This window comes from Elgaria multicarinata, chromosome 6 (assembly GCF_023053635.1).
Source record: "Elgaria multicarinata webbii isolate HBS135686 ecotype San Diego chromosome 6, rElgMul1.1.pri, whole genome shotgun sequence".
NCBI classification, from domain to species: domain Eukaryota; kingdom Metazoa; phylum Chordata; class Lepidosauria; order Squamata; family Anguidae; genus Elgaria; species Elgaria multicarinata.
Window position 1 is genome coordinate 61,850,689 of NC_086176.1, and position 288,358 is coordinate 62,139,046.

The window sequence follows — 288,358 nt, forward strand, 5'->3', positions numbered from 1 at the left end:
AGGAAAGTCTACCTGGTGTCTGCTTGGTTGACTATTTGGTGCCAGGCAAAGACCTTTTTTCTCCCAGGCCTTTTAAACCGCTGCTTGATTTATTTTTAATACATTTTAAAGTCTTTTTCTCGGTTTCTAGCTGTTTATCTCTTTCAAATGCTGCTTTTTTTGCTGCTTTTGAAGAAATACTTCTAAAAGTGTTATATTATTATTTTATCATTGGTTGTATTGTTTTTGCTTTTATTGTGTATGTTACTAAGAGCTTCAGTGACTCATAAATTGAAATAGTTGTTATTATTATTATTATTATTATTTTCTGAAATTTTAGTGCTATTGGTTAGTTTGTGAAAGGTGTGTTTGATGGCTTGTGATTGTTCTCATTCTTAGAAGGTGTATTTAAAATATTTTTAGAGCCGGGGTGGGAAACATGCCAGCAGCATGTGTGGTCCTTGTTGTAAAGGAAAATTGCATGGGGTCTTTTGCCAACATGGTGCCACACCATAGAATTTGGCAGGAGATTTGGTAGTGTGGTGGGAGACAGGGGGGCAAGGTAGTCACCTGACCCCCAGAGCTCCCCCCTCCAGTTCAGAGGAATTTAATTGATGAAATATTATTTACGTTATACTTATGAAATATCTTAAATGGATTAATGAAATTTTAATGAAATTTTAGATATCTTTGTATTACTTTATGGATGTTTGCATTTTACAGTTCTTGAGTGACACTTTGAGCATTACTTTGCATGGAAAAGCAGCATAAGAATAAACAATGAAATAATAGGTTTTCTGTCACTGTTCATACAGATCCCAGTTTTAGGAGCCTAGAAAGCTAACATCAAACATATCCGCCAGTATTTTGTCCAGAACCCTTCAACATTTTTGCTACAGAGACGAGTGTCTTGTGGCTCCTGCTGCTGCCTCTGTTACCTTGTCAAAAGGTACATGTCACTCAAATGCTTTATTCCCACGTAGTTTAAGAAACACAGAGATGAGATGCTTTCTTTTGTGAGGTGAGCCAGAGCATGTAAGACAACTTTGTCAAGCAAGATGTCAAACAGGGTTATAGACAGCACCATAATGTTATGACCTATGCAAGATCTATAAAGTTGCAGAATCAATTTATGATTCTGTTCTTGGGATTCAGGCAATGGACAGATAAACATCCTCTGATAGCTATGCCAGGTAATGTTCCATGGCTCTCCTCCACCCCCCACCCCCGAGCCTCACTTTATAATCTTGGACTAATGTGTACATTGAATGAATGAATATGAATATATTTTATTACGGTCATTGACCAATACCAACAGTACATTTAACAAACACTCTATACAAAATACGTTAACACATTAAATCTACCAACATCTAGAGAGTCAGAGTTCATAACAGTTATATCAACAAATCTGTCTAAAATCACAGAGTATACTCAGGGGCTAAAAAGGTATGGCATGTTATTGCAATTGCACAAAATTTAGCTACTTTATTGGTAATATAAGGAATCTTATCCGAGAGTAATAAGGAAATATAAAATTTTGCAGTTCTACCCGGATATTTATATAAAATAGGTAGAATAAGATCGTTCCTAAGATCCCGATAAAAAGAGCAGTATAAAAGTACATGACTCACCATTTCAACATCCCCGGTATTACAGGGGCATAGACGGTCTTGGAATGGTATTCCCTGGAATCTCCCCTCCAAAAACTTGGAGGGCAGAACATCGAATCTGGCCAAAGTAAAAGCTTTTCTATAATTACGGTAAGTCAGATAGGTCAGATAAGCACTTGACTCAAAGGTCTTATTTCTTAAGGGACTGGCATAAGGCAATGAGCTGACATGCTCTTGCAATACAATATCCCAGATTCTCTGTTTGACAGCTGCCTTGGCATTTGAATAGCCTAAAGCTATTAAAGCATTGGGAGAAAATCCCAATAGAGATAACTCTTTACCCAAATACTTTTTCCATTTCGATTGAAAGGAGTCCAACAATATCAAAGGAGCCAACCCAACTGGTAAGAATGTAAGTTTCAACCAATAATTTATCATATGCAATTTTGTATGGGCTTCAATGGGAATTAGACCAGCCTCTAGCCGGAAAGCAGCATTGGACACACAATGAGGTATTGAAAATATAGTTCTTAGAAAAATGTGTACATTGGAATGCAGCTATTCTTCATTTTTCACATTTCTGTGAATTTTGTGATACAATTCTCAGCTCAAAACAATGTATCTAACTGCATATTAAAAGGTGTATCCATGAAAATGCATACAAAAATCTGTATTTTAGGATAAAATATCTAGAAAAATGTATATTTTAGGGTAAAACTCAACATGTGTATTTTGATTTACATGGTAAAAATGAAATCGGTATGTCGGGATAGTGAGATCCGAGGACAACACTCCACTGCATTAATAAAATTTTCATGTTAATGATACTAACTTAAATAAAAAATGTTATTTCAACCTCAAAATATTGAACAGATAACTATCCTTGATAATCTGATAGCTATTGTCAATAATGTCTCAATGCTGCCCAATGCAATTTCCTGACAGTAAGCCCCTTTGAACTCATTGGCACATGCTTCTGAGTGGACATGTATAGGTACATTTGTGGTCAACAATAACAACAAAATGATTGGAAACAAACCACACTCAGTCAACAACAGCACAGCCATTTTTATTCATTTTTTCTTGACATTCAGAGAGCTTGTACATCTCATCAAGAAGATTCTCTACATATTTCATATTGATTGGAAAATTGTAACAGTCATTAAGATCTACTGTAGAGGCTCTTCCTGTTCCTGGCCAAGGTGTGGCTGGAAGGGACATTGGAGGGACCCTTCTCTGTGGTCACAACAAAGCCGCCCAGAGAGTTTCAGCTATGGGGCGGTATATAAATTTAATAAATCCTCATCCTCATCATCTGTGGAACTCCTCACCAAGAGAGGCAGACTTTTGCCAAGAAAAGCTGAAAAAAGATGTTACTGATCCCGTGACCTTTTTTTTTAACTTTTGAAATGTTGTTTTTAAATACATTGTAAGCTTCCTTGAACATTTTACGAACGGAAAGTTGAGTAGAAATTAATAATATAATGTAGTATAATCTGTGCTCCTCTGGCTACAATCCACCATAGAACATTCATTACATGACAATTTGTACTGATTGTGTTTACTGCCCCTAGAGTGGATGAGAAAACTTTCCAAAGCTAAGTAGAATTCAACTGAGTAGAAATGAAATGGAGTATTTCTAATGTATCATTTCAAACTTTTCTTGTTATGGCTCCACTGGATACACCCATTTTCTGTTCATTGAAATTAAATGACGGCGTATTTCAGTCTGCACTTAATAGTACGACAGAAAGGACAGGCAACCCTGTACTGTCCAGGTGGCTTGGACTACAATACCCATTAGCTCTAGGCTGCATGACCAATGTTGAGATAATGGGAGTTGTGGAGCAGGAATGGATGATATGAAACTGACTTGTTAGAAGCAAGGATTTGACTTATCTGAGAAAGTCACTCAGGTAAAATAATAATGATGAAATAATGTTACTTGTCTCGGATTTCAGTCTTTACCTTACTTGTTTTCACAGCACATTTTAAAATGGGGCCTAATTAAAGTGAGAGCATTTAGATGATTCAAAAGAATGTATAGGCATAATAATCTCAAGAGAACTTCGATGATTATGCATATGTACCGATACTTTGAAAGCTAAAAGGATGTTGAATCTGCATTAGTTCATTTATGTGCAATCTGGCAATGAATAGCTCCAAAACTCACAAAGAGCTTTGGACTGGAGTAAATCTATGTTTGGAATTTGTAACAATAGCCAATGGGTATTTTAATATTGAATTCAATGCTTTACAGTATTCATCCAATTCCTTGATGTATAGGAAACAGAGGCTGAATTTCCTTAAGGATGATTGGCAGCTTATCTAATACCAGTTTACAGAATTCTACATACTACGAAGAGCTAACTCTAGACAATGTTCCATTTCTTGTTCTCAGTTATCGAATCATACGAAACAGCCTCTGATAATAACTTTGTTACAACAATTGAGGCAGTTGCCATGGGAATACTGTTTGATCGTCAGTGGGAGGCAGTGTAGTCCATGAAGCTGTGAAACAAGAAGAACGTATCTCGGGATTGTTCTAGTATCCTGCTGCCCTCTCAAGGGGAAAAATGATCCATGAGCCCATAATTTAATTTAGATAACACTGCAGGGTGAAGAATAACAAGCCATGTTCTATATCTTTGTGCACAGTTTGTCCAACACCTCCTTTACAAAAGCTTAAGGGTTGACTGTGGGTTCTCATCACACAACTAAAAAAGGCAGAGGATAGCATAATTGAAAGAAAGAGAGCTGCCTTACTAGCTGTGATTTCCAGATGTCTCTTTTCAATGGCTGCAGGAGGTGAAGTAGGAACGGGGAAGTAGGAACATAAGAAACTGCCTTATGCTGAGTCAGACCATTGGTCCATCTAGTCCAGTATTGTTGATACTGACTGGCAGCAGCTCTCTGGGATTTCAGGCAGGATTCCTTTTCTCGCCCTACCTGGAGAAGCTGGGGATCAAACCTGGGACCTTCTGCATGCAAAGCATGGCCTCTGTCACCCTGAGCTATGGACCCTCCCACCTGAAGGATGGGGAAAATGTTACTCATTTAGTATACAGTTACTGTTTCTCCCTCCCACATTTTCTTCCTTGCCATTTTTCAGTTCTTTGGTGGTCGCCTGGTTTGACTTTCATCCTTATAGTACACAAAGAGGTCCAAGGCATCACAACAGAAGGATATGGAGCAATGATAAGGAATAGAATAAATATGTCAGTAGTATTTCTTTTTGAAACTTGGATAAAAATAAAACAAAAATAAAAAACAGTATCTGAAACCATTTCCACAATCTCACTGATGATGTGCTCAATATAAACTGTCAATCTGGAAGTGTTGTGAGCATCAAGGAACAAGGAGCAACCATTTACTTGGTTTGAACACTAATAAAACTAGATTTCTCAAAATTGCTGGTCTAATTTAGGCAGTGTACAATATAGCTGCCCAAAGTGTTGTCAAATAGGAAGATTCGGATTCATACATAGCCTAATTCTGGAATTTTCTCCCTGTATATTTATCTCATTGTGATCAATTCATGTGTATAAAGGTTTGGCAGGCCTTCTTCATCAACCAGCATAGTAACTTCATTTCCATGGAAACACTGATGTCATATATGAGCAAAATACAATGATACTAACAGAAAGCAATAGAGGTCTCTTGTAAACAATTTGATGCTAACAGTATATTGTGCTTTCATGGACACTGCATGTTTTGATGATAAAACATGTAGCAGGTCATTTAAACTTCATTTCACTAGGTTTGTGTAGACTAAATTCTTTAGCTGGATTAAAGAGTTATTGATCTATGAACAGGAGGCTGTTGCATTTCTTCTGGTAATAAACTGAAAGCTTGCTTCAAAACTAAACAAACACACACACACACACACGGGAAATTGATATTATTGCTGTGTGTTCTGCTGTTGTATACAGTGGGCCTCTAGGATTTAGTATGTTGTGGCCATTGTGGGAGTTCAATTGACCCTAATGGGGCATAGATGCTGAAGTATCTGAATGGTTCCTGGAGTAACATGTAATGAGCTTGGTGAAATGAAATAAGGAGAAGGATTGAAACCAGTTTTGATTGATTTGTGGGGAAATTACAAGGTTTTGATAGAGAAAGGTAGTTGCTGAATTCTTGAACACTGATGTTGCTTTTGGACCTAGCTCTGTTGATCGGTATGCAGGACCAGCCCTACTGTTAGGCAGAGTAAAACAGTTGGCTCAAGCAGAAGGTGCTAGGAGGTAACAGAAAGGAGTTGGAGCTGCATGCCATATGGCTAGCCCTGCACCAACTAAGCTAGCTTGCTGCCTTTAAGTGGAGAACACTGTCCCATTGCCAGTGCTGAAGAAATATTTAACTGTCTATCTGCTTTATTCTTTAGCCTGCTTTGCTTATATGTAGATCAGTGGTTCCCAATTGGTGGTCCACGGACCCCAGGGGGTCCATGTAACCAACCAAGGGGGTCCGTGGCATCATTCACATATTAGCTCAGCAAGGTCCGCATTTTAATAAAAGAAAATACGCCATCTCCCGCATTCCGTTCGCTTCGATGGTGACGTCATGCGCGAAAGCACCTGCGTGATTTAGCAACTAACTTCAGAGATTACTTCCCTGCACCTAATCCTGAAAACTCATGGATAAGGAATCCTTTTGAATGTGGTGATGTACAACTAACAACTCTGTCTGCGGAAGAGCAAGATGTACTTGTTGACGTGACTTGTGATGGTTCATTGAAATCATTTTTCAAAGTATATAGAATGGACCAATTCTGGGTGAAGATTTTTCCTGATTATAAGAAGGTAGGTGAAAAGCTTTGAAACATCTATTTCCCTTTTGTTCCACATCTTTGTGAACAAACATTTTTGACATTTTGTTATATGAAGAGCAAGCATAGAAATCGGCTCGATGTTGATCTAGATTTGAGATTAAATTAGGAAATATTGAACTGGATGTGGAAGGGATTGTTTGGGACAAAAAGAGGCATGATTTCTCCTATCACATTTAGGTTTTGTAGCTGCTAGACATGTCATAATTTGTTCAATTGTAAACTAGACATTTGTAAAATTAAATTCGTCTTTATATTCCTAACTAAATCATTGTCATTTTTGTGTGGTAATATCACAAATATCACAATTTTATGGTCTGTTTTTTAGTATACCTAAAATCCTTTGCTTATTAGGGGCTACCCCTTATTTTCTCCAAAAAAATTGATTCGCACAGGTAACTACCATAGAGATAACAAAATTTTCAAAAGTAGGGGGTCCATGGCTTGGCATTTGAAAAACAAGGGGTCCACAGTACTTAGCTAATTGGAAACCACTGATGTAGATAATTACACAGGTACATTTGTAAGATTTTTCCTCCAAAGAGGAATGCCCAGAATGTCCTGCTTGAGAAATGGGGATGTTTGAAGCGACCTTATTTATGCAATTTATTTAATGTATTAATATCTAACTTTTCATTAATAAACTTATTGGGCTGCTTTCACTAAATTAAATAACTCCTGTTAGCCACATTAAGTTAGATTATTAGGTAGAACCATTATTTCTTATTTATTTACTTATGAGATTTATAAACCACTTTTTAGAGTCCTGACCTTCCAAAATGACATACATAGTAAGATACAAGACAACAGAATTTAGGCAGTACCAGAGGAAGAAAGCTGATATACGCAGTTGCTCTTAACATATAAGCCTATGAGCCATTTGAAGGTTAGTCAAAAGCAACCGTAAAAAGAAATGAGGATGTTCCAAAGCTGAGGAATCACCACAAAGAAAGCCCTCCCTGGTATGCCCCATAGCCTAACTGAACTTCTGAAGCAGATCTCATCATGAAGGCAAGTTCATATGGATGAAAGTAGTTCTTGTCCAAAACCATTGATGGGTTTAATATTAATAACAATACTTTGAATTGGTCTTAGAAGTAGCTGGTGAAGTTTAGTCCAAGTTGATCCTAACCAGTATCTGGGTGGCTACATTTTGCAGTAGGTGAAGTTAAGAGTGTGATCAGAGAGAAAAAAGACAGAAAGAGGGTATAGTGGTCACAAATGCTGTTAACAAGGGATGTCAATGATATTCTGTTAACATTGAAAATAGAATTATTATTAAGCAAATCACAATAGTCTCTTTTGAAGGTGACTGGCATGTGGATAACTGAGGCTAGGTCTGGCTGCTCTAGACGCCCTGCTCTAGACAACAGGCAAATAAGCCTAAAATGATAAAAAGTATTCCTGGCTATCTGGGGCAGGATCTATACTACTGCTTTAAAATGGTTTATAATGGTATTGACAACTGTTGGGACCCATGGCACACTCCATATACTGTTTTCAAACCGTTTTCAAAGTGTTATATCCTGTTTGGTGTAGATCTGGCCTGGGCTTCTTCATATAGTGAAAGCCCAGGAGCACTCCAGGCTATATACACCTGATCCTTCAGGGGAAGCGAAACCCCTCCCAAGTTAAGTTCTACACTGTTATTAAGATTTAGCCAACTTCCCAAATCAAAGAATCTCCATCTTGCCTGAGTGACATTTTTGCTTTTTCTCCCTCATTTATACCAATACGACATCCAGAAATGTATTCAGGAGGTCCACCATCTTTTTCAACTTCCTTTAGGTAGAAAAGAGAGGTAAATCTTCTTATTCTATAACAAATGACTGCTTGTTCTGGATGTTATGTTCTGGAAATGAATATATGTTTAGTATTTAACTGTGTTCTGGTCTGGGTGTATTATAAGGTTAGCATCACCCATCCCACATAGCCAAGTATATAGAAGAAGAGTCCTACTGCTCTCTGTAAATCAGTAGGCAGTGGCAGCAGGTTATTTTGGGGAATATTATTGGACATCTGTATCAGCGGACTTACCCAGTGACTCCTAAGAGCCATAACCTTTTGAGTAAACTTAAAATCTTATTCAGATAACAATATCCTGAACTACCAAATTAGGTGATTAGCACTAAACCAGAAGTACAGGAATAAAGAGGACTTTCAGACAGGGGGAAATCATATTTCCTTACCATGGCTCTGCTTCTTGCTTCTCTTCTGAGTTTGAAACAAGCTGAAATTACATGGGGGAAAAGAGCAGTTATCACATGGCTTGCACAGTTCAATGCTGTTCAATGTGACAGCACCCTCTAGTGGGTGTTTAACAGCACAACTTTGACTGCACATGACAGGAAATCCTGACAAATGCCAACATATCTCAGAAAAGTCGGGTTTTCTGAGGATTATTTTTTATTGCTAAAACTGGGAAATGGCACGGGAGATGTGCAGGCGTCATCAAAATCAACTGCAAATATCCATGTATGGCCAGTCACAAGCGTACTATAAAACACTTCTTTAAAGAAGCTGAGTCACAAGAAATAGTGCACGGGTTTTTCATTCAGTTACCTTGAAATTGCCCTAATTGGACTGTTTCCGTGCCGCCATCCAATTTTCAGTAATACCTCTCTTCTTGTTCTTTCTCCCAGCACTTTCCAGATCCAGAAGGGTCATCTGCAATAATAGCTGCATTTTGCATGCAATTTTGGCTAATATATACTTTTTTTGCACACAATTTTCCTACTATAATGTATTTTAATATTGTTTTCACCAATATACCTATTTTTCTGTGCTTGTTTCCCTAATATATGCATTTTTGTGCAGATATTTGAAGGATAACTCAGTTCATCAATTGGTTCAAAATTAGACAAGTTTGCATCAAAATGTGAAGCAAATAAATTTATCCCCCATCCCTATTTCCAAATAATAATAATAATAATAATAATAATAATAATAATAATAATAGTAGTAGTATTTGTTACCTGCCTCTCCCTCTGGATCGAGGCAGGGTACAACATAAATGCAAATGCTATAAAATACATATAATTAAAACACTTAAAACAAATACATTATTAAAAGCAGCACATTATTAAAAGGCATCTTAAAATTCAACTAGGTAGGCCTGCCAGAAGAGATCAGTCTTTATAGCTTTCTTAAAATCTGGAAGACTGTTAAGTTGACGAATCTCTCCCAGCAGGTCATTCCATAATCTGGGAGTGGCAAAGGAAAAGGTCCTCTGTGTAATAGTTGTCAGCCTTGTTTTTGTTGGCTGGAGTAAATTCTTCCCAGAGGACCTGAGTGTGTGGGATGGATTGTACGGTAGAAGGCGATCCTGCAGGTAGCCTGGACCCGAACCATGTAGGGCTTTAAAGGTGATAACCAACACTTTATACTTTACCTGGAAACTAACTGGCAGTCAGTGAAGAGATTTTAAAACTGGTGTAATGTGGTCACCCCTAGGTGTACCGGTGACCAGCCTGGCTGCCATAATTTGAACTAGCTGAAGTGTCCAGACTAGTCACAAAGGTAGCACTATGTAGAGCGCATTGCAGAAGTTGAGCCTCGAAGTCTCTCTGATATCCTCGCAATCAGAAATAAAGTAGGTAATTAGGGAGAAAGGTTCTTTTCAGCTGTAGCACTGTGCAATGGAACTCCCTCCCCAAAGAAGCATGCATGGCGCATACCTCTTAGGCAGTAAGCAAAAGGTTTTTAATTCTCCCATGTTTTTGAACTACTGCTTAACATAGTCTTAAACACTGGTCACTTTATTGTGTAGCACATCTTGTCATTTTAAATATTCCTTTATTGTTCTGTATTTGTTTTGCTATTCTATTGTATATTATTGTTATATTATTGTGAACTGCTCTGGGAAATATATTATGAAGGATGATATGCAAATGTTCACAACAAAACAAAAATAAATTCCAAACCAGCCCCTTAAGCTGAAATGTATCATCATTTTACTACAAAATGCTATTGTAGTACTGTATGTAGCAATGGCCTGCCAAGTGCTCAGGGAGCTAACCAGCCACACTGGGAATAGCTATCCCCTGCAGTTTGACTTTAGCATCTGGTGATCAGATATATATTGGCTCGAATATGGAGATGCCACAGAGCTATCATACTTAATAGCCATTGCCACATCTGTCTTCTCTCTGTGTTACTGTTTCAAAGTCTTCTAAGCTAATATTACTTATTTATTTAGAATATTTATAGGCCATCTTTAAGGATAAAAATCTTCTTCCAAAATAAAATCCAAATAACAATTAACTCCACACATTAATATGAACCAGCAGTGATAATAGAAACAAAACATTCAGGCCAGGAAAAATACTAAAAAAACAATAAATTACTAAAGCTAAAATCAGCAGCACCCCAAGAAAATTATGGCGGGGGTTGGAAGCCCCAGAAAACAAACAAGCTTTTAAGGGTTTTCAAAATGCCTGTAGTGACGGGGCCTGGTGTAACCCAATTGGCAGTGCATTTCACAATTGTGGAGCCGCTGATGGAAAAGCCCTACTGCTTTTAACTGGTGGTTATGTCAGAAGGGCCTCAACTGCTGGTCTTAAAGTGTGTGCAGGCTGATATAGGTGAAGGCAGTCCTTCAAGTAACTTGGTCCTAAACTGTTTAATGCCGTAAAGGTTTAAACCAGTTCTTTAAATTGGCTTCAGAAACACCCTGCAACCAGTACAACTGGGGTAGTATAAGTGTCACATGATCTGATACTTTGCCCCCCCCCGCCCCTAAAACTTATATGGTTGCATCTGCGTCATCTGAAGTTTCCAAACTATCTTCAAAGGTACTTCCAAGTGGAACGCACTGCAGAAGTCCAGCCTGAGCATCACTAGTGCTTGGATAACACTTAGGATATCATTCTATAGGATTTGAGTAATCACAACCTGGATTTTCTTATTATTAACTGTTTAAATTGTTAGATATATGTGCTGGTATGTGTGTGTGCTGTCTGTTCAATATGTTCGTATGTAAATGGTATTGATATGATGTATAGTACTGTATTTTTGAGGTTTTAATATTCATAAGCCACCCAGAGAGCTTCAGCAAGTGGGTGGTATAAAAATGTAATAAATGAAATGAAATGAAATAGTTGTTTGAAGAACTAATGCTTTTTTTGTAAACTGAATTCTTCAGTGGCTCCATTCATTCTTTCAAATGATCTTTTACTCAAGACGTTCCAATTTCTTTAGAACATCTAAACGCTGCACATATTTGGCACATTTCAAAGGAGTGTTTCAAATTACACTATTGTGGTTTCATTGTATTTTTAGAAACTACATTTAGCCAGGTTTAAAAATGAATGGAATTCACAGGAAATTTGCTTGATTGACCTTGTTTTATATGCTTTAAGTTATTGGAAGTGTTTTACTTCCTTGAATTCTTATTTTCTTCATCCAACTTTTAATTAATGATGTAGTTACCATTGGTGACCTGCATGCTTTTTAACTGCTTGGGAGGGGGGAAAGTCATTTGACAAAGATGACTTGGCAGTTTTATAAACTGGTAATTGGAAATCAATGTGCTTAAAGCTGTGGGCAGAAAATGTAATAAACAGGCTTGTCTAGGGAGACAAAAGATTATTTGCTAATAGTACAAAAAGGTCAGTGCTACAGTAATTAAATTAAACCTGCAAGGTGTTCAAAGCAGTATTTGGGAATTGTCCCTGCAGAAAATAAGGTGTTTGAAAATGTTATGGAGTTGAACCTATTAGATTTTATGTTTGAAATAGACAGAGGTGTCTCTGCATCTTTTCCTTTGAGGCCCTGTCTCACTCCACATTGAATTTTATTGCTTTTATTTATAGTGTAACACAGTTGCTTGCTTCAGCATGAACATGCAGTGATACAGTGATGGCTGGACCTTGGTGCCAAAGTCCACCAGCCTGCAACCCAACCTCTCCTCCACAACTGACCACCCAGAGAGTCCAGGTGAGGAGGGGAGCAGACGTACACTCCATTTTATTCCTATAGTCATGATGATTTAAGTGAGCTTGAAATGCAAAAATGTGTGTACTCACAATATTTTTTTAATCAATTTTATTGTGATTTTTTAAACAAAATAAAAACCCTAAAAGAAAATAACAACAACAACAACAATAATAATAATAATAATAATAATAATAATAATAATAATAATAGACAATATTTATAGGCTGAGGCTTTTGAAACTATATATTTCAAAAGCCTCAGTTTCAAATATCACAATTTCTAAAGGGAAATTGTGATATTTGCATTGATATTTGGGTTGCTCTGCCCCATTCCCCATTCATGCCTTAGGATGCCTCCATTCATGCCTTAGGATCACAGTAGTACCTATACTTTCTTAGTCAGAAGTAAACTTCACTGAGTTCATTGGAATTTATTATCAAAGCATACATTGTATTGCTGTGTAAGCCTGCAGTTCTAAACACACTGACCAGGGAGTAAGCCCTATTGAACCGTGGAACCTATTTCTGAGTAAAGATGCATAGAATTGCATTGCACAGTTTTAATGTTAAAAAAATAAAATAATATTCAACCTGGGAGGATTTGGTTGTTTGTTTGTCAGCCTTTCAGCCTTCATGGATAGCAAACTAAATTTATTGGGACTGGAGAAGGGGGAGGACCCCCCCCCCAAGTTTTCTTCTCAAAAGCAAGGTTGGAGTTATTTCTTGATAAAACAGCCTCATGTAAGTTCTACAAATTTGAAAAAGGATACCGTTATCCTGCCAAAATATTTATTGCCTAAAGTAAATAGAGCATAAAAAGCAGATATTTCATTGGAAGTGTAATGAATGAACATAATCAATGAGTTGGGTTTTGTTGTTTGCACAATCAGCAGTTTTTAATTTTTATTTCAGCTAAACATTGTGGTTTAGCATGCCATGTGAACCATGACTTACCTTGTCTTGTGAACCATTCCTAATCATTGTGGCTACATACATATGGTTTAAATATGTTCACTAACCATTTGCTGCAAAGGGTTAGCGACCTAACCATGGCTTCATGTGTCATCTGAACAGGCCCTTACTCATGCTGAGTTTGTCATCAAGTGTTTTATAGCACACTCGTTACTGGCCAGTCACAGATGTTCATGGGTCCTTTCGACACCACCATCCACCTCCTGTGCATCTCCTGCTGCTCATTTTTCCATTCCCCCCAAAAGAAAAAGAAAAAAAGACCTGGAAAATCCTACCTTTTTGGCTATAGTGACTTGCTTCTTTTCCTAGTGTGTGCAGGTGAAGCAGTGCGATAAAAGCGTCCACTGAATGGCTCATGTGGTTGCTACTTGCTTCCTCTTTCTTCCCCGTGTGAAGAAAGAGGAAGCTGCTTATCCCTACTGTGAGACAGAAGCAGGCAGCAAAGCAGCGTTGGGAAACGTAATTCCCCCCTCCCATCTGCTGATAAATTATTATTATTATTATTATTATTATTATTATTATTATTATTATTATTATTTCTATTTCTTACCTGCCTCTCCATTTTGATCTAGGTGGGGAACAACAGCAAATATAAAATACATAAAACTGAATTAAGAACATAATATACATTCTTTAAAACATCCTAAAAACATCCTAAAATCCCCCTGGATAGGCCTGCCGGAAGAGATCAGTCCTGATAGCTTTCTTGAATGCTAAAAGACTGTCAAGTTGACGAGTCTCCTCTGGCAGGCCATTCCACAGTCTGGGAGCAGCAGAAGAGAAGGTCTTCTGGGTAATACCCGTCAGCCTAACTTTGACTGACTGAAGTAGATTCTTCCCAGAGGACCTGAGTGTGTGGGGTGGAATATATGGGAGAAGGTGATCCCGCAAGGTAGCCTGGACCCAAGCCATGTAGGGCTTTAAAGGTGATAACAGCATTTTATATTTCGCCCAGAAACTAATTGGCAGCCAGTAAAGAGATTTTAAAACTGGTGTAATGTGGTCTGCCTGAGGTGTACTGGTGACCAGCCTGGCTGCCATATTTTGAACTAGTTGAAGTTTCCTGACTAGGCACAAAGGTAGCCCTATCTAGAGCGCATTGCAGAAGTTGAGCCTCAAAGTTACCAGCATGTGCACTTTAGGTCTTCTGACTCTAGGAAGGGGCACAGCTGTGTATCAGCCGAAGCTGATAGTAGGCACTCCTGGCTGTCGCATCTATCTGAGCTGTCATTAGGAGCGATGGATCCAGAAGCACCCCCAAGCTATGAACACAGTCTTTCGGGGGAGTGTAACTCCATCCAGAACTGGTTGACACACCGCCAAACCTAGGTTGTGGCCTTTGACAGCAAGCACCTCTGACTTGTCTGGATTCAGTTTCAGTTTGTTTTCTCCTCTTAGAGTAGAAGAACCATTGAAATTAGTGCTGTACCAATAAATTCTCCCACATTTTTTGACCATTCTCATTCTATTTGATAGAAAAGAAAATGCTTTCAAAAAGAAATTCAAAGGAGAAGAAATTTCAGAGAAATTCTCATGGCTTTCGTTCAGGGTTCTTGTGCTTATGTTATGAGACAGCCAAGAAGTGTGCATGATTGTGTTACTTATAGGGTTAAAATTTAGTTCAGTTTAGATTAGTGCAGATACAAAGTCTGTTTTATATCTAGGGATATTGCAATGGTTTGGATGAGTGGAAAGAATGCATGGATTTCCGCCAAATGTCAAGAGGACTTAGATGGGTGCTTTCCAGGATGATGGGGAATTTATAATCGAAGAAGGGGAAAACATCTTTGTTGGCCAAGAGATTTTTGCAGGCCAAGAAATCCTTACATGGTCATCAACCCGGTGGAGAGGGCCAAAGGAGACAAATGAAAACACAACAAGGACATAATGAGGACTCAAACTAGGGGCATCATGACCCGTTGGGTCTGTTTGTCATGATCCCAAGTGAGGTTGATAATGGAAGAATGGAGCCATGAGAAGGAGGGCCCAAACGAAGGGGGCTAGCTGAATTCATGGAGTCTTATTCCTATATAAGCCGTTGATTCCTGAGGCAAGACTTTGAGAGTATCCAGAACATCAAGAAGAAAAGGGACTTTCTGCAGGCTTGCAGCCCTCTCTGTCCCCCATCACCCACAGCTTGAATCTGGCCAGTTCATTCTGTGTGAAGAGGTATGAATTGGTGCTTTTAGCTTTAGCTTAGCCTTTTGTGCAATAGGGATTGATTTTATTGATATTAACATTTTATCTGCACTTGCTTTGCTTCACATGTATAATTGTATTTTATCTAATAAAAGTCACATAAAATTGTGTTATACCACAGAGGATTTTGTTATCTCTTATTTCCATATAAAATGACCTGTTATCCTGTTATCTTAGGGTTAATAATTAGTTTATTATTCCAATAAAGCTGGAATAAAGTAAGTACATAATTTGGACAAGCACTTTCAAATTCTAACAACATTAATGGAATAGAAGAACAGATGAAAGAGTCTGTATGATGGTGTGTGTGTGTGTGTTAAGACTTAAGCTAAGTCACCTCAATATCAACTTATAAATAAGAAGAGCTTGAATTAGCCTATATCGGAAGTGAGTAAATAAAGTAGACATGTCAATAAAGAAAGGTGAAACTTTTAGCACCGAATGGTATTTCTGTTTAACCCCAATGATCATTAATCATAACAATTGTCCTGTCTCATTGTACAATCATCTCCCTGGAAGCCTGTAGCTTCTCATCTTTCTGCATTTCCCACCTTGGGGAAGACATCATAAGTTAAGTCTTACTGTAGGGTGTCTTCAGGAAGTGCAGGCAGCCTGGGAGGTGCAGAGCAATGGAGAAAGAAAACAGTACCCCAAGCTCTTGTGATGAAACCACTTGGAATTGGCCGTTTAGATAAATAAATGATACAAGAGAGACTGGGTTCAAGCCATTGTTTTCCTAGTTCAGTTTTTAAAACTCAATACTCTTTTTTTCCCATGGTGGGATTTACATAGCTTAGAGAAGGGGACCTTCAACAGGACATGGCAGGTTTCTAGGCAGGCAACCATACTGTTCCCTCCCCTGATTTTCTTCCTCCCCCAACAGGCATCGAGCATGCTCAGTTCTCATGGGCTGTTTTTGTTCTTGATCTCTCCTCTTCAGATTTTTTTCCTAAAGTTTTTTTTTCTTTTTTGGGGTGGGGGAGGTGTTACTTCTGCAAATCTTGGGTTTCCCCAGTTTTGATGGCACCCCCTCTTGTGTGTGGATGGTGCTGTTTTGGGCTATTTAAGGATTAGCACTCTAGGAATGAGTTCACTATTCATATATATGCTTACTTATAAAGATCCAGGCTGAATCTCTGGTATCTCTCATTAAAAAGGTTTCAGATAGCATGGCTGAGTAGAGTGTACTAAAATAGATGGATAGTCCACTTGCTTGTAAGATTGACTTTAAGAATATAAAAAGAGCCATGTTGGATCAGACCAAGGTGCTACCTGATCCAGCATTCTGTTTCCCACCAAGATCAACTAGATGCCCATGACAGGCCCACAAGCAGGAAATGAGCACAATAACGCTCCCCTTCCCCCGTGTGATTCTAACAATTGCTATTCAAATAATACTGCATCTGATACTAAAGATAATATATAGCCATCTTGACAAGCAGCTGCCAATAGCCTTATGAGTTTGACTTATCCCCCTTTTAAAACCATCCACATTGGTGCCCATCGCTACACCTTTTGGTAGCTTTCAAATAAATCACATTAAGATCAAGGTACCAGACATCAGAAAAAACAAATGCAATAGGCATCAATATCTGTAGTACCATGCTAGTAAGATGTTGAATGATTGTAACTTTAACCATGGATGGGGTAAATCTTTCTGAATTTGTTGAAGAGATGGACAAGAAAAGAGCAACATGAAAGAAAATGATTAATGTTGATAGAACTAAGAAGGAAATTATTTCTTGATTCTACATGAATGATGAATGAATTGTTCAAAGCAGAACATCTACCTATGTTCTGAGCAGACCATAAACAGCAAAAAATATGATAAATGCAGCATTTTAAGCACAATTAAGCCTTTTCATTTAGTTTTATGTGATGTTTGACCTGAAATCTATTTTGAGAATGATCAGTACCAATGGAAATGTGAACGTAGTAAATGCTTCTGGTTTGGCTGAACTGTTGTTGCCTGTCTTGCTCATTATGTAATGTTATAATTCATCGCAAAAAGAATAAAATGAGATTTAAAGGGATATTATTTATGTTTCTAACCATGTTTCACTTCTTTTATATGTTAAAGGCCTTCCAATATTGACCCTTATTCATTTTTCTTTTACACTTGTTGGATACCACAGTTTTTAAAGTTTTTTTTTCACACTTACCTTTGAAAGCTATGGCAGATGGAGTCAAGTTGATCCAGACATTAGTCCTATTATTTCTATATCATTATTCTTCAGTTCAACATCAATGCATGTCTCTACAATTTTGTGTATTTATCAGACGATCTTTTGCATCTGTCATACAAACTGAAGAGGATGTTCCATGATTGCACTACTATATGATCTACCAGCATTTCCATTTCTTAATGTCCTCCTTTTTCTGCCAATTTTCCATCTCTGTCCTACATTGCATATAATTTGTAAGAGTATCTCAACCCTTTGGACTGGCTAAGGAATGACTGGGTACAAGGGATTATACTGGGAAGGAGGAGGTGGGAACACCCTGTTGCCTCTTGGGTCTTTTGAACCAAGCTAATGTAACAAGTTCAGGCTGCTAAGCAATCACATTTTTATCTAATTGATAACTTATACATGCCCAGATGAGTATAACTTATACTCATCTGGGCGTGTATAACTTATACACGCCCAATTGTAAGAGGAGGTCCTGCGCATCATTCCAAGACAAACATGTCATCACGAAGAACCTCTGAAGAGGCACTCACCCTCTGGAAAACCCTCCTTCTTGCGGTTTGGGAGGTGGAAAATATAACATCTTTTAAAATCCTCCTGAAAACACATCTTTTTAGGCAAGTTTTCCCAGGATTATAATTTTATATGACATTTTAATTTTTTTTATAGTTTTAAATTTTGACCTTTGTTTATTATGGTTTTGATTGTGAATTGCCCAAAGGGCCTTGGCTGATGGGCAGTATAAATATGTAATCAATCAATCAATTTAATGCTTATTATTATTATTATTTATTAATAATACTTCTGTACCATTTAATTTAGTAAAATGTCTAATTGGTTGAAAGGAAAAGAGAGAGAGAGAACTTAGAGACAGATCTAGTCCTGTTTCTGTCCCGTTCATTTTTAAAGATATTTCTATTTATGGTGTTGTTGTCATACCCACCCTGTTCTGCAATAAATACAGCTATTTAAAGAGTTTCAGAATGGGATAAAGTTATTTAGTGCTCTGATATTTAGAGTAACTGGAATAACATATTGTGCAGCTTATGCTGTGTATAGTCAGCTGCTGCTCGGTTACATTGTTCATTGCTAAATGTTTACATGACATCTGTACGAAAAACAACAGAAATCACCAAATTTTATTGTTCTTGAAAAGCTATTTGGTAACAGTAGATTTTGATCGAAAGGCTACATTGCAGGTATAGATAATTAAAACACAAATCGTGCAGACATCCTAGCAATATTAGGACAAAACTGGATGAGATAGTGGAAATTTATGACTGGATCTCCCATATTTTTTCTGTGTGTGTGTGTGTGTGTGTGTGTGTGCAAAGGATAGCTTGGAGGAGGTGTAATTGAGAGCAGGACTGATTCACCCATAGCACTGGGAGAGAAAGGGTAAAATCTTTTCCTTCTACACCATTTTCCTGATAAAATGCCCCTTCCCGAAGCTGCAATTCCCCACCCCCCATTTGGGAACATTTTTGGATAAATTATGTTTCCCAATACTTTAGAAAACTGGACTGCAAAATCTGGAGAAGTGTGAATTTTGAAGGATAACTGAGCTTTGGTTTGCAAAGTGGTTTTCCAGTTCAACAGAGATTCAGCTGTTAGGAGGTATAGAAATGGAAGAAGAAGAAGAAGGAGGGTTGTATCACAATGCAATCACATAAATTTCTCCCCCACTCCTCTTGTACACACCCATGAACCATAGCAAGATCTACACCTTTTGTTAAATCATTATGAATGTGGAATAAAAAGCAGGAAATAGCACTATGAAAGTGGTATATGGAATGTGGACTGTGTCCCAACACTTATCTGTACGTTTCAATACCGCTATAAAACAATAATGTAGATGTCTAGCCCATGTCAGGTTGTCAAAAGAAATGTGAGGCTTTTATGCCTCCCCTCATATCCAGCCTTCCCCTTTTGGTTGGTCAAAGAATGTATCTTGAGGGTTTTATTCCTTGACAGAGCCAATGGGGATGTAGGAGGCACATATAGACCACTTAAAATGTAAACTAGTCTGGCAGGGTCTGTGTGGAAGCATCATGGGAATGAAGGTCGGGGAGAGATAGCAAGACTCAGGTATGTCCTGTGGGAGCTCACTACACATTGATCAAGCACCATGGGAATTGTATTTGTATCTTGTAAAGACCAGCTCCTTTCTGCATTTTTAGCACATGTATCTTACTATTTTCTGATGATTATCTTTCTCTCTCTATATATATATGCACTTCAAAATAGAGCTTGCAATTTACAGTTGAAGATATTTTTGTCCATGACTCGTTCTATTTGTACATATCTATTATTTGGAGTGCTTTCTTTGTCCTCTGTAATGTGGCTTTCTGAATTACCCCTTCCCCATTTTTGTCTACATTTCAGGGACAAACTTAAATCTGGGCATTTTTCCATTTTTGAGCCCTGCTTTAGAAGACCCACCAAAGTATAGGAGTGTAGGTTCCACAATTCACTCTGAATCACTTTCTTCTTCTTTGTGGCTTTCCATTTAATCAGTGTGTTCAAGGCTGGCTGTTGTTGCAGTTATGACAATGCTTCCATACAGACCTTGCTATCGATGCAATTTCTGTGAGTGGCTGAGAAAAAAAATGAAAGACAGAACAATAGGAATGTGGACTATGGCCATCCTAAGGGCGCCCAGAAATCTTTTTTGACTTTTATGGAGAAGAGGTATAATTTAGATATCGACAGGTATCGTGCATTTAATTTGGTGTGACATGCTGTGCAAAGATATAGAATTTATATAAGCAGAGGGATTCATGCTTTCTGTGATCATTATGTGGTAATTACAATGTTCATATATTGTGTGATGGTTATTTGTGATCGAAATATTAAATACCATGTTTATGGTACTTTGGTAGATATTTATTTACAGACTCTTTGTGTAATTTTTATAATGATTATTTATAGTATTTTATGCCGCTCCCAGAGTAGCTTATATATAATAAAAAATGCTCTCAGAGTGGCTCATGGATAACCCAATTAAACAAAACTGTCCCTGTCTGGCAGGCTTACAATCTAAAAAGAAACGACATACAATGAAAAAGGAACGGGGAGGGAAGATGGAAACAAATTAATTCTCTGAGATTCATGAAATTTACAAGACAAGATTTTAATGCAATTTTTACATGCTATTTCAAATTGGTTCTAGGACTGCAATCTTACGGGACTGATGCTCCAAGATTAGGAGGAGCAAGAGAGATGTGTTTGCTTCCTGTTCCTGCCTTTTAACATTTTTAGCTAGATGGGCCTCTGCAGTGAACCCACAGCCTCTCCTTTTCCTTTCCCTCCCCACCCATCATCCCGCTCACTTCTCTCTCTCTCTCTCTCTCCTTGAATTTCTACTGAGGTCACTTTTCCAGCCTAGGAAGAGAAACTGCTGCAGAGTTTTCCACATTGGCTATGACGGGTGAGTTGAGGGTTAAATCTGTGCCCTTCCCAACATCATAGCTGTGTTTAGGGCCTTGGCCAGGGAAATCCATATTCCCAGGTTCCATGAAATTGCTCTCTAGTGCTATACATTCATTTATTATATTTCTATATTGCCCCATAGCCAAAACACTCTGGGCAGTTCACAGAAATTAAAAACTATTAGAGCACTTTATACAAAGTACAAAAAAGCCTTTACATAAAAAACATATAAACAGATAACACACACAGAGAGACAACATATATCTAAAATATGTTAAACAATTAGCCAAACACAACACAGCATCTAATTAAAACTCAGTATATGCTGCCGAATGCCTGAGAGAAGAGGGCAGTGTTCTTGCTGTTGTTGTTGTTGTTGTTGTTGTTGTTGTTGTTATTGTTATTGTTATTTGCATTTATATCCCACCTTAATCCTCCAAGGAACCCAAGGTGGCATACATAATTCTCCTCCTCTCCATTTTATCCTCACAACAACAACCCTGTGAAGTAGGTTGGGCTGAGAGTCTGTGATTGGCCCAAAGTCACCCAATGTATTTCTATGGCTGAGTGGGGACTAGAACCCAGATCTCCCGACTCCCAGTCTAACACTTTAGCCACTACACCACACTAGTTGTAACCTGGGACTGAAAAAATAACGTTGTCCGGGAGATCATTCCATAATTGTGGGGCCACCACCAATATTATATTCTATATACTCAATTTATACTAGCTCATGTTTCTATCATACACAATATTTATACTAATGATTTACATATTAGGTGTGATAATGATGATTGTTATTATTTTCATTAAATGTATTTGGATTAAGTACAGAAACCTTGGTGCCATTTCGGTTTGTGTGGTGTGGCTTTATGCTTGCTAATATGGAGATGTGATGTTTGTTTGTGGTGCATGATTTGAATTAATTTTTAAAAGTGGGATTCCTATGGGGGATAGAAGGCAGTAAAGAATGTTTGTATAAATAACAACAACAACAACAACAACAACTAAATCATAGTAGACTTGTTACAAATAGGCATTCTGTTTCTTCACACACACAAAATGGAATTTATTTGCACCCTGCCCTGTTTCCACCAACCTGATCAGCAAAAGCATGTCTATATGCTACACTAATACTTTCTGGGCAGAAGCAGGGGTGGACAAATCTGTCAATTTCAGGGTTTTTTCAATCTTAAATTCAGTTTATCCTAAACTTTGATGGCTTTTTTTTAAAAAAAAAAATGCATAAAATTCATATACATTTTTGCATGGATTTTTCTTATTTTTGTATTCAATGTTGCTTAATATACATATTTTCCATGTGATTTTTGCCTAATATATGCATTTTGTATGCAATTTTTGATTGGAGAGCTCCACTGCAAAATCCAGAGAAGTGCAAACTTCAAAGGTTCACAATTTGTTTTGAAAGTATGGAATTAGGAAACAAATTTCTCCCCCCTCTTTAGGTGGGGAAAGTTTTGCTATTCCTCTTTGTTGCTACTGCTGTGAAGTTCACTAGAGATATTTAGATTTTGTTCAACCCATTCCATCTGTGTTTCACGGATTGTCAGGCATCATTTCTTCCATCACCCGCTCATTGATTGAATCAGATTTTTTAAAGGATGTCCACGTATTTTGTTCCACTTGTGCTAATGTAGAACCAATGCTCCACTCAAGGTCTGTTCCGGATGTGTGTGTGCATGCATGCAAGCAACAGGGTAGGGCTGATGTTTAAAAACTCAAAGTCCCATCGTGCATACAAAAGTCTTTTTCTGTATCTAAACAATCTCTCTGGATTATGGCCAATGCAATTTCAGCATAATGTTTCTGTCATGTGCAATATTTATTAGGACTTCATAAAGTATTCATCTGAAAACCCCTTATTTATACTTTTAGAATGTGTGTTTCATATATTTCTTATGAAAGGCCCACTTATATTTGATAGAGTATAAATATATCCCTTTTTCCTGAAGACTATTCAGAAAATAAGTTCATATGAGCTTGCATATATAATAAAGAATTGTACATACTGGCTCAGATCTAACATAAGAACATAAGAAGAGGCAAGCTGGATCAGACCAAGGCTCCATCTAGTCGAGCACTCTGTTCACGCAGTAGCCGACCAGGGACCCACAAGAAAGACACAGGTGCAGCAACACTCTCCCATCCATGTTCTTCAGTAACTGGTGTACTGCCTCTGAAACTGGAGGTAGCACATAGCCATCAGGACTACATAGCGTTGTCCTCCATGAATTTATCCAACCCCTTTTTAAAGGCCATCACTACATCTTGTGGTGGAGAATTCCATGTGCTCTGTGAAGAAAGGTGTCCTTTTATCTTTCCTGAATTTGTGCCTGGGATGTGCACAGGATGACCCTGGGTTCTAGTATTTTCAAAGAGGAATAAAAATGTCTCCCTATCCACATTCTCCACACCATGCATAATTTTGTACAACTCTATCATATCTCCCCCGCCCTCCTTTTTTCCAAGCTAATCAATTCCAGCTGTTGTAACCTTCCCTCATAGGGGAGATACTCCAGTCCCTCGATTATTTTAGTTGTCCCTTTCTGCAGCTCTACAATATCTTTTCTAAAAGTGTGGTGACCAGAACTGTATACAGTATTCTAAGTGTGGTCGCACCATAGATGTGTATAGGAGCAATATGATACTGGCAGTTTTATTCTCAATTCCTTTTCTAATTACACTTAACATGGAGTTTGCTGTCTTTATAGCAGCACATATGCATGTGCAGCATTGGCTGTGCTAGCCCCCCCAACCGCGTTTTGACAGTGTGAAACTCTTTTTTGTAAAGGTGGGAACTCCTTCTTCCAGTTTCTGAGAGAGTGTTGAGAAGTGAGTGTGCATCGTTGAAAGCTGAATGCAGAGATCCAGCCTTGGGGACCATGTGTGCACTTTGATTTTGTGTGCAATTTACAAGTCTCTGATCCAGCAGGAGATGCAAACATGGCCGACTGTAGGCTCCATGACCCCCCGCTGAATCAGAATAAATGATTATACACATCATTCTGATGCTGTGTCCTGGATCTTGGGATAAGGTGTGATTTTTCTATAAATGGCAGCCACTCAGGGTCATTAATGCATTGTCTACACCAGGGGTGGGCAACTTACAACCACTTTCCATATACCCTGCGGTGTCTCTGGCAGGCCCTGCCCCTTCAAATCCACTTTGAAACCCCTTGAAACCACTTCAAACCTGCTTTGAAAGCATAGATCCAGTCGGATATGTGCTTTTAAAAGGCTTCCCTGCCAGACAGTCTGCTTCCTGCCCAAGGAGCAAGAGAAGAGCACTTTGAAAGTGCAGATCTGGCTGTACCTGCACTTTGAAAAGGCATCAGTGTGTGTGTGTGTGCGTGCGTGCGCACGCACGTGTGTGACAGAGAGACAATGTTGTGAGGGCTCTGTGCATGTATTTGAGCAGGGATGAAGAATGCTTAGTGTGTGTGTACGCACGTGAATGGGTAGAAGAATTGGGTGTGTAATGTATATATGAATGGATGGATAGGCCTAGGGCTGGGTAAATATGCTTTCTCCTGATATTCAAATTTTCTTATTCCCAGGTTCTTTCTCTCCCAAATATGAAGTTCATGAATGCTGGTAAATTCTTATCAAAAACAAACCTAAATAAAATTCTCACCCATCTGCACCAGCCAAATTCAGTAAGCACAGCTATTCCCTGCATGGAGAGGACCATGCATTCCAGGTAACTGTTAAAGATGAGGAGCCTGCCAGAAAAAAAAGAAGAGGCATCCTTAATTCAGCCCCACACACATGGCTGAAGACACAGGGATTAAAACCCAGACTTTGAAGAGCAAAGCACTCGAAGCCCCGAGCCTTGAGCTCTGCTTTCTCTCACATTTTATCTAAAAAAGATAAAATAAAGAAAAATTGTGAATATTGGTGAATTCTAATCAAAACTGAAATGAAATGAAATTCTCACCCATACCTAGATGGTGTGTGTGGGAAAGAGAGAGAGTGTGGGAAGATGAGGAGAGAGAGAGAGAGAGAGAGAGAGAGAGAGAGAGAGATTGCCACCACCCTTTCTCTCTTAAGATTTCAAATCCGGTGGGATAAAATGTACACCAGAAGTGAGAAATGTGTTTTCTATCAAGAGTCACATTCATTCATTCATTTTCATTCATTGATTCATTACATTTCTATACTGCCCCATAGCTGAAGCTCTCTGGGTGGTTCACAAAAATTACAACCGTTAAAACACATTATACAGAGGACAAAAATAAAACCATATAAATAGATAACACACACATGTACCATTAGAGCCTTGGAACAAGGAGAGGCAGGCAGCCAGGACATCCTACAGCAGTTGGTGGGCCAGCTTACCATCTCTTTGGCCCTGTATTTTGCTGCCGGAGAGAAGCTACTGCTGAGGCTGAAGTTGGAGAAGAGAAAAAGCACTACCTCAGGTAGATGAATGCTGATTTCAACCAACTGTGTTCAAGGTGGCTGGGACACTGCTTATCAGCTCAGCTCTCATGCAAGGTGGCAGGCCCCTGGCAGCAGTGCCGCCAAAGGCAGGGCCACCAAAAGTTGGAGTGTCCCTTCGGGGGAGCCACTTTTGTGTGTGGGGGGGGGGATGCAAGGACAAGATCCACACACACTCCAACATTGAGAGGATTGGCTCCACAGCTTTTGTATGTGTGGGGATGGCTGGTTCTCCTAAAACACTATGTGTTTGGGAGAGATGATCTGAGACAAAATCAGGGGACTTCCCCCACCTGCAGGCATGGTGGTTCCCTAACAGCTTGCCATCAGGCCTCCAGATGATGCCGTTAAATGCCACATCGGTTCAGAATAAGATTCCCCTTTTCCATGATTTAATTGTGGATGAGGCAGCCGATCCAGCATGCATATCCAAGACCTGGATGGATGAGCAGGGAGGAGTTAGGCCTAATCTACACCAAGCAGGATATTACACTACGAAGCGATATGAAAGCAGTATGTAAAAGGCAGGAGCCACACCAAGCAGGACATAGCACTATGAAAGCAATATATGGTATGAGCCAACAGTTGTCCCTGCACTTCAATACTGCTATAAAGCAGTAGTGTGGCTCCTGCCTTTTATATACCGCTTTCATTCCACTTTCATAGTGCAATAACCTGCTTGGTGCAAATTAGGCAGTCTCAGCTCTGCCCACCGGGGTATTTAGTTCAGCATCAGGATAGGCTTGAGGGCTGGGGAATGGGGGTTGCTGTGTCCTATACAAATTCCATCTCCCTCTGCAGGTTCCTGTCCAGCTGATGGAGGTGTGCTGTTGGTTCTGGGAGATGTCAACATTTTTGCCAAGGGCACCTTAACTGGGGTAGCTCAGGATTCTATGGTCTCCATGACAACCAACATTCTATTGGCCCAACATATGTAGTGGGAGATACTCTCACTGAGCTGCCAAAGAAGCTCGCATGGCACATGAGCAGGGATGAATGGTGGTGGCAGGGTGAGCATCCCACGAGTCGGAACTGGGTGAGTTTGCCCATCCCTACTCCAAAACAAGGTACTTGGTGAATATTACTCAGCCTCATGGATTCTCCAGTATGGGGTTCCGCAGGAGCCAGTTGTGTCCCCATGCCGTGCACACAGTTCTATTTCTCCTTTTTATCTTCTCCTGGTAAAGCTGTGGATGTGTGAAATCGGTGCCTGGCTGTGACAATGGACTGGATGAGGGCTAAACAATCTAGACAAGGCTGAGACAAGGTTAGTGGGTGCTCAAGCTGTTCTGGATAGGATTGCACTCCTCCTGAAGGAGCAGGTTCGTACCTTGGAAAAAGGTGTACTTTCCCCAAATGCACACAAAAACACTTTAATCGCTTTCAAAGATGCATGCAACTGATGCACACATTTGGGGGAAACATTCACAAAGTGCACAAACATTTTCATGAAAAAAGAAAAACGAAGTTGGCTATCTGATATGGACATGAGGCAGAATTATCTTTCAGTTCAAATTTGGAGAACTTGGGCTCAGAAAGGTGTTTTATGCATTTATGAATAACGATCAGAGAAAATTGCATCCACCAATGCATAACTACGGAATGAGCTCTCCACTGAGGCTTGCCTGGTGCCGACAATGTCATCTTTTTGGCACTAGGTAAAAACCACCCTCTATTCCCTGGCATTTAATGGTATATGATGAGGCATCTATGTATGCTGTTGTAGAAAAGGTCTTTTGGGAGAAAATGTTTGCTTTTGGCTGTTTACATTGTTTTAGTTTTTCTATGTTAAAATTTTTAGACTATTTTTATTGCGTTGTATTTTGTATTTTTTATCAATTGTCAACTGCTCAGACAGCTTCAGTTATGGGGTGGTATAGAAACGAAGTTGCTGTTGTTATTACATTTCATACACAATATGAAAGTATAATATTGTATAAGTAATGCCTATTTATAGGAAATTCAAAACAAAATATTTCTCCTTAACCTGTACCATAAATGGCAATATCTTTTTTAAAAAAGTTATTACATGAAATTGTTACACTGAACTAGAATTGAATTACTACTGATTTGCACCATCAAAAATTTGCTGTAGAGGAGAATAATCAATGCTTTAAAATATTTTAAGGGATTATCCAGCTCTCTAGTTTAAGATTGGATTTTAATTTTAAATTTGCATAATAGTTTTAGGTCTTTTATACATGTTAAGCCTATTTTTGAGATGTGATTAATACTAATAATTCTTCTACCAAGGATTTGTTTTGTTTAATTATTTTTTCTTTGTGCTTAGCATATTTTTCCACAGCTTTGCCCATTTAGAGCTCTATCCAATGAGCGTTTTATTGCACGCTCATTACTGGGTACTCACGGATTTTTCGCAGGTCCCTCACATGATGCCCTCTGCCTCTTGCGCACCTACCATCCCTTCTGGCCTTCCTTGTACTGCAAGAAAAACCAGAAAAAGTCTGGTTGCTGCTCTCTCCTGCTGTGTGTGGGAGAAGCAGCATGATTACAATGCTGGACTGAATGGGCCTTGTGCTCCTTGTTTACTTCCTGTTTTCAAACAGGAATTAACAGTGACAATGGAGAAGCGACGGTAGCCAGCGTTTCTTCCTAGGTGTGATGAAGCTTTTAGTTTAACCATCACGGTTACAATACTAAATACATTGAGCATGGGAGGAAATACCATAGATTTAGAGAGCAATCCCATGCCATCCAGATAGCATTGAGGGCTTAGGGTAATTTGGTTTCCTGGAAACCACTCTCCCCAATCTTTCCCCACACCCTCTCTATGTTTGGAAAATGGGGCACGAAGAAGGGGGGAAGGGGCATTCCTGGGGGGTGGGAAGAGCAGCAGACCTGGGCATCAGATGTTTAACATTTCCTATGGCTGCCCCAGCCAGCCTCGGGTGAAATCGCCTGTCTAGTAGAAGTGCAGGGTGGTAGGAGCATGGAGCTGCTGCTCTCCTCCCACCCTGCATTGGATACTTGTCAGCCTCTGAGTTTGGAGGCTCCCGACTATCTGCATAAGATTGCACCGCTAATAGGATTTAATACTTGGTACCATACTGCACTGCATAACTCTGTTCTTCAAAAGTTGGGTCATCTTTGGTGACAATTCTAGGAACTCTTTATATATAGTAATAATCAATCAACTAATCAAATAAATCAATAATAACATACTGGAAAGCACCAATAGAAATGCCAGTTTAGAAAATATACAAAATTTATTAGCAGAAGATGGGTTCTATCCCATGCATATGGGCGGTGGGTGGGTGGGGAGGAGAGGAATATGCATCCTTTTTCAATGGCAGCTCTGACACCCTGGGTGGAAAAAAGGTTCCAAAGTTTGAGGAACTCTTAGGCAGAGTTCCAGGAGGAATTAAGGGTACCTCTGGATGGAAAAAAACAGCAACCAGCTATGTGCATTAGAAGTGCTTTTTACACACTCTCCAGTGACAAGTGGATTGTAGTCTATTCACCTCATTATATGAATTCTGTGGAGATTAGAGTCACTGAGTTATATGACTTTGTGAGAATTACAATTAACTGGCTCAGACTTTTGCGATATAAAAGAAGTAGGTATAATGCTGATATACTGAGGCATTAATATTGAGAAGGCACATAAAGCTAAGACTATAGAAGATGAAGACCTTTGCATTTAAGAAGAGAACCAATTAAATATTTTGTAGCATTTATTTCGAAAGATAATGGGTATCTTTTAAAGAATAATTTCTTACAGTCGGGTATAGAAATGCAAGTAGATGTAAATGGAATGAGTGAAGTTAGACTATAATAGATAATTTAAATATGTATTAGGAAGTCAGCACTATAAAATGGATATTCTGCTATGGTTTCTCTTTCCATTGGTTAAGTGGGAAAGATGCTGGTTAAGGTGGAAAGAAGTTTATCAACCTGGGTATGTCTTGGGAAGTTTGTCCATTTCAACCTTTCTATAAGGTTTGTGGATATGTAAAAGCAGGATTTTAAAAAGCAGGATTTTAAAATACAGATTTGAACAGATTTGAATGCTCAGTGACTGATTTCCCAATTAATTATTAAATTTTATATATTGCATAGTGTGTCTATGGATTTATTATCTCCATACCTAACCATGCTTAAATGTTCTATTATTGATACCCAGATAGTTGCGATTTGTATGAGAAATTAATACCTAGAGAGTAAAGGAAAGTATGTTTGAGGTAGTAATGTGATAATTACCATATTTTAGTTTTCAGGATTTTTATTTTATGTGGAAATTGCCTGAAGTCCCAAGAACACAAGAGGTTAGAAAAACATGTGCTTGACTCCAGGTTTTCCTGGGGAATGCTATTCACCACTTCACCTAGGACAGAAGTCAGGCTGGCACTGCTGTAATTTCCTGGATCCCTGAGGATCTTTTCTTTTTTAAATAGCTTTCTTCCAGTCCTTTTAGTAAGTACTGATTTTAGTGAACGAAAATTGCCTTCATCTTGTGAAATGCATTAAAGCAATACATGAATCCAAAAATGGCTTTCTGAGTGAAAAAATATTCATACTACAAAAATCAGTCCAAATTACAGCAGTGTATTAGGCTATATTTTATGTTAAGGGAAAAATCAGTTCAATGAATAAGATTTATTTATTTTTCTTTAGGGACAATGGCTTCTGTGTGGAGATCCAAGATCAATGGAAAAGATTTGCAGTGAAACTCAGAAAGTTATTGCTTGATTTATATTTCCCACAGAGATCCATAGAAGCAGGGGATACATGTTTATTTCTTTTCCTTTAAAGAATATAGAGAAAGTTTTATAGCCAGGCTATCAGTGAACTGAACACAAGTTTTGTGTCTTCATTTTAAATTAAACAAACTCAAGGTAAGAAATATGTCTGTACTTTATTCTCAATGCAAGCAATATGGGCTTTAGATTCTCACTGAAATGTTGCATCCATACACATTTTTAAATTGGAATTGGAGTTAGCAACAGTTCAGGGGTCAGTTCTTTGAATTTGTAATGTTGGGTTGTGAACCAATCTGTTTTATTTTATTGCATCTCTCCATCCCGTTTGCATTTAGTTCTTAATATCTAAGGTCAGTGTCCTCTTGCCTTTCATATGCTACACTTGTGTTTTGCTCCTTAGGGTGCAATCCTATGCATGTTTAGATAGAAAAAAGTCCTACAATTCCCAGTATTCCCCAGCAAGCATGGGTGTTGTTTACACCATCTGATAAAAATAATTCTGTGGCCTTTTTATTAATGTGTCTTTTCTTAACCCTAAAAAGCTGTACGGATTGAACCATACCAACATCCCCCATCCCCCATTTCCCTTAACATTTTCTGATTCTCAACCAGCCTTCCCCAACTTGGTGCTGTTCTGATGTGTTGGACCACAACTTCCAGGCCAGATCTACACCAAGCAGGATATAACACATTGAAAGTGGTTTGAATATGGTATATGGAATGAGTCCTGGGCCCCAACAGTTGTCAGTACTGTTATAAACCGTTATAAAGCAGTAGTGTAGATCCTGCCCCAGTATCCCAGTTTTGTTCCAATACATCTAGAGGACACCAGGTTGTTGACTCTCTCACATTAGACTCTTTCACAATCCAGGCATCAACTGATTGCCTTATTTAAAAAAAAAACAAAAACTAGCACCCCCTTCTGTCTAGCAAGGCTAGAGCATATCTTGTCTGTCCTGTCTGTTCACCCTCCAGCTGTAAAAGGGAGCTGGATTACAATCCACACATGCTTCCACCTCATCCTGCCCAGCCATCTTTGAGTGATGGAGCAAAGGTAAACATTGTACTTCAGGCTGGACAAAAACTACATAAACCAGGGCCTACTATGACTTCAGTAGCCATAATTCAGAGAAATTTTCAAAGGGGAGCAGAAACAGGAAGTTGAAGTAGAGTACGGAACTGAAGAAGTGATGTGGTACATCAAGAGGGCCGAATTAAATTTATTTATTTATTTATTTATTTATTTATGTATTTATTACATTTCTATACCGCCCAATAGCCGGAGCTCTCTGGCCGGTTCACAAAAATTAAAACCATTCAAAGTATAAAACAACAGTATAAAACCATAATATAAAATACAATATAAAAGCTCAACCACAACTTTCTTCAATGCAGAGTAATAGGAATCCCAGGTGGCCTCCCATCTTGGCACTGACATGGGCCAGATCTACACCAAGCAGGATATGCCACTTTGAAAACAGTTTGAAAACTGTATAGGGAGTGTGTCTTGGGGATTTGCTAGACCTGCCAGGATAAGCCGGCAGGGAGGCGGGGCCAAGGCGCGCTAACGTTAGTGCGCGCCGCCTCAGCTTCCAGACGCCAGACGTGCAGGGACGACGCAAGCCCTGCAGCGTCCGCCTTTTTTTTTTTAGTTTAAAGGGGCCACGTGCGGCCCGAAGACTCCGGAGAAGGTAAGGTGTTTTTTTTAGTTAACCCCCCCATCCGTCCCCCCTCGCCATCTCCTATTCGTCGCCCCCTGCCCTCCCTCGCCATCTCCTGTTCGTCGCCCCCCGCCCTCCCTTGCCATTTTCTGTTCGTCGCCCCCCCGCCCTCCCTCGCCATCTCCTGTTCGGCGCCCCCGCCCTCCCTCGCCATCTCCTGTTCGTCGCCCCCCGCCCTCCCTCGCCATCTCCTGTTCGTTGCCCCCCGCCCTCCCTCGCCATCTCCTGTTCGTCGCCCCCCGCCATCCCCTCTCCTGCCGGTCCGGCCTTCCCTCCCCCATCTCCCCCCCCCGGATCACCCCCCCTGGCACGATGGGCACAGCACTCGTATGAGTGCTGTGCCAGGTCCGTGGCTCTTCGTGGCTACTCGCGAGTAAGCGAGTAGCCGCAAAAAGCCACGGACCTTCCTAGACGTTTCTCAGCCCGGGGCTGTGAAAAAGGCGCGCCATAAGCGACTTCGCTTATGGCGCGTTAGAGGAGGCCTCAGTGCGGCCTGGCACCGGATTCCCCTGTGCGTCATCTGGACGCACAGCAGGGAAACCGGCCCACAAAGCGCACTAAGGCCTCGTCTAGCAAGGCCCTTGGTCCTCAACAGTTGTCACTACTGTTATAAACCATTTAAAAGCAGTAGTGTAGATCCTGTCTAGTTTCAAAAGGTTTGCTGTAACTTGTGCCTGAGAGAGGTTAGGTGTTTGTTCTGCTGTACAGTGGAGAGAAAATGGCAGATAGCAAACTGAAGGCTTTTTTAAACTAAGGACTGTTCTTTGAAACCTCTTCAGATAGAGGTCTGTTCTCTGTAAAGTAAGACACCTGGCCAGAAGCATTTATTTCTGAGTAGACATGGATGGGATTATTTTTGATCAATCTCTTTAAATTTTGACATTAAAAATGCAATGTTCAGCTATGCTAATTGGCACATACTTTAGAAAAGGCAACTGATTTGCAGTGGTCACTGTAATATATTATAGATTTTTATGGAGAGAGAGAAAACAATCAGTGGCCTCTATTTTTTAGAGGAGTTTTATTGCTGTATACTGAGACATAATGCAGACTTACTAGAATACATAATGGACTATTTATAAACTGAATCCAGGCTTTACTGATACACGGAATATAGATTTATGGATAGGATAACAAATAGAAATATCTTAAAAGGCAATATTGGGCTCAAAATTTATTTACCTTGTGTTAGAATTGCCCTGGCTTGAGTGCGATTTCAAATCTCTCCATTTTCGTTGATGTGATGGAAGTGCTTTTGACTGTGCAGTGAGGAAGAACAAACACAGAGAATAAGGTCAATCAAATTCAAGACAATCTTGGACAGATTGCTAGTAAAGAGGTAAATATGGGCCAGCCAATGCCTTGTAAATTCAGGAAGTCAGAGATCAACAAATGGACTAAAACTTAAAATGGAAGTATAATATTGAATGCAGATGAGGTTAGAGACACAACATATGGACACTGCTGCTGAAAAAACAAACATGGAGCTTTAATAGCTTTCACATTGGTTTCCTAAATAAAGGTTATTCAGTGCATTGTACACAAGCTGACAACAAACACAACAACTAGTACAAACATATTACAAGACCATAGCAGGAACATGGCCTTCATTGAAAGCCCCACAAATAAATAAAAAGGTAAAAGCAAAGCCAAATAAAAACTTAAAAGGACAGAACTGTGCAGTGCAAATGCCAAGAATTATCACTTTTAGTTTAGCTATCAAGAATCTATATTGGACCTATATGGCTTGCTTATTTATTTATTTATTTGAATACTTCTTTCTTGTCCTTTTTCTCTTCTCCCAGGCATTTTTAACAGCATTTTAACAGCATTTAACAACGTTAAGTTTGTTTTTAATGGACCCCACAATTGTTGTTTTTAAATGGATACTGTTGTTTTTATACTGTGTGTGTGTGTGTGTGTGTGTGTGTGTGTGTGTTTAAATTGTATACTTTTAATGTTTACTATTTTTAAATGTTGTAAACCGCCCAGAGAGCTTCGGCTGTGGGGCGGTATATAAATGTAATTAAATAAATAAATAAAATAATACTTCTATAGTTCTGTCTTACACAGATCAAAGCAGTTTATATCAGATAAAAATATCAAACAAACAAACACACACACACACACACACAGAGAGAGAAGCCTCATCTACACTTTAGGAGTACATGTGGTACTCATCTACACTTTAGGAGCCACACTACTGCTTTATAATGGTATTGAAGTGCACTGACAACTGTTGGGGCCCATTGACACAGACCATATACCACTTCCATACCACTACATTCTGCTTGGTATGGCTCCTGCTTTTTATATACCGCTTTCATACTGCAATATTCTGCTTGGTGTAGATGCGGCCAGAGAGAGAGAAATAGAAACAAAATCACATGAGCATCAAAGATCAAAAACAAAAAACAATACTCATTTTAAAAACCCACAGAAACCCATAAATAAAGACTTGCATGGTTTGATGGAGGTTTTGTTCACTGGAAGGGTTTGAGATCAGTGCAGACCAGACTCCAGTTTGATATAGATACAGATTCTACATGCTAGAAGCATGTGGGTCCTGGTTCAGATTCCAGTACCCAAGGACTCTGATATAATCCAATTGTTTATATCAAGGATAAAGCTCTCTGTATGGAAGAAAAGTGATCCAAAGCCCTGGAATCATCTCTCCAAAAATCTTCAAAAATCACAAATCCGTTCATGAGCTGTTGTTAGCAAAACCTGGGATGTGACCGTAAGCTGTGCATAATCAATTCACATATTTCTGCACGGTGTTCATTTCTGTGGCAGGGAGCCAGCAAAGCACTAAACCTGCTCAGGAGAATTAACTGGTATAGCAGTTGGCCAATAGCCAATTGGTTGAATTGCCTCAGCGCAGTCTTTCCTACCTAGGACAGAGGATATATTTTCTGCTTACGGCAGAAAAAACTGGGGCCACATGGACTAACGAGTCCAGGAATGGTGGGACTAGGGGAGCTAACGCTTTTCTATGAATTTTTATGAAAGAATGGGCTTTTGAATTTGTGACATGCCTTTAAATAATGAGTTTTATGCAATAAAAACACAGATAGGCATATTCTAATGCAGTAATGTATTGGCACTTGCTGCTATACTTCATTGCCCCTATGAAATGGCAGCCAAGGACGAAGCAGAGTATTGTTCCAACTATTGGCTACCACTGCTAGGAAGCAAATGGATTGGGCAGGCTGTGGCAACTGTACTTCAGACACTGAAGATGTAGTTATGTTGCACGTGTCCCTCTAGTGGCCAACTTGAGCCAATGGCAAAATCAAATGGCACAGGCCACTAGAGTCCTTTGTAGAAGTTTGTCATGAATGGCAGCAGATTTGTCAGGTGAACAAAATCCACCAATCACCAGTTGCCATCACTCACTTTCTCCTGGCCATTGTTCCATGTCAGCAGCTGAGAAAGGCGCTCTGACTCACTGGCTGCTGCTGAAAGCAGCATTTGAAATTGATATGCTAAGACTTTGGTGTGAATTATTGGGACAAACTTTTCTCATTGCCCAGCTCAGACAGTGAATTGGCTCAGAAAGGACAAGAAAGGAAGTGGAGGGTGGGGGGTAAAAATCAATAAAAGGTTGGGAGACTGAACTGGTACATCTTCTTTAATTGTTCAAATTTAACTTAGCCTTTCAAGCATTTGGCCTAACAGTCTGAGTGATCATAGATCAATTTTTCTCCCAATAGCAAACAATAGAAACAGAGAATTTTCCAGTTTTGCCAATTTAGGAATTAAGCTCTTTTGGGGGTGGGGGAGATCTGGGCATTGATCATCCATCCATTCATTGTGATTCATTGCCAGAGTGTGACACAGCATATATCACTGAACAGTTACTAGGAGGAAGTGATAATTAAAGCCACAGATATCCATTTCAGTTAATGACACATTACCAGCTCTGAGTGGATAATTTGCTTCCACAGATAATTGACTCTCTTCTTTCTTAATTTCATTAATTTTAAACATGGACTTTTAAACTTTCCATAGATCCTTAAGAGATTAAAGGTCTGCACTGAAGAATCAGGTCTTAACTGTTTACAATTTAGAGCTTTAACACTGTGTAAGCCTCTGGGTAGTTTAAAGTCAATGTCATAACATAAAATCTTGCAAAAAATGTACAAAACCTAAGTTACAGTTCAGTTTGCCACGAGCTCTTTCCATGCAGCCTTGAGTAAATGGTTTAATATGTATTGCTCATTTTTCAGTTTAATATCAGCTATTAATTCCAGAAGTAGCAGAAATGATACATAAATCTATTAAATATAATTCTTAATTAATCTAGAGGATAACTATACGTTTCATGGACAATTAATGGCAGAAAATTAATGATCAACAAAAGGACATAAATTAAACATAAATTAAACACCATTATTCAGTGCTTTTAATGCCATTTGCTGAAGCAACATGCACCCATTGAGAAAAGTTGGCCCTTCATTGGTCTGCCCTCACCCACTAGTTTTTTGCAGTCACAGAATGTTAGGGCAAATCTGCAAATTCTTCTCTCAGGTTGAAAGACCTATGCTATGATAATACTTTGACATCACAAGCAGCACTTTGCAGTTGGCACCACATGTACTATCCTTGGCCCCATTAGTCAGGTTGATGCAAGCTAAATGTATCCGAATGTTGATTGCAATAATTGAAGGCTTCTGATCCTTAAATAAATGCCATGAAGTGATGTCTGGTAGATATCAAAGCACACATAAAAGAGATATAGATAAATGATAGATAGATAGATAGATAGATAGATAGATAGATAGATAATGCTATAAGCCACTTTGAGAACTAAACTTGTAAGCCAGTCATAGAAGTACTGTTAACTAAATAACTAATTGACTGAGTAACTATAATTTGTACCACCACTACCAGGAATGAAGGCAGAGTTATAGGTGGAGTATAATGGGTAACAGTTTATATTAGAATAACAAAATTTGCAATGTGAATAAAACAGGGATGAAAATAACTGTTTTGGCTTCTACAACTCTCAAACTTTTTGAAGCACAAATTCAATTCATTTCATGTCTTCTTCTTCTTCATCATCATCATCATCATCATCATCATCATCATCATCATCATCATCATCATTTTTTATTTTATTACTAGCTGTACCCTGCCACGCGTTGCTGTGGCTCAGTCTGGTTAAATTGAAAAGAAAGAAAAGACAAAGCGGATGTTTCTAATATGTTTAATTTCACAATGCTTGTGGATATACAATATTTTTAGTTGTTCCATTGTCTGTGTAGATATAGAGATTGTCTGGTTTGCCGACTCTAGAACACGCAACATATAATTGTCCATGTGAGAAGCAATCTGTGTCTAGATCTAAACTGCACAATTCTAAAGATTGGCCCTGAGCTTTGTTGATGGTGATTGCAAACGCCAATCGAATTGGGAATTGCAATCTCTTAAATTGAAATGGCATATCTGTTGGAATCATAGGAATGCGAGGAATGAGGACATCTTCACCTTTGAAAGGTCCTGTCAAGATTGATCTCTGACTATAACAATTGCCACTTCGTCTATAGTTGGAGCATTGAATCTTCGCACATGTTCTCCAGCAGGCGTTTTGTCAGCATGAATAACAATCTTGTGTGTATCAGATGGCATCATGTCAATTGCTGTTTTGAACAAATGTACTAAATTGTTTTTTTCGTGAAGTAGCTGTTGCAGTTTTGAAATGATGGACCTTTTTATGCCGGTATAAATTCCGCAGCGTGCATTCAATTCATCATTGCCATCACCAATGAAATACATTTGTAGGAATTTATGTTGGCTATCTTGAAACGGAAGGAAGGAGCCGGCTTTATGATAAATTTGTCCTTTGACTTTGAAAGTTGGCATAAATGGAGATGTGATTATTTCTGCGCAGAACGACGTCATTTGGAAGCATGAGTTGTATTTCCTGATGTTAGATAGGAAATGCTTTGATTCTGCGGTATATCCGGCAAGCAAAGTTTGTAATGGCTCTGGTGGTTCTCCAAGTTGAGGCAGTTTAATTTTTCCAGCAGCGCAACACATCCCTTTTGTTTCTCCATTAAATTTAAGAGCCTTGCAATAAGGACACACTTCAGTCATAGTGCCGATGAGAACATGCCACCTCAAACTATAATCATCAGCTGGGTTGTACCGGAATGCAAGGCGATTGTAATCGTGTGATTGTTTACCACGGAGTCGTGTTTGACGCTGATGTGCTGTTTCTCGTTGACGTCTTTCAGCCACTCTCAGGCTGTCGCGTTCATTCTGTTGAGAACAAAGCAGATCTGAAGCTGTAGAACGCGATTGCCATGCTCGCAATTGTGCATCCTCAAGTCTGGCTGAACGTTGCTTGCCTGGTTCCTTGGCACATATTTGAGGCATTCTTTTTCTTTTTTTCTCGTTTGCTGATGCCCGTTCTTCCTCAGTCTGATTTGCAATTTCTCGTCGCAGTGCTTCTGCTCTGCGAGTACGACGACCTAAGTGTGATCTTCTGTGAGGCATTATTTGGATGAAGTAAAGCAAATTGTTTGGTTTTTTAAAAAGGATGTTTTTACGGTGAGGAGGTTAGCGGAAACTCCTGGCAGTTACCTTTCTTCAGAACGTGTAACTGTCACAGGTGTGACATCTATATTCACTCAGCCAATTGTGAAAGAACATGCAAATAAGAGAGAAGGCAGAGGCAGTGGATTGGCCTACTGGTTGGCGATGTCACAATGATCAGCAGGACTGGTTTTGAGGAGGCCTATTTCTTCGATTTTAAGACAAACCTTTGACCCCATATAGAACATAGTTACATAACAACGCTCGCGTATTCGAACGCAACGTTGTGTCAAAATTTCAAAGCAATCGGTGAAGAACTTTCGGAGATATAACGTCTGTTTCGAACGGACATTTAAATTTTTATTTATATAGTTTGGTAAAAAGTTTGTAGAGAAATTCAGACATATTTTAATGCTTTCCTCCCAGCAGATTCTTTTGGTATGCATTTCTCTCGGTCAGCATATCAAGATAAGAACTAAAGACTTTGTGCATGTCTACACAATTCATCTATCCTGGGGTCATCTCTAGGTCATCCCTGTGTATCCAAATGATACACAGGGAATCCCGGGGTCAACCAGGGATGATGAGAGACTTTCCCCGGGATAATTGAAACCGGGCATTTCCCAGTTTTCCTGCAGTTCCGGGACAACTCTGGAGATTGCGGCCGGTGTGGCCAGTGCTCCCGGGTCCCCCCTCCAACTTGCACAGCTCTTTAAATGGGCACGGAGCTGCACAGGGTGGCTCTGTGCCCATCGAGGGTGGAGAGAGCAATTTTGCTATCCCCAGGATGGCTGCCGGTGCTTTTGTTTAAAGTTTTTAATTTTTATTCATTTTTAGAGGCACGAGGCTGCGCAATTGCGTGACTGGATCCTCCTTCTAATAACACACACACATGCCGCACTGGACATCCCTCTTGCCTTCCAGGACATTGCACTGGTGTATGGACACTGGGGGAGGATTGTGGAAGCTGGAAAGCCCAAGATCCTACCCTCCCCGAGTCCCAGAAAACCTGTAGGTGTAGACATGCCCTTGGAATCAGCATGCACTGGGAATGCAAGGGGTGGATTTCAAGAAAGACTTTTTATCAGGGACAATTCTTATAAACTTTGAAACAGTGCTTTGGAAGTTAATAAGAACTGCCCTTGATAAAGAAACATAATTCCAGTTAGCTTTTGTAGATTTGCCACCTTTTAACTACCTTTAACAGAGTGTAAATGGGTCTTATTGATTTTAGTTTGCATTTATCATTGTTGATTATTTAATTTTGTTTGTAATCTGCCTTGAATATTTGCAATATTAGGAATAAATGCTAATAGTAATATCAATTCATTCATGGTTGTGGCTGTATTTTCTTTAGCATAATGTATCTGCCTAAATAGGACACCTTAAAATAGAGGGCTATTTGTTAAATGCCACAATATCAATGCAGTAGTCGCTATCTCAGATGGTTTGTTCTGTAAAGTCATTTTAAAATGAAGCTCCTTGTGACTAATTTTTCCAGTTTTAACATGTTTTAGAAATGGTTTTCTAAGAGAATGAATGAATGAAGTAGCAGCTATGTTGGGCAAGTGAAATTGTAGCTAAAACATGCTAGTATATGCATGTAATATTCACTTACACAATTTGATCTGTTATTTGGAATACTTTTAGTGGAACCGAAGCACAATTATATCTCTGACAGTCTATTTCTCACTGCCTCCGTCCCAAGTTGTTTCTTTATTTATGCTTGATTGTGGGATTCCGGGGCTCAATGCTAAACATATGTCCTCTGATAGTCAGGCGTAATCCACACCAGCCGTTTATTCCAGAATAGTATCGAGGTCATCCCTCCAGTTGTTCCCCCTCTCACATAGCCAATCCAAGCACTTCCCTGCTACTATCCAATCAGCACTCAGGCATTCAGCCCCCCTCTTCTACTTTCATACTCAACCTGTGCATCTAAATTGTAAGTACATTGAGGCCTACTTGCTTCCTAGAACTTTATGCATAATATAAACCAGTGGTTCCCCAACTTGTTCAGGTAACCGCCCCCTTGGTTCCATAAACTCATGCCCAGTGCCCCCTACCCTACACTATAAAAATCATTATTCAGAATAGCGGTTTTCAACAACCCACTAAGGAAGATAATAACAATAAAATTCAAAACAGTAACAATTAATTGAATATTTATTCAAAATCCAATTACATTTTTTTAGTTTATTCAATTAAACATAATTGATGAACTTGATCCAGTGATATTATCTCTTCAAAGTCTGATAGTCATTTAGCAAGAATATTAGATATCACATTTAGTTACTAGGATAGAGTACCTCACTATATTTAAATTCTTAATGTGATGGATGGGCTTGATGAAGTGATACCAGTTTCCCAATGTCTGGTTTAAACATAAGTCTTAAATCACCATGTTTAGTAATCTGGAGTCGATTTCTTTGCTTGGAGAGAAGTAGGCAGACCACACTAAAACCACATTCCACCAAATATGATGTTGGAAATGCAACCAGGAGCTTCTGAACCACTCTCCATAGTGCAGGATAGCGATCAGAAATTTCCTTCTGTAACCAAAACTCCTGGTACGATTTCTTAAACTTTAGCTTCAGCTCAATGTCATTTTGTAGCTCAATTGGACCCTTTAAATGGGAAGCACTCACTGCAGGCTTGCTGAGGGAGGGAAAAGAGAGTGAACGCCTCTGTTTTGCAGCCGGCGTCGCGGGGCACACCAAGCAGGGTATGTCTCTTCATTAGCGTTTTGGTGCTTTTGAAACATTTCAATTCACTGTTAAAAGGACTCTTCTTAAATGGTATTAATACATGTGTGGATTCTTCCCCTATATGGCTTGGGACCAAATCACCTTCTCCCATAAAAACGTCTCTGGATTTTAAGACCTTCTGGAGAGGTGCTTCTTAGAAAAGACCACCTCTATCTAACCCCAGTGGGATTAAATAAAATAAATAAGCTGTATTCAGCAAATTGCTGGAGAGGTTGTGGGAAAAAAGGAACATATTTACATATGTGGTGGGAATGCGAATATGTACAAAACTTGTGGAAAATGGTGTTTAATGAGATAAAAGAAATTGTTGGAATGGAGATTGAAGAGACACCTAGTGTGGCATTACTATCATTATATGGAGATTTAAAGTGTAATAAGGAAATTAAAGAATTGATAACAAATTTGCTGACAGCAGCGAGATTAATTATATCTAGGAACTGGAACGTCCAAGGAGATTATTATATTGAAGAATGGTATACGGAAATTTGGGATATTGCCATTAATGATAAATTGACATGTAATATAAAAGTAAAAAGAGGCATAACAAATACGAATGAATTTGAGGGAATTTGGAAACAGTTTCTGGTATATGTGTTCTCTAAGGGAAGTGGAAAACCACCACCAGAAGAAGTAATGAGATTTTGGAAGCAGGAATAGATCCCAAAGGGTGAAGGGGAGCAATTGTATTGTATTGTATTGTATTGTATTGTATTGTATTGTTTGATTATGAATATTGATAAATTACAAATGTTAACAGTTGAGCAAATTTATGTAATATTTTTTTCCTTTCTTTTTGATTGTTTGTTTTAATGTGAAGTTGATGTGTTTTAATTTGTGTTAATAAAAAACATTAAAAAGAAGAAGAAGAAGAAAAGACCACCTCGAGCACCCCCCTTCCGCCCCTTTGCCTTTTAGCGCCCCCTGCCACCCCCTTGCCTCTTAATGCCCCCCTATGCAATTCCACTGCCCACTTTGGGAACCACTGATATAAACCATTAACTTTGCATATCTTTACTTTTATTGCGTATTAAGGCAGTTGAACATCACAGCAGGGCTCAGTGAACAGGCAACCAGCTGTGCGGAGCGAGCCCATGGGTATTGGGGGTGAGGGGAGAGCATTGTCAACATATTCTGGATGGGTCTCGGGGTCTTTCAGTGCTGAGTGTGTGTGTGTTTTAAAAAGAACTCATCTTCATACAGGATCTCAACTCTGCTCTTGCACAAGAGACAGAAGTCGTAAAAATAAAAAAATAAAAATTGCCCCGGAACAGCTTTCCTTAAATTGTGGGCAAACTTGCTGGCATGTGCCCTGTGAGGGATGATCGCTGAAGCAGAAAACTTCATGATCACCCTTCCCCCCTTTGAAAGGGCTCTAGGTGTAGATGAGCCCTCAGTGTTGACTTTGGTTAAATAAAAAGATACAGCAGGACAAAAGAGCTTGCCACACACTCTCACATTACGGCCATTGAAACAACCAGTAGGGAGTATGTTGGACACTTATACATTGCCAAAAAAAGAGGGAATATGTTCTCAAAGAGAACAAAAGAGGACACAGATTGGCATCACATTTGCATCTCCTAATTTATACGTATAGGTGCATATTTAGAAATAATTACTATAATTTAAAGAAAAATACAATGCACTTTTCATAATGGGGAAGACAGAGACCAGGTCAACTGCTGGTCTGCTCAGTCTGCTGTCCAGTTGCTAAGCACTGATGGGCAAGTTCAGTGCCCCTGCTCTCCCTTCGTATAGTTCTTTATTTTTAAACTGAACTTCGGATGGACGACTCCTCAAACTGAGAAAGCATTAAAACAGAGGACCATCCTCTGTAAAAATAGGACACATGGCCACAGTGGGGAGCCTGTAGTGAAGAATCAGGCAACACAGAAAGGAGCACAAAATGCCATTGTCTGGCCTAAGACGTGGTTGATGGTGCTCTTCCAGTCTCAGTGTGATGATAAAGTGGACAGAAGCATAGACTGGAGAGCTATAGGAACTGAAAGGAAGGCAAAGAAAATGTAAGACCAAGCATGTCAAAAGCAGGGATGAGCTAGAAGTTGTGTAAAAGCATGTATAGTCAATTGTTGCTCTGGCAAGAGGCAGGACTTAATCCAGACCCATATTGCCTGCAGGGACTAGGGATAACCAGTCAGAATTAGGGGCTGTATTAAGTGGAGGACTAATGATGGTAACAAGGCTATTCCAGCTTTTGATTTAGAACCTCCTAGTATTATGGGCTGGAGCCAGATACCAACCTTAGACTTGTCTTCCTTCCCAGTTTTAGTCAGTGTATTTTTCAGTCATAGATGATCTATTTGCTGGGATGCAATGAAAGAGCCAAAGTAGATGTGACACCATTCACTCAATTAGCAATCATAAATATCAAGCAGTAAGTAGAAGACAAAGAAGACCCAATCTGGATTCAACACCTTCAAGTACTGTGGTGATAGGTTGTTTTTCTTTAAAAAAAACCCTGTGCCACTTGATCCTATTCAAGCTCTTATACCTGCTACTTGCCTTCTGAGGAAAACTCCCAGGGACACCACTCCAGGGATGTGGGACCATGGGGCTGCACTGTTGCAGTGTTGGTATATTTGGGGGGAAGGGAAAAGTTATCTGCAATGAATTTAGGCCCTGCTTCCTGAACAGATGAAAAGCTGTGAAGGACAGGCCTTTTCCTCCGCCCTAACTGCTGTGAAGTTCCAAAAAGAAGAAAAGCTTGAGTTTATCAATGGAAACCCCAGGGAACTCTCTCTCTTCTTCCTTTGTTCAGGCCCACCTGAAGTTCCAAGATGGCCCTTCAGGGTTTCTCTGGCCTCATCCCCTTTACCCCAACAACCAACCATTTGGTGGCTTCCTGTATTTTGTGAAGTTTTCCCACCAATGCCTCTCCTAAGCCTTAGTTACTAGCAGTAAGAGCTTGAAGCTAAAATGTGATGGCACTTTAGGTCCCACCCTTTTTGCTTTCATCCCCGGACATCACTGGAATGTGTCCACCAAAAGCTTTTCTGAAATGAATTCAGCCCTTGGGCTGAAAGTGGTTCACTAACCTTGAGCTAATGCTTCAGAATGTGGCCAGACACACCAGTTTCCATATTCCACCCTGCTTCCTATATTAGTGAACCATCTTCTGCTCATCTCTAGGATCACAGATCAGTTATAACTTCCAGTCTTCAAACATGATCGTAACCTCCTGAGGATGTTATGGAAAAATAACTGATTTCCCACTACTGCCTTCGCCCATCTCTTCTCTCCTGTCCGTCTTCCAAGATCCCTCATTTCCCTTTCCCAAAATGCCACACTTGGGTGATTTCTAAGTGATTTAGATGAGTAGAATAGACCCCTTACTCCAAGGTAAGAGAAAAAAGTCCCATTTACCTATTTGGGTAAGGTCGCTTACTCAGGGGTAAGGACGAGCCCTAGCCGCTGGTTAAATCACCAGGCGCTTGACACACACACACCCTTCTTATTTCCTTTCCCCACAGATCAGTGGGAAACCAGGGAGAGAAATAAGAGGTGGGAAGCTTGCCCATCGAGAGGAATGTAAGGCGCCAAGGGAGGGTGAAGCAGGAAGGTTTCTGCCACGTGGGCAAGGTGGGACAGGAATGTCCCAGGGGACATTGTGAGGGGGGGGGAACCAGGGATGGAGTGGTGGACAGGGATTAGTTAAAGACAATGGAATACGTGACAGGAAGGTCCCAGGATTCATTACTAAGGGAATCATGTGATAATGGAGTTTGCAAAGTCAATAGGGTCTCTCACCCATCTGGGCATGTCAAGAAAACAGGGAGGAGGATCAGCTGTGACGATCTGAGCAATCAACCAATTATTTGCATACAATGTTTCCCCCCTGTATAAAATGAAACATAAACTTCTGTCCCGGGCCTTTTCCCTTACATTGACAAGGGAGAGGGACCTTTGTACAAAGAGATTTTTGATACCTGAGGTAGAAATAAACTTTCCTTTTGAAACTGCATCCGGATGCCTTTTTATTTGATTTAATTGGGTTGTAATCCACAATTTTTGTAACAAGGACATGTTGGAGAAAGTGACATTTATTTTGTCAGGACACTTTTAAAAACTTCCTTAAATGCACCCATCATACATAGAAACTCTTATTCCCAACTGAAAAAAAATAGAAGTTACTTGAAAGCTGACTTAGCCACATTGTGTTTTGAGATCTTATCTTTTTAATTAAAAATAGGTGGCCATTCAATCATGGTCTCAGTCTTTTCTGTTGTTTCATGAATCACACTATTTCACTCCATTTCAGACTTCACTACTGTCCAAAATAAATCTCACAGTTCTTTTGTTTCCCACGCCCCCAGACTGCTTCCTGCACAGTTATTTAAGTAAAAATTCCAGAAAGAGATATGAAATATTTGTATAAAATTGATGATCAGTACTTTTCAGGTAGCTTTGGCTATTACAAAGAAGCACAGACAAGATATAGGCCGGATCTACACTATTGCTTTAAAGTGCTTTATAACAGTTTTATAGGGCTTTAAAGCAGTTAAAGCGCTTTATAACTGTTATAAAGCGCTTTAAAGCAGTAGTGTAGATCCGGCCATAGTCTCAAACATCTTTCAAACTTTTGGCTCAATATGCAAAGCAGGACACTTACCTGCAGCGTGATGCATATTTTTAATGCATCACAACACAGTGGAGATGTGGGGGAAATATTCACTTATGAATATTGTCTGGTTGTTTTTTCAAAGTGCCTAAAGCCATCCTAAATTGTCAGTTATGTGATCCCCCAAAGCATAAAGTACTTTTATGACACTTAAAATTAAAAATATGCAAAGTGGTTTATAATTAGTATATAAATCACCTTTGACACTATGCTGGAATTTCAACAACATTATGGTAGCGTTACATAGGGTGACCGTATGAAAAGGAGGACAGGGCTCCTGTATCTTTAACAGTTGTATTGAAAAGGACATTTCAGCAGGTGTCATTTGTATATATGGAGAACCTGGTGAAATTTCCTCTTCATCACAACAGTTAAAGCTGCAGGTGCCCTGCCCTCTTTTAAATCAGGTCACTCTAGTATAGCTCCTGCACCTTTAACTGTAGTGATGAAGAGGGAATTTCCCCAGGTGCTCCATATATACAAATGACACCTGCTGAAATTCCCTTTTCTATGCAACTGTTAAAGATACAGGAGCCCTGTCCTCCTTTTCATATGGCCACCCTAGACAATATGCTGCTGCCTAGGGTGACACCCATTTAAGTTCCCCTTCTGCAGATGCTTCAATAAAATGTGACCCTGTTAAAACCCAGGAATACCTGTGTCACTTCATTATTTCCCCCACTCCACTCTCCCACAAAGGTTCTGCTCATCGAAGGAGAATCCCCCCACTCACCGCATTCAGCAGGGTCCCCTGGCCCCCTGTGTAGCATTTTCAGAAGGCCAGAAGGGTTGCCATGGGGACAATGAAGTGGGAAAGCCCTCTTCAGCCAACCCAGGGACTAAATCTGAATTCAAATTTATCTAAATTCTCATTATCATTTAAGAGAAGAACCCAGCTACCTTGCAAACTTCCTATTTGGATACCATAATGAAGCTTAATCCATGGAAGGTTAAGTGCTCTTCAAGCTGTTCTGGAGGGAGCTGCACTCTCTGTGAAGGAGCAGGCTTGTAAATTGGGGGTACTTTTGGAGATGCAATGAAAGCTTTAGGCTGCAATCCTATGCCCAGTTATCTGGGAATATGCACCCCACTGAACTCAGTTTGACTTATTTCTGAGTAGGCCTTAATAGGATTGTACTGTTAATCACAAGCATTGAAAGTCCAATGCATTTTGGATTTTGCCAGTTTCAGGATAAAAACGTATCTATTTAGAGCACTACATGATTCATCATAATTTCTGCATTTTCCCAACAAATAGAAAACAATGTTCATAAGTAATTTGTTCATACGCTACTGTTTGTTTTTATCCCCCATTAATTTTGCCCTCTATTTCTGAGACCATGGTTCCTTCCTGATTGAAACAAATGTTTGTGGTTTGCTGATATGTCATAAAAGTTGAGTGGCGAAAGTACAGTTTTGAAAAACAAACATTAATTTCTAAGAGAAAGTGGGATGCTATGGCAGAAAACAGAGAAAAACATACCAGAGAGATAGAAGAGAACTTTCCATCATCAGAACAGAAAGTGATAACTTGAAAAGAAATTATAGATCAGATTTCATAGATATTTGTTTGAACTGACTTATCTCTGCAGTTCAGTTATCACAGGAAAGATTTTATGCAATTTGAAGACCACACTCATTCTGACTCAAACATAAGCACTTTGGGGTTATCTTAAAGTGGTTAGATACAACTATGACCCAACAAGTCTATTTAAGATGAATAAACTCATCTAAAAGTCTCTTGACTGCCAGATAAAAGCTGCCTAATGGTGGTTGAATTCTCAAGATAGAGAAGAGAGCATTTATGTGAGCCTGATGGCTAAAACACAGCTCCTGACTGTTTACAAAAGTGGCTATAATTTACCTCTTAACTCTCCTTTCCTTCTCATTGCTGCACTGGAGTCATGCCCTTGAGCCAACTATAAGCGGCCTGCGAACAACCCTGAGGCATTAAAGTCAGCCCATTAGGCATGGAGTAGGAGAAACCACGTGCAGATCTCTTTTTATATTTGCATCCTCTTTTCCTTGTAATTTAGGTGAAAAAGATGCTGTGCAAACTACAGCCATTTCACCATTAGAGAGAGAACTTTATTCAGTGGCCCATTAGCATAGCTCCTTGGTGTTGTGGCTGCAGTCTGTATGTGGACAGGTACTTGAATAAAAGAAATATGATGGTTTGAAGCTGGTGCTGACCAAGAGCTGATCTACACCAGCGATTTAGTGTGGAGGGAGAGCAGTTTGAGGCCCTTTGAGACACATGCCGTTGTTGTCAATCCACAGCCAACCAGCAGCTTCCCTCTTGAAAAGCTGCATTTTCTGAAATTCCTTTTAGCCTGTGTTTTTCACAGTGTGCCCTGTCCCTCCACATTAAATCCTAGGCATGCCTCTGTGACATGGCTTAGACTTGGCAGTGACATGGGGTGGGGCTGCCTCTCCACCTACCCTACCCCCATTCATTCATTTTCCTCATTGACACTACTGTCACCGGTCAGAGTAACTAGCCTGTCTTTCCAACTCATCAAATTGCTGTTTCTCCACTTCAGAACTGACCTGCACTAGCTTTCGCCAGTCAGCGCAACTAGCCTGCCTTTGCAATTCATAATTGCTGTAGCACTATTCCTAGCCTCCACAATTGCGCAGGTATAGGTTTCATGAGGCAGAGTATCTAGGAAGGTTACCTAGGGAGGTTGTGGGCTCTCCCACACTAGAGGCCTTCAAGAGGCAGCTGGACAACCATCGGTCAAGGATGCTTTAGGGTGGATTCCTGCATTGAGCAGGGGGTTGGACTCGATGGCCTTGTAGGCCCCTTCCAACTCTGCTATTCTATGATTCTATGATTCTATCCAGCATTTTTCATTCATAAAGCCTCCAGAATTGTGAAGTAGTTGCTTTCCCAGTCAGGCTATCTAGCCTGCAGTTCCCATTCATGAATGCAGCAGCAGGGGGGAGCCTAAACAGAGGTGGTAAACAACCCTCTCCCAATTGCTAAGCAGCATCTCCAGGCTTGATGACGTTCAGCTGTCTTCCCTAACTCCACCCACCCAACCCCAAAGTTTCAATTCTTATTTACTCTGTTTTTCTTGCTTCGTGTGCAGCTGACAGAACACAGGGATTTAAAGAAAATCCAGATATAAACAGAAAGTGCTTCTGATTCCATTGCCATGTTACTCCTAAGTCTTAGTTAGCTAAGAACTGGGAGTCAGTCATAACAGGACTACAACAAGTGGAATCAGCTGCAGGGTTAGTACATTTGGACATACAATAAGCATTACAAGCAGGGCTGAACTAAACGCCAATGTTCCAGGTTAGGAGGATATATTTTGCTCCCCTCTAAAGAATGAAAGGTGTGATTTTGGAAGTTGGGACCCAAAACATTTTGGTGAGGTTTGCAGGAGGGGTAGTTACTATAGTGGAGGCTTCCTGTGCGGCTACTGCTTTCTCCCCTCCCCCTCCTTCCACTTTTACTTAAATATTTCAGAAATTGCACCTGCTTTGCAAATGGAACCTGCAAGGGCTGACCCACTTTGGGAGGTGCGAACCTAACTTCAGATTTGGTTCCAAGGGAGGCGTCCCTACCCCAAAGTACCCCGAGTCGAATAGGGGCTATTTCGGATTATCTGAAATGGTCACTGAAGCGAGTAGGGATGACTGCATACCTCTCTGGTAAGCAGGTAGTCTGTTTAATTAGATTTCTTATCCTTAAATTTCTCCCTTACAATACTAACAATATAAATATTGTTTTTAAAAGTGCCAATTTGGAATGCCTGGTAAGATACCAGCAGCCAAAAGAGTGCCTGCAACATATTTTCACTGGGGAGGGGGTGGGAGTACAAAAGTACATTGTCTTTCTTCACACTAAGCTGCTCCCAGTCTGACTCTGCTTGTGTTTCAGTGATTTGGGAACATCATGTAATCAAGGATGAAGTGTTTGCCCCACTTCCCAGTAGCATTCCCACTTCCCACTAAGCACTACTTTCCTTCAACATATCCTGCCCAGAAGATGCCAAATGGAAGCATTGCTTCATGACCAAATTTTTTTTTTTGGGCGGGGAGGGAAGAGTAGGACAAACATTGGAGATTCTTGGTAGTGGCAGCACCAAGGTCATATTAAAAACATTCTTAGTAGTGGCAGCACCAAGGTCATATTAAAAAAGTGATTTGGCACAGTATGCTGCATACCACAACATCCAGAACATCCTCTGTTTAAAAATGAAAAAAGTTATCCCAAGAATCTTTGCTGTAGTCCTGCTACTCCTTGTACTTCCCCATGAAAAACATTAGCAGAAGTATTCAAACACTGAGAGACATGTATATCCACTGATATTGTTGATCATTTCATACACTTGGAATTGCTCTTTTTTCTCCCGTTTTCATGCAGTTACAAATGTTCACTCAAATATGTTGTAAAATATGTTGACCTTTTAATTTCACAGCTCAGCGTTTGTGAAATGTTCTAAGTATCGGTATGTTCCAGCCAATATTAAGCATTTTAAAATACAATTCATTTCATGGGTGAGGGGATATAGAACTCCATTTTCAATTAAATGGTGGTGGACTTCATGGCGCGGTTGGGGCTAGCTTTGGTGCATGCACTGGTAACTTCCCAATTAGACTACTGCAATGCACTCTACGTGGGGCTGCCCTTGAAGATGACTTGGAAGTTGCAGCTAGTGCAAAATGCAGCAGCTATACTGCTGGCAGGCACATCCTACAGAGACCACATAACACCAGTCTTAAAGGAATTGCACTGGCTGCCTATATGCTTCCAGTCAGAATTCAAGGTGCTGGTAATGACGTTTAAAGTCCTAAATGGCTTGGGACCTTGATACTTGAGGGAGCGCCTCTCCCTATATATGCCTGCCCGAGACTTGAGATCTGTTGGAAGAGCCCTCCTCCGCATCCCACCAAAGCAACACATATGCTATGGTGGGACATGGTAGAGGGCTTTCTCTGTTGTGGCACCCCAACTGTGGAATGCCCTCCCCTTGGAGGCCCAACTGATGCCAACGTTGACTCTATTCCAGCGCCAAGTAAAAACATGGCTTTTTAATAACACCTTTAATGGTTAAATTCACCTGGCTTGCACATTGTTTTAACTGTTTTAATTGCTTTTACTGCTTTTCAATTATATATTGGTTTTAACTTGATTAAGGGTTTAATTTGTTTTTAGCTGTGTATATTTATTGTTTTATATTGTATGATTTTATCTGTATGCCACCCTGAGATCCTAGTGATATAGGGCTGGATACAAATGTTTTAAATAAATAAATATTTTAATACTTCATTTTGGTTAGATTATGACCTATATTTACATTGAATTGCTTTAATATTAGCAAAATCTTTTTCATGAAGTATGTTGGATAGAAAAGAATAGGTCAAGAACAGCTAGTTACAATTTGGGATCTCCAAAGTTTTTAGATGCTCTTAACCTTTTCCCAGTGCACTGTGTTATCAACAAAACCATAATTATTCATCAAAGTGCTTGGCTGTATGGGAAATGAGCACTTTTAATATGTACAAGTTCTAATTTACCCATCAGTGAACACGTTATTAAAACATCATACCATTGGAGATAGAGCAAACGTGGTGTGCAGTAAGCATCCTACCTTCTGCTGTTCAGAAATAATGTATTTACCTAGTAATGCATATTACTAAGCCTCAAAGAGTTCTAAAACTGAGTGTTGTTATCCATATAATGAGGTTACTCTATGATGCCACTCTTTTATATACAAAATAAGTGCATATGAAGCATTATTTTTGAAGGAACATAATAGGCATAGGACAAATAATAAACAAATGCTTTTATTTATTTTGAATGGGATTGATTCACTTAAGCTTAATTTGAGCTTCCTTCTGTTTCCCCTCCCAAAATTAATATGGCTGAAGTGTGATATATAGGAAGTTGCTCTGAGCAGTTGTTCTATTGGAATAATGAACAGCCAGCTCTAGCGTGCTGTGAAATATTGAATAAGATATTATTGTTTGGCATTGAAAAACCATTTTTTTTCTATTAGTTATACATTAATAATGACAGCTTTAAATAAATATCAATCTTTTATTAAACTGGCTTTTGGAAGCCAATGCTACAGCAATTGCTTTATCAGCTAACCAATGGCAGTTAATCATTGTCCCTATAAGGAAGGAAATAGATGCTAGGATGTTCTGCATAATAGATAAATGGTACTTCACATGCTCATTTGTTGATGCTATGTTTCTTTATTCAGGAATGTCTGTAAGTATGATGTGTTTTGCTGGGATTCTGGAGGAAGTCTACATTTATTTATTTATTTATTTATTTATTTATTTATTTATTTATAGCAGATATTTAACAGTAATCAGTGGTAAACTCTGGGGCCCTGTTTAGCCGGGGTCCCATTATTGTGCCTGTTGTGGTGGAGCAGGGAGAATAAAGGGGTGGTCTTTTCCCTCATGTAGCCAGTGGTTGTATGATTTGGGTTACTGCTCAGCTGAGATGTGGCCAAGGCCCAATCAACTGAGCTGAGTGGTTTCTGGGATAGGGCTTCAGCATGGACCTGAGAAGGAACCTTTCCTTCTGGGCCACTCCTAGGCATTAAATAGAAGTGCTGGCTAGAGGTTTTGGCATTGCCTTTACCAACTTCCCCACCCACATTCTCTTGGTTTTAACTGTCATTACCTTGCTATGGACAAAGGTTAGTTGACATGGATGAAAAGTAAGTTTACATGCATTCATGACTGGTCTTGGCAATGCAGGGTTTTTGCCTTCCTCATGGCTTGTCTTTGAATTGTTATATATTGAATTGTTCTCTCTCTCTCTCTCTCTCTCTCTCTCTCTCTCTCTCTCTCTCTCTCTCTCTCTCTTTCTTTCTCTCTTTCTCTCTGTGTGTTTATATTTCCATCACAACTTTTTTGTTTTGCAGGCACAAGAGGCATAGGGCAGGATGCAAAGCAAGGATAAGTATGGGTGGACTGCCCACAGCTCACTTGTGTGTGTGTGTGTGTGGGGGGGGGGTGCATAAGGGATCTTGGGATGTTGCTTCAAGAGCCCAGCCCAGCTCTGGGGCTGGCACTCCTACCACACACAGCCAGATGACAGGAATGGTCCATGCTATCGGTTTATACTGTGGCAGGCCTCAGATTCTTGCCACTCGCATTAACACTCTCTGTGATGGTGTCAGTCACCACTTGGGCTACCCAATGTTTAGATCCTTGCCTTGTTCTGCGCCAAACACTGCAAGCAGCAACCAATGAATGTTGTGGCCATTTCTAACCCACATCAGCCTACACATAGTTCTTGCTCCAACACACCACCCATTCTGTGCTGTGGGCACAACTATATATGTATAGTCTGATTCATCAAAGGGACTTTTAGAGCCACTTTGTGATCATACAAACAATAAACACAAATATATTAAAAGGTTATCAAAAGTCACACAGAGAAAGACAGAGAGAGAGAGGAGAAGCAGCACTCCATTTCCTAAACCCAAATTCATGTTTCAAGCATGTGGAATAATTTTACAGAAATCTCCTTCAATCTAAGTGGGTGATATTTTGCGAGCGATGTTGCAACTTCTCACATTGTATAAGGGAGTGAGAAACTCTTCAGTCATGAGAGGGTTGTTCACCATTATCACTGAAGAATTCCTCACTCGTTTATACAATGTGAGCAGTTGCAACATCACTTTCTCTCTCTCATCGGAGGCTAATAGGGAAAGGAGGCATTCAATGAAGCCACAGGGAAGCAAACAGTGCCAAACAGATTATGATGAGTTTGGTGAAACATTTTCCTCCTGGATACATTTCTCCTTCCTCTACTGCTCCCCCCTTTTTTTCTTTAAGGGAGAAGATAATCAGAGAAACTATCGAGGAGGAAGATACTTTGCCAGAATACTTATGCATCACTGCTTTCCTCCTTATAGCATTAAAGGAAATGGCAGTGTTCCAGGTTTGTCCCTCCTCTCCTTCCCTGTGGGAAGTGGAAGGAGAAGGAAGCTAATGGTAACATATTTATGATATAGAAGTACCAGCAAAGGATATGGGGTTTTCCTAAGGAAAATGCACAGTGGGATGTGCTCTTTGTTCGCATGCTCCTACAACACACCTGTGCGCTTTCCTTATGTGTGCACACACTTTATTGCTTAGAGTCCCTTTTTTGTCATCTGGAAGTCTACACAGAGTGAGAGGAAATCCACAGAACTAGGAATTTGGCAGCACTCATGCAGAAGAAAGGAAACTACCTTAAGCATGTGGGGAGTTTGGGGCCCTTTCTATACCTAAGGATTATCCCAGGAAAATTGAGGGATCATCCCTGCATGCTCCCAGGATCCCCTGTGTGTCATTTGCATGCACAGGGACGTTCCCGGGACGATCCCTGGAAAAAAAGGCAGGTGTAGAAACGGCCTTACTCACAGTCTCTTCCTGCTTCTGGTAAACCCAGGGATTACCATTAAAGCTGCAGGAGCTATACTAGAGTGGCCAGATACAAAAAAGGACAGGACTCCTGCAGCTTTAACTGTTGTGATGAAGAGGGAATTTCACCAGGTGCTGCATGCATACAAGTGACACCTGCTGAAATTCCCTTTTCTTTGCAACAGTTAAAGATACAGCACTGTCCTCCTTTTCATATGGTCACCCTAATATTGTCACCACCCCCTGGCTCCCGCTTCTGGGGTGGTAGGCCTTCCAGTGTCACCCACCCCACGTTACAAGACTATGGATGGGTGAGAAAGGTTAGCCTCAAGAGTAACCCTTATTTCAGCTGCTGAGCTCATCACCACTTGGTGCCGTGGAATACTCACTGACCCTATCCATCCACAGATGCCCCCCTACCTGACCAAATGTGACCAAATTAATTCCAGTTGACCTATTTATTACTCCTTAGCCTGTCTTGCAGTGTGAAGTAGGCAAAAAACTCACAACCAATTACTGGTTATGAGTAAAAAATTCCTACTTGGCCCCCTAAGAGTGACCAGCTAGCCCACACTGCCTACAGGGGAGGAAGGGAGCCGCTTTTCTGAAAGAGGAGAAGGGAAGGGGTGCGAACCCTTAAATGGGCTCAATGCCCCCTCCCCCTCTGGTGGTGTGATCTTGGGCTGCCAACAGCGAGCCCCCATGCATCATGTGCCCACCCCCACCCGCAATGTCCTCCCCGTGCCCAGGCTATACCGGGCGCAGCAGATAGGCATTTCTGCTCATGGAAGGCAGAGTCTGGATCCATTTTATGAGCTTTGAAAAGTAATAAAATGTTCACACAAACACTACATACTCCTCTTTGGTCTTTTAGCTGGATTTCTTTTTCTGTTAGTTTTTTAGTAGAAAAATTAATCCATGTATATAGAGACAGGATGTGTCTGTATTCCAGATTATCATATTTTAAAATGTTTATTCCAGATTAGCGTATTTAAGAAGGAAACAGCATGCCACATCAGAACCTGCATTCGAAGTGCAGCATAATATTCATTATTTATGAATATCATGCTGTGCCCAAAATGCAGGTTTTTATGGAGCCATGCTGCTTCTTTTTTTAAATAGAATTCCTTGACAAATGAATATTGCATTTTGATTTGTCCCATTGGATTTAAGCTGTCAGAAACACAGTGGGTGCTCTTGTGTTCTGACATATCACAGTTTAAGGGAATTCCCCCCCCCCCAACTGTAATAAAACTTGGACTATTTGAACATGGTGACATTTCTGTCACACATAGTTCTCATTCATAAGATGCATACTGATTCATGAATCATCACATTATCAGCACCAAATGAGTCCTGATGGAAGCAGAAGTAAAACACTGTAGCTGTTTACCCTTCGTGATGGCCTTTTTAGAACATCTTGTTATAGTCCACACTCTTTCTGATGAGAGTTGACACTTCAAAAATGGTGGGATCATATAAAGTATAGGACAAAAGCTGCAAAACCCACTGCTAGTCATGTTTTCAATTACAGAAAACAATTTCCCAAATGCTTGTCAAGCACACTATGTGGCCAACTCAGGCTTTACCTTCAGCTCTACTACAGCCATAGATACTGAGGATGAAATACATTTTGTAAACAAGTTCGAGCAAATGTCAGCTTTGTATTGGGATGTAAAAACTTTGTATCTAAAATGTAAAAACTGATCACAAGAACAATAACTATGGATTCATTCTGATAGTTGTAGGTTCCCAGCCTTACCATGGCTGTCCAAATACATTTGCTGCCTAAGGTGATGGATGCTGATGGGGTAGTGTCCTCCCACACACCTGAGGGCAGCAAGCAAGCTTAGGCCAGGCCAGGCCAGGCTGCAGAGCACCCAGAGCTCTATCCTACAACACCTCCTGCTCCCCATCACCCAACTCCAGTACCTGCCATTTAAAGTGCCCACTTCCCTCTGCCAAATGGTAGGACTGGCCCCAAGCCGTACCATGTTTGATTGGTGAACTATGCACGTCATGGTACATTTTGTTTTGCACACCTGGCTAAACTCACACACGCAAGTGGGTAAACAAGTGTCCTTAGGCTGCAGTATGGTGCACATTACTTGTAAAATCCAATTCATCTCAAAGAAAGTTAATATTGAGCAAACATGCTTGCTCAGATTAGAACTGTTATTGGAAGTGAACTCTGAACAGTTCTGTAGCTTCCGGTTACTTCCCTTTGAAACCTTATGCTACTTTGCCCCTAGTGCTCACCATGCTAATAATATACTCAGGCTTCTGAGATGGCTCTTATTGGATGCTGATGCATCACCTCGATTTATGAGAAGTAGATGAAGGTGGAGGCACAGCAGCAGGACACAACATAGGCTCTAAACCAGAGATACATATGTATGCCACAATGTGCAATGGAGTATGCAACTATCTGAGCACCAGCTCAACATATCGTTTGCACTGCCAACTTTTACATAGTGATCATCTCTTTGGGAGTGATGGGCAGCTTAAATCTCTCCCCCACAACAGAAAATGAGGCAGGCTAGATTCAGGGCCTTCCTAGACGAGGGTTTAGCCCAGTGCGAGGCCCGGGCTCCCTGCTGTGCGTGCAGATGACGCACAGGGGATTCCAGGGTCAGGCCAGGCTAAACCCTCCCTTGACCTGGAAACTTCTGCTTCACTTTTTCCAGGAGAGAGTCATAGACCCGCTTTTAGAAGAAGACCGAGGCAAAATAGGAATTAAGCACTTCAGCCTTTCCTTTGTTGTCTGTTATCAATTTGCCTTCCTCATTAAGCAGTTGAACCACCCACTGATGATCTATTTAGATGGCTCACTAGTTACTTATCCAATATGGAGTAGTTAAAAGAGGGATTTCTTGCATTGTATTTTGTTCCATTGTAATGATTTTTGTTTATCCTTGCTTTTTGCCTTCCCTGTATTTTGTCTTTTATGAAAAGTCTTGCAAAGTCTGTAATCCACAAATGTATTTGTATTGTGAAGCCTTAGCCACAGATGATCTAAAAGAAGCTAGCAAGCTTGAGTTTTGTATTGCTTTAAAGGGGGGAAATGTTAGCAGAACCACCTCCATTTTTAACAGGAAACTGTAAAATCTCCATTGCACACCAAGCGAGATGTCACGTACCAAGAATGTCTTCAAGGGTGTTTCCTGTGTGACTATCTTAATTATCCAGAACAATAGCTTTATGTTCCCAGGTGGAATGTACTGTTACAGAGGAAATGTTTTGCAAAAGATAAGGGGGGGCTCTGGTGTTACATTCTGATTGGTTAATGCTGCTACTGGGCCCTGCCCCTTGAAAGCTTTAATACTGTACCATATTCCCTATGTCTTTTGTCTGATTGCTCCCTTTGAAGAGACCAGGCCTTGATTACTAATCAATAAAGCGCTTTTGAACCCTCTGTCGCTGGAATGGTGGAGTCGTGCTTAAGGGCTGTTTGGATCTCGTCCTTGGGTGAAAAGAACATTGATCTAACAACAGGATCCACTTGTGGCCCGGCTGAGCCCAGGGCTGTGGAAAGTCTAGCTGTTTCCGTGGCTTTTCCCGGCTGCTCGCTTACTCGCGATTAGCCAGGAGAAGCCGCGCACTGGGCACAGCGCTCCATAGGAGTGCTGTGCCCATCAGGCCAGGGGCGAGGGAATCATGGGGGGGGAGTGATGGGGGCCGGGGGGGAAAGAGTGGACCCAGCGGGAGAGATGGGGGGAAGAGCGGAGCCAGGGTGGGGAGATCATGGATGGGGGTGGTGGAGGGGGCATCAGACATGGCGGATGGGGGGAAGAAGAATGGGGCCAGGGCAAGGAGATCGGGGACCGGGGGGGGAGAAGAACAGGGCTAGGGCAAGGAGATCAGGGACGGGGGGGGAAGAAGAACGGGGTCAGGGCAAGAAGATTGGGGACAGGGGGGAGCAGAATGGGGCCAGGTTGGGGAGATCACGGCCAGGGAGGTGGAGGGGGTATCGGACATGGTGAGCGGGGGACGAGCGGGCGAGTGAGTGGGGGCGGACATGGCGAGTGGGGGCAGACGGGCAAGTGAGCGGCTGGGGGGGATCAGACATTGTGTGTGGGGGGGAAATCAGGGGTAGGGGGGAGCGGGGAACCCTTTATTTTTTTTTAAAAAAAGACTTACCTTTTCATTGGTGCGCTCCTGCGCACATGGCCCCTTTAAGGTTAAAAAAAATGGCTGACACGACGGGGCTTTCCCTTACCCCATTGCGTCTTACGTCTAGCTAGGGGTGACGGCCCGTGCTAACTGCAGCGCGGCCTCGCTCCTACTCCCCACCGGATTATCAGGTAGGTCTAGCAAGGCCCTCAGTCTCCTATTCCCCAAAATAAAACATGGCCAGAAATTGTTCAGTGATATGTACATGTATCCAGTCCAGAGTTGGGAGCTGTTTACATGACCTACTACATTTAGAGAGTCAGCATTGATAATTGCATGCACATTACCCTTTTGTGTACATTGTTTCTGATCCAGTGTCAGCTGATAAATGTTTTGTGGAACGGAACTGATTAACTAAACTCCCAGATCTACACCAAGCAGGATATAACACTATGAAAGTGGTTTGAAAATGGTATATGGAATGTGTCATAGGCCCCAACAGTTGTCAGTGCACTTCAATACCATTATAAAACAGTAGTGTAGATCCTATCCAGGACAAAGGTAGGTCTGTACCAGAGAATGCAAATGCCTTTATTAGCTGAGAAACAAGGCCCCAAACATGTAAGGGTATCAACCCAAAGGTGTTTCATATAGATAAATGGGATTCATGTATATATTATACACTCAATGAGATATGGAGGTTTCAGTGTTTTTCTTTACTACAAAAACAGAAACCATCAGGTTTTATTTTCCATATTTCATTGTATGATAATTTCATTTTGTGGGTGTATTTGAAGGCAGTGAGGTGTTTTATCGGCTTTAGGGATTCTATTTCGTTTCAAGACGTAAAGGGATTTTATTACAGTACATTTATTTCTCCAGCTATTACTTTTTCATGCTGCATGTTATCAAAGAGGTTGGCAGGTTGGTTTGTAATTATGTTGAGAATTGAGGATTCATATTTTCCTTAACGTGAGTTTTATTTAGTCCAGTTTCAGTTCATTAGATTTTAAAAGTTTTATCAGTCTATATTACCTTAAGTTTCCACATGATTTAAAGGCACTCTTCAGTTTACTTCATTTAGTTTCTTCCTTAGTAAAAATGTTCCTCCCTCCCCAATTTCGTTTTCTGCTGAATGGCTGACTGTTTTCTTCCCTTATTTTAGTCTCTGTTTGAGGTTAACAATTCGTTAATGAGGAAGTGAATTCAATGGGTGGTAGACCAGTATCCTCTCAAATCTGAATCTGGAATTATTAATTATAACCTAAATATTTTCCCCACTATTTTTTCTGGTATTCAAGTATTGAAAAATATTTTTCTTTTCATTCACTGTGTCCTAATCTATACCTACCACCATTTCACAATGGAAGAGGGATAATTGTGAGGTTTCCTGCTTCTGTGATCATCCCTCACAGGGCACACACAAGGGAAGTTTCCTGGGAGTAAAGGAGAGCCATTGCAGGAGGACGTGCAACCCATGATGGCACTTCTGAAGGTGTATTGGGAAAAGTGGGTGGGACTAGACAGATGGGTACAGGGCACAGAATTTTTTTAATAAGTCCTCTGAGATGTGCACCAGCGCAAGTACACAGAAACACAGGGGGGACAGGTACAGTGTTGAAGATGTGCTCCTGTGCATCAATATTTATGTGTTAAAACATACACATGGACAGTGCCAAAATGTGCCAATAGCCAATCAAAAATTGTGCCAAAAATGGTGACCGCCCATGTCCGAAACCACTGGACATGACCCTGACAGCAGTTTGGCTGTTTGCAGAGCTGGAAGGTCGCGCTGAACAGCAACAGCTTTGGGAAGGGGGGGAAGGGACACTTCCTGGAAAATGAAATTATCACCTACTAATTTAGGTGATAATTTTAGTAGATCACCTAAATCTACTAAATTAGATTCAGTAGACCACAGATTTCGGGATCATAGTGAGAAAGCTGGAAAAACTGTGGCAAAAGTAGTCTGTGAAATTTCTGAATAACTGAGGGTTCATCCCTAGATCACCTAAATTAGATCACCTAAATTAGTAGGTGATAATTTCATTTTCCAGGAAGTGCCTTCCGGGCTGAAAGACACTCTGTGCACTCTCTGAAATACGCTTTAGTAAGAGCTTTAGAAAAGCTTTATTCATGCTTGCAGAGAGCTTTGGCTATTGGGTGGTATAAAAATGCAAATAATAATAATAATAATAATAATAATAATAATAATAATAATAATAGCTGTCTTCAAAGATTACATTTCATCCCACAGACACTTCCTAGAATGGTTATATGACCACACCAAGGTGCATCACATGGGAATTCCAGGAAGTGTCTTCCGGCCGAAAGGCAATCCTTGAAGAGAGCTTTCCTGGAATGCACATAGGATGACATGAGGATATATCACATGGGCATTCAAGGAAGGGCCGCCTGGCTGAAAGGACTGATACAACAGTCATGCCAATCATGCAGGCACTTGTAATCAATCTCAAAATAAATAACAAAGTTCATCGGATAACCATCCAAGCTTGGTACACGTCATATGAGTATTATGAACATCACAGATTTGACTAATGAACCACCTAATTTTGAGGTCCATTGGCATCACTAACCCTAAGCAGCTAATAGTCTGTGACTAGACATTATATCTGTGGAGAACAAACACATGAATAAAATGGTATTGTGCATGTAGAAGTACAGGCCTGCCTCAACAGTGGCAGTTGTCTCAATGCCTAAAATGACATGTGCATGTAGAAGTACAAATTTCTGACTACACTGTAAGTGTAATTTCCCCCTATAAAGGGGAAATTTACAAAGCCTGCCATTTTTTTAAAAAAAAATAACAAACTATCATCAGAGTACATCTGTATGAATGTTATGAGGGCAGGCACAGTAAATGTCAAAGGGTTTTTACATCCTGTCAAAGATGTTAAGCATCAGCACAGCACCTTTTTCACACTATAGCAATTTCATGATGTTTTTTCCCCCCTGTACTGTCGGTATGCCAAGGCTAAAGGTGTTATCATCTTCTATCATGTTGAATGATTCAGAGTTCTCCAGTTCACATCCACTGCATTTGTGAAATTGTTTCAATGCCATTTTTTTCCAGACTTCGATGGACCTTGAACTAAAGGTGAACAATATTATTGGGGGTGGGGGGGGTGGGGGGGTAAATTCTCAGATTTTCCAGAAATGATCTATTACACTATATTCATTATTCTTTTATTGAATGCAGCTTTTAAAAAGCTCATCTAAGGCTTAATACTATATACACTTATCTGGAAGTAAATCCCATTAAAGCCAATGGGGCTTACCTGTGAATAGAAATATATGGTATTGTACAGAAAGACTGTTTGGATAACATCCCCATCTTTCATTGAGGCTTTCCAATTTATCTGATATAAATGAAAAAGTTTTTGTTTTGTTTTGTTATCATAAATATCAAAAAAAGGTCTGTCACCCAGAGAAAGGTAAAGTGAAAGTCTGGCTTTATCAGTAAAAAAGCACCTAACTTGCTGAATTCAATTTTTAGCTTAGAAAATGCTGGAAACAGGAGCAGCACCTAAAAAGAAACTAATGGAAGATCAACAAAATGATGCTGTGAAAAGAAATTATGTATGCAGAAAGAAGAGCTAGCGTGCAATCCTATACATATCTACTGAAAACAAGCCCCATTGAGACTCTATTACCAGGTACACACGTATGGCTCTGCAGACAAAAGTTCATTAACACACATAATGTAATCAATAAATAGAAAGATAATGGGGTTTTCTGCCTGCTAAATGGAAAGGCTATTTTTAACCTGCCACTGCTTCGAGTTATATGCTGCAGTGACAGTTACCTATGAGCAGCAATACATTTCCTTCTGGTGAAGCTCATCCCTTTGAGGCACACTAAAAAGTCTCTTCCAAGACTTCTTCCAGTCTCATCCATATGCTCTGAAAGTGTTATCATTGGTTCTTTAACTCAGGGGAAGCAAGTATGAACCATGTGGCCTGGTGGTCAGATCCAGAGGTCTTCTGAAGACTGCTTCTCACCTTGGTAAAATTTCCAGGACACTAATGACAAACTTTCCAGGTAAGTTTAATATATGAATGCAAGCTGTCACAGCAAAATAAGAACTTGGCAAGTTCAATATTTTTTAACCCTTCCCAGCCAAAGCTTTAAATGCAACAGCATTCATAAATGGAAAATGTTGAAATAACCTAGAACTAGAATATAAATGCAAAGAAATTTGATCTTGGAGAATTTACTTAAAAATCAATTCCAAATATTCATTTCAATGTCAGAAAGGAGAGAGCAAGATCAGGGAAGATATACATAGAGGGGTAGACATTTTGGTAGTTCCCTAAGGGTGCCATGTTTAGTCAGGCCTACAACTCCTGGCATGCCTCAGCCAGCATGGGAGCTATAGGACTTTCACCCCCTGCTTAAACGTACATAGGGTTGCACTCCACATTATTTAAATAGGCTATTCTACTCTAACCAGTGGGGGCAATCAATGACCTATTCAGACATCATGCTAAGCCATGGTGGTTAAGCATTTTAGGAGGAGGGCTTTCTCCGCTGTGGCACCCCGGTTGTGGAATGAGCTCCCCAGAGAGGTCCGCCTGGTGCCTACACTGTACTCCTTTCGTCGCCAGCTGAAGACCTTTTTATTCACTCAGTATTTTAACACTTAATTTTAACTTAAATTTAAATTATACTGTTTTAACTCTGTATTTTAACCTTATATCAATTTTGCTGCGTGGTTTTATCCTGGTTGTGCTTTTTATATTGTATTTTGTATTTGTGTTTTTAACTTGTTGGTTGTTTTATGATGGTTTTAATTTTTGTGAACCGCCCAGAGAGCTTCGGCTATTGGGCGGTATAAAAATGTAATAAATAAATAAAATAAATAAATAGTGTGTCATGTGAACCATGACTTAGGGTGTTGTGTGAACCATCCATAACCATGGCTACGTAACGACGGTTTAAACACACTCATTATTTGCTGCAAAACAGTTAACGGCCTAACCATGGCTTAGTATATTGTCTGAACAGGCCCTATGTCTTCAATTAATTTTTGCCTCTATGTTCCCTATGAATCTTTTTGCTGCACTACCCTCAGCTCATCAGCAACAAAATTGGATTCAACTTGCTTCTTTCTTTCCTCACCCCCCCTTTTCTCTAAACTAACAGGCAGCTGTAAAAATGGATGGGCAGATGTTGAGTCAAAACCAGAAAATGTTTGGAACCAGTTTTGACTGTAAGATGTGAGGGTAGGAAGATACAATTTGACACTTCCCCACTCATTTTTCAAAATCATCCATGCCCACTCCCTGGCACTTTCCTTGTTCATCTTTCCCCAGCAACTCTCTCTTTCCTGCCACTCACTGAGGTAAGCCATATCCTCCTTTAAAACTTCCCCAAATACTTTAAGTCATGACTAGTGATGAGGAAAACCCATTGATCTCAATTTGAACTGGGTCCTTCCAAGCCTTTTTTGTGTTAATGGGAGATTTTCCTTCCCCTAAAATCCCTGGCTATGTGGAGAGGAGTTTTTTGAGGGGCCATGTCTAGGAAGTGATAACCTCCTTCCCATGGGCTGTAATCATGATAAGATTTTGTGCCCCCTTCCCATGTCTGTAATTAGTTAAAGAAAAAGCAGAGATGTAACTGTAAGTTATGTTTCAAATGGCATGTGTAGCTTGCCCCTAAGAGACTGTCTAAAACCAGTTACTTTGTTTGAGCATGCACAGTTTGCAGCTTATTCCTATCTTTTATCTACTCTACATTAGCTTGATAAATTACTACACAAAACTAACCCTGTAGGGCTGTGAACGTATGGTTGTATGAAGATTATGTTTGTGTGGTGTTTTACTGATTGTACACATAGTGCTACTGTGTAATCGTAAAAAAATGACAACACTACAAGAAAACAAAACCTTGATACAACCCAGGTTTGTTTAATTCTCCCCACCCCCATTCTAAATCTCTCTCCTAAGGCTTAGTTACTGGCACTAAGATCTTTAAGTTAAAATATGAAGGTGTGTGTGTGTGTGTGTGTGTGTGTGTGTGTGTGTGTGTGTGATTTGGGCTCCATCTTTGTATTTGGCCTTGCCCCCTTGGCTTTGGGCCCAACCTATGGCTGGAATGCACCCTCCCCCCACCCCAAATTTCTTTGAAATGAAATTCAGCTTTTGGGCTAAAAGAGGTTCCACATCCTTACCTTAGACGTATGCCAGAAGCATAGGTTGGAAAGGGAGCTCTATGTACCATATTATCTGGCAGTGTGGCTGAAGTGAGTGGTCAAGTCAGACAGGAGTATTTTTGAATGTGCAATTAGGAAATTGTCAGGATGTGGAGTGATAATCAACATTGACTGAAGAAGTCAAGTGAGGACAGAAATAGGGACTTGAAACTAATCAGAGTTCCACAGATAACTTCTCTAGTAAAAGATATTGTGCACAAAACCTGATTTGACTGTTCCTCTTAACTGAAATTCCATTTCAAAGAAAGGAAACGTCCTGTTCTATTGATTTTTTTAAGCTACTAAATTCTCCCAGGGTGTTATCAGGATGTTCTCTTCTTCTTTTTAGATATTTTAATTTCCTTACAAAAACTAATCACCAGGTTGAGCATTATTCTTCCTAGGGAGGAGTTTTATTGTTAACTAGCTGATATACTCTGCATTGTTCGGGGACCCTAAGACATATGTCTGCAAGATAATAATCTTAAAGTGGTAGGCCAGTGGTAGGCCTGTGAGTTAACTTTTAATCAAATTATATTCATTTCTTTTTTACCTCTCTCACTCCTCATGACAGCACTGGAAGGTAGGCCGGTGCAAGACCTGTGAGGTAACTTTAAAATGAATTGAATATGTTTCTCTCTCCCCCTCACACACACACATAATGTATGGCCAGGGCCACCTTAAAGCTACCATTTTTCTTGTCCCCACAGAAAGTGAAGACTACAACTCCCAGCATGCCTTTCGCTGTGGTACCCAACTTGCCCAATGGGAATCCTGCTGCTGCGACTCATGGGAAGTGAAATCTGGCCAAGTTAGTCCACATTGCACTGTGCAAATGGTGCCAATACATAGGCAGTGAGGGAGCCATCTGACGGAATGATGGTTAGCTTCGTCATTGCCATTGGCAATGGGCCCGGAGCTGCACCCTCCTTCCCTCCAGCTCCTGATGGTGCCCACTGGTGAGCCACTTCCAGATGATGACCGCCAAAGACTTCCCTCCTGCCCAAGGCATGCTGGGAGTTGTAGGCATAAGCCTAGGCTCTGAGTAACATGTTAATCAACACTGTCTGAGGTGTGGTGAGGACAACCGGAGAGCAAGACTTCTTAGTTGTAGCACGCTGCTTATGGATTTCTTTTTTCCTGGGCAAGCTTGCCTAGTGACTGCATTAATTGATTATAATGGCAAGTAATTTATTTTATTTTCCAAGGCCTTTTAACTTGATGAGATTTTTTTATGCTACATTTTTTGTTTTAACTAAACCACAACATTCCAAGACAGATGCAGTGATTACTGAATAAAGTTTATGATTTTTATGTAAAAACTTGACTGTACCATTGAAATGGAGGAATGACTGATAGCTGAGGCTAGAATGGAATGGTGGGCAGGGTGAGTGGCATTTGGATGAAGTCAGGTAGAAGGAGAACAAAGACAGTTAGTGAGAGGTCAGGAAAATGGCAGCTGAGTTAGGATTGAGAGATAATGATCTGGTTTGCATATAGTGACCTGGTTTGCTAACCCATGCCTTATTTTAAATCAGCCACTCTACACCTTCCACATGCCTTTGACAGCCCACAGGTGCCTGCCTTCTCTTAGAAGCACTTCCCTCTTATTACTGATGCTGCTCCTCGATAGAGCATTGAGAAGTAGCATCACCAAGGAGGAGAGGTAAGCAGCTATCAGTGGACGTGCCCAGCTCTGGCCAAGTCCTGCTGGGACTGCCTCAGCCCTCGCCTTCTCCCATACAATCTGCCCCACAGACTGTGGAATGGCCTGCTGGGAGATATCCACCAACTCAACAGTCTTTCTGAATTTAAAAAAGCTATAAAGACTGATCTCTTCTGTCAGGCCTAGCCAGTCGAATTTTAAAATGTCTGGCTATTATTTTAATACTGTAGTAGTTTTATACGTTTTAAATCAATTTCATATATTTTATAGTATTTTTATATTTGATGTTGTTCCCCGCCTCGATCCAGAGGGAGAAACGGGTAAGAAATAATAATAATAATTTCCCAGCCCTGCTACCAGGGATTCTTTAACTAGAGATTGAACATGGGATCTTAAGCATAGAAACCATGTGCAATGGTATTTCCATGTTCAGGTTGCAACTACATGCATCTTTACGTCAATTGAAAATGATGCATGCAATATTTTGCAGCAATATAACTGAAGTGAAGGTTTGATCCACTTCCAGCCGTACCTCCGTTTATCTCATGAGTAGACTATAGTTAGTATCCAACAATGTCCTAGTGCTAACACTAATGAAATTGCAGTAGCCTAAACCAATGTGTGTGCAATGTAACTAGCGCTTGATAGCACAATGGGGAAAAGTAGCAATTTGCTGCAGAAGTTTGGTGGCACGGTGGCAAAAGACACTTCTTTTTGCTGCTGCTCCACTGAATTTTTGTGGCAAATTACCACTTTTACCAATTGCACTAACAAATGCTAGTTACACTCCACAAGCATTGGTTTACACTAGTACAACATTACTAGTACTAATACTGGGACACCATTGGATACTGCCAATTCGGAGGAAATGTTATTGTTTCTCAAAGACAGTGAGGCATGTTTTTTGTTTTTTTACTGAAGTAAAAAACAATGTATTAAACAAGATGTAGCCCTTCCTGTCATTGGAAATGATGGGATTTAACATTCAAGTCTCACTGAATTTAATGTGATTTATACATGCCTGGGTTTTTTCTGGATTATGATCATTGAGATTTCTCTTATTACTGTGGGTCTTATACACAAAACAGTTCAGTTGAACAGTATGCACTATTACTGTTGTAAATTTGCTCTCTTTTCAAATAAGATTCCCTTAAGTAAATGTTCACATTTGGCAATGGTAATATATTAATATTACAGCTGAAGGATTGCAGATTTTTAGACAGTTTGACAGGTAGTTAGTTATTCATGGCAGTTGGAAGAAAGTACTGTTTTCCTATTGGTCCCAGAGGATGACAAATGTGAAATTAGTAAGGCGGTGATGCCTTTTACTGATAGATGGAAGAACATTTACCACGAGCTAGTGACCATGAGCTGTGCCTTCCAATTCTTCTAATGTGCAGATAGAGCTTTGTAAGATCTGCTCCATATTCTTCAGTACTGGGGAATGGTCTCTTCACATAATGGACTTGTGAGCAAGAATTGTACCCAACGTGTAAGAAAACTAGTGAGAACCTATATGCAATGTGTGCTTCAGACTTTATATACGTGCATGACCAGTGCCACTAGAACATGGACACACACACACACACACACACTGGCATTTGTGGTACATATTCAACTCTAAAAATCAAATTTGTTTTCCTGCTGTTGGATAAATGTTTATTTCCCAAAGCAGGGCTGGCCCAAGATATGTTGCTGCTTGAAGAAAAGGACAAGGTGGTGCCCTCTCTCCACTCAGCATACAGAAAGCTGATCAGATTGGCACTTGAATTTTACTTCAGGTGTAATGGAGAACAGTTAATGTCCACGACCACATCTGAGGCAGCACAGTAATTTTGGAGAAGAGAAGGAATGTTTTGTGGTATATATGCCTCTGTCATCTGTGTCATTTCCTCTAACCTTTGTCACCCCCACGCAGGAACCACCTTTCCCACATACATTTGGTTTCTTGCCATCAGGACCTTTAAGGCTCAGGCCCAACCCTTACACAGCCCTCTTTCTGTGAGGACACATGGACTTTATGCTTTAACTTTATATTCTCCCTTTATTACCTCCTCCTTATGCAGCCACAAGCAGGAGGCATAGGATTTTACAAACAAACAAAGCTTCATTAGTTACAATAATGTCATTGAATAATAAATGAATAACTCTTAACGGCTCTATCAATTTTTGAGCTCTCCTACCAAATACTCTAGATCACACAATCAAACACAGTCCTTTACTTAATACTTAACTCACTTACTCTCTCTCCTACTAACTCTACCAGACCATTTCCCTATCATCTTGTCCCTGTCTGCTTCCCAAAGGCATGCCACACAGTTTATAACTCTCTCTCTCTCTCTCTCTCTCTCTCTCTCTCTCTCTCTCTCTCTCTCTCTCTCACACACACACACACACACACACACACTTTGTCCCTTCTTACTCTCTCAACCAGTCAGTTCGCACATGCAAATCCACCATTCTCACCAAACCATAGATCTATAACAAGAATACAGTTATAAACATAAACTCAATATGTAACGTCATACCTCCAACAGAGGAAAACAGCTGGAGAGTTTATGAGGAACAGCTGGAGGCAGTTGCCTCACTTAGCCTAATGGGAGGATTGTCTGTTTCCCAAAGGATTCATCATAATCTGGATTTCACACCTTATACAAATATCAGTAATGTCTGTGTAATATGAATTAATTAAAAAGTATAAATAATTAAAGCACGGATACTGTGATTCTATGGATCTGCTTAAGCTACCAAAGCACACATGAGCGCAACTGTTCTGCACAGAGACTGAGGATAAAGCACTTCCATACCGGGACTCCTGACTAATCCTAGTGACTACTTGTGGTGCAATTGGATGGGTTATCCACTATGCACCAATCTTTTTTAAATGGATCCTGTGGTCATTGCCTCAGATCAATATCCTTGATGGCCCAATAACTGCATTGGGCCATCAAGGATATTTTAAAATTAATGATACATACATACATATTACCAAATATTAAAAATCAAAATATAACTATGAGCAATCAGATATTTTCACTGTTTCAAGCATATTTTGTATTTATAGTGTCCCCCATTTTATAGTTAAACAACAGGAAATATGAACAGTAAGAAAAGAAGGCATGAAGGGGGAAAGGGGATTTGAGGTTTGAAGGAGAAGTGAATATTAATCACACAGCTCATATGGGAAGTCAATTGGTAAGGCACATAGAGAAAAAGTCAGGTGTATATATCTGGGAAAGCAGTCCAAATAAGTGTCCATCTGCTGTTGCTGAGGATAGGCTGCATGTATTCAGGGCTGTAAATGCAGCTCTTGCTGTATTTATTGTAACGCCTGCAAGAATTCTTACCGAGAAGCAAAAGTACTTTGTGTTTTGAGACTCAAATGTCATGGAGAACAACAGCAGTTTAAATATGGATATCGTAACAACAATAACAACGCTGTGCATTAGGATAATCTGGAGGAAAATACACCGATTTCAGGAGAGCAAACTACAAGTCCAATTACTGCTGCCTGGGGCCACTGTATATTAAAATGATAAGAGATTTAAATCCTCTTGCCATTTGTAAAAGGCAAAGCTGGAAAGCAACCTAGTCTTCATGTGTTGTAAAGAGAATGCACACCACAGCTGAAGTTTACATAACTATACAACTGGGAAGCAGATGCTTAAGGTTGGGAAATAAGATCATTCATGTTTTATTGAGGTTCTGAGACATCCAGGCAAGAGATGCTCATGTCATGGTAAGCAGTGCTAATGAACAGGCTACAGGAAGTGCCTTACTTCCACACCGGGCGCAGCCTGGGCGTGGGGAGGCTATTGTGGGTGGGGGTGGGAGACGAGGCGTGGAGTCGGGCCATTCATGGCCTCCCTGTAGTGCCAATGGAGAGGGGAGGGGGAATCCGAGCCCACAAATGGGCTTTCGCCCCTCCCCTCTTTTCCTCCTCTTTGAAACGTGGCTGCTGAGCGCCTTGGATGTGCTCATTCGGCAGATTGCACAAAGAGAGGGACGAGGACAAGGTGGCAGTGGTGGATCTGGTGCTCTCGTCCTCAGGTGCGAGTTCTGCACTTGACGGCTGCTGAGCATTGGAGTCATGCTCAGGCAGCCAACAGAGCATGCAGAGGAGAGCATTATGAGTTGCCAAGGTTTTTGTTCTGAGCCAAGGAATTACAAACTTTGGTGATATCACTAATTGTAAGCTCCTTGGAAGAGGAATCGTCTTTGGTGTTGTTACTTCCATTAATAGTCAATATAAATTGATAGCATTATCATAAGAATAATGATATGACCTCATAAACGTTTGCAGCTGCCTTATATTCTACTCCATAATATACAATAATTCAATTTACTCTGTTTGGTATTGCCTTTCCAAGGTCTCAGACTATGTGTCATTCTTTTAACTGGAAATAACAGGAATTGACCCTGGGAACTTTTGCATGCAAAGAATGGCCTAATCTACACCAAGCAGGCTATTTTACTATAAAGGCAGCATATAAAAGGCAGGAGCCACACCAAACAGGATATGGCACTATGAAAGTGGTATATGGTACATGTCAATGGGCCCCAACAGTTGTCAGGGCACTTCAATACCGCTATAAAGCAGTAGTGTGATGCCTGCATTTTATATACCGCTTTCATACTGCTTTCATAGTGCAATATCCTGCTTGGATATTGCACTCTCATCCCAGAGTGCAGGACACAGAATAATGGGCTCAAGTTACAGGAAGCCAGATTCCGACTAGACATCGGGAAAAATTTCCTGACTGTTAGAACAGTACGACAATGGAACCAGTTACCTAGGAAGGTTGTGGGCTCCCCCACACTAGAGGCATTCAAGAGGCAGCTGGACAACCATCTGTCAGGTATAATTTAAGGTGGATTCCTGCATTGAGCAGGGGGTTGGACCTTATAGGCCCCTTCCAATTCTACTATTCTATGATTCTATGGTGTAAATTAGGCCAATGTACTCTACCTCTGAACTACAGTCCTTCCCTTAATACTAGTTTATGAATGAGATCTGCCTGATCCTGCCTATAACTTATTTATCATTAATGAGTTTACGAAGTGATATGTTAATTAAGTGTGTGTGTGTGTGTGTGTGTGTGTGTGTGTGTGTGTGTGTGAGAGAGAGAGAGAGAGAGAGAGAGAGAGAGAGAGAGAGAGAGTTTTGTTGTGGGGAGAGGGCGGCAAATTCATTTCCAGGTCCCTTGTCAGAGTCTGAGGAAAGACAAAATGCAGCTAAATAAATTATTTAAATGATGCTAAGGCGCAATAAATCTGATTGCTCTTGGCATAAGTGTGATACAAAGATGGCATTTAGATGAGCTCTGGGAGAAGACTTGCGTATATGAAGATGAAAAGATGCTAAGCACTGTGCCCTGTGGGAATCTTCATAGCGGTATTCACAATGCAAACGTCCAATCTGATTAGAACATCAGCACGCGATTGCCAATCAGGGACTGTGTCTTTGGCAAACAAGCACCTCTGGGCTGCTTTAGAAAATCTTGTGATGTGTTTGCCTTTTAGCCTTTAAGCTCTTGAAGGAAAGCCAGCTGGAAGTCTTTTTTTAAATACGGAGATGAACTGGAAACAGGTTTAGCACTTACATTTGCAGCCCACATCTATGGTGGAGGATTTTTTTTAAAAAAATAAACAAGTTAGTTTTAGTGTTAGGATAAGCACCCAAGATATTGTTCATTTTTCTGAATGTGGAAATTCTGCAACTATGGATCATAATCACATAAACCTAGGCATTCTGGTATGATTTATGATGTCTTACTCAGAAGATTCACCTTCTTAAGTTTCTTAAAATTAGGGCCAAAGTAGATGGCATATCTGTCATGCAAGCCACAATAGCATGAATGGTTGTTCAGAAATAAATATCAAATGCGGGGTGGGTGGGATGGAATCAGTCCTTGACTGAGACCATAGTGTGCTGATAGGGGGTGCTTTAATACTCTGCCCCCCTCCCCTGTGGTCCCGACCTGTACCTGCTATTTGCATAAGATGGAGAACTCCCATTCCTGCCAGTGGTTGTTGTGGAGCACCTGATCCAGGTCAGGACTACAGCGTGAGGCACTTGAAGAAGGACTTCAGATGAAGATCTCAGGGTCGGGTAGGTTCATGTGGGGAGAGGCAATCCTTTAAGAACAGAGCTTTCCTGAGCTGAGAAGGGACTTAAAGGTCCAGCACTTTGAACTGGGCCAGCAAATAGACCGGGAGTCCTTGGTCATCTGAATGTTAGCATTCTAGATGATCAAATGAATGTATCCCTTTTCTGTTTTTTAGACATGCAGGAATACTAAGGCATTGCTTATCTCATCACCTGTCTGGGACTATGTCACTCAACCCGCACCATCTGTGCACAGGACTGTATTAAGAGGCCAAAGACCACAATGTTTGAATAAGAAGCAAGTGCCAGTGTTTCTACGGGAGCACTCAGCAGCATATGCTCATGTCTGCTCCTCCCTTTCCTTGGTCTCAATATCTTTCAAAGAAAGATCTTCTTTTGCATTGCCTTGCATCAAGGAGTTCACTGAAGAGAGATCTGCTTGTGAGTTGTTCTTCTCATATAAATGCTGGCAGCCAGGAATGCTGATTTCATTGAACGTTGCGTGAACAAATGTTCAAAGGAAATGTGTGCAGATGGAATATGAATGTGATTTCTAATTCTACAAATGTTTATCGACTCATTTCCCTGCTGCTTGCCACCGCCAAGTCTCAAGCTGTTGACAAACACCATGACAATTTTGTCTTTTATCATTTCCTTTTCTAAAAAAAAATCAAAGTGTTTCAATTAGATTAAACTTGGAAAGGTCCCATGACAATGGAAACTTGATGCATGCCTTCTTCTAATGAGTTTGTAATTCAGAAGAATATTTGCAGCAGAAGTGTCATCTGCGACCAAAGTGTGTGTGTGTGTGTGTAGCATTGATGCCTCATTACACAACTCTCTTTATCTCTGTCAACTCTTGTACAGATTTTTTTTTTAATTAGAATTCATTTTCTAGTTGGTGGCCCATGAAGGCTCTGTTTCTAACCTAAATAACAATTAAACCAAACCACAGAAATATGTCAAATAAAAAAATCCTGTCCAGATAGACAAACCAGATGGTCCATATTTATTTCACCTACTTCACCTTTTACCTGCACATCTATCCTACTTGTTCAAGTAAGCTGTCATTTTGGAGTATTTTTAAAGTCATCATTGTCTAAGCTAATATTATGTTACAGCCACAACTTCTATACCATTGTGCATATTATTATTATTATTATTATTATTATTATTATTATTATTATTATTTATATGGGGCTTTACAAAGTAATGTAAGCAAATAATAAAAAGTCCCTGCCCCAAAGAGGTTATAAATCTAAAGGTAGACTGTGGGAAGAAATAACAGAAGGAAAGAAATGTGATGAAGTTACACACACACACACACACACACACACACACTTCCATTAATGGATCGTTATTTGGCAATATCAATTGCAGATGTGAGCTCCCCATCTGGACTGGGACCACAGTATGTGTGTATGTATGTCAAAGTCCCAGTTAGTACTTAGTCTAGACTAAAACAAGAAAAAGAACAAGACATAGCTGCTTGCTATATTTTAAAAGTAACATACCTGGGACTACAGGTAAATCTCATGTCTGAATGATCCTCACTGGGTAGCCAGAGAGTTCATTCATATACAGAGAAAATTTAAGTATTAGTTCTGAAGGTTCTTCTAGGCTTCATTGATAATTTTTTTAAAAATGTTAGTTCAAAGGGTTTTTCTAGGCTTCATTGACATACTTGGAATACTATGTACAGTTCTAGGCAAGATCTACACTACTGCTTATAACGGTTTATAAGGGTTATGACAACTGTTCAGGCCCAGGACACATTACATATACCATTTTCATACCATTTTAAAAGTGTTATATCCTGCTTGGTGTAGATCAGCCCCTGGTCACTACACCTAAAAAAAGATATGGTAGAGTTTGGAAAAAGTGCAAAAAGGGGCAACTAAAATTGTCAAAGGGGTGGAGCAACTCCTCTATGAGGAAAAGTTACAACATCTGGGATATTTAGCATAGAGAAAAGGCAAGTGAAGAAGACATGAGAATGGTGTACAAAATTCAGGATAGATTTTAAAGAAAGTACTTCACACAGTGCATAGTTAAACTGTGGAATTCACTATCACAAGATGCAGTGATAGCCACCAATGCAGATGGCTTTAAAAGGGGGTTTACATAAATTCTTGAAGGAGAAGGGTATCAGTGGTTACTAGTCCTGATGGCTACATGCTACCTCCAGTATCAGAGGCAGTATGCCATGTACACCAGTTGCTGGGGAACAAGGGCAGGAGGGCATTGTTGTACTCATGTCCTGCATGTGGGTTTTCCACAAGCAGCTGGTTACAATGTGAACAGGATGCTGGACTAGATGGACCTTGGCTTAATCCAGCACAACTCTTCTTATGTTCTGATATTCTTATGCTAGTTTTCCATGTTCCGGAAGAGCTGCAGCATTTGATTCTACTGCAGTTATAGATCAGCTTGCAAATGCCAAAAGCAGAGTCTTACTTTTGTGTTAATCTTCATTTTTTATGAAGAAAATACTCCAAATTTGAATGCTTCAAATCAGAAAAAGCATTATGTGGTATTTAAAATAAATGTAGTATGTATATCAAACATCTTAAGCTTTATTCATATTAAACAGAGAGAGTTTTATTCATGACTGACGTGCAAAATGATATGCCAACAAAGGACGGCTAAAGTTCAATCTGTCAACATGCCTAATTGATTTAAATTACCATTTTGTTTTGGCTGTTGCATTACAAAATCCTTAAAAAACCATAGAGCATAAGAGCCTGTAGATATGTAAGATTTCTAAGGACAGCTTCTGCTTTTGACAGACAGCGACCCTCCCACTCAATCACCTGCACTGTAGTCAAGAGCGAATCGTCGCCCATGTGTATCCTTCTTCATCATTCAGCTGAAAGTTACATTTGGTGTTGGAAAGGAAAAGTAATCTGACTGTCTGATTCTGCCTTCCTACATATTCTGAGAGAAGCTATTTATGATCATCTATTGATTATTTAGATGTCTTCCCCTTCAAGATATTATCAGGTCAATTTACATATAAAGTATTAAAAAGCACAGGTTGCTGTGTTGGTATATAAAAAAAAAATACTAAATGCACAGCTGAGCTATACTTTTATTGTATTAGGACCAACCATCATATCACAAAAGACTAGTTGCGAAAGATTTTTTAAGTTCTTCAGAACTGTTCATCATGCTGGAGGGCTCAAAAAGCAAGGGGTAGTTGAAAGAGAAGGAAGCCTGATGCTGAAGCCATAAGATGTGCATTTAGACATTCTCAAGATGGAGAATGCAGACTGGTGGTTGGAGCCAGAATCTGCCTTTCATGCGAGGAAGGCCTCAGCTAGACCTACTTGGTCTTGCGCGATGGAGGGGTGAAGATCTCGTGATATTTTTATCTTGAGATCTCCCCCTCTGTTTACATGCAGCGCGCAACAACCTTGTAAGGAAAGGACAGTGCTCCCGCCATTTTATTTTTTGTTTTTGTTAATGAAGAAGAGCACACAAATGTTCGTGCACAAAAGGTACATTTTTTATTTTAAATTATTTTCCCCACTCCCCCCACACCACCCTAATGGGTGCAGAGTTCCTGAGGAGCTCTGTGCCCCATGCGCAGGTCCCTGCTCCTCGTGAGGAGCCATGAGGAGCCAGGACAAGTCGTGATGCCCGCACACACATTCCGGGATCAGCCCATATGGACGCTCCAGGATATCGCCCTGTCTAGCTATGGCTGAAGGGTTCTGCTTGTGGAAGATCCATGATTTTGGGGGAGCCCCCTCTCCTTAGCACCACAGCTCAGCCCATCCAGCAGAGTTTTCTGACTCTGCATGTAGAATTTTCGGAGGGCTGCAGGGGCTGCCATGGGAAAGAGGAGATAGGAAACTCCATTTCTGCCAGTCAAGTTGAGACAGCTTAAATCTGTTTCCAGCCCTAGTCTCCGACAGATGTAGTAGGTATCAGGGAACACCAGGGATTCTGGGATTAAGAAGCAATGGCTGACTCCCATTGTTGAAAATATGATGTCCAGCTATTAGCTCTAACCTTAAGTGAAACACACAGGTTCCCAGTTAGGCTGAGAGAAGAAACAAAGAGGAACATGATGCTCTGTATAACATTAAAAAAAAGAAGAAGGTTAAAATAAGCCAAAGCAGAAACTCCATCAAAGCAGCATCCAAATAAAGCTAAAGGTCTGAGTGAGGACATGAAAAAGTCTTTGTCTCGTACTGGAAAGACATCATTGGGGGCATCAAGATTGGTCAGAAGGCTCAATTGCATTAGAAATGTTTCTTTTCTGCTCCCCACCTGCCCAGCAGCAGGAACATCTATCAAATGGATATTAATCAAAATAGCATAAGATGCTAAGACTACTTAAGCCTCACATATGAAAATGGCCTGAGGGACCTGTGTGGTATATCAGCAGCTACATCATAGAGACATATATGTTCTTCTATGTACAGATACCCACTCCAAAATTAGCTATGTTTTGCAATTTTCACAGCTGACCCTATTGCTTTTCTTCCCTTCAGAGATTACTTGCAAAGATGCTATTGCCAAGATTTCCAAACAAACTTAAAAAAAACCACAAACGTATTATGCTACACTTTATGACAGTAGAGATACTCAGCAAACAGATTCATGGGTAGTAGAATCCTGTTACCTCTCCAGTTTATTGCTTTGCCACCTTTCTATTGAAGAAATGTTTCCTTACATATTATCTCATTTTATCTCTCTCTAACATGGCAATTACCTGCTACATTCAGGCTTCACTGCAGGAAGCTTTTAGTGCTGTGTGCCCTATCTGGATTCATTCATTCCATCTCATAAGCAACAGGGAGAGTTTAACTTAAACTGTTCACTTTAGTGGCAACAGCTTGACTCAAAGATGCACTGTTATTTACTTGCTCCTGCAGAGTCCTCTTTGACTCCCATCCTAGAGACTCTGTGCATAAAAATATTTTTATTTTCCATTTCTCTAGTAGCTTTCAATATAGCATTGTTACTTTTAGGGTGTGTGTGCCTGGTTGTTTGCTTTGCTCACTGGAGCATCAGAAATATTTCACAAAACGGAGTTATTCTGTGCAGTAAGGATATATTTGATTTTACACTCTCAAGAAATTGAAATACCACCTAGCAAGAATCAATCAGAGAAAAATGTAATAAGATAAATAAAATAAAAGCAAGTATATTTTTTTCATAAACATTACACTAACGGACAATTTGGTGGACTTCCCGGAATATCGGAGAGAGTTTATAAGCAGGGAAGATGCATAAGACCTGATTCTTATGTAACAACAACCCAGAATACAGGTTGTACAGTATATAGACTGTCATTGAATTGTGAGTTGAATCGTGGCTTGTTGTTACATGTGAACCCTGCACTATAGTTTAACTTTAGGTTATTATCCATGAACAATCCAGAGTTCACAACCCAACCACAAAACATGGGATCTTTTCCTGGGTTGTTCATATTGAACAACCCATAGTTAAACCAACGAATCAATAATGTAAATAGAGGTGTCATGCAGGGAGAACATAGGGGAGTGCAGCTCTGGGACACTTTTTAGAGCAGAAGGGATAATGGCATGGATCCAGAAACAGGCTATTACATGTAGAACGCTACTGCTTTTGGAATGGGATTTCCTGCATGCTTTCCTCCCTCATGCAGCTCCCCACGTACCCTCCAAATATGCTCCATAGAGATTTAGAGGGTGCATAGGGAACTGTCGAAAGAAGGAGAGAAGCAGGAAGTCCCATTCCACACATGGTAGCCTTCTGCACACAGTCACCCATTTATGGATTCAACCAAAGATCATCTGTCAGAACACCAGAGTGACTTGATCTTGAAGGTGAATGGTGTACTTTTGAAGGGAAAAAAGTGCACAAATACTGTTTAATCAATTAACAACCCCCCCCCCCATCACTTGGCCTCCTGGATCGCGTTCGCTGAGATGCCATGCTTGCCAGACTTGTTCGCTGATCCACCACTTGGTCCGTGAGTGCCTGCAGCCCCTGACCCTTCAGGGAGCCACCATTTTGTGAAAAAAGAGAGGCTCAGGTTTTTCCCTAAATGCAATGTTACATAAATGGCGACCATAAGGGCCATTTATGCCTGTAATGTTGCGTAAATGGCAGCTTTATGGTGGCCATTTATGCAACATTACTTATACGGAAAAATCTAAGCTGGTGTCTTGCTGAGGGTGGCTGCTAGGCACCTGGCAGACACCTGCAAACCACATGGTGCCTTGTCCAGGATTCTGAACAGGGGCAGATAGGCACATGGGGATTTGGCGAGTGTCTGGCAGTGTGGATGGATGTGAGTCTGTCCATCCCTCCTGCAAGAGTGAGGGAAAGTTGCCTCATCTCTTGGGGTGGATCTACACTAGTGCTTATTACATTTTTTCTACCACTGGAAACATTTTAATTTGTGTCATTTTTAAACATCACGGGGCACACTCCAGAAATGTTGTGTTACTAACCTTTTGCTTTCTTGGTATTGATTGATTAGAGCAGGATACACTGTATGTTTTATCATTGCAGCTTGAACTTCCTCTTTGTAGCTGGTCTCTTTGCTCTGCCCACTTCCTGATCTGCTGGCTTCGCCTTCCACCACCACCACCACCGTTGACTTTTTATGATTTTTTAATGAAAATTAAACAAATGCTTATATCGGTGTCAGTTTTAAAGATAAAGAGTTCACAATCAGCGCAGTAATAGCTATTAAGGAGGGCTTTCAGCATACTAAATTTGAATCAGATTGGGTCATCCGTTGATTTGTTATGTTTTTAAAAATTTCCTCCCTGAAGTCCTTTGGAGCTTATAGTGCATTAGTTTTAGGTGCTGAAAGGAAGTATCCACGCCCCCAGGAAAGCGATTGGCTGACAACTGACAATTCAAAAGTCAGTGAGATACAGCTATTACGATGTAAGGCGGCACATAGGAACACTTACAATGCTATTTAAATGTCACAAAGGAAGAAATACAATGAAAGAAAATACAATGATGATAAAACGTAAGAACCATAGCATCATGTGACCCAATAAGTTATCACAACTCTTCCTTAATGTTTTAAACCATTAGTGTAGATCCCACCCAGATTTATGTGGAGCACAGGGAGAATGTTCCATTGCGCTAGCAGACATCCATTAGCACAGGGGTGAGCAACTTGTGGGCCTCCAGATGTTTTGTTCCCTTTAGCCCTAGCGGCATAGCGAATGGTGAGGGATGATGAGAATTGCAGGCCAAAACATCTGGAGAGCCAGAAATGGCCTATCCATTGCTAGCACCATGTTGGATATAATCCTGAGCTTCAGATCTCCACTCAGCCATGAAGCTCACTGGGTAATCCTGGCCCAGCTACTATCTCTCAGTGGGATCTACCCTATACAATTGTTGGGATAATAAAAATAGAACAATTCTCATGATTTCTATGTGAAGTTCCATGAAGGAGGGGCAAGATACAAGGAAATAAGGCTGTAGTCATTTACACATGTACCTGTGAGGAAGCACCATTGAACTCTATGGGGCTTACTTATGAGAACAAATGGATAGGATTGCACCATTAAATACAGAAATCCTGCCAGTCAATATCTTCACTTACAAGGATGGCCTGAAAGAAACTGAAATAAAATCCAGCTCCAAATACAATTATTTTCCTGTCAATATTAGACAGGTAAATACTTATTCATTGGAGCATTAAAATATATGCAGACTCTGTAAAACCGTAGATAAGAAAGGGATTAGTCAAATCCTCCATAGGCACAGATACCATTGCCTTATCTCACTGCATTCTCACTGGAGACCATCTTTTTTCATCTTTTATAAAATGGTGTTCAATCAATTAGAAAAAGTTAAAATTGGAATACCCAGGCTTAACAATGCTGGAACTGCCACAAGGGAGGCCAATTTGTAAGAACGAAGCATAATGAAATACTCAAGTGGTTTCAAGTCAATTAAAAGCAATGTTGCTATTTCCACAAGTGGGACAAAAATCAGCCAGGCTGTCCAATGCTAACCTCATATTTTGTGGCTCATTTAAACATTCAACAGGTTGTTGAATTTGCTTGATATTTTCAGAAAATGGCAAAATTAAAAATATAACATCAAAGTTAAGGTGGCTATGTGTTCTTTCTCTTCTTCTTCTTCTTCTTCTTCTTCTTCTTCTTCTTCTTCTTCTTCTTCTTTTTACAGAGGACAGTTTTTTATCTGAAGGTGTCCTTATTTTAAGAGCTGATCATTCAATGTCTGGTTTAAAGATATAAAACCATAAGGTGTGTGTATGTGTGTGTGTGTGTGTGTGTGTGTCCATCTGTCTGCCAGCACCACAGCACCAAGAATGTGAACCTGAGAAGCATGGCATACATTCTAAGGAGACTCTGTGGGTGTGGACTTCAGGATTATTTTGTTTTTGAAATGCATTAATTAATTTAAATTAATTTAAATGTCTCCATGTGGTTGAAGCCTGCAGTAACCTCTTCAGCCATTTGGGGCAGACTTCCCTGACCAGCACATAGCTTTGCAGTCGATACAATTTGAAGCCAGAGAAGATTGGTAGGCTGAGGGACAGAGTTATAGGCCTCCCCTGTGCTTCTTGTGGGGCAGTCCCCCTGAGGAGAATAGAGTGGACGGATCCCTATGGCAGGGGCTGTGCCTAGGAGTGCCAGTGGGAAATGCTTTACTCAGATGGGGAGGGCATAATGTGTCCAACTCTGGCAGCTTCACTCTTATCAGACTAAGCTCTAGTCCAATTCATGTAAAGTCAGCTGCATTCACTTGCATGTGTGTATATGTATATATATTTGGGTTAATGTGAATTGAATGCTTTATATTGCACACATTCTCTGGCTAACAGACCTTAGAAAATATGTATATCTCAACTGTATTTTGCACATTCTCTGGCCATTATCCATTAACCCCAACAGGCCTTGGAAATGTACATATCACAGATGCATTTTACACCATCTCCAGGTATTATGCACAGTCTCCAATAGGGATGTCTTGTGTGGGCAAATCCAGTCCTCTTGGGACTTGATGGATTTCCACGGAACCCCCGTTTCAGCTTGCATTTGTGACCTGAGCCACAAGCTTCCTACTAGAACTTATGGACTTCTAGTCACAGAGTGGTCATTGTGTGCAAATGTCTCCTTCTCCCTGCCAAGGCACAGTGAGGAGAAGGAGAGACTTGCTCACAATGGCTGGTGCTGCAGATGCCCACGGCTGGCTGTGGTGTGCAAGTGTCTCCTTCGCCTGCCAGGGAGAAGGATTCACTTGCACACAATGGCTGGCAGTGGCAGGAAGGGCAGTGTCACACTTTCCCCTCCCTGCTGCGACCGCTGTCACCCACCAGCCACTTTGCACAACTCTCAAGCTTGACAGTGGTGGCAGAAGTCTGCAAGCTGGCCTGATTTGACACAGGTCAAGTAAGGCCAGCTTGTACCCAAGTGAGTTGGAGTCAGGATGTCCAAGCCACCGAGAGCTTGGATGGATTCCTCCAAAATCCCTAGTCTCCAATGGGCTTTGGCGACGGTGCATATCTTGACTACATTTCATACATACTACAGGCAATATGCGCATTCCCTGGTCAATATGCATAGTTTCCAGTACCTTTTCAGGCTTTTGCATAGCTTATGTTTTGGACACTCGCTTGGCAATATGCATTGTGTCCAAGAAACAATGGCAAATGCATATACTGCAGCATAATCCAATCATAATGCTTTAATATGCCCAGGCAATAAGCATGGTCTCCAAAAAAACTCCAAGAGTGCAACAGTCAGCAACATAAGAACTGAATTTTGTGCATTGTTCTTTCAATATACTTTCTCTGCAATTGATATTAGAGAATGTTCATAAATAACCAAACAGTGATTAATCTGAATAATTAATTTTACACTCTGATGTCAAGAACAGTCTGGTCAATAGGTGGGCCTGTGCCCACGTCCACTGATAAGGCCATTTGTATCCACTGGATACGTGGTTAACAGCCGCATCAGTGTGGCAGGCCATTGCACACCCTTCATTTGAAAAGAGCATTTGTGGTGCATACGACAAGAAGCAAGGCCAACGGCCACATCCTTTTTGCCACGCTTTTTAGTTAGAAATGCATGACAATTCTGTTTCAGTTCGCAAATCACTCAAAAATGCCCTGTTTGCAATTCCAAATGCAAATGGTGATATTTTCAAATTCCTGAACTTGCCTTCACATTCTCAAAATGCGTACTTGAAAAATGAGCAACTTTCCCAAAATGTACAACTTTCCCAAAAGCACACTTTATTGAAATGCACAGCTGTTAAATCACCCATAGTTTAGTCTATGGGAGAATCTTGCCCAATTTTGGAAAATTGGGCAGATTTGGAAATGATTTGCACAACTTTTACATTTGATAGCTCTTTGTTAGGCATGGTTTCCCCATTCACACAAAATGGACAATGATCACAAAAATGAGTGCAAATTGAGGAGAGATGAGCAGCGAGCTGATATTCAGAGAACCTTAGCAACACTGCTCATTTGTCCATCCCTAATTTTAACCCTTTCTCACTGAGGAGCTACTGGCAGCCACTTAGTGTGGCTGGCCATTTTGTGTGACTGTGCATTCAGGATGTAAATGGGCATTGATTTTCTTTCTCTTAACTGGCTCTGGGTTGTTACAAGCTGGCAGTACAGGACAGGAATAGCAAGCACCAAAAAAGGGAAGAGTTACCAAATTGTAAGTTAAAAAAAGATATCTTAGTTGTCAAGGTGAAGTAGAACACCCACTGTTCCTATGCTGCATCTGAAAGCTGGTCTGCTGTTTAAGGGGGTTTAAATGGGCTGAGTGCAGTTTATTTGTTTTATTATATTGTGTTTTAGCTTTTAACTTATTTACTTTTAAGTTATGTTTTAATTACGTTTTTGATTTAATCTCAATTTTATTACTGTTAGCTGCCTTGATTGCCATTTATGGTGGAAAATCAGCAGCAGTAACAACAACAGCAACAGTGCCATGATCTATAAGAACACATTTGTGTAAGGGTTATTATTCAAGATCTGCCCAACCAGTTTTGCTCATTTTTGTTTTAAACTGAAGCTTGAACAGTGCAGACATGCAGGAAGTTTGAGAAAGTTCAAAGCTCAAGCTTGGCTAGTAATTTATTTACTCCACGTCAAACAGGCAGGGAAGCCCCTCTGCCGCTGGGAGGATGGCCAACCCTGCTCAGCCGGTCAATGTGGCACAAAGGTGGGCTCCGGTTAGGCTGCGGTTGCCAGTGGGGATGGCGAAGGGGACAGAGGTGGCCAATCGGAGTGTGCGAAGGAGTGGGAGGGGCTGCACCACATGTGCATTTTGGAGGAGGGATTCACTATGGATGAGTCACATTTCTATTATTCATGGGCCTTTCTGTGGTGAGGGGACTGAGGGGCAAAAAATGGGAAAGGAGCAGGACTACTAGAGCCCATGGTGATATGGGCTTTCCAATGATGAGGATGATGATGAGGATGATGATGATGGTCCAATACTGATCTAAAAGGACAGATCAGGCTATTCATAAACTCCTTCCTCTCACACTGGGTACTTCTGGCCCATCTCAGTTTCACATGTATTCAATCCATACAGTTTCTGCATCAGGCTGTGAATTTAAAAATTCATACAAATGTGCACTTCCATATGCAATTTCCCTTAACCTATGTATAATGGCTTGTATCCAACATTGTCATTCTGCTGATGTAATTGGAACTGGGAGGGGGTGATTTTCCCTTCCTCTCACACAATCTCAAAATCTGATCTGGAAGGCTGGGAAACTCTCTTGAGCAGATTTTCTGGTGTCACAGAAGACTGCAGTGGGGGCGGGTGGAGAGGTGAGTGGGAGAAGGCCCCATCAGACTAGTGGACTTCAGATTTAACCCTTTGCACACAATTTCTCCCAGCAGTGCAATGATTCCTAATATACCTATTTTGGGGTCAGAAATGCAGCACAACATTCAGAGAATTTTGCAGTCTGAATGATAACTGTGTTCTGATCTGCATATTAGTCCAGAAAGTGCAAATTTGATCCACATTTTTAAGTGAACTCCCCCATGCCTGCACAATCCAGGCATAGTGTACCATAAACAGAGAGCAGGTAAAATGCAGAAAGAAGACTCATAACGGGAAGGTAAGTCAAATCCTTCAGGCAAGGACTCAATAAATGTTCAAAACCACTGGATCATCCCACAATGCATCATTGGTGCTGTGTGAGAATAACGTGCAGTGCTGCTCCTGTTTCTATTTCTTGCCATGCCTGAGCAGCAGCGGAAGGTGTGGAAATTGCCTTCCTGTTTGAGCCCAAGGGCTATTAAGTAGCCACTCTCACTGTATCAATGAACAAATATGTTTAAACCCAATGAGATCAGCTTCATGCTTAATTCACAAACTATTGCTGGGTCCTATATTTTATTCATAAATATTGAAAGATTAAAAAAGAAAAGAAAAATAGGGGCCAGGCAGCAAGGAAAGCTGTAAGCAGCTCTAATGAGTTACCACGCAGGAGCTGAATCACAGGCAGGAATTGAAAGCCCTGCTATTCCTCCAGCGCTCTTAGCAAAGCAGGAAAAAGAAATTATTCAAATGGTACTGAGATAAGTGCACCCAACTTTCTCGTGAAAACTGGGATTAGCACCAAAAACATAGTGTAATCTGTTGTTCTGTAGGAGTGAGAGGACAAGAAACTACAAGAGCATAAGAACATAAGAAGAGCCATGCTGGATCAGAGCATGGGTCAAGGGATATATATATTAGGGGTGTGCACGGACCCCCCGCTCCGCTTCACTTGCAGATCCGCCATTTTTCGGAGCGGGTCGCTCCGCCCCGCCCCCGCTCCGCCCACTTCCGCTCCGCTCCGCTCGGAGCTCCGGATCCGGATCCGGAGCTCCGTTTTTGCCCCCCCATAGGGTTGCATTGAAAGCTAAAAAAGTAAACAACTTTTTTTCCGTTGAAGTTAGAAACCTCACGTTTGGCACCATGACACCTCATGGGCGTATACACACACACGCCAAGTTTCAAGGCAATCCCATCATCCCCTGATTTTTGGCGAATTTTTGAAAATCGGGCACCCCACACACAACATCCCTGCGAGGTGGGCAGGGGAGGAGGGAGGGAAGGCAGGCAGGCATGCAGCTGGCATTTCTGGGGGCATAAGGAAGGGAGCCAAGGATAAGCCAGTAATGCATAGAAAATGGAATAAATCAATCAATAAACAAAGGAGGGGTGGAATTAAAAGCAGCAGTGTTGCTCAATAAACAGCAAGAAGAATTAAAAAAAAAAGGCTATATCTGTCTTTTACCAGCAATAGGGGGACGTGCCCGGGGGAGGGGGAAGTAGCTGCCAGTTCAAGACAGCCACCAACAGCTCTGAGAAGAAGTAAAACGCTCACTTCAACTCATAACAGGCATTGCTCCACCACTGAAAAGTGACCATTCACTTCAACTCATGATAGGCATTGCTCCACCGTTTTACTCTCTTTGGAAGGCTCTATGGCCTTCCAGTGCAGGAGAGAGTGGGGGCACGTCCACGATGAGATGCCCTAGGGGAGCTCATCCCCTTGCACCACATCGATTCAGTTGTTCACCAAGGTTAGGGTGGGGAGCAGTGCTGTGTTTTCTATCTCTTATTCTTGGCTTAGTATATGATTTCAGGTTGTGTTTGTGCATTTGGTGGGGCTACTGTGTTAAAAAACACGGGGAAAAGCCCGTTCAGATGAAGAAAGAGAAGTTTCCCAGAATCCCAAGTTACCTGTTTTGCCTATGCCCTCCTCCAACTTTGGGATCATCATGACCGGGAGCTGACTCTGCCCCTCAGCCCTTTGAAAAAGGTATTTTTCCCGCCGATTTTTAAAAAACTTCTAGCCCGCGACCCGTACGATGCAGAAAGTTGAGAGTGGTCTCAAAATGACCCCCATCCACGACTCTCTGTGCACAAGAATTTTCAGAACGATAGCTTAAACCCCCCCCCCAGTTATCCCCGATTCTTTCCCTCAATGCAATCCTATGGGCGAAAAGCCGAAACGGAGCCCCGCGGTTGACCCTATTTTTAAAAAACTTCTAGCCCGCGACCCGTACGATGCAGAAAGTTGAGAGTGGTCTCAAAATGACCCCCATCCACGACTCTCTGTGCACAAGAATTTTCAGAACGATAGCTTAAACCCCCCCCCAGTTATCCCCGATTCTTTCCCTCAATGCAATCCTATGGGCGAAAAGCCGAAACGGAGCCCCGCGGTTGACCCTATTTTTAAAAAACTTCTAGCCCGCGACCCGTACGATGCAGAAAGTTGAGAGTGGTCTCAAAATGACCCCCATCCACGACTCTCTGTGCACAAGAATTTTCAGAACGATAGCTTAAACCCCCCCCCAGTTATCCCCGATTCTTTCCCTCAATGCAATCCTATGGGCGAAAAGCCGAAACGCAGTTTGAGCCCCGCGGTTGACCCGATTTTTAAAAAAATATTGCACGTGAACCACAGCACGCAGAGAGGTGAGAGTGGTCTCAAAATGACCCCCATCCACGACTCTCTGTGCACAAGAATTTCCAGAACGATAGCTTCAAAAACAACGTAGTTATGCGCGATTATTTGCCGCAATGCAATCCTATGGCGAAATGTTTTCAAGATGGCGACCGGAGCGCTCCGCCTGAACTCGGAGCTCCGAAAAATGGTCGCTTCTCTTCGCCTTGCTTCTAGGGGGTCCGCGGTCCGCTCCTACTCCGCCTCTGGGTAAGGCGGAGCAGGCCAATCCGCTACTGCTTCTACGCTCCTAATCGGAGCGGAGCACATCCCTAATATATATATATATATATATATATATATATATATATATATCCAGTTGAATTTTAAGATGTCTGGCTGTTACTTTAATAATGTATTAGTTTTATATGTTTTAATCAGTTTTATGTATTTTATAATACTTTTGTATTCTATGTTGTTCCCTGCCTCAATCCAGACGGAGAGGCGGGGTAATAAATAAATAAATACATTTTTGTTGTTGTTGTTGTTGTTGTTGTTGTTGTTGTTATTATTATTATTATTATTATTATTATTAGTCCAGCACTCTGTTCACACAGTGGCCAATCAGCTGTCGACAAAATAGCTGTAGACAAATGACAGTGTTTGTTTTTGTTGTTCTCTAAATTGGCAGTAGATGCTATCGGAAATGTTGATCCTAACTCTCAGGAGACTGAAGCTAGTACTTTAGGTTCAACACTAAGATAAGGCAGAACGTTCAGTGATTGTTATCAGTGAAAAGGAAAGAAAAATGGCCCAGTATTCATAAACAGAAGCCATCTTTCTGCCGGATAAGTGCCCCTACAGATTCTGCAAAAATAATGGAGGTAATAAGGGCCTGCTTTTAATGGGGGAATCTTGAAACTATATAGAAGATCTGAAAAGGGAAATTGCTTTCAAGAGCATTTTCTTGTTTAATTGAATTTAACTACACCAAGCAGAACAAAATGCACTACTTTTGAAATGTATAATGGAAAAGCCACAGTTATTCTTGCATGGAGCTGAATTACTAATGCAAGACATTTTGTTAATGGGCAGTAGTGAATCCTTTCCTTGCATAACTGCCAGATATTCATTGTGCTGGAAACAGAAAGAATAGAAATGGAGGTTAAAGACTTAATTTATTTGAAATGGTTTTTTTATGGTGTCAATTATCACTTATCACACAGAAGTAAAATAAATAAATAAATAATCCTTTCAGCAGTTAAAATAACAACAGCAATGAAACTGCAGATAAAGATGTAGAGGTGAACAAAAATTTGTAACAAGAAATAAGAACATACCTCATTGCCGTATAATAAGACTAGATGCCTGCAGCCAAGAAACTGGTCAATTGGTTCAAACAAATCTGTGTTTGAACCACTGCTTTGTCAGGTCACTGTGCTGCAGGGGTAGAAAGAATTCTTCTGTTAGGCTCTAAAGGAAGCAGCCTTTCCTGGCCACGGTCCCCAGTCCTCCCAATTTGTGACCTGACAAGCAGTGTGAAGGGGTAATTCACAGATTTGTTTGAACTAATTGACCAGTTTCTTGGCTGCAGGCATCTAGTTTTATTATATGGCAATAAAGTATATTCTTATTTCTTCTTACACATTCCTTGACATTTCCTTCCTGCCAATGGGGCACAGCTTAGGCCAGCCTTTCCCAATCTAGCACCCTCCAAACATTTTGGACAAAAACTCCCAGCATTCTTGACCATTGACATGCTGGCTGGGGCTGATGGGAGTTGAAGTTAAAAACATCTGGAGCACACTCTTCAAATACTTAAAAGGTTGTCACACAGAGGAGGGCCAGGATCTCTTCTTGATCATCCCAGAGTTCAGGACATGGAATAATGGGCTCAAGTTACAGGAAGCCAGGTTCTGTCTGGACATCAGGAAAAACTTCCTGACTGTTAGAGCAGTACGACAATGGAACCAGTTACTTAGGGAGGTTGTGGGCTCTCCCACACAAGAGGCATTCAAGAGGCAGCTGGACAACCATCTGTTGGGTATGCTTTAAGGTGGATTCCTGTATTGAGCAGGGGGTTGGACTCGACGACCTTACAGATTCCTTCCAACTCTACTATTCTATGACTCTATGAAGAAGGCCAGCCTAGGCCCTGTGCAAGGATTGAAGTATCAGCTTTCTTCAGGGCTTCTCTCTGTGTGTCTCTTTCAGCTCCATCTTTTCACAACAGATTGTGCCCTTAGGTCACTGGTCCCTCCAGGATCTTGGACAAAATTCTCCTTTAGGGCCCCTCCCACAATAGCTCCACCTCCTCCTTACCATTGAGGTTTCCCATTTGCTTGCTCTTTCCCTCTTGGTCCAATATACAACACCATTCAAAAGGAGAGGGTAAGCTGAGTAGAGTGGAGCCTGCTGCTCTTGCTACTACCTATTCACTTTGGGCAGGAAATATGAACACACAATGATAGCAAGGAACAGGAGTTGAAGAGCCAGGCAGCTCTCATAACCAGATAGGGCATGGGCTGACCAGTGTCCATGTGTTATCAGGCAGAGGCCACATGATGCAGGCCCCTTTGTCCCACTTCCTTTAAGCACCCTGCCTATTGACCGGCCTTGCCAACAGTCAAAGGCATGCACAGCACATTTCATTAGAGTGTGCACCCAAGGATATTTTTTTTAAGGCAAACATTTATGGAATACTCAGCCATCAAGACAATTATTTTTATTCATTCATTTATTAAACACTGTATACACTGATGCCGCATTTGGCTTGTCTGACCATTTCCAGGATCCCAGCCTGTTCCTGCATGCACTTGCATTTCAGCCAAACTGACAACTTTATTTTCCCTCATCAGAGAAACTGAAGTGCAAACAGTTTAGTACCCTGAGCAACCGGATCATTCTAAGTCACCACACCAGCTCAGCCAGTCAAGCACAATATACATAAGGCACACCTAGAAACATATTAATTTAAAAGCAAGGGTATGAAATGTGCAGCCCCCAATACGGCAGATGACTGAACAAACCATGCTACACTACTGCTTTATAGAGTATTGAAGTGCACTGATAACTGTTGGGGTACAATCCACATTCCATATACCATTTTCATAGTGTTATTTCCCACTTTTTATTCCATATTCGTAATGATTTGACACAAGGTGTAGCTCTGGTAAAGGTGTAGATCTTGCCTTTTTTTTTTTTAAAGTCACTGGCTTGTTTGTTTCCTTCCTTCTTCTACTGCTCCCAACTGCCTCTGCGGCATTGCAGTACTGGCATGTGAAGATACTGGGGTTTTGGCCACTCTTGCCCATAGAATGATAGAATAGTAGAATTGGAAGGGACCTATAAAGCCATCGAGTCCAACTCCCTGCTCAATGCAGGAATCCACCTTAAATAGAGTCATAAAACACTAGCCTTTGTACCCTCCCTGCTCAATGCAGGAATCCACCTTAAATAGAGTCATAAAACACTAGCCTTTGTACCCTCGTGAAACAATCCAAGAACAACCCACGATTTTGGGTTTGCACATAATGACAACCCATGGTTTAAACAACCCAAAGTTCACAAGACAACAACAAAGTATGGGTTCTCTTTGTGGGTTGTTTGTGGTTAACAACATATAGATAACTTGTAGCTCCAGGCTCGCATGTAATAATAACCCTTTAATTAAGCAATGTTTTTTTATTACATGCAAACCAGGTCATTGAGTTCAATTGGATTTACTAAAAGTAAGTGTGTAAAGAATTGCCAACTATGAATTGTCAGGCAATTTTCTGACCTGCTACCAATTACAGATCACCTCACCCAATAATACCGAAGTTTTGAACTTCTCTGTTTAATTATTTTCCATGCTATGAAACTTTAACATCCTTAATTTGTGCAATGCAACCTTAAACATGGATTTCTAAAGAGTAGGATTATAATCTTAAAGGTGCTGACTCAGCACAAAGACTCTACAAGAAGTAGTAACTGATTTGCAAATTCCAAAAATAAATTAATCCCAGGTCTTAATTACTTATTCTGTCAGAACACAATATCCTGGAGGCATATTATTTTTCATGCCATACAATTTTGGCACTAACCGAATGCTCAAATAGTGAATTCTGATATCTTCATCCAAGACTAACTGTTTTAACTAGACCTTTGAGAATGGTAACTGGAAAAAGAAGATACCTAAGACCCACAGTGGGATGCAAATCATTTGCACAGAGATGATTGACAGTACTATATATAGATAATGTACACACACACACACACACGTGTGTGTGTGTGTGTGTGTGTGTGTGTGTATATATATATATATATATATATATATATATATATATATATGCCATCCATCAGTATTTTGGTGATTTGCAACCCTATGGTGTACTTATCTTAACCCAAAATATCACTTTCTTCCAGAAATTCTATTTCTGTAATAAAGTTGTTGGGGAACATTAGGAAAGGAATAAAAAAATGAAACCGGAAATGTCCTAATGCCTTCATACAATTCTGTGGTGTGATTTGGAATACTGTGTACACTTTTTCTACTCACTGCACCTCCAAAAGGGGATTTGAGAACTAGAAAAGGTGCAGAAGAGTTATTCTTTTCCAAAACAGCCCCTTGACCAAAATGATCACGGGGCTGTTATAATGTTCAGGGCTTTTTAGTTTAGAAAAGGGCTAGTAAAGGGAGACATGACCAAGGTATATATGTATGGTGTGAGGAAAGTGGATAGGAAGATGTAGAACAAAAAAACCCTAAAATGCAGTGTCATCTAATGAAGCTGAACGTTGGGGAATTCAGGACAGACAAAAGGAAGTACTTCCACAAAATGCTCATAATCAAATTGTGGAATTCGCTACCACAAGATGTAGTGATGGACTCCAACTTGGACAGCTTTAAATGGGGATTAGACAAATTCACAATAAGGCTATTAATGGCTATTAGTCATGATGACACTATGTTACCTCCATTATCTTATTTTCAGAATTGGGAGGATGGAAAAATACACATTCACTAAATTCATCTCAGTTTTATTAGTGCTATTAAGGCTGCTATCCTATACCCACTTACTGGGAATAAGTCTCATGGAACCCAATCTGACTTGCTTCTCAGTATTATAAATCATACATCTTGTGAACATATTCTTGGTTTATTTAGGGCACAATCCCATTGTTGCTGGCAGGGCATCCAATGGGCAATTTGATACAGCAAATTCTGCAAGTGGACAAGGAAGTCCACAGCTGGAGAGGAAAGTCAACAGCTAGAGAAGGTGGTCTACCACTGGAGACCCCTCATTACAGCAACAGAAACTTCCAACACCATTGCCCCTCCACCATCAGCAACCACCGAAAGGGAAAGGGTCATGTCAGGGGTGGATCAAGGCAAGTCTTGGATTTGCAGGATCTAAAGTCCTTTGATTCCCTGGCATGCCCCTAAAATATATGAGTGTGGGGGAGAGAGAGACCTACACCATCCCTGGAGCTGGCAAAGTGATTTTGCCTCCCATAGGCACAGATAGGAGGGAGATCTAACCACCCCTTCAAATTACAGTGAGAAGAACTGGAAATGCTGAAAAAGCTACCACACCCATTTTGGCAATGACTGCAACAACAACAACAACAACAACAACAACAACAACAACAACAACAAGCTCACAGTTACAGGAAGGATGAAAACAGGAAGTATTAGGAATTGAACAAGAGCCTCGGGTCCATATATCAGACTCCCCATGTAGGCAATCATTTGAACACACATAGCATTGAAGATAGGATGGGGATGTTGCTGATTACCTAAGATGCCCCCCATCCCTGTGCTCCTGGCTGCAGTTGAAACTTTGCACATTGAGCACAAAGGAATGAAGAGGGCTTTGCATGGGAGCTTGGTAAGATTGTTCAGCTGAACATGCTTACAAAGCCTTCTTCAGATCTTCACACACACTGTGTGAAGGTCTCAACACCAGCTGGAAGCATGAGGACATTTAGGGTCAGGGCTTACACTCACACTCACGTCCCACTCCCCACTTGAGGTTGATGTGTGATGTGGGTGAATGCCTGCATAAATCCAGAGTGTTTGTGCATAAGTGGTGACAGTGACTATCACTGGACGTGTGGCTTAATATCTAGATTGCTACATAAAGATTCAATGCAAGCCTTCTTAAAGGAAACATTTATGAGAGTAATATTCAGCATGCAAGACAGTCTGCAAATGTCTCAGAATACTGGTCTACTGTTTCTCTAGCCCTCTATGATAGGAATAATGGGAATGCAAACACAAGCAATAAAAGTAGGAGATGATATAGCCAAACAATGAAACAAAGAAGAGAGTTCATGGTTTCAGTCAACATATTTGGTTTGTTTTTCAGATAATATAAATAAGAATAGAACAGAAGATGTTTGTTTCTTCACAATAACAACAGATTACATACATACTACCTTGAGTGGCACAGTTTATTCCATCTCTCAAATATAAACCTTTATCTTTATGAAGGAGAAGCAGTAATTGGTGGAATGCAAGTCTCACAGACTGGTGTCTGTCTGTCTAACTGTAAAGTGAAAATGGCTGCAGAAAAAACTGAAAACCCCATGATTCCGGCAGGAAATTAACACCAACTATGCATGCTTGGGGGAGGGGGTGATAATTGCATCTTAACCCCAAACTACACATTATATGTTATTAACATGATTGTTTTTAAAGTCTACATAGTAGGTATGGATCCCCCAGTTAGGTTTGGGATCAGAGGAAGGTGAGGTGAAGACCTTTTCCCCATGTTCAATGCCAATGAAAATCCCTCACACACTGCAATTAGCCCCAGGAAGGAGGCCCCCATTAGCTCTACTGAAAGCTTCCCTCTAATATGAACCAGCCAGTTTTTTAAACCCACCCACCACCACCCGCCGAAGATAAGGCTATCTCATGTTGGTTCCAACTCCACAAAGTGAGGAAATTGGAAGCTAAAGCTGATGCCTTATTTGATATGCCCCATGATCACTCATGATATTGTGCAATGTCACAAATTCTGCTTGCTTGTAACTTGTCCTCCATGCAGCCATGAAAAGAACTGCAAAACCCGAACTTCACCGGTGAGCAAAATAAAATAGAGAATGAAAACTACACCAAGCTGCACAGGAGCTAGGTGCCTGGCTCAGAAGAACTGTTTTGGGGAAAGATAGTCCCAAATAGTCTTAAAGCCAAGAAAGAAAAAATGAAGTCCAAGAAACTTGTTGCTGTTGCTTGCTACTTTTCCTCACATGGCAGTTATTCACCTCCCCTCATGCACCCTGACGATTCCAAGCACCGCATAATGAACTCCCACAGAGTTTCATTATAGATTTTTTAATTAAATAAATAGATTAAAAAAGAAAGAAATTCTATTCTACCAAGTACAATAGAAAGGGAATAAGAAAACATCAATCTTTAAAATATGGAGTACATAGCCTTTTTACAAATGAAGGGCACCAAAATAAAAGCTTTCCTCAGGTACATGAATAGTAAAATATAGAGGAAAGAAATGGTGGTCCAACTACTCAATGAGGATGGCAAATTGATAACAGATAACAAAGAAAAGGCTGAAGTGTTCAATTCCTTCTTTGGCTCAGTCTTCTCCCAAAAGTGGGTCTATGACCTGCCCGGTAAAAGTGAAGCACTAGCTGAATGGGCAGGATTGCAGCTTGAGATTGATAAATAAATGGTCAAGGAACACCTCATTTCTTTGAATGAGTTCACATCTCCAGGGCCCAGTGAACTGCATCCAAGAGTAATGGAGCTAGCAGAAGAACTCTCAGAACCACTGTCTATTATCTTTGCAAAACCATGGAAGATGGGTAAGGTGCTGGATGACTGGAGGAGAGCTAACGTTGTCCCTATCTTCAAAAGGGGCAAAAACAGAGGAACCTGGGAACCAGTTAGTCTGACATCAACCTGGGAATATTTTGGAGCAGATTATAAAGAAGTCAATCTGTAAGCACCTTGAAATCATGCAGTGATTACTAGAATCCAGCAGGGCCGGTGCTACCATCGAGGCCACTCAGGTGGACTCCTAGAGCGCCAAGCTAAGAGGGGCGGCGGGCACAGCGCAGCACTCGTGCGTGTTGGCTGTGAGCCGGCCCGGCCCTGGGATTCAGCTGGGCCTGGGCGGGCGAGATGGCACCCTGCACCTGCCCAGCCAAAGCGAAGCCAGGGACGCTGGGGTAAGGGTGGGGCAGTTCCACGTTCGGACTTCCTGAATGTGCCCGGAAGAGAGAGAGAGAGAGAGAGAGAGAGAGAGAGAGAGAGAGAGAATGTATGAGTGAATGGGGTGAATGGGGTCTCTGAGTGAATACATGTGTTCATGTGTGTGTTTATTTGGCGTGAGTGATGCTAAGTGTGTGTGTGCGTGTGTGTGAGTTGGGGGGGTGATTTGGAGGTGATATTCCTATTACATAATGCATTTTAGACCCATAGATGTTCCTTTCCAATTTGTTTACTATAATTGGCATGACATATTTCTTGCACTTTAAAATAAATTTAGCAGTTTCAAGTTTTGTGCTTCTTATTTTTTCCAGGAAACATATGTTCTTAAAAATCAGAGTTGGCATTTTTTGTGGGGGGAGGGGTGAAAGTAGCTCACCTTGCCTAGGGCACAAAATAGTCTGGTAGCGGCCCTGGAATTCAGCATGGATTTTTCAAGAACAAATCCTGTCAGACTAATCTGATCTCATTTTTTGGTCAGGTAACCTCCCTTGTAGATTGTGGGAATACTGTGGGCATAATATATCTTGACTTCAGCAAAACTTTTGGCAAAGTGCCCTGTGACATTCTGATAAGCAGACAAACTAAAAGTGGGCTAGATGGAACAACTATTAGGTGGATCCACAGTTGGCTACAGAATCGGACTCAAAGAGTGCTTATCAATGGTACCTTCTCAAACTGGGGGAGGTAACGAATGGGGTACCACAGAGCTCAGTCCTGGGCCCAGTGCTCTTCAACATTTTTATTAATGATTTGGACAAGGAGGTGCAGGGAACGCTTATCAAATTTGCAATGACACAAAATTGGGTAGGATAGCTAATACCCTGGAAGACAGAAACAAACTTCAGAGTGATCTTGATAGGCTGGAGTGCTGGGCTGAAAACAACAGAATGAAATTTAATAGGGATAAATGCCAAGTTCTACACCTAGGAAAAAGAAACCAAATGGCTCAGCAATACTACAAGTGAGAAGGATCTTGGAATTGTTGTAGATCACAAGCTAAATATAAGCAAACAGCGGCATGTGGCTGCCAAAAAAGCATTTTTTGCTGCATTAATAGAAGTATAGCTTCCACATCGTGCAAGGTACTGGTTCCCCTCTATTTGGCACTGGTTAGGCCTCATATTGAGTATTGTGTCCAGTTCTGGGCTCCACAATTCAAAAAGGATGCAGACAATCTGGAGCATGTTCAGAGGAGGCAAACAAGGATGATCAGAGACCTGGAAACAAAACCCTAAGAGGAGAGACTGAAATAACTGGGCATGTTTAGCCATGAGAAGAGAAGATTGAACAGAGACATGATTGCACTCTTCAAGTACTTGAAAGGTTGTCACACAAAGGAGGGCCAGGTTCTCTTCTCAATCATCCCAGAGTGCAAGACACAGACTAATGGGCTCAAGTTTCAGGAAGCCAAAAACGTCTTGACTGTTAGAGCAGTCTGCCAATGGAACCAATTACCTAGGAAGGTAGTGGGCTCTCCCACACTAGATGCCTTCAAGAGGCAGCTGGACAGTCATCTGTCAGGGATGCTTTAAGATGGATTCCTGCACTGAGCAGGGGGTTGGACTTGATGGCCTTATAGGTCCCTTCCATCTCTACTATTCTGTGATCCTATGAAAAGGTTGCCAACACATGTTTTGAGGAACACTTTTGCATGACTGAGGTTTTTTCTTCTTTTTTCTATTAACTGCCCTTTCTTCTTCAATCTGCCCGAACTTCCTGAAATTTCCAGGTTATGTAAAATGGTCTTTTCTTTCTGGCACATGAAATTTGCAGGAAGATTAGTGAAACTCTTTTGATTTCATTAAGGTTAGAACTTTCTCTCACACACCGATTTCTGTTTAACCTTATGGAACTTTATTTTACTGATCACCTTATCTATTGGCACCACAACTGTAGCTCAAAAATGCTATTTCTGTCACGACAGTGGCATAGGAGACAAGATTATCCCCTTTCTCACACACCATGGTCAATCATGATCACCCTCCTCATGCCTACTATTTAGACTTGAAAAGCTAAGCATGTTATAATACTGTCAGCCCAATTAATATAAAGTGCGTATTTTGTTTCAAAGAGGATCCCACAGGGCTCAGCATAGCAAGGCAGGTCAAATGTCACAGCACCGAGGAGAGCTCTTAGTGAGCAACCTGTTTTAAGACCAGGCTGAATCAATTTATGCATGAATATCCCAAGCCTCCTCTCAGACTTCATCCCTTGTCACTGCTGGACTCTAGGGTCATGACAGAGGAGTTTGGTCCTTCCATTTAGACAGCACTCTACATTCATTCTACTGGTTAGTTATACCTCTCCCCTTCACAAAGGTAAGGGTGGGTGGTTTTTTGGGTTTTTTTTATTTTTACTTTGCAAGGACTTAGTGAAACTGCCAGCGGAAGGCTAAAAATAGAGGCAGTGCCCCATATGATTTGGCTTCAGTCTTACAGGGATCTGGAGTTGATTCAAAACAGGATGTTGCTTTTTAAAGGGAGTCCTCATTCCAAATGTCTCCATCCCCATTAATCAGAATTGCTGGTGTAAACCAAGCCTTCTCAGGAACTGAATTGTCCTGAGAAAAGAACCACTTCTGCCTGCATACATACAGATCACCTTATTGGGCCAGTTTGCACGACACAAGGGCAGTTAATAAACCACAGTGGCTTGTTAATCACTCTGCATGTGCCAGTCCAATTTACATAATTACCTTTGCTGGGCATGGCTTCTTGTGTCATCCAGACCCAGTGAGGATGAACCCATGGCCTGTTGTAGGGTTGTGGGGTGGTTTGTTAGACACCTCAACATGCCACCCTCACCAGACATGAGCAGGTCCACTGGGGACATGATGGTGTGGCTAATAGGTGTGGCTGCCCTCTCCCTTTCATGCAATATTAATCATATAAGGACATAATGTCCAAATATAACTATATATTTTATCCCCATTCAACCCATCTTTAGCTTGGTTTTATGAATTTCAGAGCAAATGTACCTTTCCTTATATTCTATACATAGGCAAAACAAAGACATGATCGTGGTGATATATTACCCCCCAAAACAGCTATGGGCATTTCATAAATCTCAGGATGGTTTTAAAGGGAACAAGCAACTAGACTTCTAGACCTCCTCCCTTGGAAACTATTCAACTTCATCAACAATCCAAACAGGTCCAAATTTTGCTTTCAGAAGTCTTCTGTCCATATTTGAATTGAAGTGATGATGATGAACCTAATCCTTTGGTGTTAGGTTCATTCGGGAAACTGTATTGATTGGCCTTGTAGGAGCTGTAAGAGATGAGTAATTTTTAAGGCATTTGTTGAACAAAGCAGAAGCATTCGCTACCAGCTGTTTAAAATTAGGCATAATGTGAGTCACTAAAAATCAGCTTCATTTTCTTTCAGCACGGTATATGCATAAAAATGAACGAGTCTGCAAAAGAGTCAGTCAGCAAGCATTCCTGAAACTAGATTGAACAAAGACTTTTTCAGGTTAAATTTTATGACTCATTAGTAAGCATTACCGGTGGTATGATAATCCATGTCGGTATATATATTATTTCATTGAGTACTACTTGGTATTCCCTTTGAGCTTAGATATTTATCTACACAGGTTTATACTACAGTTCTATATAACTCATTTTGAAACCTGTAAACTGAATAATACCAATATGTCATAGTGGCCTCTTACTGCTTTACAGAACATAGCTACAGTATATAATGAGATGATGCCAGTATTTTTGAGATATTTACATTGCCTCTTTTCATACACCCCATACATCCTGTGCAGCTTTATCTTTTGCATGTTGACTCAGAAATAAGTCCCACTGAGTTTATAATTTATTCATTATTAAAACACACACACACACACACACACACACACACACAAATCTAGGGCTAGATTTACATTACTACTTTATAGCAGTGTTGAAGTGTACTAATAGCAATTTGGGCACATTACACATTCCATATACTGCTTTCATGATGTTATTTCCTGCTTTTTATTCCACATTAACCAAAATACAGCAAAAAAAATGTGTGTCTTACGAGGTATAAATGTGCAAGAGGGATTTAGTGTTACAATGATGGGGTCGTAGTGATTTGACACAAGGTGTATATCTGGCAAAGGTGGTATACAACCATTTAAAACAATAAAACTTTAAAACAATAAAAACGAACAGTAAAAACATTAAACAACATATTTAAAAAGCTAAATTGAAGAGTTGCATCTTCACACCCTTTCTAAAGGCTAAGAGAATGGGAAGAATCATAGTTCTTGAGGGAGCCTATTCCATAGCTTGAGGGCAACACAGGAAAAAGACCTTAGGTGTGTACTTGAGAAACAGGCCACTGGTGGTAATGGTGCCCTCAAAAGGGCCTCTCCTGCAAATCTTAATACCTTGGGAGGTTCATTGTGAGACAGGTGGCCCCTTAGATATGCAGTTCCTAAGTCATTTAATGGAACTTGCCCCCAGGTAAGTGTGCATAGGACTGCAGTCTTAAAGTATCAGAATTTATTTTCTGGTTTCTAATGATATTAAGAACCTAATACAAAGTACTTAGACTAATTTATTTATTTATTTATTAAAACATTTGTATCTTGCTGTATATCGTCACGATCTCAGGGCAGTGTACAGATAAAATCAATTGAAACAGTATAAAACTATAAATAATATACACACCTAAAAACATACTAAACTATTAACAAGCTAAAAACAGTAGAAAATTTAAAAGCTGTACAAACAATTTAAACTATATGCAGCTTTTAGGCAAGTAAAGGAATTTTTTATTATTATTATTAATCTTTCCCCCCTTTTATTGTGAATTTAACAAAACAAAAAACAAATTATGAAAAGAAAAATGAAAAAAGGAACAGAAAATTACATGCATAGAAATATCAATATTCCATCAAGTACAAAGTTCTTAAAAAAAAAGGGGGGGGGAGGGAGATGATTCGTAAATTTCAAGAAAAACAGACCAAATATTCATATATTTATCCACTCATGAGTGGCACCTATATATCACCTGCTCAAACGTTGATAGTGTTGTTAGGTCCTCAGTCCATTGCATTATGGGAGGTGAACATTTATCCTTCCAACATAATAATATTATCCTTTTGGCTGTCATAAGGGCTCGGAAAATCCATTTGCGCTGACCATTCAATAGCTTCTAAGACACCGATAAATAGTTTAGGAGGACATGCACATAATTCAATATTAAAGTCTGTTCCAAAACAAAGTTTATCTGTATTATGGCCTCTTCCAAAAAGGAGTCAACCATTGGATATTGCCAAAACATGTGAATAAAAGAAGCATTAGGTGTGTTACATCTCCAACAATTATGCAAATTAGACAATCTCTTATTAAAAAGGCATTGTGGAGTCCAATAAATCCAGAAAAAAGTATTCCCCTGAATAAGGCATAGCCTAAGATCCATAGAAACTTCAGGTATAGATGCTAAAACAACAATCCATTGGTTAGGCAAAAAAGAATGCTCCAATTCTGTATTCCATTCCTGTCTTAGACCATGAGTATCATATTTATTTACTGATAACAAGTATTTATATACATGAATCATGGATCAATATGCTTGCTCAGCCTCTATAAGTGATTCCAATAACAATGGAGACTCTAAGCTGTAAAAGCGGTTGGACCAAACCTGGATTCTAACAAATGTTGCAATTGCAAGTATTACCATTCAGCCATAGTGGGTAAATTGTATTTTGCACATAAATCAGAAAATGACAAAAACTTATCATCTGGACCCACTAATTGATCCAAAGTAAAAAATAAAATAAAAATCATCCTATCCATCCATGTCCTCCACCAAAAAAAAAAAAAATGTTTCCAATTTTACATCCGGATTTCCCCCATATAGTCAATTCTGTATGGGAGAATGGATCAAATTGCAATTGACGCCACACCTCTCTAACAGCCAAAATTGTGGGAGGGGGGTTATCTATTCTGGTATGCCAAGAGTCTACCATTTGGGAAAAGGGTCCAAACAGAAGGATTCCAGAAGTGAGCAGAGTGGAAAATCTAATCAGACTGGAAAAGACCAAAAGTAAGGAAGGAAAGGAAAGTAACATCTTGTGCAAGCACTTGAGTCATTGCTGACTCCTAGATGGATGCCTGCTTTCGCTGACGTTTTCTTAGCAGACTTTGTAGTGGGGTGGTTTGCCATTGCCTCCCCCAGTCACAGTTACCTTTTCCCCAGATAGCTGGGTACTCATTTTACTGACCTTGGAAGGATGGAAGGCTGAGTCGACCTGAGCCGGCTGTATGGGGAGAGTTTCGGCTGCAGTAACTGCCGCTTACCCCTCTGCGCCACATGAGGCTCTTGACCAAAAGTAAAGGAAACTTTTATTTTCTGTTTCATATATATCACTTGTACTGTGTCCTTACAGTCCCCTCCCTTGTTATTTTAAGTGGTGATTTATACATGGCTGGAGCTTGTGGGAAACCGAAATAAATGTTTTAAATACATACAACTTGCTTTTCTACTGTCTATTGGTATCCATTCTTCTTCAAATTATAGTGTCATGATGTTTAAAGCTGAACACAAGGTAATCCTTTATGCTCTATTTCTTTTTCTCTCTGAAATAACTATATCAGACTTATTATGCTCAATCCATTATACCACCGTTCAAGGTATATAAATTTGAAAACTTGGCTATAACTTGTGCAGCTCATATGCTATTTTATGCTAAATAAGAACAAATGGATTTGTGGTGGCAACCCAAAGCAATTATTTTTTGGAATATATTGGTTCCAAAGGATTTAGAGTTCACAGTAAAAATCAGTATGCAAGCTAATATCCCACACATAGTTTTGGATATTATTAAATGGAGCTTTTTAACGTTTTATCCCTGCAAAAATGTAATTAACATTAATATCTGACCATGATACATTTTTGAGAGCCTTGGGGATTAACATGTTGTAGTTTTATTTCCAGAAACAATTAAATATTTCTATAGTAACAGAGTCTGGGCTACAAACCAATTTAATGACCCACTGTGCAAATAATCACCCGTGCAAATAATTCAGTACATACATAGGCTATGTTTCATTCTAGATTCAAAATATCACGGGAGTGTACCCAAATCAGCAGTCTTGACACAATCAATAGGCAACACTCCAATGCATACTTACAAGTGAGTAAGCCCTATTGAAACACAGTGAGATGAAATTCCAAGTCAAAATACCCAGGACTGTGATGTGAATGTCATGTTTCTCCCTCACTGTTCCAGTACTATTTTTTTGGTCTGTTTTCTATTTACATATGCTTCTTCCTACCGGAAAGTCCAGGCTATGTTTAACAATAACCTTTTCCTAAAACAAAATGGAGATTTTGCATTAATTACACACATGCAGCCACACTCAAAGAAATGAGATGCAGTGTGGCATCAGGTTTGCCCCTTTAAAAGGAGAAGGAAGACCTTGAGTTGTGTTTGTAAACTAGCTGATTCCAGGATCACGAGGGAACCAAGATGAGCTTCTTTTTGAAGATAGTAGGAAATTCACAAGGTGTGTCTATGGCACAAATGTAATGGTGCAAATTCAGCGTAACAAAGAAGAAGATGAAAAGGCTCCAATAATGCAGGACACTTGTAAGCAACCTGCTGCTCACGAGCTACATGCAGCCCTCAGAGGTTCTGAGTTTGGCCCCCAGCAGGCCCCCAAGCCACCCCTCACCCAATTCTCCCCACTCCACCCCTTATTTTGCTGCCTCTCCACCACTTTTGCTTCCCTGAGAGCCTAAGAGAAAGAGAAGCCTCTTCTTCCCAACCCATCCTGAAAAAATGAGAGGAACTGTGTAAAGAAAGGGAAGAAAACTCGGAAGAAAGGGAAGAAAACTGAATTGAAAGTGTAGATGGGAGAAAAGTATGGGAATGGGGAAAGATGGATGGGTGGGAAAGGGGGAGAATGGAAGAGAGAGAGGAGAGGAGACATTTGAGGCTGTATTGCTCAACCTCCCTGAGATGATGCATGAACTGGGATTAATATCTGTCTGTTCATGTGTCTGTGTGCCAAACTAAACGTTCTCTTAATCAAGATAGTGGAGCTATGCATGATTGTTTTCCCAACTCTCCTGCAAACATGTATGGCCCTGATTCAGATCACTTATATGTGTAGTTATGCCTGGTCAATTTCCTTGTATGTTTCATCTGTCAAAGGGTGCCTCAATGTGGAGCAGGTAACATACAGAGAAATGGACAAGATGAGGCTGCATATAGGCTAATTTGTGCATAGTTGCAAAGGACCAGGGGAGAAATAATAGTAAGAGGGAAAAGGGATCCAGTGATACAGTTCATAAACACCAAAAATTGTGGTGGTGGTGGTGGTGAGCCAAAGGGGTAAGTGCACCAAAATGGGGGAGCAATATCTCCCCCTTCGCAATGTAATCCTTTCACTTATAAGGGTTGAACTGACACTTCTCAGTGTCCTCCATCTTTTCAATATTTCCCCGATGCTCCAGCTACTCCAGAAAGGCCAGATATTTTCCCCTGTCTTCTTGTTGCTCCATTTTGGAGCAATTACTGCTGCAGTTACTGTGCTTTAGACCTTTGCAACTGTGTGCAAATTAGCCGGTATGCAACTTTGGCTTGTCAATTTTCAGCACTCCCTTTAACAGCTGAAACATACGAGCAACTTGAACAGGCAAGACCACACCTATAAAACAGCTATAAGTGCACACTTGCAAAATAACTACAACAACAACCCCATTTGTGCATTTTTGAAGCACCCCTTCAAAAAAAAATGTTTCAGTGATTAGAGTGGGGAGGGGGAGACAAGATGGATTTTGCTGCAAAGTCCCCTGGGATACATGCCAGAGCTGGCTGAAGAACTGAGGGGGCAGGAGGTGAGAACAACCTACAGGAAGTCCACTATCTGTCAGGTGTAATGTGTGTTGTTCCATGAACAACCAACTCACTGTGGCTTATTTGCTGGGTGGCTTAGTGTGATTTGTGTGAACTTAGATATTGTTTTTAAATCAGGACTTGTGGATCCCTGGTAGATATCATTGGCATTTATAATGTTAGAGCACCTATAGTTCATGTAGGCAAGTCATGAATCTTAATTTTCATCCTATTTCTTTTCAACCTTCCAATTACATTTAGGACTTTGGAAACTTTGTTTAGAACTGCAGTCCTGCCATCTTTATAGAAGGAACAGAGGAACAACTTTTTAAAAAATAAGTCCAAAGCATTCTCCAGATTACAAATAGCAATACGTAACTGAAATGGATGATTCAAGCCTGCCTATTCTTTTCTCAAGTAAATGCTCTGGTAGCCTTGAACTGTTCAAAATGACAATTTTGTTACTACCTGAATATAACGGTGGTTGTTCTCACAGTTTCTGCACTGCAATGAACTGGGTATTATACACTTTTGTGAGAGAATGTCATTTTGAGGAGGCCAGTCAGCTTAATTCCATTATTTGTATTCCATCTTTGTTTTGCAAATACACATGGCCATATCAGAGAATGAAAGAGAAACAAGAAGAGAAGAGAGGTGAAGATTAAGAGTTATTCAGTTAACGAGTTTCTGATTTCTTCCTAATGTGGTTACAAAGGTCTTTTAGATTTAAAGAAGTCACTGGAGTGCTATACTTAACCCTACCTTCTCACATCTCTCTCTCTCTCTCTCTCTCTCTCTCTCTCTCTCTCTCTCTCACTCACTCACTCACACACACACACACACACATATTGACTGAGAAGTAATACCTTTGTTAGGCCAACTCAAAAGTCTCAAAAATGTGCAGCTTTTGATATCTGCAGATCCCTTCATTGGGCAACATGTTACAAAAAGCAGGCTGCCCTAAGTCTGGTTGTAATGTATGTTGAATAACTTAAGTCCGGTTGCAACGTATGTTGAATAAATCTCCACCACACAGCATAAAAAAGTTAGCGGTTCTATTTTCCCTCGGATTAGAAGCAAATCATGAGTTATTTTTTCTGATACTGCCACAGACCATATATTTCGGTACCATGCTGTTTAGTTCAAATTGTCTATTTTTTTCTTGAGATGATATGGTGGAGGAGGTTTTGTGGATAGTATGATAAGGCTCTGCCAGGTGATGTGACAGTTTTAGTGCCCTCAGGCCCTCTGGGAGCAAATGTATATATAACCCAGCTGTTAATCCAGAATTGTCTTTGAGTATACTGGCCTCATGAATTCAACATAGTCAGTTTTTTTTTCAAAATCCCCTAATCTTCCCCCATTCCACCCTGTCCAACTGCTTTTTGTAACGTCTTGCCTGATGAAGAGATGAAGACATCTGGAGATCTCGAAAGTAGCACCCTTTGGGCTGGCCCAATAAAAGGTGGACTTCCGACTTTTTCTTATGCCTAACACAGCTACTTCTGCTTTTATTTCCCCCAGTAGAAAGTTCCCAAGCTTTCTGATTGGTCCTAATCATGAGGCTTCTATTACCGTATAGGACATATTTGTGTACAGGGCCTGGCGAAGCTTGTATCTAGACCTTTGTATCCCCTTTCACCAAGTAAGCTGTTTATCAGCTGAGCAGCATGTGTAGATCCACTTTTGCACAGGAAGATATATAGAGGAAGGCTTATAAGCTTTTCTTTGTTTTTATTTTACAAGGGAGACCTGCAACAAAATGTTGCAGTGTGGAATGCTCCTATTCAGGATTCCAGCCACTCTATTCCATTCTGCTCTCTTTTTACTCCTCCCCCATCCCCAAAGGTCAGCATTCCAGGGCTAGTGAGCATGGCTGTTTCCCGACTCCTTAAGGGCTCACAGCCTGAACATCAGAAATAGAGGGTATAATTCTCTCTCTCTCTCTCTCTCTCTCTCTCTCTCTCTCTCTCTCTCTCTCTCTGTGTGTATGTATGTATGTTTGTGTGCATACTTTTCCTTTGTGAGTTACAACCCCCTGTTATATATCTCCCACTTTACTTCTACAAGAAAATTCACGGCAGCTACCATTGCAAAATAAAATAAAATAAATGATACTCTACCATCTATAAAACAACAGTTATGAAATACAATCACCGCATTAGCAGGACAATTAAAATAGAATTCTTTTGCTTTCAGGGACAAGGGTTCATTTGTATGCAAAGCTTACTTATTGCATTAGCTTCCCTAGATTTGCTGCCTCAGCAGATATGTGCTTTGAATGGAGCACAGTGACTTTTGCAAAAGAAACAACATCCCCCAAACTCAACACTGTAGACATTGTAGACATTGTCTACAATAGTGCTGCAAGTTGATCTTCAAGCACAAGTGTTGAAGAACAAGGTGAAAAGCTTTTTCAAGGGACATGTCTATCACATCATTAGTGAAGAACTGTGAATTCTTCCTACAGTATGTTACCTTTCCAAATCAGTAATGTGACAAAGATAAATTATTATTTTTAAATAGTTATATTTCTAAGGTCCAAGACAATGTAGCCATATTAATTTACTTATTTATTTAAATTATGTACTAGCCACTCTTCAGCCTAAACTCCCATAGAGGTTTACAGAATAATAATAAACCAATAGAATAACATATCAGTATAAGACAATATATACAGAGTAAATTGTCTAAAACGTATGGGCAAATAAGGAAAATAAAGATGGCACCCTCCTTGGGAAAGAATCCCAGTGGCCTCATCTAAAAATGCCCTGCCTCCAGTCATTGCCTACCTTACTTCAGAATGTGATGGGACTCAGAATATTCTTTATGGTAGAATTAACATAAAATTATTATTATTATTATTATTATTATTATTATTATTATTATTATTATTATTATTTATATAGCACCATCAATGTACATGGTGCTGTACAGAGTAAAACAGTAAATAGCAAGACCCTGCCGCATAGGCTTACATTCTAATAAAATCATAATAAAACAATAAGGAGGGGAAGAGAATGCAAACAGGCACAGGGTAGGGTAAACAGGCACTGGGTAGGGTAAAACTAACAGTATAAAGTCAGAACAAAATCAAGTTTTAAAAGCTTTAGGAAAAAGAATTTTTTTTAGCTGAGCTTTAAAAGCTGCGGTTGAACTTGTAGTTCTCAAATGTTCTGGAAGAGCGTTCCAGGCGTAAGGGGCAGCGGAAGAAAATGGACGAAGCCGAGCAAGGGAAGTAGAGACCCTTGGGCAGGCGAGAAACATGGCATCAGAGGAGCGAAGAGCACGAGCGGGGCAATAGTGTGAGATGAGAGAGGAGAGATAGGAAGGAGCTAGACAGTGAAAAGCTTTGTAGGTCAACAGGAGAAGTTTATATTGGATTCTGAAGTGAATTGGAAGCCAATGAAGAGATTTCAGAAGTGGAGTTACATGGTCAGAGCAGCGAGCCAAGAAGATGATCTTAGCAGCAGAGTGGTGAACAGAAACCAACGGACTGATGTGAGAAGAAGGAAGGCCAGAGAGAAGAAGGTTGAAGTAGTCCAACCGAGAAATAACCAATGCATGAACAAGAGTCTTGGCAGAAGAGACAGACAAAAATGATCGAATCTTGGCAATATTATACAGGAAAAAACGACAGGATTTAGCTAATAATACTGTCTCAATATGAGGAATAAAGGAGAGCGAGGAATCAAATATAAAGCCAAGACTACGAGCTTCCTTGACTGGAGTAAGTGTAACATCATTGACAGTAAGAGAGAATGAGAGATGAGGAGAAGGTTTAGGAGGAAAAACGAGCAATTCAGTCTTTGCCATATTAAGTTTCAAACGACGATGAAGCAACCAAGCTGAGATATCTGAAAGACATGCCGAGATACGATCGTGAACATCAGGAGAAAGATCCGGAGATGAAAGATATAATTGTGTAATGATATAATTAGTAATGAAAAAACTTCTCAAGATATTTTATATTCCCTGTACAAAGTCCTTACAATGAATTGATTTTCCCCCAGCCCAATATGGTCATTATAGGTTTATGTTCCCCAGCCTACTGTGGCAAGCATGCAGGGTCCACACAGCAGCACAGCTACAGCTAGGTGGCTTGCCAGCCTCCTGCCTGCTCACAGTAACAGCTGGCAGGGGCTGAGGGAGGCTGACTGGCAATGGTACTAAATGAGGCTTCATTCACCTGAGCTTACCATTGTTGGCCTCTTAATTGTGCCACCCTCAAGGGGCATACTCTGGTTGGTTGGGTTGGCATAATTCAGGTGGCTGCACTGGCAAGTTCAGGCACATGGGCTGGAACGCTGCTCAGTGCTGACACCATCCTCACTTCATGCCCAAAAAGAAAAGAAAAGAAAGAACATGCCTTGGAGATAGAATATCGTGTTACTTGCAATGTGAGCCTATACTTTATATTCTGGAGAAAAGTAGTTTTTGTAGTTCAGCAGCATGGAGCAAGAGGTACTTTTTGAATCCAGACATCGATGCCATTTTTTTTAATGAAAAAAAAAACAAATTTCAACCCAGATTACAAATATGGAAAAGGCACGATATTCCATGGGGCTGTCTATATGCCGATGGGTTGCCTCCGTGGTAAGCAAAACCCCACGCTTTTGCTGCTCTAGGGCTAATCCTGATGCTGCAGCAAAAACAGAAGGTTTCTGGTGGCCGGGCCCACCCCCTGCCTGGGTGGATGGTGACCAGTCATCTGCCTGGCCATGCCTCTGCTGCAACTCCAGAGTGAGGATGGACAGCAGATGCAGCTTCGTGGGAAAGCCCCAGGGTGGGTGCACAGTGGCTGTGTCATATAATCAATGCAGCACCACTGCACACCCACCCCAGGGTTTTCCTTGAGCATAGACAGCCCCCAGAACATACCCTAACTGCTACCATGGCATCGTGAATTTTTCTGGCATTTTAATATAGCCCATCACTGCTCTATAGTTTTGGCATTTCAACGTAGCCCATCATTGCTCTACAGTGTCAATGAGAACCACATGAAGCCAGCTTCTGCCTCGATTCCTAATTATACCTTATATAATATAAAGCAAACCAGGAAGACAAATATTTGTGGGGTTTTGTTTTTTAAAAAAAGTATGATCCTATATATATAGGCTTTTGTTTTTTTATGGGGAAATACTGCTGACTTCTCCCCCCCCCCCGCCCCACACCCTGTGCACAAACAGATTTAAACCAATTACATTTCTCTCCACATTTTTATGAGAAAATTAAACACTCTTTAAGGAACTGCTGAAGTACTCCAGGAAATGAGTGATCATTTCTGGAGCATCTATGTTGTTATCATCCTACAGCTGAATATGTTTATTTATGGAGCAATTTGGGTCTTTTTGTAACCCCTTAGAATCTGCAGGGTTTATTATATGTGGCTGTAATTCTTCAGAGGCAGAGTTTAAAGCCTGCATCACACACGGAAAAAATCTTTACAGCCACTACCAGGAAAGAGGTAGATAACAACAGACGCTTCCCCAGAACTATCATTTCAACTTGGGAACTATACAGAAAAGGCTAGCAATGCATTCCGCATTATTCATAGGTTTCACGTTTTGTATCGGGGTCATTTTTACTTTATCCAATAGTTGGAGTGTCTGGAGTCAGGCCACATTTTTATTGATGACATGTGGGGTCAGTGTGTGGAATTTAGTCAGTTCTGTTGAGTGCACTCACAAAGTAGGTGCAAAATAATTGCTCTGGACCATAATGTGGGGCCTGTGTGAGGACTGAGACCCAACACACATTTTTAGGCATCAAGGCAATTCTAGAGAGAGAAGCATGCTATTTCTGTGCTGACCTACATTGCTGCCTGATGTGAAAGCGAGGCTCTTTTTAGTTCTCTTTGTGTACTTAACACAAGCATCCAGAGAGACTGCTTTCTCTTGTCCAACTAATACTACACCTTGAAATAATACACATGGGCTTGAACCATAGGAGCCAAACAACAAATTATACCAATCACATAGAGGGTTAGCTTTACAGTTACTGTAGGGTAAAAGTAGAACTGCCAGATGCTTCAGCTATTCAGTGGTATAAAAATGCAATAAAATCAATCAATCAATCAATAATAAAATCAGATTGCGATGACCATGCACCAGTGTGTGTGTGTGTGTATTGACAATGCCGCTTTGCCGCTCATTCCCTCACTGTGAGGTGGGAGCAGCAAATTTCCACAGCAGGAGGGAGTGTGGACTTTCTGGCTGAAAAAGCCACAGTGCCGGTGGCCATGCAGGTTTTCGAGCCCACCCCTGCCCTCTGCCCGGTCTTCCCGCATGTCCCCCGACCTACCCTGGGCCTTGATCTGCCCCTGGAATACCCCCAGCCTCAATCCGAAGTGTGGTCACCACCGACAGTCAGAACAAAGAAGGTGGTGACCTCAGAGTAAAGGGAAAAGTCACGCTAAGTCAGTGACTTTTAAAAAGCAGGTTTTTTGGGGAAGGGGAAACTCACAGCCACCATGGACTAAACGGGTGTATAGACAAGTCCCCTGGAGTAGAGGATTAAACCTTTCACACCCCACAAAACACTGTTAACTTTTTGAAATTCACTCCACCCCTCTGCAGGGAACTCGATGGAAGCTTTCCCCCCTTTTAACCCCTCCCCCATGGGGGGGTCAGGAAAAATGGTGGAAGGGAGTTTTAAACTACCACCACCCATCCTGGTGCTTAGTGGTCCTAATCCAAATTGGGACTGCACATGCTTACACTATAATAAATTACAAATTACAAATGACACCTGCTGAAAGTCCCTTTTCAATACAACTGTTAAAGATACAGGAGCCCTGTCCTCTTTTTCATATGGCCACCCTACTTCTGACTGATTTGGGGGGCAATTCCACATAGTTCACAAATCCCTGGAGAGGCTTTGGGAAGGGGCAAAGAGGAAAGGAAGAAATCAAACTTTCCTTCTGGGAACTTCCTTACCTTCTATAAGATAGACCTTCAGTCTACTGTCTTAGGATCCAAGCTATGCTGACTGAAATATCAACAATGGGCCTGTTCAGAGAACTGCCACATAAGTAGACATAAATTTCAGAGGGAATCACAGGAGTTTTGTAAACACATTCAACTAGATGCATGAAGGTCTATAATGGAGCCAGCTATGTTGGGACATTGGGGATGTGACTTATGTATGTGCCTACATCCTCTCCCCAGTTTATGCCTACTCATGTTGTAGATGAATCATAGAATCATAGAATAGCAGAGTTGGAAGGGACTTACAAGGCCATCGAGTCCAACCCCCTGCTCAATGCAGGAATCCACCCAAAAGCATCCCTGACAGATGGTTGTCCAGCTGCCTCTTGAAGGCCTCTAGTGTGGGAGAGCCCACAACCTTCCTAGGTAACTGATTCCATTGTCATACTGCTCTAACAGTCAGGAAGTTTTTCCTGATGTCCAGCCGGAATCTGGCTTCCTTTAACTTGAGCCTGTCTATGAACATCTGCATAGATCTTTAGTCCTATCTGTAAAATGTTAATGACCTCACATATTCATTGTAAGAGTAAGAAATGTAAGCCTTGTACAGAAATGATTTAAATACACAAATGAATGTGTGAAGGGGAAAACTGGGAGGAAGTGATATACACTGACTCTGTTCCTTACTAGTCAGGGGTCATTTATCAGGGGAGAGATCGTGGGTAAAGAGTCTGTATGCTGGTTTCCCCCAATCTAGTGTAGGTTTAGACTACAACTCCCAGCATTCCTGCCCATTGGCCATGCTGGCCGGCCTGATGCGAAGCCTGAAACAATGGGAGGATCCCAGGTTGGGAAAGGCTTCTATATTCATTTGGCTGTGGGTGTATCCATGAAAATTGGACCTTGAATGTGTGGAGTTCAAGAGTGTGATCACAGAAACAAAGCTGGAAGGTCATTTAGTCCAACACCTTGCTCAATGCAGATCTACATTGGAGGATGCAACTATACTGTCATTATTACAGCATCCTTGGCAGATGACCTTCCTTGAGCAGCCTGTTCCACTGTCGAAAAGTTTTTTTTTTTTGCTCTTAAGAATTTCTTTCTTGCATTTAGCCAAATTCTACTTCCTTGCAATTTACACCCACTGGTTCCAGGCCTGCCCAGTGATTGTGACTACCCCTTTCTTCCATGCATTCATTTCTACACTTAATAACCACTTAAAACAGGACTGTGAATTTCTAACAGCAGTTATAGAACTGAAAAATAATCAGGTGACTTTCGTGTAATTCAGTTGCATAGAAAACGTACTGAAATGTTAGGATACACAGTTGGAAACAGAATAATAGATTTTTGAGCTAACTTTGAAAACATACTTCTGCTGGTATGGACAAATCCAGTTTCGACATGTCAAAATTTACGTGGGTAATTTGATGGTGGAAAGCCTGAGAAGTTGTAGCCATGGTAATGGATTTATGTGTGCAATCCTTCCAATGTTTCAGTAGCATGTGCATATTTTATAGCTGAATCAAGTTGCTCTGCCATTTTCAGAAATGCATTTCTTTGAACACTGGGTCCAGTTCATTGAACAGGAGCTAATCAAATAAGTACCAGATTTTCACTTCACAGAGATTAGAAGAAAATTTAAGTTTGCCAGTACAGCTTCTTCTTTCAGAAAGTTAGTCCAGCATCTACCCCGAATGGGTAGAATTGCATTTGCAAGAACCTATCTCCTGCAGAGAGGTGTGTTTGAGGGGTGGGGAGAGAAGCTGTAATGACTTTCGCTTCAGCCATAAACATGCCTTCAGGATTAGGGAGAATGTTTCTGGCTTTTAACTACCTCATTTGATGTTCCAGTTCTTATGCTATGAAAGAGCAGGCTGCTTTAATGAGATTTTGCTAATGCATCACAAAATGTGGAGCAACTATGCTTGCTGACATTAGTGTTCCTTCCTATTGCCATTCAGGTTGTTATGGGTATGGTCAAAACAGTTTTTGATATGACAACCAGACTCATGCTTAATTCTACTGACATGATGTTTTGATTGGTCTTAGCTTGGAGTAGGATTGGGAGCAGCTAGTCTGGAGACAGGTTTGAGGAACTTACAGGGCAGCCACTGAGCTACTGCAGAAAAAGAGAACAAAAGGGGACATCAAATTTATATGTATAGAAGCAAATTTAGGGAAAGTACTGTAATTTAAATAGAAATTCAATATACCCCGTCACTATAGTGAGGAAGGCTGTGACCATGTGATGGACCAGTTCAAGGCCCTGCTCTCCCTTCTTTATGTTTAACCCAAACTTGGACTGAACAAATAGTAAACGGATGGAATTTATGTAGAAGTAAGTGCTTTACGGCTGCAAATGATGGCATAAAATATGCCAATTACAGCTGTAATTTCCCCATGATAGGCTAATGGCAGCCACCATTAGCCTATCACGCCTTTTATAAAGATGGAGAGGACACACACATAAGGGGGACCCATTTCATTGTGGATTCCAGAGTCAGATTCTTGGGAATCCAGCCTCATTGGGTTCCACAGCAGATTTCTCCAGTATTCCTAGGGGAGATATTAGGAGCATTCGGTATGGGTAGTAAAGGCTTGGATGGGATCATTGTAGGGATGGGGCAAAAAGTAACCTGGTTCACATTTTAATGCAATCCCACCTAGTCAACACTTCCCAAACCAATATGTGACTGAAATGCAATTATCCTTTTATATTCACACTTCTCTGAATTTTGCAGTGCAGTTCTCCAATAAAGGAAATGCAGACCAAAATGCATATATTAGGGGAAAATGTGCACAAAATGCATATATCTGTGAAAATAAAATGCATTATATCAGGGAAAATGCATTATACTTTCATCCCTCCATCCTTCCCAGCAGCCACAAAATGCTCCATGGTGGTCCCTCTTCCGAGATCAGTGTTGTGACCTCAGAAGGGTATGGGGAGAGATGAAATGGGAGTGCTTGAGGGTGGGGAGGAGGAAGGGCATGGATTCATGGGATCCCTAAGTGCCTCTGTTCCCATCTCTGCTCACAGCAAAGTAAGCAAGCCATTGAGTACATTGCTAAAACTGAAGATGGTCAGGCTGTAAAATGTTCCATCACTTTTCCCACCCTGCCTGGCTCATGCTGAAAGGGCTTAGTCCTCCATCTACTGAATGTCATTCCCATAGCATTGCATTCTTAATTTTATTTTATTTTATGTTTAAATTATTTTAAGCCACCTTCAAGGCTGGATCCCAGAGTCACCTACCAAGATGAATGTCATAGGGAAATAGGAAGCTGCCTGTGACCTGGTCAGTCTAGCCTAGCATTCTGTGCTCTGACTGGCAGCAGTTTTTTTTTTTTTTTTTTTTTTTTTTTTGGCTCAACTGGGTGAACAAGTCCAAACAAGTGCTTTGTCTTATCTGTCCTAAGCCACAAGGTGTTTATACAATGTGCGAGAGTAAATATTCTCCTGCATGTGATTTAATAAATGAAAATTGCCTATTGGGATAGCATTTCCAAAAGTATATGAACACAATATTGCCTTTGAACACCGCAGAAGAACCGAAGCTTTAAGAAAACAGGATTTGAGAGCTGGATAGAATTTTCAGCAAGTCAACTTTACAAATACACACACATGAAAACAAGAGATTTCAGGACACTATTTCTCCATGGCTATCAGGCTTATTCTTCATGCACCCTGTGGGATGGAGTTCATTAAACAAACTTAAGCAGCCTGTATCCAGCAGAGAATGAATTAAAACTGAAGTTGTTTGATGATGTGCAATGCAATCCATCATGAATATCTCCTGTGGAAGCTCAGCTGTGCCTTTGCGTTAATATTTAGAGCAATGGGAGGAGTGTTTCAGGAAGTGTTTCTAGATATATATTCTTGTGATTGGTCCTTTAGCCTTGAATACTAGCACCTTGGATTAAATAACCTCGAAGAAAATGGCATCTTTTTGTTATTGTAATATAGCTGTTCTTGAAATGTTGCTTCTCTGGTAAAGCTTTTGATGTAAATTGTTCCCTAGTAATCTCTGAACAACCATACTGTTTTTCTTTAATGCAATTTCACAAGGAGTTTGTTCCTGAACACAAGGAGTTCAGGAACAAACTGCTTGGTAGACCAGATGGAAAAGAAAACTGCTCCTGCACCTGCTAAATTGCAACAGGAAAAAAGGGACACGGCAAAGACATCTGGGGAGGGACACTGTGTATAGGTGATTCTATGCAAATGCTAGAAGCATCCAAGCCACAATGGGAGAATTGGAGTGCTTGGTTTCAGTGGAGATGCAGGCGTTAAAGGCCCTATTAATAGGGCCTTTAAGGCCCCCATCAGTGTAGGGGGAGAAACACGATTTCCCCCAAACTGGAGAAATCACATATTTTCCCCTGCACTGGAATGGCAGTGGCCAACATTAGCGTGGAGGGGGAAATATGTGATTTGTCTCCCTTACCCCTCCCCCCAGTACCAATCAGGGCCTTAAAGGCTGTCTTAACCTTGCATTGAGGGCCTTTAAGGCCCCAATTGGCACATGGGAGGTAGGCAAAGCACTCTTTCTGGGGTCTCTGGAAAGTGAGCTATTCCCCTGGCTACATCATTAGCATGGCCAGGGGAATAGCACACTTTCTGGGGCCCCCAGAAAGCATGCTTTGCCTTCCCCCACCGCACTACTTGAGGCCTTGAAGGCCCTCTTAAATAATGCAAGATCAAGAGAGCCTTTAAGCCCCCAATTGGGATGGTGGGAAGGCAAAGCACACTTTCCAGGGCCTCCGGAAAGTGTGCAATTCTCCCGGCCATGCTAATAGTGTGTCCAGGGGAATTTCACACTTTCCGGAGGCCCCGGGAAGTGCTCCTTGCTGAGGGCTTGGAAGCGTTGTGCAGCCTCCCAGGTACTCAGCAAAGGCTTGCGCGGCGTGGCTCCTCGGCACATGGCTGAGTGAGCAGGGCTTGGTGAACTCACAAGGTGGGACCCACCACGAGTTCTCTCAAGCCAAATCAGGCAGAGTGTCAGCAAACCCTTACCTTGTTGCTAATTCCTCCACATCCTCTGCCTTCTGGAAGTTTTGTCCTGTCTCCTGCTTCTCGTCTGTGGCCATCTCAGGGGAAGTTTTTATGCTCCCCTGTATTGGTTGCAGAGACATTACCATACTGGTGTTAGAAGGACCACCACATGTTTACTTCTGACTAGACCAGGCATGGCACTATGGGCGTTACTAGACGAGGCTCTAGCGCGCGTTACCTTCCGCAGTCACGTCGAGGCTTCCAGATGACGTTCACGAGGATCCGCCGTTATCCCGCGGTGAAGCCTCTTTCTCCCGACTTTAAAAAAGTGAGTTTTAGGACGCCTTTTCCTGCTGTCCCGCGGTAATTCGGAGTACGTGTGGGAGGATGTGAGGTCACTGCGGTCGGCACTGGGCAGGAAAAGGCGTGCTAAGGGGGAGTGGTCAGCGGCTTCGGTCAAGCCGCCTCCGCCATTTGCGCGCAGTCCGGCAGCTGGGGCAGCGCGGCGGAGCGGCTTTTTTTTTTTATTTCCCCAGTGACAGTTTGCGCAGGAACGGAGGACCGGAAAAGTGGCTGGTGACTCCTTGCGGTGGGCAGCTACCGTGGCCGCATAATGGCGGTGCTGTACGCTGCCTGTTAGTGTGGGTACCAGGCTGGCAGAGGGCAGAGCTGTTTGTGGGCTGCTGCCATGGCTACGGCCAGATGTGGGTTGGCTCCTTGGGATGGGGCACAGGGCACAGAGGCGGTCATCGCCGCCGACACCTCAGAGGCATGATGGGAGATGTAGGCACAGAGTGGCCATGCAGACGATTGACCTCGGGTCATATGACACCCGCCACGACCCCCATCAGGAAGTGAGCGCATCACTGTTGACCCTCAACAGCACCAGCAGCACTTCGGCTGGCACTGGCACTGCCGCCGCTGCCGCCGCCAGGGCCGGCGGCGGCATCGCTGACGGCTGCGCAAGTTTGCGGTCTTTCGGACGTGCGCAAACCGTGCAGCGAGCGAAAAAAAAAGCCGCGGCAATCAGGCCGGTGTGGCTGCGCAACCGTTCTCGCGGCGGCAGCAGCACAACCGGCGCAAACTTCCGCCACAAATCGAAGGCAGGTGTGGATGATGAGGCGTCACGGCTGAACGGGAAAAGCCGCTTTCACCGCTCCTCAACGACGGAACACCCGGTACGTCTAGCAACGCCCTTAGTCTCTCCTCTTGTTCCTTGTTTTTAATACTCAGAGCATCATAAATGAAAAGTAAATATATTCAGCTAAGCACGTTTACAGATCACCGATAGATGGTAAATACTGGCTCTGCTGAAATAACTGTTGAAAAGTCCTTTGCTTGTACTAGGCATTGGATTCTTCCCTTAATGCATGGATAATATTTGACCGAAAGGCATGATTTGTCAAGCAAAAATAGGATTTTCACCACATAAGCTACACCACAGGGATTTCAACTTTAATCTTCAATTCTGATAAGCTACTTCTGACAAACATGTAGCTGTACATTTCCTCCGTGACTCCTAATTCCTTTGTATTAACAGATTACTTACCATTTTATCATAGCTCCTATTATCTAGGCATTTCATTTACCATTAAACTTTATGTAGTAATAGACTGTGGGATTTCAAAGCCTTACAAATCACTTACATGGTCCAGCTACAATTTTCATGGAGAGCTCTGGTGGGACTGAGCTAAAAGAGTATGTATCTGGTTGGATAACACAGTATCCACCGCTTGCTATTCAAAGAACTCTTGATCACTGAATAGCTTAGCAGAAATATTACTGTGGCTAAAGTATAATAAATCACAATGTTTAAGATTACTGTTTTCAGGGAACGCGATGTGTTAGTAAATGCTCAGATGTAGTTATTGCAGAACTATTACAGTTATTTGATTTTGACAGTGTTTACCTTTCCAGCAGGCTATTTTATTTCTAGCAAATCCAGCAAGTAAGTAGGTTTTCAGTCTTTTACTGAAAGAAAAGAAAAGAAATTATTCTGGTGATTTGACATATTTGATATTGCCAACAATGCAATTTTCAGTACTGAGAATAGTTTGCCAGAATGGTGGATAAGATTCAATGTAAGTGATTTAAAAATCATTGAAACAGAAAGAAAGAAAGAATTCGAACTTACTATATATGCTGTTGGTGTATAAATTCATCAGCTGCAACGTCTCAGGAAAGAGATCTTGGGTTCATAGCAAACGTTTCACTGAAAACATTGGCTTAATATGCTACAGGAGTGAAAAGAGTTTATTTATTTATTTATTTATTTATTTATTGCAATTTTTATACCACCCAATAGCCGAACATTCAAAGTATAAAACAAACAGTATAAAACATGATATAAAATACAATGTAAAAGCACAAGCAGGATAAAATCAGCAGCAGTGCAGAAATACAAATGTAAAATACAAATTTCAAACAGCAAAGAAAATTTAGTTTATAGACTGTTAAAATGCTAAGAGAATAAAAAGGTCTTCACCTGGCATCTGAAAGAATACAGTGTAGGTGCCAGGTAAACCTCCCTAGGGAGCTCATTCCACAGCCGGGGTGCCATAGCAGAGAAGGCCCTCCTCCTAGTAGCCACCTGTCTCACTTACTTTGGCAGGGGCTCATGGAGAAGGACCCCTGAGGATGACCTTAGAGTTAATAATTATTAGAACCTTGAGAGTTAATAATTATAACATTGAAAGTTAATAATTATTAGAACATTGATTGGACACTGCTGCCCCTGCAAATATAATAATGCCATTTCTTTCTCACAATAACTAGAAAATAAGCCATTTGTTAAAACTGATTGGCAGTGAATTCAGGCCAAGAGTGATTCACATTGGGTTGCCATTATTAGGCACCTGGTGTGACCTATCTGCTATCAGAGGGCTGTCTGCTGCCCCCAGTCTCTCCTGGCCCTATTCCTCCTCCTTGCTGTTGCTGGGTGTTCATCTGTCCTCTGCAAGTAATGACAAGAACAAGAAGGACCCTCCTCTCCTCCTCCTCCGCCTCTCTGGCCCTCTCCTTTTGCGCAATGGTGTGCACGGGACTGGGCTGAGAGGAACAGGGAAAACAAATGGGCAATGATGACAGTGGACCCACTGAGGGCATCTAGAGCCAGTTATGGGTGCACATAATAAAGGCCTGTCTTCCATGTCCTCCAGCACCTGCTCCTTTCTTCTGCCACTTCTGTGCCTATTCCTACTGCTACCATTTTGTAGACTGCATATGCACATTATTATAATCTTTTAAGACTATGTTGGTGGAAATATGATCCAACAGTAGTTGTGGGCAGCATGAAGCAACAGTGGAAAAGATCTTGCTTAGAAAGTTGGATCAGAATCGGAACCAAAAGCCTGAGCTTGTCTGCACAGTACTTTGAGGTATATAGGAATCAGCTTTCTTAGCCTCAGTGTGAAAGGTATCACTATTCCTTTCCATCCAAGAGCTCCTGTCTTCTTTTCTCTATTCTTGTCTAGAATAACAAGAAATCATCTTCTGTTACAGTTTCATAGGTGTGGGGAAATTAGGAATAAGGAGTAAATCTTGACAAGAAAGGTAAGTTCTTCTTCTGTCTTCCAGTTTTGGATGGCTCTATCTACACGCTGTAACAACACAAGAAAGAATGTGTTGCTTTGATTGGGGAAACAGAAGATACTAGAAAACAAGATCCTAGTGTGCAACAATAGCCTAAATAACAAGATCTCAGTGTGCAACAATTTTGGAATGTAATTCTATTTGTGTCTGCTCTGAAGTAAGCCACTGAGTTCAATGGAACCTACTCCTAGGTAAGTATGCATATGATTACAGCCTTATTACAATGCTGTCCATGCTGCCTGTTTGAAGGAAGGGAAAACAGCGAAGAAATGTGTGAGGTTTTCTCATTTTATTTCAACATTGCATCTTTTTGGGGGGGGGAATCTTGCAGATTAAATACATGAATAGCTCTTCACATAAGACAAAAAGCATTTTTTTAAATCGGAAATGTATAAAGCAGCTAGACGATGAGTTTCTATTGCCATTTTTCTTCTCTGTAATTTCCGACATAATAATGGTGAATTGCAAGCTTTGAATAAGGTTTTTATCACTGTGTTTTTGCAGTTGGCAGAAGGCTGAGCCTTATCAATGCCTGATAACAGATCAGACTAATAATGCACCTAGCTTCTTGTCTGACAGTGTGTGAGATGAAAAGGATTATCCAGTGTGCCTTTATTGGTGTCATCACTGCCACAGTCCCATATTCTAAAGTGTGTCTGTCTCTGTCTGTTATATGTGGTGAAGCTAACAGTATGGATTGATAGACATCAATATTTACTCATATGAGAGGAAATAATATGTCTGTGAGACTGTAAAACTCATCCAAAAGTGAAAACTTGTATATGATCTACTGAAAACTTATTCCGGAACAAATCTTGTTGGGGAATGCTGGGAGTTGTAGGCCTTTTTTTCTGTCTAAACATGCATAGGATTTGTGCCCTTTAAGGTGCCAAAAGGTATCACATATGCATTTTCAGCTCAACTAAAACAGGTATCTAGGGTGACCATATGAAAAGGAGGACAGGGCTCCTGCATCTTTAGTAGTTGTATTGAAAAGGGAATTTCAGCAGGTGTTATTTGTATGCGTGCAGCATCTGGTGAAATTCCTCTTCATCACAACAGTTTAAACTGCAGGAGCTCTGCCCTTTTTGTATCTGGTCAAGAAGGCAGGGCTCCTGGAGCTTTAACTGTTGTGATGCAGAGGGAATTTCAACAGGTGCTGCATGCATACAAATGACACCTGGTGAAATCCTCTTTTCAATACAACTGTTAAAGACACAAGAGCCCGGTCTTCCTTTCCATATGGTCACCCTAATATCGTTATCAGGACTAGTAGCCACTAACAGCCTTCTTCTCCATGAATTTGTCCAATCCCTGTTTAAAGCCATCCAAACTGGTAGTCATCACTACATCTTGTGGAAGTGAATTCCATAGTTAAACTATGCCATCCAACTGAAAACATTGATTTTGGGTTATAGACAAAATGTAGCAGGGAGAAAAACATGTAATGAGCCTAATACACAGCCCAGTCCAATCCAATCCAATCCAATCCAATCCAATCCAATTTAGAGGAAGTTAATTTTCAAGTTGTCAACAATATCTGAAATTCTCTTCTGGAATCCTTAAAGTTTCACTTGCACACAGCTCACATGACTGACTTGAAAGTAGGAAAGTAAAGCAGAAGAAAATATGGATGTCTAAAAGCGCATAACTATACGTGTGTACTCAGAAGTAAGTCCTACTGAGTTCAATAGGGCTTACTTCCAGTAAGTGGGTATAGATTGCAGCTTAAAAGAGAGAAGACCATTACACAGGGAAAATCATGTTTCCTTACCATCACTTCTCCGCCCGCACATTTGTCCCTCATTATTTCCTCTTTCAAAAGAGGAAGTAAACAATGTGCAAGTGGCCCATTTAGTGGGCTGTTTTGATCCCGCTGCTTCTTCTGCACAGAGAAGGGGATAGCGGCAACTTCCGTCAAAAAAATTCGAACTAACAGGGGTGTTTTTTGGTCATGCAAAGAAGGGTAGAAGGGGCAGGAGGCGCATGGGAGGCAGATGATGTCATGAGAGGGACCCATGAAAATCCGTGAGTGCCCAGTAACCAGCGTACAGTAAAACACTCATCTGATGGAGCTCTAAGTGGTAGTACTGACTATAATTGTTCAGCATGATCCATATTAATTAACACTTTTTAATCTCACTTATTTCAGTAGGAAAAATTTAAGTACAAGACTAGAAAGTGTTTACCACTGGCTGGATAATGTTCCAGACTATGGTCATTGAATGCTGATCACATATGCTATTGCTTGCTAGTCGCTGGTATTATAGTAATTCATCATAACAAACTACCAGCAAAATAGATGAGACCTGTGATAAACATACTGGGCAATCAGTGTATAAGCAGCAATTTTGACCACAAGTCTGTTACTCTGTTGCTATTGAACTAATGGAATTAAAGGCACATGGTACCTTAAAGGATAAAGGGTTAGCATTTGCTTGCAATTAACTATGCATTCAGTTTGAAAAAGCTCAGTGAGCAGCTTTCTTTCCTATTATTTTTATGTTTTTCTCTTGTCATTAGCAGCCAGCAACAGACGTGAATGTTTTGTATATAATTATAGAGCACTTAGAGACACCAGGAAATAAAACTCACATATCCTGCTAAACTATTAAAATTAGCCTTAGCACATGATCAGAATATGTATCAGATTTAAAAGCAGGATCATATAGTATCCTTATATTTGACAAAGTGTTAAACCACATCAAAGAAGACACAAGAAGGTCTTGGTGGTGTGCATATTTATCACATTTTCTCAATCCTTCTCCTCTCTTCTGAAAATAGGATGTTTGTTATTAATTTAGGATAGTATCACATTTCAGGGCAATTTGCTTTTGGAGAATGATTTGAAACATGCTTGTGGATTTACCAATCAGGTCTATAGCAGAAAAAATGGGTGGGTGGGTGGGTGGGTGGGGGAGAATACATCCCCCCATCACAAGCTGAATTAGGTTTAGGGAGGAAAAGCTTTGGCACAAATTGGGAATGGGGGGATTCCCTAAACTTTACTGTAGCATTGGGGTGATGGGGGGAATTTTGCATTAGGGAATGATGGATTACACCTCCCCTCCCTGCATCCCATGATCCCAATAATGCCCCACCACACAAACACCTAGGAAGTTGCGTTATACTGGCCTTGTTTTGCATGTTCACCACAAGCCACGGTGCCTTATTTAAGCATTATTTAAGGATGTTGCAGCACGTGCTGATGACCAATGTGAATATACAAGCAGCAGTGGGCAGGTGTCATGGCTATTGCGACATGCAAACCCAGTGAGGGTGGGTTGTTGCCATGGTTAACAATGCAGAACAGAAAAGCCAACGTTCCCAGTAACAAATTTAAAACAAACATTCCAAGGGTATAAGAAACCTGACAATACTACACTGGACCAGTTTTTTTGTTTTGTTTTGCAAAGTTTATAATACTTGCTGGTGCAATTATGCTAAATGGTTTTTAAAAACAGTCATATCAATTAGAGACAGTCACTCAGTTTTTCAAGTGCAACCATACCAGTTATTTCTGGCTGTCAATTTTACAGAAAAGTTATATCTGGCAGACTATGGAACCCCAGTGTGAAAAGCCTTCCTCAGGTGCTTCTCTAGACACAACACATTCTAATAACAGTTTACAGATATTGATAACGTTTAGAAGTCATTTCACTTTCCTGAGTGACTGAATTGTTTCAGTGGACCACTAGGTCAGTAAAGGAAAAACAGCTCCCTAATTTTGTGGGTTAAAAGTGAAAGTCCTAATCTACACCAAGCAGGATATTCCACTATGAAAGCAGTATGAAAGCGGTATATAAAAGGCAGGAGCCACACTATTGCTTTATAGCAGTACTGAAGTGCACTGCAGGATCTGCACTACTGCTTTATAGTGGTATTGAAGTGAACTGACAACTGTTGGGGCCCATGACCCATACCATATATCACTTTCATAGTTCTATATCCTGCTTGGTGTGGGCCCTGCCTTTTATATGCTGCTTTCGTAGTGCAATATCCTGCTTAGTGTAGATTAGGCCAGAGAATCCCTCTGGTTTTTCCAGCTCACCTTTCCCAATGTGTAGATATTCCCATGACCAGTCACAGTCACAGCAGTCCATCTAGCCCGGTATTGTTGACACTGACTCTCAATGGCTCTCCAAGATTTCAGGAAGCAGTATTTTTCTGCCCTATGTGGAAATACTGGAAATTAAACCTGGGCCCTTCTGCATGTGCTTACACTTCACATGTAGTTAGGCTCTCAGATACTGTTATTTGTGTCTTCCTTATAGTTACAAAAATCATAAAAATCATATATAAAATCATAGTATGTCAGGTATGTTCCATTCCTAGAAATGAGGTTGTCTTTAAATATAATAATACAGAGGGAAAAAGCACTACTTTTGGCTGCATTTGGACAACACAATAGTGAATGGTGGGGTAATAATAAATGCGACACTTGTTTATCTAGGGGGTACTCACCACACAACATGATAATAATCAACCATATTGTGGACTAGGATCAGTGTTGAGTTGACTATTAATCCACACTGAGTTGACTTACTTATCACCCCCCCTCTCACCCCTCATTCCTCCCACTAGTATCCCATCAGCAATTGCTGCTGAAAATCTATCTTGCTGGTTGGACTAGAGCAGCTGCCACCACTTTGACTACTCTTGCCTTGTGACTCTGTGGCTGACAAAATAACCAATGGTGGCTGAGGAAATAACCAGCAGTGCTCTTCACACAACATGATAACCAACTGTGGTTCAAATAGCCAACTCAGCAGAGTATTCGTTAATTGTGTTGGTTATTTTGGCCAAATAACTAACTGTGAGTTAAAAAAACCTCTCTCCACCCATGGTGGGTTAAATAACCAACTGTTGACTATTTAAACCACCATTGATTATTGTGTTGTCTGAACCCAGTCTTTGCTTATGCCTATAATCAATTTTCTGTTAGAAAGTAATTATTATCGCATTGCATTGCATCCACAGGTGTCTCAAAAAGTATTTACTTATTTGTAAGATTTCCACGTGCTGTTTGGCCATTACATACCCCTAACTTAGGCAACATTTCCAAATTGAAATGGGACTATTCACAAGGTGAAATACAGATATACTGTAAAATTACTTGACTTCTGTTACTACCTTATCCTTGGATTTTAATTTTCAATAAGTAGTGCCATTAAGCAGAGAACAAATTAGGCACCTCATTTTACTAAAATCCGCATTTTAGCACATATGCCATCTGCTCATCTTACTCTAAGAACAACAGACTGCAATTCAGCTCCTTAATTACAGCACTAATTATTCCAGCTAGTTCGTAGATCTGATTTTATTTTTGTAAAGGCTTTTCAATAGGCAGTTTAAAAAGACACACTCAAGGTTGTTGAACTGAGGAAGTGGAAGGAAGAGCTGTCATTGCAACCAAGTATCAAAAGCGGATCTATGTTGACTTCAACATGTAGCAGCAGCGGTAAAATTCAGCACCAGCTGACTAAAACCACAACTACTGTGTGTGGCTACGTTTACACTAGGGGTGTGCACGGACCCCCTGCTCCGCTTAACTACCAGATCCGCAATTTGCAGATCGGGCCACTTCGCTCCACCCCCGCTCTGCCCATGTCCGCTCCGCTCCACTTGGAGCTCTGGATCCGGATCGGAGCTCCGTTTCCCCCCCCCCCCATAGGCTTGCATTAAGCTAAAAAAGTATACAACTTTTTTTCTGTGAAAGTTAGAAACCTCAAGTTTGGCACTATGACACCTCATGGAGGTATACACACGCACGCCAAGACTCAAGGCAATCCCATCATCCCCTGATTTTTGGGGAATTTATGAAAATTGGGCACCCCATTCACACCCCTTTCCATAGCTCCGTCAATTTGCACGTTAGAAACCTCAAACTCGCCACCATGTCAGCTTATCCAGGGATACACATGCACGCCAAGACTCAAGGAAGTCCCATCATCCCCTGATTTTTGGGGAATTTAGGAAAATCCAACACCCCATTCACACCCCTTTCCATAGCTCCATCAATTTGCACGTTAGAAAGTAAAACCTCAAACTCACCACCATGATAGCTTATCCAGGGATACACACGCACGCCCAGACTCAAGGCAGTCCCATCATCCCCTGATTTTTGGCGGGGCTTAAACCTGCAGACATCTCAATGGGGCCATTTCAAAGGAAATCCCAACATGCCATGAATTGGGGAGTAGAGATAAACCTATGGATCTTCTTCCACACTTGAAAAATGGATTTGGAACTTCCAAAACTCCAAGTGAGCGCAGGAAGGACTTCTCCCCTGAGTCAAAGCCAGACACACACAACATCCCTGCGAGGCGGGCAGGGGAGGAGAGAGGGAAGGCAGGCAGGCAGGCAGGCAGCAGACATTTCTGGGAGCATAAGGAAGTGAGCCAAGGATAAGCCAGTAATGCATATAAAATGGAATAAATAAATAAACGAAGGAGGGGTGGAATTAAAAGCAGCAGTGTTGCTGAATAAACAACAAGAAGAACTTTTTTAAAAAAGGCTATATCTGTCTTTTACCAGCAATAGGGGGACGTGCCCAGGGGAGGGGGAAGCAGCAGCTGCCAATTTGACTGGTGGTCAACCAGTCTTTTAAGAAGCAAGGCTGTCAGTTCAACTCATGAAAGCCATTGCTTCACCACAACAGAAAAGTGGAACTGTCACGTCAACTCATGATAGGCATTGCTCCACCACTAAGAGAAGTAGACCGCTCACTTCAACTCATGATAGGCATTGCTCCACTGGGTTACTCTCTTTGGAAGGCTCTAATGGCCCTCCATGTACAGGAGAGAGTTGGGGCACGTCCACATGGGATGCCCTAGGGGAGCTCATCCCTTTGCACCACATCTTTTCAGTTGTTCCCCAAAGTTAGGGTGGGTAGCAGTGCTGTGTTTCTATCTCTTATTATTGGCTTAGTATATGATTTCACAGGTTGTGTTTGTGCATTTGGTGGGGCTACTGTTTTAAAAAACACTGGGAAAAGTCCGTTCAGACTAAGAAAGAGAAGTTCCCAGAATCCCAAGTTACCCGTTTTGCCTATCCCCTCCTCTAACTTTGGGATCATGTGATCATGACCGGGAGTTGACTCTGCCCCTCAGCCCTTCGGAAAAGGTATTTTTCCCGCCGGTTTTTTTTAAAAATCTAGTGCGTGACCCGCACCACGCAGAGAGCTGAGAGTAGTCTCAAAATGACCCCCATCCACGAGTCTCTAAGCACAAGAATTTTCAGAAAGATAGCATCAAAAACAACACAGTTATCCCCCTTTCTTTTCCGCAATGCAATCCTATGGGCGAAATGTTTCAAGATGGCGATAGAAGCGGAACGCGGAAACCGGAGCGCTCCAAAAATGGGCGCTTCTCTTCGCCTTGCTTCTAGGGGTCCGTGGTCCGCTTCTACTCCGCCTCTGGGCAAGGCGGAGCAGGCCAATTCGCTCCTGCTTCTGCGCTTCTAATCGGAGCGGAGCACATGCCTAGTTTACACCACTACTGTAGATTCTATTGGGGGGAAAAAAGAACCAACAGAAGTCTCTACAAAGGCCTTCTCCATTAGCATATCCAATGTGTGAAGGGGCAGCAGAAGCCTGCCTCCCAGTCCCACTCTTGTTCACTGAGCTCACCATTGGCAAGATAGACCTATGTATATGCAGTTGTATGCATTTAGCATGTAGAATCTCCATGCTAGCAGGAGTCCCCATCACATACTGCTCTGACTGGGGTTGAGAACCTATTCACAGGTGTGTGTGTGTGCATAGGTCTCACTTGCAGATATTTTATTTACCACATGGGAACAGTCTGGCATTCTGTTTATCCATCAGGAAATGGGAGGGATACAGACATCTGGGGTAGAGCTGGTTGGTGGAGTCCCACTTTCTCCACACATTGTCTATACGCATGGGCCTTTTTTGAACACCATTATAGTTGTGGTGAAATTGTACATTTTACAGTAGAAAGCTCTGGGCAGTATCCAATGCTGCCACTGCAGCTCCACTGAGTATGTTGCAGGGGGACTCACTGCCAGCCCAACAGGAAGTTAGCACTTCCTACAGCGACCCAGGAAATGACATGCTCATTTCCAGAATGGGACAGCTTCAGTTCACTCTGCTGACCTGTTTTGTTCCTGAAATGAGTGGTTTGGCTCCCTTCTGGTTGCTTTAGGAGGCACTCACTTCCTGTTTCACCAGCTGCGGGTCCTGGTGGTTCATGGGCAGCTAGTAATGGGTGCGCTCAGCCGGGGCCCACCCTGAGAGCACTCGCACCCCTCGATTCTGCCATCTGATTCAATGAGCTGGGTCGTGTGAGCCCCTGCTGAGTGCTCAGGAGGCTTATGAGCCCCCCAAGCCCTCAACAACTGCGCACCATTCCCCCCTGCGCTAATGGTGGCACCTGCCTGCCATTAGTGTCGGGGGGAATGCACAATTTTCAATCACTCCAGAAATCATGCGTTTCCCTCCCCCCTGTACCAATGGGGGAGGGCTTAAAGACCCTCTTAAGGCAATGGTGCTGTGGAAAGTGCACAATTGCCGCAGACACACTAAGGGCAGCTGCCATTAGCATGCCCAGGGAATTACACACTTTCTGGAGGTTCTGGAAAGTGTGCTTTCCCTCCCTCGTTTCCCTGCCCCCACTGTTCCAACTGGGGCCTTAAAGGTTGCGTGAAGCGGTTCTTAAGGCCCTGATTGGAGCAGTGGGAGGAAACTAAGGAGGGGATATCACACTTTGCAGAGCCTCCAGAAAGTGTTCTTTCTCGAGGTGCAGCCATGCTGAGCATTTCCAGGAGCTCATGAGCACTGAGACTCGTCTGGATGGATTTGTAAGGGAAGGACAGGAGGGGGGCCACTGCCCTCGCAGACCCAGCTGGATGCTTGTGCCAACCCTATGGGCAGCAATAGATATAGTCATCTGTGTAATATTTTAATTCTTCTTTCCCAGTTTCTGCCAACCCATGATTCTCTCATTTGCAGAAGGCTACTGCCTTGCATCCAATCCATCCTACAACACAGAAGGATCAGGCCTGCTTTTTCCCAATAGTCAGGAAATGCTCTTCTAGAAAATGGGATGGTAGAATAGAAACTCATCCTTCATCGTCCTCTTCTATAGTAGTAATTTACCCCCACAGTCTGCATAATACTAAAACAAAGTACTCTACTGCTTTATTAATGTGGGAGTAAACCACTACTGAACCTTAAAGATAATTGGAAATGTAGCCTTTATTAAAAAGGTCTTTCAAGGACTTATCTCTCTCTCATTGATTTTAGGTTGTTTACACCTGACTCCAATGAGAACAGAAGCACATTTTCTTTAAATCTAGTTATTACTTTTCCCCACTCATATTTTCTCAGTCTCTTTTCATTTATTTTGCTTTTCACAGGTGTGTGTGTGTGTGTGTGTGTGTAGAAGTCCTACTTGTCATCAATCATGCTACTTTTTTGGTTCTATATGAAATAAAATAAAAGCTATAATGAGAACTGCAAGCAATAGTTATGATAAGTGCCACTGGATCAAGGCCACAAAGCAAATAGGTAGCAAGGACATAAATCAGTACAGCATTTGAAACATCCTTGATCCTACAGGTTACCAGGAGGTTTCCTATTTGTTGAAACTGAGGGATGTCAAAGGAATTCATTTTGGGGTGAGTGGAGCTTGATGAGCTTCCCTTGGTTCAGCCCCCCAGACCTCGACGAACTGGCTTGAATCCACACTAAGTTGGGCCAGTTCACGGATTTTCCATGAACTGTCCCAGACCAGTTCACAGATTTTTCATTTGCACAAATGTTTGTGCAAATAAATAAAGAGGTAATTTTTGCAAAATGCGACTGTAATTTGCACAGATCTATATTTGCCCAATTTTTTTTAAAATGCAAAATGTCCCCAGAGTTCGGGAAAACCCATGGCTTAGCCCACAAATGCGAGCTGAGTGAGTATGCCAGGGAAGTCCATCAAACCAAAAAAGAAACTGATTTTCCAGTGGCAGAGACCCCTTACCAAACCCCTAACCACACTGCTGAAGTATGCAGTGAAGATGGTGCTTCCCCCCTGGAAGTACCATATATACAAGCCTTGTTCCTCTATACTTCCCTCTGATTGCTATTAGGATCACTTAATTATTACCTAACTGATCTCTTCCAGCAGGCCTATCCAGTAGAATTTATATGCTTTTAGGATGTTTTAAAGTGTTTTTAACAATGTATGCTATGTTTTTAATCAGTGTATTTTATGCTTGTTGTTCCCTGCCTCGATCCAATCGGAGAGGCAGGTAAGACATATATGATGATGATGATGATGATGATGATTGCTCCCTATAACATCAGATGCTCTACCCTTCTGCTTCTTCCAACTGTACTACTATTATTACTATTTCTACTATTGCAGGAAATAAATTGCCTCCTTTCAGAGACACACCCTGATGTTTCATGTTTCACAGCCACCATGAGAAACTTGATCAGAGAGCACTATGTCATCATACTATTATTTAATACTCATGTGAAGTATCGCCATTCATCCATTGCGAGTTCAGCCTAGAGGATAATTTGTGATCAATAATTTATGCAATGGATTTAGCCTCTCTTTCATGCCAACATTCTCACATTCGTTCATGATTCAAATATATTCAATAATAGTATTTAAAAGCACAATCCTATGGTCCCAAGACAATATCCCAGGGGCCATAGGATTGTCTGGAAAAAAATCCCCCATGGCTGTAGATAGCCCATGACCTCAGAGGGTTGGTTTTTTGTTTTTTGTTTTAGATTGAAGCCCTCTTTTCAGCTTTTCCCATTGACTGGCTGGGAAAATTGGAAACTGGGTATTCTGAGAACATGCCAGTGAGCAGGGAGGGAATGGCTGAGTAGCTGAGTGATAATAAATCCTCCCAGCTTCCAACCACATCAGTTTTCAGGGTCTACAAGGGGGAGAAGAGCTAGGGGATAACAAATCATAGAAGCAGACATATGCTCGTGTGATGTTGAATTTAAGTCTAAGAAAAGTTTATGGTAAACAGATGTAGAAGGCCTACTTTTCCCAAACCTTTGTCCCAAAGCAGAAATCCTACACTGAAGGTATTTCCATTCAATGTCAATCTAACCTGTACTTCAAAACCTCCAAGCAACAAGATGTCACAACTTTTATAAAAGATATGTGTGGAAAAAAATTGTAAACTGCCCAGAGAGCTTCGGCTGGGGGCAGTATATAAATGCAATAAATAAATAAATTTAATTGCCCTACAATTCTGCTTAGTACTGAATCTAAGGGCATGTCTATACCATGCCTATATCATGGGATCATCCCTGTGCATTCAAATGACACACAGGGGATCCCGGGACCAGGCAGAGATGATCCCTCCACTTGCCTGGGATAATCTTTAGGTGTAGATAGGGCCTAAATCTACATCCCTTTTCTTTAAAACAACTGCTTCTTACCCTGTCCTCAGTGAATATGGCAGGGGTAAGCAATCCAGTGCTCTCCATATATTTTGTAGGGGTGTGCATGGGGCCCCCGTTCCGCCCTGCGGGCCGATCCAAAAATTTTGGATCGGCCTGCTCCGCGCCGCTCCGTCCATACTCCGCTCCTCTTCGCCGTGGAGCTCCGGCTCCGAATCGGAGCTCCGCAGTGGAGGGGAGTGGCGCCAGGTAAGGCTGGGAGAGGAGGGCGGGGGGGTTACCGGGCCCTGCCGCTGTCGCCGCTTGTGCGGAGACGGCGGCAGAGCCCGGTAAGGGACCAAGGGGGAGGGGGGCCTTACCTTCCTCCGTCCGCGGTCCGTCGGCTTCTTCAATTGAGCCTGTGGTTCAACCAGGACGTCTAGGCCGTGCGGCCTAGGCTTCCTGGTTGAACCACGGGCTCAATTGAAGAAGCCGACGGACCGCGGACGGAGGAAGGTAAGGGAGAGGGGGGGTTTACCGGGCCCTGCCGCTGTCGCCGCATGGGCGACAGCGACAGCAGCAGGGCCCAGTAAACCCCACTTACCTTTCCGGCGGAGCTCCGGATCGAGGAGAAGGATCCACCTTCACCTCGATCCTCTTCGCCACCCTCCGCCACGCTCCCTTAAGGGGAGGCAAAGCACCCCGCTCCGCTTCTAATTTGCCGGACCGATTAGAAGCGGAGCACATCCCTAATATTTTGGATTAGCACACCGATAACCCCTGACTAATGGCCATAATCCTTTACCCCTGGAATAGGGTAAACTCTTCCTCTCTTTAAGTACTGATCAGTCATATTGCAGCTTTTTCTTTCCTCTAGGCGATACGTGTGAAACTCCTCCTTCCTGTCAAATTGCATGCCAGATCCCTTTTAGTTCTTTTATTTCTTGAATGGTGCCTAGAACTGAACTAACATAAACTAAATATTACAGCTACTGATACAGCCTGAATTTCCTTTGGACTTTTGGCGAACCTGGTACAGGCCTTTAGCTACATCTTTTCATCATGAGATCTCCCCCTCAGTTCACACGCGGCGCACGACGACCTCAGATGGAGAGGTGTCGCATCCAACATTTTTTTGTTAAAAGGCCAGCAGCACACAAACACTCCTGCGCAAAAGGTGAGTGATTTTTTTAAAAAATAATTACTTTCCCTGCTCCCCCCACCCCACCCCCAATGGGTGCAGAGCTCCTAAGGAGTGCTACACCCTGTGCGTGGGTCCTAGCTCCTTACAAGGAGCTGGGACAAACTGCGGCGCCCAGCCACATGTTCTGCGGTCTTGGGCTCAGCCCGAGACCATGGAAAAACCAGGCCCAAAGGGTACGGCGAGATCCCAGGGCAAGGGAGGGATCGTCCCTCCCTGATCCCAGGATCCCCTGTGCATCATGTGGATGCACAGGGACGATCCTGCATCACCCCGGGATTTCGCCCCATCTAGCTATGGTCACAGTTGACTCATGAAACATCATTTACCTGCATTAACTGGGATCAATGAGTCTTCATTGGTAGTAGATGTGGATACTATGCATATCCTGGATCCCAGAAAAGCTAATGTTTTCCAGAACATGGTAAATCTCAGATTTTTTAAAAAATGTGAGTGAGGAGGGACATTCAGAAGGCATGTTCTACATACACACAGAGTATTAAGTATTACATTATGATCACAACTATGTCACAAATTAATGCAATAGGGACATATGAATCCATCTGTTTCTGGCCTATGTCAAAGTTTCTCACATGTTCACTCAAATGCCTGTTCTGTACCATTTCTGCATTATTATTATTATTATTATTATTATTATTAAATAATATTTATTGTTAATCTATTATTATAGATTATTATTATTTTAATTTTATTTGGAAATCTGAATTTAAATATGTATCAGCATATGTATTTTTAAATATATTTTATCTAAAAGGCATTTCTAAATGTTTCTTCTTTCAAAGAATGATTTTTTAACAATGCAGTTTTTACAAGTTTTTTTTTTTTGAAATGAGAATTTTATTGGTAAGTATGAAAGCCAATGGATAACCAGGGTTAAGTTGGCACATCAGTCCAGGAGGTGCAATTGGATCAGAATTGTAGCAGAATCCAGAAAGCCAAATTCCTCAAGCATTCCTGGAATGTGACAGGTGGTTCTTATGAGATCATCTGTGAATCTATATTTGAGACACAAAGAGAGATTGAGGGGGAAGATGAGGAGGAGGATGTCTGGGGCCTATCTATCCAGTGGGTGTGATCCTAACACACCTTCCAATTTCTGTCCTCTATGGTTCTAAACTAAAAATAATTTCATTTTGTTCCTTCAAGGAATTGATCCTCTTTTACTAAGATGTGAGATAAGAAGCAGACCAATCCAACTTTACTTTCTCCTGTAAATTACATAATACTCTTCATTAAAGGGAACCCCTTGATAAAAGTAAATTTTCCTGAGGCTGGGATGTCTTCAGCATTTACATATATATGGCTCTCTACCCTAGTTCATTTCTATCAGGCTCTTTCAGCCCTGTAAGCCAACCTCCCATTTCTCTTTACACAATAGTGAAATAATATTTTCCCTTCTTACTTTTCAATTATTTCTTTTCCCACTGCCAAAAGAGGCCAAGTTGCATCTCCCTAAAGGGTTCTATTAAAATGCTAATAACAGCCCTTACTAGAAGTCCAATTGTGAAATGATGGGCAGAGATTCTTAGTTCAGGGATTAGCAGGAAATACAAAATTGAAAATCATAAGCACACAAAAATGCAATTGTTTGACACTCTAAGGGAGGAAGGGGGCAGGAGGAAGGAAGCTATTTTCTGCACTGTGATAATTACTATTGGGTGCCAATAGGTAAAATAATGAAGTGACTTCCCCTAATTCTGTTACCTTTATCAAAATTATGATAGTATATACTAGGGCTGGGCTACCTCTGGGCGTTTGGGTGCTGCATGGCCCCTCCTATAACCCACTGGGGGCTATTGCCACCAAAATGGCCGCTGCTGCTGAAATTGCCACTGACTTTGCCACGTTGGTAGCAAAGATTGTGGCAATTTTGTTAGGAGACAAGGTATGCAGGGCAAATGCACCTTGTTTGCAAGCAGCACCATGCTTCCAGGAGCACGATTCTGTTTGCAAACAAAGCTTGCACTCATGCACACCTGGGTGGCACCCGGGAGGCTCTGGTAATATAAGTTTGCATTCTCAGTCTAGCCTTGCCTGGCAACAATGTCATTTGTTCAGTGCCTCATGCACGGTATCTTATTTCTCTGACTTTGACTTGTGTTTGGACCTCTGTTTTATTGATCTGTGGGCTTCTGCTTGATGCTGCCTTCTGGACTTTGCTTCTGCTTGACTGATACCCTGAGTGTTTGACCTTGGCTACTCTCTTACTTTTCTCCGGAAAATCCATGTTTCCCTGGTAAAAATGTGCTTGATGTTTGCTTGCTTGACTCCTCTATTGTAATCACCTCCGTGTTTTCCATAGCAAAGAACTGAAATTAGTTGGAGCAGGGCACCCAGTATTTATCAAAAAATTGGATTCTATTGAAACTTTGGATTGTTCATCTAGTATTACTCCTGCTATTCTTGTAATACCCTAAGGTCGAATGGGACGAGTTGCAGAGCAGGATTTCTTGTAGTAATTTCTTGGCACATTTGGAAACACGGCAAGCTTGGCATTTTCTATCTATGATGTAAGTGTTGCAGATTTTCATAGAATTTGTAATGATCCTGCTTAATGCTATCTGACATTAGATAAGAAAGCGGCACAAATGACCTTGATTAGACTGGAAGTTTGACATAACAAGAATTGTTAATGAATATTCCATGTCCCCATGTATATTTAATCTACATGTTCAATTTAATTAGTAGTATAAGCTTATCCATTGTATATATAAAAGACCCAAATAATTAATTTCTGTTCAGTAGCTTCCTAATCTAAGGATGCTTTAATATGGGATATTGCTAATGCATTTCCCCACTATACTATTTTTTAAAAATGTGATAACATGATGGTTATTATTATCTAATGTGAGACCTATCCATTTCTGAATTTTATGAATTTGGTAATTGAAGCGGCAATCCTATAACCATCTCTATGAGTGTAAGCCTCATTGAACCCTCTAGAAATGATGTCTAAGTAGACATATCTGGGATTGGACTGCTAATCTGTGTGATCTGATGAATGCAAGTTTCTCTGATCTTGTGAATTCATTTAATTTTAAGTAGCCATGTTAGGGTGACTATGAAACCATCTTCTAGCCTACCCTTCCCCAGCCTGGTGCCCTCCAGATGCTTTGGATTATAACTCCCAGACCCAGGACATGTCTATACCAGCCCTATATCCTGAGGTAGTTCCTGGATTGTCCCTGTGCATCCAAATGACACACGGGATCCCAGGGGCAACCTGGAATGACCAGGGACTTTCCCCAGGATGTATGGATCCGCAGGAAACCCAATTTTTCTGTGGTCCAGAACCAGCTGTGGAACACGGGCTGTGTGGCTGCTGTTCCTGGGTCACCCCCTCTTGTGGGGTGCTTAAAATGGGCATGGAGTTGCCTGGGGGCAGTCCGTGCCCATCGGGGTGTGGGCAGGGTTCATTTGTGTGTTGTTTTTACCTTTTGCAGAGGAGCACAGTTGCACTCCTTCTCCCTCTTCGGGGGAAAAAGTGGCGACTGCAACATCCTGCAGCCTTCAAGATTCTGGGGGAGGATCACAGAAGTTGTTAAGTCCATGATCCTCCCCATTCCCTCTACACCCTACGGTATAGACATGCCCCCAGCCAGTACGACCAAGAACAATGGCAGCTATTGTCCAAATCATCTGGAGATCACCAGTTTAGTAATGGCTCTTCAAGATTATTCTTCTGGTGATGTGCAGCTCATCCTTCAATGAAGGAAGTGGGGCTGAAGATGGGATGGTGGTGGAACAATAAGAATATAATACATTTCTTCTAGTGGACATGATTCAGCCAATATTGAGCACTAATATTCTGCTGAGTTCAATATTGGGCTCTGCTCCTTTGCATTCTTTCCTGAGAGTAAACTTCACTGAACACCATGGACTTTACTTCTGAGTAAGCTTGTATACAATTGCACAGTCAAAATTAGTTTCTCCTAGGACTTAAAAGAGTTTATGTTTGGCTGGATTGATCCAAACATAGTATGAAAATTTGTAATGCCACATTAAACTAGTTATAGCCAAAATCCCATACCAGGATCTAAAGAACCATTCAATTATCTCCATGTGTCCAAACAGGCTTAATAGATTTGTGTTTCCCAACTGTAGCTTGTTTCATCTCCAGTAGACCGCTTCTGAAACTAGGGTGAATTTCAAAAGCAGCTCATGGTATGTATGACCTGTTTGCATAAAGTCAAAGAGCTCTCTAGACTAGCACAAGCCCAAGAGTATACTAACTGGAAGATGAGCTGTGGTGTAGTGGTACATTTTGAAGTGCAGGCGCTGATCACAACTATGTCCACAAGGAGATGCCAAAAATGCAAGCAGCTGTGTTAATCCATATTTTGTGTGATAAACGGCTTAGTATCTATGGCAGGCACTGATAAGGGTTCATTTTGTGAACCGCCCAGAGAGCTTCGGCTATTGGGCGGTATAAAAATGTAATAAATAAATAAAATAAATAAATAAATTTAAACATAAGAACATAAGAAGTGCCATGCTGGATCAGACCAAGGGCCCATCTAGTCCAGCACTCTGCTAACACAGTGGCCAACCACCCATTGGCCAGGGACCAACAAGGCAGGACATGGTGCAACAGCACCCTCCCACCCATGTTCCTCAGCAACTGGTGCACACAGGCTTACTGCCTCAAATACTGGAGATAGCACACAGCCATAGGGGCTAGTAGCCATTGATAGCCTTTGCCTCCAGGAATGTATCCAACCCCCTTTTAAAGCCATCCAAATTGGTGGCCATCACTACATCTTGTGCTAGTGAGTTCCATAATTTAACTATGCGCTGTGTGAAGTACTTCCTCTTATTTGTCTTGTATCTCCCACCAATCAGCTTCATGGGATGACCCCTGGTTCTAGTATTTTCAGAGATGGAGAAAAATGTCTCCCTATCCACATTGTCCATACCATTCATAATTTTGTACATCTCTATCATGTCTCCTCTTTTCCAAGCTAAACAATCCCAGTTGATCTAACCTTCCCTCATCGTGGAGCTTCTCCAGCCTGTTAATCATTTTAGTTGCCCTTTTCTGCACTTTCCCCAGCTCTATAATATCCTTTTTTTAGGTGTGGTGACCAGAACTGTACACAGTATTCTAAGTGTGGTCGCACCATAGATTTATATAAGGGCAGTATGATACTGGCCATTTTATTCTCAATTCCTTTTCTTATAATGCCTAACATGGAGTTTGCCTTCTTTACAATGGCCACACACTGGGTGGACATTTTCATCGATCTGTCCACCACAATCCCAAGATCTCTTTCTTGTTTGGTCATCACCAGCTCGGATCCCATTAGGTTATACTTGAAGTTGGGGTTTTTTGCCCTACTGTGCATCACCTTACACTTGCTTACATTGAACCGCATCTGGCATTTGGATGCCCAGTCTTCCGACTTGGAGAGATTCCTTTGGAGCCCTTCACAATCCCTTTGTGTTTTAACAACCTTAAATAATTTGGCGGTGGCGGCAAACTTGGCCACTTCACTGCTCACCCCTAATTCCAGATCATTTATGAATAAGTTGAAAAGGATTGGTCCCAATATCAATCCCTGTGGGACCCCACTATTTACTTTTGCTCTCCATCGCATTGCATTTGCTCTCCATTGCATTGCAACCAAAGCCAGGATGCAAATGTAAAGTGAAGAAACACTCAGAGACTGACAAAATATAACAGTCTCCTTAAAAACATGGAGTGACAAAGAGAAAAAGGAATGAAATGGAAGTGTTCTGCCTGTTCATTATAGCTGTTTGTTTAATATCTCTGTGGGGCTTGACTTTCCCAACCCCTATAAAAACAAAAGGAATTTTCAAATTCCTTTATAGTGGAACTGCAACAAGGACATAGATGGCATTTTCCCCTTTCACACTAATTAATATCCCACTGTTAGAAAGATAAACAACTTTGAGACAATCCCATGCAGAGTTGTTATCTCTCAGCTGTGCGGAAGATGAATGGGTTTCCTTTTACATTATTTGCATTAGTTACATCTTGATGCCTTTGAGAGTTTTCCAAGCTTCTAATTTATTTTTGTTTTATATTTACAATGAATAACTATATAAGGTCAGAACTGTCATTTGAGCTAGATATGGGAGGCAAGATTTGGATTTGATAAGTCAGGTTCACAGTTCAACTACTTATCAATCAATCTTTATTTACAGTCAACAGGCCACCATTACAACATATAAGTACACAGATGTAATAAAAATACATGATGGTAGAGAAGAAGGGATATAAAATCTGTAAAAATGCAACTACCCAACAAAGGCCAAAAGCTGGGCTAAATAAATGTACTGGCCTTCCCAGTAAGCCAGCCTACACAACTTGATATTAACTGCAAATTTGTGGCATGATTATTGATACTAGGAATGGAGGAAATTTTGTTTTACTTTTAATCAAAACTCAGTTATCTTTTGAAATTTTGCCCTTCTCTGAATTTTTCAATGGAGTTCTCCAACCAAAAATGCATGAATTAATGGAAAGTGTACACAAAAATGTGTATATTGTTGAAAATAACATTTAAAGGCCCTTTTTAAAGGAAAATTACTTGCCAAAACCTTGTATGTTAGTCAGAATTATATAAAAAAATGCATGTATTAGGACACATTCACCCAAAAAACACCTATGGTTTTTCATGCAAAATTTATAATGTTACTGTTACTTCCATGATTTTTATTTTATTTTTTTAAAATGTAGTTTGCTTTTCAACAATGAATGGGAAATAGGGGAAAATTCAGAACTGTACGTAGATTGATTGGTCAACATCAGGAGCAGCTGTTAAAACTAGTGCACAGGCAGAAAGATAGAAAGGATTATTATGGGATTATACTCATTATGTGTCTTCAGTTGATCCCACTTCTACATAAGTGTGTTTACAAAAACAATCTCAGATTCATAATTGAGTCAAGGTATTACATCTGTTTATCCCATCACTGATTAAACTTTGAAAGATGGGTATTCAAAGAGAACAAGAATGCTGTTTTAAAAATTAAAAAGCCTGCATACTATTTCCATTTCACACTTACAATGTTGCATATTCTGTATTTATAGCTTTCTGCACTTGTCTTGCTAACCTTATGTATTAGACTTGACCTCTTTTATGGTTTTTGACTTATTTATCTGCAGAAATTAAGACTAAAGCAAAAGGTCTTTGCTGGAATGAACATAAATTATATGAATTGCTTATCTTTTTATGGATAATGTGTAAATCTGCAGTGATTCTAAATTGTGACAAGACTAATGAATATGAGATCATGACCTTTTACTGTCAGGAAATGTTTGAAGTGCTAATAGCACAACTCCTAATCATCTCCATAACATGATAGGGAGGGAACATCTCCATAAGCGCTAGAGTTGAACTCTCTGTGTTGTTTTCAGGCTTTATTTCTTTACTGTATGCAAAGAGATCTTTTTAAACTTCCTGCAATATTCAAATATTCTGATCCCCACCCCCACCTCCATCTAAAGTCTGAAGTGGAAGCATCCCAAGAAATCTGTACCATCTCTATATGTGTAGATTGACCTTTACTCTTCACAATCCCATATAGAAGGTCTTTGTTAGGAATTGCACTATTGTCACCTCTGTATAAACAAACCAGCCTCTATGTAAGTACTGTATTTTCTGGCGTATAAGACTACTTTTTAACCCAGGAAGATCTTCTCAAAAGTTGGGGGTTGTCATATACGCCCAGTCGTCTTATACACCGGAAAATACGGTATGTATGTATGAGTTTACTTACTTGCTTGTTTACATTTTTATACCACCAAATAGTTGAAGCTCTCTATACAGTTCACAAAACATTGAGAAAATCATTAAATATAAAAATATAAAACATAGAATTAAAAGACGTTAAAAGCCCTGAAAGAGCTTCTTGCCTGTTTCAATGTGCAAGGTTGCAATGATTAGAAAGAAAATACATGTGCACACTATGCAAAATGCACTACAGTTTACCTGTTTCTAAAGCTTATTAGAAAAAACAGTGTGCCTAGGCCAAAACCAATGTTGTAGGCCCAGAGGCACTTTGAAAGGTTTCAAAATCGTAATTAAAAACTTACACCGGCCCAAACTAATTAAATGAATTGTATGAAGTTTTCAACTTTATAGCAGTATGGACCAAATTCTTAGAAAAAAACTGGAAAGGAGCACTGTGTGTGTATTGGGGCGGGGCTGGAGGGGCGGGGGGCTTAAAAGGAATGTATAGCTCCTTATTCCAAGGAGATCATGAATCCAGAGGAAGGCCGAAAGAGATGTCTGCTAAGTTCTACACCCTTCTTCACCAGTAAGCAAAAAAGCAAGCTGGCCTTGGGAAAAGATAGCCCAAAATACTCTCAAAAAGCCAAAGGAAAACATGTTCGAAAAGAAAACTCTTCTTCTCTCAAAAGGGAGGCAAGAACCAGGCTGAGTTTGTTTCTCAGAAAGCCAGGGATGCTTATGAACTAAAGTTTCAATCCCATTCAATTCCATAGCTTCCTTGTGGTAAGGTCTGAAACCAGGCTGCTTAGTGCTTAAAGCAAAACTCAACTATCAGAAGGAATGATTCCACTAAGGAAATTACTGCTAGAGGAGCCAGGCAGCCATTTTATCTTCAGCACACATCTATCTGAGGCAGGAGGGAGGAGGAGAGTGACGCTATTGAACATGTGTCACGCTATGGGTGAAGCAGGTCTCTATATTCACTCTAGTGGGGCAAAGAAATATTCATTAAAAATCAACCAAAGGGAATTTTTTAAAAAGAAAAGCCATTCCACCAACTAGAAGGAAGGAGGAAGAAGGGCCCCCCACCAGATTAATTACTAAGGATTTCCTGACTTTAGAAATCATGAGCACATATCCTCGCCAGCCTATGTTATCAGAGTCATTTTAATTCAGAGAGGTTTTTCTTTTCTTTTTTACTTTAAACTGCCTTCCTTCCCTCATTCTTTCACCAATCTTCTTGAATTTTTTAGGGTATGCAAAACCAACATTTCTTTCTGGCACATGTAAATTTCAGCAAGATTGGTGAAATGTTTTTGATTTTATGAACATTAGAATGACACCCCCAATTACTGCTTTATAATGGCAGAATGCAGAATCTACTCATCGCTCTTAACTACATGGATACTGCAGTATCCATGTAGATATATTGCCATTTCCCGCACATCCTGCCACTGGAGGGGGCCAAGCCTCTGCAGTCCCTTGCCACAGCTGCACAGTTCTGTTTCCTTGGCGGCGGCGCCTCTCCCGTCACTATTGCTGCTGATTGCAGCTGCCGTTGACTCTCCCATTGTGAGAGGTAAAGGAGAAAAGCACACTACTCTCACCTAGTGATGGCGTCTCTCTGACAGCCGAGATGAAAGAGGCCAAATGTTGGGGCGCAGCTGGCCTTTATAGCCTCTGCTCCGCCCTTGTCTCCAGAGGCACATGTGCCTATGCATGTGAGGTGCCATAATTCTATACCCTTTCCCCCTGCAATAGCTGTCTCCTGTCCAAGTCATTTTGGCTGGGTGGGAATGGATGCAGAAGCATACCTTGCACGTCATCAGATGAGAATTTCATCACATGCTAATTACTGGCCAGTCACGGTTTTTCAAGGGTCTTTTTGATGATGGTGTCCACCTCCTGCCCATCTCCCGCCCTTTCTGCTCATTTTACCATTGCAAAAAAAGACCTGGAAAATCTGACTTTTCCAGCTGTAGCGAAACGTCCCACCATTTCCTGCTGTGTGCAAGAGAAGCAGTGGCCCTGTGTAAAGAAAGAGGAAGTATTGTGGGACAGAAGTGGGGGGAAGGAACGGTAAAGAAACACGATTTCCCCCATTTGATGTTGCTTCTTGAACAGAGGTAAGCTTCTGAGAATGCTCCCCCAGTGCCACCTCTCCCCCTCTAAAAGAGTATTCACCAATTCTATGGAGCAGATTTTCAGGGGAGGGCATAAGCCACAGTAATATTTGGAACATTTATTTGGAACACAGAAACATTTCCTCTTCCCCCTTTTCCACCAGTAGAATTCCTCTGCTGGATCAGAAACATTTTATGAACTGAAGAAGCCCTTCTGTTTGTGAGAGGCAAAGTCTGGATCCAACTGATTGTGACTGATACATTTTCACTCAGTCAAAGACTGAGTATTTTTCACCACTCAGTTTTGGATCAGTTGACCTGAACAGGCAGCCTATGAGATCTAGGAAGCTATAGAGGCTATAAACCAAATGTACCAAGATAAGGAAACATTTACGGTCTCCTATGGAACAGAGGTTTCTTGTTTTTCTAAGTGAGAAAGGCCGTTCACGTTAGCTTCTAACAAGCTTGCTGTGGATATGTTTTATACATTAAAAGTGATTCACATACCACTGTACTTGGCTCACATTCAACACAAGAATATAAGAAGAACCAGCATTCTGTTCACACAGCAGCCAACCAGCTGCCCATGGGAAATCCACAAGCAGGACATGAGTGTCACAGCACCCTCCTGCCAATGTTCCCCAGCAACTGGTGTACGTAGGCATACTGCTTCTGATACTGGAAGCAGCATATAGCCACCAGGGCTAGTAGCCATTAATTGACATCCTCCATGGAGCTCTGTGAAGAAGCAATTCCTTTTATCTGTCCTGAATCTCCCACCTATGAGCGTCATATAAAAATTGATAACTCATCCTCCTGAATCAAGATAATTTTTGTACCAAATTGTGTAACTATATGATAAATCCTTTGATTTTATATGGAATAGAATTTGTGTGTTTTTAATGAGAATGTCTTTCACTTTTAACTACAGAGCAACTCGTGGCTTTATAATAACAAGGTTTCTATCATCTTAGTCAGACTGCAGCCACTTGCTCAGATGTGTTAACACTTCATAGCTCAAAAATCACTGCAGCTAGGACCTTTGTAATTCCCTCCCATTTTTCAGCCAACATCGACAGCTTGAATAATGGCATCTTCTGGATTCTAAACTGCAAGTAAAATGGTTGCCATTTTCATCTTCCTTAATCACTGACTATTGAAAATGTTCATCCTGGCAGTTATGGATGTGTTTTACCAGAATGATTTGACAAGTCCATGTGGTAGATTGAAGGCATTTGTCCTTCTTACATTTCCTGGGGGATTGTACCTCAGTTGATCTGATTAAATGTTCTTTGCTATGTTTTTCTTCTTTCTGGAATTCTCATGTGTATACTGCTGGCTGGGTCTGACAGAAGCACTGCATTAATGCCATATTATGAATGTCACCAAGGCCTCCAAACTTCATAGCCTGAATGAAAAAAAATGTATTCATCCCCCCACCCCCGCACGTGAGAATGTAAAATGAATTGTGAAAAGCTGTGAAGATTTTCTGCCAGTCCATTGATTTATTTGGCCAAAAGCTTGGGGAAAGCTTACAAAAAGTAGAAACATAATGACAATGTCTTAAAATACAAAAGACAAAACATCTAGAGCATAATGTACTCACAGATTTTGTGGCAGTAAAGCAGAATTTTGCTGAGATGCTCCAGTGATATAGAACAATCAGAAACACACCGTTAGGGGTGTGCACTCCGCACTGAAAATCCATGGGTCCAACAAACCTCCACAATTTTGGTATGGTTAGGGGATGGTTTTAAAACTGTGGGAAACCTGTGGTGTGGTTAGAAGATCGTTTGGAACCCTGAATGAATCCGTATGTCCGAAGGGTTTTTTAGTAGGCATGTGCTCCGCTCCGATTAGGAGCGGAGAAGCAGTAGCGGATTGGCCTGCTCCGCCTTACCCAGAGGCGGAGTAGAAGCGGACCGCGGACCCCTAGAAGCAAGGCGAAGAGAAGCGGCCATTTTTCGGAGCTCCTAGTTCAGGCGGAGCGCTCCGATCGCCATCTTGAAACATTTCGCCCATAGGATTGCATTGCGGAAAACAATCGGGGATAACTGGGTTGATTTTTAAGCTATCGTTCTGAAAATTCTTGTGCACAGAGAGTCGTGGATGGGGGTCATTTTGAGACTACTCTCACCTCTCTGTGTCATGTGGTTCGCGTGCTATATTTTTTTAAAAATCGGGTAAACAAACATTACAAACAGGGACAGCGTGGGTCAAACGGAGGTTTTCGCCCATAGGATTGCATTGCGGAAAACAATCGGGGATAACTGGGTTGATTTTGAAGCTATCGTTCTGAAAATTCTTGTGCACAGAGAGTCGTGGATGGGGGTCATTTTGAGACTACTCTCACCTCTCTGCGTGGTGCGGGTCGCACGCTAGAATTTTTGGAAAAATCGGCGGGAAAAATACCTTTTTCAAAGGGCTGAGGGGCAGAGTCAGCTCCCGGTCATGATCACATGATCCCAAAGTTAGAGGAGGGCATAGGCAAAACGGGTAACTTGGGATTCTGGGAAACTTCTCTTTCTTCATCTGAACGGACTTTTCCCAGTGTTTTTTAACACAGTAGCCCCACCAAATGCACAAACACAACCTGAAATCATATACTAAGCCAAGAATAAGAGATAGAAACACAGCACTGCTACCCACCCTAACTTTGGGGAACAACTGAAAAGATGTGGTGCAAGGGGATGAGCTCCCCTAGGGCATCTCATCGTGGACATGCCCCCACTCTCTCCTGCACTGGAAGGCCATTAGAGCCTTCCAAAGAGAGTAAAACGGTGGAGCAATGCCTATCATGAGTCGAAGTGAGCGTTTACTTCTTATTGGTGGAGCGATGCCTGTTATGAGTTGAAGTGAGCGTTTACTTCTCAATCTCAGAGCTGTTGGTGAAGCAATGGCTTTCTTGAGCTGAACTGGCAGCTGCTTCCCCCTCCCCCGGGCACGTCCCCCTATTGCTGGTAAAAGACAGATATAGCCTTTTTAAAAAAATTCTTCTTGCTGTTTATTGAGCAACACTGCTGCTTTTAATTCCACCCCTCCTTTGTTTATTTGTTTATTTATTCCATTTTATATGCATTACTGGCTTATCCTTGGCTCACTTCCTTATGCCCCCAGAAATGCCAGCTGCATGCCTGCCTGCCTTCCCTCCCTCCTCCCCTGCCCACCTCGCAGGGATGTTGTGTGTGTGTGTGGCTTTGACTCAGGGGAGAAGTCCTTCCTGCGCTCACTTGGAGTTTTGGAAGTTCCAAATTTTGCAGGTTTAAGCCCCGCCAAAAAACAGGGGATGATGGGACTGCCTTGAGTCTCGGCGTGCGTATGTATCCCTGGATAAGCTGTCATGGTGGTGAGTTTGAGGTTTTTTTTTAACGTGCAAAATTGACGGAGCTATGGAAAGGGGTGTTGGATTTTCATAAATTCCCCAAAAATCAGGGGATGATGGGACTGCCTTGGGTCTCGGCGTGCGTATGTATCCCTGGATAAGCTTTCATGGTGGCGAGTTTGAGGTTTCTAACGTGAAAATTGACGGAGCTATGGAAAGGGGTGTGAATGGGTGTTGGATTTTCAAAAATTCCCCAAAATTCTGGGGATGATGGGATTTGCTTGAGTCTCGGCATGCATATGTATCCCTGGATAAGCTTTCATGGTGGCGAGTTTGAGGTTTCTAACGTGCAAATTGACGGAGCTATGGAAAGGGGTGTGAATGGGGTGCCCGATTTTCAAAAATTCCCCAAAAATCAGGGGATGATGGGATTGCTTTGAAACTTGGCGTGCGTGTGTATACCCCCATGAGGTGTCATGGTGCCAAACGTGAGGTTTCTAACTTGAACAGAAAAAAAGTTGTATAATTTTTTAGCTTTCAATGCAAGCCTATGGGGGGGGAAAACGGAGCTCCGATCCGGATCCGGAGCTCTGAGCGGAGCGGAGCGGAAGTGGGCGGAGCGGGGGTGGGGCGAAGCGGCCTGCTCCAAAAATCACGGATCTGCAAGTGAAGCGGAGCGGGGGGTCCGTGCACACCCCTATTTTTTAGGCGACGTGAGGGCACATTTCATGTTGATGGTCAGCTAACTGAACACACTTCAATATTAAGAAGATGCTGAGGGGTGAAGGGGGGAAGGTTTGAGATTGACATCTGTGACTAACCAATAACCATAGTCTCCTACCTGTCCCCCACTCCAATCACAGTGCTTAGGGGGAGAGATTGCAAATGATATAACCCATTTATTTCAGCCCTGGAACTCATTTGTTTGCTAGCTCATGAAGCCAGAAAGAGTCCAAGTTCCACTCCCCATATGCACTATTGTTGTTGGCTGAAAGGAAGGATTTAGGACAAATGGCTCACATTATGAAAATAATGAAAACCATTCCATGTAAATGGGTTGTCCCAGGAAATGATGATGACTGGCAGGCAGTGTAGATCCATACAGTCTCACAAGCCAATATTAGGATTTGGAAAAGAATCTTGTGTCAAAGGCTGAGCTGTGTACTGTAAGCATGAGAAGAAGGGGCGATGAGAGAAAAAATTGCTAGTACTAGTATATCTCCTGTTTTGAAGACAGGACTCAAGTTTATATGCTTTGAGATATCTCAATAGTATAATATTTATGTTTATTGTTGTAAAGGTAAGGGCAGCATTCTCTGGCCTGCTCTCACTGGATTTAGCATGGGCTAAGGACAAAGAAGCCAGAAGCTCACCAAAGTGAGGTATAAGTCTTTATTTAGACTAAGGGTATGGTTGATACATGGAGAGAATACTAATAAAATATCATAAATGCATGCATAGCATAAAAACCCAGTAACGGTTTAAAACAATAAAACTTAACAGTGCCTATACTCACGCCGGGCCGGGCCCACACTTCATGATCTTACGCTCCTTCTTGCCAGCAACAGACACCCCGGAATTAGGGAGGGCCTCCCTTATACTCCTCCTTGGCTCTTCCCCCTTCCCTATCGGGCTTTGTTCTTTTGCCTGGTTTCACACCTCCTTCGGCCTGGGCGCTCACTTGAGGCCGTTTGACAGATAAGGTCCGGTGTTCTGATGCCAGGCTCCACCATTCTGTCCTCCCCTCCCCAGGTGTTGCCCAAGGCCCTTTGTCTCCTATCTTTTAGTGTGCCATAAAAATCAGTTAAAAATCCCTCTCCCCATACTACATCACCCATGTGCCCCTACTCAGCATAGTCTACCTGCTTTCCCTTACACTTGTATGACCTCTCATAGGGAGAACACCTCCTTCCATTTTACCCCATTAGAGCAAATGGTCAGTGAACACAGCAGATCTCTATTTTTATAAACTGAGATGCACAACTCAGTTTATAAAAGTAAAATAAAGGATCAAAGGTCCTACACAGGGTGTGTGTGGGGGGGGGGGAGGGGGGTTGAGGGGATTTTTTTTAAAAAAATTAAATATCAAGGGATAAAGGGATCTGCTTTAAACCTGGCATAGCTTAAGAGCTACCAGAGTGCCAAGTTTCATCTCTTTATCTTTAAAAATGATGGAGATGTATGCATTTTTTAAAATTCCCGTTGACAATAATAGCATGGTTTTCCTACAAGTAGTCCAGCAGTGTGGGGAGACAGAGCCACCCTAGAAATCAGGATGGGGAATTGCTTCATCAGAGCTGCATCCCAAATATCAGGGAGGAGCAGACCTACTCTACGAACCTGTACACACCATGATATTGGGAAAATTTAAATATTACAAGACAACGAAAGGGCTCACATATACCTCTCTCTCTCTCTCTCTCTCTCTCTCTCTCTCTCTCTCTCTCTCTCTCTCTCACACACACACACACACACACACACCTCACTTGTACATAGATCTCTTACACGTATCATAGCCTCACTGTGCTACGTAGCTACATTGTCAATTCATTCACAGATCTCATTCCCACAAACACTTTCATTGGGAGCACAGGCACATCCCTTCAAAAGAAGAAAGCATAAATTGATCTTTTCGTAGAGTCCCATGGAGAACAGTGCTTAGAGATACAGGATGCACTGTGAAATTTCTGTTGAGAGTTGTAAGAAATAAATATATATGATAAATTGCTCCAAGGATATGTGCCTATTCCATTCTAGATGAATAACAGAGCAGACCAGATAATCTGAGCTTAAGGTGATCACTTGAACCTTTGAAACAATATATTTACTATTTAGCTCTAGAACTAAAATGATATACATAGAAAAAGTAAAAGGAAGAGAGAACATACTGTTACACTAAATATACAAAATATTACTCCCAAATATTATGCTGCTAGGAAAATGTATTTTGTTGTATATTTTAATATAAGGAACAGAAATGAGTAGAATGTGTCAAGTTACTAAAAGGAAACAATGTCCATCGGAGAAAACAGTTAATGCATTCAGTGTTTGTCAAATCACACACACACACACATTTTTCTTGGGCTGCTTTTTTAAAACAACCACAACCACCATTCCCAGTGTCAATCCACCCTAAGAAGAGAGACACAAATAGTAACATCTAATAGTAACAGATGTACTCACTGGAGGAAAGATGCCATCATCCCATGGCACACATTTCTGAGCATAAGGGAGTAGAATGAAAACACCATAAACAGATTAACCAAGCTTTAAGATTACAGAGTTTACAATTATCAGTGACAAGCAGTTTTATTTGTCACTAAGACAAGAATACACATTAGCAAAATGTCTAGGCTTAGCAGTAACAAAACAAAAATGCAGTCCAAAAAGGCATCTACTGAATGCAGAGAGAAACACCTTTTATTGGCACAGTCTTATGTATTTACGCACCAAAAAGCCTTCCTAGTATATAGGTACTAACAGTGAAATCTGTTCATGAGGGCCAACTCTAGTTCCAGTGTCTTATGTTTCGCCCTTATGTAGAAAGAGGTTAAATGAGAAACAAATACTGTATTACCCTTGGAAGGAAGTATATAGCTTGTGCCATATGAAGAAATTTGTACATTTTAGTAAGTTCTTATTAAACAAAGAACCAAACTATATTTTCACCCATTTGCACCAGCCAAATTCAAAAGGTACAGCTATTCCTAGCATGAAGAAGACCCTCCTTGCCATGTTAACTGTCACAGATGAAGAGCCTGTCTGAAAAAAAGAGGAATGTGGTGCTAATTCATCATGACAAATATGACTGGATATGCAGGGATTCGGACCTAGACTTTAAGAGATAAGCTCCCCCTATCTGTGTGGATGAATCTGTCAGTTTTTCTTTTCTCAAGTTTTTTCCCCCTTTTTGGGAAAAAAATGCAAATGTTGATAAGTCTTTATCAAGAAAATGAACTGAATTAAATGCTCACCTACCCCCCTACCTTCTGCACAACTAAGTATTGTGGGTTTTGTTTCAGATTTTTATTGATAGAATGAAACTTTGAGGCCATAATCATAAACCCACTTACCTGCTAGTTAGGGTCTACTGAAGTTAACATGGACACCTTTAAAGCCCTACATGGTTTGGGTCCAGGCTACCTGCGGGATCGCCTTCTCCCGTACAATCCGCCCTGCACACTTAGGTCCTCTGGGAAGAATCTACTTCAGTCAGTCAAAGTTAGGCTGATGGGTATTACCCAGAGGACCTTCTCTTCTGCTGCTCCCAGACTCAAGACTGATGTCTTCCGGCAGGCCTATCCAGTAAAATTTTAGGATGTTTTTAGAATGTTTTTAGGGTGTTTTAACAATGTATATTATGTTTTAATTCAGTTTTATGTATTTATTATTATATTTATTTGTATCCCACTTTTTGCCCAATGCTGGGCCTCAAGGCGGCTTTACAAAGTTTAAAACCTACATTGGGGGAAAAACAACAATCATAAACATTTAAAATACACAACAAAATTATAAGTCATTAACATGGAGGGCCAGATTATTCTCCAAAGGCCTGCTGGAACAGAAAAGTTTTAGCTTGCTTCTGAAAGCCTATCAAGGAGGGAGCCAGCCTAGCTTCCCCGGGAAGAGAGGAATTATATTTATATTATAAATATAATCATTTATATTTACTGTGGTTCCCCACCTCAATCAAAATGGAGAGGTGGGTAAGAAATATTTATTATTATTGTTGTTGTTGTTATTATTATTATTATTATTATCATATTTTAACGTGTAATTTTATCTGTTATGTGCTTACTACATCTTAAATTGTAAATCAATTCTAGAACATAATATTATTTTTAAAAGGAGGGTCAGGCATATAACACTGTCCCTTGGCTTACTAATCTCCCTTGGTTTTGGATTGGTCAGACTGCAGAGCTATGTGCTTGTTAGAGAAACCTGCCCTTAGTGACTGAAGTTGTTACTACAGGCTTCAACCACATAGACACATTTAAATTAATTAAAATTAATAAGGATATATTAATAAGGACATGTTCCCTTTGTATACATGCCAAGTTTCAAGTGTCTAGGTTTCATGGTTTTGGCATTATGGAACTACTGGATGGATGGACAGACAGATATACATCCTCTTTTATTGTTATAGATAAAGCTATGTTTATTGGTGTGAGATATGGGAATGGTGTATAGCAACTGGATGTTATTGGGATGGTGGTTCCAACTTTATGTTTGTAATAAAGGATGACTCCAGAGAACTCTCTCTAGGCAGGTTCTTTAAGAAGGGGGTCTCTTTAAAAACAATAGCAACAAAAACGTTATATCATATTCCTTAAACAAATCTTATCTTATACCTTTCCAGTCAAATTACTTAGCTACCTGAAATACATCTTCAGAATGAAATGCTCAATTGGACTTTGCTAGGATCTGTTGATCAGATGGATATCATGTGACAATAAAAACCTCAGGAGGTTGTTTGACTTGTATAATCCCTCCTCTATTTTCTTCCCTCTAGAAGTTAGCAGAGTTAGGAGGTCTTTGGAATACCATTCTGTCTTTAATTGATGATCTAGTTAACCCAATCTAGTTGACATGCAATACCACATATCACTGAGAATAATGACTGTTCTCACCTTTCTTGCTTCTACTCAGTCTAACTGCTCATTTTTCAATGGAGACATTTTCTTTGGTTCAGATGATACTGGGATAATTGGATACTGTGTATAATCACATGACTTTTTTTTTTTTACACTGGAGTGCTCAGAGTCTCCAATACAAAACATAGCCATGAGTGGTTCATGCATTCAGCCTATATATTAAAACAATAATTTCACTGTAAATCAGTTTCAGTTCATTGGCACATGTAGCTTCACTGCCATGAGTTGCCACTGAGAAACTAGGAAATGTGACCCCCCCCCAACTCGCCCTTGTATCACTTGAGCAGTATGAAATCATTGAATGCCATTCTCTCATTTGCATAACTTTTTTTTGAAATTTACACTCTTCCCCCACCCCGTGCAGATCATTAATCGAGAAAAGGCTCTGAAAAGACAACACTTAATTAAACAAACAGCCGCACAAAAGTGTTTTGACATCTTTGCGATTTTGCATTTTTCCTGTGAAAAATCCATTAAAATGATTGTAGAGAACTGCATTTGCTTTTATAGCACATTGAAAAGATCATTTTGAAAAGAACCGGGGGAGGGGGAGAGCAAAAGGAAAGAATTTTTGTCTATAGTCATTGCGAAACTATAAAATAGGTTTAAAATATCAATTTTCAGCTTTTCTAGTTGCTATACTATACATTTCTCCAAAGACACTACAAATGTAAATCTCAGTGATTTGCACTTTTTCTAGCTAAAGAATTTCTAAAATGATTCCCCACCCTCCAAGCCCTTTTCAGACATTCAACTTTGTACAAAGAACATGCGTGTGGTGTGGAGTGTGTGGAGGTGGCTGGCATCACAACTGAAAACTATACTTACTACACACGTTCATTTTTATTATTTATTGCATTTCTATAGTGCCCAATAGCTAAAGTTCTTTGGGCAGTTCATGAAAAATAAAACTACAAAGTACAATTTAAAGTATAAACCTTAAACCACAATATAAAAACACAACCAGAATAAAACCAAGCAGCAATACAGAGATTTAAATCAGTTTTTAAGACTAAGGCCTTAGCTAGACCTAAGGTTTACCCTGGGATCATCCCTGCCTGCTCCCGGGATATCCTGTGTGTCATTTACATGAACAGGGATGACCCTGGGACAATCCCGGGATAAACCTTAGGTCTAGCTAAGGCCTAAGATGGTAAAATGTTAAAATACTGGGAAAATAAAAAGGTGTAGATCCTGCCCAGGTCCAGCCTAATTCAAAGTGTTGGTATTAACTTTCAAGTCCCTGAATGGCTTGGGGCCAGGTTATCTGAAGGAACGCCTGCTCCCATATATATCTGCCTGGATCCTAAGGGGTCCTTCTCTGTGAGCACCTGCCAAAGAAAGTGAGGCATGTGGCTACCAGGAGGAGGGCCTTCTCTACTGTGGCACACCGGCTGTGAAATGAACTCCCTAGAGAGGTTCGCCTGTCACATACATTAAACTCTTTTCATGTACATGTTGAAGAGCATCAGGGGTAAAATAGAGCCTGGTGGAACCCCATGGCCTAGATGACATAGCACAGAGCAGTAGTCCCCCAGCACCACCTTCTAGAATTGGCCATCCAACTTGGAGTGGAGCCACTGCAACACAATGCGTCAAACTCACAGCCCAGACAACCTATCTAGGAAGATAACATAGTTGATGGTATTGAAAGCCACTGAGAGGTCCAAGAGAATCAACAGGGTCACACTCCCCCTGTCCCTCTCCCAGCAAAGGTCATCCCACAGGGCGATCAAGGCAGTTTCCATTACAAAACCAGGCCTGAAGCCCGACTGAAATGGATCTAGATAATCTAGATATATGGATAATTTTTCATGTTTGCAGTTGTTCTGTAAATAGAAACGAGAGCCCCTGTGTTAGAGGTGCTAGTGTTGCACTGGGACTTGAGAGATCCAAGTTCTAGTCCTCACTTGTCCATGAAGCTCACTGGGTGACTTTGGGTCAGTCACTGACTCTCACCCATACCTACCTCACCGGGTTATTGTGAGGATAAAGTAGAGAGGAGGAGGACTATATGAGCCACATTGTGTTCCTTGCAAGGGGGAAAAGATGGGATAGAAGGGAAAGGAAATGAATAAGGAAGCTTTTAAAAATAATTGATTTCCATTTTCTTAAATAATATGAAGAAAAATGAATTAATTCTTATTGTCCAGTAGATGGGTGTATATCTCTTAGAAGACCTCACTTTGTTCTTGCAAGTTTTCTGACAAGAAATACAAATCTACCTACAAAGAACCAATCATTGAAGAACTCACCCACAAGATTCCAGTCAATGATTCATATATGCTTGTAAGCTGCCAGGAAAGGCTGCACAGGGTTGTTAAATACATCAAGCTTTCCCAGTTTGGGAGTTTTTCCCCCTCCTCAGGCTTGGCTGAGAGGGTGAAAGCTAATTTTTCTTCAATCCAGTTTTCCAGTTTTTTAAAAATAATATTTATTATTGTTTATTTATTTACTATTTCATAGGGTGGAATCCAGTTATGTTTTTCCACTGACAGTACATCCCCCTCACCCTCTATCCTGCAGGTTGGGTGATCCTTTGGAGCAGTTATTTTTTGTTGTTGGAGGAGAAGGTGTTGGAGGTTGGGAGGAGAAAGATAGAAAGTCCCATCATGGGACAGGATGTCTCTTACTAGATATCGGATTCCATCCATACATTACAAAGTTTGGGACTAATATGAGAGGAGACCACTTAACTTTTGTTTCATTTTTTGAAACGTATAATTGATCCATGTGATGGATGCTTATGTTTCTCTCTTGCAAAAATAGTTTTTTAAGAACATAAAAGTTTTGCAAGAACATAATTTTTAAAATGTTCACCATTCGATGCTCAGGTTTTTAATTAAGAGTTTATCCTAAAACTTGTTTCCCCACCAAAGCTTTCAGCTTATTTCATCTCCATATTGACTATATAAAATCATAGGTCATAAGGCTGAGAGACTCAGCACACTGGCAACATGACATAGAAATGTTTTTAAGTATCAATAGCCAACATCACTAAAGTTAATGCAGCATGTTTTTGAAATGGTAATAGTGCTTGCACCTTGGACACTATTTAGAAATAAATACATCAAACTGACTTCGGCACAACAAAGCTAAGCAGTTAATCTGCATAGATTTTAGTTTTAGATTGAAAATGATGAACAACAACGTGAAACACAGATCAAGAAAATAATTTCTGCAATTGTGTAGGGTCAAGATTTGGGACCATAAAATACAAAATATGTTTTTAGACATCTCTGGTCTAAAGATACTTGCTTACAATTCTATTCCACTGATGTCAGTAGAACCCACAACTACATAAATATGTTTTGGATCAATACATTTATTACTTATATCATACATGATTGCTATGGACAGCTGTTTATACTGAACAAAAAACTGAGTAAATATTTCCCATAAATGAAATTGCAGAAGCAAACCACCCAGTTGGACAAGCTGTTATTTGCCATGTCATCAACCGTATATTCAAGAGTTTTACACAAAGACATTCAATATGTGTTTTCAATTTTAAAAAGTGTCCAATTTTGCAAGAGTAGTTTTACAAAATGTTATCTGCTTGCATCTTGCATCTTCATCTGTCTATTTAAATCCAGACGAGTTAGAGATGTTCTTGGTTGATCCTGCTTGTGGCTTACCCATTGACAGCTGGTTGGCCACTGTGTGAACAGAATGCTAGACTAGAGGGACTCTTGGTCTGATCCAGCAGGGCTCTTCTTGTGTTGGGGGGAGCGGGGGGAATCATGCTCACCCGTGATCCATCTTAATAGTACTTAAAAGGCAACTTGGTGCCCCCATCAGATGTTTTGGTCCATGGTTTTCTTCATCCCTGATAATTGGCCATGCTGGCTGGTGCTCATGTGTGTTGTAGTCCAAAACATCAAGTTGACTGTTAAAGAATGGCATGTTTGAACAAATTGTGCCAATGTTGTGGTTAACCTAGGTTATCTAGGTTGAGGTTGATGGGATGCACAGAATTAATCACAGGACCACCAAATTGATCCTGTTTGATATGTGATTCCAGGTGTATGTTTTAATGTTTCAAAGGTACTCTCCAAGATGTCTGTTTGTAGCAAATAACTGGAAAGAAAGCAAGATCAACACCACTAACATGAAGGCCACCAGTGTATCACAGACATTTGCATTGAGCATGTGGTTAACATTAAATGCTGTTTGGCTTCTAGATTTTTGCTTCCCATTTATTACTGTCGATAGAAGGGCAGAAAATTCATGCAGAAATGGGATTCTAAGCCAAAGCATCTAAAAGCTGTAAGATGCAGTATTTCTGTAGATGTTGCTGCTACATCTCACAATTGTCTGGTGCCATTTCCATGTGGTTTCTTTTCCTTGCACATAAGTTTCACATGTAATGAGAAGACTATGCTGGGAGACAGATATATTTGATAAAGCGATTTCCCATATTGGTAATAACTGCATCCTATATAGGCTTTCAGGTAGGGTGACCATATTTGGGAAACCAAAAAAGAGGACACCTAGTGTGTGTGTGTGGGGAAGCAGCTTTCCGAGTCCTGCAAAAAGTACGTTATTCCCCCGCCACCTTAAAGAATCCGATTGGAGTGGAGAAGGGGAAAGGATTTCATTCTGCACCACCACCATCCACTCCAATTGGGGCCTTTTCTATAATGTCCACGAATGACCCACTTTCCCCTTTAAGACCTCAATTGGAGCTCGGGGTGGGGGAATGATGTGCCTCAAGAAAGCATGTCATTCATTCCTGCCATGCTAATGGCAGCCTTAAAGGGGAAGGTGTGTCATTCCAGGACATTATTGAAAATTATAGAAAATCCCCGACACTATGGAAAGAACAAAAACCAGGACAAATCCGGGGAAATCTTGACAGTTGGTCACCCTACTTTCAGGGCCACTGTTGAGGGTAGGTATGGTCGGAGCCCTGCCAAAGGCCCACACCCCAGCATGGCCCCCTTTGAGTCTACTGCAACCTGTTTGTTCATTTACTTGCAAGTGGGAGCTGCCCTGTACTGAGTGAGACAGTTGGTCCATCTAGTTGGTCACTCTGTGAACAGAATGCTGGACTAGGTGGGCCCCTGGTCTGGTCCAGCATAGCTCTACTGATATTATGTGTTTCCAGTTCAGTATTGTGCACACAAACTGGCAGTGGCTCACCAGGCTTTCAGGCAAGATTCTTTCCTAGCCCTACGTAGAGATGCTGGGGGTCAAACCTGCATTCAACGCATGTGCTTTACCACTGAGCTACGGCCCCTCCCCTTAATCAGATGTGAGGGTTACCGGTGCATCTGTGTGTGCATTGTACATGTGCCAAGTATTACAGACAGAAGGAAGTGTCAGACTATTTAATCGGGAGCACAAGGATGTGATGTGCTCCAGATTAGCCCTACTCTCACAGGACCAACAATTCATAATACCTGTTGTGCCTCCATTTGGGATGGAGAAGGACACAGAACAGTAGAGCCTGAGAGTGTTTGGTGTATGGCCCAAAATGTGAGCAAGCAGAATATATTGGCAGCTCAACCCAGCTGGCCTCACTCTTCAATCAGCCTCTGCATAAAAGACAAGCCTCAGGCCTGGTTCAGGTGCTGGAAGCAATTGTTGTTTATGCTTATTCATAGCCGTAAATGTTCCTGCCAGCTCCTGGACCTGGCATGGAATATTCTTGAACCCAGAATGACTCTGACTATTTTTCAGTGTGTCCCCGTATGTGGCTTTGTTTTCCTTGACTTCAGATAGATATCTTTGGCTTATTGGCCTTGGACTATTTAATGACCACCTCTAGCTGCTGCTTATCGCTCAACTCCAGTGATTTAGGAGGATACCAATGAGGGGGAAATGATCATCTGCTGATAGGACTAGATACAAATCCAAAAAAAGTGTTGATCTTTATCCAGCTAGCTATGGAATGCTCCCTAGCTACTCTAACTATGGTCAGCTGATAACAGAAGAAGGAGGTCAACCTCTCTTCTTCTTCTTTTTTTTTTTACAAGAATTAAGCATCACATTTGTGCTATGATTAAACTCAACCGAAATGGATATTGCTGGGTGCATTTCTTCTAGTCGCCATGTCCTAGTTTCCTTTGGCAGGCTGTTCACAATAAATTGTTTTCTATGCTCAATGCTCTGCAACTGTATCTGCAGAGCAAGATACCGTGATTATATTTTGTATGGTTTGGGTCCATGTTGCCAACACTGTTCCCATCTGTTTTGCATTTGCTGTGTGTTATCTTCTCCTTCCTCTGCTCCCAGACTATTGTGTTTTCCTTCTTCTTCTTGTGTCCACATGCATTGTGTTATTTTGGAGTATTCCTCAGGATGCATCGGAATAATTTAATTTTATGCCTTCCTAACAGATGCCTCCCGTTGAATCTCTGGCACAAGATGCCGAACTGCAGCCTAAAACAGTATCTGTGTAACAAATATGTGTAGGGGGAGCCATGAACCAGAAGTAAAATACATCTTTGTATGGGAGAGGAGAGGGAGTCTGGCAGAAGAGAAGGGAAATATTACCCATATGTTGTAGATAAACTGCATACATAACAAGAGCATGGCAAAGTCCATGATCCTATGACACTTGCCTGTGCACATGTCATAGCACTACAAATTTAACCTGACACCTTGACAATCTTGGATGGCAAAGAATCATACCTGTACATTTCTTTGTGTTGATTTGATTCCTGTGCTGGAATCTTCAGTGTCAGCCCTGATTCTATCTTCTTCTTCTTTTGCGTCCCCCCCCCCCCCAGAAGGACAGGGCCTGGACTATGTCATCATCTTCCAAGGATCAAAAGACTCTGTCACAGATATCCCACCACCACCACATATCCCTTTTTGTAACTGTATTTTTAGTATTTGCTTTATTGCGAGCCAATCCTGGCTGAAGAGCAGAATAATTAAATATATCTAAAATACATTTATAAAGAAAGGGTCCAGAAGTAGCCATGTGGAAGATCCACTTAGGAAGCATGTAGGGGCTTTATTATTATTATTATTATTATTATTATTATTATTATTATTATTATTATTTATTTATTTATATAGCACCATCAATGTACATGGTGCTGTACAGAGTAAAACAGTAAATAGCAAGGCCCTGCCGCATAGGCTTACAATCTAATATTTAGGGTAGGGATGAGCAACATGTGTGGGACTCAAGGTATTTTGGCCTCCAAATATTGTCATCCTTCACCATTGGCTATGCTGCCAAGGGGTGATGGGAGTCACAAGACAGAACATCTGGAGGCCCACAAGCTGCCCACCCCTGGCTTAGGGGGATGAGTCAACTAAGATTCTGTGCAGTGGACACAACAGCAGCATAGTGGTTCCTTGACAGGGAAGAGGAGATACCTGAGGGTCTTATCACAAATCACTCCATTACCCTGCAGGATTGCAGTGTAAGGCAGAGATTGAAAGATCTGCATGCAGCCTTCTGTACAAAGGCTTATCAGCAGCACTGCTTTTTCAGCCTTCCTTTCCACTGCATCCTTTCCCCTTAAATGCTATTCCTGAAGGTCAGGGGTTCCTCTAGAACTGCATTCAATCTGACAAAGAAAAGCCAGCAGTCCCCCTCCCTCTGCCAAACATTCCCATGTAGAACACCATGTAGTAGAAGCTCTTTGGATCCCAGCCAAAACTGCAGCTCCGGTCTTTCTGAAATGTGAGATAATGATATATGATGTGCTCTGTTAAACTATTTTTCCTGCTCAGTTTCTTAGGTTTTATGTCCATCTTCCAAGCCTCTCAATTATTGGATTGAACAGATGTCTACACGCTCATCAATCATGGCAGACAGCTATCCTTCTTAATCAGCTTAAAGTGTCAATTATTGCATTACCTTCTCCCTTCTGAAAAGATTAACATCAAAGAATTTACCATTATTAGCCAAGAAAAGGTCAGTTTTTTAAAAAATCTGACCAGTATAAATGTCAGTTTTATTTTTACTTTACCCTATAAAGTTCTAGACAGCTTGGGACGGGGCAGGGGGGAGAGTAGAGACTGCCCACTAACCTATATTCTACCACTATAAGTAATGTTAGCTACAGGTGTCCGGCTGTCAGTGGCCTCCACAGAGCAGGAAGAAACTGAAGAGTAGTGATTTCATTGTTCTTCTCATTGTTCCCAGCTCAGCTGTGAAACTGTCTTCTGGAAACCCAGCAAAGTCTGTCTGGGCATTTGCCAGAAGCAAGTCAAACTAGTTACTGGCTTAAGCAGTTACACAATAATTGCTTTGTGGAGTTAATTGGATGGTAATTTTAAGTATAATTTTAGGAAGTTATATATTTTAGAACTGTTTTGTCTATTGAGTTGTTGTTGTTGTTGTTTTTAAAGGGTGGGTATACCTGCTGAAGGAATATAAACAAAGAAATAAATCATCAGTTCCTTGCATTTGTTTGGAGTTAAGACAAAATCTATACTCAAGTTTAATTCTAGCTTCACACAATTAAGATGAGGTCTGTCATTATATTAGGTGACATTAGCTGGCTTCTAGGACAAAGCTTGGCAGGGAATCACTTTGTTTGTCTGCCTGTTGTTTCTTACTACAGTAGTAAATAAGGAGGGGATTTTTCTTTTCAGAATTGGCTTTGTTTACATTTTTGTACTGCTTAGAAATCATTTCATGTGGGTAGTTTCCAGTTGGGTTCATGGAATGTAGAATAGTAGTTCCAATTGCAAAGTGTCAATTCCAGTGAAAAGACAAATCCAGGACTTAGATCCAGCACTCTGTCACTGACAGCCATCCAGCTCCAAGGTAGTGGTGAAGCTTAAACTAACCACAGCATAGAATGCCATACCACATGCATATAGCCTAAATTTTCCAGGATTTTGGAACTTGAGTGAAAATGGAAAGCCATTAACATAATATATTAAACCAAAAGGTTTTTTTGTTAATTGAATTAACCAGCAATGCCTGTCAGGTATAGGTACAAGGCTGGATGTTGAATGTAGGTAGATTTATTAGGAATAATTATAGCATGTCAAATGTCTCTGCAAGCTTATCTCTGTCAGAAGTCCTCACGGGACTAGCTTGCTTACTCCTTGTTGCAGCCTTGAGGCTGCTGGTTCTCTGGGAACTTGGAAGTGTTTTGGAAGGGGGGAGGGCACAGAAGCATCACCTTAGTGGGTTGTCCAGTCTCGCCCTGTAGGCACATGGGCACAGCTTACAGGTCAGAGGACATGTCTGTCAAATGGCTTTGAATAGTCTTTAAATGCTGGTGCAAAGCTGAAAAAGTTTTGCTAGGTTTCATCTATCGACGCAAGGCCTGAAATCCCTTCTGCTATGGATTCCATCTCTGCTTGGGACATTGAAATCACTCTGCACATGGACACTTTGCTATTTGGACTTCGGATATCTAAGAACTGTGCCATGAGAAGTACTGTGAGGCTTTTCATAGACTTGAACTTACATTTGCTGTGGATCGTGTGTGTGTGTGTGTGTGTGTGTGTGTGTGTGTATGTGTGTGTGTGGTAGGGAGCCCCCAACCCCCAGAGCTAACATTACTTGCAGGGGAGTTCCTGTGCCTGGGTTTGTGCTTCCCTGGTCAGCTCAGCAGATGGTAGGCTGGGTGGGACTGTTGCATGACAGTCCCACCCAGTCCCACTGGGTGGGATCGCTGCCAGACTCAGGTGACAAAGAGCTTACCCAGAGCTAAAGTTATGTGCAGGGGAGTTCTTGTGCCTGAGATATTTCCTTTCCCTGTTATCATATCAACCATCTCCTTAGCGTACGGCAGGCCGGGATTGACGGGTGCATGATCTCATTCTCTCTCTGCCAGACTCAGCTGTGCTAAGCAGAAAGCATGGGTCTCTTGTCCCTGAGATTTTACCCTACCCGTGATCTTGTTTGGGCTTTAGTCACATCCCCTGAGTTACCAGCGTATGTGGCATCTGGAGAAGCTCCCAGCAAACCAGACACTTTCTATTTAAAGGAACTGTTTCCCTTTAAAGCTCTAATAGTGTTTTCCCATCTACACTGGCCAGTTTTTTTTGCCGCATACTTTAAAAATGGCCACAAATCAAGTCTGGAAACACACACACACACACACACACAGAGAGAGAGAGAGAGAGAGAGAGAGAGAGAGAGAGAGAGAGAGAGAGAGGACAACTCAGAAAACACTGGACTACAGTGATTTAAGATTTACCTCATGTGGACTCCTATAAAACGAATGAACAAAGGACGGCAATTCTAGATCAAAGGACTAGTGTGGAAGCAACCTAGGTGCTTAACATCTAGAGAATGCAAGGTTGATGTCCTTCTGAAATCATCCCCTTCTAGTCCCTATTGTGTAGTTATTGAAGGGTGAGGCAAATGCACTCTGCACCTGCTCAGGAAAAACTGTTTCTACATTAATATGTTCTAGGGTTATATTCTAATATTAAAAATAAGGAGTGGTGTTTGAACCCTATCAAAAATAAAAAATAAGCCCTGCCTGTCTTCTTCCATCAAATGGGATTCCACTGTGCTTGGATTCTATGTTGTTCAATGGAACGCATCTAAAATGAAATTGCTGCTCAAAATGTATTTTTTAAAATGTCATGCATTATATAATAATCATTTTGTAGAGACGGTTTCCTGAGATATATTTATAAATGTACCAGCAGGTAGCCTTTTTGCAATGAAAATGCTGCTTTGCAAATAAACATATCTATATATTTGTTCTCCATCAAGATGTGAGCTATGCCGTAACTACCCTGTTCTTTCAAGATGCATCAGAGACTAAGGACAAATTCATTGCCTACAGTGTGTAGAGCTCAGAATAGATTATGTTTACCAGAGCTTTACATTTGAAAATGCTTTTTTTCTGCCTTCAGGCACTGAAATCCATAGGTATGTGGTGATATACAGGGTGATCTTGGCAACTGAAATTCAATTTTTAATGTAAGATCAACTTCAGCTACTCAAATATATTTTCCCATCATGGTAATTAATCTAAAATACCATTGGTCTATGTGTATTAATTTGTATATACTGTGTATGAAACTTCATATACTGTGTATGAAACTTTAAACATCTTGAGTGTAAAATAGGGCCAGTACATGTTTATTCATTAAACAAAAAACCTACAATTTACAAAACAATGTTAAGGCTCTAGAACTTTCAACCAAGCACCAAAAAGCAGGGAAACTGGGAATTAAGGCTCACAAGCCTTAACGCCACATCCTCCCTAAGGAGGCAGAAAGTGCCAGTGAAATTCTCATTTTCCCAAAGCAGATAAACCATGAGGACAGAATGGAAAATATGATATGCAGAAGTGACTGTGGGGTTGTGGAAAACTGATGATGAATAACTTAGGGCTACCTACTTCTCTTTTTTGTTTAGAGCAGCCTTTCCCCAACCTGGTGCCCTCCAAAGGTGTTGGACTACAACTCCCATCATTGCAAGTCAGTATGTCTCATAGTCAGGAATGCTGTGACTTGTAATCTCAAACATCTGGAGGGCAGCAGTTCAAGGTATGCAATACGATATGCAGAGGTGACTGAGATTGTGGAAAACTGATGACAACTTAGGGCCACCTACTTCTCTTTTTTTAGAGCATCTCTTCATGTTGAGAGTTGAAACCCAATATATCTGATGGGTACCAGGTTGGGTAAAGCTGTTCTAGAACAAGGGCAGGCAGAATTTAGATCTCCAGATGTTTTGGAGTTCAACTCATAAAAGCTCCTACCAGCATGGGCAGTGATCGGGAATGCTGGGAGTTGATATCCAAAACAACAGGATAGATCTATTTTCTGCACACATCTGTTCTAAAGTATGATGTTTTCCAGCATTAAGATATGCAATACATTAAGAAACTCCAAAAGAGGTGTATCACTTTAAACAGACTGTCCTAAATCAAATGAAGTGACAATGAATGAATCTTGAATACTTAAACTAGTTAGATCTTCAGACATCAAAATTTGTTTTCAACACATGGCATAGGTTTTCTGTTTATTGAATATCAGATATATGGTGTTGGAGGACTAACAGAGGATTTTTCTTACATGTTCAGCAGTTGAGATCAAAGGCTGAGCTAGCACCTAAAATACTTTCATGCATAGAGATTACTTTAAAATTAATGCTGAAAATGATTTTTGTCTTCCCCATAACACGTAACATGGGAGTTGCAGTGCTACACATCTGGAGAGAACCAGGCTAGAGAAGGATGGTTTACACTTGAATCAGTACCACTGAGTTCACTAGGGTTTACTCCCAAGTGTATAGTATTGCAAACTAATCTCATCTGAAAGGAGTTCAAGACAGCAAGAGTTTAAGACACCCAAACTAAACCTTTTCCGCTCCTCTGTCACTTTGATGAGATGATGTATTGTGGAGTCTAATTTGAACTTTTCAATAGCCAGTGTCCAGAGATAAAAGCTTTTTATGACTGCCTCATAAAAAGGAACCATTTCAAGGTTTGTTTCTGTATTTGGAGACAACTTGAAAAATTGTTCTGCTGGAATTAAAAATCCCTGAATAATTCAGGAAGCACACAAGATGATACAGGAGAATATTATATATTAGAATAAGTTACAGCTTACTATGTTAATTATTACAGCTCATTTTATGCTACATGCTTTTTCTTCCTGTTTGGATCTTAAAGTAACAGATTGTGATCAAGTTTGTCATCAAGTTTCAAGCCTACACAGACTGCATTTCCATCCCTAGATGTTTACTCAAAAGTAAGACCCATTGAATTTCCTTGGTTCTTGAAAAGCAACATATTTGGTTTTAGATCTGCTCCCTGCAAGGCCCAGGGACAGATTAAACCCAGGGGCAGAGGGTGGGATTACATCAAGTTCAGCTGAGAGCGGTTGCTGTAGAACATGGACCTAGCAGGCATGGTGAGGGCAGGTTTCTGGCAGACCCAGGTAGGCAACTTTATGGCCTGATAGTCCCTCTGTTTGGTTGCCTGCAGGAGCACCTGCCTCATAAAGCAAATGGGCACTTGAACACTGTTATTATGGTTTGCCACTTTGTTTGTCTTTAGTAGTCTGCAGTCCAGCCCTCTTTAGAAGGGGGAATAGTGCTATAGGGTGACCATATGGAAAGGAGGACATGCCTTCCAAATTGGTGGCCAGCACAACATCTTATGATACTAAATTCTATAGTTAACTATGCGCTAGGGTGACTATATGAAAAGGAGGACAGGGCTCCTGTACCATTAACAGTTGTATAAAAAATAGAATTTCAGCACTTGTAATTTGTATGCATGCAGCATCTGGTTAAATTTCCCTCTGCATCACAACAGTTAAAGCTGCAGGAGTCCTGCCCTCTTTTGTATCTGGTCAAGAGAGTAAGCATCATTGAATACAGTGGGGCTTGCCAGGCAGCAAAGGATCAGGGATCCATTGGAATCAATGAAGCCTTTTAAATTATTTTTCAACCAGGGGAAGGGGGAATTTTGGGACAAAAGGAAGGGGGGAAAGGAAGCTTAAACCCTTCTCTCACAAAAAGCCATGGTCCCTAAACACGCAGAGCTCTCGCAGAGAACTACAACAAAACCCACATACCCCTTTAAGCAAGTGCATGGGAGTGAGACTCACTGCACTCAATGTAACTTACTTCTGAGTAGACATGCATAGGATTAAATTGAAAATAAGCAGCAGCAGTGATCAAATGAATAAAAGAACACACACACACAGAGCAAGCAAGGAAGTAAGTTGTTAATTGTAGGATGGACAATTGTGCTGTACAGGAAATGTTTTTGCTCTACACTGCAGTCCACCCACTCCCAGGTTCCAATTTTGAAAGAGTTGCAATCATCTACACAATGTCCTGGGAGTAAGACCCACTGCACTCAATGGAACTTACTAAGGAGACACATATAGGATTGAAATGAAAATCAAGCAGCAGAGTAAGAGAACACACACACGCAGCAAGCAAGAAAATAAGTTGTTAACTGTAGGATTATTATTGGGCTGGAAAGAAAAGGAAATCTTTACTTCCACAAGGTAGTCATTCCCCCTCCACCCACGCACCCACCCCAGGACACCAGATTTTGAAATGCTGTAATCGTCTACATGCTTACCTGTGAGTAAGACTCATTGTTACTGTAAGACGGTTAGCACTGTTAATGGACTCGATGGCCTCATTCCCCCTGGCCTCAAATGTTCCAGTCCAGCTGGAAAGGGGGGTGGGAGAGAGAGACAGTGATGCTACTGAGTGTGTGCAGGCTTCCGAGTGAGCTCTATTAGCCTCAAGGCTCAAGATAAATGTTGCTTAAAAAAACTAAAGAGTTTTAAAAAGAAAAAAAAAGAAAAGAACAGCTACTCTATCAAATATAAGATAAAAGGAAGAGGAAATCATCAGGATTTTAATTAGGGAAGTTCTCATTTCATCAGGAAGGGAGGGCACAAATACTCGCCAAGGCCTTGTCAGCAATCACGGCGAGGGAGATTTTTCTTTTCTCTTCTACTTTAAACTGCCCTCCTTCTCTCAATCTTTCAGCAACCTTCTCAACATTTTCAGGTTACATAAAGCCAGCATTTCTTTTTGGCCAATATAGAATTCAGGACAATTGGTGAAACATTTTCTATTTTATGAATGTTAGAATGACCAGCCCCCAATTACCCTTTTAGAATGGTAGAATGCAGGGCCGGTGCTACCATAAAGGCCACTCAGGCGGCCGCCTAGAGCGCCAAGGTAAGAGGGGTGCCGGGCACAGCGCAGCACTCATGCACGTTGGCTGTGAGCCGGCCCGAGAATTCAGCTGGGCCTGGGCAGGCGAGATGGCACCCCACGCCTGCCCAGCTGAAGTGAAGCCAGGGACGCTGGGGTGGGGGTGGGGTGGCTCCATGTTCAGACTTCTGGAACATGCCCGGAAGAGAGAGAGAGAGAGAATGTATGGGTGCATGGGGTCTTTAAGTGAATGCATGTGTTCATGCGTGTGTTTGTTTGGAGTGAGTGATGCTGAGAGTGTGTGTGCGTGCATGTGTGAGTTGGGGGGGGATGATTTGGAAGTGATATTCCTATAAAATAATGAATTTTAGACCCATAGATGTTTGTTTATTTATTTATTTATTTATTTATTTATTTATTATTTATTTATTACATTTCTATACCGCCCAATAGCCGAAGCTCTCTGGGCAGTTCACAAAACCTTTCCAATTTGTTCCTTTCCAATTTGTTTGCTATAATTGGCATGACGTATTTCTTGTACTTTAAAATAAATTTAGCAGTTTCAAATTTTGTGCTTATTTTTTTCCAGGAAACACATGTTCTTAAAAATCAATTTGGCATTTGTGTGTGTGTGTGAAAGTAGCTCATCTTGCCTAGGGCGCAAAACAGTCTGGCACTGGCCCTGGTAGAATGCTTTTTCCCTGTCGAACCTTAACTAAAGACACAGGGCTCTGTGTCTTAAATATTGGGATGACATATGGTGCCATTTTTGGAAGCTAACCAATAAGGCAATTGAAAATAGCCGAAGTGCTATTGTTTCCAAGTGAGATTTGGTGGCTTTAGGCTTCCATAGTGGTTGACTACCATTATGGTAGCTTAAAATTAATAAATCTTACTTGAAAACTTGTGAAATTTGGATGTTTTAGGCTTCCTTAGCAGTTTGCCACCAAAAATTGGCAGCAAAAGGGCAATGTTTTTCTCCTGTGTTCTATAAAGTGCAGGATACCCCATGAAGTGCTGTCCACAGGAGCCCTCAGACACATTGAAGTTGCCCACCATTCTCTCTCTCTATATATATAATCACCCAATTTAAAAGACCAGAAGATAAGGCTGTCTCACCTTGGTCCAAACGCCACAAAGCCAGGAAATTAGAAGTTAAGGCTGATGTCTTATCTGATGTGCCCTGTGATCAGTCAAGTGCAGGTATGGGTGAATCTGGTAACACCTAAAACCTATCGATTCCCACCTGTACCTTAACCACAAGTCTGAACCATCTAAAGAAGATCATTTTATATAGTTTCACTCTAAGGCTAAAACATATTTGCAAAAATGATGAAAATTTCTCAAGAAGATGTGATGAATTTAAAGAACATCCTCAACAGTGCAGATAAGCTGGTCACATTATTGACTACAATATTTATTGAGCATCAGCAATAACCAGGGATACTATCCTTTATGAAGCAAAGGCAATTTTGGGGGAAGAAAATTGCACTCCATTTGATGTGAACCACCATCCTGCTGCCCCTAATTATCACTAGATAATGAAAGATAGTTACCCTATTATATCCGATTGGGCTCATTTAATGGAAGCCATTAATTCTCCACCATGCATTGCAATCTGAAAACCATCCAATTTGCATAATTTGTTAGTTAAAACAGCAGTTCAACAATATATTTGTAATCCAGGATCTCACCTATTGTAGTCACTATGTTGCATTACCTGCAGTTACTTCGAAGAAAACACTTTCTTTAGGAGCAGAGTGGCTAACAAAATGTATTGCGTAAGCTGCACTCTCTCTCTCCCTCATGCTTGGTCCTTATGGCCTTAAGCCAAGGACACTAAATAAGCTTTATACCAGTTATACCTCTGAGTGATTTTTGTTTTCTCCTCAGGAATTTTCATTTAACAGCATTCTGAACTGATGAGGGCAGAAGCCAGTATATCTATCTATCTGGTAGTCTATCTGTCTTTCATATATAACTTTCATCAATAATCTTGTTTCCAAATATTGTCCAGAATTGACCCTTGGACCCTGCAGGATCTACACTACTGCTTTATAATGGTTTATAACAGTTTTGACAACTGTTCAGGCCCAGGGCACACTACATATACCATTTTCAAAGTGTTTTATTCTGCTTGGTGTAGATCTGGCCCTTGTGTACACCCCCTCAGCCCCTGACTTTCCTATGTTGAACAAGGAAGTCTGCAGAAGCATTGATTTACATTTCCTTGAAAACAAGTTGAACCCATTTTTATTTTTTCTGCAACCGGGAACAACCCCGATAAAACAAGCTGCCCAGTTTCTTGGAGGCTTCTATTCACATAGATGTGAATTTGAAAAGCTCTCGAGTATTGGCTACATTTCATTTAAACCATAAACATTTTTTTTTAAAAAAAAATTAGACTTAAATGTTAAAAACAACACATTGGTACTTAACTGTTTGTTTTAATATAAGAAGCTTGGTTGTTGTATTCAATTCAATAGTACAGACTATTCAGTCCATGACCCATCTGTGCCTTTGACATGCACAACCCACCTAAGAATGCAACTGTTCATGCAGTAGAAAAGGGTGATTGGCACAAGGGAAGTCCCCATATGGGGACAGCATGCAAGGCGAGAGGGAGGGTTTGTTGGAGCATTGGCAGTTGCTGTAAGTGTTCATACTAATGTTTTTTGAGCTGTGGTCTGAAAATCCATGTTGGTTCTTAGTGCACTTTCATGAGGTTCCTATGACCACAATGCAAAAAATCAGAGGAAAAGTTGAAGAACCAGAACTTTCTTTGAAGTTTCTACTGCAAGCTAAAGAATCAACCTACTTCTCAATTTATATTTTAAAATTTAAACTGAACTGTAGTTTGCGAATGACTGCCATAGGAACATCAAAGGAAATTCCCACTGTGCGCAGAGTTCTTCCCCATGTGAACATATTACATAGTTGGATTGGCAATACAGAGGACAAGTGCAGTGGTTGAGCTTTAATCCACAAGCCTTTCAAGTGTTCTCACATGTGATGGCCATAAGGTAAGAAAACATGCTGGTTCTTAAAGAAAGAGCAAAATAGATCAGAGTCCATAATGTAAGTACATTTTAATGACTATAGGCTTAAACAACTGTAGGGGTTCAAAAGGTAGAAAAATCTTGTAAGTGTACATATACAATTGTGAACAGGATACTAATCCAATCAAAGGGTTGCTTTTTGCCAATGAAATGCACAGAAATACATGAGATACGAGCATAATTTTGCACCTCAAGAAATTCTTGTTTTTATAACTTCTTCTCATTGAATTTCTTCTTCTTTATCTCCTCCTCCTCCTCCACCACCACCACCAAGAACCAGTGTGGTATGTTGGTTAGAATGTCAGACTAGAAATGGGAGAATCCCAGTTTAAATTTCCACACTGCCATGAAGCTTAAGGAATGACATTAGTTACTCTCCCTCTGTCTCACAGGGTTGTTGTAAGGGTAAAGTGGATAAGGATGAAAGGAAGCCATATCCACTAGGGGTGGGGAATGTGGGCCCCTCCAAGAGTTGTTGGTGGACAGCAACTCCTATCAGCCCTACCCAACATAGCTAATGATGCGGGACAATGGGAGTTGCAATCCAAGAACTCCTGGAAGGCCATACTTTCCTCATCCCTGAAGTACATCAATTTGACCTTCATGAAGTAAGGGCAGGATTAAAATATAAAATATGTTTTCTTTCCTATTCTTTCTTTTGCTTAGATATAATATTCTTTACTGGAGTCAACAGATGGTGCTTTTATGCTTTTTATGTTCATAATTCCTACAAGTCAAGTCACTGCAGATTAAACCATCTCAACATCCAAAAATTGCACAAGAACTGAAGTGGTTTCTATTTGTCATACATCGTTGGATCAATCCATCTGATTTATACTGTACCTGCAGCTTGAACTATGTAGTTTATTGGGATATAAATGTTTAAATTTGACAGTATTCTTCTTGTTTGTCTTGTTTTCTTTATTATAATGCAATCTTGACAAGATTGATAATATATAAGATGTTATATTTTGTTTTTATCAGGTCCTCTTTTCTTTGGGAAACAATCAACTGAATATATTTCAAGCTATTACAAATGTGCCAAAATTCCTGGTGAAATTTAGGAAGATGGATCATTACTTTATGTCAAATGATAATATACACCATTGAGTACTATCTCAGGCAAACTCCTGGCCAGAATACTAAACACAGTGACCTGGGAGTAATTCACCTGGAATTCAACGAGACATACTTATTGCATAAGATTGCACCATTAATAGTCTTTCTTATGTTTGTCCTTACACACTTTGAAAAAAGGTCACAGTTATTTCCATTTTATGAATAGCAAGTGAAACTGAGAAATTGTGAGTTTAAGACATCACAATAAATTCATGGCAGCAGTCATACTAAATCTAGATCTTCCAGTTCAGCTTCCTCCACATGAATCATATATATATCATGCTCTGTTGTTCAGGGAGGTAACATAATACCTGGGATTGAAAGGCACTCATAATGAATTAGAGTTATTTTAAGTATGTTCAGCAGTATATAAATCTATTAAATAAATAATAAATAAATGAATTGCTTGACAGAGGTTTATTTATGCCCAAACTAAATACAACAGTGGGCCCATTCAGAAGACACCTTAAACCATGGCTTTAACCATGGTAAATAAGGCTTTTTGCTTTATTCACCATGGTTAAAGCCATGGTTTAAGGTGTCTTCTGAATGGGGCCACTGAAATTACCCTCAGACATGGAATTAGATTTCCTCAGATGTTTCACTTGAGGAATCCTCATCACTGATGAGCAGAAAAGGAATAGCACTGAAAGAACTCTTACTTGTGTGGATGGGGAACAAAAAATACATTGAGCCTACTCTTTTAGCTTCTACAAAGCTCAACATAACCAAATGGAAAATTTATCCTTGTTTCTGCCCACCATATGTGGAGGCTTGGAGTTATCTGTCTCTGCATTATGACACCCAAAGGTCACTAGATTAAAAAATATACCTCAGTTTCTTATCCCTTAATTTTCTATTTATTTATTTATTATTTATTTATTACATTTTTATACCGCCCAATAGCCGAAGCTCTCTGGGCGGTTCACAAAAATTAAAACCATAATAAACAACCAACAGGTTAAAAACACAAATACAAAATACAGTATAAAAAGCACAACCAGGATAAAACCATGCAGCAAAATTGATATAAGGTTAAAATACAGAGTTAAAACAGTATAATTTAAATTTAAGTTAAAATTAAGTGTTAAAATACTGAGTGAATAAAATACTGAGTGAATCTACTCCATAAAAACCTACATTCCATTAGTACTCATATAGTTGCAGGGTATCAGACTGGGATAAACAGATGAATAGATCTGTTGAAAGGTTAAAACAAATGGTACGCATTTAAAACCTATTTAAAAGATATTATCAATATGCTATATTGGTTTCTGGCTTTTAAAGGTACGGAAAAGTGTACCTTTAAAGTGTAAGGAAACCACTATTTCCTTATCTTATTTCACTTCCCTATTAAACGCAAATTGCCAATCATCCTTTCCCTACCTTCACCCCAATTAGTTCATCCAGAATGACTGAGAGATCTAGAGCTAATGTTCTTCCTCTGGTCAGTAACTCATTGGAAGGATACAGTGTCCTAGAGGGTCTGTTAGCTGTCTCTCACATTAGACCCATAGCTACCCAAGATGAATAACATAGCTTGCTTCAGCTTCACTTGAAGCTTTCTTTCTGTTGGCTTATTGCCAAACACACAGCAAAGAAGTCACTCGGTTGCTTCCTCATGAAGTCCTGCTAATTCTTAAGGCCAAATGCCTTCTACTGACAAATTGCCAAAATACCTTCTGCTTCCAGAGTGTTCCTCTCCTAGCATATAGTCATAGCTTCTGCTTTTTTTATTTCAGCTCCCCGTATCTTCCTCTATAGCAAACCACATCACTGGATCAATCCATCTGATTTATACAATACCTGAAGCTTGAACTATATGGCCTTCAGCCTCTTCCCTTAGGCTACGTTTCTGCCTTCTTCCTCATGTTCTTCTATCTGCTCCAACAGATCCTGGATAGGGTTGGAATTGTCCTTTTATACTCTCTAACCAATTAGCTTTTAACACATTGTGAGCTGCCAGCCCATTGGCCTATTTTTATGTACCAATGAGAGTAAACAGAAAGTTCAATAACTGGTCTATCACAACCTGACTTTTTTAAAAAATTCTCCTGCCTAGTATATAAAACTCCAGACCAACTGTGAACTTGCTGAGACTTGCAATTGCTTCCTTAGCAATGCAACTGTAACAGCTTTGCAGATTAACAACAGCAGGCCTCACATAAAATGTAACTTTTAGGCCTCAGTTGAGGTAACCTTCTCATTTCTCAAAGTTAACCATCAAGTTGGCATTGGATTATGCAAGCTTTACATTTGGGATGTAGAGAGCAATCCTATGGCCCGTAGACAGTGTTTGGAGTGGTGGTAGTAGTGGGAATACGATTTACTGGCTGTAAGGTCAGAACCAGTAAAAACTGCACTCCCTTTACTTTCAGTCTCATAGCTGTCACAGAGATAACCATGCTGGCTTCCTCTGTGCTTGGAGACATCAGCATGAAGAAGGGGAAAACAGGGTGATCCCGGGGGCAGGAGGAAACCAGGAAAACTGTCCTATGCAGCTTCCTATGCTCACCCCAGCCTCCTTCCCTTGTGCTCTGAAGAGCCATTGCTAGATGGGCAAAATTGTCCATCTAGCAAAAATATAGGGCATTGAAGCTGGAAGTGAGGTTCACCTCCATGCTCCAGCTGCACTGCATTGGATACTTGGCAGTCTCCGAGTTCAGAGGCTGTCATGGTTCCTCCCGAGGAACCTTCATCTGAGGAGGAAACGGACTTACCAGAGGCTGTAGACTCTCGTTCCTCTGAGGACATACCAGAGGCAGCGTTGCAGTGAGAAAGGGGCCGTACAGCCAAGGAGGATGCAGGCCCCTTGGAAGAGCTCTGTGAAGGCCATACTCCCCCACCTCCTGTCTCCAGCGAAGCAGATTTTGAGCCTGAAGTAAGTTGCGCACCCAGCCCTCAGGAATGAAGAAGATTGAGGCATGCAGTGCAAGTCAGACCAGAAAGAAGAAGTCTGCATCTGCAGAGACATAACTCTGTGAACGCTGCACTTAAATAGCTGGCTGAGATGGAAGGCTCAGTAATGAGGCACAGCTGGAGATGGGTGGGGCCAGGCAGGATGCAGGATAAAAAAGGGAACGAAAGGAGCTGCCTGCCACTGGCAACAATCATTGTGAAGTTGCTGGTTCTGCTGCTTGCTCCGTGACTCATGTGTGGGAATCTTGGTGACTTGGACCCTGGACTGGACTTTGGAACTCCCCTGAATCTCTCTGATCTTTGGACTTTGACGCTGCATCTCTGCTGCCAGGATTCACTTATCTCTGTCTGTTACTCCTGGTAGCGAGGAGCTTTGCTGCTGGCCAGCTTCCCGGACAGACCTGATAAAGACATTGTATTTGTAAATATGACAGAGGCTGCCAATTATCTTTGTAGGATTGGGACCTAAATCTACTTTAAATATCCCAACTACTCTCCATCTGCCACTATATACAAAGTTAACAGATCAGTAGGGCTGTTTCAGTAGAATCCTATGCATGTTTAGTCAAAATTGGGACCTTACCATGGGATAGGGAAGCTTTAACCCTTTGCTGCCCATTGTTGTATCAGGAATTAATATTTTTCTGTTACTTCCTGACAGATGGACTCCGGGGATCATGGCAAGCCAGTTCCAATAGTAGACTGCTGATCCCTAAAAGAAGATTTACAGTGCAATCCTATACATATATTTTCAGCCCAACTGAGTTCAATGGGATTACTTTCAGGCAGGTGAATAAATGATTATAACTTCAGCCATATGCTTGTTCAACTTTGCCTGAAAAATTGACACAGTTTTTCAGCCCATTTCAGGATATTGGGAAGAGGTGAAATAAAGCTTAGCCCATATTGCACCATATACAGCTGCCTCTCAGGAAGGAAAACGTGTGTCTGGGTGCAACAGAAGATCAGAACAAATGTACACTATGCATTCCCCATAGTTTCACCTCTTGTATCTTCTTAATGATACTATATTCAAATTATTTATTTAAATTTAAAGGGATGGACATTTTGCTAGGTTATCTACTTTACTATGATTAAGACACTTTAAATCCCATTATAATGATTTAGCTGATAGCTGAGCTTTAATTTTGGGGAAGAATATAAATATTTAATTTAATTGTATAGTAAATGTGGATATACAATATAGTCTTGGTGTGCAAAACCAAATTTAATGCATAATTCACTCTACAACTGATCTGATGATTTCTAAGAGATGTTAGTATGTGACAGTGTTGGGTACTAAGAACATAAAGTTACAAAAATAAATATTTCAGCATTCATGCATTTGAAATTAAAATAGCAGAGATTTATGCTCTGCTAAACAGGCATAATCAAAACCGTGCTTCATGTTATGTACATTTTATTAATTTATTTACAGCACTTATACCCTGCCCAGGCAAGGCTCCTAGAGCAATTTATGAGCTGCATCACACCAGGGTTTTATTGCACTGTCATCCTGCCTTGTTTATCATTTTGCCCTGTGACCCTCACACGATGTCATCCCTGTCCTGCAGTCATCTCATCTCTTCCCCTCCATTTTCTGTGTTTTTCTAGGATGGGGAAAGTGCGGTCCTTGGGATGGTCCCGGGACCATGGGGAAAATCAGGATAACTGATTACCCAGTTACCCTGTGAAAATGAAGGAGTCATCCCTGATTGCCCCCAAGATATCCTGTGTGTCATTTGGATGAACAGGGACGATCTAGGGATGGTCCCCAGAAAAAGGGCTGGTGTAGACATGCCCTTTGTTGTCAATGACACATATGGATGGTGGAGGCATGTCTCCAGGATGTACTTCATTAATTTCACAAAGGATTTACCTTGTGTACTTTATCTTGCAGACTTTATACAGATTTAGGTTTTTTTGGTGTGTGTTTTTTAACCTTTCCCAAGGAACAAACTATTCTCTTGATAATTGGCCACAGACACGAGTATATCCAGAAATTTCTAATCATTTATGCTGCATATCACAGACATTCTTGCTATGTTCTACTTATCTTTCAAAGGAACCTTTTCAAAATGTTTAGATTAATCAACCTCTTCATACCAGTTGCTGGGGAATGAGAGCAGGGTGTGTTCCATGTTCTGCTTGAACCTTCTATAAGCATCTTCTTTGCCACTGTGGAAACAATTGTCTAGATAGGTTTTTGGACTGATCCAGCACAGCTGGACTTTCAAGGAAATACCATGGAGTACTAGCATTTGTAATATGAGCATTAATTCAAATAGTAAAGAATTTTTTGAGAGGGGATTACATGATACTATTTATTTATTTATTTATTTATTTATTACGTTTTTATACCGCCCAATAGCCGAAGCTCTCTGGGCGGTTCACAAAGCTCTCTGGGCGGTTCTATGGGGACTTGAACACGTTTTAATCTGATTTATATGTAGTGTTTATTCTCCCCCCTCCACATTTTACATCTTATCTTTTTATGGAAAATCAAAGAAGATTTTTAATTTTAAAAATTATCAATCAATACAATAACAATACCAGCATCCGTGCAGAAAGGCTAAAGCAACCATCAAATTACCAGTAATAGTAAATCTTAAAAGCAGAAAAAGCTGAGACTGGTAGGGTTCATATGGGACAAAACCATTCTTGACATTCACTGGGCCCATAACATTTATGGTTGGTGTCATTAAAAATCAAAATCAGCACCCTGAATTAAGCCTAGAAACAAAGTGGTAACCAGAGTAACTGGTAAAAAATCAGTGTAATATTTACTGGCAGCTCATTTTGAGCCCGTGAAAGCTCACTAACCACATGCATTGCGGTAATTCAACCTGGATGTGACTAGGGCATGACTAAGGCCAGATTTAGTTTTCCAGAAAAAGACATCGATGTTACATGAGCTGAAGCTGTTAAAAGTGAATTTCAGCCACTACTGTTACCTGGGCATCTAGGAGTGGATTTGAATCCAGGATTACTTCCAAGCTCCCACCCTTGCCAGTTCTACACCAAGCAGGATATAACACTTTGAAAGTGGTTTGAAAATGGTATATGGAATGTGTCCTGGGCCCCAACAGTTGTAAATACTGTTATAACCCGTTATAAAGCAGTAGTGTAGATCCTGCCCCTGCTGCTTTAGGAGGAGTGCAACCCTGTCCACAAACAGGCTATACCCTTATTGCTAGATCACCAGAACCCCAGATCAATATTGACTCCATCTTTCATGTATTAAACATTAGTTTGTTCATTCTCATCTAATCCAAAATTTATAACAAAGAATGGTTCAGAAGTTCAAATGTTTTCCTATGACCAGAAGATGGAAAGAAGAGATATACTGATGACAGCCAAGATTACTTGATCCAGGGGATTCATGTTGATGTTACTGAACAGGTGACAACATGGAATCTTGTGGCATCCCATAGACCAACTGTCACAAAGTCCAGCAGCAGCCTCCTGATACCATCTTCTGAGATCGTCCTTCCCAAGAGCCCAAAGCCTCTTAAATATGGTGGCTCCCAGTCCCATCCTTGCTCGGTGGTCCAGAAGGATGCCATAGTTGATGGTATTGAAAGTTGCTGAGATGTCCAGTATAATTAATGTGGTTTTGTTCTCCCAGTCCACCAGGATGAACAAGTCAGTTTCAATTCAGATTGAGGGGAATCCAAATAATCCGTAGTCTTAAATTTTCTTTTAATGCTCTCAGTCATTTTGTTTCTTTCTAGTGGCAGCTGTAGAATGGCCACCACAGAACCAAAAGTAAAGAAGTTAAAGGAGGGATGGGCAAACGAGTGATGTTCGAAATGGTCAGTATTCTCAAAACATTGCTTCATTGCTCATCTTGTGCCCAGTTCCCATTTGCATTTGCTCACTCTGTACAAATGGGAAACTTGCACAAATCAAACAACAATTGAATGAGAAATCTGCACAAGTTTTCCCAAATTTGTTCACATTTCCTAATATGTGCAACTTTCCTCCATAGACTAAAGTGGGGCTGATTCAGTCTGCTGAGGAAATTTGCATATATTAGGAAACATGCACAAATTAGGAAAATTGTGCTAATTGAACTGGGGATCTGGAATGAGATGAGCATGAGCATATGTTTGTCAATTTACAAATATTTTGGCAGACACAAGCTCACACCCATGTTCAAAGCTTCAAATGCAGCATGCCTGGATGATTTGTGAACAAAAACAAAATTCTCATACATCCCTAAATTAAAGTCAAGACCTATATCCCGTAATTTCTATAACATTGACTATGTGAAGGCAATCTAGATGACACATCAAAGAGAAGTCTGTTATCTCCACTGGAAAGAAGCAAAAGGGAGCACTTTTCATTTATTCATAAGTGCCAGACTCTAAGTCAGACAAAGGCACCAAACATGTGTGTTATAATGAATGACAACATATGTACAGCATCATTGCTCCCCAAGCTGGTAGGAATTGATTTATATGTATTCAGATCCCAAAGGCTTGTGAGTAAGTAAATACATAAAAGTGCAGAAAAACAGAATAAAACCCATCATATTCAAGTATCCAGAAAAGCCCATACTTTCTGCTATCTTAATCCTGAACTGAAGAAATCAGTCCCAATAACAATGCTTCCAAAATCTGCTTTGTGTGAAGCACAATTTATGTGTAGATTTTTGATGCCACTATATTCCAATATATGACTTTATAGGATCCTGACTTTCACAGTAGAAACCTTGCTTTTGTATTCATTTTGAACAGGCAGGCCACCCTAGATAATTAGACTGCATTAGCCTTTGATTCTGAGTATTCCCATTTGCACATTCAGTTAGAGCCTGGCACTCTGAAATTCAGCCATGTGCAATCCTATGCAAGTTTACTCAACAGTAAGGGATGCTGCATTCAATGGGGTTTAATCCTAAATAAGTGTGGAGTTAGATGTTGGGGAATTTCTGGATATACAACTTTTAAAGGTCAGGAGCCCTGTCCTCTCTTGCACCTGGCCACCCTATCGGTAGAGCCCACTGTGGGGGCACATATGCCTTCTGAGTTGGATCCTCAGACCTCAGCATTGGAGGGAAGTCAGTTCAACGTAGTGAAGGCTGGGGGTTCCAATTCTGGTGGGGTGTGAACCCATTCTGGGTTTCAGTCTGAAGCAGCCAGATCCTTGAAAGATCTATCCAAGGTGCTGAACTTAGCCTTTTAAGACCACATGGGAAGCTTTGTGAGCACATTGTGATTCCAATGGCTCTTGTAAGACTTCTGGGCTTCTTGGGGCTCTTGGGGAAAGGCCTAGGTAACTGGGCTGCTGTGCTCTTCACCAGTTTTTCTTATGGCCACTTTGATCAAGGTGTTGTCACAAAGCAATCACAGCACACTTGGCTATTGCAGCTAAAATTCTGCAACTCTCTGAAATGCAAAGGCGCCATCTAATTCAGTTTAACGGCTTTGAACACTTTTGAAAATGTACCTGGGGATATATTCAGCTACAGCTTGGCTTAAGTGAAGAGCAGACTGTCATGGATATGGTCCTATACATATCAGCAGTCAGTAAATTCATCATTTTGGGAAATAGTTCAAGTGCTTCTCCTCTCCATTCTTATATTATACGGCCGAAAGCTATTCAAAACAGATCTTCACTGGGCCGAATGAACAAAATGATTTAATGGTCCTTGAAACTTTAATTAGGGTTCTAACCAATCTTTCAGCTTTCTTTAATTTCTGTTGCTACACAATGAATGTCTACCAGAGAGCCATAAATTAATGCGCTGCACTCAGGCACTGCTTAGAAAAGGAGATGGAGTAAGGCAGTCTTTTTACCCTACTAGACCCTCATCAGCGCTCTCATGTACTTCTAAAATGACAGCTTTATGGAGCATTGTTTGGTTCTTGTTAATATAATATATGGTTTTGAAATTAATTTGACTATAACCACGATACAGGAGTTTGGACCCAGTTTGAGTTGAAGTGCTACTCTATCCATGCATAATGCGTCTGCTATCAAATATAGAGGGAGGACTGTAGGTGCCAGCCACATATACTTAGTGACCTTTTAGGACCCCCTACAAATCCCTGCCCCCTAGAATTCATTACGTAAGTCAGTCATATCCCCCCAAATAATCTACCACCATCACCTACTGGTTCACAGAAAGCATAGGATCCTCTCTGTTGTGTAATTCAAAAGCAGCACATAGGGTGAGATCCTAGAACCCCCCCCCCCCGACTATTTATTTATGGAACATAACTTTTAGGACATGTAGCCATTTGATAAAGAAGTATAATTCTATCTACTAACATAATCTGAGGCACCCTGTGTGAGCCACCCTTAGAACTTTTTTTCTTATAGGGTGGTGTATGAATGAATAAATAACATATCATAACTGACTCCACTTTTTAACAGCTATCCTAACTACTGGCCTTCTACTTTATCCTGTTTGTTTCCTGGCTCAGCCTTCACTACTATGTGTTTGATGTAATGTTTTAATATAAAAATAGGCCAAATGAAACTCCCCACTTTGTAGCCCCATTGGCAGGCAATTTTCACAGATGCATATGATTTCAGTGGGGACAAAACTCACCCAACGCTTCAATTGGTTGGTGGCATTATTTTCTTCCCCAGAATGCCTTGTTTCAATGAGCAACTGGAAGGAAGAAATGGCAATCACTACTACCATCACCACAAAATGGTGGCCATCAGCGGACCAGAACTTCCAGAGCTCTCCTCTAAAACAGGACATATTCACCCAAAAAAATGCAAAGGAGGGGAAATGATTTCACCCCACAAACTCCCAGTATTTGTTCTGAGCTTCCTGACTGTCCAAACTGGTTGGCTCAGTCTTACTTTAATATGACCTAGAAATGTGCATTGATTATCCCTCAAAATGGGATGAGTATGTAAAGAGTGCACATTTAATATAGGGATGTGCTCCGCTTCTAATCGGACCGGCAAATTAGAAGCGGAGCGGGGTGCTTCGCCTCCCCTTAAGGCGGAGGCAAAGAGGATTGGGGGGCTGGCGGAGCGTGGCGAAGAGGATCGAGGTGAAGGCGGATCCTTCGCCTTGATCCGGAGCTCCGCCGGAAAGGTAAGTGGGGTTTACCGGGCCCTGCCGCTGTCGCTGTCGCCCATGCGGCGACAGCGGTAGGGCCCGGTAAAAAAAACCCTCCTCTCCCTTACCTGCGTCTATCCACGGTCCATCGGCTTCTTCAATTGAGCCCGCGGTTCAGCCAGGAAGTCTGGGCCGCACTTGCGGCCCAGACTTCCTGGCTGAACCGCGGGCTCAATTGAAGAAGCCGACGGACTGTGGACGGAGGCAGGTAAGGCCCCCCTCCCCCTTGGTCCCTTACCGGGCTCTGCTGCTGTCGCTGCACGGGTGGCGACAGCGGCAGGGCTCAGTAACCCCCCCGCCCTCCTGTCCTGTCCTTACCTGGCACCACTCCCCTCCACTGCAGAGCTCCGATTCGGAGCCGGAGCTCCGCGGCAAAGAGGAGTGGAGTATGGGCAGAGCGGCGCGGAGCGGAGTGGGCCGATCCGAAATTTTCGGATCGGCCCGCAGGGCGGAGCGGGGGGGTCCGTGCACACCCCTAATTTAATATATATGGATACATCACTTTCCTGAAGACAATGCAGAGCCAGAGGTAGTCTGAGAGGCACTTAGGCGCTCAATTCCACTGTCTAGGCCAGCCTTTCCCAATCTGCTACATCTTAGGAACCAAGTGGATGATGGAAGCTGTAGTCCAATATATATGGAGGTCACCAGATTTTGGAAGGCTGGAGTAGGATCTTTATCTCCCCACAGTTGGTTTAGTTCTTTTGGTGTGAGCAGGCTGCCAATAGGTCAGCTCTAGGCACTTCTTAATCTTCCCAGGCCATGCAGAGCAAAGAGGATCACACTGGACATCAAACACATTTTCTATTCATGACCATGTCTGTTTTATGGTGTGTTTATACTGTGAGATACCTTCTGACATATATTTTAAGAGTTACTATAGCAAGTACTCATTTTAGCCTTTTAGTTCATTTGTCTTATTTCACACACACTTTGATATACTCTCAGTACATATTTCACATCCAGAGATGCAATAGGTTAAGTTGCAGGACTGCAAGTGGGTGTCTGACCTTGGTTTCACCCAGACTGAGAGCTTCCTAACTTCTGCAATGTACCCATCCCATTACAAAGGGTGCCCTGGCTACCTCTCTGGCTAGGTGTTAAGAAGGCACCTAAAGATCTGCAGTTAGGAGTTGTTATTACGAGCTGCTGATGCAGCACATAGAGGTGAAAGTAACAGAAAGAAGCCTACGAGTAGCAGAATGCACTGAGCCATTTCGTGTTTTCATCATCATCATCATCATCATTCATGAAAGCAAGCGAACCAATTGTGGCTGTAGTTCAACAACTAGTTTTCCTGCCAGTGTACAGAATTCTCATTAAGCCTTCGTGAACATTTTATTCACTGTATTGCTTGAACTAAGCACAAGATGATTCACGCATCACTCAAAAAGTGATGATGGTTCTTAGAAAGATGGAGCAATAACAGTCTAGAGATATCCCACAAAAGTCGTTGAAGTATCAGATTTACAGATGCAGCGAAGTGGAATCACTGAGCCAGAGGTCTTAGCAGGGTTCTTCTTGTTTGCAGGTGAAGCGTTTAGAAGAAAGCTTCCAATCTCAGAGGGTTCCACAAATCCAATATGATTGTTTGTTTCTATGGGCCTGTTCAGACAACACGCTAAGCCATGGTTAGTCTGCTAACTCTTTTGCAGCAAATGGTTAGTGAACATGTTTAAACTGTGGTTATGTAGCCACCATAGTGAGGAATGGTTCACATGACATGCTAAGCCATAATGTTAAGCTCAAAATACTTAATCACCATGGCTTAGCGTGTTGTCTGAACAGGGTCTATATGCTTGTTAGCCACTCCAAAAGCCCTACTTGGGACAAAAGATGTTGGATATAAATGAATGTATATATTCTGTGCTTACTTGGGAGTAAATCCTATTGAACTCAATGGTCTTACTTCTGAGTAGTCATGTATAGGATGGCACTGCATGTAAAAATAATTTTAAAGACTGGAGTAGCAGAATAGAAGCTCTAGTTAAGTCCATCCTGAACTGTTTTTTCATCTCCTCTTTGTCCTTCCTTAGGCTATATTAGGTTTTCTATGGATAATGGTAAAGTTTTCCAGAATATTTTGCTCAGTAAACCCCAGCATTACTTACTGAAGTCGTGGAATTGTCAGCTCATACCAATGAAGTATTCTAACCTGAGCTTGTAAACCTCTATTTTTCTCTGATGTCTGAGGAGATGCTGGGGGTTCTGGTTCTTTTGGGGCTTGATGGAGTTCCACATTGTATACAGCCCGGGACCCAGGTTTTACCTACCTCAACTGTAGCCTGAGGCTTAACCTTAACCCGCATGGGAAATAGAAACATATATATGATTGAGCTGTTAATGTTAGTATGTGAAAGCCTCTGGGGCTCATTTATTACTTTAAGAATGGTATAGAAGTCATAATCTTTGCTTTGATTTTATATTAGATGTTGGCATGGTGTAACTTCCTGATTGCCACTGGCTTGATTGTCAACTGTATATGATGGTTGCAGTCCTGTAGCCAACTCCTGAGAAGGAAGAACTTTCAGAAGCTTTAGCACTTACTCAAATTTCTTTGTAGGATGGCACTGGAGACTTGAGGCATTTCTTTTATAAAAGGTTTATTTACACGATGACAGCCCATAACATTATCATTCCAGTTGATCCCTTCTTCCCCTCATCTGTCCAGGGATGCTGTCTTAGATCCACCCTTCACCAGACTTAAGCCTCAGGTTAGGGTTAGGGTTAGGTTGGTAAAACCTGTGCAATAACAGGGCCTCAGTAAAGCCTAACTTGGACATACAGACTAAGTGGTCAACCAAGATGGCTTTCCTACTGCCTTTGAGTATACTGTGTAGATGGGGAGATGTTTCAGTTCCATGTGAGAGTTGCATGGCCTAGATCATTTAACTGTAAATTTGTATTTGTCAATTTAAATTTTAGATTTGAGCTGGTATTTTTTTCTTTACAGAGAGTTTATCTATTTAAAATATATTTTAACCACATGTCTCTACTAAACATACCCAAATTAGCTACCGAAAAGGACAATAAAATAAATCCAATAATAAATTTTAAACACACACACACACACACATACACATTAATTAGATAACCATCCAAGCTCAGTAGACATTATGAACATAATAGATTGTACCCATGAACCAACTGTTTCGACAGCATTCCTAGTTGAGCCTAGCCCTTTGATCTGATACAGCACAGCTCTTCCAAAGCTGTTATATGGGAGGAGGTCTTTTGGATAATCCAGCGGTAAGCTTTTACAGTTTTAAAAGCCATATCCAGCACTTTAAATAGACCCTGGGAATGGATCGAAAGCCAGTAAAGCTGTTGTGGGAAATAATATACTTCCAATAAATGGTACTGGTCAAAAGTGATACTAGGCACATCATTCTTTACTTGTTAAAGTTTCCAGAAACTCTAATTATTACCTTCTTTCAATTATCCCCAGTTTTAAGACAAATGACTGTTCAATACATCTCTGTTATGAGGGGAATAGTAATTGGAGAAACTAAAGCTGTCGTTCTTTGTCCTAAAAATAACATATATGGTGCCAAGTGGAAGAGTAAAAACACTATCATAATAAACAGGATAAATTGTGCAGAGCGCTGCAAACCAAAAGTGTTTGATTATTTTTTTAAAATTCTGAAAACACATAATTCATTATCAAAAGTGCAGTCTTGTCATTTCAAGTTTTCCGATAAACTTACTATGGGAGTCTTAACAGAACTGGAATAGACAAATAGACATATTTTTATGAGCATAATGTTTAAAATGGCAGAGGGTTGTAAATGAAATTATTCACAAACTACTTTTATAGGAAAAGCTCTCACAAATGTTACATTTTTTGCCTTTTAGCAACAGCCAATCATTAATTGCATGTTGATGCAAAGTTATATGAGTTCGAAATACAGTAATTTTACTACATTCTCATCCACACCTGCTTAAGAAGAAGTACTTAATTCATTTATTTGCATGCATGAAATGGCCTTACATTACGAAAGCCAAATATCACAATGATATTTTAGGCCCAGTATTGGGGAAAAGGTGGGAAATAATAATAATAATAATAATAATAATAATAATAATAATAATATCAGTGATATCTGAAAGTGTTTTAAGCAATTTGAAACAAATATCCATAGTGGGTAGATTCCTACCTGTTCTATTGGTAGAATAACTTATAATGAGATATACATAGGACTGAAGCCAACGTAGCCTATTGTTCTTACTTGTTCTAGCTGATTAATGCACTTGTCCAAACTTATAACAATTTCAGCAAATAATTTTCCTCACTTCCTGGTGTTTTTCCAGTGCACTAAAATAGCATTGTCTACATGGATAGGCCATTTTTTAGTAATTCTAAAAAATTGAATATTATTAGCATTATTATTTTTTTATGTGAAAATTCATGCATATTGTCATGTATATTTTTTCCAAATGTATGCATCAATGGAAATGAACTCATGTTTGAAGTGGGCTCATTTTTCTCCCATTGATTAAAGCGTGTTTGTGTGCATTTCCCAAAATTATGCCTTTTACATGTGCAATTTTCAAATGTGAATGCTTTTTGTTTTGTTTTGTTCTGAAAATCACTCTGTAAGTTCTGGAATGCACAGACTTTGACTGGAGATAACATTTTGGTCTGAATTCATTATGAAAATCATAGTTCTGGACCAGATCCATGTGCAATTGGAACTCTGCCCCATTCTTATCATCAGCCACACATAGTAGCCTATGGTGTTCAATAAAAATTCTGTTTTTGCTGCCTTCCTGCAGTTGAAAAAAAGGAGAGTTGACAAGCATTTGGTATGTCACAAGAATTGTCAGGAAAAAAGAAGAAGAGTATGATGATCACTGCTGCACTGAGGTTATTAAAGAATAATCTCTTAAATGAGGAGTGCTTTATTTCATCCTATGAGGACGATAAAATGGCTTTCTATATTAGCAATGTTATATAATTGTAATTCTATTGCGGAAGACTTGTTGTAGCACAATGAAAACACATCTTTACATCCTACTATGCTTTTATAATACATTCACATACCCTGCACCTAAATGCTGGAACTGCCCTTGCAAAATTTAGCTAAACTGAATACAATCATTCTTTTTTTCGGATATGGTATTTTCAAATACTATGTTGCTCTAATTCTATTGCAATTGAAGTCATTGATCATTGCATTGTTCATTTCAGTCCCTAAAGCCCATAAGACCGCCAATCAGTATAATTTTATTATAGCCATTAGCATCAGGTTATTTTTTTGATGAAGCAAACCAGACAATCATGGACACTGAAAAATATCTAGCTACTTATTTATCCTGTCTATACTAGGAAAGCACTATCTATAGCAAGCAATAGGAGTCCAATTCTTCACAGAGTAGCTGCCAAATTGAGTATGATCAGGTATTCAGGCAACCAGAAATAAGTTCTGGTTTTTAGAGGAACTGACCTAAATCACAATAAGTTCTGTATTATTTTAGAGTAGATTTAGATCACTTGTAACTCACAAAGCAAAATGAAGCTCACCAACTATATATATTTACCTTAACATGAGCAAGTGTCAAAATTGCGTTGAGGTTAATAATCGGAGGAGAACTTTCCTATACGCAAAACAAATTCTTCTAAAGAGAAAACATAACATGCACTTCCTAGCATCTAATTCAAAAGCAATTCAAGAGAGTAGAGCTCAATCCTCTAAGGTTGGAATCCATCTAATTATTTTGCTTTAAATTTTCTCTTGTGAATCTGGTGACACACCTCTGCCTTGCTGGATTCCAGGGATTAAGGTGCTCTCTCTCTCTCTCTCTCTCTCTCTCTCTCTCTCTCTCTCTCTCTCTCTCTCTCTCTCTCTGTGTGTGTGTGTGTGTGTGTGTGTGTGTGTGTGTGTGTGTGTGCACGCGTGTGTGTGTGTTTAAGAACTCTTCATTTGCACGAATCTACTCCTCAAAAGCTAGTTTGCACACACTAGCACAAAGAAAAAGAGAATAGGGAAATAAAACACAAGTATATCTTCACATTACAACCACAAATGTCACCTCTGCCTTTTCTTTAAAAACCAAAACAAAACCAAAACATGTCTAAATATAGACCCATGGATATTAATGACAAGGGAAGCAACTTAAGTCTCTTACTTGTGACACAGTTACTAAGCAACACAAATTTGATTAATATTAGTCAATCTTTTTTTCTTTTTTTAAGAAGAGGATAATCTTCATAGCTATAATATAGGATGGTGATTTAACTCCATATAGCATAGGGAATTTGTGTGACTTTCTAAGAGGTCACTAGTAAGTATAGGGTACAAGCCATCTTCATTAAAATCAGACAGAGGTCAGCCATTGGTGGCACTGAAATATAGATTGCACTTTTCTTTGTTTGTAGTTCAGAGTTCAATGAGTAATGCTAATAAAGTAGACCATGCAATATCATTAACAGACAAAGATGTAATACAATAATATATCCATTGTATAAGGGTTCTCAAACTTCTGGATAGGAACACTTCCTGGTGCATGAAGCAAGCAGATTTCTCCAAAGAAATGAGTACAAAGCAAAGAGGGCATGAATGTTAGGCATGATTGTAATATATATATTTTCCTTTATTTTTCAGGTTCCACGTGTAAAATATGTTGCAGGAGTGAGAACATTTTAAAAATGTAACTGTTATTGGTTACAGTTCACAATCTTGTTTATGTATATACCCTCCTCTGCAGAAAATCAACAACTCCTAGGCCAGATCTACACCAAGCAGGATATGACACTTTGAAAACGGTTTATGGAATTTGTCCTGAGACCGATCAGTTCTTAATACCATTATAAACAATTATAAAGCAGTAGTATAGATCCTGCCCAGGGTTATATTCACAAGCCCAATTGTTTCAATGGTTCACTGGGGACACCTTAATATTCCCATATAAAAAGAATTCCAGTAATATATGGGGATCAAATGTAGATGAGCTGCAGCAGCCAATAACCAGACCAACCATGGGTAGGCAGAGTGTAAAAGGACCAAAGGCACAGGAACATAAATGAAAAATAAATCTGAAACCAGAATATACAGGGCATTGAAAGTAAAATGGAACACCCTATTATATATGGCGAAAGCATAAAAATAGAAAATATGAACTACTTAGGCAAAAATCCCATTTGTGCTGCATAGCCTTGTATGTGTGGCTGATAGGGGTTTTATTTTATTTTATTGGTGGAACTAAGTCCGTTGTCTCTTGCATTTCCTTGGCCCATGCTTCATGAGCAGCCTCATAGCAGGGATGGCCTAAGACATTTTGCTCTCTGAGGCCTTAGCTAGACCTCAGGTTTATCCCAGGATCGTCCTGGGGTCATCCCTGCCTACTCCTGGGATATCCTGTGTGTTATTTACATGAAAAGGGATGATCCCAGGACAATCCCGGGATAAACCTTAGGTCTAGCTAAGGCCTGAGTTGCTCTTCCCATTCCATGTACATTGGGCTGACAGTTGAATATTTCTTCAATGCTGGTGATGGGAAAGTGAGCCATTAAAACAAATAGATCATTATTTGGCAATATGTATTGCTGGCAGATGGACCCTGTTCCAGATTGGGTCCATAACATGGGGAAGAGTTAACTCACCCCCAATAGTATCAGAGTCCCTGCACTTAATCTAGAGTAGGAAAGAACAAATGGTGTAGCTGCTAGCTACATCTTTGAAGTAATGTGTGCTTTGGCCTCGCCTCTCTGACCCATTCGAAAAGCACTTATATCCTTCTGTTCATAACACAAACAGCTACAGTTTACATCATCTTAGCTGGGGGAGTGTGGGGGAGTAAAAGTGTGTCACCTTCCCATAGCAATGATGGGTTTCTCCCACTCAGAATACTCAAGAAAGACCCAGCTACTTCCTGGCACTTGGGCGGGGGGGAACCTAACACTTGGCCATTAGCCAGTAACTGTTTGATGACAGCTATAGCCAGGCTAATATTTATAATGATTAAGCGTAGGGTGACCAACTGTCAGGATTTCCCCTGATTTGTCCTGGTTTTTGTCCTTTCCATGGTGTCAGGGGGGATTTTCTATAATTTTCAATAATGTCCTGGAATGACACACCTTCCCTTTTAAGGCTGCCATTAGCATGGCAGGAGGGAATGACATGCTTTCTTGAGGCACATCATTCCCCCACCCCGAGCTCCAATTGAGGTCTTAAAGGGGAAAGTGGGTCATTCGTGGACATTATAGAAAAGGCCCCAATTGGAGTGGATGGTGGTGGTGCAGAATGAAATCCTTTCCCCTCCTCCACTCCAATCGGGTTCTTTAAGGTGGCGGGGGAATAACGTACTTTTTGCAGGACTCGGAAAGCTGCTTCCCCCCACACACACACTAGGTGTCCTCTTTTTTGGTTTCCCAAATATGGTCACGCTAATTAAGCGTTAATGAAAAATTGTCATCAGCCCCTTATATATACTATTTAATAAATCAATAAAGTCTTAAAGTAGACTCTAACCATAGGTGGTTGTTCCATCATGGATAGGTAGAACGGTTTTAGAAAGATTCATTTACTTCCAGAGTGTGAAAACAATTCACACATTTGAAAGAAGAGCACACTGGAACACTGCCTCTCCATTGTCTTTCAGGACCAGGATAAAAAGCAATAGGCTTTGTATGTTTGCATTTCTGCATGCACATCTGGCTCTTAATTTTTTGTTAGTCACTTTGGTTTTAATTTGCTATAAAAGTGCAGATCATTATTATAAAGCTGCTTTATTTTATCTTCAGCCAGTATCTTTTTTTTTTTTTTTTAAGGATCTAAGCAACCTGCAGCACAGGAAAACAAAAAACAAAAGAACACTTTACACTTAAATCATTTTAAGTGCTGTGAACAACGCACAATATTTTTAAATCTGGCCTTTTAAACTTCTTGCAGGGAACTGAAATTGTTTATCCCATGTAGATATTTGGACTTTTTATGTGAGGTCAAAGGAAGTACATCTAGCAGCACGTCTTGTATTCTGGTGTTCTGGGAGTGCATTTGTCTGCTGATTTTCAAAAAAGAAAAAGCTGAAATGGATGTCAGCTGAGTGCCCAGATTGTTGAAGGTCTGCCATCTTTATTTCTTACAAATTCAGAAACCTGGAGTGGCAAATACAAATGAAGATTAATTTTTGCAGGGCCTACCTCCATTTTTTAAATGAATGCATCAGTTAAATGCATCAAGTTATTTAGACGATTTTGGATAGTATGTATCTTTTTTTTAAAAAAAGTGAAGCAATATTTATTTATTTATTACATTTCAATACCACCCAATAGCTCAAGCCCTCTGGGTGGTTCACAACAATTAAACAATACAAATACAGGTTTGTTTTTCATTTTACTGAATGGTTCACAGAACAGCTATTTGCTTAGCCATCCACTTGAAGACCCATTTGTGCTGGGGAAGGAATCGTTACTACCTCTGTCATGCCCTCAGTTATGGGAAATATGGATTTCAATGGCCTGAAGGCTCTCATTCTAAAGAGAATCAAAGTCTCTGTGCTCCTAGTACTGTTATAACATTGCACTGGGGAAACAATTCAATACCAGAGATATAGATGTTTTAAGAAGCTAATGAAGCTAGAGATGTATGGATTGAATGGACTGAAACAACTGGGTATGTTTAGCCTGGAGAAGAGAAGATTGAGGGGAGACATGATAGCACTCTTCAAATACTTGAAAGGTTGTCACACAGAGGAGGGCCAGGATCTCTTCTCGATCACCCCAGAGTGCAGGACACAGAGTAATAGGCTCAAGTTACAGGAAGCCAGATTCCGGCTGGATATCAGGAAAAACTTCCTGACGGTTAGAGCAGTACCACAATGGAACCAGTTACCTAGGGAGGTTGTGGGCTCTCCCACACTAGAGCCATTCAAGAGGCAGCTCGATAACCATCTGTCAGGGATGCTTTAGGGTGGATTCCTGCATTGAGCAGGGGGTTGAACTTGATGGCCTTATAGGACCCTTCCAACTCTACTATTCTGTGATTCTATGATTGTGTAAAATCTGTTCCATCTGTGTTTTGTGATTTGTCAGGCATCTTTTATTTTGTTGACTGCTCATCGCTGGAATCACTTTTTTTGTTTTCAAATCTGTGCAAATTTGCATTTGCACAAATTCACATGTGTAAAAATGTGTAAATTCCTCTCAAAATGTGCAAATTCCCCCCAATGTGGATTTTCACACTTTAGCTTATGGGGAAATGCACATTTTCACTGTTGTGAGGGTGTGTCTGTATTTTCCTATGACAAAATTTGTGCAAAATTCTAGAAGGTTATGAAATTAACCACAACTCCATGGACTCTGCACAACAGGTAGTCCTGTTGTAGAAGGTAGTCCAGAGTAGAAACCTCAGGTAGGATTCCTACAGATCCAAAATCATTTGTTTCTGTTATAGATTTTTCCGACATCCCTAAATAAAGCAAGCATTGGCTTTGTTCTTCTTCAAATGATTAGATGTCACTTTAGTTTTTATATCACAATCATCACTTTGCATTGTAGCAACTAAAGCTGCAATATATGATTTGTCGGTTATTGTTGTTTTTGTTGTTTAACTGTGAGGCTATTGCTTTTGCACACTACAGTACTTGGCAAAACTGTATGCCATTTGTTAGATTGATTTTGCCCAAATCTAGGAAGAACTAGGGATAGGTAAGGAATGTGTACAATCAAAATTGTTATTTGATGGTTTTAAGTGATTCACACTTCCCAGAATTGAATGCAGAAATGGACACAAGATGTAGTCGGAAATCCAAACATTACCAGGCTTTTGAGGCATTCTGGAAAGGAATTTGTCCACCAACATGCACCCATTTGAAAAATGTGCAAAAAATACTTGTACATTTCTAAAATGTGCACAAATATGCTTTAGTCAATGGGGGAATGTGTCCACCTGAAAAAATGTGCACAAGAATACCTAGTTCTTGCCCTCACTCCTGAAAAATAACAACAACTAAATTTGGACAGAAATGATATGAAACAGACTTGGAGGTGGGAAAAGGAAGAAGTCTGTAAAAACATATATGACAGTTCTGCCCATCCCTAATAAATGGGGCTTCAGTGTCTAGTAAAAAACAAAACAAAAACAAAACGAACTTCCAATATGACAACTCTCTAAACAAGCCAAACTTGCTGCCGCACCCTGACAATGCTACCTAAGAAACCTCCCAGGGATGTCTCTCAAAGCAGAGGAGGGTCTACAAAGGCATTCCATACCTCAGCTGCCAGTGTTTATGGTTGGTGAAGTCATTTGAGCCAATAACTTTAGTGAGTGAACAACAGACTAACTGAATACCTGGCCCTGCACACAGAGGATGTCATTGAATGCTCAGTTCTTTTGCTCAATATTTCTCATTACAGTTGTTGATTCTTCACTCAAAAAGCCACCTCTGACTTCCTGCAAAACATAAACTCTTATAAGCTCCACAGCATGCTCCTTTGGCCATCCCACTTAAAATCATTCCTGCTCAGCTGGGATCCTATTCTCTAAGCGTGGAGCCAGATGATAGTATCCAGGTATGGTTTCTTCAGGATGAGGGAACATTTGGAGATTTATGGCATTTTGGGTAGTATTTGTTTTATTTACAAATATGGCAGCAGAACCTAAGTGGCAGTAAATAGCAGGTACTTCTAGAAGGCCAGAGATCTGCTACCGTAAACCAGTTCCTCAGAGAGAAACCCTGTAGCTAGTGTTCTCTCTCTCTCTGTTTCTCCCCGAGGGCTGTTTCTTCACTTTCTGTATATTATTATTATTATTATTATTATTATTTATTTATTTATTTATTTATTTATTTATTTATATAGCACCATCAATGTACATGGTGCTGTACAGATTATACACAGTAAATAGCAAGACCCTGCCGCATAGGCTTACAATCTAATAAAGTTGTAGTAATTTTAATTAGTAACTCTCTTCGTGTGGGCCTTGTTCCATGCTCTTTTTAAGAACATAAGAAGAGCCATGCTGGATCAGACCAAGGGTCTATCTAGTCCAGCACTCTGTTCACACAGTGGCCAAGCAGCTGTCAACTAGGGAATCACAAGCAGGACATGTTGCAACAGCAACTGGTGCACACAGGCTTACTGCCTCTGATACTGGAGTTTGCACTTAGCCTTCAGGATTAGTAGCCATTGATAGCCTTCTCCTCCAGGAATTCATCAACCCCGTTTTTAAAGCCATCCAAATTGGTTGCCATTTTTTCTATATGTGAGTGCAGTACATAAAGAGGGCTCACCTCCCTCTCCTCTTCTCTCAGCTCACACACCTGCCCCTCTCCTAAGGTGGGGTGTCTTCCCGAAGCTCTGAAGCATATTTCATTCAGAGAGAGTTTTCCAACTAACCATCAGCTCCCTTCAGCTAGCCAATCTGGGCTATTAACCAGCAATTTACCTAACAAAGAATGGTTGCCCAGCAACGTAAAAGCAGATTTGCGACAAATGGGATTAGTAAGTGAGGGATCTCCTATCATTGTCCTGCAGTGATAAGAGACTCTGCACCTGCAAAATCTTTACCTCCCTGCCATGTAAATGTATTAAAGCAGAACCCCACTCCCCAACTTTCCAGTGATAAATAGTGACAATTGGATAAATACTCTATGGCAGAATAAATGCACAAAGCCCACTAACAAAAAGCATAGTTTTCTTCGTAGGCCAAATTTAGATTTCCTTTGTAACATAACCAGACAATGTAACTGGACTTCCATTAAAAAAAGAAAAGATGTTCAACCTCACTATTCAACCCATCTTTACAAAAGCAGGGTTCATTGATTTAAGAAGTGGAACTGGAGCAATCTATTCAAAGGCAGGACAAACCTCTGCAACATACAACATTGCACAGGTAATTTTTGATCTAGGAAACTGCGTATGAGCAGCTCAAGACAAGTTAAATAGAATTGTTAAATATAATGTGGTACAGTCATTTATCACCAACTCATGCATAAAGCAAATACAGCATTACTTACACGATGGCAATCCATTATGTTTGACACTTTTTTAATACTTGCAACCTTAAAGAAGAGAAAATAAAATGCATTTTACATAGCAACCATCATTAATATAAAATTCTGAGGGCACAAGACATAGCATGAATGTGAGAAAAGTAAGGGATGAAAAAACACATGACAATCTTGTTTTTCATTGTTTTATCATGGTTGCAGATCCCCGGCCTTCTAGAAGTACCTACTGTTTACTGCCACATGTTCTGCTTACATATTTGTAAATAAATACTAGGAAAATGTACTAAATCCCCAAATTGCCCTCCTGATTGGTTGGCATTGGGGTATTATGCCTTAGTATAAAACCTAAGGCAGAAGCACAGAGAGAAAAAGACAGAAGAAAGGAAAGAAAGCCAAAAAGAGCCAGCTGCTGGAATGGGAGCATTAGTTGAGACTGCTGGGCTTATGTTATGACAGCAAGATATTGCTTGGATAAGGGCCCTGGATAAAATAGGGGTACAGTCAAGTTAGGTTAGATGAATCCCTCTATTTCTGGTTATTTTATTACCCTATTTCTCGTATGTCTTTTTTGCATGTTGTCTGTGTGTATCCATTCAAGTTTGAAAACCTTTTCCTATTAATATTTTTCTTCAGTACAATTTTAAACTTTGAGATCTCTTTTCTTTTTCTGTTACCCAACCCATGTTGAACAGCCAACCCACACTGTATTTAAAGCAGATGTCTGAAACAAAGACTATTTTAAGGCTGGTTTGGTGGAGATAGCTAGAGAGGGGGTGGGGAAGGTTTTCACCTGGTGGCAATGGGAATGGTCACAGGAAGGGAAGGGAAAAATGGAGGGGGGGGGCACACTCTTTAGCCAGTTTTCCTTTTCTCTCATGGCATAGGGCATCACAGGTCCATGACACATGTCTAACTCTATGTTGGATTTAGATCACTGTCCATTTCAGTGTATGCTATGGACCATTTGGCAGATAAGAACTTCAAAGCCTTATACAAATCTCAGCTAGCCATAAGCAGAATTGAAAGAAGGAAATAGGAGATTTCTGGGAAGTTGAGCAGAACCAGCCTTTTCTCAGCCAGATGATCATGCCTTTGCTTCAGCAGTACATATCACTGCTTGCATCTCTGCAGCATACGGTAATACATTGAACCAGGATGTCAGAATGAAACATAAATATACTTTTAAAATTTTTTTCCAAGTCTTTGCTAAAGAAGCAGAATGCTATATATCTGTGTATCCTACTAACTCAGCATAAAGATCAAAGTATTCCTTTGAAGCAGAGTAATTCTTTGAAATACATCTAGATGCAATAGAAATAGTAAAAAAGACTAGAGATAAGAGTTAACAGTATGTTATGTGAACTATTTGCATATTGTAGATGAAAGATAGCATTGAGTAACTTTCAAAAGAAATGCAGGTGGTGGTGGTGGTGGTGGTGTGTGTGTGTTTGTGTGTGTGTGTGTTGTGGTGCACCCAGTTTGGTGTTTCAGAGCCCAATTCTGCTTGGTTTAGAGTCAGTCTTCTTTGACCCAGTACTGAACCCAAGATGAGGTTTGGAAATACAATGCTTCGTGTTTTCTATTGGATATCATTGGAAATTAAACCCTAACCCACCCCCACCCACCCCATGGACAGAACTGAGTAATATTTGCAAGCGTAGCAACCTCTCAGGAGGGGCTTACATCTGAAAACTGTTAGAGAAATACGTGCAGGGATGTTTGTGCTACACACCTATACATTTTGGTTTTCTTTTTTTTAAAAGGGAACTGCTAGTGACATTTTTATTATTTGATGGCAGTACTGGATGAGAATTTTAGGAATAGTTGCCCCTCTTGAGAAAACCAAGTCTGCCCAATTTCAGAATGTTATCTGCAGGGCTGTTATGCAAGAGCAGCCTTGACATTTTGAGAGGGATGCTCTTATTCCCCACCCCACTCCCATGTTCTTTTTAGACCATTGTGATGAAAATGACAGTCAGCCTTGAGGTGTCTTTAAATAGGAAACCTTCAGAATGATAGGTGTTGCAGTTCATGTGGAAGGGGAGGCCTCTAATTTGGGGGGGTTGATTAGCTGTTCCCTCCCTCCCTCCCATGTGTTTTGGGGCAAGTTGTATGGAATAATGTGTGCCATTTTCATACAAAAACCCTAAATGTTATGGAAGGATAGGTGCAGCGGCAAGGATGTTACGATTATTGAAAAGAAATGTAACACTTTTTTCATAGTGAATTCTGTTGGCCTGACCATAGACATGTCATTGATAGGAGCCCCTTGTAAAACATGCCCTAGGATTATATGGTGGACCTGTCAGTCACTCAACTGTGTTCCCTCCCCTCATGTCCCCCTGCAGTGGCTAGAGCAGTGATGGACAACTTGTGGCAATCCAGATATTTTGGCCTACAAATTCTAACAGCCCTAGGCAATAGAGTTGAAGGCCAACACATCTGGAAGGCCACAAATTGCCCATGTCTGGTTTAGAGAAAAGAAAGCAAAATTGGAGTCATGAAGTCTAGTACATCTCCAAAACATGAAGCACAGAAGAAACTTTATTCTGGGGTAGCTTTGATTTTGTTGGTTTCAGAGGGATGCCCACTTTGCCTCAGGAACCAACAAAATCAAACCATAGCAGCCACTTCGGCTCAGACTTCATCCATATCCAATGCACATTCCATATATATAATCACTGAATGCTACATTGCTGTTTATTACCATATTTGATGCATTTTTACTCTGCCATTCAGCCAAAACTGCTCTCTGAAATGTGGGGGCATATATTACTACTACTACTACTACTACTACTACTACATCTACATCTACTAACAATAACAACAACAACAACAACAACAACAACAACAACGACGTATCATGGGAGAACAAGCAATGTTCACATTCATTCAGACTGTCTGAGCGAATGATGTTTGCCTCACATTTGAGTTCATGAGCACTAGCGATCACTGTTCAATTTGTGCAAATGGGAACATTGCACAACTCAAACACAATTGCACGAGAAAATTACACAAAATTCAAGTATTTTTCAGCATTGTGCAACTTTTCCCCATAGCAGCAGCATAAAGTGGTGCATTTGCATGTGGAAGAGGAAGCGTGAAATAAGACACAGACGCAAAGCTTGGGTTTAAACTCCCTACCTGCTCTCTCACAGCTTGGGTGCCGTGGGCCACGGATCTCCTCAGTGCCTCCTGCGCTTCGGTTCTCCAAGATCCCACAGCCCCGAGGGCATGGGATCTGGATGTTGTGTGGCTGAAGGGGCCAATTCCCAGAACCTGGACAACTGGTTGTGCAACAAAGTGTCAGCGATTCCATTATCCAAGCCCGGCACATGACATGCATAAAATACTACATTACGTTCTAGGCAATGAGAGGTCATGGCTCTAACAAGTCTCATCACCTGCAAATTCATGGAAGATAAAGAGTTTATCACCTGCACTGTTGCCATATTATTTCACCAAAAGTGGACCACAGCATTGGAGAGAAGATCAGGCCACAGCCATATTGCTACTACTATAGGGAACAACTCCAAAAAAGTCAAGTCATGACATATGTCTGATTCTCTCCAGCGTTCAGGTCACTTTTGTGCATACCAGCGATCCCGAAACATCACTCCAAAAACGTGTGATCCTGAGGCATCAGACTGCACCTGCAACTGAGCCTCCAACAAAATATCCTGTCTCCAAAAGGATATCCCATCATATTGACTTAGGAAGGTAATCCAAACCTCCAAGTCTGACCTCATTTCCTGTCTGACCCGTATGTGATGGAGGGGCTGCTTTGCCCCCTTCATTGCATCACACAAACGCCTAACAAACTTCATAAATTATGATAAATTATTATCAATTATATATATTTATATGCATATGTAGGTATATAAACACATGTATATATGTATCCTACTGCTGTGTATAAATATATATAATTGATAATAATTTATCATAATTTATGAAGTATAAAACTCTGATTGAAGAAGCTGCTAGTCTATTTATTGTTTGCTTTTGCATGACATTGAGTTTATAAGGGCATCTAAGCATGCCTTCTCTATGAGAAGGGAAATAGAAATTGTTTAGTATATACCACAGCAACATCTTGGGAGGAGAAGTACTTTTAAGCATAGAAAATAAATTGTTTTAATTATCCATTTCATTTGCTGTTCTCCTAATGCATGCAGCTGAGAAATAATAGAGCAGTATCACCTTCCGGATACTTTTGAGATTAGGGCTGTGCACACCCTCCCCAAACCGCTTTGGATCCTGATCCGGACCTTCCGGATCGGGCCCAAACCGCTTTGGGTCCAGGGATCCGCAACGGAGCAGAGCACACCTCTATTTGAGATATCTATAGTGACAAAGGGGAGATTACACTGACATTTCAAAGGCTGTTAATTCAGGGCAATTATCACAGATTAACCTTGTCTTGTTTATAAAACAGCTAATTTGAGGAAATATTTTAGCAGTTTTGGACTAAGCAGGGAAAGAGGAAGTACTTCCTATTTTTGCTCAGAAGCAGGAAATGTCTGGCAAAGGCCCTAGGAGAAATAGAACTGTGGGCAAGGCATACTGTGAGAGGCCATGTAGAAGTGGAAGTTTGTTGCAGCATCTCCAGAGGAGGTGGGAGATGGCTGTCATGTGCAGCTAATGAGCCCAAGCAACAATGAGCAAGATAAAAGAGAAGAATATTCTCCTCTTAATCAGCATAAGGTCTTCTCTTCATCCACCCCAATTGTATCCCCTGTTCTAAGTCATTGTTTTGACCTAAAAAAAATCTGCATCCAAAAAACAGTGGTTTTACTGGAAGATTAAACTGGAAGATTAAAATTTAAACTGGAAGATTAAAGGCGATTATTGTATTGAAGAATGGTATAAAGAAATATGGGATATTGCTATTAATGATAAATTGACATGTAACATTAAAGTGAGAAGAGGCATAGCGTGTTTTCTAAGGGAAGTGGTAAACCACCAGCAGAAGAGGTGTTAAGATTTTGGAAACAGGAATGATCCCGAAGGGAAGGGGGAGCACTTGTTGGATTATGTTGAATTATGTTGGATTATGTTATGGATAAAGTATTATAGGTTAACAATTATATATTCAAGTAATCTGTTATGTATTGGAATTCTTTTTATTTTTCTTTTCTTCTTTCGTATGGTATGTTATATTGCTATGTTGGTTTGTATTTTATGTAGTAGTTCAATAATTTTTTTAATAATAATAATAATAAACTTTCTAGAAGAAAAAACAACAACAACAACAACAACAACACCACAGTGGTTTCCAAGAAGCTGTCGATTTCTGTATTAAAAGAAAAACTTTGTATCAGACTAGGTCACATTTCACCATCAGGTTTTATTTATTTATTTATTTATTTTTATTTAGGTGAAAGTTAGAACTCACGAGGTTCCATAAAACAGAAAGCTCCAGCTGGTTGTAACCTCCCACAGTTTTCCTTGAATACAGAAAGCTCTGTTTGTCTGAGTTGGTGACCTCCACGTCATCCTTGGTGTTTACAGTGACATGAACTCCAAGGCATCCATGGATAACTACATCAGGCTCAATTCTGAGAGCGGAGATAGATCTTTTCCTCTTGAGTGATGTAGTCGTCCTGCAGCGAGACACGTTCGCCAACCTTTGAGTTATGTTTGCAGACGTCGAAGCAAATTGCTGGCATGGTTTATAATGGCCATCTTCTATGCACCTGTGACAAGCAGACACTGATTATATCACCAGTGAGACATGGAGTATATCACAATGAAAGGCTGCTTTCCTCAGTTGCAGCTCTCAAGCCGGAGACAGGATAAAAAGACAAGATTGAGATTTGGGGGCACAGAGACATTTTTTTATTCACACAATTTAATTTGGAAAGCACAGCAAACAGGAAATCGATACAGCAACAGGGAAAGGACCACTCGGCAATCACGCAATGTTCAACTTAATACATTTGTAAGGCATGCTAGTCATGATGTCAGCAGTTATTAGATCTTTAATCATTGACAATAAATGCCTTTATAAAACAGCATAGAATGACATCTTAAAATACTACCAATTTTTAGAGAGGTGTCAAAACAGTCTTCTGTCAGACGATGTACCACTTCTGTGGTACAGAACTCCACTATAGCAGAGAAAAGTATGAATCCCTAGGCCACTTTACACTACTGAATTTCTCCATACAATTATCTAGAAAACTGGATGTGGTTGTGTGTGTAATGAGCCTGCAGCAGTAACATTCCTGCTGGCTGTGTTAGGGTGGCCATGTGTCCTACATTACAAGTGCTGTCAGGGAGCAGTTCTCTATTTTTTTGAAGGCATACTCTATTTAGGAAAGGCCATCGTGGGGAAATCTGGACCTTTTTATGCTCGCAGGATTTGCCTGGATCCCCCAGCTCGGCTTGCAATTGCGAACTGAGCTGTGGGCTTTCTCCCAATAGCTATATATGCAAATTGTGACTGCAATTTCTGTAACTTACACAAATTTCAGCAGTAATTTGATTTCCACAAATTGTGGTCATAATATGCTTAATTTTGTGCAAATTCATCAAATTACAGCTCCAAGTTGTGCAAATTCATCAAATTACAGTTGAAATTTGCCTCAATGTGCAGCTGCAGTTTGCATAAATGGTGATTTAAGGGGAAAACCCTGAAAATTCATGAGCTGTTCTGACTTGATTCAGATGAAGTCAGGTCAGCTCACAGGTAAGTGAGCCAGAGTTGCCGGGGGGTGGGGGTGAGCTGCAGAAAGCTCGGCAAACTTCACCCCCTAGAGGGATTCCTCCAGCACCCGTAATTCTGTCTGATGGGCTGTCTGATTTAAAGATCATGAAACATAAGATGAGGGAGCAGGAACCTTGTAGCTGAGCATTAACAGCTAGTCCCCTGACAGTAGACTGAGCAGGCCACAGCCTTCCTCACTTTTGTGAGATGTGTCTAATTTCTATTTAAATTATAGTAATTAGTTCCAAAGATGCATCTGTACATAGAAAATAGCATATACACTTTTGTGTCCTCTTTTGTCCTCTTTTCCAATGATAGATTTCCTCTTTCTTGGCAATGCACAGATGACCACCCTAGTCTGTCTTCCCTGTGAAAATGCTTAGAAAGCACAGGAGAGACTCTGGAGGATGATGTTGTCATCTAAAGAATTCACAGACTACCATGAATGGGGACTCATGAGTGCACTAAAAATGCCTCGCATGGTAAAGCTCTAATTGTTCTAGCAGCAGCATTGGGCAGGGGCTGTCTAAGCCGCTGTTGGCTAGAGGAATTCCTTTTCTCTTGCCCAGTAAGCACTCTTTTTTAAAAAACAGTTTGGAGGGGAAGGCAAAGATCTGCTCTGTTACACTGCTCTACCAGAGTAGGCTCCCCCCCCCCATAATTTAAAAACTAGAGGTTCAGGGTACCAAATCATTCAGGAGCCTATACAAATAAAGCTGGCTGAAGATGTTTCCCCTTCCAATTCATGGAGCACATGAAGAGGGTGGAGCTTGTCCCCTCTCTTACTCACATGGAGGATTAGAATGTCCAAACAGAGCTATAGTTCATCCAGGGGAACTATCCCATCCCCAAGTCTGCTATTAAATCAAAGTGCAAGCTAGAGAAAGGTATATCTTTGTTGCTTGAGAAGCTCTTATGGGAGCAGATTCAAAATGAGAAGAAATGTTCAGAGCCCCCCCCCCCCCCACACACACAAAATCCTCCAAGTTAAAAGTGCTACTTGTTTCACTCCTAACATATATTTCTTTGGATGTTGCACATTGAAGTCTGTTTAGATTCTCCATTATTAATTAATGTTGGAAGTATAGTATCATTTTTCAACCGTCAGCAGCTAGCAAAACACCTGGCTGGTCGTAAAGAAGCATATCCAATTGAAATAGTTCCCTGCAGGCTGGAATATGCCAAAGGTGAAAAATCCTTCCCTCGTTCAGACAGCATGCATTTTTCACATTGAATAATGAGAATAAAAACTTTGCACATCTATTGATAAATGGAGAAATAACAAAGGTTCTTGCAGATTGCCACTGTGATATAGCCTCTGAAGATATGGCTAGTGAAAACAAATACCTTAATGCAGGAAGGAACATGGAGCCACACCTAGAAAACAAATCATCATCAAAGGAAGGAACAGGATGCAGTATGAGATGTTATAGTGACAAATAAGCCTTGAAAGGGGGCATAATATAAAGTCTGTATTTCCAAGGAATGGGCCTTCGTGTTTTAGCATATAGATGCCTTGTGGCAGGTATCTTACTCATAATTAGAAGTGCTGAGCAACTCATCATCTTCTAACACAGCGATGGCCCTCCAGATGTTGTTGGACTGCTGCTTCCATCATCCCTCACCATTAGCTGTGCTGACTAGGGAAGATGGGAGAATGTATTTAGTTATATATTTACGATTATTTTTATGTTGCCTTTAAGGATGAAACCTCCAACAACATCTGGAGGGCCACACATTCCCCAAACCTGGCTTTAACATTTCCCTCCACTCCTGCTTACATTTCCCCGAATTTCTCTTCTTCATCATCTCATTCCTTGAAAGTTCATTTGCAATAAAAACACCAAAGAGAACGTACACACAGAGAGTAGTGGGATGGGGTTGTAAACAGTGAAGAAATGCATGTGATTAACAATAATGTCATTATCAGTTGCCATTCAAAAACAGTAAACTATTAACTCAGCATAACATTTCATGTATCTGCTGAAGTGGACTGTAGTTCACCAAAGCTTATGCTAGAATAAATCTGTTATTTTCTAAGGTGCCACAAGACTCTTTATTGCTTTTGCTGCAACAGACAGCACTAAATAATTGTTAACATAATCATTATAATTAGCACAGTCTTTGAAGGCTTATCATATATTTCTGGCTTCTGTATCAGTCCAGCTAGCCTTCTGTTCTGTGAGAGACTGTTGATATTAGGTATACAAGCAACACTAAGGGAAGGTGGAGAGAATTTATCTCTGTGTTATTCTATACACAGCATGCCAAGGGAGGAACTTCCATCCCATCCCATGCCAGAATCCTTGCAATATGGTGCGCATATGAAGGAGGCTTGGGCATCTGCCCTGCTGGTCCAGTAATGGTGATCAATTGTTGAAACAAACCCTGCAAAGAGACAGATTCTGGCCACGTTGATCCATTTCTTAATCACCTCATGTTTAGATTACTGTAATGTGATCAATATGGGCCCATCCTTGAAAAGGTGGAAAAGATATGCAAGGCAAAATGGGGCAGCTAGTTTTTTTTTATCTGGCATGGATTTTACAGATCATTTAAAACTGTTCTTGAAACAGCTGCACTGGCTTCAGGTTGTTTCCAAGCCCAATTTAAGGCATTGATCCCTACCTACAAAGACCCAAAGTCTGGAGACAAGGATATCTTAGAGACCACCTCATCTTGAAAAATGATTTTTCAATCTTGTTTTATACCAAGCTAGTCCATAAACTTGTTGGATACAAAAAGCTTAAAAGTGCATCAAAGTTCAGCTCTAATTCAACTCTCTTATCTTAACTCTTCAAATGTTGCATGAGATTTCGAAAATAGGGCAATGCACTGTAAAGGTGGTCATAAGAACTTAAAAGGAGCCATGCTAAATCAACCATTGATGGTCTTCTCCTCCAGGAATCATCATCATCAAAGCAGTCTTCTGAATTTTTTTGCAGCTAGCTATAGGTATGTTGCTTCCAGTTGTTCCCATTAATTGATAATCTAAGAGCAATTAATACTAGTAACACATTGATACGAATTCATAGGGTGCCTTCAGATGAGCTTTTTTTATCATGAAATCACACTGCCTCATTCACAGAATATTATAGGGGGTTCGGACAGCACTGTCTTCCACTTGGATCCCTCCCATCTCTACTTCCCACCACTACTTTCATCTTTTTTTCTTTCCAGAAAAAGACATTCACTAAGTTGGAAATAATAGAGTAGCTGTGCAGTGTGTTTTGATTGGGAATGCTAGGAGCCCTAGGTCTGGAAGCCTCTGCACTATAGACTCCAGTTAGCAACTTGCCCTGGATGAGTAACTGAACCTCCTGGGCAAGTAGCTTGCCAAAGCCACCATTCATGTTCAAGAAATTATAAATGTTTGGTAAAAAATTGTCAGCTCTTTTTTTTTTCCCTGTAAAGTTTTATTTTTTAAAACATTTTTTAATTATTATTATTAGTTTGTTTGTTGTTGTTTATTCGTTCAGTCGTTTCCGACTCTTCGTGACTTCATGGACCAGCCCACGCCAGAGCTTTCTGTCAGCTGTCGCCACCCCCAGCTTCCCCAAGGTCAAGTCTGTCACCTCCAGAATATCATCCATCCATCTTGCCCTTGGTCGGCCCCTCTTCCTTTTACCTTCCACTTTCCCTAGCATCAGCCTCTTCTCCAGGGTATCCTGTCTTCTCATTATGTGGCCAAAGTACTTCAGTTACATTACATTAAATAAAACAACAGTGCACCCATCACCAGGACCAACTACACCTTCATCCCTTTTCCCAAAATTGTAATATTTCTTGTACAGGTGTACATCCTTTCCCTCTTAACAAAACAAATTCCAAAAATGGTTTCCATATAATCTCAAATTCATTATAATTGCACCTTCCTTTTTCTGTTTTAATATTACATGTTAATTTATCATTGATAGCTATATCCCATAATTCTTTATACCATTCCTCAATCTGATACTCACTTTGTATCTTCCATTTCCTAGCTATTATTAATCTTGCTGCTGTTAATAAGTTCGTAATCAAATCCTTAATAGGTTGTGTGCAGTTCACCCCATCGTATATTGACAACAGTGCTACGCTCGGGGATAACTCTAAACTTATTCCAGTTATCTCTTTTATCTCTTTATACACCGATTGCCAGAATTTTTGTACACATTTACATGCCCACCACATATGAACATAAGTGCCCACCTCCTGACATCCTCTCCAACATAATATTGAATATTTCTTCTCGCTTTGATTTAGTTTAACAAAAAAATAAATAAAAAAATTGTCAGCTCTCAGGGTTTATTTGCTTTTTTTTTTTTTTTTTTACATGACTGCAAGACTGCACCATGTGTCCTCTAGCAGCCTTGATAATAGTATCTTTGAGGTCTGTCACATTCCTGCTGGGCACAGGAATTTACTTGAATGTTTTTGATATGGGTCATAAAAAATGGTCTGGTGGCACCTTAAAGACTAACACATTTATTTATTCTGCATAAACTTTTGTGGACAGTGTCTGGTTCATGAGATCCATGAAGTGTTAACCTCAAGTTGGCAGATCTATATGCACATGCTGGGAGCAGTGGGAGGGAGATGTAAACTGTGGTGTCAGAGGGCTACTGAAATACTAGAAGTACAGACAGTTGTGATTAAAAGATTTCAAGTTTCAAATGTTGTTGGGTGATAACACAGACATCAATGCAATATCGAGCAGATTAACCTAGAGTGATTAAACTCACACAGACATACAACTTTGTCCTTATACAAATCACAGACCTAGAGTTGCATCTCTGGATTACTTTTGCTGTTGTTTGGCTGCAACAAACTAACATGGCTATTCCTCTGGAAATTAATAAAACACATTCTTATTTAGTAATTACATCCACAAGTCTCATGCTACTATTGGTTAAAATGTGTTTAATACAGATATTATGATAGAGTAGCGTTGTGCCAAATCCTGCCCCTTATTTTTAGGAACTTTTTCTCTCCCTGTGAAAGAGGCATTGCTTTTTTTCTTCTTCTTTCTAAGACAGGGGGATAATTTCAGAGAATTTTCTCCTTGGGGAGGGGGACAGCATTTCCACATACCTTTTAAAAGTGTAAGCCGGTTGTTCAGGGGTCTTCTTTCTATTTAAACACACACACATCCCCAGCACTTGGAGAAGCCTGGCAGTTCTTTATGAATGCCTATTGGAGACCATGTGATCTCATCTTCTCCAATATTTATTTATTTATTTATTTTATTTATTTAAAACATTTATATCCCGTCCTATATCATTAAGATCTCAGAGCGACGTACAGATAAAAACATACAGTATAAAACAATAAATATGCACAGTTAAAAACAAATTAAACCATGATCCAAGTTAAAACAATATATAATTTAAAAGCAGTAAAAGCAGTTAAAACAGTTAAAACAATGTGCTAGTGAGTTTAATCATCAAAGGCTTTGTTTAAAAGCCATGTTTTTACTTGGTGTTGAAATGCAGTCAATGTTGGTGCCAATCGGGCCTCCAAGGGGAGGGCATTCCACAGTCGGGGTGCCACCACAGAGAAAGCCCTCTCCCTTGTCCCAACATAGCATATATGTTGCATTGGTGGGATACGGAGAAGGGCTCCTCCAACAGATCTAAGGTCTCGGGCAGGCATATATAGGCATTCAGGAAGAACGCCTGGGCTCCTGCAAGTGCTGAGGGTGGGGTTTGTTTGTGTTTTTTAAAAATAAAAAATAGAAAGACCTCTCAAAACTTCTTACATGGAAAAACCTATATAGAAACCTTGTCCCCCTCCTCAAGGAGAAAATTCTCTAAAATTCTCATTTCATTCCTGCCCCCTGCCCCACACTACCCACAAAGTGCCAAAAATTGAACAATCAAAATTTTTGGCACAGTACTAGAATTACAGAACATATAGTAAAGTGAAATCAAGATAGGCTTTACAACCTGGAGAGCTTGGTAGAGGGTGGTAATTTTCCTGCAATCTATAGAGAACTGTGTTTTGCTGCAGATGGAAAGGCATTGGTTCACATGTAATGACAACTCATACTATGGGTTGTTGAATTGTCAGTTGTAGTTACACAAACACACACACACACACACACCAGCCACTCCTCATTCCAGTACTACAGAGCCACAGAGGCATTTGGGATACAGGAAGGGAGGGGTGAAAGGAAAGGGCCCAAACAAGTAGCAGTTTGCCAAATAATGGGTTAACTCTGAATAAGGAAACAGTCCATAGGTTAATTAAAACTTGTGTTGTCATTATGTAAGAACCAAGTTAAAGTGACAGTGCTGTGCAACATTGTTAGGCAGAATTGCTGGTTCATAGCCCAGAAGGTCTCGCTAGATGGTTCCTCAATGAAAGCTAATATTTAGGAAATGGTTGCATGTTTTGAATGCAGCTTAGAAGGTGACACACACACCCAACTAAGAAGAGGGGGCTGATGTACAGTGGGTGGCTGGGGGCTTTCAGGTTGGCCCCAAACTCTGCAGACAGAGCACATTAGATGGGCTCAGAGGCCCATCTAATGCAAAATGCTTCAAAGGAGGACAGAGGGGCAAAAGAGAGAGAGAGAGAGAGAGAGAGAGAGAGAGGGAGAGAGAGACTGACTTCACTCCTCCCACCTTACCAGAAAGAGGCCAGCTTGGCTTAGCATGGATGGTCCCTGTGGCTCCTTGGTTATATTGTATAGGCTTGACTGAAATTGAAACATTTTAGTTGTGAATACTGATGACTTTACATGAGAATGATATAAAGCTGTCAGGCCTGTTTGATAAAACCTTCCTGTACATACAGGCCTAGATGTTTGGCCACTGAAGAAGACTTTCTTGTCGAAATGCATCTGGCCACTTGAAAGAGAACAATTTTTTTAGCAACTTATTTAGTGTAAAATTTGGGAATATAAATGCTCCTATGCAAAAGCAGTGTTGATTTTAACTTAATTGAATTGTATTAAATTTTGTACATTTCTTTGTCCTTAACATTGTACTCATTAATAGAGTGAATGGAGGTCTCTAATGTCAGAGGCCTCTGTCCTTTGGCCATCTAGTCCATAAGTCTGTGCTCCTAATAAAGCAAATATTACAAAGAATGCCATTCCACCACCACCACCACCCATGCTCTGTCCTCCAAAGGAAGCCAAACTCACATAGCCCTGCCCCCAGACCTTCCTGCTGATTGTGACAGTCTGCGGGGAGGACAGGTAATGTTTAACAGTATTCTCTTTTCCAACACAAAAACACATCATGCCCTACAACACTGTTGGAGGACAAATCAGTGGCCTGGAGTGGACGGTTGTGGGCTGTGGCATTACTGGGCGTTTTAGGGCCAAGGAGCAATTGCAATGATTGTACAAGGACACTGCATCCACAATTAAGCAGGCAAAGTTGTTTAATGAAGCAGTCTGCAAGCAGTAAGCACAATACCAAATCAAGTTACAGCTCGTTGAGCCTTCGAGGAGGCAAAACACAGCGGCCAAGCACGACCACACTTCTGGATGACTCCCAAAGCTTGCAATGATAAATAGGAAAAACTAATGCCATTCGTCAAATATAGCTAACCCCTGGTTACATAAAATGATTGATTAATGAATATATTAAGACCATATTACATACATTGATTAATCCTCGCCAGCAACAGCATTAATGAAGCAGAAACAAACCAAAAGCTTTTTGTTTTGTTTTATTTTATTACATTCTTGGAAACTTTTGCGTGTGTGTGTGTGGGGGGGGTTTTTTGGAAGTTTGAGACCAAAAGGTGGCAGTTTGTAAGTGGTGAATTGGGTACAGCTCTTTCAGTTCCATATTGGGGGTTACAGATGGGGGAAGTTACAATGGGGTTGTCTTACCTTTCCCTCTTTCTTTCTTTCTGTCTGTCTGTCTGTCTGTCATTTTGACATCTGCGGGTGGCTTTGGCTGCCCAGCAGTAAGCAATGGAGTACTGGTTGCTAAGAGTCTTCAATTCTTTCCCAAAGCACCAGTCATTTAAAAAATGACAGAACAACAATTGTGGATCCAAGCCCATAAATATGGCAGCTTTGTATGCAAATTATTTATCCTGTTTGCAAATGCACATTTGCACAAAAGTAAACACACACACACACGTCTGTGAGTCTGTATAATCTGCACCATTTGGAAAAAAAAATGCCAGTCCATTGTGAAATCCACAGGCCGGATTCATAGAAATCAGAACTCATTTGACTCTGTTGTGGATTTCTGTGACATCCTGATTGATATTGGAAAATATCTTGGGGTAGTACAATGACCCCCAAATACAGTTTTGAGTTATTGGATGAGATCTAAACCTGTATTTAGCAACTATCTTTTTTTACTTTTACTCTGGTGTAGGCACAAAGGCCCTGATCAGGATTAGGACCTTAGCATCCTGCGGGAGAGGGAGACTTTTAAGATCCAGATCAGGGGACCTGCACCTAACCTAGTGTAAAAAAATTAAAGTAATGTTTGTTTCTGCCTAAAGGACTAAAAGGAACGCTGTGACAAAATGATAATTTATGTTATTGTTTATACGTGTATATTTAAGTGTTTGGTTCAGGTTTGGATTTGCTGTGGCCAACTCTTTTATTTTCAGGAAATGGTAAGTAAGTGGAAAGGGGGAGGGAAGTTGTGGCTGCAAAGAGGAACACAAGGCAAGAAAGAGTTAAATCGGCTGCTACTTTGGGTGGGAAACACAGGAAACACCCCCGAGGAAGGTGACTGGCTAAGGGAAAGCATTTGAAAATAATGGAATGTTTCTTAATGACACAATCGGTCACATTACAGAAAATACAGCTACTTAAACGGGTAAGATCAGAAAATATAATGACAGGAACAGTAAGTGATAAAACGATAAAAGCCAAGCGTCATGTGACAGGATAAGACAGAAAATGCAATTAAAAACATGTATAAGAGGTTTATTCACTTATGTGTAGATCCGCTCAGTCATATGCATTCCTTCAGGTGGACAACACACGCACGCTCACACGCAAGGGTTTAGTATTCCCTCATTCTTTTAGAAGATAAAGAATGGGGGGTGGCAGCAAAGTAGAGGTTTAATACTAGATGTCACAGAGGCTGGTGATGCCACAGATGCCTATTTGGGATTGTTAGAATTGATTATTACAGTTTTGGGGAGGGTTTCCCTCCCCCTCACAATTACCTGAGAAACATTCAGAGTGCAAATCCAGAGTGCCAAGGTCTTTTAAAACTGTCATTTTGAATGTTTAAATGTTTTAATATTGGAATACATTTAATATACTTTTAACTTTTTATATTTCTATTTATAGCATTTAAATGTATTTGCTTTAAATTTTGTAATGCTGCCTTGAGGCTCAGCATTGGACAAAAGGTGGGATATAACAACAAGAACAAATAATCTAGGAGAATTATGAAAAACAAACAAGCAACTCTTCAACCCCAAGTCTCCCACTCAGGCTTTCAACCAGTTTTTATCTCAGACATTAACAGGATGTTTGGGGACAGGACCAGCATCAAATGGTTGGGCACCTGCTAAGAGCTCAAATCTGAACAGGGACCCACTGACAAGAGCTCCCTGGAGTTGCTTCTGCTCTTCACCATTGCAACCTGCTTGATCACCTGGCTCTTCCTCCAGCCCAGATAATGATGGTGTGAGAAGGAGGAGCAGTAGATGCTATTGTCTGCTTGCTTGCTGATTCACTGCCTGTCCAGCAAGCAAGCAAGTGGTAGCAAAGAGAGGAGCAGCGATCACAGCTGGTGGCAATCGTTGAGAGAGTGTAGGCTATTGAGGGTATTTTGCCCAAGGTTCCAAAAAAACCTGAAAGCAGCACTGTATGGAGAAATGTGTAAAATTGTGACTTCTTGACGCTTGTACTCCTGGCAGACAGACAGACAAATTGGTAGTATTTGTGAAGAGAATTATAAAGGGAAATAATCGATTCTGGAGCGGAAACTTTCTAGCATGTACTTTTTGGGGAAGCAAAGGAGCTGAGGAATGATTGTGCTTAAAGTTGCATGGCAGCTCAAATGCAAACTCTTTAATATGCATTGACCACTTAAGTGCCTGTAAAGGATTGTCTTCATCTAGAGCATTTGCTTTTGGAAAACTATGTTCAATATCTGATAACATATTTAGAGGAAGAAAGCATAGCTCAGTGGCAGAGCACATGCTGTGCATGCAGAACATCCCAGGTTTGGTCCCCAAGTTCGGTCCCCTGCATCTTTAAGCAGGGATAGGAAGGAATCCTGCCTGAAACCCCAGAGAACAACTGCAACTTCATAGGGGGGACGATCCCGGACTTACCTGCTTCCGGGATCATCCCTGGGTGTCTATACGGAAGTGCGACATCCCGGAAGGGAAGAGGGATGTCACTCCCGTCGCACCTGCAATTTTGTTTTTTTTAAAAAGAGCACTGGAGCACATTTGCACATTTGCACTCCAGCGCAAAAGTATGTAAAAAAAGCCCCACACCTACTCCCCACCCCACCCTCGATGTCCCTAGACTCCCCCCCCCGTCCCAGCTCCTTCCCTCTGCTGACCCCTGCTAGTCACGGGGAAGAAGCCAGGATGGGTGCCCACACCACCCACAGTCCTCGGAATCATCTCGGTATTGAGGGGGGAAATGGGGGGAAGGGGTCCCAGCTATCCCGGGGAAATGGAGGGATCATCCCTCCCGCTCCCAGGATCCCCTGTGCATCATGTGGACACACAGGGATGATCCTGGGACGATCCCAGGATATAGGGCTGGTGTAGATGGAGCAATGGTCTGCCTCAGTATAAGGCAGCTTCTGATGGTCCTATTGTCTTCTGGAGTGTTCCAGTGTTCCCTAATTTCTTCTCAGTTCATAGCCATATGAGGCCACTTACAACAAGACACAAACAGGCAATGACTGCTCGGTCATGCTATTCTCTTCCCAGTAATCAGTAAGAGCAATTGAAGTACTTAACCAATGTCTTGCTGAGGCAGCCAGGCCGATGATGAGAAGCAGGCTGAGGGAGAACACCGTCTAGACTGAAGCGGTGGTGGCTGGGAATCCTTCTACTCTATAATAGAGTTGGCAGTTCATTATTGATGAGGTTACTCACCCCAGTTAATCAGACCAACAGCAGCTAAGGGATGTTTCTAGATCTGGCTCTCCTGCTAGAATCTATCAGACAGCAGCAGTTTAAGAGCTTCTTCTATCAATTACTTCTTACCTGTCGAATGTCAGCTTCCTGGGGAGTGAAACTATCTTGGAGGCACATTCAGTGCTTTTGTAATCTCAGAGACTACCTGGAGTTGTATCTGATGGTGCCTTTGCCTTAGCACAAAGCACATCTGCTCATTTAAGTCAGGGTGCCCATTTTTGCCAAACCACATATGCCCCCTGACGCTCCCACTCCTGATGAAATTTGGGTGAACCAACTTAAGTGAAAAGAAGTACTTTCCACCAAGGCAGAGCCACCATAGTGTCCAAGCCCTATATGTGGATGTCCCTATAACCAATGTTCTAAAGCTTTGGCCATTGCAGGAGGTGGCTACTTGTCTTTAGTGGGGTGAGTCATATCCAAAACAGTTTTTCAGCTTCTGTATGCACCATGTTGTGGTATGTATGGAACCATGTGGTATGTATGTGGTATGCACCATGTATGGAAAGGAGGACAGGGCTCTTGAATCTTTAACAGTTGTATAGAAAAGAGAATTTCAACGGGTGCCATTTGCATGCAGCACCTGGTCAAATTCCCTTTTCATCACAGCAGTTAAAGCTGCAGGAACCCTGCCCTCTTGATCAGATACAAAAGAGAGCAGGGCGTCTGCAGCCTTAACTGTTGTGATGAAGAGGGGATTTCATCAGGTGCTGCATGCATACAAATGGCACCTGCTGAAATTCCCTTTTCTATACAACTGTTAAAGATTCAAGAGCCCTGTCCTCCTTTCCATATGGGCACCCTACTCTACAGGCAATTATTTTATGTGTCATAATTTCAGAATGGGGGGAGAGATGGAAAAAAAGTCCTTATGGAAGGATAGTATCAAAACAAGGACACAAACTGAATTTTAAAGAACATGCAGTACTGATAAGAAAACATGGCAAACTCAATAATTGTTTAAAGGAGATGTCTGGAGTTGTAATAGAATGAGAACAGAGCATAAATAAGGGGAAAACATTGATTAGATGAGAGTCAGATGCAGTTCAAAGGATTAATTAAATTAAAGTCAAGATGTTCATTGTCTGCGCTGGCGTTCAGGGAGATTAGGACACACGTAGCTGCACTATATGAGACAAGATGGCATCCACTAGACTGGAGGGTTTCAAAAGGAAGAATGAACCATTTTGTTGCTTTGCTTCAGTCAAGATCTTATCCTTTTATTCATTCTTTAGCAGAGTCATAAAGACTCATGGAAATCAATATTCAGGGAGGTGGACTGATCGAATGATCAGAGAGTAGAACTGCAAACCACAGATCCTGAATTCCAATTCTAGTTTCACCACCACATTTGCCATGACCTTCTGCAAACTGCTTTATCTTCCCTGTCTGTTTTCTTCCTTGTAAAAATGAAAAGGATCACTAGTTCCAACACTCTTGACATCTGGGGTCTGATAATTAAATCTCCTACTAAGGCTAAAACAGAACATCGATTCTAGAGAATATTAGCAAACATTGTGCTGTTCTGCATTTTCTAAAGATGGGAGTTCAGGCAAACAAATGTATCCACTGGAAATCTCATCAATTGCAGCACTGAAGGAAAACCCCAGGTTTATCTTAACTGCGGTGCTCTCTTGCTTTCCAAACAGATCAATCCTACAGCCCAGGCTAAGCAGCAATAGGATAAAACACCAATAACCACAACTGCGTGTTGTGATTATTGTCATACAATATGTCATACAATCCACCAGGTTACCTGGGAGCAGGCAGAGACGATCCCTCCATTTCCCTGGGATAATCCTTAGGTGTAGAAAGGGCCTTTATTTGAGTCCACTGTGAATTTCTCTGCCCTCTCCATCTACATTCATACTACAGAGATACTGTGAGAAGGAGAAGCAGATTTCAGTCTAGCCAGAGAAAACAAAGGAGTCTTTATTGAGATTTGATGCAAAATGTACATATAAAGCTCTATTGATACATCTAGCTCAGCATTGCCTGTGCTAAATGGCATCAATTTTCCAAAGTTCCAGACAAGGGTCTTTCCCAGATTTACCTGAAAATGGCAGGGATTGGATCTAGAACCTTCTGCATGCAAAGCATGTGCTCTACTACTGAACTGTGGACCAACCCCTAACATAGAGAACCCCCTATTAGCATAGAGGGAATCATCCTCATATAGGGAGAGGTTTATGCTCAGATGCACCTCTGGATCTCTTGTATGCATGGAAAACTGACACGATGAAGGACCGTATAAAATGTTTTATTTAAATAAACATAGAAATAATGATACTTTCCATATCTTGCTTGTCATGATTTTGATAGAACACTATGTTTTATTTCTATATTTATGATTACACATTACAAATTAAATACAATCGTATATAAGGCCGCCCTTAATTTCTAAATCAAAATCTGCAGACTTCAAATTGCGATTTATATTAGCATAATGTTTTGTGCATTTCAAGATATGGTTAAGTTCATGTATGAAATTTTATTTATTTATTACATTTCTATACTGCCCAAGAGCCAGAGCTCTTCATTGAATTATGAAGAATTTGCTTCCAAAATGTAGTTGTTGCTCAGGTGTCAATAAGTCTAATTAGTTTACAATTCAACATTCTGCATGTTTACTCAGAAGGAAGTCCTATTGTTTCAAGGCGGCTTATGACTACACAAGTGTGCATAGTTTTGTGCATAGTTTTACAGCCCTAATCCTTTAACTAAAAATAGTATCCCAGAGTTGATTGCTTATTCATGAGGATTGGTGATATATTGAAACTGTAATCCTCTACTCATTTACTTAGGAGTATATCTCATTGAAAGTGGGGATTACTTCTGAGTAGACATGGCTGGGATTGCATTGTAAATCATTCTTTTTTCACTCTTAATAAATCAGAACTTGTTTACACTGTTTGACATGGTGTTTTTTTAATATATAGCATTCCTCGATGACAATAATCACTACATAATGTATCAGAATTGTTATAACTTAAATCCTAACAGCAAGACAGACTTTCTTTTGTCTGTGTTACATTTTTACAAAAGATTGTGATGCCATCGTCTGCACTAAAAAGATCTTTCTGTGCCGGGGGGGAAAGTAATATTTTGAGAATCCATCCATCCATCAGGTAGAAATCTGCCTATTATTAATGTGACATAGATCCCAATGGGCTCTTCATTCCCATACCACTTGTATAGCTTTACAGGTTTCTTTCTTTAAGTAAGCCTGTAAAGAGTAAGTTCTATCCTTCACAAACATTATAGTTGTTAGCAAGCAAGAACATATTTCAGTACCAGAAGTATAGTGATGTCTCTCTGTCAGACTGAAGTGTCCAAGTTCAGCATATTATTTATGGCAGTGCTAGATATCCAGGTTTTTGCAACATGTCCTAATGTCTATCACAACCCATCCACCCTTGGGCATGCATCAAGGCATAAGATAGCCCACACAATTTCCTTATTCAAGTGGGAGCAGCATGGAATAAAAAGAACCAGAGAAAAATGAAACCCTAAACACATTGTTTTTAGACCTTCTACAGATGGGGGAGAAATTGATTTGGATTTAGGGATGTTGGAGGAATACAGTTGGGGGGTGGAACTTGATGAACTTCCATGGGCTCAGCCCCCTGGCCTTCATTCCATCTTCCACTAACTGGCCCAGCTAGAGGATTTTCTAGTCAGGCCACCTGGAAAATTTTCAATGTTTTTGAATTTGTGCAAATTACAGGCATAATTTACACAAACCATTCAAATTTGCACAATTTGCTACAGTAATTTGCTACTGTAATCTCTATTTGCACATATTATGACCATGACAAAATTAAATTATGTAAGAAGTCCCCAGAATTCGGGAAAACAATGCAGCTCAGTTCACAATAGCAAGCCAAGTTGGTCACAACTAATTTTACACTTTCAAACCCAAGGTGAACTGAAACTAGTTATCCTTTGAAATTCATATTCCTTTGAATTTTGCAACCGAGTTCCTCAATCAACAATGGGTGCAACTGTGTATATTATGGAAAAGTGTGCACAAATATGCATTTATTAGTGAACATAACATTAAGAAATCTTTATATTAGGAACATTGTTTGCAAACAAATGGGTATATTAGGCAGAATTGCAAACAAAATTATATGTATTAGGAGAAAAGCACAGAAATGTATATAAATTTCCATGTGAATTTTTATAATTCTCAAATTTCAGAACAAACTGAACATAAGATTGGAAAACTGAGGGGGGGGGGAGTCAGGTGCCTTCATTTGGCATATATCCTTTAGTTCCACATTAACAACATATTGGCAAATTCAGATGTGTTCATTTATTTATTCAATTTATAACCCTTCTATATACAAGGTACACTAGGCGGTGTACAGAGTTAAAACAGTTTAACATAAACAACAAAACTACAATAAAAATGATACAGTCTAGAAGCAGTATATAAAAACCAGCAAAGAGAAATAAGAATTCTAAAAAGGCAAGGCCTGCTGGAATAATTGAATCTCTTAATCTCGCTCAAAACCATTCAAAGAGGCCAGGAGGCACATTTAAATCAGCAGGTCATTCCACAGCTGAGGGGTGCCAAAGAAAAAGGTCCTCTTGCATGTAGCACATTAGGCAGCCTCACAAGATAACCCTTATAGGAACTTAAGTGGTGGACTGGGACAAATTTCCATCCAGGGTAAAGATTTTAAAACTTGTAGATAAGATGCCCAACACCCCTCTCCAATCCACACCTAAAGAATTTTTGCTGTGAATTCCATTGACGTATTAGCTAACCAAGAATTTCTTAGGAAAGCTGGATAGTAAATGATTCCCCCCCTCCCCCCAGTTCATTTCAAACGGAAACTTAGGCCAGATCTACACCAAGCAGGATATTGCACTATGAAAGTGGTATGAAAGCAGTATATAAAAGGCAGGAGCCACACTACCACTTTATAGTGGTATCGAAGTGCACTGACAACTGTTGTGTCCCATTGACACAAACCATATACTGCTTTCATAGTGCCTAGGCTGCCCATACCCTCCGGAAAATTCCAGAAACCTCCTGGGAGACCTGGGGGTCTGGAGGAACCAGAATTAGGGCCCAAAATACCAGGGTTGTGGTTACTGGGCCCGCAGCAACCCCAACCCCAACTTACCAGGCCTAAATTTCCCCGGCGAGTGGTGGCGGCCATCTTGAATCTCGCCTGAACTCACGCGAAATCTCAGCAGCTGGCTGGGAACTCTGTGAGACCCAGCCAACAGCCGAGATCTCGCCTGAGTTCGGGCGAGATTCAAGATGGCTGCCGCGAGGGGTGGGTGGTGAGAGCGAGGTGAGTGGTTGGGGGCTGCATACAGGAATTTCCAGCAACGCAGCCTCCAGCACCCCACCCCCCAGCACTGAAGAAGAAGAAGAAGAAGAAGAAGAAGAAGAAGAAGAAGAAGAAGAAGAAGAAGCAAGCAGCAGCAGGAGGAGGAGAAGATAGAGTAGGAGGTAAGACTGAGGTTTGTGTGTGTGTTTGTGTATAAGAAAGAATGTGTGGGTGCATGGGGTCTTTGAGTGAATGCACGTGTGCATGCATGTGTGCATGCGTGTTTTTGGAGTGAGTGATGCCGAATGTGTGTGTGTGTGTGTGTGCACGCACACGTGTGCTGGCAGTGTGAGTGTATTGATGTCTGAATGGGATGCCTGGTTGTTTGACTGAATGAATGCATGTGCATGTTTGTAGTGGGGGTGGCTGTAGTTTTCTGTGAGTTGGGGGGATGATCTGGAGGTGATGTTCCTATTAAATAATGCATTTTAGACCCATACACCTTCCTTTCCAATTTGTTTACTATAATTGGCATGACGTATATTTTGTAACAGTGGCTGACAATTGTTCATCCCTCTTAAAGAAACTTTTAAAAAATTAACAGGGTTGCTATTATCATCATCATCAACAACAACATCATCATCATCATCATCATCATCTATCTCTCTTTTCTTGCTTGTGGTGGTTTTTCTAGATGAACATGATGGGCTTTGCCAAGTCATGCTGTCTTTTACTGATTCAGAAATGTCCTGACTATTGAACATGTTTTAAGTATGACTGCTTTCTGGACGTTGGCGTGCATGTATTTTGGTAGGCCTAATTTTTGAAGGTTTGGTTGTTGTATACTTGTCAACTGCTTCATTTGTTCAATGGTAGCAGTATGCAGTAAGGTGATGGGGAAACTGTTAAATGTTAGGAAAGGTTAGACTATGGTCATCCAGTGAAGGATTTGCAGTCAGAAAAGATATTTGAGGGAAGGGAAGACTGTATCACACACAGGGCTCATCTACACCAAGCAGGATATTCCACTTTGAAAGCGGTATAAAAAAGCCAGGAGCCACACTACTGCTTTATAGCAGTATTGAAGTGTACTGACAACTGTTGGGGCCCATGACACATACCATATACCACTTTCATAGTGTTATATCCTGCTTGGTGTAGATGTGTCATGGGCCCCAACAGTTGTCAGTGCACTTCAGTACCACTATAAAGCAGTAATGTAGCTCCTGCAGTGCAGTTGAATACCTCTATAAAGTAATAGTGTGGCTCCTGCCTTTTATATACCGCTTTCATAGTGGAATACCGTGCTTGGTGTAGCTGAGCACACAGAATAGCAAAAGCTTCAAAGTACAGCAAAAGCTACAGAAGTAGGAATGAGTGAAGTTAATTTAAGATACATTGAATGTCTCACTTATACTTTATTCCAGTGATTTTAACATTAAGATGTTATGTAGAACAGGTTTGTCTTAATTGTGCGCTGTGAAATCAGACCTGTGACCAAGGCCATGTTTGGGTGGGCATGCCCCTTTGGGGGCTGGACATGTTGGTGGGCACACCCCCATGGGGCGGCCATGTTGTCCTCCTTTTTGGTTTCCAAAATATGGTCACTCTAATAGTGCCATATCCTGCTTTGTGTGGTTCCTGCCTTTTATATACTGCTTTCATACCACTTTCATAGTGCAATGTCCTGCTTGGTGTAGATTAGGCCTGATTCTAATTTTAAGGAGCATGTAAGATTCTCTCTTAATTCCCTCATTAATGGAAAGGAATTTCTCTTATTCTTCTATGGCTATACACAGAGAGTTCTTTTTCAGTGAGGGGTGAAGTTGCCCTCAGAACCTATGATGGTAGAATATTGATGTTCCTTCCAATATCGTTTTTCCAGCAGGGATGATTATTCCCAAATTCAGTCCAGGATTCCTGTAACTACTTAGTACCTGAGGCAGCAATGTAGCACTCATCTTTTGTTTGGGGAAAATACAGGTAAATTCTCCTCCTCCAAGGTTTTTTCCTCAGCAAGGTCCCTGGATTAGGACTATTCTTCTTCTCCATGTCTTCTAGCGTATGTTTGAATGATTTGAGCTAGTGCAAAACCAGCCTCAGAGCCACCACTTCCAGAAAACATACATACACATCTAACAATAAAGCTTACCAGAGCATATAAACATACTGCAACTTTGGATATGAGAGACAAAAAATAGCTCTTATATCAGGAGTAGGCAACATGTGTGGTGCCCACAGGCACCATTGTGACACCAGACATCTTCCTTGGTGCCTGTCGAGTCACCCTGCTCCATTTTTTAAAAAATTTAAAATATGTTTCTATTTTATTCCTTGCAGTTGGGATGGGTTTAAATTGAAATGGGAGCCTCTAGCTGCTGCCATCTTAATTTCCTGGGCATGCCTGTGTAATAAGTCAGTTTCTCAAATTTCCAAATGGGCCCATGGGCCCAAAACATTGCCTACCTCTGTCTTACAGTATAACAAAGGTGTTTTTGAATGCCTTAACTGAATGGTGCAGCAACATATATTTAACCACCCAATATCAGTGTTTGGAGATAGAGAGGGCATTAAGAATGCTGAAGTTGGTTATTCCTGTCCGAGAGTCACTATGATTTCCTTGAAATATTACATTATTATTTATACATTAGTAGACTGGATTGACTGTAGCTTCTGTTTGGCTGTATCCTCCTATAACATTTTGAATAAGTATCATTTGGAAAGATAGTCATCACTACTGTTATCCCCCAGAAATTATGGGATTATGTGGGAATTTTCCACAAATCAACCCATTTTAAATAGAACTGGAGCAGTGTAAGAGATACAGTCACATGGAAAAAGCAAACATAACTCAGTGATATCAGGATTGGACAAAACTGAAACTTGGAAGTTTTTCTTCCTTTATAATTGGAATTTTATGTACTGTTTTTCAAGGCAAGATGCTGTTTTCCGAATACCAGAAAATATTGTATCTTTTTAAACTTTTTCTTATTTTATAGTTTCCATGGTAAGGTTAGCACTATTTGTTAGTAATGCTATTCTTTCCTGTTCACAAATTGGAAGAGGTCTTGTATTATGCAGTGCATTGAAAAGATAATTTCATGCCTAACATTCTCAATAAGTATCATTGCAACATCCACTTTTATTCCTGAGGTGCAATACAGTAGCTCTTGTCTTGATATTCTTGTCCATATTGCTGATGTTTTTAGAATTGATTGTACCTTCTGCAAAAAAAAGTGGGTACATAGTGACGATCACACAACTATCATTCTAAAAACAAAAAACACAACCCTATTTATGTAGTGATCTATCCAGATGTGTTCATCTGGGTAACAAAACAAGAACATTAATGTCAGGGCACAGGAAAAATGTTCACTGTATCTTGCCTTTACTTTTCCTTTATTTTGTTTTCCTCTTCTTGTAGAACAATCTCTTTCACCTACATGGTGCAGAATTGTCCACATAAATCTTTGTGGAACAGGCAGACAAATACATCTACTAAGTCATTACTTGAACTGCCAGAAAGCTAGGGTAAAGGATGATTGGGAGGGAGAATTTGTTACAATGTTGTTTAGCCACCATGAGCACAATCTCATGTTCAGGCGTTTTCTAAAGAAAATAACATTTCTAGAAAAAGAAGCCAGTAAGAACGTCATTTATTGCAGGAGGAGGGGGTTACCTTCCAGATGTTGTTGGACTGCAGCTTCAGTCAGCCCAAGCTAGCATAGCCAATGATGAGGGATTATGAGCATTACAGTCCAACATCTGGAGGCCCACACATTCCCCACCACTGGTTTCTTCAGGGTTCCAGTTATGTGGAAAATATCGTTGGATACCTCAGTTACTATGTGGCACTAAGATTTCTATCTGGACGGAGTCAGGAATTCCCTGTTGCTCATCTTGGAAAGCAACAATATAGTTCTTGTCTAGCTTCCTGATTGGTGCATCCTCTAAGACAGGGCTGGGGAGGAAACCTCTGGATCTGCAAATGTTGTTGGACCCCAACTCCCATAATCCCTCTTTATTAGTCATGATGGCCAGGACTGATTGGAGTTGGAGTTCAGACAGCAACATCTTGAGGTCCACATGTCTTCCACCCCTGCTCTGTGGCTTCCATGACAACAGTGATGCTGCTAAAATTAAATGCAAAGAACCTGTTCCAAGAGCAAGTGTATAGACTTTAAGCCTAAGAGAAGTATTTTAGAAGAAAGTGACCCCAATTAACAAATGGCATGGCTAGACAAGGGGGTGGAGGGCGATGATCTCGTGATATGATGATCACGAGACCCTCCCCCTCAGTCTACATGCAGCATGCGATGTCCTGGGAAGAAGAGGTTGTTGCACCCACCATTTTGGTTTCCCCCCCCCCCAGAAATGAGCACAGGAGCGCTCATGCACAGAAGGTAAGCAGTTCCCCCCACCCAACCCCCAATAGGCACAGAGCTCCTGAGGAGCTCTATGCCCAGTTGCCGGATCCTCGTGGTTATTTTCAAGGAACCGGGATGAAAACAGGATGCCCGGCCACATGTCCCACGGTTTTGGGATCATCCCGGGACTGTGGGAAAAGTCAGGATAGAAGGGTAGGGCGATAGCCCAGGGAAAGGGAAGGATCATCCCTCCCTGCTCCCGGGATCCCCTGTGTGTCATGTGGACGCACAGGGATGATCCCAGAGTGATCCCCAGGATATTGCCCTGTGTAGCCATGCCCAAAGAGATAAACTCATACATTCCATAAGCTCAAATCTGTTTGGATTGTGAGCAGCTATCCTGGATTCTGAAATATAAGTATTATTCCAAAGTTGCCCTTTGTATGCCTTACTGAAGCCTTTCCCAAGATGGTGCTCTCCAGATATTTGGGACTACAATTCCCATGTTTCCTGGCTATTGGCCATGCTGGCTGGGAGTTGAAATCAATACCATCCGGAGGTCACCAAGTTGCAGAAGGCTGCCTAAATGTTCCATGAGTCTTATGATTGCTGGTATTTTATTTTAAATTTGCTCTTGTGATCCTTTGGGTGAAGCTGCATTTGAAAGCTACATATAAGATGCCCAAAGATGTTAATGGCTGTAGTCAATTTTGTTCAGATCACTGTTTGGTTTTTAGTCACACTGCCACAGATGTTTATGTGGGATGACTTGAATCCCCCACTGGACCAGGAAAGTAGTTCTCACGGCCCTCCCTACAGGGAAGATGATAACAGCAAATCTCCAAAATAGGGCAAAGAAAGAATCCTGCCTGAAATCCTGAAGAGCTGTTGCCAGTCAGCTGTTGCCAATGCTGGGCTAGACAGACCAATGGTCTGACTCAGTATAAGGCAGCTTCCTATGTTCCTGTGTTCCTAAGGGTGCAATCCTGTGCATGTTTAAAGAAACAAACAGCTAGCACTTAGGACTGGGCTGAAGTGGTTAACTAGAAATGCTTATTTCTAGTGGATTCCTTTGAAGAGGATGTTTTATGACATGTAATGATCTTAGAGCTTGTGCAAGCAAAACAGAAGATTATCTTCCTCCTGTTTGCTTTTGCAGCATGCACCCATGCTCTCTGAGTCAAACTACACATTACATTAATAACATGATGTCTACTTAAACCTTATCTTTGTTTTGTTTTTCCCCCCTTTAGAATATGTATGCATGGCCTTGATTTAGGTCAGGACCAACACTCACCGGGAGGAGAGGATTAAACCTTCCCCTTTGACCAGTATGGCTGCATTGCATTTTTTTTCTTCTTTTGGTAGAATTTCAGGGAAGAAATAGATAGGAGGGATAAATTTAACCCTCTCCTCTGAGGGTACACTGGTTCTGACCTGAATCATGGCCATGCAAAATTACTCTAAAGGAGAGAGAGAGAGAGAGAGAGAGAGAGAGAGAGAGAGAGAGAGAGAGAGAGAGAGAGGTGGGTCAGCTGTGGGCTATGCAATTCATGTAAAGTGTAATTTTTCACCCCTCCTGACCTGATTCACACTTAACTAGTGCAGCTTTTCATTGTGGTGGCCTCTGTCATTCTGAATAATTGAGCTGCAGTGGGGGCACACCGAAGCTTGTTGTTATGTGTGAACCCAGTGATGGTGGGTTGTTGGGATGGCTGAGAAGCCATCCGGAATGGGCTGTTTTAGGGTTGCAGATGGCTTGGGTTCATGCATAATGACAAGCTATAGCACACCCCTGCTGCAGCTCGAATATTCAAAATGGTGGCCACCGCCACAACAAGAAGTGCCATGGAGGAATCCACCCATGGTGGCTTCTTATTATATGCAAACTGGCCTTTCTCTCTCTCTCTCTCTCTCTCTCTCTCTCTCTCTCTCTCTCTCTCTGCCTCTCAAACACACATACACACAAAAACTTTTTTTCAACTATGTGTTTGGAGTAAATATATATACATTTATTTCCAGAGTGTGGGTACACATAAGTGAACATGAAAGGGGCAGGATAAACGAAGGAAAGAGGTAAGTAGACCTCTAATGTAGAGGAATAATTAGCATTAATTTAATTTGTCAAAAGAAAAGGTATTTGCCTAATTGAAAAATAATGGTCACTTATGCCTATCACTGTGAGACTGATGGTGAATGTCCCAGCATGAATCCTCATTACGACTCACCTGAGGAGAACCTATATTGTAGATAGCAAGCTGAGAGAGGCTGAAGTTAATGGCCTTATAATGGACAGGAAGCTGTGCTGGTGACTATAAATATGCTTCCAAGGAATAAGTTGGATAACTTGCATAAATTTAAATGATCTGACGACCTGAAGATTCTCAAACACCTTAGCTCCTAGAGTGGCAGATTGCAGTCATTGCGCAAGTGACAACAGGATTTAGCAGTGCGAAGGTATTGCTGTGTGTATAACACTCTCAGTGGGACAGTTCAAAACAATATACATTTAGACTGTACAGTCCTTTACTTCTGAGTAGACAGATTGAACATGTTACCACAAGGAATAAGAAGAGGAAGCATTATTCTGTCTAGCTTTCTGTTTCCAGTTCTTCTGTTATGTCCAAAAGGAAATTCACAACTTCCCTGTGGCTGAGGATCACATTCACTGTCCCACCACCACCATTCCAAATTGTAGAAGGCAAGGCTCACAAATATCAGGAAGTATGGCTTACTTGGGACTTCTGCGAAGATCATCTTCTTGGCTCGCCGCTCTGACCATGTTACTCCACTTCTGAAATCTCTTCATTGGCTTCCAATTCACCTCAGAATCCAATATAAACTTCTCCTGTTGACCTACAAAGATTTTCACAGTCTAGCTCCTTCCTATCTTTCCTCTCTCATCTCACACTACTGCCCCGCTCATGCTCTTCGCTCCTCTGATGCCATGTTTCTTACCTGCCCAAGGGTCTCTACTTCCCTTGCTCGGCTTCGTCCATTTTCTTCCACTGCCCCTTACGCTTGGAACGCTCTTCCAGAACATTTGCGAACTACAAGTTCAATCACAGTTTTTAAAGCTCAGCTAAAAACTTTTCTTTTTTCTAAAGCTTTTAAAACTTGATTTTGATCTGACTTTTATACTGTTAGTTTTACTGTACCCTGTGCCTGTTTGGTGCATTCTCTTCCCCTTCTTATTGTTTTATTATGATTTTATTAGAATGTAAGCCTATGTGGCAGGGTTTTGCTATTTTATTGTTTTACTCTGTACAGCACCATGTACACTGATGTTGCTATATAAATAATAATAATAATAAAATAATAATAATAATAATAATAATAATATAATGCAACCTCTTCCCCAAGAATGGCTGGATTGGCCATTGGGCTAAAAGGGCTACAGCCTCCATCCCACCATCTCAGGGGGTCACAAGCTAGCCCACATTTTCAGCTTCCAAATAAATAAAAAAGATCAAGTGTCCAGCCTTTGTAGAACCCAAGATATGAAACAAAATGTTCAGGCGCAACTCTGCCCAATCATTTTGTGATCCTGTTACCACCTTTCAGTGTGTTTAGTGAATGAAGTCACACCTATGATTGACATTTGGGTAACAAGCCATAGAGATAAGTGTATAGTGACCACTTGTCTGATGAAGGGACCTCCCATAGAAAACAGTGGAGAAATCCAGAATTTTAGTGCAGCTTTGATTGGGCAGTAACATATCCAACCCAAAACAATTGGTAGCAGAAATGGCAGGAGTTCATGGTCGTTGTAGCTCAAATCTTAATTCATACAAAAACAAAATGTTGCTTTTTAACTGTATTTGAAAACATTTTTAAAACACACCCTTCAAGCAAATAGACCACTACTTACATTGTATGTATGGGGAGGTGGAGGTGGCACTATGCTAAATATGGTTTATGTCAGCCATGCAAAGTACTCTGTGGTTATGCTGATATTGCTGAGAAGGCGAGAGAAAATTATATAACACTAATGCAGTGTAGTCTACTGTTGTTATCTAGTCTGCTATGGAATATTATTATTATTATTATTATTATTATTATTATTATTATTATTATTATTATTATTATTGGAAATGCATTTGGTACAAATTCAGCCACTAGCTTATCACAGTGGCATTTAAACAAAACAATATTGTCAAAATGAAAATGCATCAGCAACTGAAAAGGTACGTAAAGATGTTTAATAGGCAAGCTGTTCTCTTTTGCCTGTGAAAACCTCCAAGATAATTCCATATAAAGCACGAGTCCATCCATATTTATTGTTCTGCATAGCAGCACCTTTCATGATGAAGTCACTAAATGCAAAATGATAATGCTGCTGCTGCTGCTGCTGCAATTGCTATTGGAACCACCAGAAGTATTGATCTTTCTTTCTTTTTTTCTTTTTTTAAAGTAGAAATGTCTGTTTGTTTGATTTTTTGTCCTCATAGCAATCCTGTGTAGGTAGATCGTAGAAAACAAAATATGCAGTAAACCTAAAATGGCCATAAGATATCTTAATTATTAACCTCAAAACCCACACATCTAAATCTACAAGAGACCACATTCAACAGGAAATGGTTGTTCAAGTAGGGTTAAGCCTCATTCTCATCAAGTGGTAAATCTTTCTGGAGTATAACACTTCAGCCTTCAGGTAAGAGTTCACTTGTCTGAGTGCTCTTCCGCACACACAAATCCCCTCTGCTCAGCTATACTAGAACTCTTCTTTCTGACTTTTTGTTTTCTACGTGGAGGGGTATATAAGCATTGGGTAGATAAATTAAAAGAAATTAAATTGTCCAGCTGGATTCTCAGTACAGCACCAGCCTAGATTTCATGGCTGGGGAAGAGGCGACCCTGCAGTCAACAGGGATTCCATTCCTCTCTCCAGGTTCTCTGTCCAACCTTGTTCCAGTTTTGGCCTGATGTTGGGCACCAGGGACAGGGCAGGAATGTGCTGATCACAATGTTTCCTGACAGTCCTCCAACCTGAGCTGGTAACCCTTCACATGTAGCAGGTTACACTCTTGATCTGGTGACTTGACCAGTTAAAATGATGGTCAAGAGTTTGAGTGTTGGGGTTTTGTAGTCATTCATTTGTCTTAGTCAGACCATTTCCTGGCAGAGTTTGGGCTGGGCAGTGGCATCATTCTTTCACAAGGACCGTAAGATGACCCAGTGATACCTCCTATCTCTCTATGGGCTTTCTATCTGAACCCCCACCCTGTTTATATCCCACCCAGCTCCCTGCCTGTGGTTGGGTCAGTGTTCAGGATTCTCAACAGGCAGAGCTCTCACATGTTAAGTGGTGAGCCAAACCAAAGCCAAACTAAACACTACTGGGAGAGCCACAGTTTCAAGTCAGATGACTGATTCACCCAGAACTTAGCATACTAATGACATCCTTCAGAGTGCATAGATCTAATTTCTAAGAAACTCCTACCTCTCTCAAGTGCTAAAAATCTCAGAGGTCACTTCAAGCCAATTACATAATACACCACTACGATGTCAAGAAATCAGCTTATTAGTACAGTATTGGTACAGCTAACAACATAATTGAACTATAGCTGAAAGTCTTTCCTAAAACTAGTTTTTACCCCAGATTTGTCTAAGTGGCAGTAATTGGAGTATCCCCAAATCAGTGTAAGTTTTAGATTTGTGAGGCCTTTGTCATACATACAGATGAAAATGTTAATAGCCAGTTGGGTCTGTAACAGGATATAGCTGATCTTCTGACATTTCCTTCACAGCATGGAAGTCATGGAGAGATAATATTACCTTTCTGCTCCATGACAATAACATCAGGACCCCCACTTTCCATGAGGTGTGATATGGTAGGGGCAGGAATTACAGTGAAGCTTTCTCTCTGATCATTGGACCTTCTCACCTTCTTCTTCTTATTATTATTATTTATTTATATAGCACCATCAATGTACATGGTGCTGTACAGATAACACAGTAAATAGCAAGACCCTGCCGCATAGGCTTACAATCTAATAAATTGTAGTAAACAATAAAGAGGGGAGGAGAATGCAAACAGGCACAGGGAAGTGTAAACAGGCACAGGGTAGGGCAAAACCAACAGTGTAAAGTCAGAACAAACTCAATATTTGAAGGCTATAGGGAAAAGAAAAGTTTTGAGCTGAGTCTTAAAAGCAGTGATTGAGTTTGTAGTTCTCAAGTGTTCTGGAAGAGCGTTCCAGGCGTAAGGCACCTTCGTATCATAAGAAGCAGCTGTGTTATAATGGCTTCCCTGCTACAAAATAGTACAAGAAGGTCTCTTGGGGTTCTGCCTCAGGACATTTATTCTGGCAACAAAGTTCTATATGGGATAGTCTATACATACACACACACACACTCACACTCACACATACACACACACTTGTCTGCGCAAGGTTGCATTTTGGCAGACAGAACTGAGTGATTGTGTTTGCTCACAGATTATTAACCCAGATGTAAACACAGTACCATTAGCACAAATCCATTTTTAAAGTCCTATTTCTTTAAAGAAACCTCCTTCCCAGAACATGTGCTGATGTCAGAGAAAGCACTTCTATATTATGCTTGTATGATTCCTTAATTTATCAAAAAGTCATGTCAATGTCATTTATCTTACAGAATTCTGACAAGTGCCTTGATAAATTTCCAGTCTATACTAGTTAAGCAGAAGTGCACAAGGGAAATTAACACTTCCATTGTGATTCTTCTCTGGTTCATTAACAAGTTACATATAAAGAAAATATCCATCAAATTTCATTAAGCACAAACATTATGCAAATTAAAAATCCTAATAAATGATTTTACAATATTTAATCATTCTCCACTCGTGTAATCTCCCTTGTATAAATAAGCCATCTGATTTAATGCAGCTGAAAACTGCATTTAAATTCCTCCACAGATGTTAAAGCTAACTTAAAGCATGTCATTGAAAATGTTAAAAGCAAGAACTTTGAACATGTAGATCAGTTTTCCCCAACCTGTACATTCCAGATTTTTTGGACTTCAACACCCATCAGCCCCAGCCAGCGTGGTCAATGGTGAGGATGCGGCAAGGTGAACATCTGGAGGGTGCCAGGGTGGGGAAGGCTGATATAGATTATTCTGCTTATGAGTTGTATTAAAGTACTACAATGCAGGGGGTTGGCAGAAAGTAGATCTCCAGATATTTTGGATTTCAGCTCCCAGTATTACTGACCCTGGCCATGCTGGCAGGGGCTTCTGAGAGCTGAAGTCCAAAACATGTAGACATCTACCGTCTGCCCATCCCCAGTGGTGAAGTGGTATATTTTGAAGTGGAAGCACTCATCATGATAATCTCCATAGCCATGGCTAGGGATGCCACAAGTGCCTGACTGGTTCTAGGAGTCCTGCAGCTTCCCCTGCATCCAAATGCCTGGACCCAGTTGTACATTGTCAACACAAGCACAGAACACCCGTCCCCAAGCACTCACAAGGCCCCAGCAACCTCTCAGCAGCCACCCGACTGCACACCAAAATTGTGCATTTACCCTTCCTGAATCAATGGTGGCCACTGCACAATTTTCAGAGCCTCCGTAAATTGTGTGCTCCCCCCTGCCCCAATGGTGGCCTTAAAGGTCCCATTGACACAAGGGCAAAGGTGTGAATGCTCAAACTGGGGACCCATTGCTTTACTCCCTGCACTAATAAGGCAGTTCACCAGGTGAAGGACTTACTGGCCACAGCTCATCAGATGGCTGGAACAACTAATGGGTGCCTGGCTCTATATAACTGATGCTACTGCTTGGTTTTTCAGTGTGAGCAACATGTCCTATTGGGTAATCATATAGAGTGTCTTGCCCGATCCCCTTGATCTAGAACCAAACACCCTTCTTTGACCATGTCTTCTGCCCCTGATTAGTTGAAACCCATTTGTTTGAGTTGGAACCTAACCATGCGCCCACCCTCTTTCACCTTTCCCCCTGTTTGTTCCTCATCAATTTCATTAGCCAAGTTACCTGCCCCAGGCCTTTTGGACCATAGTCTACCTTTGCCAGAACTGGACCCCAGTCTGCAGCCTGTCTTGCTCAGAGCTTGGCCAAAGCCTATCAAAGTGATCCATAGCTTCTTTTGTATATTCAGGTATATATGTGTGCACACTAGGGATGTTGGAGGAATCCATTTGTGGGGTGGAACTCAATGAGTTTTCCTTGGTTCATCCCCTCAAACTTCATTCCATTTTCCAATGCAGACCCCAGCTCAATTTGGTCAAGTTTGTAATTTTTCCTTTTTTTAATTTGTGTAAATTACAGCTGAAATTTTCACAAAATTGCATAATTTTTGCAAATTATGTAAATTTTCAAAATTATGCAAATGTGTGCAAATTCCAATTTGTCCAAGTTACAGCTCAAGACACAAAAAATACAAAAAAGTTCCCAGAGTTTGGGGGAGAACCCACAGCTCTGCCCACAAATGCAAACTGAGTTGAGCATGGTGCAGAACTCCATTGAGACAAAAAAGAACAAAATTTCCCAGCACCAGACATTGCTAGTGCACACTAATGGGCAGCGATGGAGGCCCTAACTGGCACCAGATGTAGCCCTCTGGGCCTAAAATGCTATGTGCCCAAAAGAATAGGGCTTTCTCTGTGGTAGCACCCTACCTGGGAAACTCTCTCCTAAGGGAGTTTAAGTTGGCCCCTTTAGGCAGGCTGTTAACACTTTCCTGTTCCACATCTAGACTTTTAAATGTATTGCTCCACTCTCTGTTTCTAAGATTCTTTCATGCTCTTAATTCTGCTGGTGGTGACGCCTTAATGTTTTTCATGGTTGAGTCCTATGCAATAGACACCCTAAGGACAGAGGGCTCCAATCTGATAAAGGTGACTCATCAGTTGATAAATGAATAAAATAAAAATAACCAGACTTAACATCTGGTTAAGTCGGCTTGGGGCCAGGTTATCTGAAGGAATGCCTCCTCCCATATGTACCTGCCCAGACCCTAAGGTCATCTTCAGGGGTCCTTCTCCGTGAGCCCCTGCCAAAGGAAGTGAGGCAGGTGGCTACCAGGAGGAGGGCCTTCTCTGCTGTGGCACCCCAGCTGTGGAATGAGCTCCCTAAGGAGGTTCGCTTGACACCTACATTATATGCTTTTAGACGCCAGGTGAAGACCTTTTTATTCTCCCAACATTTTAACAATCTATAAATACATTTTAACATGGTGTTTTAAATTGGTAATTTTGCATTGCTGCTGTTTTTATCTGGTTGAGCTTTTTTATTGTATTTTATATTATGGTTTTACACTGTTGTTTTATATTATGAATGGTTTTAATTTTTGTGAACCGCCCAGAGAGCTCCGGCTATTGGGCGGTATAGAAATGTAATAAATAAATAAATAAATCTGAACTGGGCTATTCAGTAAGCAGAGAGATGGAAGTCAGGATGGTTCCCAACTGCGCCTGTCATCTCACCCAGTGTGCCACGATGTTCAATGGGCAGTTTTGTTAAATCCACACACACCATGGTGATGTGATGCATTTTGTGAAATATACATCTTAAAGACAGAACGTGTTTTTAGCAAAAATATTTGCTATGCCATGAGTTGTGAAAATTAATCTTTCTTTAAAAAAAATCACGGGAAGAAAGATGGGCCTCCTAGGTTTCCATTAAAATATTTATGATTTAATATTTGCAGATGGATAAAATGTTGCAATCCATCTTTTTAAAAAAAATCTCAGCAGTTTGCAAAAGTAGGATAAGTGGCTGTGTTATGGTATTAATATCAGAGATCCATCCTAACCCATAACCTTCTCTTGGATTTGCTGTGCAGACATAGTCCATAAAGGCTCTGGGCATTTAAGGGGTGCTTTCAAACAAAAACAGATACCCAAATATCACAGAGGTAATCCCACATTCTCCAGCTACCATGATTTGAACATGATTTGAACAAAAACTGTTGTTTTTATACTGTTTTTATGTTTTTTAAATTTTTGTATACTTTTAATGTTTACTATTTTTAATTGTTGTAAACCGCCAAAAGAGCTTCGGCTGTGGGGCGGTATATAAATGTAATAAAATAAATAATTAAATAAATAAATAAATAAATAAATAAATAAATAAATAAAATTTAAATTCATCTTCCTTATGCAGTACATTTATCTTGCATTGAACAAAGGGTAAAATCAGCAGCCCCTGATTTAGACTGCTATGTGACAAATGACTTCATTTTAACAGGTCTCCTACATAAATTTTCAGAGGCCATTGAATTGGCATGTCTTGGTTACTAGTCTCAAAAGCATAGATATCCATAAATTGCAATAACAACAACAACAACAACAACAACAACAGCCTGTACCAATACATATGTGTTATAAACATTTATTTATTTATTTATTTATTTATTTATTTATCATACTTATACCCCGCTCCTCAGCCAAAAAAGGCTCTCGGAGCGGCTTACACTTAGCAAAAAAGACAGTCCCTGCCCTCAGGCTTACAATCTAATAAAGACATGACACACAAGGAAAAGGAGTCAAGGAGGGAGGGAGGGAGGAGAGAGAAAGAGAGAGAGTGTCCAGCAGGAGCAGGCCCCGATGTTACTTCTGCCTGCTCCTGTCCCCTCGGTCCTTCTTCTTCCCCACAGGGCCAAGATGGCAGTTTGCCCTGTGGGGGGGGAGAAGAGTCCAGCAGGAGCAGGCCCCGATGTTACTTCTGCCTGCTCCTGTCCCCTCGGTCCTTCTTCTTCCCCACAGGGCCAAGATGGCAGTTTGCCCTGTGTGGGGGGAGAAGAGTCCAGCAGGAGCAGGCCCCGATGTTACTTCTGCCTGCTCCTGTCCCCTCAGTCCTTCTTCTTCCCCACAGGGCCAAGATGGCAGTTTGCCCTGTGGGCAGGGGGGAAGAGTCCAGCAGGAGCAGGCCCCGATGTTACTTCTGCCTGCTCCTGTCCCCTCGGTCCTTCCAAACAAACATGTTTCGCATAACATACTAATACACTCCAGGTAAGTGCATTGAAGGCTGTGAGTTGAGTGTTTCCATTAGTTCTCCAGATATAGTCATAATAGTAAATCTGAAATGACATGAAACAATAGACTGATATGTACGCTCAGACCAAGTGGATTTTATAAGTTACAGCAGTCTTACCTAGTGGCGCATATGTAATACCACTGGCATGGTACAGGTGCATTGGTTGGTGCAGAACTATTATATGGTGTCACACTGCTCTTAAAGTGTTTTAGATAGTTGCCGAAAGGTTGCAATTTGGCTTGGAAATACCAATTCCAGCAGCTCATAACTCCACCTCAAATTCGACTTGGACATTGTAGCCAGAAAAGTTTTTCTTTTCCTGTGGTTTAGATTTTTAACAGTATGCTAGCCATTGGGAAGTGGGGCAGGAGAGAGAGAAAGAGGGAAAGACTTCTTTTCCTTTTACTGCTGCTCCTGAAACAGCAAGTGAGTGAAAGGGAGGAGAGAGGAGGTAAGAAAGAAGCACCAGTGGAGTTGCTCTACATAGAGGCTGAGTTCAGACAGCACGCTGAACTGAGCGTGTGTGTAATCAACTGAGGGTGGGGGTAATAGTAACAGAATGGGAAACAACCATTGATTAGCGTGTCATCCAAACTCAGCCAGAGAGTCCTTTGGGGCAAAGACATAGTTGCTCCCAGCCGATCCATCAACACTCACAGTCACACCTGCTATCTAGCTGTCCAGCAAAGTACAGTGCTGGTGAGAAGAAAAGTTTGTGAACCCCTTACGATTGTCACATATTTCCATCCTAAAATGTTATTAAATCTTAATCTAATGCCATAAACCTAGGTAAAAAAAGCACTAGCCACCCTGATTAAAGAAATGACACAAAACATGGTGCTTTTTTCAGCTTTATCCACAACTGATCCATGTGTGGAAAAGTATGTGAAACTTTTAGATTCAGTACCTGGTGGAACAGTTTTCTATAACTGTTGGTCAGTCTCTCACATCAGTTTTGAAGAATTTTGGCCTATTTTTCCTTACAGAACTGCTTCAGTCTCATGACATTTGAGGGCTGCCTTGTATGAACAGCTCACTCCAGGTCCTGCCACAACATTTTGATGCTGTTTAGGCCTGGACTTTGACTAGGCCATTTTAAAACATGGAATTTCTTCTTTTGCAGCCACTCTTTTGTAGATCTGCCTGTATGTTTAGGATCCTTGTCTTGTGGCAAGACCCACTTTCTGTTCAGGTTCAGCTCATGAAGGGATAGTCTGACATTCTCCTTCAGAATCTTCTGATACACTGCAGAGTTCATGATTGTGTCAATAATGGCAAGCTGTCCAGGTCCTAAGGCCGAAACCATCACATTCCCACCACCATGCTTGACAGTTGAAATGAGGTTCTTCTGTTCAAAGTCAGTGTTTGTTTGTTTGTTTTTGCCAAACATAACATTGCCAAACAATAGCACTGTCTGAAATTTAGGACACATCAGCACCTCCAGGACATCTGTAAGGTCTCCAAACTTACATGTTTGTCTCATGAAAAATCTCAGTTCAGATCCAGATCTGAGGCAAAGTGGACTGGGTCCGAATCAATCCAAAGTAAATCAGGCCAAATTCAGAAAGTCTGAATCGGGATCCGAAGCAAACGGGGGGTCCATGCACCGCTCTAATAAGAATAACCTTTGTGACATACTTTGAATGAACAGCCAATCCATTCACTTCAGTGGGTCTCCTCTATGTAGAAGTACTATTAGACATTGCCCAATGACATTTAAGAAATGTATAGTAAAGTTGTCAAGAAAACTGCATGGAGTCTGCTGTTAGGCATAAGATATTTGAATATTCCATTCAGGATAAAGTGATGTCTTGGGAGGGATCTACACTACAGCTTTAAAGCGCTTTAAAGCACTTTATAACAGTTTTGACAACTGTTGGAGCCCAGGACACACTGCATATACAGTTTTCAAAACGTTTTCAAAGTGCTTTAAAGCGCTTTAAAAGCAATAGTGTAGATCCCCCCTTGGATGGATCTGTTGTGGCTTCTCTGCTTAGCTGTAGTGATTGTTGTTCAGTATTTGTATGCCCTCTTTTACATGTTTTTATGTACTGTCTGAATACGTTTGTTAGAAAACATAAATGAAGGTCTTAATTTGTTAAATTACTCTGCATCAAAACAATTGTAATTTGCTCCCACCAGATGGATATAAAGTACAAAAGCAAATCCTCCCATTTAAAGTAGCAGTGCTACTATAACCTCGTTGTCATATGTTTATACTGGTGAATACATCATATGTTGACAGCCTGGTGACAGGAATATAAACCAGACATACTCAGTATATTTTTTATAGAAAAAGAGAGATACATGAACAACCTATCCTAAGTACACACATCCCAATCCAGCAACAGAACTCCATGCATTGTTCCCATGTGCAGATCTCTTTGTTTAATCAGGATCCATTTACAGAACAGAGAGCTGATTGGAGGCCTACATCCAGTAACTGGACTGTGCATGCAGTCTCTGATGATAGATTGGGAACTGACAACACAACAAGTGACTCTGAATTGGACCTCAGTTGTTCTTTCTAAAATTGGTAGAGATGCCCAGAAAACATTGTGTTCTTTAAATGTATAAATGGGTTAGGCTGACTGAGGGCCTTGCTAGCCGAGGCCTTAGCGCGCTTTGTGGGCCGGTTTCCCTGCTGTGCGTCCAGATGACGCACAGGGGAATCCGGCGCCAGGCCGCACTGAGGCCTCCTCTAACGCGCCATAAGCGAAGTCGCTTATGGCCTGAAGGTCCATGGCTTTTTACGGCTACTCGCTTACTCGCGAGTAGCCGCAAAAAGCCACGGACCTGGCACAGCGCTCATACGAACGCTGTGCCCATCATGCCGGGGGGGGGGGTGATCCAGGGGGGAGATGGGGGAGGGAAGGCTGGACCGGCAGGAGAGGGGATGCCGGAGGGCGACGAACAGGAGATGGCGAGGGAGGGCGGGGGGCGACGAACAGGAGATGGCGAGGGGGGATGGAGGGCCAGGGAGGGCGGGGGGCGACGAACAGGAGGTGGCGAGGGGGGACGGAGGGCGACGAACAGGAGATGGTGAGGGAGGGCGGGGGCGACAAACAGGAGGTGGCGAGGGGGGACGGAGGGTGACGAACAGGAGATGGCGAGGGAGGGCGGGGGGCGACGAACAGGAGGTGGCGAGGGGGGACGGAGGGCGACGAACAGAAGATGGCGAGGGAGGGTCTGGGTGACGAACAGGAGATGGCGAGGGGATGGCGGAGGGCGCCGAACAGGAGATGGCGAAGGAGGGCGGGGGGCGACGAACAGGAGATGGCGAGGGGGGACGGAGGGCGACAAACAGGAGATGGCGAGGGAGGGCGAGGGGCGACGAACAGGAGATGGCGAGGGGGGACGGAGGGCGACGAACAGGAGATGGCGAGGGAGGGCGGGGGGCGACGAACAGGAGATGGCGAGGGGGGATGGAGGGCAATGAACAGGAGATGGTGAGGGAGGGCGAGGGGCGACGAACAGGAGATGGCGAGGGAGGGCGGGAGGCGACGAACAGGAGATGGCGAGGGGGGACGGATGGGGGTGTTAACTAAAAAAAACCCTTACCTTCTCTGGAGTCTTTGGTGGCCCCTTTAAACTAAAAAAAAAATGGCGGACGCTGCAGGGCTTGTGTCGTCCCTGCGCGTCCGGCGTCTGGAAGCTGAGGCGGCGCGCGCTAACGTTAGCACACCGTGGCCCCGCCTCCCTGCCGGCTTATCCCGGCAGGTCTAGCAAAGCCCTAGGTCTTCCCCCAGCCACCAATGTGTGCACCAGCCATGCCTTTCAGTGCATGTGTGAAGGACCGATGTATGTACACAGGGCTCTGCCAAATAAGTTGGAACATGATTGGCAGAATGGTCTGACAGAGGGTGTAGTGTGGAAGGAGTGGGGGTGAGGAAGGTGTGGGGCTAGTCAGCATGAACCCTCTCATGTTGAATAGTGGCTAAGACACTACTAGTGATGAGGTGGCCAATCACGGTTTTAGTAGTGCTTTCTGAGGCCACAGAAGACAGAGGCTTACTTGCTGGGATTAAAGCTTCATTGAGAATAAAACAGGTTCTGCTGTGTTTACTCAGGCTTCTCCCTTTTGACCTCTGTACTGGAGTTGAGCTTCCAGTTTCCTTGCAGTTCCCACCAGCTGGCATATTCTTTCAACATTCATACTGAACCTACATGAATTGCACAAGTTTAGTTTCTTGGCTGCTTTACGCTAAAAGTCGATCTTGCTCTTGAGAATGTTTACTCTTTTGTCCTACAACACACAATTTAGCTTCTTTTGTCTTAATCTGGACCTAGGGTCTCCAACAACCACACAGACACCATTTTCTGCACCAAAAAGGCTCCCTGCTCCTCCTCCTCCTCCTCCTCCTTATTATTATTATTATTTCTAACTGGGAGGATGGAATGCTGCAAACTAAACTGCCAGCTTCCAGCACCATCTTTATTTCCAAGAGGCATTGTTAGAAAATTAAAGTGGTGTGTGGCTGCAGCCCAGCATCCTTTGTTTCGAAACATGCCCAGCCACCCAGCTGATTGTTTTTTGTTTTAGTTTTGGTGTGGTGTGTGTTTTTCGGGGGTTGGGGTTGAGGGTGCCTGTGTGTGTGTGCTATCACCACCAGCTAGCCTTCTGTGAAATAGATATTTTGTCATGATTGGTGGGTGCCCACAACACTCTCTGGAAATTCAAGCAGTGTCGGCTCTAGGTTTTTAAGCACACTTGGAAAGACACCCTCTATAGCCCCTCTCCTCGCTTGTTGTCATGAGCTGCTATTGCTCCGCATCCACTTTCTCATCATTTCTACCACTTGTTTGCTTGACATGCAGAGAGCCACTGAGCAAGCAAGCAGGAACATCTATTGCTCTTCCTTCTCACCATAACAATTGCCTGGGGCAGAGAAACAGGTAGATGAACAATCAGGCTGCCATAGTGAAGAGGAGGTGCAACTCCAAGGGGTGCAGGGCCCTGGCAGGTGCCCAACCGTGCCTTCTTGCCAGAAGTTGTCTCTGACCCAAAAAGGGGGGGGGCTGATTTAGATATTTTAAAGTCTGGGGTGGGATATTGTTTTCAATTAATTTAAGGAATAGGAAAACGTATTTCTAGGATGCAGGGTGAAAAGAAATGTCTTCCAGTCCTTTCCAGGCTAAATAATTACATCACTGTTGTTAATCACTTTCTGGCCACTAGTGGTTGCAAGTGGTGATGTAGTAGTTACTGCTAGAATACTGTTTACGTTTTTATCCAAGTATTGTACCTCTAGATTATAGTACAGATTGTGCCATGCTGTCCAGTTGAGAAAAAAATCTTGGCAAGCCTTGCTATCATCATCAGCAACTGAGTAGGCATGTCTAAAATCTGGTGTAACTAGGGCTGGATCTACACTAGTCTTATAACGTTGCTAGTGTCCCTTTCTAACGTGGTTCTCTGTATCGGTTCTCTGTATCACGGGGCACACTAGCGTTACTTACGTTTAGCTGTAACGTTACAGCAGGGCACATTGTTAAATCCTTTCGTTGTTCTCCCTCCCTCTGAGCGTAGCAGAGTTGCTGGGTTTGCTCCGCCCACTGCCTTCCTCATTCCTAGCCAGCAGTGCAGGGCAATAGTCATAAGCACACACACAAACCCCCTCCCAAAACATCTTAATGCAGGTCCCAGGGAATAGCCTGAACGCATAGGAGCCAGCCACTTTGCTGAATCTAAGCAAGGTTGGGTCTGGTCAGGGTTGGGATGGGAGACCAAATTGAAAAGTTTTAGCAGCAGCGGCATTTAAGCCCCACTGGTCATGAGTTTTGGACTGGGACCAAGAGACCCTTGTTAATTTTCCTGCACGGAGCTACAGCGATCCTTTGAGCGCTCCTCAGCTCCTTTGCAAAGAGGGGGGAAATGTTAAAAAAAAAACATAAAAAATCAACCGATGACCCAATTTGATTCAAATTTTAAGGCAGGATGAATGGGAGTACTTCACAATAAAAGCAGATTCTAAGGTGGAAAACTTCTGAGTCCTTTGCATGCAATTGTCAGTGATTGCACAGTATAAGGCTGGTGTGATTTATCTGCTGTAGCAGATAAGATAGCAAACGGGGCGAAGGAAGGAGAACAGGAAGTGGACGGAGCAAACCCAGCAGCTCTGGGTTGGGAGAGGAAAATTACCGGTAGAACGAGGCACATGAATCTGTAGCCACGCTGGAACTAAGAAATAGAACCTGTAAGAACGACTCATTTACAACGTTGGAGACCCAGGGTGACGTGACGCTGTGCGTCACAGTAACCCATTCAAAAGGTTAGAATAACACCAGTGTAGATTTCCACTAGGTCCGCTGCAATGTTTGTCTCTATTCTCATATATTCACTTGCTTGTTATTATTTGATTGCAAGCCACATCAAACTAAGCAGAAAACGGATTGCCGAACATGAAAGCTACAACTAATAGTGATGGAAGGCAAAAAGTGTGCAGAAGAAGAAGAAAAGGAACCCTATTAATGGGCCTGTACATTCACTATTTTCAAAAGTAATGTAAGAACACTTGGCTTCCACACTTTCTACTAACTCAGCATTTGCAACCTTCTTTGAACAGCATTTAATGAATTCATTAATTCTTCTGTAGAGCTTTTGTTGCTTAGTTAAGGGCCTCTTAAATAGTTATCCCCATCTCTCTTCGAAGCTGTCTTTTCTCCCAATGAATAAATAAAACTTGAGTTCTAATTTTATGACTTGATTATTTCTTTCCTTAAAGAGGTAGACCAGAGCTTAGGGAACTGGATCTATGCTAGTTCTTAGACTTTATTGTGGGGGAAATGGCTGATAGCAAATTCAGGCTCGGCGTTTCTGGTGTCGCACATTTGTCTCATGTGACAAATTCTCAGTGAAGATGACTGCTTGTTTGAAACCTTTTCTGTGTCCTAAATGCAAGGGCTAGCTCTAAGCTTGAGGGCGTTTCTCAGTAAAGTACTCCCTAGTGGATTCTTTAGTAATGGGAACTGATCTGGTTAAGTCATTAATATGTTGGGTTAGAGTTAATGACTCCACCCTCAGACTGTTCTTGTGTTTTACTTTCATTTACCTATTCTGTTTGTTTTTTGGTGGCCATGTGACCTCTTTTACAGTATGCAGTCCTCTATTTAAAGGACTGCCAGATGACATCCTCTATTTTGAAGGCAGCTTCTATTCGATGGGCTGCCCAGTCCAATTCTGACATAACGATAAAGAACGTTCTGAAGGAAGCACTAAAGGGCCTTGAAGTTGCCCATCAAGAGCAGGTGGACAGCAGACTGAGCAAGGCACACTGTCCCCTGGTCACAGTTTGCTATACTGTGGTAAGATGTACTGCATTTCTAACTAAATTAGAATTATTTTTACATTTGCAATTACACATATAAATGACCATATGCAAATTCCATGCAACTAGGTGTCTTCTTTTTTGGCGATACATGTCCTATTTTTAGGCCTTTCATAAGTGGCCAACCTGGTTTGGTTTGCTTGTTCCTCAGTAAAAAGCTTGTGGTTTGGGCCTACAAAAATGGGTCAATTTCTTTAAATGTGAAGAACTTAACAGACTTTTCCTATGTTGTTGGGTTCTGGTTGGGGTGGCATCAGCCATCAGCAGCATTCTGAGCGAGCATCGAGTGGTTGGTAGTCAGCATTTTCACTTCCCACAATAACTGGAGCAATGCAACATGGGGGCGTTGTGGGAAATTTAAGTGGCAGTTACCAGAGTTGATTCAGGGTGGTGAGCAAAGCTGGGGCACCGGAAGCTGCTTGAACATGCCACATGCTGATGGATGCATGGCATGCCCAAACAAAAAAATTCTAACCTGGCCTTCTCCTTAATGTGAACAATTCACAAATAGGGCATAATTTTTAGGTGGGGGCACTTTTGAACACCACTCCAATATTTTGAACAGCACTCTACTACTTTCAAAGACCACTCCACCTGAATCCAGAGTGGTATAATTGGATAGAAGTACTGCACCGCATCCGAAATTGAAGGTTTGAATTGCTTTTGACTGGGGAGAAGAGACAATTAGAAGACTCAGATTACAGAACAGAAATGTCAGGTAACACTCAGTCTAACAAAAATAAAAGTGCAGTAATTCGTCACTTTTGGCAAGAAGTTATCACAGAATCATTGAAATGTGTAAGTGAGGAAATAATGAAAAGAACCAGTTAGTTAACATGTATCCAGTGAATGCATGCATGTAACACCAGAGCCTAAAAACAGATGTCTGATCTCACACCTAAGCCATCAATATTTGGGTGTGAGCAATGTTTGTGGCTGTCTTGGATAGGAGCAGATCATAAGAACATATGAGGAGCCAGGCAGGATCAGATCAAGGTCCATCTAGTGCAGCATTCTGTTCACACAGGGGCTAACCAGAAGTTGCAAGCAGGGCACAAGTGCAACAGCACGCTCCTGCCCATGTTTCCCAGCAACTGCTGTACACAGGCTTACTGTCTGTGCTACTGAAGGTAGCACATACAGTAGCTATCAGGGCTAATAGCCATTGATAGCCTTCTCCCCAGGAATTTATCTAACCTCCTTTTAAAGCCATCCAATTTGGTGGCCGTCACGACATCTTGTGGTAGTGAATGCCATAGTTTAACTATACGCTGTGTAAAGAAGTATCCACACAGGCTGGCTGTGGATAGGGCTTGAAGAGCTATATAACCCCACACCACCCCTGCTAGTCCTCTCTGAATCATTTTACAGAGAGGATATCATTATATCCTCTTTTGTGCACACTTATGGGCTGAGTAGGGGTTGGCTTTTTTTCTGTCAAACAAACTGACTGAAGTTTGAGTGGGAGGATTATCTCCACATAATGACAAGGGGTGTTGCCAGCAGTTAGTGTGCAGGTAACGCTCAAGTAAACAGGTTTAAGTTGGTCGTAAAGGCAGGGCTGAGCCAAGAGAAGAAATACCCACACTTAGGCAAGAATATAGGTGACCACCTGCAGTGAATTTGTTAGTGAGCAGAAATATGGACTTCACAGAGTTCCAAAATCATAGAATCATAGAATCATAGAATAGCAGAGTTGGAAGGGGCCTACAAGGCCATCGAGTCCAACCCCCTGCTCAATGCAGGAATCCATCCTAAAGCATCCCCGACAGATGGTTGTCCAGCTGCCTCTTGAAGGCCTCTAGTGTGGGAGAGGCCACAACCTCCCTAGGTAACTGATTCCATTGTCGCACTGCTCTAACAGTCAGGAAGTTTTTCCTGATGTCCAGCTGGAATCTGGCTTCCTTTAACTTGAGTCCATTATTCCATGTCCTGCACTCTGGGAGGATCGAGAAGAGATCCTGGCCCTCCTCTGTGTGACAACCTTTTAAGTATTTGAAGAGTGCTATCATGTCTCCCCTCAATCTTCTTTTCTCCAGGCTAAATATTTATTTATTTATTTATTTATTTAAGGATTTTTATGCTGCCATTCAGCCAAAAAAGACTCTCACGGCGGCATACAAAAGTATTTCTTGACAGTTCCTGCCCACAGGCTTACAATCCAGTTCTTTCAGTCTCTCTTCATAGGGCTTTGTTTCCAGACCCCTGAACATCCTGGTTGCCCTCCTCTGAACACACTCCAGCTTGTCTGCGTCCTTCTTGAATTGTGGAGCCCAGAACTGGACACAATACTCTAGATGAGGCCTAACCAGGGCCGAATAGAGAGGAACCAGTACCTCACGTGATTTAGAAGCTATACTTCAATTAATGCAGCCCAAAATAGCATTGGCCTTTCTTGCAGCCATATCGCACTGTTGGCTCATATTCAGCTTGCAATCTACAACAATTCCAAGATCCTTCTCGTTTGTAGTATTGCTGAGCCAATATCCCCCATCTTGTAACTGTGCCTTTGGTTTCTATTTCCTAAATGTAGAACTTGGCATTTATCCCTATTAAATTTCATCCTGTTGTTTTCAGCCCAGCACTCCAGCCTATCAAGATCACTTTGAAGTTTGTTTCTGTCTTCCAGGGTATTAGCTAATCCACCCAATTTTGTGTCATCTGCAAATTTGATCAGCGTTCCCTGCACCTCCTCATCCAAATCATTAATAAAAATGTTGAAGAGCACTGGGCCCAGGACTGAGCCCTGCGGTACCCCACTCGTTGCCTCTCCCCAGTTTGAGAAGGTTCCATTGATAAGTACTCTTTGAGTCCGATTCTGTAGCCAACTGTGAATCCACCTAATAGTTGTTCCATCTAGCCCACTTTTAGCTAGTTTGTTAATCAGAATGTCATGTGGTAATTTGTCAAAAGCTTTGCTGAAGTCAAGATATATGACGTCCACAGCATTCCCACGGTCCACAAGGGAGGTTACCTTATCAAAAAATGAGATCAAATTTGTCTGACAGGACTTGTTCTTGACAAATCCATGTGGCTTCTAGTGATCACCGCATTGATTTCAAGGTGTTTACAGATTGACTTCTTTATAATCTGCTCCAGAAGTTTCCCAGGGATGGATGTCAGACTGACTGGTCTGTAGTTCCCAGGTTCTTCCTTTTTGCCCTTTTTGAAGATAGGGACAACGTTAGCCCTCCTCCAGTCGTCCGGCACCTCACCTGTCTTCCATGATTTTGCAAAGATAATAGACAAAGGTTCTGAGAGCTCTTCCGCTAGCTCCTGCTGCTAAGAGATGCTGCTAAGAGATCTGTGTAGCCTAACACAGTGAGTAGATTTTAGCAGGCTTTAGCTGACTAGAGTAAGCCTCATAGTTATGGGTCTCTCATAGTTATGTCACCTTTTTCCTCTTCGAGTCTTATCTCAACATGAGCTGCGAGGTTTTCATTCCTAACAAGGCACTAGGAAGGCAATATGTTCCTCAGCTTAAACGCTTTGGGAACCTGTGAGAGGGAGATCCCCAAGCTTCTTCTGAGCTGGGGAAGGGATACAGCCTGTCAGCTCCTGAGCGAAAGGCAGGCAGCTAGCAGGAGAGCCTATAAGATCCAATGCTTCAGCCTCGCTTCAGGAAGAACAGCACAATTGGCCTGAAGAACCTGCTTTGGCTCAAAGGGACAGCTTCCGTCCAATCGTGGGGGCCCTGATAGAGATAGGGATAGGGATTCCTATTGGGTCTAGCTTGTCCCATGCACTCAGAGCAATGGGGCCCAGTGGTGATTCAGGAATGATCACCAGACAGCTCCTGCATTTGAGTAACGTCCTGGGCAGGATCTACACTACTGCTTTGAAATGGTTTATAGCAGCTTTGACAACTGTTGGGGCCCAGGACACACTACATGTACAGTTTCCAAAATGTTTTTGAAGTGTTTTACCCTGCTTGGTGTAGACCTGGCCACAAGTTTAGGGTTTGCTGCAGATCTTGTTATGCAGATTTAAATGAAGTTGCAGCTTTTAGCCAGTTACGTGTTTTGTCTAGTTATTTCTGAGCAGTTGCAAAATGAAGATTCCTGGAGAATGCAATTTATTATTTATTAAAAAGGAATGTCTTTGAATATGTGTGCCATAAAGCTCTAGTTAACTCATAAAGATCTTACATCAAATCTGAGATTCAGAAAATGTTGAATACAAAAAAAACAAACACCTGACATAGCAAGATAAAAGTATACAATTTAGTAAGTGTGAAAGGATCACTAAAAACAAATAATCATTGTTAATCCAAAATAAGTCAAATGTACAAAATATTTAATCAGAAATAGAAACACGGGCATTAATACTACACATGTATTGCAAAGCTCAGAACTGCTGATCTAGCAATTGGAAGTAGCAGTGCACTGGAAGAGTGCTGAGTAAGCATTGATCAAAGCCCATCTTTGATGCCTTTTCTAACCAATGTTTTTTTCATTCACTTTTGATATTTCCCCACAAAGCCTAACCTCTCAAGAAAAACAAAACAAAACAGCAAAAACACTCATAAATTTATGCTTACTAGTATATTTATGTGTAAAGGCTCAGAAAGAGCTCCCACCATGGTCTCACAGTTGGCGGGTGGTGGAGGATGGGTTTACATATGCATATAACTTTTGTCAACTGTAAGGTCCACATCTGTGGTGATGCTGCTTAATTATTATTATTATTATTATTATTATTATTGGTGTCATCAGTGGACATGCCCTCAAAATACAGGTGTATACCTACATGAATGATCTTATAATTTAAAATAGACCATAGAGAAAAGAAGAGATGGCAGTATCACCATTCCTACCTGTGAAAATACATTGAGAACTTGGCTCATATCTAATACTTCCTGTGTGCCACTGGGGCCTACCACTAATGTAATGGGAACCTAGCAGTTCCCAAAGCAATCTGAAACAAGTGGAAACACTTATTTAAGGAAAGGTACAGAAAAGTGCAGCTTGTAGAAGGGAGCTGCACTGATCAGTCCTGTTCCAGAAAGAAGCATTTCCACTAGTTTCCAGGCCTACTTTAAGAACGACTAATTCCTCACTGTACAAGTGGTGGCTCCCAGAGCAACACAACCAGTGGAGGCTGAACAGCAATATTGGATACTTACATCTATATTTAATGGTAAATAATTTGTCCGTAACAATTGCTGTAAAACGGATTAGCCCTAAACAATACAAAGAAGCAGGTTTTCATGTGAATTCAAGAGGCTTTGTAAAATCCCTTGCACCTTGCCTCCCATCCAGTCCTGATCCAAGGACACAGAACCTTATGCCATGATGTGACTGATGTCTCATCTCTTGTGCCTTTGCCTCAGATATGAGTGGAGAAAGAATTTCAGCAGCCCTCTTCTCCTGGGTACTGAGCACCAACCTGTTCAACAGGTTGACGAGGGAAACACATCAAAGAGTGTTTCCTATCTGATCTTTGTACTAAATTTGATCACATAAAATAAAAACAAACATCCATCTCCATTGATAAGTTTTAGCATTAAAATCAGTTCCCAGATGTCTGTGAGAAACCTCCACAAAACCATCAAAAGGAAAGAACTTGGAACTGCTGCTAGTATTCCACCAGCTTGCCAATGAAACACGAAACCTTTATTGGCCTTCCTTTTATGCTGTACAATTGCTGGGCTTTCTTGCCCCTGATGGATATGCTGATACAAATTTAATCACAAAACCATCTTTCTTCTTGTGCTCTGCGCCTCCAAATCTTTTTCATACTTTCAACGTATCTTGTCACTCCTTATTGGAATTCCTTTGAAAACATTTAGAGCCGTGGAAGCTCATATTGTACATATTAAAAAGCCCTTTGTTTAGGGATGAGACATTGAAAGTGACATCTAGCTACTTCTGTATCCCGAGAGCCTTCACATTCTCTCCTTTATTTATTCTACCAGCTATGAAATGTGCATGGAGATTTCCCCAAATGAACTATTTCATTTACAATACTATTAGGCTATCAGCCACTAACCAGAATTTGTTGTAACTTGGAAAGTAAACCACAAGCCTGGATAAGATGACTGTCCTGTTTCACAGTATGAGAACTTCCATAGTTGGGGAACCAAACTAAGCCCAGCTTCAACGGATTTAAATGGCAAATATCACACATCAAACCATACCTATTACATCAACATTGGCCCAATTAACAATATTGGAGGAAGAAAATGCAAAGTTATATTTAAGAACTTAATTGCATTCATGCTGATGGCAGCCCGAAGAGTCATAGCTAAAATTTGGAAAACTATAGAACTTCTAACATTGAAATCTTGGTATATGGAACTGTGGTAAATAGTCCTGGCAAAAAAGTTGATTTTCCAACTGAAACTAAGTAAAGGGAACATTAAAACATCTGACTTCTATAAAATATGGCAGGATTTTATTTTATATACTAATCAGGAACATACGCAACAGTATTTGTCAAAGTCCTTTACTGACTATGGAAAAGAGACTAAATTTAATCTCTTATGGTTAAGAATTTTAAAGAAAATCTCCAAGCAGCCAATGAATTCCACCTATATCTTAGTTTGTAAGGTAAACAAATATACATATATGTAAAACATACTAATCACGGTCAATAAGCAGATTTAAGTTCAATGTGTTTCTTTTTATTTATTTATTTATTTATTTCTGTTGGTTTGTTTAATCTTGTTTCGGAGAACTAATATTTTTTTAAAAAAAATTGGCTGATTTAATAGTGTTTGCTATGCATGTTTACTCAGAAATAAGTTCCCCTGAGTTCAATAGGACTTTCTCTCTAGTAATGATGCCTAGATTGCAGTCGTAGTTATTCGATACTTATTCTTAAAAGTTTGCTGATCCATTGAATTTCTCTTCTTAATCAATGAGTTGGGTAGTAAGTTGGAACTTGGCATAGTAGAAGCTATAGGTAATTCCTCCCAACCCCACCCCTGTAAAGCCAATAAAACTGATCAGCTAATTCCATAGGTCTTTGGACTGATAATATGGTTCCAATATGGCCCCAGTATGGTGACTTGTGCATGCTGAAAGAATGGGTACCAGGCAAACCTCTCTGGGGAGATAATTCTGTAAACATGGTGCACAGCTGAAAAAACCCTATCTGCTGTAGCCTTGCATTAGACAGCAAGGGCACATGGAAGATGACCCACAAATGTCAGCCCAGTGGAGATATGGTGGCCTAAGGGACCAAAAAGGACTGAAAACCATGTCTAGAGGAGGAGGAAACCATTTACATACTATGGACTTTAAAGTGCTTGGCAAATCTTGATGAATATAAAAATTATTCATTGCACAAGACTTTGGGGAAATGAATTATCTACACTCAATAAACTGATGGAGACCCTTTCTGATATAATAAAACAAAATCAAATCATATGACTGCATTCACCAAGGAATATCCAATATCAATCAATCGATTTATTGCTTATAGACCAATTCAGCCATCTGCATACAAAGACACAATAAAATGCCCCTCTTATACAAAAAGTGACAGTAACGTAGACATTGTAAAGGAAGTGAAGTATAACAAACACTGGTTAGAAATGAAACATTATTTCATAGAATCTAAGGCCTTAGCTAGACCTAAGGTTTATCCCAGGATTGTCCCGGGGTCATCCCTGCCTGCTCCCAGGATCCCCTATGTGTCATTTACATGAACAGGGATGACCCCGGAACAATCCCGGGATAAACCTTAAGTCTAGCTAAAGCCTAAGCCGTGTCCCTGTAGTTAAGGTCAGAGAGTAAATAAAGGTGGTCATTCTAATGTTCATAAAATTGAAAATGTTTCACCAATCTTCCTGAAATTTACACGTGCCAGAAAGAAATGTTGGTTTTACATGTCCTGAACATTTAAAGAACATTAGTGAAAGATTGAGGGAAGGAGGGGAGTTTAAAGTACAAAAACACACACACTCTGAATCAAAATGGTTCTGATAATTTAGGCTGGTATTTTTTTTATCCATGAAATTTGGAGTATTAATCCAGTAGTGGTGTCTTCTTCCTCCTTCATTGTAGTTGGTGGAATGGCTTTTATTTTTTAAAAATTCCCTTCGGTTGATTTTTAATTAATATTTCTTCATCCTATTAGAGTGAATACAGAGGCCTTCTTCAGGGATAGTGTGACACATGCTCGGTAGCTGTACTGTTTCCTTGCAGTCCCCAGGAAAGCCAGGACTTACTCAGGGTAGACATAAGACCCTCAGCACACTTGCTTGGGAGTAAGCCCAAATGAAGACAATGGGACTTACTTCTGAGTAGACATAAGATGCTCAGAGCATTCTAAACCAACAGAAGTGTCCCATTCTTAATGAGGAGGATCCTGCACGCAAGCATTTTATTTATTTATTTATTACATTTACATACCTCCCCATAGCCGAAGCTATCTAGGCAGTTCACAAAAGTTAAAAACAGTAAACATTAAAAATATACAAAATTTAAAACCATGAAAAACATAAAAACAACAGTATCCATTTAAAAACAACAGTTCTGGGGCCCATTAAAAAAACAAACTTAGTGTTGTTAAATGCTGTTAAATGCCTGGGAGAAGAGAAAAGCCTTGACCTGGCACCTGAAAGATAACAGTGTTGGTGCCAGGCGAGCCTCATTGGGGAGATCATTCCACAGTCGGGGGGACACCAATGAAAAGGTCCTCTCCCTTGTTGCCATCCTCCGAGCGTCCCTCGGAGCAGGCACTCGGAATAGGACCTTAGATGTTAAGCGTAGTGTACGGGTAGGTTCATGTCGGGAGAGGCTTTCCATCAGGTATTGTGGTCCAAGCCATTTATACATGCTTTTATAAAAGTAAGAGTATGGATTGGAGCTGGAAAGGAGAGGACATTCTCAGTAACATCTAAAAGCCCTAAACGGTTTGGGGCCAGGTTATCTGAAGGAACGCCTCCTCCCATATGTACCTACCCAGACCTTAAGATCATCTACAGGGGCCCTTCTCCGTGAGCCCCTGCCAAAGGAAGTGAGGCAGGTGGCTACTAGGAGGAGGGCTTTCTCCGCTGTGGCACCCCGGTTGTGGAACGAGCTCCCCAGAGAGGTCCGCCTGGCGCCTACACTGTACTGCTTTCGTCGCCAGCTGAAGACCTTTTTATTCACTCAGTATTTTAACACTTAATTTTAACTTAAATTTAAATTTTACTGTTTTAACTCTGTATTTTAATCTTATATCAACTTTGCTGTGTGGTTTTATCCTGGTTGCGCTTTTTATACTGTATTTCGTAATTGTGTTTTAACCTGTTGGGTGTTTTACTGTCGTTTTAATTTTTGTGAACCGCCCAGAGAGCTTCGGCTATTGGGCGGTATAAAAATGTAATAAATAAATAAATAAATAAATAAACATCTCTCACCAGGGTGCTTCATTATACAATGAGGGCCCAATGACCAGTCCAAAATCTCATCAGCTGGCCTGGACTCTATGTTTGGTAATTCATTAACTGGTAATTTCGTTTTCTCAGAATTAGGATGGAAAAAATAGTTATTTTGGACTGCTTATGGGCCTTAGCAAGGGATGCTACATCATCAGTAACTGGTACTAATTCCAGTTGGTCACTGGTGCCAGTCCAAGCTGTTTCTACCCTCCTTTGGTAATCAGTGCATGAATCCACTAGCAGCTATCCTGACCATGGGACATACTGACTTGCAATGATGGGAGTTTTAGTCCAACACCTTTGGAGAGCACCAGGTTGGGGAAGGACTGCTCTAAACAAACAAAAAAGAGAAGTAGGTGGCCCTAAGTTCATCATCAGTTTTCCACAACCCGACAGCCACCTCTGCATATCCTATTCTCCATCCTGTCCTCATGGTTTGTCAGCTTTGGGAGAATGAGAATTTCACTTGCACTTTCTGCCTCCCTAGGGAGGATGTGGCGTTAATGCTTGGGAGCCTTAACTCCCAATTTCCCTGCTTTTTGGTGCTTGATTGAAAACTGTAGAGCCTTAATGTTGTTTTGTAAACTGTAGATTGTTTAATGATTAATGTATTACATTGGCAAGCTTAATCTTGTATAGTGGGCTTTCCCATTGTAACCTTCTCTCTGGAGTCATTCTTCCTTCCACTTAAAGCACACACATGCACGCACACCTCTGAACTGACTCCTGATCTGATCAACACATTTCTCAGCTGGGCTTTTCACAAACATTTTGATTCTCTACTGATCTCTGCTTACAGGTCAATGGCCCTGACAGGTCAGCTGTTGAGCTGATCAGAACTGCAGACTTTCAAGCTCATGGAAAACTGCCTTATACCAAGTCAGAGCAGCAATCCACCTAGCAAGCTCAATATTGTCTACTATACTAACTGGCAACTAGGCTCAAGGATTTCAGACAGGAGACTTCCCCAGCCCCGGGAAGCATGTGCTCTACCATTGAGCCCTTCATGCTTTTAACCCCTATATTACCTAGGTATGTTGGAGAAATCCACAATGGAACCAAATGAGTTTGGACTTTTATGAATCTGCCCCATGGATTCCACAGCAGACTGGCTTCTCCCCAACTAGGTAGATTCCATGGACTTGAGGATTTATTTTTTTAACCTTTGGAAATTTTGCACAAATATCACCATAGAAAAATATGCCAAAAGAACCCTGACCAGAAATGCACATTTCCCTCGTAAACATGAAAATATGCATTTTGGGGGGATTTGCGCATTTTTGGCCATGCAAATTTGCACTAATTCAGAAAAAAACCCAAAAAATATCCAATTCTGTTGATAGGTGGATGACAGAATGAGAGGTGCCTGACAAACCACGAACACAGATGGAATGAATTTTGCACAATCCGTACATCACTCATGTTACCCCAGCTTTCCCACTAGATATTACACTTCAGTCAGGAATGGTAAAAAGTACTGGATGTATTGAGCAGATTATTAGAACTGTTCCCAGAAACAGAAGGCTAATATTAAACATTTATAGGAAGATAGAATACATAAAGGTAAATGTGTATGAAGAGCCTGGTCTTTTATTAATGGGAAGTGCTTGGAAAAGGGCTATTAAGTCCAATGTTATTGAACTACATAGACATTCAATATAAAATCATATATAAGTGGCACTTAATTCTTACTAGAAACAATAATACAAATCACTTTAGATGTTGGAAATGTCAGCTGAGCACTACGAGCGTCATTCATTTATGGTGGCTTTGTCCCATCATCATTATTTTTTAAGGAAGTTATTACATATTACTACTGACATGGCTAGTATTAAATTGAAATTGTATACTTTTGTGCTTTTGTTGATTTTTCAAAAAACAAAAATGGATTTGTTAGTGGCAGCCAAGTATGTGGTTGCCAAAAATTTGGAAATGTAGTGAACCATAGACTGACATAAGGAGGCTGCGAACAGGTGCAGTGAACCATAGACTGCATTAATATGGCTGCAGTAGAAAAATGGGGTTTGTAATGAATTGTTATACAATTTATTTTATATTGGAATAACCACTATAAAGCTCTTAGAAGAACATGAATGGGGCCCTGCAACAAAATGTTATAGTGTTGAGTGCTTCTGTTCAGGGTTTTTCTCCATGTTTTTCTTTTCCCCTCTACCTTCTCAGGCTTTCTGATGCTTGAGGTGGATACACTTATTATTATTATTATTATTATTATTATTATTATTATTATTATTATTTATTTATTTATTTATTTATTTATTTATATAGCACCATCAGTGTACATGGTGCTGTACAGAGTAAAACAGTAAATAGCAAGACTCTGCCGCATAGGCTTACAATCTAATAAAATCATAGTAAAACAATAAGGAGGGGAAAAGAATGCAAACAGGCACAGGGTAGGGTAAGCAGGCACGGGGTAGGGTAAAACTAACAGTATAAAGTCTGGACAACATCAAGTTTTAAAAGCTTTAGGAAAAAGAAAAGTTTTTAGTTGAGTTTTAAAAGCTGCGATTGAAGTTGTAGTTCTCAAATGTTCTGGAAGAGCGTTCCAGGCGTAAGGGGCAGCAGAAGAAAATGGATGGAGCCGAGCAAGGGAAGTAGAGGCCCTTGGGCAGGCGAGAAACATGGCATCAGAGGAGTGAAGAGCACGAGCGGGGCAATAGTGTGAGATGAGAGAGGAGAGATAGGAAGGAGCTAGACCGTGAAAAGCTTTGAAGGTTAACAGGAGAAGTTTATATTGGATTCTGAAGTGGATTGGAAGCCAATGAAGAGATTTCAGAAGCGGAGTAACATGGTCAGAGCGGCGAGCCAAGAAGATGATCTTTGCGGCCCAATCCCATCTACATTAAAATCTTTGCTTTCTCTGTTGATCACTTTTGGTTGTTTTTCACTTCTCTCCCTGATGACATTTGTAAATAGCTTTTCAGTGTGGACTAGGAAGTAATCTATAGGTAGGTAGGTAGGTAGGTAGGTAGATAATGAGATAGTTCTGTCTATCTTTTTTATCTTTACGCGTCTCTTCCTCCATCTGCCTTTTCTGGCTACTCCATTCTATTCTCCTTTCCACCTTGTTTCTATTTCCCCACCACAACCACTCCAGTTGTTTTCTTCTTGCGGATAGAGGGAGAAGTGAGGAAATAACAACATGGACACCATAGCTTGGGTATAACTACGGCCTCTTTATTAAACTGGGTAACTCACCTCTCCCTGGATCTGCATGTGAGTGTGCAGGAAGCTAAGCATCCTGTCTTCAGGCCACTAACCTGCATAAAGGGCGAGCCACTTGGCCAAGCCAAGAGTCAGATGAAAACCCAGCTCCTTTCTTAAGGTACATGCTTGTGCTTGGGGGTGGGGTGGGGTGGGAAACTATGTTCCTCCTGCTTGGAGCTGCATAACCCCAAGTAAGTGACAGAGTGAGGTCCCCACATATGCAAAAGCACGTATAGCATTTTTTCCTTCCTCTCTCTGCCTGCAACAGCCTCCCCTCACCCTAGCCAATTGGCGGGGTGGGAAGAGGACTTGTCCCTGCCTCCAGTTGTGCAACATTCTGTGCCCTAGAAATACTTTTGCATCCCTGCAAGCCTCAGGGTTACCCTGAGTCTGCTGATAGCTCTCTCTCTCTCTTGTACAGGGGTGGTGCAGTTTTGGGGGCTGCATTCAAACAAGCATGGGAGAGCTTGAATAGTTATTATAAGCGAGGGTTTGTGTTCTGTTTCCCAGTGTTTGACTTTGATATTTAATAACAAAATTGAAAAAGAACATATTGAATGCAATCATAGCATAGGAATCTGTGCTAAATCATAGAGATTTTTGTGTGTAGCTATTTTATTAAAGCTTGAATTTTGAGATTGCTGGGTGAGCAACAAATTTATTCACATTCAACATAGTTTTTGTTATAAATATTATGAGGAGAAGATTGTAGTGAAAGCTACAAGTGTTGGATAGAAAAGAGATGTTGCCAATGTTACTGACATAGTGGGAGCAGAAATAATATGCTAGTTAGATGCATTCAGAAAAAGTCAGCAATTCTGTACAGTTTTATCAAGCAAACAGAAGAAGCTTAATGCATTTCAATTGCAGAAGCATTTCTGCTGTTATCAGAGTCCATTCAAAAGGACATATTCAATTAATTTATATATGGTGAATGCATACAGCTGATTATGGAGTATTTTTGTATATGAATTATTACTTATTTGACTTATCTTCCCATAGGAACTAAATGCTTTCTTAATATTAATATGCAGAAGAAGAAATATTGTACTCTGCTCAGATATGAGTGCACACACAATTTACTCAACTTATGCAGAAGGAGGAATGAAATTCAAAAATCAAATCATAATCTAAGGCACCAATCAGTTTATTTTATTTTATTTTATATTTATTTATTACATTTATTTACCGCCCCATAGCTGAATCAGTTACAATTAGCCCAAGTTGTTCACAATTATTTCTGGGTGCGATTTGCCAGTTTTGGATACTCAAAGCAGGAGGCTGTAAATACTAGGGGTGTGCACAGACCCCCCGATCCGCTTCTCTTCCAGATCTGCAATATGCGGATCAGGCCGCCCCGCTCCGCCTATAGTCCGCTGCGCTACGGAGCTCCGGATCCGGATCGGAGCTCCGCTTTCCCCCCCATAGGCTTGCATTGAAATCCAAAAAAGTCTACAACTTCTTTTCTGTTAAAGTTAGAAACCTCAAGTTTAGCACCATGACACCTCATGGACATATACACATGCATGCCAAGCCCCAAGCCAATCCAAGTGTCCCCTGATTTGGGGGGAATTTATGAAAATCGGACACCCCATTTGCAGACATGGACTGTTCTCCGACATTTTGACAGATAAAAAAATTGGAAGTGGGCACCTTCACAGATGCCATCTAGATCCACATTCATGCCAAGTTTCAAGCAAATCCCATCATTCCCTGATTTTTGGCGGGGCTTTAATCTCTAACGCACCACCCATAACCCTAATTCACACCCCTTTCGATATCTCCATCAATTTTCACTTTAGAAACCTCAAGTTTGGCACCATGACACCTCATGTATGTATACACATGCATGCCAAGACTCAAGCAAATCCCATCATCCCCTGATTTTTGGGGAATTTTTGAAAATCAGACACCCCAGTATCTCAGGGATTTAAAGCTGCAGACAGCTCAATGGGGCCATTTCAAAGGAAATCCCAACATGCCATGAAATGGGGAGTAGATAACCCTAAATATGAATCTTATTCCACACTTGAAAAATTGATTTGGAACTTCAAAAAGTCTAAGTGAGCGCAGGAAGGACTTCTCTCCTGAGTCAAAGCAAGACACACACAAACCATCCCTGCGAGGTGGGCAGGGGAGGAGGGAGGGAAGGCAGGCAGGCAGCAGACTTTTCTGGGGACACAAGGAAGTGAGCCAAGGATAGTTTCAAAGCCAGTAATGCAAACCATCCCTGTGAGGTGGGAGCAGCACAGAGAGATGCCTTTTCTTTTGCATCCCATAACTAGGAGGCTAGGAGGATAAGAGTAAAGCTTTGTGATCCTTGCTTCAGAGTTGATTGACTGCACTGTGATCACAGCCATTATTAAACAACAACAACAATAATAGTAACGTTAATAATAACAGTACTAATTAATATTAATAGCAATAATAATAACAACAATAAGTTGAACCACAATGAAAGCCTGCCTGACTTCACTGAAGAGAAAAAGCCAGGAGAGCTTGGGCTATGGGGTGTAAATATAAAATAGAATGAATAAATAAATAAATAAATAAATAAATAAGGGGTGGAATTAAAAGCAGCAGTGTTGCTGAATAAACAACAAGAATAATTTTTTTTAAAGGCTATATCTGTCTTTTACCAGTAAGAGGGAAGTGGATGTGCCCAGGGGGAGGGGGGATTATTATTATGCCAATTTGACTGGCCCTGTCTAGGGACCAGTCTTTAAGAAGTGACCTGCCACTTCAACTCATGACAGGCATTAGCTTCAGTCTCTCTCCACGGGTTACTCTTTGGAGGGCTCTGATAACCCTCCAAGGGTGGAAGAGTGTGTGCACTGGGCACGTCCACATGCCCTAGGGGACCTCATCCCCTTGCACCACATCTATTCAGTTGTTCACCAAGGTTATGGTGGGTAGCAGTGTTGTGTTTCCTATCTGTTATTTAGCTTCAGTCTCTCTCCACGAGTTACTCTTTGGAAGGATCTGATGACCCTCCAAGGGTGGGAGAGTGTGTGCACTGGGCACGTCCACATGCCCTAGGGGACCTCATCCCCTTGCACCACATCTATTCAGTTGTTCACCAAGGTTATGGTGGGTAGCAGTGCTGTGTTTCCTATCTGTTATTTATTTGCTTAGCATATGCTTTCAGGTTGTGTTTGTGCATTTGGTGGGGCTACTGTTTTAAAAAAACACTGGGAAAAGTCTGTTCAGACTAAGAAAGAGAAGTTTCCCAGTATCCCAAGTTACTAGTATCCCATTTTGCCTATCCCCTCCTCCAACTTTGGGATCATGTGATCATGAATCTGCCTCTCAGCACTTCAAAAAGGTACCTCTCCCGCTGTTTTTTACCCGATTTTTTAAAAAATTATAGCAAGTGAACTGCACCACGCAGAGTGCTGAGAGTATGCTCAAAATTACTCCCACCCACGACTCTCTAAGCACAAGAATTTTCAGAAAGATAGCTTAAAAAACAACACAGTTATCCCCTATTCTTTTCCACAATGCAATCCTATTGGTGAAATTTTTCAAAATGGCGATCGGAGCGCTCTGCGGAAAGAGAAGTGCTCCACCTATGGGCGCTTCTCTTCGCCTTGCTTCTAAGGGTCCTCGGTCCGCTTCTACTCCGCCTCTGGGCAAGGCGGAGCAGGCGAATTCGCTTCTGATTCTCCGATTCTAATCGGAGCGGAGCACATGCCTAGTAAATACCTGGATTTCCTCCTGCTATTACCAGTAGAAAATGTCAGGGCAGTCTGATCCCATGTACTTTGTAGCAGTGTAGCTAAAGAGTTCCCCACTTCCTAGAAACCAGGGCAGATCTGGCTTATTGCATCCTGCTAGGGCACGCACACGCACACACACACGCACATGCTCCAAGTCAATAGGCACAACTTATACGGAGACCCAGTTTACGGTGTACAGTTATGCTTGTTTTCCACTGAAATGTATGACCTCGCCTTTCAGCCACTCACTGAAAGCCACAGCAGTCTGGCTTGTTGCTATCTATAACTTATAATGCAACCAGTGAGCAGCATTGATACTTTTCTTAAAAGTCCAGGTTATCTGATGAAGTAGATGGTTACCTACAAAAGCTCAGCTTCTGGTTACTCTAATATACTGACTAGGTTCACACATCACGAAAAGCCACAAAGTTTATTTTTCTGAATAAGCCATGATGGTTTATCATGTCGTCTGCTAGAATCCTTCCTCAACCATGGTGGTTGATTTAGCCAAAATAAGCCCTTCTGATAAGCCATAGTCTGCAGTGAGTTTTATTTAAACCATCACGGCTTATAGTGTCATCTGACACCCCACAGTGGCTTAAAGAGTAGTTTAAAGATCAGCTACACAGTCTCTTAGCAAGAGTGGTCTTGCTGTTGGGCGGTATAGAAGTGTAATAAATAAATAAATAAATAAATAAATAAATAAAACCGCTGCCACTGCTCTGCTGAGGGGAACTAGGATTTGGTTTCCAACACAAAGAAAGCTGGGATACCAATCCATCTGACTGTAGAGGAAGTAGTCGAGAGGGCAAGGAAAATGAGAAGTACAGTATCTTATTGGTTCAATTGCGTGGGGGATAATAGTAGCGTATTTTTAAATCCATTTTTGACTGTTGTATCCTAAATAAATCTTGCTGTAATTTGTATAATTGGCGAATATCATTTTAACATGTACATCTACACCTAAGTTTAAAATGGAAAAAAGTACTTTACAAAGTCAGTTTTAATCTCCATTAAATTACAAAATTATTATTATTATTATTATTATTATTATTATTATTATTTATTTATTTATATAGCACCATCTATGTACATGGTGCTGTACAGAGTAAAACAGTAAATAGCAAGACCCTGCCGCGTAGGCTTACATTCTATTAAAATCATAGTAAAGCGATAAGGAGGGGAAGAGAATGCAAACAGGCACTGGGTAGGGTAAACAGGCACAGGGTAGGGTAAAACTAACAGTATAAAGTCCAAACAGCATCAAGTTTTAAAAGCTTTAGGAAAAAGAAAAGTTTTTAGCTAACTTTTATTTTATTTTATTCCTTTATTTTATGCTAAAGGAATTTGGATTGATTGATTGTATAATCACCTGCTGATAGAACATGAAGTTTTACAATTCAAAAATAGAACCCACCCACTGTGTGTTTTGTTCTACAAACCAATGCCCAAAGCAGACATGAGTGTGGTTCTGATTCTAAATTGGAACTCTTACAGTGCAATCCTATGCACGTGTACTGAGATGTAATCCCCAGTGAAGTCAATGGGGCTTACTCTCAGGAAAGTGTATATAGATTTGCAGTTAGAAATTTATAGCACAGATGGTGGTTAAATCAAATGAAAAGAAAATATAGATGTTTCCAGCCTTTTGCCTTTCATTAATAGTGGTTCTGCTTAGTTGAGATTGCAAGCTAACAAAGCAGGCACAAATACCTGCATTTTCCTGGGATAACTGGTTGCCCAATTATCCCGATTTTCATGATCCTGAGACCATCCCAAAGACCACGGCTAGTGTGCTGCATGCTCCGGGGGTCTGAAATGGGCACAGAGCTGTGGGGGGGGGGGTGTGGCTCCGTGCCCATGGGGGGGGGGAGCAATTTTGCCATTCCAGGAATGGCAGGGGGTTGGGCATGGATTCCACCTCCCTTGTTATTCAACTTCTCTTTAAAAAAAAAAGTGGTGGCTGTGACATCCCTCTTTCCTTCTGGAATGTTGCATGGCTGTCAAGACACTGGGGGAGGATCACAGAAGCAGGTAAGTCTGGAATCTTCCCCCTCCCTCTATACCCTTAAGTTGAAGACATGCTCTACATTGAATTCTTGAAGGACAAGTGTGGGATCACATGCTCTGTAGACACTTCTGACCTCCACACATTCATTTGTCTGCAGAAACCTACACGTGAGATTCTCCATTTCACAGTTGAGAGACCCTGTTTTTCCAGGGTTCCCAAAACCAGGGAGAAAGTGCCATGCACACCTAGTTGTAGGGACATAGGTGCTATGCAGTCAAATTGGATTTCATATTGTCAATTGTTGAGAGAGAGAGAGAGAGAGAGAGAGAGAGAGAGAGAGAGAGAGAGAGAGAGAGAATTTGAGTGTTGTCTGTATATACAGTATTTGTATGTAAATAGTTTTTATATTCTGTACAATATTATATTTTAAGGGTTTTAATCACTGTAAACTGTACAGGGAGTTTTGGCTATTGGGTGGTGTAGAAGTGTAATAACTGAAGTGAAATGATTGCAAGGAGGTCTTCAGTGGCATGCAGCAAAATGACTTGGGCGTCTCCCTTGCACTCAATATAATGTGCAAAAATGCCTAGCATGAAACAAACATAGGTGCTATGTGTAATTTGCTATTTGTCAAGTTGACGAATCCCTGGCTTGAGATGCATTTCTGGTATGGCCTTTAAGAAGTTTCCCCTCCTTGTGTTAAAGTCCCAGTATGTCACGCTTTAAACAGGTGTAATAGATTGCAAAAATCACTTCCTAATGGCTAGATCAAAGGAAAACAATGTTTGCAAGGCTCTAATATATTTTTAATAACTTGAGTCAATAAGCAATGTCAGAAAGCACACACTCATTAGACAGGGGCATTTAACAAAGTGTTGCCCAAACAGTTTGCAGGAGAGGAGAAATAAGAGTTGAGTTATTGATCATCTAGCTGTAATCCAGTGGCTGCTATTTAACAATCTAATTGTCCTTTCAATTAATATGAATTATGATTAAAAGTGGAATACAAAAGTCACATTTTAAAAACAGATGGACATAATATGTGCACAACTGCAATTATGGCTAATAGGTTTTTAAATAATGTGGTAATTCAGCACACAAATTGATTGTGCAATATAGAAGTCCAAAGACTATTTTGCAAATATGTGGAATATTACAGTGGTTACAAATAGAGCAATTTAATCCACTATGCAGTTGAACTTTGTGGGGGGGGGGGGGAATCAAGCCTTGTATAGCCAGATTTGATATGTTTTGGACAGGATCTCAAAGCCTGCATACAGAACACTGCTCAAGTACCAGGTCTTTCCTGGCTCCATTTTCCTTCCTGAAAAGCACAGCAGTCCCTACCACAAAAGCTGCTGGTGGGTAAGAAGGGTGGAGAATAATGAGGTGAGACACAGAAATGGAATTTAAAATAGGGCCACTTCATTAAAGATCTGCAGAGTGGGTAAACCTATGCAGGCATCCATCTATTTTTTGGGCGAGACATTCACCACCTGTGAAGTGGTGCTCCCCATTTTGCCACACCACAGACTGCCCCTTATGGGGTAGGGAGGCCTTCTGGAGTCACCCCTCCCTGCGCTGTTCAGCTCTGGGTGGGTGAGGAAGGTTGTCCTCAATGGTAACCTTTATCCTACCAGCTGAAGCTGTAAAACTCACAGCTGGGGGCCCTCAGGCATTACTGATCACTGTAACAGTGCCTGTGAATGCTCACCTTCCCTGTTCTCACTCCAGATGCCTGCTTACCTGCCTACCAGGGATTGTGACCGAAATGTAATAAATCAGATTAACCTATTTAATACTCCCTGCCTGTCTTGCAGTGTGAAATAGGCAAAAACAAAACAAAAACCATAACCTGAAGGTGATTATGAGCAAAAAATTCCTACTTGGCCCTCTGAATGAGTGACCAGCAAACCCACACTGCCTACAGGGTGGGAGGGAGCTGCAAAAATGAAGAGGCTACAGGGAGGAGTGAGCCAGAATTTATTGTTTTTAGTCCCCTCCCTGATGCCTTGGTGCAACCAGAAGCAGTCTATGGCTGTCTTCCACGTCGCCTCGCTTCCCAACCCTCACCCGCAACGGCCTCCCTGCGCCCAGGTGAGCTGAGCATGTTGGGAAGCTACTTCTGAAGGCTGGGCAACTATAAAGGCAAGATTCAACAAGAGGATGAAAGGGAAAATGAAAGGGAAAATAGACAACTCTTCATTCTGTGATACTGGAGTAAGACTGAAGAATAGGCTCTTTTTGTCATAGACTATGGATGCTTATAGATGAAGCTTTTATTGTACCAGTGCCCTACATGGATAAAGATTAGTGATGGATAAGAATGCCATTTCAATTTGGTTTTGATCAGAATTTACCTAAATTCATATTCAGGTCAGAAATTACTTGAGATTAGAGAAATTCAAATGTGAAAGAAACCAATCCTGTTCAATCCTCTGTAGCTCTAGATAGGGCTGCAAAAATTCCTGCCTGAAACCCTGGAGAGCTGCTGCCAGTCAGTGTCAAAAATACTGGGCTATATGGACCCATGGTTTGACTCAGTATGAGGCAGCTTCCTATGTTCCTATGACAGATTCATCTATCCATTCCCTGGTGAACCTCTCTGGGGAGGGTATTTAACAACAACAGAGACACAGAGGAAGGCTGATGTTCAATTTCTTCCTCTGTGCGAAAGATATTCCTGCTCTTAAGAACAAAAGGAGGAATCGTTCAGTCCACATTTTAATGTGAACCTGCCCAATCATAAACCGATGCATGAACTGAAATGCAGTTATTCTCTGGTACTTGCATCTCTCCAATTGTTGTGATGCAGTTCTCTGATTTAAAAAAATCATACAACAATGCATTGATTGGGGAAATGTATGCACAAAGGTGCATGCGTTACAGAAAATAATATACACTGATATACATTAGTGAAATTACTTATAAAAATGGGTATAGGAGGAGAAATGTACATGAAATGTGCATAATTTTTTGTGGACTAAAAAAAGACAACTGATGTAGAAACTGAATGGAATGAATTTAAGATTGGAAAAATGAGAGAAACCAGAATTGACAGATGTGTCCATCGCTACTAGAGGTGTGCAAAGTGGGTCTTCTCCACCTCAAAATTCGAGCCAGAGCTCAGTTGAGGTGTTTCCCTGCCCTGTTTTCAGAGTGGACCCCCTTACTCTGCCTTGATGCCTGTCGGAGAACTGCCCATTTTTAAATAACCACTCTAGTCAATGGAAATTAATCAAATGCTTACAGCTCCCTAATTTTTAAAGATAAAGGGATGAAACTTGCCACAGTGATAGTGCTTAAGGAGGGCTTTAGCCATGCCAGATCCATTGACACTTTGTTTTTTAGGAATTTTTAAAATGTAAATTAACAGAAATGCTTACATCTGCATAATTTTAAAAGATAAATAGATAAAACTTGGCACAGTGATAGCTCTTAAGGAGGGCTTTAGACATACCAAGTTAATAACAGATCCATTCATGCCTTGATTTTTTAGGAATTTTTAATTCCCCCCTCAAACCATTATCCCCCTTAAACAAACAGAGACAGACAGACAGACAGACAGACAGACAGACAGACAGACAGACAACACACACACACACACACACACACACACACTAATCCACCCCTGCACATTTATGGAGGGAGCTTTTATCCTTTACTTGGCTGATGCAGAGCTCCACTGCTGCTGGTGGAAGTTTCTACTCCAGCTTTCTCCCACCTGGTGCCCTCCAGATCTATTGGACGGAACTCCCTGCCCCTGCACTGGAAGCCCAGACAGCCAACAGGAGTAATAGTGTAACTGAAATAAAGAGCCTGCCTGTGCCTGACTCAGGCATAGACGTTTTCTCACTCATGAGGCCAGCATGGCCAGCAGTACATTCACACTGTAGAAATGTGAATGACTGACTTCTATGAGTCCAAACAGAAACACGCTCCCTCAACCCCTCCCCCCAGCCAGAATCAGCAGCCAGTTAGTGCTTCCCACTCTCTGAACACTGTGATTGGAGGAGAACATGGTCACGGACTGTGCTGTGACAATTCCTAATTGGTTAGCCATAGATGTCAATATCAAAGCTTTCCCTCACTCCATTCAGTCTTCCAAATATGGAGATATTCAGTTCACGTACACACACACACACATACACACACCATTGATGCCTGAAAAACAGTTGGATAATTTCAGAGAGGTTAGAAGCTCCGATTAGGCACATCTTAATCAATGGATTTGGAAGCAGCCAATCTCTGCTTTGGAAGATTGTATGCTAATCACTACCTGCTGCTAGATTTAAATTGTAGCTGAACTGCTGAACGTAAATGTGGGTGTGTGCAGACTCCTCTGTTTTACTGACACTTTAAATAGATATTTAAATCCCGATGAGGCTCGCCTGGCGCAAACCATGTTATCTTTTCGGTGCCAGGTCAAGATTTTTCTCTTCTCCCAGGCATTTTAACAGCATTTAACAATGTTAAGTTTGTTTTTAATGGACCCCAGAATTGTTGTTTTTAAATGGATACTGTTTTTATACTGTTTTAATGTTGTTGTTGTTTTAAAAAATGTATACTTTTAATGTTTACTATTTTTAATGTTGTAAACCGCCCAGAGAGCTTTGGCTGTGGGGCAGTATATAAATGTAATAAAATAAATAAATAAATAAATATCTGTTCATCAAAATCCCAGCAATTGTTTTAGTTTCAACTAAATGTGCTTAATGTGGCTGTACGGATCGGGGGGGGGGGGGCACTTAAATATAACCAGTCTTTAATATAAAGAGCTTCAAATATAATAAAGAAATTAAATAACACTTGTAAATACTGCTGGGAAATAATGCAATTTCACACATATTTTCAGACTTTAAAAATATCTATTGCTGAAGTCAATCGCAATTATTTTGGTTAGAGAAGGATTTAAAGTATGATTATCTGGGGATAAACAGAGTTTTCCTCCTAATTAATTTTGAAACGTTATTAATGTTGATAATCAAAGCTCATTATATCCAGTCACAGGCAGGAATTTTCTAATTGTAGATTGTTAACATCTCCAGATTAGTGAGCTAAACAAAAGACATAAATTTGCTCACTGTTGGCATAACACCCACAAATCATTGCTGTTTTGTATTACTTCTTAAACATAATTAAAAACAAAGGACTGAGAATCTTAAGAAAAAAGTAATGTCGTGTAAATCACAATAATCATCCAAGCGAGTAAATGCAATCATTAACACTGAATTGCAGAAACTACTAGACATCCCAAGGTGGAACTAGGAGCATACTATTAACACACTGCAAGTTTCTGCCAGTTAAAAACAGACAAGTAGTTAAGGATAACTCTTAGAAATTTCATATTTTTTTCCAGAAGGAAAGCCAGGGAATGAGCAGGGCATTTCAGTTCCTCTGTCAAGTTATGAATTTGCAGGAACTGAACAATACAAATACCATCACCACCACCATTATTAAGAGCAGAAATATATTTAGCATACAGGAAGAAACATCAATCTTCCCCTATGTCTCTATTGCAGATGGAACTTTTAAGAACCTCACCAGAGTGAGAGATCATTGGTGAGACCTATTCCTGGGGGAAATGAAAACACCTGTTTCCAGAGGACAAGGATGTATTGCTGCAGCTACTATAGGCTGCCCAGAAGCAGCAGAAACATTCAGAGCACAGGGCAGGAGACTGAATATCAACCACTACCCTTTCCTGTTTTTCTGTTGCTCTTCAAGTTTTTCAGAACTGCACTCCAGTAGGTGATAGGGGTACATGGGAGAGACATCAGCTGCAGAACACCAGAGTAACCTACAGCACCCAGGAGAGAAAAGAGCAGGAGAAGACTTATCAGCTAGCCTTGGAGTAGGCAAACATGTGGCCTGCAGATGTTTTGGACTGTAGTTCTTCAGCCCTAATCAGCATAGCCAGTGGTCAGGGATTATGGGTGTTGTAATCCAAAACATCTGGAGGGCACTAGGTCACCTATCTCTGATGTAGCCCTTGCTCATCTATTGCTGCTGTGCTGTGGAGGGAAGTCTGGAGGTGTGTGTATGTGTATTAATGCTGTGCTGAATCCCATCCTGAACATTTGTAACTTTTTTGCTACCTGGCAAAAGAGGCCATTGTTTTTCTGCTTCTGTCACGGAGATAGTGATAATTTCAGAGAAATGTTTTAAAGTGCCGTGCTTATAGGCTTACTTTAGTTTTAAAAAAAGTGACCAAGCTCTGTTGATGTTCTTTTTCTCAACCTGTTTTCCTGTGCTTTGCAGCCTCCCCAGCTGCTTATGTTTTCTGAAAAGTCCCATTGAGGAATTAGCCAGGAGGACTTTCTCCCTTGGGGCTTTTCACTAGTGCTGCCTGCTGAGTGCCTAAAGGCTGAGTGAGGAGGAGAAGGAGGAGGTAGTGGTTATGTCCTTTAAACAACACAAACAAAAATGCATGCTCAGCTTTCAGGCACTCGCTAGGCAGCAGTAACTGTTTCTCAGAAAGCACAAGCAAATAAGGTGGCTGCAAAGCACAGGAGAACGGGAGCTCAGCAACCTCATTATAGTAAGGTAAACCCTTAAGCACTGCACACTCAGAAATGTCTCTGAATGTCACACTTCTTCCCTCAATTTCCAGATGTGATTTCTTTTTACTCCTCTCTCCCAACAAACGGTCGAAAATAAATAGATCAAAAAATTCAGCACACTGCAGATAGATACATAGACAGACAGACAGTCATTTGGTTAACTGGAACCTTGGTGTGAACCTCACAGATTGTGAAGCATAGTTGTGCATTTTAGTTTCTCAAAAGTCCTGACCCATCTGTGATATTTCAGCAAGAATGTTCTGAGACCTCTCCATTCAATACCTTATACTGACAGTTGTAAATAAATCTGAGTTATACTAGAGGTTAGGTAGAAAAGGTGGGGAGGAGGAAGAGACATAGAAGGGTAGGATCAGTGCTTCCATCTCATCTGACTTGAGTTTCCAAAATGGAAGGTGGGGGAGAATCTGGCTTGGCCGATAGACACCTTGGGGGAGCTATGAGCGGGGAAGGGATGTCCACTGTGAAATAGTTATCCTGACATTTTAACTAAACCAATGCAGTGGAGGATCACAATGAATGCAAGGAGGAGAAGGGAATGGTAGGACATCTGTTTAGGCTATGATAAACTTCCTTCTCTCAGCTAGGGGGAAGACGGAAAGATATGCCCAGCTGGTCCCAGGAAACATCAGCCAGTCCAAACCAAAGATGAACAGCCCCTGCACCGCCTTAGATCTGCTCCCACTGGGAACCAAATCTTCATCACTATCTGTTGGAATATCAAAAAGAGAACCCCAAGCTCCTAGCCTGACCACTGGCTAAAGGTAGGCCAATCCTCCATTTCCAGGGGCAAGTTACAGAACTTTGCCATCCCCTTCTCCCCTTATCTGAATGCTGATAATCTTGCCTTTCTTGGATAGGTTTTTTTAAAAAATGTTTATAAGCAGTTTTAGGCTTCCAAAATTGAGGATGCACAGCTTGCAAAGTTTAGGACTCAGAGCTGGCCCTACCATTGGGTAGAGTGAGGCAATTGCTTCACGCAGCAGATGCTGGGAAGTGTCAAGTTGTTGGAGGAATGGTCTATGTGGCCTGCCCTATGCCCCCTGAACTAGTCTGCTGCCTGAGGATGCTGTCCCATTACCAGTGTTGAAGAGTCAACTGCCAGTCCAGTTGGATTTTGTACATGGAATGAGTGCCATCTTGTCTGCCACCTCAGGCAGCAAGATGTCATGGGCCAGCCCTACTAGGACTGCCTTGGAAAGAACAGCCCCAGACCACCAGGTATTAAAATCACATTCAGGCACCTTGTCTCGGCTTGATTCTGTTTGTAAAGTTTGTTGTCAAAAGGCTCTGATACATTCACTTATATCTTGTAATGTCTAGATCCACACAAAGTGCCCCATACTTGCTGCATCCCAAATTATTTTGGAATTCTGGCATAAGGTCAGCATGAAAACAATATAAGGAATCTCTTTAGCAGTACACATTTGAACAGTGAACATTTGCTTACACTCTTCTTTTTTAATAAATAAATAAATACAGAATTCCCTATTGTCTTGATATCAATGCACTCTCGATTTATACCGTAAGCAAGTTTTATAATGAAAGCACAAAGAGTACGATAAATTGTTAACTGCTTTTGATCTATCTACCCCATGTGTTAAGTGAAGCAGGTGGATTCACTCACCAAAGAGAAGATTTCTCCCTTGCTATTTATCTTCAAGTTACACATCAATCTTTGCTTCAGGGTGTGCTGACGTTGCTTTTGGAGTACAGCTTCAATTCATCTGTACTGCTTGATGGCATGGTGACATGGCCACTGCAAGTGCAAGCACCTGCCATGAACACAGCACTTTCCGGTAGGGTGTCCACATATGCATCACACACACACACACACACACACACACACACAGAGAGAGAGAGAGAGAGAGAGAGAGAGAGAGAGAGAGAGAGAATGAATCACCCAAAAAGAGGACACCCACTTACATAAAATGTGTATATGCTAATCTATCTATCTATCTAGATGGATAGATAGATATGCAAATTTAGAAACAATTACTATAACGATTGTAGAAATACAGTACATTTCAGCACATAGTACAGAATACTGACCTCTGTGCCTGCCTGATCATCAGGTGTTAACTATTGAGGACACCTTCAAACAGGATGTTCCCCCGGCAGCCCTTCAAATAGAGGACTATCCTCTGTAAAAGAGGACATCTGGCCAACTTTAAGATAATAGGCAAATCCAAAAGGGTGTGTGTGTGTGAAATGATAAGATACATTTCAAGTTCTGGTTCTTGAATGTCAGGCTTCAAGATATGTATGATCTTGACTCACTCGCTGCTAGGGATGTACAGATTGTGCAAAAATCCATTCTGTCTGTTTTACAGATTTGTCAGGTGCCTTTTGTTTCATCTTCTGGCCATCAAAGGACTCAGATTCCCCCCCCTTAATTTGCACAAATTCACACTTGCAAAAATGTCAAATCCTTCCAAAATATGCATTTTCACACTTTAGCCTATTGGGGAAATGTAAATTTGGGGCCTTTGGGGGAAGCATATTTTCCTATGACAAAGTTTGCACAAATTTTCCAAAAGTTACAAAAAAATAGTCCACAAATCTATGGAATCTGCCCAATAGGGGAAAAGCTGATCCACGGCAAAATCTGCAGATCAGATTCATAAAAATCAGAACTCGTTCCATTGCGAATTTATCCAACATCCCTATATCACAGCTGAGTTTGATGCTATTGAAGGATAAAGAACACCTTCCTACTTTTGAGCTGTGCCTTAATTCTCAGTGTTCTCTTTGCAGTGCCACACCATGTAATGAGAAACAATGTTATGCTGGATCCAGATGAAAGTGAGGTTGGGATTAGTAGCATTTTAGGCCTTACAAATATTAAAGGCAGAGACCATATTGATGGCCTCTAGCTTCACATTTTTAGTGAAGTAGCAGCTGGACCTAGGAGCCCCTTCCATCAAATCTGCCTTTTCATTCAAACTTTGGGCCAATCTGCATGGGATGTTTGTCACATGGTTAGCCTTAGCATGCAAGTTTCGTGACATTAAGAATTTTCCTTCTGTTGAGAACAACAGGCATAGGATGGTGGCCAGAAAAGGATTAAGAAGAACTTCTCGCCATGATCTTGATCCAGTTTCTTCCCCACCCAAATCTGGCTCTTTATCGAAGAAAAATCAACTACGAATGGGCAAACTACATAGCAAATATGGGGCTGGTTCACACCTAAGGACAACCCAGTTTTCCCTACTTTAAATTAAGAGTTTTATGAACAAGGCACCATGCCTGAGAACAGTGTTCAATCACTCTTTCTGTGAACAGAAGACCTAAACAACCCATGGACTCCCTTCTGTGTTTTGTTTAGCCTTATGTGCAAACATGGAAGTTTGGCTTGTCTCTCCCCTGACAAACCAGAAAGATAACCCAAGAACAAACTATGGATTCTTTCTCTAGTTTGTCATGGAAGACATTAATCCTTGAAGCCCAAAACACTTGGTAAAGATTTGTAAATCTATCATTGAGTGGGGTCTGTCCTTTAAAGCTGTATTGTCTATTCATCTGTTTGGGAAGCAAACTAGTTGGGTGGAACTAGAAGTAGTTATTCATCTCATCCACTTTCACATGATGTGGCTCTTCGTATTCCTAAAAGGGGCAGCTGCCATGGGAAAATCATGGCTACAATTGGCATTTGCAGCCACATTTGCAGTTGTAAATGGCATAAATTATGCCAATTACGGCTGTGATTTTCCCACTGTTGCACCTTGGAGAAGCTTCCCACAAATTCTGGCGGAAGTGCCAGGGCTCTGAGGAAATCGGCAGAACCTCAAGCAGCCCAGATTTCCCCCACAGTGGATTTTTTCCCCAGACTGGATGTCAGGGTTCACCCATCCCTAGAACCCATCTGGAAATTTGAGAAACGGCCATAGGCAAAACCATAGCCATTATGGGTGATAATGGCTCACTATAAAGGACAAGGAAGGCGCCCCGAGGCATTCATGGGAAATGGCTGGGGCTAGAGGCTCTAAGTTCACTCTCAGCTGCCAGTAATCAAATATGAAACTATTTTAAAATAAAAATTGGGAGAAGCTGAGAGCCTTGGTGGACACCAAGGAAGCTGACTGAGGGCACATTGGTTGTTAACCCTGGATGAGGCTCACACATCTTCAACTTCAGTGAGGTTGCTGTATCATGTGTCTTCAGACCATGCCCTGAAACACAAATGACCCCCCCTCCCCAGAAAACTATTGTAGGTGAAGGAGGATATAGGGCATTTCCCTTCCAGGACAACTTCCCATTTGTTTCAATGGACCTAGCAGATAAGTGTGTATATTCATTTGTACACAAATGCCTTCTGCAATAATGGGCTGACTGTGCTCTTGAAAAATCCATCTGCACACATTTGAGCCCACGTGGGTTTTTAGATAGGGCTGTGAAATGTGGGTCTAGAGACAAGATAACAGAAACAGTATAAATTCACTGCAAAGAGAATAAAATATATCTATACAGTGGCAACAACAAAGTTCCTGAAAATAAAACAGGTAGACACATCTGGCCATTGTAGAACCATCAGATTTTGTTTTAGAACTCTATTTTTAAAAATAAAATAGCAAAAGCTATCAGACTGTACTTGGAATTCAAGATGATTTTACTAGACTAAGTAACAGAACTTTGAAACACATCTTTGTGTGTGTCTTATACGAAATAAAAAGGCAAACATGGCTAGCAAAACAGAGTTTGGTTTTTCACACTGTCTTTCAAGTCAGCCACAAAGTCTTATAAATCTATATTAAATGACAGCAGAGTACTGTCTGTGAACAAATGAATCTATTATACACTCAACAATACCTTCCTCACAGCCTGCACACTGGAATTTGTTCTTCTGGAGAGATAAAGTGATTACTGGGGCAGGGGGTGGGTATTTCCTACCCCTGCTTTTCATATAGAGCCAGGAGATTGTTGGAATGCACTTGGTTGGTAACAACTTGTATGGCTGACTCATTTAAACATATTTGAGTAAGGCCTTTGCTAGACCTAAGTGAAAATCCGGGGGAGAGGAGGGGAGACCTTGCGTTATGAATAACGTGAAATTTTGCCCTCATTTACATGCAAGACATGACGAGCTCAAGAAGAGAGCCAACACATGCATGACATTTTTAAAAAAACTTTTAACGGCACGGCTGCATGAGAGGACAAGGTAAGTGGGTGTGGTTTTTTTAAAAAAATATATATTTTCCCGCCCCCCTAGCCCCGATGGGCGCAGCACTCGAGGAGCGCTGCGCCCCATGCGCAGAGCCGGGAAAAGCCGCGGAAACAGGCCACACGCTTGCGGTCTCAGGCTCAGCCCAAGACTGCGAGAAAAAGCGGGCCCAACGTGTAGGGCTTTATCCCGGGGCCAGGGAGGGATGATCCCTCCCTGAGCCCAGGATCCCCTGTGCATCATCTGGATGCACAGGGGTGATCCTGGGTATCAGCCTGGGATAACCCCTGGTCTAGCAAAGGCCTAAGGGGAGACATGAGAGAGTTATACAAAATTATGCATAGTGTTGAGAAAGTGGATAGGGAGGCATTTTTTTCTCCAAATACTAGAACCCAGGGTCATCCCATGAAGCTGATTAGTGGGAGATTCAGAACAGATAAAAGGAAGTACTTCATCATACAGTACATAGTTAAATGTAGGGATAGCCAAAATCGGCGAGTGCTCGCCCCTCTGCCCCTTCAGCCCCGCCCCCACAACTGGGCCACACGAGCCCCATCCAAGCACTCACAAGGCTCATGAATGCTTGGCAGCTTCTCGCCCTGACTTCTGGCCCTTTTCCCCTACTGCATGAATGATGGCCGCCATTAAGGCAGCAGGGGGGAACCACTTTCCGGAGTCTGTGGGAAACACACATTTCCCCTCCCACCTTGCACCAATGAGAGCCTTAAAGGCCCTGTTAACATAAGGGTATCTCGTCTTCTCTTGAGAAAATAATAGTAGGTAAAGGGGGAAAACTTTTAAGTTATTTATTTTTAAATATCTTATAAACATGACTTTTAAGTAAAGCAAGCTCATTGGAATCAGGAAGCTACACCAATCTGTAAAATGCATATATGTAATTAAGCCTGGTACTTCCAGACAGATGGCTTCTAGTGCCAACAACCAAAATATATTGTACATCTATTCATTAATAGATTTTCTGTGGTAAGAAAACTATGGAAGAAGTGCTGGCTAAATATGGAAGGGTTACAAATTTTGGGAAAACTCTCATTTTGGGTGGGATAGCTAATACCCTGGAAAACAGAAACAAACTTCAAAGTGATCTTGATAGGCTGGAGTGCTGGGCTGAAAACAACAGGATGAAATTTAATAGGGATAAATGCCAAGTTCGACATTTAGGAAATAGAAACCAAAGGCACAGTTACAAGATGGGGAATACTTGGTTCAGCAATACTACAAACAAGAAGGATCTTGGAATTGTTGTAGATTGCAAGTTGAATATGAGCCAACAGTGCGATATGGCTGCAAGAAAGGCAAATGCTATTTTGGGCTGCATTAATAGAAAAATAGCTTCCAAATCACGTGAGGTACTGGTTCCTCTCTATTTGGCCCTGGTTAGGCCTCATCTAGAGTATTGCGTCCGGTTCTGGGCTCCACAATTCAAGAAGGACGCAGACTAGCTGGAGCATGTTCAGAGGAGGGCAACCTGGATGATCAGGGCTCTGGAAACAAAGCCCTATGAAGAGAGACTGAAAGAACTGGGCATGTTTAGCCTGGAGAAGAGAAGATTGAGGGGAGACATGATAGCACTCTTCAAATTCTTAAAAGGTTGTCACACTGAGGAGGGCCAGGATCTCTTCTCGATCCTCCCAGAGTGCAGGACACGGAATAACGGGCTCAAGTTAAAGGAAGCCAGATTCCAGCTGGACATCAGGAAAAACTTCCTGACTGTTAGAGCAGTACAACAATGGAATCAGTTGCCTGGTGAGGTTGTGGGCTCTCCCACACTAGAGGCCTTCAAGAGGCAGCTGGACAAGCATCTATCAGGGATGCTTTAGGATGGATTCCTGCATTGAGCAGAGGGTTGGACTCGATGGCGTTGTAGGCCCCTTCCAACTCTGCTATTCTATGATTCTATGATTCTATGAAATAGAAGACAACATTGTCTGGAGCCCCCATGAAATTCCATAAATGAGCCAGGGCAACATCACAATAAACGCCTCATCTGGAGCTGGGGGATCAAAGAATGGGATCTTGATTATTATTAACATAGCTGGACTCTTACTCCAGCTATGCATTCAGGAGCAGATTCATATGGTGGGTCATGAGGATTTCCTTTCTAAGCAGATGGTAATGTACCTTCTAGAAGGAGTCAAGAAAGAATCCTGGGACGGGCTCCCACATCTAAACATGTAATCAGAATTGGCAATACTGGTTTGGATCCAATGCTGGCTATCCACAAATGAGACGGAAACTGGTGATGGAACAGATTCCCTCCTGCAGTCTCCTGTGCACCCCCAAACCTGTTTTGGGGTGTTGAGGGAACCTCTGGGGAAAATTTGGGGGTGCATGGTGTTAAAGGAGGGGGAGAGAATTGAATGAGCACCAGTCCATTTGCACAACTGTAGATTTTACCCACTGACCATGTATTCAGTAGTTGTCTAATAACCCCAGTTCTTCAAGGGGTCTGACTCATGCAGCCCAGGTGCTGGATTCAGTTTCCTTCTTTCCAAAACTCACTTTGCATATATGAGATCAGACAATTTATGAAAAGAGGACTATAGCATACATGGATCTCTCCAGCTACACTTATCTAATAATAAAAAAGTGTTATGAGTCTCTCAGAGCACCTCTAAAGCTAACATTCTATGTTGAAAGCATGACAGAATACTCATTTTAAAATGATTAGGCAGGATCCAACACTCCTTGCATGCTAGGCTACTAGGAGGAGGGCTTTCTCCGCTGTGGCATCCCGGTTGTGGAACGAGCTCCCCAGAGAGGTCCGCCTGGCACCTACACTGTACTGCTTTCGTCGCCAGCTGAAGACCTTTTTATTCTCTCAGTATTTTAACACTTAATTTTAACTTAAATTTAAATTTTACTGTTTTAACTCTGTATTTTAATCTTATATCAACTTTGCTGTGTGGTTTTATCCTGGTTGTGCTTTTTATACTGTATTTCGTAATTGTGTTTTAACCTGTTGGGTGTTTTATTGTGGTTTTAATTTTTGTGAACCGCCCAGAGAGCTTCGGCTATTGGGCGGTATAAAAATGTAATAAATAAATAAATAAATAGTGGAACCAACTGCAACCGCAAGAACAGGACAGGCTAACGGAGCTTGCACAAGGGAGCTTCATTGACCTGTCCCATTCCAGAAATGAACATTTTTGCAGTTCCTGTTGCACTGGTAGAACAATTATAGTAAGGGAGGCAGTGGTGGTGAAAATGTGAACAAAAGGAACCCAAAAGGCGACCACCGTAGAAACAAAATAAACCCAATGAATTAAATTGTCATTCAAAAAATTATACACACTTGTTTTTACTAAAATAACTATTTACAATCCAATGCTAATACAAGTCTACAACAATTAACTACCACATCAGTGTAGCATTTCATTACATATCAATAGCATTCAATTGTACTTAACAATAATTTCAAACCACATTTTAAACAATCATTGCAGAAAATCCGACCCATAGACATCAAACACTTTAATCTAATCACAACAGTATATTAAGACCAAATTTAGTCAACAAGGTCATGTTATTCCTTGTTTCGAAGTATCTTCTTCAAAAACGTTGGTCTTTGTACTCTGTAAAAAATAACAACTCCAAGTAAACACATTTGATTAGAGTTACTCCACAGTAACAACTCTCATTTACTTCTTATTCTTTTGGCTGGTTCACAAGATAAGAACACCGTGACTTGCTTTATTCAGATAACTTACCGCCAACAGGCAAGCTCACACAATCTCTCTTTATTAAGTTTTTCAAGGTGAGACCATCTTCCGGAATTATATCTACACGGTATACAAAAAGCTAATTAGCTATATTTTTCCTAAACAGGCAAAGGTCTGTGCCATTGCGCAACATTATACTTCTTTAACATTCCAGGAAGACAACATAAAATTAAGACCTTACATACATACAAAATCAGCAAACCGTATTTCGCTTCGTCACATTGTTTTCCATTGTGTCCGCCAGCTGAGAAATGGAAAACAATGTGACGAAGCAAAATACGGTTTACTGATTTTGGTATGTATGTATGTAAGGTCTTAATTTTGTGTTGTCTAATTTTTCCATGATGTTTTAATTTTATGACTTTTCCCATATCCTGTATTAATGGAGAAAGATTAAGGTGGCAATTGTTATGTGGCAGGAGGGGCACAGGGGCTGTAAATAATGCACAGCACAATCCTCTGCATGTCTGCTCAGATGCATGTCCCACTGGGTAGGATCCAATGTAAGTCATGATTAACTTATGCCTTTCAATGGGGCAACTTGAAGTTGGATTTATGTTGGATTTTACCCATTGAGTTTAATTGCCAGGTAAGTGTGTATAGGATTGAAGCCTAGGATTGCAAATGTAATCCAGTAAAAAGGGGATCTTCCAACAGGGCTAGCTCAAAATGATTTCAAAATGTTTAGAGTGTCATCTGAACAAGGTCAAAGTGTGGTTTCATGAAGCCAATCACAATATTGGCAGGATCTACACCATTGCTTTATAATGATTTATAATAGTATTGACAACTGTTGGGGCCAAGGACACACTCCATATACAGTTTTCAAACCACTTTCAAAGTGTTATCTCCTGCTTGGTGTAGATCTGGCTATTGTCTACACAATAGGGGTGTGCACTCCACCCCAGAATTATCTGGTGACCATGACCATCCGTGGAGCATTTAAATTTCCAGAGTGGAGATTGGCACTTCCAAACCCATTGATTAATAGTAGAGCAGACATGTGCCCAATCAGAGCTTCTAAAGTCTTTGAAATTGTACCTCTCTCTCTCTCTCTCTCTCTCTCTCTCTCTCTCTGTTTATTTAAGTGGGATAATGATTTGAGGGGGAAAATTTAAAAATCCCTAAAAAATCAAGGCATGAATGGATCTGTTACTAACTAGACATGCCTAAAGCCATTCTTAAGTGCTATTGCCATGGTAAGTTTCATCGCTTTACTTTTAAAAATCAGGGTGCTGTAAGCATTTGATTAATTTCCATTGTCAAAGTAGTTATCCGAAAATGGGCGGTTCTCTGGATAATCCGATGGGGTGGAGTAAGAGGAGCTGTTCCGAAATCATAGCAGAGAATTGCCTCAATGGAGCTCTGGCTTGAATTTTGAGGTGGAGAAGACCCACTTTGCACACCCCTACTCCACAACATCTTCACTGTTTACACAGCATAGAATGTGTAAACATTAGAGCATGTGTATAATGTCTAATGTGTAGACATTAGAGCAGGAACGTATGTATTGGTAATTACTTGAGCTAAGGTAGTGCACAATAAAACATCCCATTTATTAAAATAATATCATTTTGGAAACATATTTACATTTATACTCAAGATAAACTGAGGCCTTGGATAAATAGAACATTCAGAGCTTCTGTTAATCTTTTTTTTTAAAGTATGTTTTCTTAAATCTTTAGGTGGCAAGGTATTCTTATTTTCCTGTGCATCTTACAAAAGAAATGCCATCTTTCTGATTGGTTGATATAGCACAATTTCTTTCCTGTAAACAGGTTCTACAAATGACATTTCAGGAAGTGGCTTCTTAGCACTATGCACAGCCATGCATGAAAATTAAACTATTTGTGGAATATGCCCTCGGCTGCCACATCATGTGCTTTAGTTATTATCAGTGGACCCAACCAAAAAAATAAAAAATAAAATGAGAGCATTTCCTTTCACCTGTCTTAGTCAACCACAAATTATTCACTGATACCTGCCCAGATTATTAAAAAAAAAATTGTAACAAGATCAAATGTGAGACAACATTAAAAAGAATGGCTTCAACTTAGGAAGCAATGAGGAACAAAAATGTATGTTAAAGTACATGCAAGACATACCATACAGTGTCTGACAAGACTAGAAAATATATATCTTTTTTCAACTCAGTTTCATCTATCCTTAGGTAGAAATTGCATAGAGTTGCAAAACAGGTGGAATGATCCTCTAATTTCAGAGCATATAGTAGAACTTGAACACTTCTAAATAGTTTGCTCCCAGTGAGTGGTTTTGCATGACATGACAACCCATCATGGGTAACAAGCCACAGTGGGTTGCGTCATTTGAACGTGGATCACTTCCCCCAAGATCGCTTGTGCATTAGCAACAAGCCACCCTAATTAAACACAGCTTGTTGTACCTACAATGGGTTGGCAGTGCTGGGTCCAGATTCTGTTCCATTCCACCCCTCCCTGAGTGTCCCCTGAGTAGTTTTTAGGGCAATCTGGGGTCCACCCCATTTTTGGAGCTCACTTTTTATTGTGAATGGGAACTCAGAAAATGAGGAACACTTGCACTAAGCTTTCAGAGAAAACAAGGATAGTGGATGACTACTGACTCAGACATCTTTTTAATTTATTTTAGTGCTGGACCAGTATGTTCCAATAGTACCCAAACAAGCAAAACACCATGAAGATGTGCTGACATTATGGACACCATTCCATTCCATTCGGCATTCTATGATAAAATGTGAATCTTGTGATATCCCACAGAATCTGTCTTAGCAATGTAGATGGGATGGGTGAGAGATATGTAGGCAAGGTGAATTTTGGTATCTGATCAAGCCAATGGATATATATGCACAGAAATGTTCATCAGCTGAATCACATATTGTAGATAACACTTCAATTAAGAGTACGTCATAGCCATTTATAATTCATAAATGGCATATCATTTCCTGATAACTTTTCTCTGAATCATAGTCTCCTACTTTGTTTCTGATGACCCCTAATTAAACTTTACACAATCATTTCTAGTTGGTGTGCTGCTTCTAATCTTGAATTCCATTATGCTTCTAAATCACAGTGTTATTTAAAAAAACAAAAACTTAGCACTTGCTTTTGACAGGACCATGCAAAAGGGGTTCCCGAGAATTAGAGCTCATGCCAATCAGGGAGAGTTCATTTGAGTTCATTTTGTTAATTGTATCTTCCCCCTAGATGTGCAAAAAACCAAAACCAATCATCACATCTATTTGCAATTCTGGATCACTGTTATTTCTCTGATATTATCACAAGTGAATGAGACTAACCCAACTGAATTACAGGCTTGGCTGTTAACTTTTTTAAAAAACACACACACCAAAAAATACAATTCCACCAGATCTGACACTTATGTCAGTGTAGCTTCTTTTGCCACCCCTGGGAATAGCAAGGAAGGAGGTAGCATTATTTCAGAACCTCTTTAGGTTATTACACAGATTTAGCCTGAAGCAAATGCAAGTAATCACCAAAGCTTGGCATTATAATAACACCTTTCTGTTCACTGCTTCCAATCCCTTGGGTTGCCATAAACCACTCCCTGAACCTGAAGATCCAGTATGATGCCACCTTTCCTCCCCATAATGCCCTACTGAAGGAAGCAAAACATTGGGTTGCTAGTAATATGTTTGAGAAGCATTGGACGAATAAATTCTGAAGATCTGGAAGCATTTTGACAATGAATACTGTTGTGACTTGGGCAATCTTGACTCCTTGATTCTGTTTCTATGGTTTTTAGGGCTGTGCACTGAGCTCCAGAGCACAGGCAACATTAGAGTCTTAATGCTGCATACATGGTCACAATTCCCAAACAATTTTACAGAAATACATAGTCACCATTTTTAAAATGGTGACCCTTGAAGAGGCAGAGACAGTAGGGGGGTGCACTCTGCCCAGGAATTATCTTGTAACTGCAAACATTCCACGGAGAATTCAGTCTTCCACAGCGGAGATTGGCACTTCCAAACCCATCGATTAAAATCAGAGCAGAGATGTGCCCAATTGGTGTTTCTAAAGTCTACATAATTATTCAACTCTGTGTGTGTGTGTGTGTTTGAATTGAATATCTCCATATTTGGAATACACTGAGTGGGGTGAGGGGTAGCATTGATATTGACATCTGTGGCTAACCAATTAGGAATTTCCACAGCATTGTCATCCATAACCATGTTCTGTTCTCCAATCACAGTGTTCGGGGGAGGGAATTTTCTCATGGTCCTTGGTTCCATGTGCTCATTGCTGTTCTTGGTCTTGCGGCATTCGTTAGGGTCAGGGGGAGGGAGGGAGGGAGAGAGAGAGAGAAAGAGAGAGAGAGAGAGAGAGAGAGAGAGAAAGAGAGAGAGAGAGATATTCTTTTATCTTTGTACACACAGTGCAGTATGAGATGGGGGGCATTTGTTTGCAAACTGAGATGTAGAGGAGAGCGAGAGAGTGGGAGAGAAAGATCTACGAGATCTTGAGGGGACTGTTTCTTTTCAGAGAGAGGAGGAGGAGAGAGAGAGGGATCCATTTCACCTTTTCCACCCCCAGCATGTGTGTATGTGCCTGCCTGTTCTGTTAAAACTTTTTCCTTCAATGTGCATGCCTGTCCTGCCTTGCAGGGCTGGTTTGTGTTGTTGTTGTTATCATCCCTTAATGGTTTGACGTGCTGTAGCTCTCCCTCCTCAAAGCTGAGCCTTCCCAGCAGTACTTGGCTTCAAAGTTACAAGTGACTTCTACTTGTATGTTTGGGCGCTCTGCTTTAGGGTTGTGCAGTGCACACAAGCAGTACACAATTAATAACACACACTTTAATAATATTCCATCATGAAGCGTGGTAAACACTGACCGCTGTGCTGGTTTTGGCCATTGAGGGAGAGGCAGAGCAGGGCCATTTGGTCGGTTGCACCTTTCTGCTTGGATTAATAGAAGTCAGCCACAGTGTGAAAGTGCAGATGGGCTGGCATCGTCAGTGAGTAAGCTTCTACACTTGAGTCAGGCAGGCTGTTTATTTCTCAGTTAAACTATTACTCCAGTTGGCTCGCTGGGCTTCCATTGCAGGTGGGAGTCATTTTCATCCTCCTCGTCCTCCTCCCATGTAGGGAAGCTGTTGTTGTTGCCTTGACTCACTGCAATGTGCCCAACCGACAGTGAGGGAGAGGTGCCTCCTCGTCCTGCAAGCCTCCTGTCCTCTCTGAGGTTGGGCAAGCTGTGTGCTGCTGTTGTGGCATTTAGTAATACATTTACTTATTTATTATTGCACTAATCGCTTTCCCACTGCTTCATTTCCCTCTCCCTTGCTACGCAGATCAAGGCATGAGAGGTGCCTGAGAGAGGACATTTGAGTTTGGACTTTAAAAAATCCCTATAAATCATTGCATGCAGGGATCTGCTAAAAAATTGGCATACATAAAGCCCTTTCTAAAAGCTGTTACAGTGCCAATTTTCATGCATTTATCTTTAAAACTGAAGGAGCTGTAAGCATTTCTGTTAATACCAGTTACCCAAATATGGAACGGTTCTTCTATGGGTAATTAGACGAGGTGGAGAGAGGGGCCCGTACCAAAAATTGAGGCAGAGAAACTCCAGATCAAATTTTGAGGCAGAGAAGACCCACTTTGCACACCCCTAACAGCTGCTGGCACTCATGAATGGTCCAGGTAAGGAGCAGGGGGCTCTCACAGCTTGGTGGGATAAGTGCAGCAATATGAGCTGGGGGTGGGGGCAGTGGACACCACCCCTCTATCTGACCTGTCAGATATCCAGATAATTTGGACTTCTGAATCTTGCTTCAGTTCTGGATCTGGAGTGGGTCAGATCTGGGCTGAGGTGGATTGAGGCCAATTCAGAAGCAAGTAGCAGGTCTGTAAACAGCCCTTTTCCTGGCAAGGGTCATGGATTTATTCCTCACTAGTCATGGCTCTAGCCTTTTGAATTTGGAGCTGCAAATTGGTTGAAGGTGAAGCTTTTTCTTGGAAATTGGATGGAGGGTTTGCATTTGCTGCCTGGTATCAGAGACCATCCAATATACTCTGTTTCCATACATGTAAATAAAACAAAGATTGCATAGACACCACCATAAATCTCTAGTACATCAATATCCAAAGGAATAGAAATATCCCTGGACTTCTCAGTGGGAAGGGGAAAGTGTATAACAGAACCAAGGAAAAAAGCAATGCTGAATTTGTAATATGAGAGTTTCTTGGGTTCAAACTTATTTGAATATCGCATTCTCTGCACTTGAAGCCTTTACCCCAGATTCGAGGTATATTGAATTTTTTCCACTTACTCAGTAGTGAAGAGACAGCATTTTATTAATGTTTAAGCCTTAAAGGCACTCTCCTCTTATTATTACCTCCCATGTACTAGAATTATGTCAGTCCCTGGGGAGAGGTGCTCAAAAATGTCAAACAGAACAGCCAAGGAAACTGAAGATCTAGAGAAGAGTCAGCACTCTAATGTAAGGTTAATGTAATGTAACCTGGAAACAGCCTTGCCACTGCTTTCAGGTGTCTTTACTTTGTAAGAACAATTTTTTTATTTCTAGTTGAGGGAAGGGTGGCTGCAGCATGCAAACTGAAGTCTTTGGACTTGGGTTGGGATACTGTTGACACTGCATTGAGTTGAGTCAATGAATACATTTGCATCCTGTTATTGGTGTCTTTGATATTTTCATGATAAGAAACTTCTCAATTTTCAAACATACTAGATATATCTGCTTAATATCTTATAAAACTGAATTGTTCAGGTTTATTATGTATGCATTTGACTCTTTGGAAATAGATAACATCATCATTATCAACAACAACAACAACAACACCCTAATGGACAGTATAGTTCTAGGCAAATTGTCTCAGAAGTAAATTCCATTGGGTTAATTGAATCTTACTCCCTAGTAAATGTGCCACATTCCATATTGCCAAACATCCTTGTCTGCCCAAGCCCTCATATTAGCTGCCCACCTGCTTGCCAGACACCAAAGCCCCTACCCTGCCAGCCTGCCTGTCCACCCACTATCCACTCCATTTTATTTAACCTGAGGGTTAGTGGTGGTGGCTTCTCTTCCTCCTCACCTGGCCTGGCTTGACTCACACAGACAAAGCATTATGGCACTTGGCTAGCCAAGCCTATAAGCCCTGAATGCATTTTAAAAAGATTTTTGAAAGTTACTTTTAGGTAGCAGCTATCTGAACCAAAGATTTTTGAAAGTTACTTTTGGGTAGCAGCTATCTGAGCCTTTGTGGGGGGTCACCAATGAGGGCACAGGAGCCACATAAAGAACACTCTGTGCCTACATTGGCCATGATCCCACCACCACCAAAAGCAGCATCTGGTTGACTCAGATTGCTGCTACTCAAAATGCAAGTTGAAATCTTTTTAAGATGGGTCATCATGGGACCTGGAGAATTGGCCATGGCACTTCCTTTGACCAATGGGACTAACTGGAAGGGTAAGAAGGATGATGGCAGCTGCAGAAGGCTCAGGGACAGACCTTTCTGAGCCTCTGGGCTTTTGGCACTGTCTTCTTATGCTGACCGCTAAAGCCTGTTCCTGCACATCCTCCCATATCTATTTGCCCATCACAAACCTTTCCCGTGCTGCACCAACCTATCATCATTTCCTCAGAGCCAATGTTTTTTCCCCCTTGACATCATTTATGTTTCTATTCATCATTGTAATGGATAGTTGACTAATTAATAGTGATATAAAGGTCATCATTTCCCATTTGTCTTAGTATAACCGTTATTGGAAATGCATGTGTCTGTTGAATTGCTAAAATAAAATTTCTGAGTAGCATTCCAGAAGATGTCCTATCAAGTATCTGCAATGCATGAAAAAGGCCTTGTTTTCCCATTTTTGTTACTTTTTTTTAAAGTAAATTAAATAATTTTCTTGGTATCCAATTACCAGCTACTGATCTTAAAATGTTACTCCTTTACAAATGTTTAGATCCACTCAAGGGATTCTCATGTCGCAATTGAGCCAATATTGAGACATGTGAAAACAAAATTATACCATGCTAGTTATTAATTATCAGATGTCTGATTAAGGTACAGTGATGACTTACATACCTCCACAATTAGTGAACTGTGGGGCTGTTCATATGAACAGTAGTGCTATCAGGGCAAGATTTGGGGGAAGAAGTCTAGGCCCCCACTCAGCAGACAAAGCAAGAGAACTCCCATATCTAGCCAGTCTGGTTTACCCAATTTTGAAGTAAATAAACTATACACAGTACCATCTAAATAATCCAAAATTACCTAACTGCACTATGGCAGCCTGGACATACACCTTGTTTGAACCACTGTGTACTATCTGAAATTAGGGCTGGAATTCCAGAAGATTAGAGCAGGTATGGGCAGAAAGTAGGGCAGGATCTACACTACTGCTTATAACAGTTTATAATGGTTATGACAACTGTTCAGGCCCAGGACACATTGCATATACCATTTTCATAAAGTTTTTGAAGTGTTATATCCTGCTTGGTGTAGATTGGGCCCATATCTTCGGATGTTTTGAACTTCAGCTCCCAGCATTCCTTGCCATTGTTCATGCTGGCAAGGACTTTTAGGAGTTAAAGTCCAAAGCACCTGGAGATCTACCTTCTGCCCTTCCTGGAGTGGAGCATTCTTTAAAACATCCACTGTGGAATAAGCTTGTAAACCACAATAATAGCACTCACAGATCTGATTCTGTAGCCTGCTTGTTTCAACTTGTTAATTTATCTTCCTGATTCTCATGTTGACATCTCTGAGTAAAAGGTGTTATATAAGAATCAGAAGTATCATACTTCAAGAGGACTTTTGTTTGGTTGCATATTGCAATAGTTTGCTGTTCTCCAAGTTGTATGTATTATAATTGATGTGTTGTGACAGCCCCTTAAGGGACAGCCTAATGTTGTATGCTGTTTTCTGTTTTCCATGAGTATCATTCAGTCTCTGTGTTAGAGTGCAGTAAAGTGCAGCAGTAGTGCATAATATTAAATAATAAAGCTATTGAGCTGAAGATAAGGGGTTATGAACCACTTTTTGCATCTCAGTACTTCAAACCCCGATCTGTAATCTTTTATTATCTTGTTCAAGGCTTTGCAGTCCTTGTCTCTCCACTATTCTCTCTACCCGCTTTAGAGGAAAATGGTATGAGCTATTGTAGATCACTTTTTCTTCTTCTAACGCTATCATTCTCACTGGTAATATCAACTTGAACTACAACCCAGTTAGGCCTATTTACACCTAGCAATGTACAGGACTTTTGTTTATGTTTGCAAATCAACCAAACATATCCTGTCCACAATCCCAAATGTAAGTAGGAGCACATGTTCTCCAAAATATTTGCAAATTCCTGAACTTGATTTTGTGTTGGAAAAACGTGCATTTTTAAAAAGAAAATGTGCACTTAAAAAATTTTTAAGTGCACATTTCCCCTAAAATGAGAATTTTCACACTTCACACTTTTTAAAAAGATGTATTTTTCCCATCCAAAATGCACACTTTTCCTGTTCAAACCAAACAAAAAGAAAAAAGAGAGCAATCAAATTCAGGAAATGAGGTGAGGTGAGCTTCAAGGTGGTCTTCGGAGAATTTCAGTGACTGTGAAAATCACTTGTTTGCCCAGCCCTATTTACTTCCTGATATTAAACCCATTGCTTGAAAAGTAACACTGAAATCTTTGGGACTCCATTCCAAATAGCAAATAGTTTTCAACACAATCCTATTCACGTTTATTCAGAAGCAAACCTCACTGAATTCAGTGGGACTTATTCCCAGGTAAACATGTATTAGATTGCAGCCTTAGGGTTGTAATGAAGGTCTCTTTGACTTCAGTGGATATGACTATTGGAAGAGAACCCGGAGGACTCAAGCTCACATTTCTGCTCAGCAACAAAGTGTATTGGATGAGGTCTGGCAGGTCAATCAGCCTCAATCTAACCTATCTCACAGGATTGTTGTGTGGATGAAGTGGTTGGAGTGAGTTCCTTGGACCAAGCAAAGTACTCCATTAATTTACATAGATGGTGGATAAAGATGCTACAGGATCAAGATCTGAGGGTGGCTAGTCACCCGTTGAGTGTCCGCTGTGTATATGTATGTGGGGGGGGGAGACCAATTTCTCCAACTGTCTGGTTTGGCCCCTCTACCATTTTTATTCTGCTCCCCACACAAACTAATGGAGTGAAGCCACTGTACTGGTTTATATAATGCAAGGATGGGGAACCTATGGAGAGATGTTGAACTCCCATCCGCAACAGCCTGTATGGCCAATAGTCAGGGTTGGTGGGAGTTGCAGTCCTCCTGTACGACAAGGAAAGGAATAAAGATGGGGCAGATTTGCCCCTATATATGGGGCAGACTTTGTGAATGGGGCAAATGGAGTATGTCTTTGAAATATAGGGATCAGGTCAGTGAGGTGAAGAGGCTTATTTTTGATACCTCATACTGGCTGAGAAATAAACAGGATTGTTTCCAACTTTTAAAGAATAGTTTGGTTTATTGGTGAATAAATTGAACAAGAGTGGAGCAGCAGTCCCATTTCTAACACTTTTAAAAAGCTTGAGGTAAAAGCTTGAGGGAGAGATAAGCAAAGAAAGATTTTCTACAGGGAAACCAAGTGAACATTTGAAGATGAGACGGACAGCAAATGAACACAAAGTGACATATGCAAGTAAGGAGTTGAAACAGGACACACATGGGCCTAATCCACACCAAACAGGATATGGCACTATGAAAGCAGTATATAAAAGGCAGGAGCTACACTACTGCTTTATAGCAGTATGGGCCCATTGACACATACTATATAATGCTTTCATAGTGCCATATCCTGCTTGGTGTGGCTCCTGCCTTTTATATACCACTTTCATAGTGCAATATCCTGTTTGGTGTAGATTAGGCCTTAATCTTCTATCAGTGTGTGAGTGGTAGAATTGTTCGATAAAGGGAGAAGGAGAAGTGAAGGAAAAGGAGAAGGAGAAGAAAAAAGTGAACTTTTCATTCAGAGAGAGTCAGTCAGCACACTTCACATTTTTAGAGCCATTTAGGGCAACTAGAAACCATTGCATGATATGCATATATTAGAGTACATTGGAGCATAGAGTGAGTTTCTGTTCTACTATTCCCGAATATGAGAGTGTGTAACATACAGGAAACCATATGCTGACCTTCAAAAATATTTCCCAAGAGTCTTTTCTATTAGAAAGTGCTCCAAGGGGGGTCATTAAGAATAAGAATAACTACATAGTGCATCATGCCCCAGTAGAGCAATAATCCAAGCATAGCTGCAAAGATTTCAGTACTTTGCACATGATTAAGATCCATTTACATATCAAAATCATTTGACCATTTGGTGCTTTTCCACTGCAACAAATTATGAGCATTTGTAGATTACTTAAATGAACATTCTTGATCCGTTTCTTGAATGCAAATGAAACTAAACCTGTGTATAGGATATGAGGTAACAGCAAACTGTAAGGGGGGAAACCTGTCTATCAAACCATTGTAGATTAGAAATTAATCAGGATTTAATTTCTGTACTAATACTCTCAGCAGCTAACATTTCTGAAAATCTATTAAAATGTGTCATGCCATCCTTCAGCTTGGGCATATATAAATGCTAAACAGATCATAGACTCTTACCCAGAGATTGTAACATTTAGGCAAATGGGCAATTCATTTCTTTATGCTAATACTGCAGTCTAGTACTGCGGCCTCAGCCAGAACTTCCTTCTGGGGTATGGATAGGAAGCAGTTAGGCTCAACAGAGAACTGGTGCAAAGATCTATTAGTTAAAAAGAGCCACACTAGATAATGCATGTTAGCACATGAATGCATTTCACACCTGCTTTTTAAAATTTAAATAACAATGTGGTAATGGTCAGGATTGGGATCCTTTCCCCTTTCAATGTGGTTCCAGTGAAAATTGTCTCCCCAAAGGCATCTCTCCCAGGAAAAGTTTACTGAGGGAAGAGTCTATGCCTGAGTCTTATTGTATTTCTTCATTAGATTTGCATACCGCCCAGCTGATAAATTCCCTCAAAGTGGCTTTCAGTAATAAAATGAAACAACAACAAAGGAACAAAAATGCAATTATAAAAGTATCAAAATAACTAAATAAACATTAAAACATTTTTAAAACATTGAGGAGCCAACAGTAAAATTAATAATCAAGCAACATATTAAAGGTTAAAAGATCTTAACCTGGCATCTAAATGTATACTTTGAAGAAGGCTGGTGGTTGGACAGACAGATCCAAGCACTCCATCCACATCATGAGGCCTCAACAACTAAAACTCATCACCTAAAACAGAACAAGACAGTAACCATCAGGTTTGCATTACCTATGAAGTCCAAGTCATGGTAGATTTGAGCAACTTCATCATCAAAGCATTCTGCAAATTGATCACAAGTAGTCAAGGGTTTAATTAGATCTTTCTTCCAATCAGCCTATACAAAGCCATGAACACTCCCCCCCCCGACAAAAAAAAAACCCTCTGCAGAGCAATACCAAGAGGATGCAAGGATGGGGGGAGCCATCTTTGCTGTCATCATTACCAGAGAGTAGGCTCAATAATGGGCTCTAACCTGTGTTCAGTCAGATTCAGCACATGTCTTCCTGCATCTGTGTTCAAGCTGCCTTCCCCTTTGCTTCATAGCCCTCAGCTCCATAATATACTATGGAACTGAACTGGCTTCATCAGAGGGAAGAAAGTACTCAGGAGGATCATGTCAACTGTTCTGGTCACCTCCAAAGCCCACCAGGAGACCAAGGCTTTTTCAGCAGCACCAGCCATACCAGCAGGAAAATCTCCCAGAGCCCTCATCCATCAGGTTCCATCATACTCTGAGAAGACCAATCTAATAAATCCCCCATTCTTGCAGAGGGGGAATGGAGCCAGAAGTCTGAATCACAATAGACTATGATCTGACCATGATGATGGCTGGAGTGTTAGGTCCCTCATTTCCAGATCACCATCCTCAGGCCTGAGAGTAAAGACCAAATCAAGAATAAGTTCTGCCACATGTGTTGGCCTGATGACATGCCTTGGAAAGGGTTGGAGAACCCTCCAGAGCAGATTTGGGAGACATGTAGGGCCCTTCAGAAAGGAGGAGAGGAAGGAGAAGTCTACTCTCATGTCATTGGATTTAACCCATTTACCCCACTTCATTGTCACTCAAAGTAGCTGATATCAATTAAAAAAGAGAGAGAAGGAGGCCCTGCCATCAGTTTTATAGACAAGAAAACGCAAGGGAAGAGAAGTAGAAGGAAAAGGTAAAAAGGGAAATTAGTTCTTGAGGGTTGGAACAGAGTGGTATGCTATTAGCTATCTATCTGTCCACCCACCCATTTATTTATAACCTGGCCAGATACCATACAAACCAATTTTCAGTTGTGCATTTGTGCTAGAAGAAATATCATCTGGAAAAGCTTTGAATATTAAGCTCATCCTTTCCAAATTCAATTATGCACCTTAAAATGGTCACAAGAATTCATTATCATTTTAATCTTATCAGCATGGTTACAATGAATTTGCATTTTCAATTTCTCCCCAGCATTCATGACCCATAAACAAATTTGTGAAGTGTTCTGTGTTTAAAATCCTCCTCCTGACCAGCAGCTTGCAAATCCAGTTTTACTGTATTCCCTTCAGATTAGCATTCTGTCAGGGTTCACTGCCTTTGCCGTTCAACCACAATCGACAGGAATAAAGTGGCATTATCTATTAAATAGACATATTCTGGGGCGAATTGCATCATGCCGTGGAGTTATAAAACACACAATATATTTTATGTCAGCAACTTTTAATATTGTGATATTATGAAAGGCCATCAATCACAGATACTGAGCTGTGCAGGGGGAAACCCTAAAGCTGTGAAGTATAATAGCATATAAAACTAACTGTGAACAAAATGGTTTCTCTTTTCATTGTTCCATGAGCTGGATTTATTTTCTGGTGTGTCCAAATGACACCAAAGTTGCAAAGAAGAAATCTAAAATAGGGAACAATCTCTTTTGTCCTAAATTTTGAAAACACATGATCTGGTGACATCTGGAATTTACTACAGAGCTGTGATTATTTTATGTATTTCTGTAAAGAACCACAGGCAGCATGTTTTATTCATGGCTATAGTGTTATTGGTGGTAGTATTCGTGTGAAAAAGTAAAGAGAATTTGGTGCATAATTTGAAAAAGTCTGAAACAAGAATATGCTGAGCTTTTCAGCAAGGCAAGCACTTATTTATTTATTTATTTATTTATTAAAACATTTGTACCCTGCCCTATATCACTGGGATTTCAGGGCGACATACAGATAAAATTAGAATATAAACCTAAATAATTTGCACAGCTAAAAACATATTAAATCGTTAACAAATTCAAACCAGTAGAAAACTTTTTTAAAGCAATAAAAACAACTACAACTATGTGTTTTAGGATGAGGCGGTGGTTCTTCCCTTCTAACAGGAAGGGAATCCAGGCTACTTTGCAGCAGTTGTTCCAGGTTAATCGAGTTAATCCGGAGTAACGGTGCAATATAAATTCCAACAGAACAAACCAGACACGTTTTCTCCCCCACAAAACTTCATGCTCCATCCATTATACCTAAGATAACCTGGGTAGTTCTTTAAACAAATATGTTACGACAGTGTCCCCAATCTGGTTTCCTTGAAATGGTTTTGGAGTACAAATTGTATCATCCTGACCAATGGCCATGCTGATGGGAGTTGTAGTCCACAAACACCTGGAGGGCACAAGATTTGGAAAAGATGTTTTACTATTTATTTATTTATTTATTTATTTATTTATTTATTTATTTCATTTTTATACTGCCCAAGCTGAGGCTGTCTGGGCACTACACAGTTAAAACCATAAAATACAGGTATCCAAATAAATGTATAATATTAAAACTATAAAAATGCAACATAAAATCAAATAAGTTACAGTCTAGGAAAGCCTGTGTGAAAAGGTATGTTCAGGAGGCATTTATATATCCAGGTAACACTATAATTATCACTCAGGCCATTACCATTGTTACTAAATTAGTAATACTTTTTTGAAGTCATTTTCAGCAGAATCCAATATATGTCTATTTACTCCTTCATAAGAGTGTATGGGATTTCAATCTTAAATTTCTAAATAATCAGGTTTTTATCAATACTCCCCATTATTCACTTTTTATGTCTGATTTATATAAAAGAGATTAAGAGACATGCAACACTTTCTATCACCTTGATTTTTCCAGCTGTCATGACCTCAGTGGAGGAATACTACTCAGAGGAGAAACTAGAGCTCATGGAGATGAAGAGCACCCCAGAAGACCATGTCAGAAGACCAGAAAGAGCCTGAGCCTCAGGGGAGATGGCCATTCCCGCAAGGGACAGGGGATTTCACCTCTGAGGAGCATCATCCAGGAGTATCATTGCCCCTAGAGTATGGCTTCTAGAGAAGGAGAGCTCAGTTACAAAGGAGAACTCATCAAGAGGAACTCCTCATGAGTAGGACTTTTGCCAAAGGGCTATAATGAACTGTAGCTGAGCCCTGGGTGTGGCTCAGGAAGCTCTAGATAAGCCTTCGGTTTCAGCATAGCCAGTACTGGAACAACTTTGTTTTACCAGCTCTAGTGTCTTCTAACCCTGGTCCTGCGTTGTGATTGAACCTCCATGCTAATGGCCCTTGGAGTTGACTCTGCTTCTTAGACTGTGTATTGCATCTGACTGTTCATCTGTGTTTTAACCTTGGCTGCACCTCAGATCTCTCTTCTAAAAACCACCTACTTGCCAGGTAATACAGTGTTTGACCATTTGCTGGCTTAACTAACTAGCCTATTGAATTCAGCCCAGCATTTGCCTAGTTTAGAGACTTGCCCAGCCATACCCATTGGATTTAGGCATGTCGGCATCTGGTTGGGGCTCAAAGCCTGGCAAGAAAACCTGTCAGGTCAGTATCCCGGATGCCTTACTGTAGACCCAAACACTTGCTTGTTTCAGAGTGCACTGAGCTGGGCAAGTGCATGGATGTCTCCTCCCTTGGGAAGCTACAATTTTCCACAGGAATGGTTGCTCATTTTTTCTGTAAATGTCCTATTTGGGAAAATGGTGGCCTTTAAGAGGCTATGTATGCAACATTCCCTGTGGAGCGCCTGGTAGTTTGCCCCACCCTGCTCTCAGGGATTGAGTAAGTGTGTGTG